A 288358-nucleotide genomic window follows, 5' to 3' on the forward strand; every position below is an offset into this window, starting at 1 on the left:
CAAAATTATACATACTAATTTCACACTTATGTGGCGACACTTGTTTAAAATAGTAATTTGACTATACATTCTATAACACATTAGTATTGGAGACAAGTATGAATGCATTATAGTATATTTCATTATACAGTGTGGAAAGCCTGTCATTGCAAAGAGTTCCGACAAATGTCTACCCGAGCTGAGGCACAGCCGAAGGTGAGGGTTGACAGTAGGAACAAGTTGTAATGATGGTACCGCACGTGTACTAAACAACTATTTTTAACTAGCTTTTACCCGCGACTCTGTCCGCGCGGAATAAAAAATAGGAAACGGGGTAAAAATTATCCTATGTCCGTTTCCTGGTTCTAAGCTACCTGCCCACCAATTTTCAGTCAAATCGATTCAGCCGTTCTTGAGTTATAAATAGTGTAACTAACACGACTTTCTTTTATATATATATATAGACTGTCGCCCGCGACTCCGTCCGCGCGCAGTTAAAAAAAAGAAAAAAAAAATGAAAAATAGATGTTGGCCGATTCTCAGACCTACTGAATATGCTCACAAAATTTCATGAGAATCAGTCAAGCCGTTTCGGAGGAGTACGGTGACGAAAACTGTGACACGAGAATTTTATATATCAGATATAGTTGCGAAAAAATGAAGCAATTTAATAGAATAATAAAAACACAATAAACTCAACTAACTAACATTTTTGGTAAATGGCGCCAACCGTAAAAGAATATAAGCAGAGATTTTTTTTGTTTTTTTCGCCTATTCTGGGCAGGAAAAGGGAACTACGGCCATACAGCCAAGTCTTCAGTAGAATATTTTTATTGATATGAAATGAAAATGAAATTTAATAAGATGAAATAAAATTAAACCTAACCTAATTCATTAAATCAAATCATTAACTCTGATATTGTAACAAATTAGGAGCTTCTTTTTAGAAATGTTTGCATGAATCATAAAAACTTCAATGATTCTTTTTTTTTGTAAAAACTTCGTGGTTGGTTTTTTTTAATAGACATTATTTTGACAGTTGAGAAAGAGAACGCACGAGCTTGGAAAAGCTAAAGAAAAAGCACGAGTAAAAAAGTGTTTTAATACAGTTGCTCAAAAAAAGTAGCGTACGAGGCATGCCTTTTAAGTTTTGTCGTTTGAAGAAAAAAACACAACTAGAATCTTATAATACTTTTTATTGTTTTTAAAGGTATTCACCACGTAGCTTAATACACTTTTCCATTCGCTCAAACCAGTTATTATAACATTTATTCCACTCTAAAGTGGGGGTGTTGAAAATGACTCACTTGAAAGCGTCGACTGCTTCTTCACCAGGCTGGAACCTTTGACCACGAAGACTTTTCTTAATTTTAGGAAATGTAAAGAAATCGTTAGGGCTTAGGTCAGGACTGTATGGAGGATGGTCAAGAATTTCTACTTTTTCCTGCTTCAAATACTCAATCGTTTGACGAGCGCTGTGTAAGCTTGCGTTGTCGTGGTGCAGGATAATGCGTCGCTTTGAGTAAGATTTTCGCGTTTCGGCGATGACTTGTGGTAAACAAACTATGGTATACCACTCTGCATTCACCGTTCTACGATCTTCAAGTGCAATTGTCGCAACATGGCCTTTTTTTCCAAAGAAGGTGGCCCACCATCTTCTTTAAAGTGCTTCGCGGACGAACAACTTTAGTCGGCTTTGGCTTGTCTTGAAAGACCCAGATTGTAGATTGTTGTTTGGAATCAGGATCGTAGGCATAGATCCAAGATTCGTCACTACTGATGATATCGTAGACGTGGTTTGACTCTCCTCGGTCCAACCTTTGCAGAGTTTTCTTACACCATCTGACGCGGGCCGCCTTGTGATCGTCTGAAAGCAGATGCGGTATCCAACGGCAAACTAGCTTTCTCACACCAAGCGCTTGATGCAAGATCTTCTGAATAGTTGTCCCTGAGATGCCTAATAGAACCTCTATCTCTCGATACGTCACATGACGATATTCGAGAATTAGTTGTCTCACAGCAATGATGTTATCTTCGGTGAAGGCGGATTTTGGACGTCCTTCGCGAGATTTTTCACTAAGACTAGTATGTCCACGCTGGAATTCTAAATACCAGCGTTCGACAGTCCGCAGACATGGGGCTTCATCACTGAACACAGATGTTAGCTCTTCAAAACACTGAAGCCGTGTCAGGCGTCTTTTAAAGTTGTAGAAAATTATTGCACGAACAGTTTCCTTAGAAAGATTCATTTTCGTACGTTACCTGGCAGATTCAAATCGACGCTGTGACTAAACAATAGCATTAATCTTAATACTTTCAACTGTTTTAAGATTCAAAATGTAAACACACTCGAATATAAAACAGTTCAAATTTCAAAATTGCCGGGAAATATTAAAACGACAGAACTTAAAAGGCATGCCTTGTATTGCAGTGACGTAGAGCGTTCGGAATGTGGGCTATTACATATTCGTGCTTTTTACTCGTAATGAAATATACTATTTCGAACCTTCTTTTTGTCCTGTTGGTCACGTCTTTCCCGGACGCTCTGATGCATCACACTTGCACCCGAACTTCAGATATATCAATTATCAACTCGTTCGTTCACCATTCGAGTCGCTGACAGTCGCCCAACATAGCTGAACTTACGAGCGTGGCGTGGCGCGTAATTTAAACAAAATGACAGCACGTCTCCAAGTTTTTAATTTAACGATTAACGTACTTTTATTAACGGAAGTTGAGTTTAACGGAAGTTAACAAAAGCGCTAACACTTTTTGAAGTTAACTTAAAAGTTAATCCGTTAAGCAAAATGTTAACTTCGTTAATTAACGATTAACGGATTAACGAGTTAATGCCCAGCTCTGGAAACAAGTATATCTTTTTCAAAGACAGACAAGTTGCTATAGTGTTATGGCTGTCCATAAGCATCAGTAATCTTACCAAGAACAGCTCATTTATCTTCATCAGCACAGAATGTGAATTAATTTTCATTTTTCCTACTCCCATTCCTTCATCACTTTGTCCCAATCTTCGTCTGTGATGAAAGGTTTATCTATACATGCGATCATGTATTCACCACAGAAGATGCATTCACTAGCAACAATATCATCTATCTCGTTGCGGATGACCTCTCTGAGTGGCAGACCGCTGGCAGTCACCGCAGCCAGCTCAGCGCTAGACAACACTGACAGACGTCTCTGCAAGTCGCTCAGCTTGTTGCGACGTGCTGGACCTGTTCAAATTATCATCAGCTCACTATAAATCCTCACTAAGGGACTCACACTACCCTCAGTTAAGGGTGACTAGGCCATAGTCAACCACAGACAAATGCGGGTTGACTTCACACATATTTTTGAATTTTTCGCAGATCTTTGATTTCCTTCATCGTAAGAACGTAGGATAATATTGCACGAAGTTTGAAAACTATTAAATAGTTTTCATATTGAATATTGTAACCCTTTTTACAATGTTAAATTTTTAAATTGATAATCTCCCTTCCATGTACTACATTTCAAAAATAAAGGGAACAGTAAATGTGTGAACAGAGAATTAAGATTACCCTCCCCCTAAAATAATGACAAATTATCCATAAAACATTCACAGCGAGGTTCATAATAACTGTAGAGGGCGCTACAAGCTTGTACTCAATATTTATGTGTGACTTACTGAGTGTTGGCTGTATCTCTGTGAGCAGACAATCTGCGTGGAAGCGATGAGCGCAGGGAAACAGGTAGAAGGGGCGCAGCAGCAGCGCCAGTGCGCACGCGCAGCACGCGTCTGACACAGACACAACCACGCTGCGGTTGCGGAACGACTGGATCTCATCGCGAACCTAACACACAACAAACGTATGATGACCCCTAATAATTTGCCCCTCCTCCTTAAATTTGCCAACTTACTCCCCGTTTCGTGATCACCATAGTGTAGAATTAATGACACTAAAGGTCACTCTTAGTGACTACTTAACGAGTTAATGCAAAGTTAAAATTAAACTTTCAAATTCTAATTAAAACTGTGTAAAGCAGTGTTTCCCAAAGTGGGCGATAACGCCCCCAAGGGGGCGTTATGTAACCTAGGTGGGGGCGATAAGGGGCCCAAAAAATGGGGGGCATTGAAATTAATTAAAGTAATGAAATTGTGGTTTTTAAGTTTTAGGGCTGAATAAAAATTAGGGGCGCTCTGAAATATAATTGATTTTCAAAGGGGGCGGTGAAAGAAATAAGTTTGACAATCACTGGTGTAAAGTCTTATGTGTGTTTTGTTAATTTTTGCTTTGCTAAAAGCAACCCTCAAAATAAAAAAGAAATCTTTAATTGTATTGACTTTCTACTCACACATTCCGCTGATTTAGAAGCCTCTTCCATTTCCGCCTTCAGGTCTTCTATTTGTGTATTGTACTCCTGAAATACAAACAAAAAAAAATGCCATTTCTATGTAGTAATAACAATTCATTGCAGTAATTACAATTACAAATCAAATGTAGAGGAAAGGGAAGTCATACACCAGATCCAAATGGCTGGCAACGCATCTGCATTTCCTCTGGTGTTTGGTCCCTTTCCCCCAGTTTCCCCAACAAACCAAGAAAGGTTTCCTTACTTGAAGTGACTGACAAATGGGTTCTCTAAAATGATCTATGGTGACCACATCGCTGAAGAATGGCAGGATGTCTTCAATTTTGATGAGAGGACACTCTTGCAATAAACTCATCGCTTCCTTTAAGTCCTGGTTTTTCGTAATAACATGTTCAGCTGAAAGTAAAGTAACATCTTATTGTAAAAGAATCAGGTAAAACTTCTTTTTATCTTTAAAACAAAGATATAAATTTTAATAAATTTTTTATTCAGTACATATTTAGAATATAGCGTACTCTTTCTGATATCTCTCTCACTCATGTAACAAAATGTGCCTACACGTGATGCGTTTTTCAAAATAATATTCTAGTAATGAAATGGAATCTATTAAGTTTTACTTAAAAATAGATAATAAAGGTATAAGAACGATTTAGTACTTAGATTATTGCTGATATAGTGCTTTTCAAATATCTTGGCGGTCCAAGATCACCAGCGAGCTGCGTAATGCCCTGCCCCCGCATCTCGATACACTTAGAATTGTCTTAAAAAGTATAAACCAAGATATCTGAAAACTACTATACTAAAATACCCAATTAATATACTTTTATGTTAAACGATGACTACTTACCTATAGTGAGCCACAATCTCCGCTGCATCTCAGTGTCCTCTGGCATAGCGGCAACACTCTTGGCAAGTGGCACATCTACATCCAGCGCGCGCTCCACCGCCGCCTCCCACAGACCCAGCAGTGCTGACAGCTTCACACATGCTTCCGGCACATTCTTCTCACGACAAATCCTGACACATGTTTTAATTTAGACACTAATAACTTTACCATTTTCATTTTCTAATAGAAATACCTTACCTTAAAGCATAATGTACATCGAAGTTAACCATATCCAAGCTCTGTCCCTGTCTGGATAAATATCTCATCAATGCTGGCTTGTTCCTCTCGGCATACAGTGTTAATAAGTAATTATGTATCGCCTTGTCTTTCCCGTTAAAGTTCTGAACTATATACTCTAGATATCTTATAATTTCCAATACATGCTTATCATCGTTCTCGCAACCAAGGAAAGCTGGCAACAGTTTCGAAGGTGTCAAACTATGGCCTTGCGATATGAGAGCATCCACGGTGTGTTTTGGTGCTGCCTCCATTAGCATAGGTGCAAATTGATAGTACAAATCCGGTCTCCGTAACCCTTGCAAGATTTTCAAAGCCTCCAAGTACGATTTCTTGTAAATATTTTGCTCTATAACGTTCTCGTAATCTTCATTGATTATAGTCAATTTGATCAGATTGTGTTTGTCGCCATGAGAAGCCATTAAGTCGTATATAACCGATTTCACATGATGCATACAATTCATCACTTTAGGTTGTAAAAGAAACATTTCAAAGTCGCTTTGTATCTGACAGTATTCATCGGAATCTTCTTTCCCCTTCCGCCGTAAGAATCCAAGTTGAGACAGGTATAACTCTGTCATCCAAATAACGATCATTGAAATTAAAGTCTTATCGTCTTCATTGAGAGCATCTATTCGTTTGGCTAAATAAAATTTTAGAGCATTTGTTTGATTGACTTCTAAAAATTTGAGGCATACAGTTTCAAAACTACATTGCGTCTCGGCAAATATTTCGACGCTTTTCTCATATTCACCTCTAGAGAAGAGTAATTCTGCTTGTTTAACGTTTATTATGTCTATAAAAGCTGGATTATTGTGACAATACTGTTTAGCTAAATCGAATTCCTCCTTATCTGAATAAATTCTCCATACATTTCTTTCCTCGCGAATCACTTTGTACCTAAAGACAGCTTTATCGGTAACCGCCCAAATGGTCCTTCGAATCGGATCTTTGACGATGTTTTTTAATTTTCCATGAGCTTCCGAGTAAGTGTCTTGGTATACAAGTTCTTGGTTTAAAAGAGAAACTGCTTTAACTTTGTCAGAAAACATAAGAATAGCGTGGAATTCAGTTAACACAAAAGCTAACGGTGTCTTTTCGGCTGCGTCAGATTTTTCAGACACTAAGTCTTTTGTGTCTATCTTCTCTGCTGGATAATTTATCAGCTCGCCTTGAGTGAAGAGCGAATTTGAATTTTGTTGGGAAGTTGGATCCAACTGTAAATAATTACGTAAAATTTTATAGTTTTCTACTGTAGCTAGTATAATGTTAAAGGTGTTAGTATTATTCTAAAACTAACCTGTCCATAGAATATTCCAGGCTCCGTCAACCATGCAAAAGTTTTTGGAGTGTTATCTTTATCAAAGTAAAATTGAAGTTTAGAGTATTTCAATGTGGATGGAATCTCCTGGAATCCTGTCTCCGTTGTGGTTAGATATGAATAGAAAATTGTCTGCAGCGAAGGCTTGTTATCGGTGAACACAGCACTACCAATAAACTGGTAAAGTCTTGTTGGTGTTGTTACAAATATGAAATATTTTGTTGTATTGTTGATTCTATGAAATTGGATGCCAGTTATCGGTGTGTCAGTGCCTTTTCCAATATCGAAAATCTAAACAGAAATATTAATTACAATAATTATTAACAGAAAACAGCTTATTATTTAAACTAAATTTAGAATTAAAAAGTAGAAAACATTACCAATCCATCAACTTCCTTGCCTCCATAAAGGGGCAAGTAATTGGGCAGCTTGCATAAAAAAATATACAATAAATTAAGATGCACAAAAATTATTAGAGTAAAATATGTATTAGTCTTGAAAACTGACTACCAATGAAATAATTGAAGGGGATGTTTTAAATATTAGGTCCTTACATATGAAATTGGCGTTTTGTATGGGAGGAACAAAAAGTCGAATATTTTTTAATATAATATAAATAATTAATCAAAGTATGAACCATTATTTTCTATGCACTTTTGCCATCTCATAGGTAGTTCATTGATCCCTTTACTAAAAAAAACAGTCGGACGGGAATCAATAAAATCTTTGAAGGCGATTTGGACTGCCCCATCGGAGTTGAATTTATTCCCTTGCAAGAAGTTATCCAAATTTCGAAAAAAATGGTAATCTGTTGGAGCAAGGTCCGGGGAGTACGGAGGATGTCTTAGACTTTCCAATTGAAGCTCTTCTAATTTAGTAGCCGTCTGTTGCGCAGTGTGTGGTCTAGCGTTGTCGTGAAGCAGCAGTGGCGTGGAGCGATTGACCAGCCTAGATTGTTTAGCCGCTAGCTTTTCCATCATGGTTTGCAATTGCTGACAATAGACATCAGCCGTAATAGTCTGGCCAGATTTGAGAAAACTGTAATGAACAATACCGGCACTAGTCCACCAAACGCTTACAAGTAACTTTTTTGGGGTTAATTTTCGCTTGGGGCAGGATTTGGCTGGCTGGCCAGGATCCAACCATTGCGCTGAGCGCTTCCGATTATCGTAAAGAACCCATTTTTCATCACAGGTAATGATTCGGTTTAAAATACCTTCATTATTGTGCCGGTTTAGTAATGTAACGCAACAGTCGACGCGCGTTTGCCGGTTTGCTTCAGTCAATTCGTGAGGTACCCACCTTTCAAGCTTTTTAATCTTCCCAATTTGCTTCAAGTGAATTAAAACAGTTTTATCACTAACATCGCAGCCTGCCGCTAACTCGGACGTGGTTTGCGATGGATCCGCTTCCACAATAGCCTTCAACTCTTCATTATCAACTTGAGTCTCATGCCGTCCACGGGGCTTGTTCTGCAGATCGAAATTTCCAGAACGAAAACGTTGGAACCAAAAACGAACTGTGTTTTCTTTTGCAACACGACCGCCATACACATCATTCACCCTTCGAGTCGTTTCCGCAGCACTAGTGCCACGGCGGAACTCGTACTCGTAAATAATGCGATATTTTAAGTTTTCCATTTTGTAAAATGAGTGACGCAAACAGAAAAAAACAGAAGAAAAAAAACAAATGAATGACGGTCATCGAACCACAAATACATGAGTCTATAGCTGTACAAATTTGAATTTGGAATTCCTTACCAAAGAGGAGAAATTCGTGATTAAAGTGGCCAGTACGAAAAACGCCAATTTCATATGTAAGGACCTAATATAACTAATTTTTAAACTGTAATATTCAAACTTTATAGCAGCTTTATTAAGTATAACTACAAGTGCATATCTTCATAACTGTATAGCCACTGCATATTAAATTTCAGAACGATGTAAAGTTGGAGTGTTAATGTACATACTTGTCTCCAATACTGCTGACTGCCAGAAAACATTTTATCATTATCAGCTTCTAATTCTGTTTCGAGTAAATGTCCCTGTGATGTTCCCAATAGTATGGGCCCAGTAGTGGTAACTGATTTATTCTCATAATTCCAGCCAACTTCTGTTACTTCATAATTCCGTGACTTGCTAACAGATTTGGGCTTATTTCGGGAACGGTGCAGGTATATAAGTTCTGGATTTCCTTCCTTATTCCTTGCAGCGAATGCCAAAAGCAAGTGCTGTCCAAGAGGGTCCAGAAATATGTTAGACAGCTTTGTGTTAGGTTGTACAAATTTTGCATAGTGGATTTCTGAAATTAATTTATTATTTAGAACATTAGACATCAGACAACACATATGTGACTGAAGGAGAAAAATGTTGGAATTATAGAATTGATACTTAATGTCAACAATCTAAATCTTATTATTTTTATTTTTCTGTCTTTAAAGAAGAATTTTAGTACATTAACATTTGACAAATAACTAAAGCAACATGAATTTAAAAATAGTAAATAAACTATTTTTAAGTTTATGTCGTTTTTTTTTAATTTGGAAGAAAATCAGACCTTCATGCTGATCTGGCATTTTTAAATCCAATCTAAAAAGTTTTCCATTGGCCATAGCAAGTACGAGATAGTCGCTAGCCACAGCAACATGTGTGATGAGATCAGATGGGTTGAAGTTCATCTTTTGCTTTGAGAACATGGGCGTGTTGTCTTCCATTTGCATTGTTATATATCCTGACGATGTCATAGGTTCAGATACGGGTTCGGCTCTTTGTGAAATTTGTGAAGCTTGTTCCAGTTGATCGAAAATTGAAGTCATTTTATCGCTTTCCAATAATATAATATTAAATTAACTATGTAAGCCTTTTCGCACTTTAACTATTATCTAGTTAATGATTTAATTCAATTTCGGGTGCTGTATGCATTAGCACGAACACACTAATGTCGCAAAAGTAAACAGCAAAACATAAATTCGCAATATTAATTTCCCTTTGAAAAAATTAAGATTGATTTGACAATTTGCTGACTGACAACAGAAATATTAAAGCGTAACAAAGGGTCGACTATGATAATGAACGAAGTGAGAAATGTCAAATCAATTAATAAAATAATTCAACTCGAGGAAAACAGTTAAAATTGCGAATAAACACCGCAATTGTAAAATGTTTAAATCTTGGGAAATATACCTTAGTAGTATACTTTTGGATTGAAACCAAAAAACAAGGCTAAAAAAGACTACACATTTTTTTGGCAGCACACTGTTGCCACCAAAGTCATTGTCATCTGGATATGTCGTTGTCAAACACAAGTGACATATTTATATACACTCAAATATATGCAAATTATTTCGGCAATCGTCAAGTATCTATTTGGGTGGAATTCGTAGCTTTAGATAATATATGTAGTTTGATAAAAAATAGTCAGCATTTCTTGAAGTACATTCGTGTTAGATGTAGGGTTACTACATTATTTAAGATTAAACATATTCAAAATTAACATCACTTTGTTGCAAAAGTTTCTCTATTTGAGTTTTAAATATTTATAATATTCTGACCAGTAGCTTAACCTTGAATTTATCAGTATCGGTCACATATAATTTTGCAGTACAAGTCAAGTCATTCGCCTAAATTCACTAAACCAGCGTTATCATGGTATCCGGTGCGCTCTTTAAGTCTGTGAAAAGTTCTTGTAAGTTTTTTTTACCTTCTAAATATTGACAAATATTTACTTTAGAATTTACTTTTTTTTCAACCTATGGGTCACGTTAGGCAAATGGATTTTGGAGCCAATTTAGGCATTGGTATCTCTCTCTGAAGTGGTCACATCACAGTGTAATAGAGCTTGAAAAACACTGTTTTACTTGAATTTTTTTCTTCAGAACCACTTATAAGCTTCAGATACATTTGTGTTTGTAATTATTTAAAATAAATTAATTTTTGTTAATCCTGTTTCTAATATGAAATATTCTTTATGAGTAAAACATTTTATTACCTACCTCCATTAAAAAAACCTCTTACTTTGAACTATCAAAACTCTCTCTCCTTCACTACTCTTCTCAGAAAGCTGTATGGTTAATAATTGATAGATCATTAATATTTATTAACTTGTTCATAGTGTCATTGGTACAATGTGCAAAGACATCTGTATCCAGAGTGAGAACATTCACAAGTGTATTGAACGATCAGCAACGTGAAATTCAGGAATTAGCAAAGCAATTTTCAGATGAACAGCTCAAGCCAAATGCTAGGAAATTAGATTTGGAAGCGAGATTCCCCTTTGACCAGGTAAACTTTATTTAAACTCTATTTGAAATATCCCAATGGGTTGATTTGTTTTAATTATTAAGATTTTATATAATTGTTTTATGTCCTAATACATAAAAATGTAGTAGATAAATAGTTAGTCCAATAAAAAGCTAATATTTATTGTATTAATTAAAAATGGTTAATGTTTGTAATTTATTCCTATTTAGGAATCTAAACACTGGACAGGTTACAGTTGAAATTTATTTTGACGCAATGCAATTGCCAATTGCAAAGAGCAGTATTAGTTTTATCTGTAAACAGAGATACTGATGGATACAATGATATCCAGTATTTTCAATTCTCAACTTTCTGATAACCTTTACATAACATTTCTTGTATTGATCTGAGTTATCTGATGATAAATATAATATCTTAATATTACTGTAATAAACATAAAAATAAATATCTTAATGTGGTTCTCATTGTTTAGTTGACATAATTTTGTAGTACTGTAAAAAAGTATGAGTATTTAAAATTTATTTTTAAGGTTAACTTATCCTATCTAATAATAAACATGATAAATAAAATTACCACCAATGTAAGATATTCAGTTTATGTTAAACATGTTTATAATTTGCTTGGTTAGTTAGTAGTCAGAAGCAAGGGCTATGGTTTCCTCAAATCTACACTTAGCGTAATTTGCTAGGTTAAAAAAATTATTACATATAGTGCATAATATAGATGAATCTATTGACACACCTTATATAAGATTAGATTTAATGTTAAAAGCGTCTAATATGATAATTATGTCTTATGTTTCTTTTATTAATTTCGTCATTCATTTGTACAATTGAAATTCGTATTAGCTTATCAGTGAGCGTGGTATCTTGCGGCCGATTGATAAAAACAGCGGCACTGTTACGTCTCATACATTTCGTTTACATTTTTTACACATATAAAGTTTATGATTATGTAGTCTTGCAAGTTTCACTACAATTGTATAACATAGATACATCATACGCGTAATATTAAATCTTACTTATGTAATGAATGCGATAGTTTAGATCAGGGATTTCCAAAGGGGTCGATAATCGATCCCAATATCGAATTTAAAGCATTGCTAATTCTCACTCTGTCTTCTTCTTTGTCTGTCTGTGACCTAAGTCAGAATGAATAATAATAATTGATCTTAAAAGTAGGTAATTTGGCCATGGGGGTCTGTGGTAACAGTTCATTTTGGATAAGGGGGTCCACTTGTCTGGTTTAGATGGATGGATGTTTGTTAGAAGGAAACTCTCGATCTTGTTAAAAGGCTTACTTATTAAGTTTTTTTAAAAATTCCGCGTGGACGGAGACCCAGGCGACAGCTAGTTGTAATATAAGGAAATAAATATAAAAACAATGAAAATCGATTAGACTTACAAGCTATCATCAATCAATCTAGATAATGAAGGTACTAGCTATTACTGAAATAGCGCTTTATTAAAAAAAGGTATAATATGCCCGCGTTCGTCAGCTTCTCGTCAAGTTCTGGAGATTACCCGAAACAAACGCTGCCCTGCGGACAGACATGCATACATAATAGAAGTACAAAGATTTAAAAAATTAGATTCTCATTATCAGCTACACAAATCTATCCATATTCTATCTTTTTTTGTAAAACTATCTAAAGTGGAAGACATTTGTATTGTTTTCTTTTTATAACGTTCAAACTGTTTGGTCAAAATTACTGTTTGGTTACCGAGACTTAAAAACTTGATAGGATTTGTGAGTGTAGGACGGTGATGAAATAATCTCTAGAAGAAAAAAAACCATTCCTCTCCAAGAAAATGTCTTGGAGTAAATTACGCAATTACTTTATTGTAAAAGTTTCACCATAATTTAAATAGATCAATACTAATTTTAATTTTATCCTAATTAATTCATAGATCAAACGCCTCACTGACATGGGCTTTATGGGCATGACAGTGGAAGAGGCGTACGGAGGTCGAGAGCTCGACTACCTATCGGTGGCCGTAGCAGTCGAGGAGCTGTCCCGGGGCTGCGCCAGCACCGGCATGATTATGAGCCTCCATAACTTCCTCTATGCTAACCTGGTCAATGAAAAAGGCACACCGCAACAGAAGGAAATATTTCTATGTGATTTTACTAGGGGATCCATCGGATGTTTCGCACTAAGTGAACCGGGTAAAGTATTTTAAGTTCATATAAATAGGATTGTTTAGATTTAGACTGTTTTTTTTTTTTGAAGATGTCTTCGTATTGTCTCTTACTCTCGTATCTCTTACGTGATTCGCTTATCGGGACAGACATGTCATTTTGACAGCATTAAGTCGTGGTTTTATAACATTTATTGATATATTACTCATGTTAAACTTAAATGTTAGACGTTATTACATTAACTTGAGAGTCATGTGATGTTATCAAATTTAAGTAACTTTAAGTTTAGCTTGTACAGAAAATATAAAAGGTACAAAATACGAACCGACGACGACGAATTGTACATAAACTTCAAATTAAATCTTAGAGTTGTATTTAAATATTTGCGTGTTATCCATTTTCTTCCCTTTTTACGACTTCAACCTTAACGTAATTTACAGACGCAGGCAGTGACGTAGCCAGTATAAAAACTACAGCGACCTTCGATGGTGACCACGTGATTTTGAATGGCAAGAAGAGCTGGGTATCTTCTGCTATTGAGGGATCTGCGCTCATTGTGTTTGCTACTGTAGACCCTGAGCTACGACACAAAGGACTAGCGTGTAAGTCAAATTGGGATAAGTTTTCTTCTGATTTATGCTCCACTAACGGGTAGGTAATATTTCTCACTTTTTCTATCTTTTTGTAGCTTATACGACTACTGATTTGTATGGATATATTTTAGAATGTTTTTTTTTTTTAGGTTTCCTCGTTCCAATGGACGCAGAAGGAGTATTCAGAGGGAAGAAACAACCCCTGATGAGTGTCAGGTGTGAATGTCATAAATGTTTAGTGTAACTAAAATTCTATGAATCTTTAACTATTTTTCCTCCATTTATTCACTTCGTTAAAAATATGTTTTTATTATTTGCCATTTACAACTGTATAAGATGACTTAAAACATAAAAGTAAATTAGCGAAGTTTCTTTTTTTAATGAAAATAGTTCCTACGATTGACATTCGGACTAATAAATGCCACTTGGGCTTTTCAACATTTCGCCTTCAGCTAGGAAATGTATCAAAATGAGTTTGTAAAGGGAGCTTATAAAGCAGAGATAAAGCGAATTTGACAGGGCCGTGACGGCGTGTGACGTCACATTCGAGGAGGTGCGGATACCTAAGACCTACATGGTTGGTCAGGTAGGCGAAGGATTCAAAATCGCAATGGAACAGTTGGACCAAGCGAGGATAGGCATCGCCGCCCACGCTGTGGGTAAGATACTTTATAATCCAAGAATTCTCCTATTTACAGAAAAATATAAGTATTACCTTGTCTATGAAGAGGCTTAAAATAAAGAGGGCAAAATGTTATTAATTATTAGAAAATTATATATGTTTTAAAATTATGTTTTCAGGTATAGCCCAAGCGGCTCTGGACACTGCTATTGATTATGCCAAGGAAAGGGAAGCTTTTGGTAAAAAGCTGACAAGGCTATCTTCAGTTAAGGTAAGATAAGTTACCAAAACAGTAATCTTCAATAAATCTTTTATCTAGCAATTAATATAACAAGAGATAGCAGTGCAAGGAAATATTTATTAACTCTTAGAAAACAAATAACAAACAACTCACTCCAGATTTCCATAAGAGATTTAGGGCTTTAAAAATGTCAATTTTCATTCTAATTTAGAATGTTTCAATATTTTACTTTATTTTTAACATGTGAAGGATCGTCTGACCGAGATGAGTATAATGACGGAGACTGCTCGACTGCTGACGTACCGAGCAGCGACGCAAGTCAGCACCAAGAACAGTTCAATGGCGAAGTACGTCGCGGGCAAGAACGCTACTGCCGTCGCCGACCATTGTGTACAGATACTCGGTGGTCGCGGACTTGCCACCACGCACAACGCCGAGAGGCATTACAGGTATGTTACGTTACCATTGTCTATCATTAGCTTGTACAATGAATGGTTCGTGTAGTATTTCTCTCATTACAGAACACTTTTCCTCTTTCAGTAAACTGTTGGTCCTTTTTGAAAAAAATAAGCCATTGAATTTACCATTCAAAGATTTTTTTATTCTTGTAGCCGACCTATTTTATTACCAAATCTTAAATATAATGCAGATTTATAATAATACAAAACGTCCTAATTTACCCTGAATTTTGGAGTTTTTCTATGCTTTAATTATTTTTTGTCAATATTTTAGTTAGAAACCTAGTAAATGCTTTTTGAATATTTCAACAGGGATGCAAGAGGTACGCAGATATACGGAGGAGTGACGGACATACAGAAGCGTCTCGTCGGCCATTACCTGCTGAAGGAACACGACGCTCTCTGATGACGTCACGAAACTACTGCAGCTAGTCTAAGTTCTTCGAGGCCAAACTGTATCTACAATAAGTACATATCTTTAAGGTTAAATATAGTTTTAAAAAAAAATATTTAAATAACACATCGAAACTAACGCACTCAAAATTAGTAGGCGTTTGGATAATCTGGGCTGAATATCACAAACTGAACTCACCGAAAGATTTTTTTTAATTACTTCAAATTATTTGTTTATATTAATTACACAGTTAAAGCGATTCGATCGGCAAAATGAGACAATATATTTAAAAATATTTCGAGAAGAAAAAAAAATCATATTTTATTATTATTTTCGTATGCTACATCGAATTATTAAGTATTGTAGGAATAAAGTAATTGATGTAAGTTAGTCTTTGAGACTGAGTAGCATTTATTGTGTTTCAGAACATAATATGTACTTAACAAATTACCATTCCATACATAATACATTTTATAAAACCTATTTATATTATTTTTTTGTATAAATAAAAATGTTTTAAAGATTTTTTTCGTATTAATTTCTGTTTTTATTTTAAATTGTTATCTTTTGTATAAAATATTTGATATTAAAAACTAGGTTTTATCCACTGACATCTAAACTCAGCGCTTTTTCAAATACACAATTTTCTATTAAAACACAAAGAATATCGTAAACATTATAATTTTTTGTTTTTTTTTATAACAAAAAAAAAACTGAAATTGTCCGCTGTAATTATGTTAGAACTTAAATAGTATATAAGCAACTTGCAGAATATCTTTGTAACAAATTGCGAATAACTAAATAATCAAATGAACAAATAATAATCAATGTTATATTTATATTGTTATTTTGTTATATCTTTGTTTAGAAGTCAAATATATTTTTGTAATAATATGAAGTTTTATTTAATCGCATAATTGAAGACATAATTATCTATTTACATTAAAAGTAGCGTAACGGAGTTTTTTTTAAGTCATAATAAATTAAAGCGTTTTGTATGGAAGTAATACATAAATATACATAGAATACAGTATAAAAATGTACCACAAATAGTTGATTTTTGGAATTATATTAGTGTTGTAGTGTTTAATCATTAAAAATCACTTGAAATAGATAAAGTGCGATTAGAAATTAATGTGTAAAATCAATAGAGATAACTTACACATGTCCGTTGGTTGCGCAAACTCCCGTTCATGTACAGTTAACATAAAAAGTAAGTTTCATTTTAACTAAGTCACCACTGTCCTAAGATCTATATCCAACAATATTAACATCTTAATTTTTTCATTTGTTAGGTTATATTATTATGAAAATCTATACAAAAGTTTGAGAACTGAAACATACAAACATTTTAATAGCTTTGTATTAAAATACATAAATGCATAATAAGTCCGATGTACTTTTGTTGCTAACTGTACTACCTTGCTACGTGCACTATCTATTTTTTATTGTCACCCGCATCAATGAAAACACATTTCAAGATGCACTGGTACAAAACAATATTTTTTTTTCTATTCAAAAAACAGGAAAAGCTTTACAATGTTTTTATAGGTTATAAAAATCAAATGGATATCCTGATGGTCTAATTTTAAACATGCTTAATAAAGAAAAAAAGTATTTTAAACCTGTAAAAAAAGGATTATTTATGAATAAAACAAAATGACATTACATTATATTTGGTCAATTGCCTAAACAAGAACTGCCAAATAATAATTTCATCGTTTTATATTCATTTTGCAGCGCCTACGACATATTATACTAATAAAGTATAAGGCGTAGGTACAATGTGTTCGAATAACCGCTTAGTCATAGATACTTAATCTCTGAGTATTCTTCAGTCGGTATTATCTTATATAACGTTAATTTGTTAGACGTTTAACAATTCGATTAATTGTGGTTTTTATTGTTATTAAAATGGCCTTGACTCTAATAAAATAGAGCAATAAATGAGTGCTTGAGGTATAAAAACTTTAGATTTTCCATTTGTTCGATCGAAAATGAAACGCATAGTTGTTTGTACCAAGTGTGATAATTCGATGCGGTATGTAGATAAATAATAGGTTATTGGTTTTCTGTGAATTTACTAAATCTAGATTTAATTATGCTTACCATTTTGTAATGTAATCCGCTACTATCTTTACTCTGCGTCATTTTCAGCGTACACACATCACCAATGCTGCGATAATATGTTGATAAAGAATTTTATCATTTCACCTCGATAAGACGACGAATGTAGATGTATAGGAGTCGCGCTCGCGGTTCAAAATGCGCGCCATAATAATTTTGACGTTTAACTTTTTAATTTTGAATGTCAACGGTCAAGAGGTCGAAGCGGACGGTGTTACGGAGGAAGTGCAAAAATTAATAAAATTGTGTTCGTTTTGTACGTGCAGTGAAATACCAGATATCGACGGTACTCATTTAGTGTTCAATATATTGTGTTCTGAGTTGGATAGGATACAGAATGTCGCAGATTTGGATAAGATTCAATGGCCGGAGAACCCCAATGGATTGAAAATTTCCGCCGCTTTTGAAGGTTTGGGACTCAACACACTTGGCAGGTATGTTATATTAATAAAATTTAATTAAGCAGTAAATTATTAAAAATGTATTATTTAGAAGATGGAGATGATAATGCATTACGTGGGTTTTACACTGTCATAAATACAGATTAACTGATAGACCTTGATGCCTTATCATTATTTACATAAAACCTTACACTTTTAAAGCCCTAATTACAGAGAAAATATTGCTGTGGAAAATACAACGTTGACTCCTTCGACGTAACATTATTAGGCAACAATTAACAGTAAAGTAAATATCTAAAATAGCGTTACTAAGATAAAATCTTTGCTTTTGAAGCAAATATTGACAACAAATATCTTTCCACAAAGTAAGACTCACTGCGGCTTCCTAAACCAAATTTTAATGTTAAATATTAGATGATGACTAATCGTAGGAGATTTAGGTAAACATCGTGGAATATTTATTATTATTTTAACAGTCCTGAAGTAATTTTTCATATATTTATATTTTAAAAATAATGACGCAAATGTTAGGGTTGTCCACAAAACTTTGAATAGTAATAAAAAAATCATACTTTATCGTGTTATAATTTTCAATATCACATCTAATTAATTCCCGATCCCTTTAAATAATAATTTATTCACTGTATTCATATATATTTTGTATTAAATGTAATTATTTACGAAATATTGTCATGAAGTTTACCGGGAAGTATAAATAATATGAATCAATAGTAGCATCATAGTACTGCGTAATGTAATGCACTTCGATACAAAATATGAGCACTTATCAAAGTATTCACGAGAACCTTTATCTCTGAGTATCAACCGACCCTTTGTTTACTTTGTTCAAAGCAAACGCCTTTGCCATTGAAACAATGTACCTAGTTATCGATTTTAAAAAGTTGTCGGCGTATCCGCCAAAGTCAAATGACTGGTTGACTTTTTCAGCCAAGCGAAGCGTCACTGTCGATGGTTGTGAGGGCGGCCATTGAACAGTGTTGTTCGAGACGGCGCCCGCGCACCACGCTTGCGACGAATCGCTTAGCATCTAATTAACAATTAAAATCTAGCGCTTAATTAAGTTGATCTCGCATTGGTTAGACACTACAGTGTTCATTCCACTGTGTATTTTTGGTTACCTAACTTTTATTAAACAACTGCGATTGCAACAAGGACTCGTGATCTGTTCACGCCCACCTGCCGACATACCCGCTTTTATACTCGCACAATATGATTTCTGATGAAGGCCCTCCTGCCCCTTCATCAGAAGTGGGATAGGCCTTTCAGCCCACTATCTGCTTTCCAAATTACTTCATAAGAGGGTGAAAAAGAAAAAACGGCCGTTAATCAAATCTCTTGCGTTTTTAATTAAAATTTGCTCGGGATGCGTAACCGGTTTAGATCGCGTAGCAGGTCGGAAGGTAGTCCACCTCTGCGAAGAAACGAGTCTCGCAAGAGGAGGCGTTGTGCCGATCGTAATAGGGATACGTCTACATCTAGTGATAGTGGTAGTGAACGATCTTCGGTGCATAGTCGAAAACGTTATCCGAGTCAGAGCCATTTATGTTAGATGACTTGTTCTGGATGCCTTGCAGATTGTGGTAAGACGAATATTGTCGTCCGAGTCAGAGCCATTTATGTTGGATGACTTGTTCTGGATGCCTTGCAGATTGTGGTAAGACGAATATTGTCGTCCGAGTCAGAGCCATTTATGTTGGATGACTTGTCCTGGATGCCTTGCAGATTGTGGTAAGACGAATATTGTCGTCCGAGTCAGAGCCATTTATGTTGGATGACTTGTTCTGGATGCCTTGCAGATTGTGGTAAGACGAATATTGTCGTCCGAGTCAGAGCCATTTATGTTGGATGACTTGTTCTGGATGCCTTGCAGATTGTGTTAAAACGAATATTGTCGTCCGGGTCACATCCACCAAAGGATTGACGTGTCCAATAGTACCGATTGTGAACAGTTAACCTACATGCTGTTTAGTGACAAGGCGGTGTCATCTGACTTAATTGTTACGAGACGCTCGCCTTAAGTCTTAAGTATCATATCAGGATTGTAATGAGTAGTCCGTCAGGATGCCGAACGGAATAGGTACAACTGCAGTTCATTGTTTCAGAGAATCGCCCGAGGACGGTCGAATGTCAGTCCGGCCGTGTCGGCGTATCCGCCAAAGTCAAATGACTGGTTGACTTTTTCAGCCAAGCGAAGCGTCACTGTCGATGGTTGTGAGGGCGGCCATTGAACAGTGTTGTTCGAGACGGCGCCCGCGCACCACGCTTGCGACGAATCGCTTAGCATCTAATTAACAATTAAAATCTAGCGCTTAATTAAGTTGATCTCGCATTGGTTAGACACTACAGTGTTCATTCCACTGTGTATTTTTGGTTACCTAACTTTTATTAAACAACTGCGATTGCAACAAGGACTCGTGATCTGTTCACGCCCACCTGCCGACATACCCGCTTTTATACTCGCACAATATGATTTCTGATGAAGGCCCTCCTGCCCCTTCAAAGTAATTAAAACGTAAATAAATAAACGATACAATTTTTTTGAAAATCGCCTATTTTTTTTCCTGCAACGTGTTGCTATCTTTGTTTTTCTAAATTTATAATATATTACAATGAAAGGGATGACAATATGATGTTTAGTCAGTGAAAACTCATTGTTGCCAGCAGAAATTTCACGTTTTTATTCGATAGAGTTTTACCCAAAACCAAGTTTACTGAAGTTCTTTTCATTGTGTTATCCAACATTAAAAAAAAGATTGGCAATAATTAACTCAAGGAATCCTATTTAAGAGATCACAACAGCCGGTTTCCAGTTCATAAAGACCTGTACAAAAATAATTGAAATCTCTGTTTTTCTCAAAGATAATAAAAGGGAAACATAAATATAAATAAGACAGGTGATACTAACGCAATACGCCTATGTTATATACTTACGTCAAAAAAAAAACTATAGACTTATCACACGCACCTTGTTACTAATTGTTGTGAAGGTCGTTGTCCGTGTTATCGTCCACACCAGCCCCCATCAATCATCGCGACGAACTGTGCCGGAGATGTTTGTCTTGCAGATCTTTGTCAAAGGAAGCCATCTTATCGATTGTATTTTGTTTTACATAAATAATTCGATACATCACTATGCTAGAATTTGCACCTAATTCTAGCACATTTTCTCGTCCTAGTTATTATTACATACATGCTTTGTTATGGGTATAAATCAACCGAAGTTACAAATCGTTAAACAAGAAAACTACGAAGTTAAGGAATAAACGAGATTATTAACTACTAGCTGTCGCCCGCGCGGAATTAAAAAAACGTAATAAGTAGCCTATATGTTCTTCCAGACTATGTCAAATCTGTGCCGAATTTCATCAAGATCCGTTGAGCCATTTCGGAGATACCTTCAAACAAACATCCATCCATCCAACTAAACATTCGCATTTACAATATTAATAAGATTTCTCAGGTGTTAGAGCCTGAGTATTCGATACTTACCAAGAGTTATGTAATTGTCAGTAAGGGAGTCCTTAATGTAGATTTAGTACAAGAAATCGCACTTTATCTTGTATCTTACTTTTTCTTTTCAATGATTAACATTATTTCTAAACTTTCAGATTACCTCCAAATGCACAAGTGGAAAGTCTTAGGTTTAGTAATAACGCAATTAAGACGTATTGGCCGGATCCTTTTAATGATGTACCCAATCTGAAAAGGCTATCGTTCTCACAAAACGAGCTAATGGAAATAACACCAGATCTATTCACGAATATAGAACATTTAGAGGAACTGGATTTATCGTACAACAAGTTAACAGATTTCAATGTATTAGATTTTAAGTTTTTACATAATTTAAAGAGATTGAATTTACAAAGTAATCTTATAAAGAAGATGCCCATCGAAGTTTTGAGCCCAATGATTTTGTTGGAGGATTTAGATTTAAGCAAGAACGGAATTTACGATCTTTTGCTACAAAAGAGTGAGAGCGAGCCATTTAAAGTTGTTAAAAGATTGAGTTTAAGCGGGAATAGAATAAGATCCGTGACCAAGGAGTCATTTCCTCTAAATAATAGTATGTAAGTGGTTTGGTTATGCCTATTTTATTTTGCTTTGTGTCGTTGTAAAATAGCTCTTATTACGATTGATTAAAGCTTATATTCTTATATAAGTGTCCAAATATATTTATACGGTTATTACTTTTACAGTGAACTTCTAGACTTATCAAACAATGTGATAGAGATCGTAGAAGAGAACGCATTTATCACTTGCGTCAATTTGAGAGAATTGAACCTTGGGCAGAACAACATAACGTTCACTTTCGCACTGCCGCCATCACTGCAGATTGCCATATTGAAAATCAACACTTTATACCACTGGCCCACATTTCCTGGCGGCATCACTTACATAGATATTTCTTACAATAGATTATCGGATATGTATAACGAAAATCAAGTTGAGTTTGATAATTTAGAGGTAAGTTATGATAAAATATTGGACCTAAGGAATTTTAAAATTTGACATAATATTTTTTGTGCTGGCAACACAAATTCACATAAAGGACTGCGGCGAAAGTACTGATAAATAAACTTACGTAAACAAATAAACGATAAATTTATTTGTGCATTATAAATAAGTTTATCTGTTATTTATCTTATAAAGGTATTTATATAGTTAGATAAAATTACATATTTCTCATGAAATTTAGTACTACAGTAGATATTGCTTAGAGCAGTAGCATTTATTGTGAAATTTATAAGTAAATGTATTTATGCCCTTATTTTTAGAAGTAAGACGGAAGTCATATAAATATTAACTTAGCCTTTAGATTACTTTGTATATTAAAAAAGGTTTTATTAATCATGTTGCTTTAACTTACAGATTCTTAATATAGGAGGTAATCAAATAAAAGATATAAATATAGAAAACAAACTACCAAAGTTATACAGTTTAGACATATCTTACAACTTAATAAAAGAAATACCAAAATGTTTAAACAGTCAGATATTACCGAAATTGGAGGAATTGCGTTTAGATGGCAACCCTATAGAGGACATTTATTTTAAAAACATTCTATCGTTGAAGAATTTATACTTGAACGATATGCACAAGTTGGTGATTGTAAAGGATAAAGCTTTCAGTAATGTTATTGGTAGAGGTGATGAAACTACGAACGAAAGAAATTGTTTTTACTTGTACATGTCCAGCTGCGGTTCTTTGAGTGAAATACAAGAGGGCGCTTTTGATGCGACATCGTTGTGTATGGTAAGTACGCTAAGTAAGCTGCATCTTAAAATGTTAATAGCACAGCTAGAACTAGGAACTAACAACCGCAGAACTAATCAGTTTTTCATAAATGTAGGGTTGACAGAAAAGGTAAAAATTTCAAAATTGTAATTTTTTTCTTTCATACAATTCTTTCGAATTGAGAGACCTTACTGTTCCCTTATATAAACAAACAAATCAAAGCTCAATTACACAGTTAAGAATTCTTCTAAATACTTTATAATGATGTTCAATCTTGAATCACATTTTTCCAGATCGACATAAGCAAAAACAATTTGACCCGACTGTCGAAGGACCTGCTCGATTGGCGGTCGCTAAACGAGGGCGCAGATCTGCAGTATAACCCTTGGGAGTGCTCCTGCCCGCTGCAGTGGGTGCTGGATGATCTCCTGCCGATACTGTATAAAAGCAACTCGAGACTGCTCACTGAACTCAGGTAGGAAACTTCGTTAGTATAGTGAGTATATGGAATTTCAAAACTGTTTTTCGTGCGTATGTACGTTTGTTTATCCATATGTAAATTCCATTGTTAAGGCTTAGAGCCTCATAAACTCGGACCTAGCAGTTGAAATAGCTTGTGGGCCAGATTGCTTGGAGAAACAATAAGTCACTATGGAAGGAATACAAAGTCCCGATTGCTTGCTGTTTGGAGGTCATCTTTAAAAGTGTGACGTCATTGCTTTAAAATTCCCCCGAATTCTATATCGTAGCAAAATCAAGCTAAGACATAATTTTTAACCGTGAAATTCCACTGTCGTAACTTGTATTAACATATATTGATGTTTCTCTTTTAAGTGTAGGAAAGGGATGTCTATATGTTTTTAAACACGTATTGACATACAGTGGAAACACACTTATAACAAGCTAGTATTGCAGATGTGGGTCGCCGCGGGGCTACGAGGGGCTGCGGCTGGTGCACTGGTACAACTGGACGGAGCCCGCCATGTGCAGCGACATGATGATGCGCGCGGGACCACACGGCACTTACATCGTAAGTACAATGCTTTACTTCCAACAATATCTTTAACACCTTAAGGCGAGTGAACTTATGGTAGTTTTCAGATATCTTGGAGGCTCTTAACTTCTTTCAAGTCGCTGCTCAGAACATAATGTTAGGTGTTTATTTTATATGACCTTGGGTTTGGGTCACGACAGTATTCGAAAATAAACACACGCAATCATTATCTAAAATATCTACTAATGTATTATTTTAAAAGTAAATTATTTATTAACTTATATAGAAACGGCTAAAACACTCACGTATATATTTTATATCCGACTGGTATTATTTCGCGGACGCGGCCCGTCGCTCACAAGTGAGCCCACGCCCACTCACCCTGATGAAGGGCCCCCTAAGGGCTCGAAACTAGTCGGTGACGACACCGGATATATATACGTGAGTGTTTTAACCGTTTCTATATAAGTTAATGATAATGTCTCACGAAAGATTGAATAATTTAAATTATTTATCACTTCAAGTTATCTTTTTTAACACGAATTTACATATAATTTACGTGGTTACTTGAAATTCACAGAAGGATTTTTGTTTTGTAAAATACCACTAATATCTGTATTTCTTATTTCAGTTACAACCGTCAACGGACTCGGGTCCCAAGTTCAATTATTTAATAATAATATTAGTTGCGTGCATCACTGTAGCGTTGTTGATAGCGATCGCACTGTTCGTATACTTGATGCGCAACAGACGGCGACACAAACTGCGACAGGCAGCGCTCAAACGTAAGCGACAAACTGCCGCAGATGTTAAAAACAGCAATGGATTGCAAAAAGAAAAGTTCGGATCGTTTAATAAAGCTTAAGTTAAGCTCAAAATTGTATTACAAAGGATTTTTAATGGGCTTTCTATTGCCAACATTTTATATAAAAACATATTGTTTTTCCTCTCACTCTGATATAACTATATGTTTTTCTACATGTGTTTCGGCATAGAAAATCTACGGTAATATAATATTTTTCAAATATCTTGGCTACTTAGGACGTGTCGAGTTGCTGCGCAGAACATATTGTTAGGTGCTCAGCTTAAGTTCAAGATACTTGAAAAATACTAAAACTAGCGGATAAAATGAAGTCGAGTTGTGTGCAATACGAAAATATGTGAAAAATAAGTAAATAAAAAATTTTATTTACAAAAGAGTGAATGGATAACCAAATTACTATATTAATAAAGAATCTTGTGATTTTTCTTTAATCTAGGATAATTATAAGTGATAATTTATTTTAATGTTAAATATTAAAAAAAAAATAAATCATTAAATTTCGTGAAAAAAGTTTTTTTAAGTTCATTCAGTTTTAAAAAATATCGCAGCCTGATATTTTACAGTATTATATTACAGATTTATTAAAAGTAGTGTTAAAAAAGTTCTGTAGGATTATTTTATATTCTGAATTGCTGTATGTACAATAAAGTTGTAAAGAGTGAATTTATGTTTAGCCATAACTTGCCTATATTAAAGTATTAGATCATTTTTACGTTAAAATTTCATGTACAAACATGTAAATAAGAGTAAATTAATAAATTTCATACCAAAATAATATAAACGCATTATCTCGTAAGTTATTGTAGAAAATGTTTTTTTTTTATAATTGAATAAAAACAGATTAATCTGACATTTTTGTTTATTTTCTTAAAGGGTTGATTATTTTGCGCAACGTTAAAGGTCCATTCCACTTTCCTTTTATTAATTTGTTCCAATACAAATATGGTAGGTATGTCTTAGTTAAAAAACCGATAAGTTTGTGTTCATTGCTCTGAAAGAAAATTGCCGTAACAACAAAGAAGTCAAAATAATTCCTTATACTTTGTTCCAGTTGAAAGCTGAAGTTGTGTAAAGACCACAAATTTTACCCTAAAACTCGTAAAATTAAAAATATATCAATGAAAATACTTTGCAACATTAGCTATTCACAGAGACGGTTTTAGTATTTCCATTTTTTTTTTGTGTCAGAGGAAATCTTACAAAGAAAGGGTAAATATACCCCTGCGATAGCCCCTAGTAAGGGGCTATCGCAGGGGCTTTATATCCGACTGTGGCGACCCTGGCGCCCCCTTATAGCCGGCGCTCTCGCCGGTCCCCCAATTAGGCCTACCTTATCACCGCTACTGTCTGTCCATATTAATTATGTAGTGTAATCTGTTTCAAAATTTCTACATACTTGCTAAATTTCTGATAGTGCAATGGCCGTCATCTATGAAATGTGACGTTTGTGTGTTTACAAGATTTAAGACTTCATTTGGAACAGAATTTAAACAATTTTTACTAACTTGATCAAATGGGAACGTCTCGCAAGGTTTCTTGTCATAAACAGATTCGGCGAGTATGCCCCTAACGTATGACGTCATCACGGGACAAGCGCCGTACCCTTCGTATTTAACAACAGGAGGCTTACCCTCCATCGTTTTTAACAAATTACGTGCCACTACGTAACTTTGACGTGCTAAAAAAATTAAGACAAATTGATTATATCAAATAATTATACAGGTGAGTTGCCAAAGGTTTTTTACTTTTTGACCTAAACGTTTTTTTTTAGTTTGTCTGCAAAAGTTGACTCAATACAAACTTACCAACAGCGGCTGCAGTTTTACTATTTGTCGTATTGATACAGTCTCCTACACCGTAAATATTGGGGTACAACTTGTGCTGCAGGGTGTACTTGTCGACGTTTAGATAGCCCTCGTCAGCGATCAGCTGTGGGCTCGCAGTCAGACAGTTGGGTGGAGACATGGGAGGGGTCACGTGTAAGAAATTGTATGGCAACGTTATGCACTGCAAGTTATTTTATTATAAAGTTTTTTTCATATAGAAATATCAATAGCTAGGTTAAGAGTAAGGACAAACGATAACATTACGTGGGTTCGAATACCAATTCTACTCGGACCCACATCTATGGGCGTGAATCACATCCTAGTATGTACAACCAAGTACACAAGCGCTTGATTGGAATTACAAGATAAAGTAGAGGTCAATTTAAATAATCTGCTAATATCTAAACAATAAAAATGTATGAAAAAGTACAATTCACACTAAACTCGAAAATTACTATTTGGAAGGTAGGCAACGCATCTGCAATTGCTGATGTCTATGGGCGGCGGTCGCTTCGCTATTTCGGCGAATTCAGGTGGCCGTTCGCTCGTTTGCCACCTTATGATATAAAAAAAAATGATGGAATTAAAACTAGCTCTTGCTAAGTGCACATTGAAGTGTAACATTGAAAAAATGTTAGCAATTAAATGAACAATACCTGTCCATTATCAGTGATGAAAGTAGCGCCTGTTTTGTTAAGCTCCATTAAATCTAAGCTCCGATTGACAGCTATATTCTTGTCGGCTGTTATTTTGTTGAGCGCCGCAGAGTACTTCTGTACCCCGAACAGTACGTTACTGCCCGTCACAAATGTTATGTTTGTTCTCTCTTCTAGTTTTTGCTGTGAAAACTAAATGAATTACATATCCCAAGAAAATACCGGTACCTTCATGCTCTTTTTGTAAAATATTATTTTAAGACAATATGTTATGAAATCAAGATTTTATGAAGAGATTTACATACGTTACTTAAATGCATATATATACAGACATGAGTATAGATTAAAAAAATCCCTTACCCGTCTCCAATAATCATCAGAGAGGAACATAATCTTGAGCGCGGCCCCTGAGCACTTGCCGACCTGTCTTGGGAAGGTGAAGAGCGCGTGGCCGCCGCCGAAGCTACGCACGCAGCGCCACGTCTTCTCGCAGTACTGTGCACTATACGTCGAATTGACACAACTTTCGGGATCATCCAATGCCTTCACTAGACCTGGAATCTGAAACAAATACAGTAAGACTCCATTTCCACTAAACGATTAGACGCGCGATTTTGGCAGAAGACGACTACTATTATGGCAGTCGCTACTGCAAACAAAAAAAAAACAATATCTACTAAATATTGTTAAGGATTTAGTTTAATTTTATCGTTATGACGTATAAGCTTTTAATATAAAAAAATAGACCTTATCGTAGTCATTTTTTAGTCCGACCGCTAGCACCATAAATTCGTAATGAACCTTCTTGCCCCACCGCGTGTGTACCACGTTAAGGCTAGGATCGAATCCTTCTGCGTGATCTTTGAGCCATATCACATCCTCTGGTAATAACGTCTGCACAGGTCTATGACTATCTGAATACGGCTTTATACCAGCTCCGACAAGCGAAAACATTGGCTGGTAGAAATGAACCTGGGAAATTGAATTCATTATACTCGTACTGGTAACATTAATTTGTACAATAGTTATGTTTCAAAAAACCGTCAAAATGTGTCGCACCATTGTGACGTCATAGATATCAAATTGAAAAACAAATAATTTTTTATTATTATTATTTATTTTTAAAGTTCAAAAAATAATAATCACGATTTTTTTTCAAAATCTGTACTTTTCTTCTTATACGTGGCACTATTTGAAACGCATTAAAAGTAATTAAATATTACTTTACCTCAGATGGCTCTAAAACGATGATATCTTTGCCTCTCAATAGTCGTGCTAGTCTCCACGCTATACTGCAGCCGCCGGCACCGCCTCCAACTATTACAACTTTGCATCTACATATTAAACAAAACCAACACAACAGATGAAACGCGTTAAGAAAAAACATATTTAAATAATTAATTTCTTTGGTAATTTAATAAAATTATTAACAAACATATTTAAATTGATGCATTATTAGTGCTTATTTCAACTAACTTTAGTCGTATCCTGCTGTCATTTTGTATAGCGGGCTGTAGTGCTAGTGGAAATAAGACATGATTCCATATAAAAAATAGAAATACGATCTTACTTGTATTTGTGATTGCTCATTGCTATACCGTAGTACTGTCTACATGAAGACCATAAAATATTTTTTCGTTTTCTTAATAAAATGGCCATCTATTTTGTTTTATTATATTAAATCATATTTTCTTAGAATTGTGGAATTATTTACATTTTGATTTGATAGTTGTTTTTTGAATGAAATTTAACCAACTAGATTACATTTTAATAATACATACTTTGTAAATAGATATAAAACCTATAGACGGTGTGTTTCACACAAGTTTGACGTCGGTTTGCGAAATGTCAATTTGTATTAATTAATACCACATACCGTAGGTTTCTGAGATCAACATCTCTGTATAAAATTGTCATCCCTGTCATTATCTCTACCAAAATATAGATAACAATATGTTTTAAACTGTGATTTTAGTGTCAGAAACCCACGATGAGATTTACCCCGAGAATAGAATGCCTCCGAAGGCTATTTTTCATATCAGTTGTGCTTTTTTTTAATTTTATGACCTGGTAACTTAGACCTTTAGGTTATATCTTGTTTGGAAAGTGTTCATTACTTTGAAGTTCTCACTTGTACTACGTTTAGGTATCCATAGATTTTATATCTATGACTGTTTAACTTTTAAATTCAGATTATAAAAGTGTCAATTCCAAAACCATAGACAAGAATTCTATTTGTTAAAAAAACGTACGAAATAAAACAACAATTTACAATAAAACATGAGTATATTTTATTAATGAGTCCCGATTGTGTAATTTACAAAAATATATCAACATTAATTACATTTTTACAACAATCGAAATAAGAACGCGCTTCGCAGCTTAAAATAAATTATTAAAAGTATGTCAACATAAATTATAAATATATTTATGTGTTCTTATAAATAACTTCATTATATATTTCATTATAACATTATATACAGTACAGTTTATTTAAAATTACATACAACAATTGTACCAAAAGTAAACATAAGAGTTACATGTTAATTTATTAAATAACAACGAAATACTAAAACCTTTTACAGATAATTAACAAAAACTGTCATAATTAATTACGATAAAAAGAACAAATAGAACAGAACCGATTCGATTGAAACTCTAGATTGATATGTATTTTAAAATTGACCATATGCTTATATATTTTGACATAGTTTATTTTTAAGTATTTAAATAATATTTTTAAAGTTATTTGACATGATTTATTTCACAGAAGACAGATAAAAAAAACTGAGTAAGAAATTGAAAAATATATCCTTTTATATGCCAGTATATATCGTTACGTAATTACTTGTACAATAATTTTTGTCTAGATAATTTAAAAAAAAATCTCTAACAATTTTTTTTGTTATTTACTTTGTTATACAGTATATAACAAATTATATACTTTGTTATATACTGTATAACTGTGTGTCAAAAAACATGATAACGAATTTTTCAAAAAAAAAAATACGACATTTTTACGAAAAGTTTGGGGGGAAAAAATGTGTGCGAATCTTTGACTATATGAGTTAGATTTTACACTGTAATTACTTACAATATATATATTATGTTATATATATTTATTTATTTCACTTAGCGAATGGATTGATGATTTTCCTCACAAACTCTGGTCCATTGTAATAACCTTTTAGCATAAAATGCCAATAAAGGAAGGGGAAAAGATCTCTTTTCATATAATATGCTAAAATACTCTCCCGTGCCTGTTGAAAAAAAAACATTGCTCATACATCTCTTTATATCATAGTATATCTTACTAATATTATAAATGCGAAAGTTTAGATGGATGGATGTTTGTTAGAAGTTATCTCCAGAACGGTTCAACGTATCTTGATGTAATTTGGCACAGATATAGAACATAGTTTGGAAGAAGACGTAGGCTACCTATTTCGTTTTTTTGTCTTAATTCCGCGCGAACGAAGTCGCAAGCCACAGCTAGTTAAATCATAAATCTGACTAATGACTGAATTTCGGTCTTGCTGTTACTTGTAGCGCTAGTGGAAAAGGGTTCTTAAGATTGTTTCATACGGTCAGAAGATGAGATTATAAAAGGGTAATACTTTTCACCCTCTTTTTTACTACACAGACGAAGTCGCGGGCTAAATCTAGTGTTATATAGTTGTGTGAACATTTTTTTTATATAATAATTAGGAATTTACGAATTTTAACACAAATTGTATTAGTCAATGGTCAAGTTTCAGTCGTCATATCTAAATTGACTACCTTCTTATCTTACCTTTAATATATTTTTTTCTCTATTTACCTGATTGATGGGTAATGTTTCTCTTGGTACACCGTCGTATAGGAACTCTGCGATGATGCAGGTGTGGTAGGAGGTGACGAGGGGGCAGGCGCCGTACCCGTTGTACTGCTCCGTGGGCTGGTCCCTCTTCATTGTCTGCAGCAGATTGTGTTCTAACACGTAGCTTTGTTTTGCTGAAAATATTAACACGTACACTGTCAAATACAATTTTTATGTATTCAACTAGCTGTCGCCCACGACTCCGTCCGCACGGAATTAAAAAATATGTAATAAGTAACCTATGTGTTCTTCTAGACTATGATTTACATCTATGCAGAATTTTATCAAGATCCGTTGAGCCGTTCTGGAGATACCTTCAAACAAACATCCATCCATCCATCCAAACATTCGCATTTATAATATTAGTAAGATGTGTACTGATTGGGTGAGAAAGTGTTAAAATCTTTTACTCAACGACAAACAGAAAATAAAGATGATTTAATGTGAAGTATTCTTGTATTTTCTATCTGTAATAATATTATAAAGAGAAAAGATTTGATTGTTCGTTTGTTTGTTTGCATTGAATAAGCTACGAAAATAATGAACAGATTTGAAAAATTCTTTCACTTATTAGAAACTGCACTAGATTTTTCCCGCGACTCCTTCCGCTCGGAAATAAAAAAATATATGTCTTCTTCCATGTGTTCTTTCAAACTATGCTCTACATCTATGCCAAATTTCATTATGATTCGTTCAGCTGTTCCAGGGATACTTATAACAAACACTCATACATCCATCCATACATTTGCATTTATAATATTAGTAAAATTTATATTTAATTCTACGCGGATAAAGTCGCGGGCAACTGCTTTATATAATAAAAAGGCTTCAAAAAAGGGGAGGTTTAGGTTTAGTCGTAGTCACCTCAAGTGGGAAGAAGAGAGGGGGGCACTGTGGCGCCCCCAGATACTTTTAAATTGTTGCATACATACCGATAGCTGCGGCAGTCTTGCTGTTAGGCGTGTTAGTGCAATCTCCGATGCCGTACATATTCGGATACTTTTCGTGCTGCAGCGTGTACTTGTCAACAGTGAGGAAGCCCGCCGAGTCCACTATACCAGGACTGTTGCTCAGAAAGTCCGGCGTGCGCATTGGGGGCGCCACGTGCAACATGTCGTATGGCATTGTTAACTCCTACTTAGGAAAAGTACACTAATAAAAAAACAGACAAAACCGAATAATATAACTTAGCCGAATTTCCAATCAATGTTCTGATATACTATAATCAAATGATGGTTCTTTATTTCGTTAAGATCCAACGTAATTAAGTGAAAAGAAGAAAAACAAATTCTAATCATGGCGGCCATTATACATTTTATAGTTTTTTTTGTAAATTATGAGAAAAACTGAAGTGATATTTTGAAATAAGGGTAGCAAATTTTATTTAGTTTCGTGTAAAATTGCATCCCCACTGAGGGGTTCGGAGTCTACCCTAAGTCAGGGGTGACACATATCTTTGAATTTTTTCGCAGGTTGCTTCACGATGTTTTCCTTCAACGTAAGAACGTCGGATAAATGTACATATATAAAGCGTAAATCGAAAAACACATTGGTACATGGCGGGATTCGAACCCAGGACCTTCAAATTGCAAGTCAAATGCTTAACCCCTGAGCCACCGACGCTCTGTATATATTATCACAGTTTTGAATTGGAACAAGATGTACTTAATTTACTTCTCCACCAGTCACATCGTACCTTAGTAGTATCCTCAGTGCAGTAGAAGACCGCCTCTCTCTTGGTGTGGTCGAGCTGCTTCAGTACAGTCTTGTAGTTGACCTGAATGTTCTTCCTCTCCACAACCTTAAGAAGAACATCTGCGTACTTCTTGACACCAAATATCACCGGCAGGCACGTGTTGTATACTATGTTAGCTTTTGAACGGACATTCACCTAGAAAAGATTACGAAGTTTTGCTGTCAATCAGAATCGTTTAATGACCACTAAGGCAGAAACATAGTGTAGATTTATTATACTAAATCCACACTAAGGTGTGTCTTAAAGACCATTAAACGATGATTATTTACGTAGTAAATGTCTCTTGCGTCTTCGTCCCCCTGTGCTCAACAGGAAAAAAGCCAGATAGGGATTTATAAGAAGATAGTTTTTTTTTTAATTTTCTTATTTTGTTTTCATAAGAAGACACACCAATAATTTTTATAAAGGTATTTGTGCATAACCTATTCTCAATTTAGAAATTGTTATCTGAATTGGCTGGAGTAGTATATTAATCCATCCATCCATTCATCCTCGTAACGCCCACTGCTAGGCATAGGCCTCCCCCAAAGATCGTCACAATGATCAGTCCTGTGCAACCCGCACCCAGGATACTCCCGCAACCTTGACCAGATCATCGGTCCATCTTGCGGGAGGCCTGCCCACACTGCGTCGACCTGTGCGTGGCCGCCATTTCAGTATATTAATGTTACGTAATAAATATTTGAGAATAAACTGGTCATGTTTTATAAAGTGATATGTTTTCAAAGATCTTTAAATATAAACCAACTGAAAGTGTGACTTGAAGAAGCATTACGTATTTGTTATAACATTTTATTTAACTAACAGAAGCCAATGTTTATTAAATACGATATGTTTTTAAAATACCCACACAGGACAGATGTTTCATAAAATATTGATTACATGCCTTTTATATTATGTTTTCAATTATAACAAACTAGCTTTCGACCGCGACTCCGTCCACGCGGGATTAAAAAACGCCATTAGTTGGTAATGTGTTCTTCCAGATTATATTCAACATCTATGCTAAATTTCAGCGAAATTCATGCGGCAGTTCAGGAGATACTTTGTAATAAACCATCCATCCATCCAAACATTCGTATTTATAATATTAGTAAGATATAAATATGTATATGTATTAAGTATGAGAGTGGAGGGGTACACAGGTAGAGGTAGGCCTAGGAAGAGATGGATGGATTGCGTGAAAGGTGACATGATCAAGAAGGGGGTGACAATGGAGATGAGGGAAGACAGATTGATTTGGAGGACGGAAACCTGGTGCACCGACCCTACGTAGGTGGGACAAGGTCAAGGAGATGATGATATAAATATGTATATAAATGTATCTTATGTATAAGTTCTGACAATAATATAGGTAGGTTGAACAGAGATGGTAACTTGCGTATGCGTAACTTTCAACATATTGTGTTAACTTGTTATATTAACCTGAACGTGCAAAAACACTACATTTATGCAATTATAGTTGCACTCTAGAAAATTATAATTATAAATAAGAATAAACTACATTGGATTTCTTTTTGTTGTATTTTTTTTCATTTTTTTCTAACACAGGACCTAAATTTAAAAACACGTCAAAACTAGTTTATTATTACGTCATCACTTTTTAGTTCAATTTTTTTTTGTTCAATAACATTAAAGAAAATCCATAAAAAATCAAGAGTTATAAAATAATATTTTACATAAGATTTACCTTATTGAAATATGAATCAGCAAGGTAGGCAATCTTCTGCGGCGCACCGGGGCATTTGATAGGTGAGTTGGGGTAAGTGAAGATGGCGTTACCGCCCTTGAACCTCTGCATATCGCGCCATGTCTTCTCACAGTACGCCGCGTCGAATATAGTCGACACACCACTGTTCTCATCCTGCAGAGCCTCCCTTAGACCAGGCACCTATAACAGTGTGAGCTTTCAAATTAGAAGTTACACATTGCAGCAATCAAGAGTTAAATGGTCTCCCATTATGAAGATTTAGTAATAGAAATCTACCTTAATGACTAACAACACACAGGATAGAAATTTTTAAATATACCGAGGGTAACAGTAAAGTTTAGATGTTTATTTGAAGGTATTTCCGAAACGGCTCACCCGATCTCAATTTGGAACAAATGTAGATCATAGTCTGGAAGAACACATAGGCTACATAATTTTTTTTTAATTCCGCACAGACGGAGTCGCGTACAAAAGCTAGTCTTTAATAAAAGATTGAACCAATTAATTAAAGATTTTATATACATTACATAGTTTTTACCAAATAATAGTTAATAGCATCTTACCTTGCTATAGTCATTGTTCAAGCCGACCGCGATAACAATGTACTCGTAGTTGATGACGTCACCGTTCACTGTGGTGACGTGACAGTTATCAGCATCAATACTCTGCGCGGAATCCCGAATCCATTTGGCGGCGGCCGGTAGCACGCTCTTTTCAGACCTACACGTAGCCGACACTGGCTTCACACCAGCACCCACCAGCGTGAACAATGGTTGATAGTAGTGTTTCTAGAAGAAACGAAACAGTTTAATTTTCTATCAAAATGTTTACAGTTGAAGACGTTTATTTCCTACCCATTGGTTATTTGATGCTCACAATACAATAAAGTTGATAACTTGTCATAGCAAACATAGATATTAAGTTGTATGCCTTACAGTGGTTTTCTGAGACCAAAATCTCTATTTAAAACAATTTTTTAATTCTGATTTGTCAAAAATAACAACAGGGATGACAATATGTTTTATATATACATTTTAGCCTCAGAAAGCCATGGTTATTGTGACAGTTTGCCATGCAATATTAGAATTATAAATGGGGATCAAATTTAATTCTTCAACTGTACTTAGTCTGTCAAAAGTGCATATTTCTACTCAATGTCATTTTAACCAACAAATTTCAACAAACAAGACTTTATTTTATTACATTATTTAATAGATTGAATATTTAACAAATGAAAACATATTCAAAAACAATATTCATTCAAAACAAAATTCCTGATATAAAAATACAACTCACAAAATTGCCTAACTTATTAAACCACTTGTAGATTTCTGATAAGAATAACAAAATGTATACACAATTGAATATGTAATCCAATCTTTGTTAAACCAGTTTCTAGTAGCTAGTTTTTTTAAGCAAAAAAAAACAATAAGTACTAAAAACAGAACTTTGCTAACTCATGTTTTTACATACATACACACACATATATATCAACATATGTAATACCAATCCATTCACAAGTGACCTTCATACAAATGACTGGGCAATCAGTCAACAGTTTTATGAACCTCCATCCATCCTTTTGTTTACTTTGCACTTATATTAGCTACACACAATTGCTATAGTATTAACTGTTTTGAACTTTTTTTTTGTATAATTAGAAAAGAGAAATATAGTGGAGTATTATCTTAAATAATTTATTACAAAAATTATTTTAAATATTTTTCATATGAACCTCCACAATCCACTTTTCGCCATTTCGGAAGAGGGAATGTGACGGGTGACAAGCCGCAACGCCGTATTTTTCGTCTCCCGAAATGGCGAAAAGTGGATTGCAGAGGTTCATTTGGCTACACCAAATAGAGGTTTGTAATCTCTACCAACCCCTCTTGGTTACAGGCATGAGTTGTGTGTATTTTTGATATAACTGTGATACATTCAAATTTAATAAGGTTTTAAATTAACTAACCTGATCTTTAATATGGTTTAATTATGATTATCTAGTAAACAAAATTATATACACACCGTACTAGGCTCCAAAACAATGACAGAATCTTTTTTAAGTCTTTTGGCGAATTTAGCAGCTATAGTACAGCCTCCTGATCCTCCTCCGACCACTAGCAGTTTGCATCTAGAATCAAGAAGCAATATACAATCTTAGTAAAATGAAACTAGGAAAAGTAAGTCATATTAAATATCTAAACTGAAAAAAATATACTCACGAATAATTTTTATTCAGAGAAGCTGATAAAGACAAACTTCTAATAGATGTTGAGATTATTTTAGTGTTTTGTAGTCGCAATATGAAATTATTCATCGTTAAAATTTGTTTTCTCACACATGTAAATTGTACATATAAGAAGTACAATTGCCCGGTATCGAAGGATTTCAGATGCTGAATGATTGCGTTACTTTACTTGCGTAACGAAAATGGTGAGTTACCTATGAAGAGCGATAATTTAATATGATAATAATGAATATAACGATGATAAACCACAGATGTTTTGTTGATATTTTTCTGTCAACTGTCATTAACTGTCAATGTCTCTTTGACATTGAAAATCAATCTTAGAAAACATTGCGGCTGAGGAATTTATAACGGAAGTTAAAACGGTAAAAACAAGTGTTAAATTTTATATATTAAATAATCAGTATGGTTTACAAAAGTTGAAAAAAATATTAGTGGTGGATTAAATTAAGATTAATTAGAATTACAATGCCACAACAGATTACAAAACCATAGTGATTATATACTCTGTGATGTCAAACGAAAAGAAAATATAAACATGAAAAATGGCGGATGAAGACGAAATTGACATTCTTGGAGATTTTTCGTTTAATTCTTGTTTGGCCCAAAATAATCAGGGAATGTAAGTAACTTAAATTTGTTTCATACTTTGTGGCACCTAAAAACACTTATTTATAAGTGCAAACTGTAAGATATAATCATTTTTAATATTAGTGTCAAAGCTTTGTTATCGTTTTAAAAATTGAACGCATTAAAGTGATCTTACATAAAATATGTACATGTCCCTACTACTTTCAATGCCTACAATAAACTGTTTAAAATTTCACGTTTCAACCTTATATATAATGAAAAAATTATGAAAACATTTGTTGTAGCCCTTCCTGTTCAGATAGGGAAGACACAGTACATCCTCAATGGCTGCTTGACTCAACTGCTACAAACTGGTATGATAACCAAAATAAAAACAATAATAGGTAAGTTGTAAGTCGATAGCAGTACTGTAAATCCTGCCTTTTAATGTATTACATAAGTTATTAGTCTTTACCTACACAAAGAATATTCCTCAATCATATTTTTCTTTCTAGGTCCAAAGATGGACCTTTGCGTAAGTTGTCAGGAAATAATACAAGAAAGATACAATTTGTAGAATCTGAAACTTCATGGAGTCAAGAAGAAAGAGACATTCTTAAAAAAGAAATGGTATTTATAATATGTTTAGTACATACAATTTTTTTTATTATTTTAAAGTAAATTTTAAATAATTAATATATTTTTTTTGTTTATTTAGGAAAAATATGGTCAAAACAGTCATAAAATAGCACAATCACTGAAAACAAAGACTACAGCTGAAATACAAGCATTGATTGAAGTTGAACATGGAGTTAACCTGGAGACGCAAGCAATAGGAGTATTGAAACATGAGGAATTTGACAATATACCAGTTGTTGTACAAGAAGAAGTTATTTTGGATGATATAATAACTATCCAAGACTCTATAGATATGGTTTCAACAGCACTTCCAACTATACCTGTTACAAAGAAATCACCCAAAAAGAAACATTATGTGAAATCATCAAAAAGCCTACTAAAACCTGATATTCTAGATTTAAAAGAACCAAGTCTAGTTGCTATAAATCCATCAGAAATATTCTATGATGATGATCTAAATGTTGGTTCAACTGAATCTATTGGTACAGAAATTGATGCAGGTGATGCTGTTTTACAAAATTTAGCAAAGCAACATAAAGAAAAGGTAAAAGGTGGAAAGAAAATAGGTAATCATAGAAGGAAAGTTTCTAGGAATTATGATAAATCTAAAAGTAAGGACTTATTGAAGTCACCACAAGGTAGACAAAGGATTGATTCTGGTGTACCTGAGGATGAGAAGAGTCCTAAGATGCAGATTGTCTTAGGTTCGGGACAAGCTTTGCCTGTATCGGAAGGTGAACAAGTTGTAAGTATATATAATTAAAAAAAATTGATTTCCAGGATCTCCAAAACACATTATTTTTGCTTTTTCAAAGAAAGCGAGTGGATGTTATATTTTTGTACATGTGTCTTTATAAGTTTCATATTTTTCCATTATTTTTTTCAGATTAAAATTGAGAAAAAGAAAGATTCTGATCCTGAGAGTGATATAGAGATAGATATTGACAGTGACAAAGAAGAAATAAAAGAACTAAACAGCATCCAACATACAAATAATTCAGCAGAATGTGAAGATAGATTAAGACTAATTAAAAAAGAAACACCAGCAGCTGTACCAATAAGAAAGTTTGAACCAATGCCAAAAAGGAGGAAGAGATTTAATTTGGTAAGAAATAAAATACCAAAATTTTTAAAACTAGGATTTTTAACCTATTAATAAATATTTCTTTCCTCATTCTTTTATATGTTGTAAAGAATTTTGACTAAATACTGGCTTAATATGTTTATATAGGATGGTGGGGGAGGTTGTACAATAATGCACACAGCGGCGGGTGACATGTACGAGGTTGCTCCGGAGCCGCGCCGCGAGCGCCCGCCTCGCAAACCTCCTATACATCTAATGCGTTGTCGCGTTTACAATGATGACAAACCGGTCAGTATAGTAATTTAAATCCCATTAAATAAGCTATTAGTAGAGGAAATGTTTATGGCTTTATTAAATAATATAGTAAGAAGTGACATTTGAAAGGGCTTAAAAAATAATTTAAATTGTTTATATTTTTATTAATATTGAGAAACTATATCAGGCGCCGTGCACTGTGTCGCTAAATGTGTCAGCACTGATCGCGATGGATGCGCACGCGCACACGTCACGCGGAGAAGTGATGGGGCTGCTGGGGGGCGTGGTATGTGCGGCCCCGCCCCCAGCCCCGCCCCCTGCCCCGCCCTCAGCCCCGCCCCGCCTGCTCATCGCCGCCTACAGCCGCGCCGCCGCCGCCAACGCCCGCACACACTGCGACATGGATCCTGGTAAATATTTTACTCGACTTTTATAAAATGATTGCACAAACTCCACTATTTATATTTTTATATGTTAACATCTAATCTGTTTCTTGTACACGCCGCTAGGACTAATTTATTGGAAAGCTCCTATAGTGTGGGTTATACAACTTCTCAATATCATATCTAGAGATATTATTTAGTTGTAGCGAGCTGAAATTCACAGATTGCATACAGATGTTTAGAAGACGATGTGAATATTGATGTTTAGTTACACGTTGATATATTCTTGTACTGTTTATATAATTTTTTTGTTTATCTATGTCATTTTTTTTAATTACTAGTTTTTACCCGCGACTCCGTCCGTGCGGAATAAAAAAAAATGCACACAAGATAAAAAAGTTCCTATGACGGACATAGATCCTAGTTCTAACCTTCCCGTCAATTTTCAACTAAATCAGTTCGACCGATCTTGAGTTATAAATAGTGTAACTAACACAACTTTCTTTTATATATATAGATTGTTATGTGTTATTTATTATGTTATCACGTAAACTATTATATACAGTGAGTATAGTGTCAAATTGGTTATATACTGTAAAGATGATATGCAGTTGTTTTTAAATTTAAAAAAAAATATATTGTTCTGCTATTAGTGTCTCAGTCTATGGCAGCGGAGGAGCTGCGTGGGCGTGGGCTGGAGGTGTGCGGTTGGCATCACTCACATCCCTCCTTCCCCTCCGCGCCCTCAGCACTAGACCTGCGCTCGCAGCGCGCCCTACAGGCGGCACTGGAGCGAGCCTCGCCCCACCCCCACACCCCCCACACACCCTTCCTCGCCCTCATCACCTCGCAGCACTGGCCGCCAGGACGTGACGCCTCACAGTACACGTTAGTACACCAGATAACTGTAAACTTTGAAAATATTTATATTGGTTTGGTACAAAATTACTATGGAGATAGAATGTTAAAAAACGAATTCCATACTTACTCAATAGTTTACCCGAGGAAATAAAACGTGAGCCTACACTTGTTAAATTTAAATATTTGTTAAAAAAAACACTTGTTAAATATTTTTTAACTATTTAATAACTTGTAGTTATGTTTATATAAAGCAAGTAACCTGCAGTCAAACTGTGTAAGCAGTTTTGCGGGACATAGTTTTAATGAAAGTTTATTTTTTATGAATAAATATATTACATACATACATTGAAGAAGTAGATAAAAAGGAAAGAACTAAATTAGTATTGATTTTTTTATTCAACATCATCATCATCAGCTCACTACACATCTCCACCGAGGGGCTCAGAACCTACACTACGTTTTTTTTATTTCAACAAATTCCTATTAACCCCCCCCACCATACTTCTTTTTTTCTTTACCTACTGATTTATTACATATAAATTTCTTTTTCCTTTAGATGTTTCCGTGTAGAAGAAGATGGTGATAGCAAAGAGGAAGACACTCCGGCAGGATATCAGCTGAGTGTGCGCGTGGAGGCGGACGTGTGCGCCGGCGACGTGCCGCGTGTACTGCGCGAGTTACACGCGTTGAGACATGAGCATACACGCGATGATCTCCTCGCTGTGGATCTGACGAGAGATGTTTGCCCTCACGCCGGTCTCACATACTTAGATAAGGTATTAATATAAAATAATCAACAATTCTTATCACAACAATATTATACTTTGATTTATCAAAAAACTAGCTTTTACCCGCGACTCCATCCGCGCGGAATAAAAATAAAAAACGGGGTAAAAATTATCCTATGTCCTTTTCCTGGTTCTAAGCTACCTGCCCACCAATTTTCAGTCAAATCGATTCAGCCGTTCTTGAGTTATAAATAGTGTAACTAACACAACTTTCTTTTATTTATATAAATAAAAACAAAAAAAGCTATCTCAAACAAAATGCGCTCAAAAGTAACTTAAAAAAAAACAATTTCAAACAAAATGCACTCAAAAGTAACGTAAAAAAACAATTTCAAACAAAATGCACTCAAAAGTAACGTAAAAAAACAATTTCAAACAAAATTCACTCAAAAGTAACATAAAAAAACAATTTCAAACAAAGTGCATTCAAAAGTACCATAAAAAACAATCTCAAACAAAATACACTAAAAAGAAACAAAATAATGTCATGAAAACTTCTTTCTTTCTTTCTTCTCTCTTTCAAAAACCCTCTAAACTCTAAAGAAAGTTCTCTTCTTTCTTGTAACATGTCTATATTGTATAATTATTGTTATTTCGCAGTCGGTGTCGGCCGAAGTAAATAGGTGACATTTTATATTTGAGATGTATTAGACATACTTACGTTTATGTCCCTACTTAGGCCGAAACCGACTCCAAAATAACAATAATTATACAATATAGACATGTTACAAGAAAGAAGAGAACTTTCTTTAGAGTTTAGAGGGTTTTTGAAAGAGAGAAGAAAGAAAGAAAGAAGTTTTCATGACATTATTTTGTTTCTTTTTAGTGTATTTTGTTTGAGATTGTTTTTTATGGTACTTTTGAATGCACTTTGTTTGAAATTGTTTTTTTATGTTACTTTTGAGTGAATTTTGTTTGAAATTGTTTTTTTACGTTACTTTTGAGTGCATTTTGTTTGAAATTGTTTTTTTACGTTACTTTTGAGTGCATTTTGTTTGAAATTGTTTTTTTTTAAGTTACTTTTGAGCGCATTTTGTTTGAGATAGCTTTTTTTGTTTTGAAGTCGGCTATTTTTTTTTCTTAAAATGTTTGTTTTATTTCTCAATTTTTAGTGAATTTGAAGTTTAATTACAAATTTCCTTAATACGTATAAGGACATAAATAAGACAAATAAAGAAAAGGACTTTCCTATTTAATATGTGTGTACTTCAATTCAAAAACTAATTTAGAATACACCAGATAACCACTTATCCTTTAAACAATGAAATAATTATCAAAATCGGTATACAAATTGAAAATTAACAAACTAATACATCGTAGCGTGCCTTTAATTTTGTCCAGCCGCGCGCCGCAGTAGCATTTTTCGAATGCGCGTAGTTTTTAATAATTTAATATCTTCCAAACTATTGATCAGAATTACATAGTTTAAAGACTAATGTAATCTGCATTTAATACTCTAGCCATCAAACATATTTATTTGGATAAGGATTCATATCGAATATAATATAATAGCGCCGTAAGCTTACGACGCTGTTTTCGTGTGCAATTTAATCGAAGTTTGTTCATAATAACATGGTTTTTGTGAGACATCCATAGATGATAGATATATGCCACCTGAGACTTTTATTTAGCAAATTTAAGGATCTATAATTACTCGATACATCATTTTAATGTAGGTCATATAGTTTGACCTACGTAAGCCCAGAAAGCAAATTTGTGCTATTCATTGTAACGCGATGTAGCATTTTACGTTTCCGCGTAATTTTATTCTTACGATATCTCCTAAACTATTAGACAGAATGATATAGTTTCAATTGCAAATATAATCTACATTAAATTCTCTTGATAATGAACATATTTATTTACATAAGGGTTAATACTGAACTTGAATAATAGCGTCGGAAATAGGGCATGAATTTAATTAATGTTTCTAAAGAAAAAAATGGTTATTGTGAGAAAACTATAAAAGATAGATATATGCTATCGCGGACTTTTATTTAGCACATTTAAAGAGCTACAATTCGCCATACATCATTTTTATGTAGGTCCTATAGTTTAGCCTACGTAAGCGCTGAAAGCAAAAATGTCCCTAATTTCCGCAACAAATTTTGAAGCTATATTCAAAATCTACTAGTCTTCTAGTTATTTAAAAAAAAAAACAAAAAAATGGGACCCACCTGCAAGCACTTCCTTTCGATTAAAATAATTTTCATCAAAATCGGACCACCAGGGGCCGAGTTTCGCGGTAACACACATAAAAAAAAAAAAAAAAAAAAAAATACAGTCGAATTGATAACCTCCTTCTTTTTGAAGTCGGCTAAAAATATATTGTTATAAAATCAATTAAAAAGAGGAAGAGGCCTAATTTTTAGTCTTCTTCTCCTTCACAATCTTTTCTTATTAGAAAAGGATGGAAAGTGGATTTGGCGGAAGAGGGGACGCATAGGAAGGGAAAATATCCTCTTTCTGTGCGTCCCATTCTCCGTTGATTAAAAGTCGGGAACGGTCGCCTCGCTATTTCGATGAATTCAGGTGACCGTTTGTTCGTTTGCCTTTTTTTTTATATAAAAAAAAATAAAATTTCCTCTGATGAAAGAAGACTTCCTTCGAAGTACTAACTATTGGTTTCAACTGAAGAAAGACCCTCTAGAAAAATAGTCGTCAAAGTTGAATTTGTGACTTTGGTGAAAGTTTGTAATATTCGTTGTTGCAGTTAATATCGAGTGTGTCACGACATCTTCGCTCTGCGGGCTACAGCGACGATGACGCGGTGACGACGCGGTTGTTGCGCGGCATACGCGAGGTCTTCAGATGACTTGATGACTTGGAGTTGTAAATTATTATCTGTGATCATATTTATAAGTACGTTTTTTTTTGTAAATAGCTAAAAATTTCTTTTTGCAATATTAAAATACTATACTCCTTTCTTTTTGATTCAAGTATAAGATTTATTTATAACAAATTAATGCACAATAAAGTGTGCCTTATGTTTTTTATTTTGTATTTTAACAGTATTTATAAGCTTTAAAATAAATAATTATTACCAAAGACATTTTGTTATTTAATTCAACACTATACCAGTATTTAGTGATGAAATCTATATCTATATATATAAAAGAAAGTCATGTTAGTTACACTATTTATAACTCAAGATCGGTCGAACTGATTTAGCTGAAAATTGATGGGGAGGTAGCTTAGAACTAGGAGACGGACATAGGAACTTTTTTATCTTGTGCATTTTTTTTATTCCGCGCGGACGAAGTCGCGGGTAAAAGCTATTTGATAAATAAAAAAAATCGAATATGGCACAGTTCGTTTATTTTTTTTTCATCAAATGTTACATGTGCTAGATAAAAAAATAATACAGTCCGATTAGTGAAACTCTTTTACAATACGACTGCGAACATATCGAAAGTTGTACGACTTGACAAGATATTTAAAAAAAAAAATTCTTGCTAATTATTTTATTGGAGAGATGTTATTTTGTTGTCAAATTCTATACATATCGTACGACTTTCAATTTGTCAGCTGTCAAATGGTCACATAGCGTCATAAATCACTGAGTTTATTCTAAATATAATTACAAATTGATTTTTTTTTTTATCCAAATTAAATCTAATCTTGTAACTTTAATTTCAAAATAATTTGAACTTTCCGGAACCTTTAACGAGATGATGTACTCGAGACGATACTGAGTACATAAAGTGCCTTAATATATTAAAAACGATATAGTTCATCTATGTACGGAGAAATGTCGACGTGACTGGACAAATGTGCGCGGCGCAGACGCAGCCTGACTTACATTGTAATAGAAATTAATTCAGATTAATTAATACTTCAAATGTTGATTGTAAAAAATATTAAAGATGGAAGAACAGAATAATTCGGTTTGCAATTAAAAATTGAAAACTTGTATCAAGTCGGAGCAAAGACGATTCTGCGCCGCGGCATTACACAATAAATAAAACGAAGAATTAAATAATATGAATATTAAAGATTTCGAATGATGGTAGAAGTTAAAACTATATTTACATTTGAATCGATCTTAAAACTAATTAGAAGCATCAACTATGAAAACTTTTATTAACATTGAAGGCACATGATTACGCACCCTATTCTCAATATTGTGCATTCGTCGGTGCGACTGCCGTGGACCGGACACAAGCTAGTTAACTTACATTACACCAAATAAGTACTATTCATGGACAAGTCGTACTGCGCTTGTTCACAGCGAAACATTTACTCAGGGCTTAGTAGAAATATTCGTGAGAACGTGTATAACTTAATCGACAAAATTTGTATTAAAATTGTACAGCGCCTCTACCGGCCGTAAACTACACTAACAAATCTCATACAAGATATATTTTGTAGATGACGTTACGAATGTTCTTATCGCATATTACTTCTATACCCTTTGAATGTTATTGAACGTATGAATGAACGATTTCGCTGAAATCAAGCGCAGAACGAATTCAGACTAGTCATCGTTCAAGGTTGTTTCGGTCTGATATTACAAACATTTTCAGTTCACGTCTCATTTAATTTTACTACGATTTATGTTAAATTCAACGTTGAATTATAGATGTTAATTCTTCAAATATTTAGTTCGTATTCAACATAACTCGTAGTAAAAAAAAATTAGATGTTCATAGACCGATTTACAATAGAAATTCCAACCTAATTCCTGATACCATAGACCTATTCATCTGCAGAACGGAAATTATATTCACTGTCCACTTAAACACAATTCATTAGACTACATGTAACTTTATTCACAGTTTTATTTGTTGAGATCCCATCATGCATTGGAAGGCTTATTTACATAATTTCGGATCATGAGTCTGCGAGTGATAGATACTAGATTGTAAAAAAAAATATATATCGTATATTCATTTTCAAATATTATTTTACGACATTTTTCGACTTATCGTAAACGATAATTATTAAAAATGTGACAATAAATGAAAGGACACGAGGATTTTTTTTTTAATTTAAAAGAAACCACAAATGAAGTGAGTTCTAGGATTATATAATTGAAAAGATATTATTAATAATTTTGCGAAAATAAATTGTACATAATATAATTCCGATCTCACTTCACAAGCGTATTTCCCACAAAATGTAAAAAATAAAAGAAAACAGTGATTTAAAAATATTAATAAAAAAAGATTACAGCATCTATCACTCTGGGACTTTAATTTCATTTAAAAAAAAAAACATAAACTTCGATATCTAAATTCGCACTCAACGAATACAATAATTTGATTCGAACGAAAACATTTTGTTAACACCTAAATTTAAAAATGAAATATACAAACTAAGCAGTCATTCATATAACACTAGGTATTTAGAAGAAAATTGCGTACGGTTTGAAAAAAAAAATACAATATCGTACAGTACAGTAGTAAGCGTACTCAATTAGCTCCGAAATAAAAAAAAAAAACGTAAAAAAAAAGTGTAAAACTGACGTCGAGGAACAGATTTTATATTACAACATTCCGTCATTTATAACGATTATGATTAATGCTATCGTAATTATTTTTTTTTTCAATAAATAATTTACAAAACGTCTAGTGTTGCCCTGTCTGTTGCTAACATTTGTTAATCAACACTTTTCATCGCTGCCAACACTATTTTAAATCATTAGATTTATAATATCGCTCAATCAGATGAGCAAGTCAATACTGAGTAAATATTTTATCATTTTAAATATTAAAAAAAAATATTTTATAAAATGTATTGTACATCGAACATTCGATTTGTCATTTATCTAATAAATACAACTACGGAATTCCGTAAAATAAATCTACAAATAATAATATAATCAAATGAAGAATTCTTCATTTAAAAAACGCTGCTTTAACAATAAAAAAATTTAGAAACTGGCAAGACTCAAAACACAGAGTAAAAATATAAACAATCCTATTTCCGTACAAATTTTAAATCACTGGAATTAGTAACATGCAAAATTTTAGTAAATTCTTTCTAAACTTTCCTTTCTAGTGAACATCAAACAGGCGCACTCTAGCGGACAGACAGGGCGACGCACTGCATGCGAATACCGCACATAATTCACTGAATTTCTTCTCACACAGAAGTGATTTTTGCTTGCACAAAGAATGACACATTTGACACTCTTTCTATAAATTGTCTTATAAGCGTTATAACGGTAGCTTAAAGGAAATTCGTCCTAATTTATACATTTATATATAGTTATCGGCAACAAGGACGTTTGTACAATGACTGGGGCGTGGCTGTGGGCGTGGCTGTGGGCGTGGCTGTGGGCGTGGTTGTGGGCGGGGCGAGCGGGAGGGGGCGGGGCTCACTCGATGTTCTTGACGCGCGCCATCACCTTGCCCTCGTACATGGGCAGGGTGTCGGCATCGTTGCTCACCTCCTCCTGGATCACAGTGTTATCCAGATCCGCGCACTCCGTTTTGAAGAAATATCTAGGACAAAAATATATGTTAGTTACTTAAAAAACTGCTATTTTATTTCACTGTGTACCTTTAAATTTAAAAGATCGTAGGCATACCTGTAATTTCCTTTCCGGGGCAGATAGTCCTTGAAGGTCTTGAGTGTGAGCGGCACAGAGGGCACCTTGAAGCGGTACGGCACCACCTCGTCCAGGAAGCTCACAACCACCACAGTGTGCTCCGCCGCCCCGGCCGCGCCCCCCGCAACACCCTTGCCACCGCCCCCACCACCGCCACTGCAGAGAGACAACTTGAATTACATCTTATCCTCTACTTACATTGTTCATAAAGATGGCGATGAGATTACGTTCCGGACACATTCCCAGCAACAAGTTCGGATTTCTCATGAAAAAAGTTCAATCACCTAATTGCAGAGACTGTGGGGTAGTGGAAGACATCCACCATGTTGTTTTGGAGTGTGCTCGGAAGGAACAGCTTAGACGTAATTATTTTAAGGTGTTCGGGTATAATGTCGGTCAGATAAACACTATCCTGGCTTACCCGTCTTCTGACGAGGCCAGGATGATGTTTAAGTTGACCGACATGTGTTTAAGAAACAATGTAGATAATTAGATGTAAGGTGTATTTATTGGAAGGCTTATGGGGCGATATGGTCGCATTGCGACAAAGCCTCTTTAATTACTAAATAAAAAATAAAAAAAATCTTATCTTCTACTTAATTAACTATTAGTCTCTGTATCTTTCATTAAATGTTAAATGTATGTTGAACGCAATGTACACATACCGTGGTCGTGCCGGCTGGCGGTCGCGGCGGCGCGGCTCGTCGCGCTCCGCGCTGGAGGCACGCGAGAGGTCTCGCTGGCGGCGCTCGAGGCGCTCCAGTCTCTCCGAGCCCTCCGCAATCCACAGCAGGATGCGGGGCTCCACACCGCTCGCCCCGCCCTCGCTCACCACAGACACCCCGCTGTCCGTCAGCTCCGTCGCCGTCTTCTTTGACAACGATCTTGAAAGATAATATACTTGTTGATAAGTCAATTTTATTCAAATAAAGCAAAAAACTATTCGAACATCACATGGATTTTCTTTTATACATGTAAAAAATTCAATATCTCACACCAAAGTAAATAAATAACACAACCAACTCTGAAACATCGACGATGTAAACCCAAAAATTGAAAAAAATATTCGTACTTTAAAAATATACCTTTTTTTGTGTAGTACATTAGTAGAACTTTCATAAAGACAAACCGAGACACACAACTACAACAACCAACATGCGCCAAGCTTACAACTAAATTAAAAACGAAATAAAAATTAAAACGCATCGCTCTAAGATAACTCCTCAACGTCACTAAGCTCGAAATCAGATTTCAATTGAACAGCAAAGAAACCAACTGCACTGCGGCGGCGTTACGTTCTCTCAAATATAAATCACCTATGTCACGTTGAAGGGACGGCTTAGAGCTGCGTTATACCGCGGCTTATACGCGCTTACAGCGGCACAAGCACGCGCTAATACAGTACGCTGGAAAAGAGTACATTTCTTTACACTTCGCATGCTTTATTATTACAAAAACTAAAATCCTGTTAGTTGAAAAACTAGACAAAAATTATAACATCGTTAATTCAAGAAATACATGTTAGTTGGCGATTAGACCCATCCATACAAATGTATATACAAACTTATAATATTTATTTATGGTTAAAGATTAAAAAAAAACCGTGTTGTTAATATTACATTGCAATAAATAATACCTGCGTGTCAGTGAGTGAGGATGGTGAAGTCCCTCGGGCGCATCATAGTGTCCCGAGTCAGCGGAGAGGGCGGAGGGTGCGCGGCGAGCGGAGTGGCCGGAGTGTGTGGCGTGTGTGGCGTGCGGGGCGTGTGTGGCGTGCGGGGCGTGTGTGGCGTGCGGGGCGTGTGTGGCGTGCGGGGCGTGTGTGGCGTGGCGGCCACGAGCACGCCTCCCGCCTGGCGGAGACGCGCCCGGCGTGCGCTCCGACCACACGCGAGACACGTGCTGGTCTGTAAAGTTATATTACAATACATTAAATTAAACAAATGGATTTTTAGACGCTAGACACAACATCCGTTGCACGAATTGACCACACAGAAGAATGCGTCAAGTGAAAGCAATTCCCAGTTTTATCTGATAAGCGTGTTGCTGGAAACCTAATTTTACTCCCCTTTCGACTCCCCGAAGTGAATTTGACGGAGAAGGGGACGCATAGGAAAGGGATATATCCTCCTTCGATTTAAGTTAGGCAACAAATCTGCAATTGCGTATATTTATAGGCAGCAATCGCTTCAATATTTAGACGTATTCAGTGGCCGCTTACTCGTTTGTCACCTTATGATAAAAAAAAATTAAATCTTATTGAATATGGTAGTTTTGAGACTGACCGAGGATGTCCTGGTCGTTATCATCGTCGACCTGAAGTTTCTCGCGGATAGCTGCGGCCACTAGCTGCGGTGGTAGCGCCTGCGTCGACAGCTCCTCACCCTCACCCTGTAAATGTACAATTATTTCTGTTACTGCCGCACTCAGAGTCGTAAATTAGGCACTAAGAGCGACCTTCATTGGTAAAGACAAAGGATAAAGGTTAAGTAAAACTTTATGTAAAGACATTGCCACATGCAGAATTGTTATTTATTTACGAAGGTTACCCTTTAGAGTAGATTTAACATGAAAAAGCTGATATTTTAAATTAAAATCTCTATTTTTCAAATAGAATATGCACCAAGGGACTTATGTCACCACTGTGAATGTGGTAGTGGGCGTGGCGATGAGTATTGTGGGCGGGGTGAGTGTTGTGGGCGGGGTGAGTGTTGTGGTTGGGGTGTACCTCAGCGAGCCTCCTCTCGAGGCGATCCTTGGCGTCCAGGTCGCGGCGCACGCGCTCCAGCTTCTCAGTGAGCAGCGCTGCGAACTCCTGCGGCGGTAGCGCTCGCAGCTGCTCACACTGTACACGCTGCGTGCGCGGGATCACCTGCACAATACCACGCAAAACTTATACAACATATTCACTAAACTTACACTTAGAATACACAAGGGTTAAAACACAAGTTGTTGCAGTCGAAGACCTTCCTCAAGAATCATTTATCAGACTTTTAAATGATCGTCTGATCGTTGGATTTTGTATGTAACCTTTAAGCTAAATCATAAGGAAATTGGTATATGTTGTGAGTTTGTGTACAATGCTCACCATGGCGGTGTCCTGCTCCTTGTTGATGAGGGCGTGCCTGTCGAGGCCGTGCAGCCGCGGCCGGTGTCGCGACTCTCGCGGCTCTCGACCGCGCACCGCCATACCGTCACTGCAATACAACAATTATATGAAAACTAGTTAAATAATCACCGACATCGAAAACTCTGTACACGTTATCTTACAAATTTGATGTAGTAGATTCGCTAGATGGCGCTGTCACTAATCCTGTACGTAAAAGAAACGCAGTATAACTGTCTTTTTAGAATTGTATGATAGTAATGTTTTGCATTGTGATATTAGTGTTTGCTTCAAAGCTGTGTGCGTGAAAGGGAACTAAATGCAACTTAGTAGGTAAAAAATAAAAGAAAAAAATATAGTTAAGCTCACATCTATTTATTTAACTACTTACCTATTTTGTTGATGAAAATACACACTTACCTTGTTATTTATTAAATACTAGCTGTCGCCCGCAACTCCGTCCGCGCGCAGTTAAAAAAAACTTAATAGCGGTATGAATTTTTTCTCGCCTTTTAAACCTTCCCTAGACCTCCACGAACATTTCAAGACTAAGATAAGATAAATCCGTTCAGCCGTTCTCGAGTTTTAGTGAGACTAACGAACAGCAATTCATTTTTATATATATAGATAGATAGATTGCAACTCTTAAGATCCTAGTGAGCCTACCAATGTCTTCTAGTGTGAGATATTTCCTGACCGCGAGAGGGAGCTATACTCACACGCTGCTGCCGGAGAGGGACACGGCATCGCTGTCTGTGCGGCCGCTGCTCAGACTGGCGCGCTCCGAGTCCTGGCGCGAGGCGGGGCAGTAGCCGGCGTACGACACGTGCGCGCTGTACACCGACCGCTTGCGGTTTCTGCTCTTACCACCGGGACAAGGACGAGGGGCAATGGATGTGGTGCAACACGCGGTAACATCGCAATACACGCGTCGTATACGTATTGAGACGGGAAAGCAATGGACGGTTTATAAAGTAAGTGTTTCGTGTGAAGGAATTTTGTAAGGGATAAAGTCAGGTGGTAAAAACATTGTAGCGTGGATACAATCGAAGTCAGCGAACATGCAGGCAGGGAACAAACATGGGGGCAAAACAATACAATGGACACATCAGTTAAGCTTCTAGGGGATAAAAATTATTAAAAAATTAAACGTAAATCAAAGGCGTTAAACGCTGGGACGTGCATGCATTGCGGGGTCACTCGTTAAACAAAACGCTTATTAATAATAAACTAGCAATGGAACTAAAAAACGATGGATAATGAACACATTGAAAAAAAAAATGTCAACCTACACTTACATATCTACTTTGTCTAACAAACTATGTACAATAAATATTAAAAAGCAAATAATAAAAACATTTAAGAAGTAAAGTATATATTTACTGCACTAGTATTGTCTGTAATTTAGTCTATTTAAATGTACTCCGTGTCGGTGCTTAGATGAACTGTGTAATTATTACACATGAGAGTTCACATGTGTACAGTGTACATGTTAGATGTGTTGTGTAATTACACGTGCGTGTTGGTGTGTATACAGTGTACAGAAGTGTACTCACGGCGCGGCGTCAGAGTGCAGACGGCGGGTCTGTGTGGCGAGCAGGGCGTCGTGCGTGAGTCGTGCGGGCGCGCCCCCCACACCCCCCGTGCCACCCCCCGCACTCAGCTCCTGACCCTCGTGCAGCGTCGCCAGCCCACAACCCAGCGACTGAAAACAACGATGAAAACTAAATATCGCTTGGTCCTATATATAAGGACCAAAGTAACAAATTGATTGATTGAAAAGCTACATCTTAGTCTAGTTAACAACATGCACTAAATACAAATAAACATTTACATGTGTAAACGTGTTTTTTTTAAGTCTATTATTTCTTTTCCTATACGCTTGAAACTTTAAGAGCCTCTCCAGAAAAGTTGTCAATTTTCACATTGGCCCTTATTCGTAGGTGCCATCGATATAGCTATGAAAAGTGTAAATAATTTGGATCCAAACGTACTTAATTTCACGGAGATAATTTTAATTACACGAATACATATCCGATGAATATCATGCCAGAGGCAAAACTGTTGTCTTTCTTTCGTATCTAATAAGGAAAGTACGAGAAGGGAAAGTTGATATAGCGAAAGGTGACATGTATAGAGAAGAGAAACATCCTTCTCTGTTCATTCCCTCCTCTGTCTGGTAAAGGTTAGGAAACGCATCTTTAACATTGACACTTTGAATAGATGTCTACGAACCGCGGTCTGTTCACTATTTTTACCGTTTGCCTCATAATCTACAACCAAGACTAGAATATCGTGACAACATCTGGGTAGTGATGACATGTGTAATGAATAGTGCGTGTGTGTAATGTGTACAATGTGTACAGAGGGACAAAGAGACGATGTGGAGACTCACGGCGAGGTCTCTGTGCGGGGGCTCGGTGTCGGGAGATGAGAGAGGCTGCGTTGCTGCGCTCACATACGACACATACGCCTCCGAGCGCAGGAAAGCTTGGTACGTTGTCTCCGTTATCGCCAGAGTCACCTAAAACCAATAAACGTATTTTTAAATACAGTTGCTTAAAAATGGCGTATAGCGTTCGGGATGTAGGCTACATACTCGTGCTTTTTCTTTACCTTTACCGAATTCATGCGTTCTCTTTCTCAAGTGTCAAAATAATGTCTTTTAAAAAGAAAAAAACAACCAAGAAGTTTTTACAAAAAAAAAAAAATCATAGAAATTTTTAATGATTCATGCAAATATTTCTAAAAAATAGCTACTAATTTGTTTCAATATCAGATTTAATGATTTGATTAAATGAATTAAGGTTAGATTTCATTTCTCATTAAATTTCATTTTATATCAATAAAAAAAATCTATTGAAGACTTGGCTGTACGGACAAAGGTTCCTTTGCCTACTCAGAATGGATGAAGAAAACAAAAAAAATCTCTGCTTATATTTTACGGTTGGCGCCATTTTCCAAAAATTTTAGTTAGTTGAGTTTATTGTGTTTTTATTATTCTAATAAATTGCGTCATTTTTTCGCAACTGTGCGGGGAACCGCCATTACCACTTGTTCCTACTGTCAAAACAGTCTTTCCTTGAAATGAAATATACTATATTTTTTGAAAGTATTAAACAAGCGTAGTAACAATATTTTACCCATATAATGTAATTTGTGAGGCTTACCTCTTGCTCCATGTTGTCAAAGATGGTCTTTTCTATACTGGAGCCATCTTTGAGGCTCTGTTTCACGCGCTGCTTCAGCTCCTCGGGCATCGCTAGCTGTGACTTGCGCAGGAATCTACAACAAACGAACATATTATACTTAGTCCGTAACTTTGTACACGGGACTGTGTTTCCTTCTACACTGTCCACCATTTTATATGATAAATTAAACAAGTCTAAAGATTAAATTGGAAATAATACAGTAGTGAAATAAGTGCTACACATTTCGACAAACAGACAAACATTTTGAGTTCTACAGTTTTGATAAAGATCTAATAGTTTTTTTTATATTTCTGAAAAGACATCGATTAGTTACTAGTTTTGTTACATGTAATAGTGATACTAACTTGTATATAGCGGAGACGACCTGTCGTATCTTGGATGGCTCGGTCTCCTGGCGCAGACCTTGCACCGCGAAGTAGAAGTTGAGCCTGTCCACGTGCAGCCCGCCCGCACCCGACACGAACTTACGGAACAGACGCACTCCCTCCGCGTCCTAACACATACACAATACGATTTTTATAAAGTACATTTCCACTAACGAAACAGTCATACATATAATCCAATCATGTTCTTTGATAATTGAAATAATATTATGTTAGCCAGTTTAAAGCCACAGTTCGCTGTGACACATCCTACAATACACAACTCACGCCTATAACCCAGAGGGGTAGGTAGAGATCACGGACCTCCATTTGGTGTGGTCGAATAAACCTTGGCAGTCCACTTTTTGTCATTTCGGGAGACAGAACGTTACGGGTGGCGATATGTGCAGGTTGCATCATGATGTTTTTCTTCACCGTCCGAACGTCGGATAAATGTACATATGTAAATAGAAAAACATATTGGTACTCGTACACATCGGGATTCGAGCCACCGACGCCCTTATACATATCCTGCAATGTTTCCTTTAATTACAAAGGTATAGTTTCGACATTTTATTTGAAAAGTGGGACAGTAATAAAGTATAATTGTTAAATAAGTGACAGTAGGTAGGGCAAGACGTGATGTAGGGTTACCTCGAGGAGGTCGTGCAGTGTCCGCGCCCAGCGCATGTAGGGCGGCGAGGTGGGCGAGCGCGGCGAGCTGCCCGACGAGCCCTCCGTCTCCTCGCGCCACGCCGCCGCTCCCATCCTGACACACACAGCCACAACATTATTATTAACTATTTTAAATGCATCGTTACCCTAATCAATAGATTTCTATGGCCTGTATGTAAACATGTTAGAAAAAACACAAAAAAAATAGACATAACAATATTTTGTACAAATATTCTAGCACAAGAAATTTAAAATTGAACCTAGAAATATGTAGAATGTTGAATTTATTAACAATTTATATAAATTGGTTACAACATAACATTCTGGATGTTTAAATTAAAAAAAAACGTGTAATAACTAACTTAGAGAGGTGTGGGTGTGTGAAGACATGTTTGGACTGAGATTTGCTCCTCTCCTCCCCAGAAGCCGGCGGCAGCGACGACCTGTCTGCAAGCTTGTGCTCCCAACCTAAATTTTAACATTACAAAAATATTTAAATATTACATTTGCACAAATAAATAAAACATCTAGTAACTAAATTATGGAATAAAAAAATAGTTAATGTTTTGTTAAGGAGGTCAAAAAGGGATAATGTTTTTAAGCTCTATGTCCAAACAACTGTAGTCTGAACAGCTTCGTCTAGTATCCCACAGTATCACAACTAAATGCTTCCACTCCGGAAACACGAGCCACTAAGACATATCAGTTTTTTTCAAGAATAACGAAACCGACAATATCTTTTCCATGGTATGTACAGTAGCATATAAACAATGAGAATAGTCTTGTAGTTTAGATGTTACATAACTTATTATGTGACATACCTTGCGGGTGGCCGCCTATAGGAGTGTGGCTCATGGCGCACAGGCCCTGCTCCCACCCGCGCGCTGCATGGCGAGACACCAACTGACAAACAAACAACAACTCTATATTAATCAAACAATAATATCAAAATAATTACTTAAACATAAGAAATAAAAGCCCTACTTATGTAGTTTTAGTGATATCTCAGTTACTACAACTAGCAAAAAGAAAGATCAACGTTCAGGTCGAAAAAAAACTCCATTCACACTAATAAGACATGACTAAGGGGCATCAGGGATAAAAAAAAATAAGTAAAACTAAATACTCTTTAACAAAAACAAATAAAACCATTTAAACAACACTTAAACTGCCTTCTTTTTCTCCATACCATTCTTATTATATCCATCTTAGTCAGTTTTTCTTTCAAAATTACCGAACAATAATTGCACATTTTACCCGACTTACAGAATGAGCGTACTAAGCATTGTAAAAAAAAATCAATAATCCAAACGCAGAGGGCAAAATACAACAAGCCTTTCATACAAATTGCACAAGTTAGAAAGAGACAGCAAGTAAAAATGAGGCAGCGGTCCAAAGTCAAGAGTCTCCGCCATCGATCGGAGCACAGAGCCAAACATCAGCTTTGCAACGGCTGTTAAAATCTTTTCACAATGCATATCACTATACTAAATTCACTCAAATTAAGGCATATCAAATTACAAAGTAGTTTAAGCACATTATAAAAAGTTGAAAAAATATTCTCCGATCAAAAATTTCAAATCCCTTTCACTTTATATCTTTATAATATTACAAAAAAAAGGGACAACATAATAAGAGCATGTCATAACAAATCAAATCATAACTTCATGGTTCAATAAACCATTTATGAAAAAGGGCAAAAAATTATAAAGGCCTTACCATATTCATTGTATTTAAACAAACAATGAGTAGAAGGAACTTTATGGTAAAAAACAGTCTATGGTATAACAACACTGGATATTAATATTTTTTTTTATAAATAAAGCCGAGAAAGCACGACTGCGCAATGCTCCGTCAGTGATCGAAGTGAAGGATTCAGAGCTGGAGGCCGAATGTGTACTACAATGGGCTCCGATCGAACATTGCTCCGGCCCTCGCACATTGTGTATTGCATGTGTTTATGATAGGGTTTATTATAACTACAAAATCAATACTGAGCAAGCATATCTAATGTACATTGTGAGTTAATATTGTGAAACTAAATAGAAAGATTTTAGATCTAATCATTATGTTATAGTTTGTTTAAGATCAATATGAATAAAATATACTTTTTAAATGTCTTTTTAAATAAACAATGCTATATAGTGCTTTATTACTTTTACTATAGTTTAAAATATTCTTCAGTTTTAAAGAAATTACTTTCTTAGTAAACTTTTCCCACATAACCTATACAGTATTTGATTACTTTTGTTGACCATATAGTGTAAATGAGATACAAGGACTAAAAATATTTGTGGCCTATGAAAATAAAGACGGGAAACAAGTTGTAAACAAAGAACTATAGTTGTAAAAGTTGCCGCCTAAAACGTTTCGGTAAAGAAAAGTAAGGTCTAGCAGTATCATGCGACGCCGCTCTAAATTTCGTAAGCGCTCAGCATCCCGAGTAATATCTCGCGGTTGTAAACACAGATTTCTTACACGGAAATCCGGAAGGATCGTATTTATGGAACATTAATGAGTGAAAGACTACACAGAATTCGATAGACTTACTCACTGCAGCAGAACGGCACTCTCTTTAGTAAATGAGGCGAGGACATAAAAACGAAAAGTTTCTTGGAAATAAATAATAAATTAGCTTGGCTCGATTTGGTTTTGTATACAACAGCGACACGAGTTTGACACTTGTCATTTTTGATGGATGAATACATGACAGCGGAATTACTACGTAAACTAGCGCCATCTAGTCCTGCGACGGGCAACAAGGAAATGGCGGGTAATTTGCATATTGTTAGAATGAATCACTAGATGTCAGTAGATGAAACGAAGTAGGTAAACTCGATTCTTGGCGGGAAATACAATTACGGTATGTAATTTTTTTCTAGTATTTTTAATTAAACATCAAACAAAAAACGTTTAAATTTGAAAGTATATAACTTTTATACAATAATTTTTCTATATCCCGTACCTGTGTGGCAGCTTACTGCCGCTGCATTTTCGTTTGTCGGATCAGTTTGTTTGTTGAAAATGTATCTGAAACAACGTGGAGCATGTTAAAACTTTTTAAATCAAAAGTTTTTGAAAAACTACTACTAGTAAGTTTTACACAATTTTGTCTCAATTTTTTCAACTCTATCTTGAAATGGTGGATGTTGATGATGGGATCACTCTCAAACCAAATATACACTTATAGACTGATTCGGAAAATATTTATTCTTACTCAAACATATTGGATATAATTTAGTTGAAACAGTATCATTATTAAATATGTATAAAAAGGTTAAACAGTTATTTTAGATTACAAGACATCTTACTTCTTTGAGAATATAAACGGAATTAATTTATTATAACATACTTCAAACTTAAGAAAATAATACTGACATTCCTAATTCAAAATAATTTAAACATACTACATAAAAAGCCAAGTAGGTCAGAATTATCAAAAGGAGTATGTATAGGTATATTCTGAGATTACCAAATCAACACACCCCCTTAATCTCAGAATATACATCATAACAACAGACAAGTACAGAAAAACTCAAATATTTAAAGTTATCAACAAAACACCAATAATAAAAAACAATAATACATTCTCTCAATAAAACCACAAACTCTTAAACTTCAAAACCACAAGAAAAACACAATAAAGTATAAAGGATGGAGATATTAAAAATTCTGTAAAAGTTTCTCTTAAAAGTTTCATTTGAATTCCGTTAAAATATATATTAGACTGTAAAATATTTGACCTTGTATTAAAAGTCAAACCATAAGTCCAAAACTGAGCAAAAGAAAAAATGAAAAATTCAGAATATTCCTCCACTAACAAAAATTAATTGATTCACACCCACGCTTCCACTGCCCGAATCTATTAACTCCACCAAATTATCAACAACCCTTACACTAACACTTTCTGCAACAACAACAACATCAACAACTTTCTGCAACAACAACAACATCAACATCAACACAACAACAACAACAACAACAACAACAACAACTCCAACAACAACAACAACTCCAACAACAACAACAACTCCAACAACAACAACAACTCCAATAACAACAACAACTCCAACAACAACAACAACTCCAACAATAACTACAACAACAACAACAACTCCAACAACAACTCAACAACAACAACAACTCCAACAATAACAACAACAACTCCAACAACAACAACAACAACAACTCCAACAACAACAACAACAACAACTCCAACAACAACAACAACAACTCCAACAACAACAACTCCAACAACAACAACTCCAACAACAACAACTCCAACTCAATAACAACTACAACTCCAACAACAACAACTACAACTCCAACAACAACAACAACTACAACTCCAACAACAACAACTACAACTCCAACAACAACAACTACAACTCCAACAACAACAACTACAACTCCAACAACAACAACTACTCCAACAACAACTACTCCAACAACAACAACAACAACAACTCCAACAACAACAACAACTCCAACAACAACAACAACTCCAACAACAACAACTCAACAACTACAACTCAACAACTACAACTCAACAACTACAACTCAACAACTACAACTCAACAACTACAACTCAACAACTACAACTCAACAACTACAACTCAACAACTACAACTCAACAACTACAACTCAACAACACCAACTCAACAACTACAACTCAACAACTACAACTCAACAACACCAACTCATCAACACCAACTCATCAACACCAACTCATCAACACCAACTCATCAACACCAACAGCAACCCTCTCTATTCTATCTTCATTTCTTCAACCATTTTTTCACAAAACACGTCATCCGCCGCTGCACTCATCTTTTTCAACACCGTCGATGGTCACCTCTTCTTCTCTTCTTCAACCGTTTCTTCAAAAATCACTTCATCCGCCTCTGCATTCATCATTTTCAACACCGTCAATAAATGGTAGATGGATCTTTGACAAATTTGTTTGCAACTGTCACTCTTCCTCCATCTTGACATATTTGTTTGCAACTGTAATTCTTGCTATCCAAACAGGAAAAATGCTCCAAAAAATATAAATATCAGCATTTCTGGGCCCATAACCTCTTGAAATGGTGGATGTTGATGATGGGATCACTCTCAAACCAAATATACACTTATAGACTGATTCGGAAAATATTTATTCTTACTCAAACATATTGGATATAATTTAGTTGAAACAGTATCATTATTAAATATGTATAAAAAGGTTAAACAGTTATTTTAGATTACAAGACATCTTACTTCTTTGAGAATATAAACGGAATTAATTTATTATAACATACTTCAAACTTAAGAAAATAATACTGACATTCCTAATTCAAAATAATTTAAACATACTACATAAAAAGCCAAGTAGGTCAGAATTATCAAAAGGAGTATGTATAGGTATATTCTGAGATTACCAAATCAACACTCTAAACAATTGAAAACCAAAATTCAATTTACATTCAGCAAATCACGCGCAATTATGCCAAGTAGTTCAGGCGAGATTTAAACTTTAACAAGATAAGTAAGATATTCAATTGTAACAGTAAATTAAATCGATTAACAAATGAATGGAATGTAATATAATTATCAAAGAGTATCGGCAGTGGGCGGCGATGTTTGTTTCGGCGAAGATCACACGACGGCGTAGGTAAGCAATAACGTTAATTCAATCAAAATAATTATAATAGACATGTCATTTGATTGAATTTGATTCCCTTAGTAAAGATAATAAATATATATATCATTTGACAATAAAATACTTTTTATTAGCTTAGATATTAATTCTATTTGTTAATTTTATGACAAGGATCGTATATAATAGTTGTATTTCGATTGTTTTAATTCTTTTTGCAACATATTAGAAACAACTGTTTAGAAATATATTGTGATACATTTACTTTTCTTTGAAAAAAAAAACATAGATAACATTACGTTTTTATAGGAACTCCACAATCGGCAGCGGAAATCCACAATTAGTTTATCTAACATCTCCATCTCCAAACATAACTCTTTTAATTTCCAATACCACAGAGTATAATAAAGTTCCAAACAAACATTTTACGTTTTATAACGGTTTGAATCATAAAATTAACAATTTGACGTGTGACCGTCGTACGAAGCGGGGACTGTTGCGTTCGTTAACAAAATTATCACGTCATGCTCAGCAGCTGATTAGCATCGCAACACGAATAACACTTAGCTCACCATAAACCATAGACCGTTGTAACCATCTAGTGACGGTCAGCATGAATAAAATACTTCCGAAGGTGTCAATCAAAATATTGTTTTATGAAATCACAAGTAACGGTACGAAACAGGTGATGTTGGCGCAGACGTTGGAACAGGTCTCGTAAGGCCAAGAATCAATTTTATTTGATCTCAGAGAACAAGGGTAAAATAAACCGCCCTTAAATAAATAAATAGCCCAGTGAACTACGTATATTCTATATTTTTTTAATACACCTGTTTTTTTTTCCTACCGATGTGTGCTAAGTTTGAAGCGTTATTAAATATGATTGTCGTGGTCATCGTTGTTAGAGCTCTAACCATATTTTACAGACAATGTATTTAAACTAAAATGTAATTTAAAAAAAAGTGTCAACATTTGAGCAGGAGCAAAGGCGACGTGGGTCGATAGATCGGGCCGCGTCGCCCGCTATCATTAGCCGAGAGCACGCACTAAGCGACTCTTTGATGTGCGCAAACTTTCCCGTTTTCCTTTGATTGCTATAATGGAACTGTGCTGTTATTACACTAATTGAATTTTCGCAAAGCCGGCGCGTCACCGGGTTATTCGGACTGGCGTAATACCTGGCGGGTACCAGGACAACTCGAATGATCATTGTATGACAAATAAAAATTATATTCGTCCCATTTAAAATTATTTTTCACATGTTCACAGTAATTAATTTATAATAAGCGACTTAGTATCAATATTACTAAATTATAAAACTACTAAAGAGGCTTTTTGGGAAGTGAGATTCCCAAAGAAAATTTTAAGTGAAAAACTTTTTAACAGTTGAAGTCGATAAGAAATATGATAGTTGGTAGTTTTTAAAAAGAGGTTTAGGTTTGGGAAAGCGAAATATAATTAATATGCCACCTTTATATGTCATCAAATTTGAGTATAACAATATATTGGATATATTGGCCAAAGGAGGCCCGTAATTTGTGCTTATAATGAAACTACACCAAAGCTTGCCTGCAGTCATTTTTTATTAAATTCTTAAAGGGAAGGTATGTATGTATGTATCGCGTTAAAGGTGACATAATAAAGAAGGGAGTGCCGACTGAAAAGACCAATGTGACATCGATGTGGAAGACGAAATCCTGGCGCCCCAAATAGAGCGAGACAAAGACAGTGAGATGTTAATCAACTCGTTGTAAGAACGGACATAAAATAAATGTAACATTAACACAAACTCGTCAGTTGCGTGGTGTTAGAGTGAGAGGAGAGACGTGTGCACGTTATTGGATCTAACTTCCTTTGTCTGCCTCGTGATTTAATTAACTATTACAAAGCTTTGTGTCTCACCTTTACTTTGTAAGCACCTTGCTACAACAATCAATATAAAATAGGTACCCCTTAACATAACATTTATTAAACATTTACTAAAAAAAAAATATGAAATAAAACGACTAAAATCATGTTCAAACCTAAACTAACCCAAGAAATTTTATTGTTAATTAATATTTTAAGGATCTTGGCATAAAATACTTTATAACACGAACTTATTTTGGTACCTCTAACTGAAAGCTGTCAACTTACAAATATTAAACACTAGAGTGGGTAAGGTGCAAAATCTTGCCTTTGTCATCTCGTTGCTGTGGTAAAATCAGACAGCCGATGCTTTAGCCGGAGATCAAAACGATAAGGGTTGTTCACTTTCAGAGATTCGTCGTCAAAAGGACTCGGCCACTTTGATCGGACCGATTCCTTGAAAATACCTACGCAACGTACTAATCAATCGTATGAGGGTATATCGGAAAAGACATTAAAGGCAATAGTTTCAGCTTGCGGTGAACTGTTTGCGAGAGCCGAGCGGGGTGGGTCCGGGCGAGAGCGGGGAGGCTCGGCGGGGCGCAGGGGAGGGACACGTTCTCGGCGCACATCAAAGGCGAGCCGAGACAAAGCCAGAGGAGCCTTTTAACTTTATTTAGCGGAGTGGTAAGTTTAGCCGGTCGCGAATCGCGCAGGTTAAAGAGTAACACACTCACTTTGAGCTAGGGCTGCGGGGGGCAGGGCTGCCGATGAACAATTTGTAACTCAATAGCTTCTCAATTAACATTGGGACAAAATTATAAATCTATCAAAAAACACAAAAGATAAAGGATATTTGAAAATGATAGTTTTGATGTTTCCACAAAATGATTATAACAGAGGAAAATTTCTCACCAGATATGTCGATTAAATGAAATACCTACTTAAAATTATAACATTTTTCATATCCAATATTTGCATTTTTGTGATATTTTCGCATTTCCACTTAAAATGAGCGAGCTAGTGGCAGAGGCAGCCCTAGAGAAGGGTGGAGGCATCAAAGCGGGCCGCTAATGCCGGCCATGGCGGCGCTTTGTCGGCGTCCTTTGAGGCGCGGACACCGCCTGCGCTTTGGACAATAAACCATCGCGATTGTCGCACCACCTCGCCCGCCCGCCCTCTGGCGCCGGCTAGGGTTGCCTACGGATCATTCTGATGTTAATACCCAGAGTCGTATCTGTATTGAGAGAATTTTCAATTTCCCTTATTTCGCATATAAGAAATGTTTTCCTTTGTTCTTGCAATTTGTAAAACAACGTTTTTTATGTTCTTTTCGTTGCAGCTAATTCAGACTCACTTTAATAAAAATAAGAATTTCTTTACTCACTTCCCACTTAATTAAGTTTAACTAACTTTACTATTTAATACAATTAAGTCTTGGACAGCTTGACCGTAGACTATTAAAGCTGTAGACAATGAAGCAGCATTTATTACGACCTGCAATGTCTGCTGAATCCGCGGCATTGAGGGTGGCGGTTGAAATGCAAATTATTGCAAAAATTCTAGCAATATCCGTTTGTTCATTTCGTAATTGGGTTCACGTTCGCTTTGGCGGGCGCCGCGCGCTTTTAGCCCATCCCTGTATCTGTTGTCAAAACGATTTTTTATGATTCCATATGAAATGGCTTCCTTTTAATATCATACCCTTTGCTGGTTTATGACGGCTGTGTTTCCACATTCACGTGAAAATTTGTAGTTATTTGATTTCGATTCGCTAACAATACAATGTTTCGACATCTTTTCAGAGAAGTCACACTCCAGAGTCGCTTATTGATGACTAAGAGAACCCCTAAGTGTTGACTAATATATGAAATAAACACTAAAGAAAGGTATAAGTATCCATCGAAAGACATTGAGTGTTGTAATTAGACCATTATGTCATCATAGCAACAAATGGACAATCAAATTTGATTGCAAATATTGAAATGATTTTATATTTAAAGATAGAAATGTTATCAGACATTGAATGAACGTGTAGAGATCAAACCCGGTCCGATGAAATCAATAAGTACTTAGCCTGATTACTCTCATTTTGTATCGGCGACGCGACCACGTCGCGGCATGTCGGCGGCATGTCGGCGGCATGTCGGCGGCATGTCGGTAGCGTGCCGGCGTGTCACACGATGTATATACACTTGTCGATATTGAAATTGAAACATCAAGAGACTAGCGATGAACTTTCACTGGAAACCTTTCATTGCGAAACCTTTCAACGTCAAATAGTTGTTAACTTTGTCGATAAACGGTAACATGTTTCAGTTCGAAGCTATCATGCCCGCGACTAAAGGGGATATGTGTGCGAATAAATTGCACAGTAAATATGTAAGCATATCGATAAATACAATCTCGAAAATCTGCAATAGATATGAGATATTTACTATTTTTATAACGCAATACACTCTTGGGAAGACATAAGTATAAAGCATCGTACGAGATTGGAACATTGTATTTTATACAGCACAGCTAACCATTGTGAGATCTCTTCGGAATAGGCAAATGTAAAATAGCTTTTAACAAAAGTATTGCATTCGTTAAAAACTAATTATATAACTCGTTTTAAAGCCGGTAGAGTCGAACATGTGAACGTGAATCGTATGATATGTTGCAAATTACCTTAGACTTATAGTTGTTAAATCTCGTCATTAAATTTAAAGCGTCCCCTCCCCCGCCTCCTTCCCCCCTTACCCCACGCTGATTACCATAAGCTGGCACAAAGGGCCGCGTTGCCTTTGACGAATTAGCCTCACTAACATTACCTATCTCTGACGTGGATAAAACGCAACGCTCCCGTTTCCCGCCACTCGTTCGGGAGAGACTATACTTATTGGCGATCTCCATCCCGCGCTGGGGCACAAAGCGCTCCTCAGCCGTTTGAATCGAGGCAATTAACTTCGTATTTAGTTTAATGTGCATGGTTGCTTTGCGAATAGAGAAAAAAAAAGTATCCGAGTCGACAATCGCTGTACGAAAGCGCGGTCGCCCCGCGGGACGTATTCGCCAGATTAAACATATTTAGCGATAAACAAAAAACTACAATTCTAAAGCCTGTGCTTCGCTGTGAAGGAAATTCTACTTACTTTGCGGCCGCTCAATGACTTCATTTACTCACTCAAAGCGCCTTTGTGGACTTGCGCTATAATTTTTAACTTAAAATTACTTGTGTTTGTAACGAAAGTGAATTGTAAACGAACAAAACACATTTATGCATTTTCATTTTATACTAAAAGGTTAAAAATGAACGCGCGGCTAACCACAGTTAAGTCAACATGACTATAATAAAATCAGAAGGTACTATTTTTGTTAGTTTTAGTGTTATCAGACGTAATAAGTACATAAAAATCCATAACACATGCGCGGATATAAAAATCAAAAGTGCCATGAGTCGCTTTAAAAAAAATGTGTTGGCCGTGTTTGGCTCGGAGGGAACACTGCTACGCCTCCAGATTGAGAATAGAAATAAAGACCGCGTGTTACTTATCAGACCAAACGTAAACTTATAAATTAACTCTATTCACGTAATATGTAATGGATGAGTTGCTAATATAACTTAATCTATAAAATAATTACAAAGCAAACTAAGGGTGACAAATCAAAAGCCGAGGTTCTTTGAGATCAAAAGAATCAAATTTGTGAATTGTCAAAGGCAAAGTGAGGCAATCTATTTGTCTGAGCGGCTCGGACGCCGCGCCCGCTCTTACAAAGCGAGGGCAATGTGGAACTTTCACTATAAAATCATTTCTTTTGTGAATGTTTCAAAAATATTAAAAATTTTGCTTCAATTTTTTTTTAATTATTCAAACATGTATTTCAGTGTCATAACATTAATTTAAATGGATGTCGTTTATTCAACATTCATATACCTCAAGTTCTACACAACATATTTTATATAGAAGGATTATCTGTGTATTTTATGACATATAACATGAAATCTTACAAAAACCAAAAAACAAAATAAGTATATATTAAAATCAAATAAGTGTCAACCCTAATGAATCGAAACATGAATGAAAATCGAAAATTTCGTTGAGGCAAGCAATTAAAACAACGACTCGTAACTAACTGCTTCCTGAGCAGACGAAACAAAACAATCGACATCGCATCGAGTGAGTGAGTAATTGGTGAATGGTGACTCGCGAAACTCATTCATTCATCAAAGTCAAATGTGCAGGAATGCCAAGGAATGCAGATAGCTGTGAAAATGCGTACGTATAATCAGTTACACGCTTGTCATTCTTTGCAGAGAAAGCGACGTCGTGTAAGGGGAATTTTGTATTCAGTACCCAGTACTTCCCGTCACGTTTAATTCATTAATTAAATAATTAATTAAAACGGGTTTCAAGGTAAAATATATCTTCTTTGCTATTAAAAAAAAACATAATTAATAATTTCAACCACTCCAACTAAGGGATTGTTTAGGAAAGAGGTCAGACTGTTTTCCAAAGTTTGATCCGATCTCGTATCTCATTAGTAATTCAAATCTTGTCAATTTTAATTTACCTTTATCATATGTGATATTAATGATATTATTTACCTATATGCTGAAGAATGGTGTGTCGACGTATTTTACGTGGTACATCAGCGGCATACAAAGGTAATTATCTTCGTTAACCAGCACTAACTAACCTCATTACCGCACTGCTCCGTGAATATATAAATGATGAATACAAAACAGGTGGCGCTGTTCGTCAAATTTAATGTGATTGCGATACGTTATATTTAAGTAACTAAATTTCTTAATAACTGATTTAGACTTACGGTCTCCGCTGTGAGTTATGTGCTCATTTTTCTTATGTATTTTTATTATATACTTCAAAGACGCATTATGTTTATGTTTTGTACGATACAAATCATTTAAATATAAGTTCTAAATGTAATTTTGCAACAAAGTTATTTTCCGAAATCCGGTTGCTTCTTCAGTTATCCAATTTAAACATATGTAACTACCATACCTAATATTAAAAAAATTTCGAATTTTTTAACAACAGCAATCTCTTAAAATATTTAACTCCGACTAGTGTAAAACAATTTAATATCAAGTGTGAAAATTTCACGCATCGTTGGCGGGCGCCCGCCCTGATGCCGCGCACAGGGCGGGCGCCGGGTAGGCCGGGAGGTATTCCGTCGCGACGCGGTGCACTCGACCGGCATTTTTGGTCGCACGCATCTTGACCGACGAATGCAAGACATGTCTATTCCTGGGGTATTCTGCATAACTCCCGACTGGGAATTTTTAAAATCTAAATCGCTAAAATCGTACTCTATCTAGCTACAATTGGATGAAAATAAATTTATTGATGCGACATCGAATCAGATCAGACAATTTTAATGCTTTATGATTCTCATATTGAATCTTTTGTGTCAAAATAAAAGTTTTAAGTTGCCAGGGCAAATATTTATTAGTACAAGAACTTCCGTAAAAAATAGTGTGTTGACATAATTTTGAATGGTGGAACCTCTATAACTCTTAGAAACGATTTTCTTTAATTTTCATCGAGAAAAAGCATCAATGTTATAAACATTATATAAATTTATATATAATTGTTCAAGTAGCGACCAAGCGACGTAATTTGCTAGTTTACCTCTGAACAGAGGAAATTGTCCGGCGCACGTGCCACGTGTTCCCTGCACGTGGACACCTGCGTGATTTGCCATTATGCCCTCTAACAAGAGCTCTTAAGGCTTAGAAGCCCATTAGTCGTAGCCATAACGTGTAGGTTCCCCTTCTTTTAATAAACATTTCAGGACAGAGTTACGTTAAATAATTTTAAAATAAAACAAATGAATTTCAGTATACACAAAATCAATTTTCAATGATGATTATAATATTGATTTAAATTTAAACAATGATAATATTAGATACAACGTGAGAACTTTTCAACGCATAAAAGCACCGTAGAAATGTTGGTCCAACTGGAATTTGCGAATATATAGATAAATCTATGGAAGAAAATTGTAAAATCAATGAATTTCATTTCCTTTCGGAAATATTCGAATAATCTGTAACATTTGTATGGAGTTACAAAGGTAAAAAAAATATGTCCTGAATTAAATACCAAAAATGGATGGTCGTCTGATCATTGGAAAGGGCATGTGCGTATTTTCAAAGGTGAAAAGATAATAAACGCACGGTTGAGTTTAACTCGGAAGAGACCAATTGTTAACATTAAATGTTCAATACTCTTTGCACTTTCATGTCCCAGATGATCTGTTAAAGTGCTATGATTGTAGAACTAAATCCACTACCATCATAAAAGTTTTATTTAGAATTCATACAATGTAAATAATCTCGTGTTTAGGCTGAATTAATTTAAAGTACAATGAGCGTAATTAACACACAAACAGCCGGAACACCGCCTGTCAGGACATGATGGAGCTCAGAGGTATATCCTGAGGGCACACGTCACCAGCCATTGTTTTTTTCCATTACAGGCCTGATTAAACGTCTCAACATTGGTACAGGTAGACAGGAACGATTGCAAAGCAAATCAGCCGGAGAATAGGATCTGGCGAGCGGCCCCCGGTGCCCTGAATAATGGATCCCCGCCTTAATCTTGGGGAACAATAAGGCCGTCTGCTCGCGACGTTTTGCATACAATGACCTGCCACGAATGAGTCGGAAAGGGGAAAATACGGATTCGAAAAGACGAGAAAGCTTTTTTAATGTACTTGATAAATAGGTAGCATCCGCAAAAGTACCTACGAGAAAAAACAACATTCATAGGAATAGGTATAGTATCTGAGAACACAAGAAACCGTTTCGTTACATCCAATCGTAAGTTGCAAGTTGGTAAGTTCTCAAAGGACAATCATTTAAAATAAAACTAATCTTTGACTAGTCGTCAACATAACTTGGATTTCTAGTTTATAAAATACCTATTCCAGGCATTTTATAGTCTAGAATATATTTATTTTTGCCATTGCAATCCAGTTGGTAAAAGTGTTGACAAATAAAAATAAAATCTTTTAGAAATCGTTAATTACCATGAAATTTGCAGTCAAAGTCAAATATGATTCGGGATATAAAACCGCACACCCGACATACGAACGACAATCCATTGCGGTAAAAAGTGATTTAGTTGCACAAAAACGTATCGACATATTCGACATTTCGCCACCGCATATGGACAGCTGTCTGTCCGTACTCGAAACCTTTGCACAGACATATAAAAAAAATGATTGCTTTTCTGTCACCAATCTATTTTAGGCGATGTTTTGTATTTACTTTTTACTGTACCAAAAACATAGCAAAGGTTGAAAAGAGAAGTAATAATAGTGCAGATTAATGAACTGTGAAATGCTTTTTAGTAATTACATTATTTTAATTTAACTGCTACAAGGAGTAAATTGTGCATTAATGCATTTTAGTTGTCATCTCATATCATCAAACAAATGGTGGCAAAGCAGGTGGTTAATCAAAAAACACACATTATACTAAATTTATTAAATTACAGAATTCGACGCAAATACCCTTTTTTAAATTCAAATATTGTATTGTGAACTTACATTAGTTTAACTGTATATAATTTTTGTTAAAAACCATTAATTCCTTAGCGGTTAGATATTTCTGGAGAATGTTATCTAACCAATTTATTTAATTAATTTTACTCCTTCCTTCGAAAGACCGTAAGCTTAGATAAGTACGATAAAGGAAGGTTTTAATGTTAAAAAAATAGATATCGAAAGACATCAAGGGTATAAATAACAATTAACTATAAATAACTGTATGACAGAAATACCCTTATTATTCCCTTATCTACTTTTAAGAAGTTGGCTAACGTACCGACTTTTTTGTTCAGATTGGTCAAGGACTGAGTATTTACAACAATAAGATTCGTTTTTGCCTCACACGAATTTGTTTTTTTTTTTAATTTTTTTTCAATTGCTTAATTGCTTTAAATATTTTACTTTTTATTTATTTACTTCATTTGATAATCATTCTATAAAAATTCAGAACTCGTAACGAATTTGTTTACTTAAAATTACGAAACTGTTAAGCGACAAAACTCAAAACATCTTGTTAACATGCTATTAAATGGAAGCAGTCGTTAACTAAGCCAATAACTTGTGGTCTAATTGTAATTTCGACATTCCATCTCTCTTGCACAATTTGAAAAGACGCTTCGAGTAAAAGAGGCGGAATATAAATTTGTAAGTATTGCTGATTTGGTTTCAGTTATTCTCCGGCGCCTTTCAACGACCACCCGTGGGCCCGGATGATTGGATCTATGAATAAAAGATAAAATTCAATTTGTGTAATGTAAGGCGTACGGACAATTATGCAGTATTCAATTATTTTCACAACGTAGCCGATTTGGCTGTTTTAAAAATAAATCAGGTATTAGACAGTCAAATATCAACGCAGTTTTAATGGAATACAACGACAATATTAACATAAAATTAATGATTGAACCAAACCAAGAAACATACTCAGAGTGATTAAATTAACATCAGTAACTTCGAAGCCAAAATACATCTAGAATGTTATTATTTAAATGATCATCGTATACAATCATTTAAGAAAAGTAAGATGAAATTTAAATTGTAATAATATCTAACACAAACCCCACTAATTTGTTTATTGGACCATTGCAACGCCTGTCTGCCGCATGAATCTATGAGAAGGGTTGCGAAAAATATATAGTAAGCTCTATGAAAAAACTAAATGTTGGTATAGGTACCAACATTTAAAATATAACATGCATGAAATTTAAATAAAAGAAATGTATCCTTGTTCTTATACCATTAATATTTATTAAAACTGCGGAATACGAATTCGTAATTATAAATCTTAGTAATACACGAATATTTATATAAAAAAAACTTGAGAGGTGTTAAGGGACACCCGGATGGAACGAAGTTCCTTTCGATTAATTAGTGAAGGGACCAATGTTTATTCTATGAATAAAAAACTTAAGTCTTCACAAGAAGTACATTTTATTTCTATGAATTTTCGTTATATATTGTCACGTCGTTGCCATGGTGAAGTAGCGCTCATTTGTCGTTAACATACTTACTATAGCAAAAAGTGTCGTGACAACTTTTCGTAAGAAATTTTCCGTCTAGCCCCCTTTCACAACGCGCGATAAGGAACTTCGTTCCAAAAGAACTTATCTCTAATTGATTTAAAAATGTAACATTTAAGTAGATGTATTTTAAATATTTCAATTCTTTAAACAATGCATCTGGTAAAACAAAGGGTAACAGACCTGGCGTGGAAGGGAGTCTGACGTAGTCCCGCCGCGACGTAATGGACACGCGCCTGCAGCTGACACGGAAGACATTCATTGCCCAGATATTCACATTTATTATTATAGATAAATGAAGAACCCTACCTGTCAACAACAACCCTTTTCAATAATAAAAATGTTTAATAATTATACTTCAATGCAAAAAGCACGCTAAAGTTTTCAAGCAAGTAGAACTCTGTTGGTAAAGATTTTTGGGTACAATGGATTTTACAATAATTATGTCGACTTAAATATTACTGGCGATTAGTAGAAATATTTAGCCTGTATTACGCCTTTAAAAAAATATTTCACAAGCCTATATGCTTGGTTCCTTTCCCTTACGTCCTGACTACTTTTTAAAAAAAAAAAAGGCAAAGGTTTTTGTTCTTAAGATCCAGTTCAACAATCAATCAGCTCTTATCCCATTTGTAAAATGTATTATTTAACTTAAAGACATGATATAGTTTTATAATTTATTGGAGCGGTTTTGTAAGTTTTTATTTTTATGTTATTTCTGCAACTAATTGCGTTTCATTCGAATTTCCATTCAATTTGTAGAGCCCCGTCTTCGTAATTTAAAAGTATTCCTGTCCAATCGAGTTGAATAAAACATTTCTTTTTCAATTTTTCTCTGTAATGCCAATCTCTTAGTGGCAGCTGCGTTTCCTAATAAAGACAAATCCATCTAAGAAATGACTTCATTCTTTTCGAATTTAGCAAGCTGCTATACGTAATTTTAAATATAAAATTAACCTATAAATTAAATATCTTTCAACAGATATAAAATTATACAAAAATAAATGCTGCAGTGATTACTTAGTGCTGTGTCAGAACACCCGCCATTCATGGGTTTAAGCGGTACTAGTCACCTTTGTAAACAAAAAATTAACAGTACTGCAATTGTTGGTTCTCGTGGAAAATAAATGCATATAATTTTCTCGCGTTGCGGCCTGAAGCATTTAAATAACCTAATCAACATACGCTTTACACGTTGAGGCCACATTGTGATGCCTCGCATTGCCGCCGTTACAATTGCAAATCCCATGCACGAAAACCAATGAGTTAACTGATGACAAACTCTATTAGATCAGCTTATCAGCATGAATAACGCCTACAGAAGATGACTGGACTTTACAATTAAAGGTACCGCCCAATACATTTGCATAGGTTTTTTTAATGCAAGGGCCCGACTTCTAACTTGGTCTAAACTATAACTTTTAGGACAGAAATCAAAATTTACAGATGTCAATTAAATTCACGAATGGCAACCACCGATTTCGTAATGGCATTAGTTCTACGCGTTTACTTTTAAAAGAGGCAACAGTATAACGTTATTCACGTGACGGGAAAAAAACGAGGGAATTTTTATATTAAACCAGCTCTCGTAGGCTGCATTCACCTGAGGAGGCCCTAGACGGCAAATTAAGTGACATTAGAGGCATAATGCCGGTCGAGGGAGACGTGAAAGCCGAGTGCCGTGGAGTACGACCCGCGCCGCGGATATATTAAATCCGTCGGCGTCGCCCGAGGGAATTGTATCCTTTTCATCGCGATGAATAGAGCTCATAATGGCACACATAGCATTAAGTGAGCGGGTGCGATTGTGCGGACGTGTGTACGGCAGGCGCAATGCAACGCGAGGCAAGGCAACGCAACGCTAGTCTCAGTAGAGGCGCAACAGACGGCCAGGAGGCGGCTGCCGATTAAACGCCGCGAAATATTGCAGCCGTCTCGGCTCCTCGTGCAACCAGTCAAAAGCGCTTTGTTTCTGATGAGTGTCGTTTGCGAATACAAATAAAAAGATTTCCTCTTTACTTTTCCTCGGTTTTCTGCTTGTTTTGAATAAGGCGTTATACTCTTCTTCAATTAAATGCTGAATGAAATCTGCAGACTCTTTCACGAGCATCGTGTTAGCAGGTTCTACGAATAAAGCACCTGCTTTATTCGTTATTTAAAAGACTTTCGACACATGTCTGATATTAAAATATAGTTTTAATTATACCGCAGGTATATAATCATGACTGCATAATACATAAATACTTATTAAACTTCACATATATTATAGCTTATTCAAATTAATAAAATTGTTATAACCACTTTCGCTGATAGAGATTCAATAAATCCAGATTCATAATAAAGACAATGTAGGACTTACATATCCTGAATTTAATCCAAAATTTAACACATAAATGTCACTGGAATCCGAAAAAATTCAAATAGAAAAAAAATCAGACTATCATCATATAAGAGTGTTCCCCACATCATATAGGATAGGATAGATCTAATTTGTTACATAGCATTCGACGAGACGTTCCCCGTAATCACATTGCGATACTGAGATATGAGAGTGCATATTTCTTTACTTAACTAGATATCCTCCGTACGCAGTCTGGATAATCCGCGCATTTCTTACAGTACGTACAGTCAAAGAAATAAATTCCCGTTCCACTTAGTATCGAATGTCAGCAAAGTAACTATAAGAGCTATAATTTATCACGTATTGCTATGATAAGATTTCTCGATTGTATTTTGAGCGTCACAAGACATTTCATTAAAAATGGGTTGGATATAAACTTCCTCAACTATACCTCGGTTACGCTTCACGGGTTGCAATTTCTATCCTATTAAACGTTTCTTCATTCTAGTGTCCATTCTATGAAATTTCCTTTGTAGCAAGTTAATAATGTCTATGAAAAGCTATTATCTGATCATAAAAGTCTTATGTCCATTCTGTGTTCGCACAATGCTATAATCTGCCACTCGGTTATTGGATGAAGATCTTAAAAAAATATATTGTAAGCTCTTCTATATACCTGGCTGTTATAATAAAAAATCGCTAAAAATAATATTTCTTAAAAAATATAAAAATACGTATAATTCCTTAGAAATAAATGTAAGTGATGAAAATTAACAACGAATTCATAAGCAAAGCCGTAACTTGGTAGGTACTACCGAAAAGCTTGTGTGAAAAAAAGATTGCGACCTCTTTCCATCATAAAAAAAAACATATCGATGGCTCCTACGAATAAGGGCCAATGTGCAATTGACAACTTTTCAGGAGAGGCTCTCAAAGTTTTAACCATATAGGAAAATATACCGCATAGACCCTATTACTTCACCAACTAACATTTAGACCTGCTAATGCGTATTTTGTGCAATGTTGTGAGTTTAGTGCATATTGTTAAGTAAACTAAGAGATAGCTTTTAACACAAAAAGTAAAATCATCAATTTGTTACATTGGTCCTTATACGTAGGACCCATCGATATTTTTAAATATGTGTTTCGGCAGTGTACAACACTATTAGTATATTTATCACGTTGTAATACACAAAATCACATAACAAATGAGAAAAAAAAATTGTTCAAAGAAATCTTTCATTCTAAGTCACAAGTGAACTTAAATCGAAATTAATTTCCTACCTCTAACTGTGCAGTCAGCACATATAAGAAAAACGGAAGCCGCTATACCGTGATATTCCACCGGCGAAATACTTGTACTAAAGATATTGTCAACTCTCTCACACTCCTTACAAAATTTGAAATAACAATATGTTTTTATACGTGTGTTTCATCAGTGGAAACTCACATTTATAGGACTAACGAACAAAACAATCGCCAACCAACTCAGCACTGTGGAATTCGGTGTTTCGTTACAAAAAAAAAAAATTGCCGACGCGTAGAAATATTTACACGAGCGGAAAGGTAAACGCCCGTCAATCATGCGGCAACTGAAGATGATGGATTACTTTTGTGTTATTCTCAATACGAGCTAGCAGAGAATTTATAAAACATTTTAATTTTATTACCTGCCCTATTAGACAGTTACGTTCGATCAGCAATATCTCTAGAATAAAGTTCCAATAACAAAAAAATAGGATAATGGGGCAAACGAGCAGCGGATCGCCTAATATTAATCGATCCGACGCCCATGGACATCCGCAACACCAGAGGAACCGCAGATGCGTTGCCGGCCTTTTAAAATATATCGAACAGTTTTTAACTTTCGAAATGACTTGTCTATTGCCAATTTCGAGAATTCTATTATTTACTAGCTGTCGCCCGCGACTCCGTCCGCGCGCAGTTAAAAAAAAATGAAAAATAGATGTTGGCCGATTCTCAGACCTACTGAATGTGCTCACAAAATTTCATGAGAATCGGTCAAGCCGTTTCGGAGGAGTACGGTGACGAAAACTGTGACACGAGAATTTTATATATTAGATATTAAACAACGGAAAAAGTTCATTGTTTATTTGCATTGACTAGGCTTCGAAACTACTATACCGATTTGAACATTTTTGTCACAGTTGGGAAGCTACACTATCCCCGGGTGACATAGGCTATATTTATTACTAGATTTTTTATTTAATTAGGTGCAGACGAAGTCGTGAAGTTAGTCGCTGGTAGATATAAAAGTCGAGAAAATCTACTTACTATTACGTGATATATAAAAATGTCATTGACAAGAACATTAGTGTGAGTAAATAATTAAGGCCCATGTAATACGTAACACGAATGCCATAAAAAGTAACTTACCTTTATAGTTAGCTAAATGGTGCCGTGTATGAGGAGAGTGTCATCCTGAAACAAAAGGAAATGATAATTAATAATATTAATTTATTGACAGCTTAGTTTAGACATAATAGATGAAAACCTTACTACTCAACATTAAGCGAAGGTTCCAAATTAAAAAAAAAATGCGTTAGCACATTGGTAAAATCTTACTGCCGACTTTAGCTTTAAATTATGGTTTGCTATTAAGATATTACTAATATTATAAATGCGAATATTTGTATGAATGGATGTTTGTAAGTTATCTATTGAATGGCTCAACGGAACTTGATGAAATTTGGCACAGATGTAGAACGTAGTCTACAAGAACACATAGGCTACTTTTTTTTAATGCCGCGCGGACAGAGTTGCGGGCGACAGGTAGTATTAAAATAAATCCATTCAGTATAGTTTAGATTTACTTCGACTTTTAAGAATATAGTTTTTTGTTTTAAATTGCCATTGAACTATAACCGTGGATAAATACGTCACAATTATTTCATTTAAGCTCCACTGTGGTACAATAAATGTTGAATCTCTAGTCCAGGTCGCAGATTCAAGTTGCAATTGAGATTGTGTAAACAGCTTGCAATAAGCTAATGGCGTCAGATTCACGGCGTATTTGTGGAGCCCTCGCGGCGGCGGCGGCGGCGAGACAACAGGTTTGTTTAGTGACAGGGATAACATCGGCACCGTGTTAGCTATAGAGGATTTGTCCTGCACAAACCGCTGCTGGGATACGCTTTCTTATTTAATTAACATCACCAGTTATAGTATACTCTTTAGCAAATACTAGGTTAATGTGATGTAAATTGAGTTGAAGTTAATTTGTGCTCTCTGAAAATACCACTCGTGTTCTTGACGTTTAGGGCTATGATTTTAAGACTTTAATTAATGTTTAATTAAAACACAAACAAAGTAGGGTCAATAAATTCGTTTAGGGTACAAGTGAACACATCCAAACAAGTAAACCAATCCTTGATAATACTTTTGTATTATCAGCCCATTACTCACGACAGCCTGTCATGAGTTACGAGTCAGGCCTCTTCATAAAATACAAACGGACTGTATTCGCCAACGCCTTGGCATGAAAGGCTACTTTTAAAATATAGAATTACATCAAATATTTGCGAGTTGTCGTTTATCTTGCATCGAGCAGCGGGCTGCAGGCGTCGGCGCGAAGGCGGGAAGCGGTGGCGCCGTCGGGCCGCGGGGCCGGAGGGCCCGCGTGGGCCGCAGCGCCAAACGGCCGCGGCAAAAAGCCGCTCGCACCGCGGCATTCCACCACCGAACCGGTCCTCGCTCAATGGAAGCCGAAGCCTCGCTCCAAAGGAAACATATCCAAACAAAAATCGGACTTGATAGTTCACAGTTACAGTACAAATTCGTCTGGACAAGAAATCAGTGTGGCAGATGCGAGAAAATTATAATCATATTAAGAGAGCAATACGGGACAAAAAGTTGAATGATGGCAACGAAGTGGAATATCAAATGGTAGGAGAGCGACGCATCAAACAGCCGCGATATGATTGATGGTTTGTTAATGAAAGTGAAACGGCAAGGGACCGTATTGTGCGGTTATACTGCTGCCTGTTGACGGACAAGACAGGCTATTTTTAGCGAACAAAATGCTTCATACTGGTACCAAGTAAGGACGTTATTATTTGTCAGAAAACATTTTAGAGCCGCGCGTAAAAAGTAAGTTCAAAATTACGTGAAAAATGTACTTTAAAATAAAATACCATTTATCACCATAATACCAGCGTATAATAGAAATATGTCACTAAATCCGAGCTTTTACTAGGCTTTCTAAGCTCAATAAAGCTTACTTGGACCAAAAATTTAATATGTAGTTAGAGACATTTTCACTTTCTCACGCCCGCTTTAATATACCTATGTAAAATAGATTCAGAGAACCTTTTTAATTATCCGAATGAATAAATCAAAAAAGTGTTCTCATCTACATTATTTTTTCAAGAAAAGCTTACTTTTTAAAACAAATTGAATTGGTCAACAAAAGCTTTGATGTTGGCTCACCAAGCTTAATTAATTCTTTATCAAATAAATATCATTCAACCTTTTATCTTATCCAGATTAATCTTTTATTTTACCTAGCTAGTCTTTGTCATCCACTTCCTACCATAACATTCATAAGTTTTAAAACGACACAAATAAAGCTACATTATACGCAAAATAGGTAGATCTGCGTGGAACGGAATGAATGTCAATCACCTGTAGGACAATATTCACATCTCTTGCAATGTCTTTTAAAAACAGAGATAACAATAATGTTCTAATACATGTGTTAAGGGAATAGAAACTCACGGCAATATCTACGTCAGCGTCGTTGCAACTTAGACTTGATTCTCGTTGCACGCATTTTCTAGTTTCAATTTTTAACGAGACATGTGTATTACTATTTAATGCTGTAAACTAGGCGCGGCGTACTGACAATTTCACACGAGGACACAACAGAGAAGCAGAGCAGTAGACAGTGCAGCACTGCTATAGTTTTTACGAACACTTAATGTCAAAACAGTACATTTCTGTATCGGAGTGTGCATTAAAATAGCAGCATTGCATAGTATACTGCTCTGCTGCATTGGTCTGCCCTGGTGAGAAACCGACCGGCATGGCTAGTGCGCGAAGCTTCAATGTTACATACGAACTTTGCACTCGAGTGTACTACGCGTTCTAACAACGGTTCCCTAGCGTTCGCTCTTTAAAACTTGTTAGAACAATTGAAAGGAACGCAATTGTGCTTGTACACAACTACTGCGTCGACAGAAAACTACCGAGAGCCACTCATTTAAAAGAAACGAGTTAGAAATACGAGTTGCGCTTCATTAACTTTTAAAGTCACATGGAGTTGGTGGGTCGAGAACCAAAATCAAGTATATCCATACGTATACTTCCTAAAAGTTCATCTATTTCCATCGTACACAAATTAAACACTTTTCCAAGTTATTTGGTCCTCTGGCATTTGGTTATGACCATCGTGTTAACACATCTATCTAATGGCGACTGAACTTCTAATCACCTTGTATATTCGAAATACTGATTTTGTACGTACGTACATTATCAAAGATACCCCATAGTAACAAGAGGGAAGAAAAAAATTTAAATTATTTCACGTGTTACATACATTTGCTTAAGATGTGGAATTCTTGCGTTGGTATTGGGCGGCGCGGTGTGACGTCACTAAAGGACACCCGCGTAGGTAGATACCGCCATCCCTTCCAGGAATCAGGGACTCGTAAAGTCCGCGGCACAATACCCGCGCCGCCACACCGCCGAGCCCACAAGCAACCGACACCCGACCACGTTGGATTCCACGGTCTCATTTTTTACGATACCATATTCTGACAGTTCCATTTTGTCAATATTTAAAAACACTTTCTAATATTAGTTTAAAATGTCTAGACATGGCCAGTTTCAAATTAGTATTTACTTATTTATTATCAACGTGTTACTATTTTTACCCTGCAGACAGAAAGGTAGGCTTAATTTTTACTTTATTTTTTGTCAAAATATGCCGCGACTCCGTCCGCGCGCAGTTAAAAAAAATATGAAAAATAGATGTTGGCCGATTCTAAGACATACTGAATATGCTCACAAAATTTCATGAGAATCGGTCAAGCCGTTTCGGAGGAGTACGGTGAAAAAAACTGTGACACGAGAATTTTATATATTAGATTACTTTTGGATGTGAAGCTCATTACATCATAAGTTGGGACCACAATCGATGTATAATATTTAATTAGAATTATCAAGATTAATTAATGGTGAAGATGGAAATAAAACAACTAAGTAATAATTATTTTCTCATACATAAGAACAAATATGTACGTACAAATATATTAAAATGACAGAGTTTTTCTATTTAGGTACCTACAACACGACTACTAAGTGAAATTATTTTTTTTTTTAATAGTTTATTTCTTAGATGGCAAGTAACTATTACCAAGTTAGCAACAAATCTCAACATTCTTCATAATATCGTAAAGAAACAAGCATAAGTATAAAGACTTCTCGAAATTAATTTCGGAATTACGTTTAGTTCTTAAGGCTTCGAGAACTTCAAGCAACCTAGCCCTCTTTGACAAGTTTATTAGAAACTTTGGTTTTAATTTACGAAATTATTAGTTCAGAATTCGAGCGGAGTGGAAAGCCAATAGTCGTTGTTGCGAAAAGTAAAGAAAAATTATTTTAATTAGTTTTAGAACTATAATTGCTAAATGATGTAATTTCAATTCGAGTTTGTTTGACATGGGAAGTCGCAAGTCCGACAACGCACGTAATTAACGAGGCGGAGGAGGAAGTGCGGGATTAAAGTTTGCTTGCCTCGCTTCGCCGCCGCCGTGTGCCACTGCGAGCGCACATCACTCTGGCGAGAGTTAAGATAGGGCATTCCGTATTAATTAACTAAATAACTCCGGCAAAGCGAGGTCGGGAACAGTGGTGGCGACTTGCAAGTCGTCAGTCGAGTGTCAATAAGACAGCGCGGCGCGGTGGTGTGGCGGCGGAGTGGGCCGGGGGCGGCGCCTCCCCGGTGTGTGGTTTCCTTTTGATGTCATCTTCGCGCAAACTTTGCTACGGATCGGCTTTGAGATAGAGAGACGGAGAGTGACTAATTTGGCCCAGCATTTGATCTCTGCGACTGCGATGTCGGCGTCCCGCTCACGCCGCCCCCCGCCCGCCGCCGCCGGGGAGCTCTTTGCAAAATTTCGCTTTGATCGCAAAGTTAAATTATATGGGAATTGAGCATTAAATGGATACACATGCGAACCACGCGAGTGCGAGTGCGAGCTTGGACCGAACGGCGCACATTGTCAGAAATAAATCCCAGGGGAGCTTTTTGACGATTACGACATCTTACATAAATAATGAGCGCAGAGTCAGTTTCAAAGTTGTAGGTTTACGTTAGCCGCGCGGCGCTCGTATTTAAGCTCGCCTAATTTGCCGCGAGTATGCAGCACCTTTGTGAGCTCGTTTTTACTAGTTTACGAAACAGATATTTGCGCCCGCCTTCCCCTTTGATACGGCACTTTGTGGAGCATTTTACACGAGTTTCTTTTGAGTCCATTCAGACGGTGAGTAACGAAAGGCTGTCTTTGATAAACACGTGCGAGGACTCTTCACTACTTATTAGGAGGTGCTTTCTTTGAAAGTGATTCTTGTGAAATCTATTCGCAACGTTCAGCTCGGGGCTTGGGGCGGCGCCGATGAGCACCGTGATAATTAAACTGTCACTAATACAATCATGAGAAAAAATTAAATCAACGTTCCGTTTGCGTCTAAGAGCGTGGGGGCTGAGTGCTTCAATTGCTTCGACACGGAAAATATCGAGTGCCTAGGCCTAAATATTACTATATGATATGGCGTACTCTCGTGTGAGTTTAGAACGAGGAGAGCTATTAGTAGGTTATTAATGTTGGTTACACACTGCCGAGACAAAGTCAAAGACGACTCCGCAAAGTGGCGCCTTTGTAAGCGTCGCCGATGCCGCCGCCGCGGGAAGCGCTCGTGTGTTCCAACTCACTCCCTGCGACAAACTCTTTGTCTTGCGACGCCTTCACAATGCTCCCCACAAATAAAGTACCGCCACAATAGCCTTCCAATCCAAATTAATACTTAAATATACAGCTTTTGTTGCCTTTCATGTATGTAAATATGTAAAGGAATAAAACGAGAATTAGTTGTCATATTTTGATATGGAAAATTCGAAACAATAAGTCGGAAATATAATTTGTAACAAATTGGTTCTGCGATGTCTCGGGACGTAATATCGTTCGCTAGCCGATTGCTTTATATTGATGACTTATTTGAGATCAAAGGACTCGCGGCTTTGATGTTTAAAAGTAAAAAGAGCGGGCCGTGTCTTTGTGGAGCGGGTTCGCTTTGGCGGCGAGTAGCGGAGTCCTCTTAACACGACGAAACTTGGGACAAAGGGGACGCCCAAACAACTGATGAAAAACTAACGAACGAAGCTCTTGCAATTATGTCATCCACTTGCTCATTACAAAACAGGCGTCTTGAATTACAAATCTACATGTTTATTACGTATGTTTTTCTTAATATTTAACCTACGATCGAAAGGGAAATTGATTTAATATATTAAAGAAAATGTAAGTACATCAAATGATTAAAAAAATCAACACAATAGTACATGCCTATGTAGGTATAACTCCGCTTCGTCGGGAGGAAATAAAATCAAAGAGGCACCTAATTTATAATTTGCAATTACACCGGCAGCGGGCGAACTTTAAGTGAAGACAGAGAAAAAAACGAAACGGACAGATTACGAACACTAAATTTAATTACAAAGCGAACTCGAATATAACAAATTGAAGAGGATAAACGCGACAAAGTAAAAGAGAAAACACACCCAAAAGGAAACTCGCAGCATTGATATAAACGAAATTTAAATTAAGTACAAAGGGAAAGAAGATGAAAAAAATCCTTTCATTGAAAGCTCTCATCCCCGGAGTCAGAGGGCCGGGCGGCACATCAAAGACACCTCCCGGCTCTAGCCTTATCTGTGCGAAACCGAGTTTGGAAATTAGCGCAGCGGATCCTTTACTGAGACTCGGCCGACGTTCAAAGACGCCGCGTGCGCACCCTTTCAGCCGCTTTCACCTTTTAGGATTACGTTTTCACGAGAGATTTTTTCGTCCGAGTGTCACTACGGGCGGAGGTGACATGATAATGTAGTAATGAAGATATTTTATTCAGTTTTAAAGCGCCCCGGCCGCTACATCTCGCCGCGCTAATGTGAAGGGATAATGCGACGTGGACGTATCTGGATTTTCGGATGCGTAAATGAAGTGTAGGTGAGTGAGAAGTTAAATGTAGGTTTGGCGAGGGGACCATCACTAATGTTAATTAAATTCCCTTTTTATTAAGTGACCAGCTGTCGCCAGCGTCTGTGTCCTCGCGGAATTGAAATAAAAACTTAATAAGTATAGCCTATGTGTTCTTCCAGAATATGTTCTACATCAGTAAAAAAAATCATCAAGATCCATTGAGCCATTCCGAAGATACCTTCAAACATTCATCCATTTAAACATTCGCATTTATAATATTAGTAAGATTTAACTATCAACTAGGTGTTCTCGGGGCAAAGTAGAAATTAAGTTACTGCCGCATACACGATTTGTGGACAGACATTTATTTTTACGATATTACATACAAACAACCCAATTCTATTAACTGTATTGATTGGATAATTATCATAGAGACTGGATTTATAAACTTGTTTTCATATTGTGAAATAAAAAAATAAGATACTCGTTTTACAAATATTTATACACTAAATTTTTTATGGTTAGGAAATATTCTGATAGTCTGAGGCAAATTTTATAAGTTACTGCTAAGGAGTGGACACTATCCATACCAAAAATAGAATTTTTTCAGGTCACTAACATTTTGTCTCTATAGAAATTGAACTTAGAAGTTATTGCACTAAAGCCATACAATTTTACTCTTGTGCAACTATTATCATTTTTATATAAAATAGTAGTTTGCATAATTATATTTTGCTATGATATAATTTTTTTAACTTTTAAGCGAGATGCAGAAAAACATATAATGTGTGTTTAACGTTCAAATATTATGTATATTTATGACTTAATTTTATACCTTAAGTGTTATTCAAAACGGGAATATGAGCGCGAAGAAATAAAAATAATTATTTTATACGTTTTTTATGATAAATATGATAAGTATTAAATTCTTAGAATTTGTCTCAAAGGAATTAAAATTTACGCGCGCGTTGAAGTCTTTTCTTTTAACATCGGAAATCACTTTTAATAAACAACTCAACTTTTGTACATATTCATGATTTGTAGGTACATTGTTTACTAATAATACAATAAACAAGAAAACACTTATTTAAACAATTAGACTTAATAGCAAAATAATAACAATTCAGCTAAAGCTTTAACGAATACACTTAAAGCACTAGAAATTATTTTATTTACAAGGGGTGCAACTTTGAATCGCCGACATCGAAATCAAACAATGTCAACGGGCAAAATAAAAATAACAAAAGCATCGTAACAAAAAAAAAACATCCCTACGCAGAAAATTAACTAGCGAACTAACACAACAATGGGGTACAAGTGACCGAGCCAAAACAATAGGGGCGTTCTAGTAAACATCAGGCAAGGACTCTAGAGTCCGAAAGACAATGCTGCCTACCGTCGGGGACGTCGCCGCCGTCCACAAAGTAACTTTTATAGTTTTATACAGTTTCGAAGAAAAAGTTTCTCAAAGTTCCAAACTCTACCTGAACAAATCAACGCGATCCTATTACTGCACAATCCATCAAACACAATCGCACTTTAACAGTATTATATTCACACTAAATAAATGTACAATTCTTTACAAATTAATTATTACACGAGAAGTTTACAATATCGTCAGAAAGACGTAAATGTTAGCGAAATCCTGCTAAATCTCCGTCATCAACGAAGGTTCGCTCACGACTGACAGATTTTAGAGTTCCGCGTGCGCGCGACGCACGTGGCCGTGGGACTGGGCGGAGCGATGCGGAACCCGCAGCCGCGATTGGTGCTTGTGACGCTTTGATCAGCCGCCGACAACTAACAACATCGCTCAGCGCCTTAATCTCGGTAGTAACGTCCTTTTAAAACAGGTAATTTTATTACAAAAATGCGGATACTGTTTCTGGTCAGATCAACTCCCTTCAGAGGGGGATGATGTTTTCCATGAGCATTGAATGCAATCAGGATTGCGATCCATCGCGGTCAATGGATAAAAGGCTTGCTTTTTCCGAACTATCAAAACATTTAGTGTAGTAACTGTGTTTAGACCGCGTCAAAACAATTCAACGTGAACTACTGAATGATTTGTTTGAATTTAAGCAAAATAATTGCAATAAAAGAAACGATAGTGATCTAAAACCACACAGGTTAATGATTAGAGTGTAAGAAGATGTTATTAATTTTTAACCAGACAGAAATTACTCGTAACAGCAAGTCGAAAGCTTACGTGAGGCAACTGTTACTCTTTCTACATTTTCACTATAGATACCTACTACAATCAGGCAAAAAACAACAATAAAATGATTCTGTAAAATCGTGGTATTTTATTAGGGGTGTTATGAATGACTTTAATCCTAAAATATTTTTTGGCGCAATGGCAAGTCTCCATTCTCTTATTTCAGTAGTCTAAAGTCAGTGTTAATCTTATAAAAGCTCGTTGATTAACTTCAATGTTTAATGTTCATAAAATAGGTATGTAGGTTTCACTATTATCAGGTTTCACTAAATTTTATTTTGACTATAAAACATACAAATGCACAACTCTTACGACAGCCACTCTCCATTTGAAACTGTACAATTGCAATATGCTGCATTGGGAGCCGCTGCAAGTTTCGTATAAACACGGCGAGCGCGCATTATGGGTATCGAAATGAGCGAGTTGATATTTGCTAGATGTTCATTAGGGCTGCGGGCCGCTGTCTCGCTGCGGCCGACACGACATACACAGCGACGGCAATAAGACGGCGCCGGCTCGTCTCGCGATATTGCGGCCTCGCACACAGCCGCTCGTGCCCGCCGCGCCACGCACACACGCGCCGCCGACATATAATGTCAAAGGGTGAACCCGCCGCCTCACAAAGCGTAAGTGCAACCACTAAAAGCCAATCCTAAGTTTTTATTGATACACATTGTATTGCGACAAAGTCTCGGTCGGAGCGGGCCGCCCACCCCACGGCGCGCACAAAGACAATATCGCGACGTCAAAGGAGCGCCGCCCGCCGCCCCGCGCCCCCGCCTAGAGGAAATGAAAAATTAAATTGTCAACACATTTAATATCAGCGAAAACGTGCACGGCGTCGCCTTTGAACGCGCCTCCTTTGCGGCCTCTCCGCGGCGACGACTTTGCGTATTAAAATTTTCAGTCATAAAATTGAAATTCTGTTTAAGTTTAATTAGACGTCGCCGGCCGAGTTCGAAGTTGCATTAGATCGGCGGCGCTAATGAGGCCCGCGGTGAGCACACGTCACAGGTGTGGGGTGGTGGGGAGCGGCGCGTTTGATCGGCGCCGCTGCTTTGACAATTATTAAAATTCGCCTCGTACCGGGTCTCATCTTTTTCCGTCGCCTCGATTACGCCACGGGTTTGTCTCATTAGGGCTTTTGTATATCGCAGGCTTCCCTTTGATGTCGGGCTGTGGCGGGAGCGGGGTGGGGTGGCCGCGGTCCACCTGCACTTTTATTGTTCCCGCTCGGCCTCGAATTTGCACGCTTCACTTTGACTCGTCTCTTTGAGATTAGTGTCCGCTGGCCGCGCCGCGCTCTTTGCCCTCTGACCATCGAGACGTTAACGCAACCGTTGGGAAATAAAAAGCCGTTTTGTCGTCGGATGGAGGACGATTGTAGGATGTCAAAGTGGCTGAAACTTCGGGTAAAATATAATATTTGCGAGTTGTGTGTCGCAGGCGGCGGGCGGCGCGGTGCGGCGTTGTGTGCACGCAGGGCACGGGGCGGGGGCGGGACGGGCCGCGTCGCGAGCACTCGACACCCCTTTATTACTTTGTGCCCTTTGTGAGCGTCATCATCATCGAGTACGAGGCTCGAATTAAAACTTTATACGGCGACGATTTGCCGCTTCATACGTTTTTATTGCCGCCCAAAGCGACCTCGCGCCCGCCGACCGATCAAATGATCGAATGACGTGCTTTTTGTGTCACTATATACAAAAACGTTTCCACTTTGTTTCAAAACAATTTAAATTGATAAGATTGGCCTTTCTATTTTCGCACAGCATTAATTGGTCAATTATTTCTATTTCGTTTGTTAAATTTATTAGGTTCTTTCTACGAAGTATATTTTTATGTATAATCTATTTCATAGATTTGATGATAAACAGTAGGTAACAATCCAAGGGAGCTGGAAATTTTAAAAAATCAATGGGGATAATAAGCTTTACCATTAAAAGCTATTTTTTATGTTTTTAAAATACAACGAAATAACATAAACGAAATCATAGAAGCCACTAGAAAACACAGTATTTTCAACATTCGAGTATCTACGTGTATGGGTTTTGTCTCATTAATTTTATTAATGCTTCAGAGGATTTATAATTGCTATTTGAAGTGAATCTAAAAATCAATAGACACGCCTGAACTAGAATGCTTAGTGTAGTGGTGAGGCAAAATTAGTGGAATAAATACTTAAAATCTAACGTACGTCACAAAGAAGCATTGAGAATTGTAGACGGGTTATCTACAGTTTCCTGTAATAAGAGAGCACATCTCCTCTGCTTTGATAAAGCTTTGCGCGACGCCGACAAAGGAGACTTCTTGTCGCCATAATTACTTGTACAATTTTTCAACAAGTAAAAGCAAAGTGGAACGGATATCCGATATAAGCCAAAAGCCATAACACAAATTCCTAGCACAGAGTCATTTAATTGGTAATTAAATAGCCACTTACTATAGATTTTTCAAACTAAATCAACACTAAAGAGTATTTTCTAGAGCCGACCGACCTAATGGGAAACACACTAAGGCACGCAACAATGCTTATACTATGTTTAATACGATTCAAGTCTTTGTAATGATTTTTAAATGCCAACAATGTATATTGTTTCAATCGCAAGCAATCTGAACAGTTAATTTGATATGAAAATGTCAGTTCCCGGCGCACTCCACAGGGGGTCGTTATTAAGTCAACGCGCAGCGGGCTGGACAAATTAGCTCCATCTGGTTAATAAATATCATTCACTTATTTTTTATTGTATAAGCACGAACCCACATGATGATAAGTGATGATGTAGTCGAAAGGTACTGTTTATTCACTATCACACTCCAATATTCCTTGCACGATTATTAAATTATATTGCTGTGTTAGGAACGGAAGGACTGTTGGGGTAGTCTCATACAAGGCTTTATAAGGAAGCATGCGCTGCTGCTAGAGGGCAGTCTACATTCGTCTTTCCGTACATTTTTGTTTATTTACGTTCGGTTTAAGTTTGTATTATTTAAAAGTAGGGTTAAATTCGTGATTTTGCTGTTAGTTCTTTTTTTAAATACTTTTGAATCAAATATCTAATAGCTGTTTAAATAATTTTTCCAAAAATGTAACTACGTCACTGTATTGTTTAGTAGGCTTACACTGTATCTTAGTGAATCTCGGTTTCGATATTATAAGTAGAAACAGAAAAAGATATTAAAGAGTAGTTGACACGCATTCTATTCAAATTGAGTAATTTAATATTAATATTAGACATATTTCTAATAAAAGAATGGACAAGAAACACATGGACAAAGGTTTTAGTTATATCATTTTAATCAGAAGTTAACAAAAAAAAACTTCTTCCCAGCATGAAAAGAGTCAGTTTCCTTATTCATTAAACATCTTCCAAGCTTTTCAATTCAATCGTATTAAGACAAAACCTTGGTCATTAAACATCCATAAATCAAAAATCTTACTTCACGTCTTAATTAAAGTCACCTGCACCTGAGGGTAATAAGACAAATTGTGTGCAAATTAAACATTCATTACAATAGAGTCTTTAGATAACTTCAAACATTGTCTGGCCATCGCAGCAGCGGGTTAATGTTTAAAATCTCAACATTTTCTGTGTCTGAATGTAATGAAACATTAAAATGTTCCACAGACGGGAGCTGTGTGACTTGTTGGTCGACAAGTTTGTCGACTAGTTGGCGGACTGTGCCGATAATTCATCCTTTAAAACATTTAGTCTCGCTTTTCTCTCCCCCGGGTTTTGAACCTTGATTCTTCTTTACACATTACGAGTGAACCATTCATATCTCAGAATGTACATTTTTTATGTGGAAGGAAATGAGTGGCAATGAATGGGATAACGTCCGTAGAGTTGTACGTCGGAGTGAGCCGTGGTGGTTTTATTAGGGCCCATTATGAGGCTCCCAAGTTCACAGTTACTATAGGTGGTACTAAAGGTAATCCCCGTCTGTGCAAATCTGCTAAAGAACCTTTGAAATAATTGGGTTTAAAGATAAGAAAGCTGAAATTTTAGAAGTCTGTTGAGATTTGATGGTCATATGGAAGATTTTGATATCCATTTGTGGAAATTGCATGAAATTGTATTTTTTTTTCAATAATTCAAAAATTAAAACGTCTTCGATAAACATTATTCCGACGTGAGGTAGAAAACAAAGCGTTTTGTTCTATAAAAGCTTAGCTTTTCTGCAAGAAAATTTTTGGACGACGCTATTAAATTAGGCACAACTGTAGAGCTATACAACTTAGCTAAAAACTACTTGATAAATAAGTTATTATGAACATATTAAAAAACAAAAAAAAATGTAAGAGGATGGATGTAGAGGTATGCAAAATGTTACAATAAATATCACAACTATAGAAATACACGTTGCACGCATGCATTCGAATTACGCATGCAACGCGTGTTACGAAGGTTCCGATTAAGAAAAACGCGCACATCCGGGTCGGGACGACGGTAACCCTTGACCGTGGCCGGCAGGGCGCGAGGGCGCAAGGGCGCCAGGAGACAGCTTTGTAGTGCCGGCAAGGGCCTTTCATCTCGCCGCCCGCCCTTATCGCCCGGCAGGGGTGAAATCTTGCGAAAAATTCATAAACGAACGCTATTTTTACGTTCCACATGATCCACACTTAGGGCTATGGCTCATTAGTGATGTTTATATAGCATTAAACGAGTGAGCGATTTGACAAAGAGGGTGTGGTAATATTTAATTTTGGATATTATTTAAATTGTAAACTTTTTGCGCCGCGTATTTTTGTGTTATAAAGTAAGATTGTTTTTGAAATCAAATTCCATGTCTATATTTTTATATTTTAGTCTAATAGATATTTTTAATGCTTGTGTGTCAGTTGTATCAAATTAATTAATTGAATAAAAAAATTCTTAAAGCAATTAATATAATTAATGTGTGACAGCCCTACGGCGCTGCATTGGCTTTGATGTTAAGCGTCGTGCAGACACAAGGCACTTTTCTTTTTGCCAAAAACTTCCATACAACTACTCGACTATTCATGTGATTTTACACGGCTCAGCTAACACAAGGTGCTGCGGCCCGAGCCAAATTAACTTAAAAGCAAACCTCTACGACAGACTTACAACCTTTTATTTGGATAAACTTTACCGCATGTTGGCTGGTATAGTAATCACTCAAAAAAAAAAATTAATTTATAACTTACGTTGACAATTGTTCAATAGAATTGGCTAATCTAAGGACAATGGGCAAATTTGTATGGAGTCTGGGCTAAATGCTCAACAGTGATGAAACCCATGCCATTTGAAAGATTATGGGGTGTTATTTCATTCATAGTATGGCAGCCATGTCGAAATCGAGTGCGAACATGGTGTTTTCGAGCATTCAAAAATATAATAATTACTATCTGAGTTAGTAGCATTATCGTGTTGTGTTTTATATTTAAGAGAAAAAAACAACATGTTTGTTTGTTTATTGCTTTATTATCATTTATTATATAGATTTAAACATTTTTTTCGAACTACAATAATATTTTAATAATATACAAACATCTATTATTATTATTATTACTATTTTTGTTTCGGTAAAAAAACAAAAATGTAACAGATTTTATTAAATGTAACAAATATTTTTGTAGTTCGAAAAAAATGTTCAAATCTATGTAATAAATGATAATAAAGCAATAAACAAACAAACATGTTGTTTTTTTTCTCTTAAATATAAAACACAACACGATAATGCTACTAACTCCCATAGTAATTATTATATTTTTGAATGCTCGAAAACACCATGTACGCACTCGATTTCGACATGGCTGCCATAGTATGAACTAAATAACAACACCCCATAATCTTTCAAATGGCATGGCTTTCATTACTGTTGAGATCTTGGCCCAAAATGCCCATTGTCCTTTAATAAAGTAAAAACTTAGCGTTTCGAATACATTTGAGCTTTAACATACGTCAACCCTTTTTGTTTACATTAATAATATCAATCAGCGGTGGTCAAAGGGTTGAAACACCTGCTTAAAACAGTACCTAACTGTATTTTTTGGAGTAATACAGTTACACTGCAATGTATTTTATGTACGTAGTAATAACTAACGCAAAGGTGTCCTTGAAAACTTTAGTAACATACGTAAAAACCACACATCATTGAAACGTGTACGTAAATACCTATATTTAGATACATTAAAAAGAGTAAGAGTTAAGAGAGAGAAATTACGTTTAAATTAGCACGGTGCGATTCAACAAGGTGTATAAATTACATCCGATACGTGTTCCGTTTTTTCAGTCAATAAATTTTACTATTGGCAATATTAAATGCATAAAATGCAAGCAGTGCAGACAAGCACCCTCATATAGGTTTTGCGATAAGTCACACTGTTTTGGGTTTACAATAAATTAAAAAATTTATGGGAAATCATTTTTGTAATCTATATATATAAAAGAAAGTCGTGTTAGTTACACTATTTATAACTCAAGAACGGCTGAATCGATTTGACTGAAAATTGGTGGGCAGGTAGCTTGGAACCGGGAAACGGACATAGGATAATTTTTACCACGTTTTCCATTATTTTTTTTTTATTATTCCGCGCGGACGGAGTCGCGGGTAAAAGCTAGTATCGTTTAAAATTGGCTTATTTCGTATTTTGAAAATGAATGACATGAAAGACTGTTTCTACAGTTACGTCTAGTATAGGGGTCTAAAATATTTAAACCACACAATAGATAGATTCAGACGGAAAAAAGGATAAAGTATGTATAAATTTCCTCAATTTAGAGCAATTAAAATTAGTAAATTTACTCTTAAACTGGTATTAAGAAATTTATTAAGCTTTTTATATTGCAGCATTCGCCGTTAGAAAGTATTTCAATAACTCCACTATATCTTTTTCAATTGCATTGTTTTAAAAAGGAATAAAACGTGACATCTTCAATAATTTTATTGGTAGTCTGGTATTGCCATCTCGCCGTATATAGACAGTAATATATGTCAACCGTACGATTCAATATGCCTTATTGATATCGCTTTATTGTTGCTTTGAAATTCACTTAACAATAAAGAAAAACAATGGACCGCTTTATTGTTAGAGATGAACCTTTATCCATATTACTTTTGTTGTTAAATACATAGATATTGTTTTATTAAAAGACCTCTTTATTGTTTAAAATTTAAGTAGGTACAATTAGTTTTCAAAGGATACGAAGGATAAAGGATTACGGTTTATTTGCAGTGAAGGGACCAGAATTCATGACTTAACCTCTTCGAATTTTATAACACTCCGCCAGAAACTTTAGTAAACAAACGTAACATACAGCAAGTACTAACAATATACATTCTCGTCGTAGTCAGATAGCAATAGTAATTCGCATACGTTGTCGCTAAACAAATTCAGAGGCAGACGTCGAGGCGGAGGCGGGAATGGAGACGAGGAAAATATTTTCCCTCTATTGTATCATGTGTTTATTCCCGGTACACAATAATATTTTTATCCGTATATAGGATTATATTGCCGTTATTTTACTTGCGGCAGCCAACATATTCGAGGCAATCTTTTCAGTATAATAGATTTCATTGTTTGTTTTGTAAAGATTTACATCGATTGAATGAAACAAGAACAAAGATCGTGCCATCGCCTCTCCTCTTATCTTGTAGAAGTGATATTATATTTTGTGACTGAATAAATCATTATCAACATCTGAGGGGGCACAAAGTACCTATGTGTCCTCCGCATTAAACACTCTCAATAACCCTTAGGTATTTTAGGAGTAGCTTTAGGATACTTTAGGACAAGGTTGAATTGAGCGTCAACCCTTACACTGCTCACTCGAGACTTCCAAAGTCCCTTCGAGTTACTAGAGAATCAAGGAGCCCTAGGAATCCCTAAATACATAGTATATTTATCGTTGCAGAGATACATTCGTGTTTTAACAAAGCTTTCATAAAATAATAAAAGCTAAGCAAAGTTTTTTTGTAACTGTACTGTTTTTTTCTAACGGTATTCAACTTGTTTTTATAATATTAACGACTTCTTATTTAATTACATAACAGAAGATTTTATTTTTTGTGTAAGATTTATCTATAATAAAACTTCTCCTCTATTAGACCAAGGACAAGTATTAGCTTTTATATAGAATTTGTTATCATTTCAATGCCTACTTCTACGATTTATATATATTTTTGTTATATTTGTTCTACGAATTGTGTTTTCTTATATTCATAGCAGGCTAGCGCGAAGTTTGCTTCGTAATCTGTAAGATTTTGAATATAAGCTTAGTTAGGTATTTATATAATTCTTACAATCTTACTAGTCTTAGTCTTTTTATACTTTAGGTAGTATATGATTACTACATTAGAATAAAATTTAAACAGCGTCTATTCCCTCAATATATTATTCAGTTCTATTTTAAATGTATTAATCATGTAATTTTCAGTAACTGACTAATAGTTTCTATCACATCTCAATTCAGCTCACTGACCGAGCCAAATTTTAAAATTAGATATAATATCATAACATGATTGTCACTGACCGATTCGTGTGATTCAATTCATTATTCCCTTGGCCGGAATGACATCAGCCAGACATATAAAAAAATATATTAAAAATAAATCGAGCGCCTACACCGATTTACAGGCGAGGACGTTTATTTCCTACCCATAACGATGAAAATGACTACATATTACTACATACATGGTACATGCTACGTCGTTCTTCTACGACAAGTCGCTCCTGTTGAAATATCTGTATTATAACATTGCCATCCCTTTCTCTCTTTTAACAAATAACAATGTCCGTATTCACAGTTATGATGACAGTTTGCAGTGCTATATTAAATTCTACATTGGGAAGCGAATTTAATTCTTTGAGTTTACTTTGGTTGTCGGCTTGAGGCAGATGTCTCCCTCGGATTGAATGCCGAATGCGATAAATTCGGTTTGCGGGCGGCCCACCTACACTCGCGCGCCTACAATCTGCATAATGCATCCGCCGCAGGTTGCCTGCGCCTAGAGAATTGCATTGTCGTGTTACATTTTCGCTATTTTCACTTATTTAAAAAGATTGAAGCGAAATAGGCGAAGGAAATAGTCTTTTAAGGTAATGGAACACATTTTATTTATTGAAAAGTTAGATTTTTTTTATATATATTGAATTTAGAATTATTAACTTAGAAATCTCCCATAGAAATAGCTTATATAACAATAGTCATTTATTGTAAAATATTTTTGACCTCTTCTAATAATACATGTGTACTTTTAGAATTTAAAACTGAACAATTTCATCACATTTCTAAAATTTAGATGTTTTTAAATCAAATAAAGTTATTAATTTGAAAATGTAATGATGATGAAATCCCGGCCGATATCGGCCACGGCGACTGTCTTCAACTCCGGTTTTGACGTTGGTGTGCTCGCATGTGGCTTATGTAGCCAATTTTGTTTGCGAAAATCCTCGCACATTATGGACATGAGAGCACACCGTTCACGTAATTATAGCTGATAGCCGCAGGTGGTCGGGCTTTCAGCTCGTCGCGTCTGGCATCTAGCTCAAGGAGTCGCCGGTTTTCAAATTGTTTGACGCTATGTTTAACTAGCGCTCTCCACTCCGGCCGTCTGGCAGCCTGCTGCTCCCACAGCGAAGGATTGATGTCGCACTGCTTCATGTGTCGCTTAAAAATGTAAAACTACGTAGTTTAAAAATGTCTACTACATTGGAGTTTTTTTCTACTATGAAAGCCATTATTCGTCATTACGGAGGTTAAACCACTTGAGCACAAACATTTCACAGCTTAAAAAATAAATAAAAAACTGTATTCACGCCATTTTTCTGGCGCGATGCCAAATATCGATTTACCTAAAACGAAACCAATGTTGTAGCGTATAATATTGTTATTTTAAGAATAACCAACAAAATATCGTTGGAATGTATTTTCACCAGTCAATATATTTGTCTCTCCCATATGTTCTGGAGGCATGGCGGCAGTTGCTCCGTAAGGCTGAAACATTTTCATTCGATCAAGTAAACGTACCAAATCCAACGGCTAAATGAAAGTGTTAACAGAAGTTAGAATTATTTACATCCATCGCTTCGTACATCCCAATGGGACAAGCAATTCCAGCTTTTTTCCTAGTCCGCTATTCATCGTTTTACTTTATTTATACCTCCGAGCTTTAGCCGGTCGTGATCAGAGCGCGAATGTAAGTGCTTCCCGCGAATTCAAAGGTAACACAATATGCAGGTAATTTGCTGATACCGGGGAGTCATGTACTCGTAGAGAGGAAGCCGACACCGCCTCACGCCGCTCGTCACTTCATAGCCCGACTCAAAAGGCTCACTTAGCCTTAGCGAAACTCAATAACTTTCACTTTAAATAATAAATTTTCCTTTGAAACACGCCGAACACAACTCCCTTAGGGTTGTCATTAATTTGTTTTATTGTGAAATTTCTTTGTACAGAGATAACTTTTATAACTTAGTCCTTGAGTTCTACACGCAATCTACATACGTTTAACACAATCAACTACAAGCTCCCATCGCTATCTTAGTGACGATTTTAACTTTAAAAACACTTTGTTAAAACATATTTTCATCTCAATATCTTAAAAAATGTGATAAAATATAATATTTTCTTTAAAATTACAAGGTGGCAAACGAACAAGCGGCCACCAGAATACGTCTGAGGATTGTGTAATGTCTGATGCAGTGGAAATTTACGGTTAGAAACAAAAACATCTGTAGCAGTATTAGAGTTCCAGAACGTAACCAACTATTTTTTAGCCGACTTCAAAAAGAAGGAGGTTATCAATTCGACTGTTTTTTTTTTATGTGTGTTATTTTATTTTCTTATGTCGTAATCGTCGATTTATTTCATATAGTAAATTATTGAAAATCATAATTTATGTTTTACAAGCTTTTACCCGCGACTCCGTCCGCGCGGAATAAAAAAAAAAAAAAAACGGGGTAAAAATTATCCTATGTCCTATTCCTGGTTCTAAGCTACCTGCCTACCAATTTTCAGTCAAATCGATTCAGCCGTTCTTGAGTTATAAATGGTGTAACTAACACAACTTTCTTTTATATATATAGATAATACGAATTAAACGTTTTTCAAATGTAATTCGGTAATTTTCTCTAAAGCTATCGTAAAAAAGGCTCCAAAATTAGACAGCCCTGGTATAAACGAAAATTGGCACGATCGAAGTAGGCGGCGGAATTTGCGCAATATAAAGAACTGATTGAGAAGAAATGGCGAAAGTACCATTGAGCCTTTATTAATTTTCTCTATTGGATAATATTGAAAGGGCAAAGTTTTGAACTCGAGCTACTTAAATAAATAGACATCTTTATTTTTCACAGGAAATGGAACTCTTATATAAAAGGTTCCGTTGCGTGGACAGAAAAAATTACTTCAGATTATGGATTTTACTACAACATTGACCTAGTTTTTGAGTCATATATACAGTCAAAACCGTTTATGGCGACATCGTTTAGAACAACATACCGGTTAAATTGACCAAAATCAAAGGTCCTGGCTGAATGTTATATACATATCTTTCCTATTAATACCTGTCACCGGTTGTTACAACTATCGGTTTTTACGACTCAATATGAGTAGTCCCTTCGATGTCGTTATAACAGATTTTGACTGTACTTATTATGTTTAATAAACTAGGTCACAGTTATATTATTAAATAGATTTACTACTTTTGTGTACCAATCATATCGACAGTAAAAATAAAAAATTACCCTATGATATAACGTCAACGTATAATGTTGTTAATTCAAACTAGCCGCTATCAAAATGCGCAACACAAGTTTACAAACTCGATCATCCGGGCACTGACAAGTTTCGTAAAGCAAATTAGAAACAGGCATCAGGACTCGAGAACGATGGTTCGGACGTCATCAAACTGGCGAAGTTCCGGCCGTTGTTACCGAGCGCGGTGGACTCTACAACAATTTCCACTGGCCGACGGCAAGCTGTTTTACACAAATAGGAATCACGCGGGGCAGAGTTGACGCTTAGTCGCTTAGTGTAAAAGGGTCTTAATGCCCACTGCTCACCTCGGTTTACTCGTAATTGGTTTAATGCACGCCACTCGGCCGCGACGCTCGCTATCGAATTAACTCAAATTGCATTGTCAAGCCAATGCGGACAGTTCATGAGCCTCTCCGACTGCACTCTCGCTCTACGTAACAGACGATTATATTCCGTTACTAACTTTTATTCATAAATTATTTCTACGTTACAACGTATTTATTTTGTCATTTAAACTTGTCATCTTCATTCTGATAACAAGAAATCTTGAATTGGTTTTCAAACCCGTATATAATCTGTTTATAATGGAGAACAAACTGTTTAAGAGCTTACTATATTGATTTGTATCAAAAACACATACGAAACATTCTAAACAGACACCAAAGTAATCTTAATTTATTCCGTAAGCCGACAAAGTAGACAAAATAAAAATGCCCTGTATTCCTTTTCAAGAAACTATAAGAGAATCGATTCGAGGCCGCAAATGGAAGGCACGCGCCAGTTCAGGGCCGGCGTCTCATTCTGATCTTCTGGCAAACAAAGCTACGGCGTCAAAGGCTCTGTGTAAAAAGGAATCCAGTGATAGAGGCAGTCAACAATGGGCCAGATAAGATGTTTGGTACAAAGTCATAACAAGAGCGATTACATTTTTTTAAATAAAGATTACACTAGTTACGTCAAAAGTATCAAAAATCAATCCAACGTGTCGTAAATAAAAACTATAAAACATTGTGTGTAATCATTTAAAAACGTAATATGTAGCATAGCATATTAATACATTGTTACCAACGACAAGCAGAGTTACAAAGGCATTTCTACTAATTTTTTTAGGAAAGCGAAGACAACAAAATATTAGTAATTTAAAGTTAACCCTTTTTGTACAGAAAAAAAAAACGCTTTCACAATACAACTTTTTCGTAAACTCGCTATTCTTTTATGTCATCGGTCGGGTCGCGGCGGGCGAGGTGAGCTTCCGGACTCGCTTTGTGGCGCATTGATACAGCGCCGCCGATAAATATTGTGGCGAGCTTTGACTGCCGATATTATTGCACTACTATCGACGCCCTACCCTACTCTACCCTACCACCTCTTACACGGTGTTTTGTTTTAACAGCACACTTGACTGCCTCGCGAATGTGTGCGAAAGTTTTTATTAAACCCAGGCGTACATTAAAAAAAAATAACAATTGGTAACAGATAATTGCCATTGTATCCAATTAATGAAATAAAGTTATTTAGAGTATTTTTTTTATAAGGCATATATTTATCACTTGATCTAGAATTAACAGACAGATCCAAGGATTTATGTGATATAAAAATATACTAGCTATCGACCGCGACTCCGTCCGCGCAGAATTAAAAAAAAAGAATAAACAGCCTATGTGTTCTTCCAGACTACGTTCTATATCTGCGACATATTTTACCAAGATCCGTTGAGTCGTCCCGAAGATATCTTCAAACAAACATCCATCCATCCAAACATTCGCATTAGTAGTATTAAGATTTATTGTTATGTTAAGGTTAAAGTTAACAAGGTCAAACTTAAAGTTAACAAGATACATATGTGTATTTTATCATTCAAATGATGACATATTGATCTTATCATTTACCCTAGAAAATGTCAACATCAATACGTATAAGTATTTTCGGTATTCGTTTAAATCTAATATATAAAATTCTCGTATCACAGTTTTCGTCACCGTACTCCTCCGAAACGGCTTGACCGATTCTCATGAAATTTTGTGAGCATATTCAGTGGGTCTGAGAATCGGCCAACATCTATTTTTCAACATTTTTTTTTTAACTGAGCGCGGACGGAGTCGCGGGCGACAGCTAGTATTTTATAATATCATTGAAAGAAAGAAGTCCTTATCAATCACATCATGAGGTATACAGGTGACAGGATGTGGGGCTTAGCGTAAACCGACGCTGGGCAAATAGCTCGACGGGCAGGTACACTGCGATGTGCGAGTCGTGCCGGGTTCAAGTCAAACATCATAAATCGCGGGGCTCAAACAGCCCGCCGCAAGGCCTGCACGCCGACTGCCTTTGTAGTTGTTTGACGCGCAACGAATACATATAATTGTTATTTAAATTTTCTACTATACTACATAAATTAAATATGTATGTTTAGCACAAAAACTAATAATATTTTTATGGTTAGACTAGCTATCGTCTGCGACTCCGTGTGCGCAGAAAAAAACTTAATAAGTAGCCTATGTGTTCTTCTAGAATATATGTTCTACAACTGTGCCAAATTTCATAAAGATCCGTTGGGCCGTTCCAGAGATACCTTAAAACAGATATCCATACATCTAAACATTCGCATTTATAACATTAGTAAGATTATTACAATATAAAGAAACTACGATGGTTATTTATTGTGTTATAATGTTCACACATTAGTGTAAACACGACACGACAGAAAAACATTGCATTAGAAAATGGTACACTTCTATATTTTGTTTCTGTATTTTTTTCTTAGGTAACGAATCATATATGCAATTTTTGAGATTATTTATGAAGCAACGATGGCTAAGATCAGGTGAGCCGCTTTCGTTTCTCGTTCGCCTTTCATTCATAAAAGAAACGTTGAAAAAATCCAAATGAATTAGAGCACAGAAATGAAAGATAAAAGAAAATGTAATTTGAAATATGAATTACAACATCAAAGGAAATGAAAGATTTTTAAGAGATTTGAAAATCAACGGAGCACTTATCGTAAGTATAATAAATAGCTAGATATATAGGCAGTGTGTCGCGTTAGAGCTGTGAGCCGTGACCGCTGAACGTGCAGCCACCGACATCGATTATATGGCGACTCACTTTCTGGCCGCGCGAAATATAACACAGGGCTGTCCAAATACATTTGCTTTCTATTTTATTAATATTGATTTTTTAAATATTAATTCAGTTTAGTATTTTAATCCGTTATTGTGATTCTTCCGCATAACATAACATTGTTTGTCATTTAATCTTACTAATATTATAAATGCGAATGTTTAGATGGATGTTTGTTTAAAGGTATCTCCGGAACAGTTCAACAGATCTTGATAAAATTTGGCACCGATGTAGAACATAGTCTGGAAGAACACAAGAGCTACTTACTATTTTTTTAATGCCACGCGGACATATAGTACAGGAATAAATCTATTATACAAATACTGTTTAAGTATATTAGATAAAACGCACTACTTCTACTTCCATAAATGGTAGCGTAGTTTTTTTTTTTTAAATCATGATAAAAATACATTTATGTAAATCAGACAACGATTTCATTTTACAAGTTTTACTCTATTTCAAGTTTATTGTATATATTTTAATTAGTGAACTGATTGTGTCAGCCCTGTGCGGGCGCCGGCGGGTCTCGTTTGATCTCGAGCGCTCTCACGCCCCGCCGCGCGGCGCGATTGATTTCACGCCGATAGTTCATTACAGCTCTAAACAAACAATCATCTTGTTGCCTTAAACTTATTACATTCCTAACACTTTGATCTCTAATCAAAAGAAATATTAATGACATTACATACCAACAGCTTTATTTATTCTCGTGGTCAATGTATTCACTTTAAAAATAAGTACCGCATTGACGTTTCAGTTAAAAATTCGTGTTAATCTCTTTGAAACATTAACTTTGTAGACTGTAATTCTAATCCACAATTTAATAATTTAAGTTACCATTATTTAAAAAAACACTCTCATTCTTTCCCAATTTTACATCTAATACGGCTGCATGGATCTTGATGAAATTTGACATAGATTTAGAACATAGCTTGGAAGAACACAAAGGCTGCTAATTGTTTTTTTTTTTTTATTTCAATTAGTTTTCGCGGACGGTGTCGCGGGCGACAATTAGTGATTGAATAAATCGGTATTGTGACTTAGTGAAACATCTGCTAGTAGAGTTTTGAGAGGTGATGCGAGTAATAAGCGTGAACAATCGTCGCAACAGATGGCATCAGCTCCTGGCGGCCGCGCAGACAATCTGCGTAACGCATTATCAACTCGCCTGTGGATTTTGTAATAAATCATTATGATACAGCTGTATAACCATGCGCACTGATATGCTTTGAATATACCAACACCTACCCGAGACCAATTAAATTAAATATATGTCATATGGTTTTTAATGCAGTCGTTGCAAAAAAAAGTTTTAAATTAACCGCCGCTTAGATGAAAAAGAGTAACATTTCAAACATATGTACAGCGGGAATAATGATGACATACAAAGTCTTTAGTTCTAGTAACATGACATCAAAGGTTAGGTCAGGTAATTTTAAAAGCCATAAAAGTTATAATTCGTAAAGTGTATCAAAGCTGTAGTATAGTAATTGTTGTGTTATTCAAACGCTTATTAACAGTAAAAGTTCAAACACTGCTAGTGTGGTGATAAAAGCTTATAGCTAAGCTATAAATTTAATTAAAATTTTAATTAACACGTGAGTTGTCCGCGCACCGGCCACGGTCCAGACGAAACTGGGCGGCAGCGCGAGGCGAGAGGTGCGAACGTCACTCCGGCCGTGAAATCGTACAAATAAATAGCGGTAAAGATAACAAATTACAGGGAAATTGCTAATGATGAGCGGAGCGCCCGCGGCCGGTGCATTAAGCCGCCGGCAAACATCAAAGGGCCCTTTGACCGCGCCGACACGCCCACGCGCTCCCCCCGCGCCCCCACGCGACCCGCGAGCTACTAATACACTAATGTTTGCTAATAACGGGGAATAAACGATATTACCTCCTATTGTTACAGCATAGTTAAGTTAAATCATATAAATGACATAATAAACTGCGGCGGCTTTAACTGAGACACACAAGCAAATTATGACATTGTTTAGTTAAGCAAAAAGCTGACAACGTAAAAATAGACAAAAGACTTTTTACTTTCCAGTTTTATAAGATGTATATTTTTATGATGGCCATTACACGTCTCTGCATTCAGCCAGCGCTGGCAATTAATCAGCAGTCACCGATTCGGGCGCCGCGCTTCCGGTCTTATACTTTGTGGTTATTTTTTACACGTCAAATAATTTATATAGAGTTAATAAAAGTGAACTGATTAAACCAAATTATGAGCAAACGTTTCCTTTTATGTATGCATCAGGTTTCTTAACATAATTACGAAGAAGATGTTCGTTTGTTTTATCTGCACATTGAGTTGTTCATGTACACTAAGGGGCTCTTTAAGTGGCTATTATACGACTCTGTATGTGACAAATGTATGCAATGCAAATTGTTTATGGCTTGCATTATAAATATGTCTGTTAATTTTGTATTTGAAAAAAAACATCTCTTTAGGAGAAAACTTGACAAGTCCACCTGATGGAAAGTAAAGATCGTAAAGCTCACTTAGTAGAAACATATTCAGTCTTCTCTTAACTACTACAACGAGATGAAAACAATGACGCAAACAATATTTACACTGTTTATGATACATAAATTGACTAGATCTTTTATTAAGAAACCAAAAATTAAATATTCTTTAGAAACTGCTGGTGTTATACTATAATTTATTTAAAATATAATCTACTAGGGGAAAATGATAGGCGCATTTATTCACGTATTTTCGTAGCTCCGTGGCTTCGCTGGAAGCCGAAATATGCACTAAAATTGGGCGCGAGCATTGCGTCGCGCCGCGGCTCTCAGGACTTTCAATGGCTATTGCATCGTTTATATCTACATATGTAATACACAGCAATATTAAAAAAAGAGTAACATTTTAACTAAAAAAGTTTTGTTAACTGAGTCTACTAAACAGAAAAGTATATTTTGGGAGTAGAATATTATAGAAAGTTTTTCACATAGGTATCTACTCTAAATTAGGTTTATTAAAAAAAAAAAAACTGTGAAACAAATTCAGAACCTCAAACAAACTACTCCGCGCCCTTACCTCCAGGCTATGAAGCCGTAAATGTTTGCTTGCAAAAGTTAAATTTAAACCGATTCAAATTTCAAGATGATACATGATTTATTATAAGTCCGATACGTATAGGCGATGAGGGGGATGCCGGAGCGGTGCGGGGCAGGGTATGAAGGGGTGAGCGGGTCGCGCGGGGCCGGCACTCGAGCGCGTCGTTACGTGGTGTCGGAGAGGCGGCGAGGGCCCGATAACGAGCCACTCCAGCCGCGGCGCCAGCGGTAACTGTCACCCTGTCAGCCATCAGCCAGCTCCGGAGGCTGAACACTGAACGTCTAAATCATATTACACGTGCTGAACCCATTTAAATCATGCAATCAACATTCTCATTTATATATTTCATATTGTTATTCCTATTTAAGATCAAAATAATTAGTTATCCGCCTTGTTCAAGAGGGAAGGGACCCCTTCCCTGTTCCTACAGAGTCTAAGTTAGTCTTAGTCTACCATTTATCTAGGAACATTACCTACATATATTTAAGAATGATAAAATAAGGCAACGTGCCAGACGCATTGTACTTTTATAATGCATAAGCTAGACAAAATTGATAGAAGAATACTAATCGTCATCAAAAATCGCTTTCTCCTATGACTCATACCTGTTACGGTCACATTTGCGCTGAGACAAAACACGTCCGACACCTCAAAGCAGCGAGAGCGCTCTGAAGATTAATTAATATTCATTAAGATGATAAAAAATGTAGAATCACATAAAAAAATCTTTTGATGACAGGTTTTATAATTTGCGATATATTCTCTCAATTCACAAGTATCATTCATGTCATGCTCGTATAAATAAATCTGGCCATAAATAATGTTACGATAAAATAAGTATGCTTGAATTCAGAAGCGTTTGCATATAAATATTTCTTGCGTTATATTTCCCGCCAATTCCTATTAATTATTCTTGTGATACAGTAATGGTGGTTGTAGGGAGAACAAAAAATTTAACCAATCTATTTACTCTTATTAATAAAACCCGATATCATGTAGAGTAATACTTATAATTAAATAGAAATACATAAATTAAAATTTTATTTTATTGATACGTTTCATTATTTACCTTCAAAAAAATTTACTTGCAATACATCAAAGTAAATGAAAATCTGATAAAGTCGACCCAATAAAACATAATAACGAAATTATTATTCCCTACTTCAAAGATTCTTGTCACTTTTTACCAGTATTCTCATTTTGTTTCTAAAGGTCGACAAAATTACCAAGCGACAAAAAATCTTCAAATTAATAGCTCAAATAAGTTGGACGAAACGTTACACAAAAACACTTAATTAAATTTATATCCGGTATTTGAAATGCTACTCACTTTGATTTGGTAGGTAGACAAGAATCAGTGAAAAACATAATAGCGACTTCTAACTATATAAACCCTAAATGTGACAAGAAGAGGTATTATTTTTATCTAGTTAATACACGACTACCGCGTTTTCACTATCGAAAAACCTGTACAAAAACATCTGTCATCTCTCTTAATCTCTTTGAAAAATTGAGATAACTATGTTATGACTTCGGCAGTTTAAGACCACAGTTAAACAAACAAAGGTTCACTTTATAGTGTCGCTACGAGCTAATTACAAAATCGAAACCGCAACTATAAAGTAACCTCTACAACCTTCAAAGCGGAATCTTCTCAGACGACACTCGGCCTTTGTAACTGGCAAGTCTCCTCTTCACCGTGCCGAAATGTGAATTAGGGTGCAGTGCACCGAAAGGGGGTCATAGCAGCCTGAAGAACACTGCATTTGGGCGTCGTGAGGGGTGGCAGAGGAAACAAAACGACCGCCGGTCCGTGTCAAGACGCGCTGCGCTGCCAATGGCGATCGCAATCTACTTTTTGTCGGCGCCCCGCAAACGACCCGATGGCGTCTCCGGCCCTCACATTATGCTCGCTTTGTGACAAAGGGAAGAAAGGTAGCTCTCAGTTTTGCACTAGATACTAAATTTTTAAATCGTACTTGAGATTTTATCGCTAATGTACTTTTGTGAACTTTTAACTTACCATTGTAGGATAAGTAAAAGCATAGATATTATATATCCTGTAAAAGTAGCCTTATTTTTAAGATTTTTTTTAACCACAGCATTGCGATGTAAATCTGATTTAAATCTAAACATTTCAGTTTGGTTTATTTCATAGGAGTCATAAAACTCATCTATACTAGAAACTAATTCGAACAGAACAGAATTAAATGGAATGTTGAGCAATAGACAATAATGGTGGAGGTGAACGCACTGGCAATTTGATTCGGCACACGAGCAAAGACAAGACAAGACGCTGTTCTAGTGTAGAAACACCGGGTTACAGTGTAATGGATGGGACAGAGGTAATTGGAGCGGTCTAAAGACATGGACCAGGGTTGCGTCTTGTCATCTATCGATATCTCAGAACAACTTATCGATTAGAATCGAGACAGGCGATTTCATTTTTATTTTCATAACAAAATTGTAGTCACTTTTGTAAAGTTTAGCGACGTACGAAACAATATTTGAAACAACCCAATTGCATATAAGTAAAACACAATGTACCTAAATACTTATGATTTATATTCCGCTTACTAATATTATACTCAAAAATATAAATTTACTCAAATTTACGCTATAGTACGAAACGCAATCAGACCCAGCTCTAAGCGTACACTCCGGAGCAGAAACAGAACACCACAATAGTAAGACGTTGCCGGCCTGACAGAATAACATTCGTAGTGCCGTAAACGTCAATACATGAGAGGACAAGATCACGATTCGTCAACCGAGGCGGGCAACGGGCACCGGGCATCGGGTCGCGCTCTGCCGGTTCACGGCTCTACGCCTCGAGTGACACTAGACGCATGGCTCAAAGGCGAGTGTTTGCCCCTTTGTCTTGCCGGGCAATTAGTGCGGTCCGTTCATTTAATTCTATCGGTCGATTAGCTGTAGAGCCAGGTGGCCATTAATTGTGACGTCGGTTCTACGAGCCCCGGTGGGCGTCAGCGTTTGTTATCCGAAACAAAACCCTACCGTAAAATCTTTAGATGCAAATTGCGGTGCATCGCAAATTTCTTAGTTTGAACATCCTCCTTGCTACGTGCTACGACAAATGCTAAATCGAGTTATGAGACGAAATTTGAATAATATAGTTTGTAGGGAATTATTTCATAAGTTAAAAGATATTTTAATCGTTTTCTGTTTTGTTTAAATCAATAAGATAAATCGCAAAACATTTCAAGTCAGCTATTCAATTGACAGTTAATAAAAGGTGTAGTCGATTTTGTAGCGAGGGCGGTGAGCGATGTACGTAAACAAGCATTGAATCGACGCAGTAGAGATTCGCATTGAGAGGTGTATTACTTTGAGCTTAGGCGCGCAGCCCGAGGCGAGGCTGAAAGGCGGCTTTTGAAGCGCATTTACATGTGACGCGCCGCGCCGCTGCCAATGAACGAGCCCGTACAACGTTGTTACAACGCGCTACGCTTAGGTCACTGACGCACTGAACAGGTCACCATTCACCACACGCTTTGACACACTTCTCACAAATGTACTCATCATTACATTTCATTTGTACTCATCCAAGATTTCCAGACTGATCCAGGGTATGGTATTTATCTTGTTTAAACTTAGCAATGCGTACGTTCACATAACGAGGATTCATGTTCTCTGAGAACGTTACCATACTTAAAGTTAATTAATTCTCTATTTTAAATTATAATAAAGCCTTTGCTAACACATAAAATCTTTTTAAGAATTTGTCTAATAAATGATAACTATTACAATCTGAATAGTTTTATTTAAGTTGTCATCGACCCGCATCTTGGCTAGAAACCCGCGGTTCTTAAATGCATCAAGCAAGTATTCAAAGTTGAAGAAATTCGCTGTTTACCTTCCAAGACGAGGATCTGGAAAAACTTGGTCGGTCGAACGAGCGCCCGCATGTTAGAGCCGACAACTTTACGTCAAGTTTTATATTAAAGGATTGAATGGGGAGAAACTTATTGGATACAGTTTTGATGCACGTTTGGAAACTTTGCTTAATCTATTAGCTGTTTGATCTTTGAGCCTTTGAGAGATAATCTTTTGAGTGGGATCCACCTTGAATGGAAATGTCGTTATTCAAATAAATTGCGACGGCTACCCTCTCATTTCATGGAACCAATTTTTGCGCCGAAATGAATGATGTGCCTAGGATTAAGTAAGGGCTTTTAGGTAATTTTGAAAAACAGTGTTAAGTTAGCGATATTTATTTTTAACCTTGTTACAGAGTTTTAAAATAAAATAGAACATTTTTCGACAAAATAAAAAAATAAAATTCAAAAACGTAAAATATTCCCAATTAAATATTTGTAATTGCTAAAATTCGTACCGATTTCATTTTTAAATAGCTAAGATTTGCGAAGAGAAAAATTAATTCTCTACAAGGCAGGTATAATCCGGCAAGCTTTTATTGTTGTCTTTTTTTAGCGCGCCTTAGCACCTGCAACTGCAGAATCAAGTGAACTTCACACGTACTTTAGCTGAGACAAAGGAAGCCTTTACAGCAGGCGACGCCGCCCGCCCGCCCCGTGATACCTATCGAGCCTTATATTCTACTTACGTACAAGTGTTATGAACATGAACATTTTATATCTTCACAGTGATTATTATAATCCGATATCATAATTATGTTTGATGAATACGAATGGTGTAAAAAAGTAATGATAGTTACAATAGTTCCACAGCACTGTACAGAGAGGTAATAATTGACAATGTCATTTGAAAGACTCAAATATTAACGTGTAAAAAACATCAGCAAAAAACTAAAAGGGTAAACTTAGGCCCTTCGTACACAAGGCAACGTAAACCGTCGAAACTAATTTTGTACGTTATACGTTGAGTGCGCTCCATTCACAACATTGAATCGTCGACGGGAATCTATCTATTCTGTCAGTACAGACAAAGCGAATACGTGTCAACTATAGAGATCTGCTCTGTCATCTTGAAAATCGCAGCGACTTTTGAGTCTGCCGTGAGTCTTGGACTTACAGGTAGAGGGCGACTGGCTTTAGCTATGACAGATAAAAATGAAGACGACGCGTGCCTGTGTACGAATCTCAATGACATTGTATTCCGTAAGTCACTTTGCAACTAAAATCACCGGGTTTCGAAGATTTAAGTTGCCTTGTGTACGAAAGGCCTTATATAGTCTGACCGATGTTTAAAAATGCTCTTTGGCGTTTATGTCACACGGAGGTCAACAATAGGGCGTCTTGGGCAAGCATCAAGAGAGGCGGCTAGGGGCCAGGGGTAGCGGTGTATGCAGAGCGGACAGTCTAACGGCGAGCCCCACTCGAGCCGACACAAATCGACCTACGCCCTGCATGCAGCGCCGCATTGTTACTTCGCATCTAAAAGAGACTTAATAATAAGTCCCTAGAATTTTTAATGCGCCTTCTTTTCTCTTTTCCTAAAGCCGATGAGTAAAGACATGTAAAGCTTCCTGCAGTAAGTAAAGCTTAACTGTATGAAGATATGTAGATGTAAGCAATACCTTCCTGTCTAGGAAGGTATATAAGTATTGTAAGTCTTGACAAGAGAATACATAGATCATCTAAAAGCTTAAATTCGAAATTCAGCCCAGTGTGTCTTAAATTTTTGAATTTGAATTTTGTACTTTAAAGTCATTGATGGACTTAAAAATTTATATTTAAGACACATTAATTTAAATTTTACCAAAAGTCTTACATATCTCACTAACTTTCTAATAATTATGACCATAGGTTTTCACTGTTCACCTGCACAAAGGCATTTAAGTTTTTTAAAAAAGTATGACGATATGTTTTGACCTATACAATTTTTCGAACAGTAACCCAAGCTTAGGTTCAAATTTCTACTAGTCCTTGTAAACGAGTCCCGTTACAAACCCTTACGAAATCAACTTACGGTATCCATCTCCATTAACGAGTGAAGCTAACAAAGCCTTTGCAATACGTCTGTTCGTCTTTGAGTCGTCTCCTAAGGGACGGGCGGGAACCTTGCATGGGAATTAAAAGTCACCAGTTGGACGTGACGTCATGGTTTACTTACCTTATTACGCTTTAGGCGATGTACACACGATACATTTTATGTAATTTTTTTTTTAGATTTTTTTTATATTTATCCCCGTAAATTGGAAGTAATTTGCGTGATTTTTTTTACCTTTAATTCTTTTGTTTTATATATCTTTATCTATCTATATATATAAAAGAAAGTCGTGTTAGTTACACTATTTATAACTCAAGAACGGCTGAATCGATTTGACTGAAAATTGGTGGGCAGGTAGCTTAGAACCAGGAAACGGACATAGGATAATTTTTACCCCGTTTTCTATTTTTTATTCCGCGCGGACGGAGTCGCGGGTAAAAGCTAGTTTAAAATAAGCGCATAAGACGAAGGATTCTGTTTCGGCGAAATGGAGATGAGGAGTTACCGTTTGCTTTGACTGACTTCGAGGAACTTGTTAATGAAGTGAACTATTTTCATTAATAATTTCAAAACATAATTTTTTTTTAATAAGAAACATATAAGACATTTGCGTACTTACACATAAGAAGGTTTCGCCCTATAATAAAATAAAGCATAAAGAGAAAAATTCGTATTATACGCATGTGTGCGAAACTTTTTATGCTTCTCACTTTTAAAGTTCAATAACCAAGCAAATGTCGCAGACAAATAAAAATTTAACGACTCAAGATCTCTTTGGAGGTTGTACTGAAGAGCATCTGAAGTAGTCTTCTCACCACCACTCCACTACAAAGCGCGATCATTTTCATATCACTAAGATAATGATAAAGAGTCGTGAGGTAGTCGAGGGTGGGGGGAGAGGGTAATTATAAAGCCCTCTCTAAAACGCTTCACACTTGAAAACAAATCCTAAAAGGCGCTTACGACGTTCCGCGCCGCGGCGCGGGCATTAGCGCACTGTCGCATCTTCAGAGGGCGGCGAGATCAAAGGACGGGTACACAGCAACCGCTTCCATTGATGTCGCGCACAAAGGGAATTGATTGTTGCAAACCTCTTTTTCACAAAAAAAAAATATCGAACGAGATAAAACGACGTTTTGATCATACATCTGCTACTTTTATTATATGACTCGCTTTTACCGTATTGTTTCTGTGTACCGCGATGTTTGCGCGCTTTTATGATACGATATTATTGATTCATGTACCCAATGTTCACAAATATATACCAACAAATATAACAAAGCTAAGAAGCAAAGTTTGTTTGAAAGTTCCAAGACAATTTGAAACTTTTTGTAGGGATTTAATCTAATTTACAATATAGATCATACATTATTTAACATACATATTTAATATAATACAGCTAACATACTTACATTATATTTATCTTTTTCTATTTATGTGAAAATGACAACAGTTATTGCTTTCTCCGCAAATGATATAGCACTAATTTATATTTGTACAAAAATACATTATGATTATTATAAATCAATATATCTAGGTATATATTTTTAAACTTTATTATCTTGTAAAAATTATAAATGCTATAAATTAGATGTTTGTTTGAAGTTATCTTTGGAACAACTTAACAGGTCTCCGTGAAATTTGGCATAGATGTAGAACAAAATCTGGACAACCACATAGATAACTAATTAAGTATTATTTAAATCCGCATAGACAAAGTCAAGGTGACAACTAGTATATTTATAAAAATTTCAACCAACAGTACTTGTAAGCATTTTACCATGGGTTACACTACCAAACCTTTCATACCAAAAATATCTCATTCTCAAAGAAGTCTGTTGTCAGAAGTAAATCATTGTTAATTAGAAGTGCATGTTAGAATATAAAAACATTAATACAAAACGAAAACCCAAAATAGCAAGTTAATGATTTTATAAAGTTTAAAAACAATTATTCAAGCTATGTTTGCCTAAGATTTCGAATTTTTTTTTTTATAATAAATTATTTATACTCAGAAAATATTATATTAAGGAAGTATGTAAGACTAAAAAGAAATTGTAATGATAAATAATTGGATTAAGGAGTCTCAATACAAAAAAATAACCATAACCATTTTTCATAATGCAATTAGTAGTCTAACAAAATGGTTGGCAAAGGGTTAGAAAAAAAGAACAAAGAATATATGAACTTTTTTGAAAAAATTACTTGAGAATGTTTTTAATTTGAAAAGCAACAAAAAGGGTCTAATACTAACACTCATTCATATAAGGTCCAAAATACTTTGATAGAAAATACTAGGTCAATAGGTAAACACTATTCCAAAAGTTTGTAAACAAATAAACTTTAGTTCTATATACCGAGATGAGCGCGGAGGACTACAGCGAGTTCTAAGAAACAAAACATCTTAAGCGTCAAAGATGTTTAAAATTCGAGTAGATGAGACATAACCTTTTAAAGAATTATTAATAACCGTTACATGAAATGTATCCGCCAGCGACAAAGTGACTTGAGCTAATTACAAAGTTCAAGAACATTAAAATACCCTTTGAGATGTAAAGCGTTAATTTTAGAAGTCGTAATCTTGAAATAAGCTTTGGTACCTTACCTCGTTGACACCTGAAGACTCAACTGATCCCAGAGTTCGTTATAACTTTGCACACAAAACTTTTTATTTTGAACTATAAACTGATACACTTGATAACGGGTAATCACTTCGAGAAACTTAACAAACAGTCTTTTAACTTATAAACAAACAAGAAACAGGAGTTCGATGTGGAAAACAATAATTTATCCACACACGGTTGACGTCGCTTTCGCCATGGTGTTGATGCACTTGAGCGATATCTAGCGGACTCGAAGTACATTAAACTTGCTATTCCTGTTTACGCAGTAAAACACCAAAATATAAGACAAAAAAAACATTAAAAATGTAAATAATGTACTGTTAAATATTCAATTCATTAATTTAATTATTACACACTTAATAAACTAATAAAGGAGGTTTCTAATAAAATATTTTTCATAATTATAGTTTGGTTAAGGAATTATTTTGACAGTTCACTAGAGATGTGTTGCGTCAAATCGGTCATGAATTTTTCGATTTTTGATGGTTGTTGTCATACAACTTGCAATCGTTTATTTCGTGACTATGGTTTTTGAATTATGATATAAATAAAAATTGTTTTTTAGTCCTATTTCATTAAAAACTAAAGTAATTTCAAAACTATATAAACAGAAACTTTAACCAAAAATTAAAGTATTGGCAAAGTAACAAGAAAGGTATTTAATATTTTTGAAATTATAAATTAAATACAAAAAGTAAAAGTTCAGCGGAAAGCGACAATATTTCTTGCTGTAAAAGTAATTCTATTTTCCTGCCTTTCTCCAAGGATTCGCCAGAGCAAGCGAGCCCGCAGTAAAATATCCTTCCTCCGTCATCTAAACTGCGATGTAACATTCGTTTTGCATTAAATTCAGAAAAAGATTAAAATAAAACGATACTTTTACTTCAAATTTATTACAAGTATTACATACGAACAGAACACTTTGTTATAACAAAAAAAAAATTAACATCAATACACAGTAACTTAACATTACTTCAAAAACATACAAACAAAATGACCATCAATTAAATGATAGTAATAAAAAGAAAATTCAAACTTAAAACACTATGAATCATCAATTTTGTTTAAATAATTTGAATATTGTTATCTAAAAACTTTTTAATTGACGAAGTAGCTAGTGTGGGTAGAAACAAGAGTCACGTCAGTCGAAACTGACGTCTCTTGTTTCTTTCTTTTCATATTGAATATAAGTGATGACAACATGTTTCAATACAAGTGTCAATACAATCAAAACCCATAGATACATTGACTTTGTTGACAATAATAACACTATATTTTAATAGCTCCTTTACTCTTTGAATACAATTTTTATTGCATCATCATTGGTAAAGTCGGGGAAATGTGAAACAATAAAATATTACGTCTCTAAAATATATTTCGTCGTTTTCACTTGAGCAGGTACAAAATAGCAAAAACATAAACCTGATTACATAACGCGTTTCGACGCATCCTAAAACTACTAAAATGACTAAGCAACATGACTGTCTTCCTTAATACGCTACATAATAAATTATGGAAGTAAGAAAAAAATCTAAAACTGAGGTATTTCTTACAAAAGGAACTTAAATAAACTTTAACTTAAATCACTTAATGACAGAATAATGAACTAAAATTCAGACATATAAGAAAAACCAAGTTATACAAATCCATATTATAAATAAGAACTTGTTTTAATTTTGGCATAATTATCTCTATTTTAAATATATAATGTTAACAAGTGAATATTTAAATCTTAGTAAAGTTAACACACTTAAAAATATAATATAGAACAATTTTTAAATAATTTATAGTACTAAAACATTGTGTAAGGCAAAGTCCTAAAGCCATTGTCATTACATCACTACACCTTAAAACTATATGATCAATGCAGCCTCTAATTTAGTATTTTCTGTAAATATAGTTGATAAAATTATTAATAAACTTTGTAAATAAGCAATTGTCATAAATTGGCCATTTTATTTATCATTTATTTTTATAGTGTGATTATTTTGTGATTAAGTGAAGTGAATTTATGTAATTCCAGAACTAAATTGTTATTTTAAAAAACTTAATAATTTATGTATATATTTATGGTCTAAACAAACGTTTTCATATTTAATTAGAAAAAACTATTACTTAACAAAATTTCTTATGAAAACGTGTGTTAGTTTAAAAAGCAAAATTGTATTTTAGGTACATTTATAAAAAAAAACAATACGAAAAATACTAAGCGTCATAATGTTATGACGCTTAGTATTTTTCTTCTAGAGCAAATGTGCCTGGTTCTTATCGAAAAACAATTATACTCCGTACCAAAAGAAGGTCTAAATCTTGTAAATATACCAACGTCAAATCTCGCATGGCCGCCATTACAGTGTGCTTTGGAAATTTTGAATTAATGTGAAATCAATGAGTAAAGTGCGGATAATGAATGACAGAGTAAGGTGGTAAAAGTTATTCTTAGAAAACTACGCGATTTTTTTTAAATATAAAATATTTGATTTGGAACAAGGTATAGTTTAACTCTTAATATTATTCAAGCTCTTGATAAAATTGGTCATATCGTACTCCTCTTCGTACAGCTTGTCGTCCCAGAGGTCGGGCAAGGCGTCGAGTAAGGAGGCGGGTGCTGCGGGCTGAGGCCGCTGCTGCCCCGACAGCTGGAACAGGTCTAACAGCTGCTCAGTGCCCATGGTTTCCATGGCTGCGTTCTCACTGCTGATTACAGTGTTGGCTGTCATCAATTTGAATTTCTGCAGTCTGAAAATTACAATTTGAAATTTAAAATGATAATAATTTTGTGATAAGAACACATTGTAAAAATACACAGCTTTTGAATATAAACAATGGAGTTACAATCAAGGCACTATTTAGTTTGATATTTGTTTGTTTACTTTTTTTATATTACAAGGTGACCAACGAGCAAGCGGCCATATGAATTCGCCGAAATGGCGAAGCGACCGCTGCCCATAGAAATTCGCAATTGCAGGTGCATTGCCAGAATATTTAACCTTCCTATGCACATCCTCCTCCATTAAATCCACCTCGCCTTCCCATCTTTTCCTTATAGGAAGAGAGGTGGGAAGGGAAAGAGGACTAAAATTAGACCTCCGGCATCACACTCATTAGACGAAACGGAACCAAACATCGAGCAAATGTACCTTCTACAGTTAATATATGAATTAGAAACTATGAAATTAAATACTCTCAACAACAATCTTATTAGGTAGTTGGATAATTATATTATGTGAGCACTTTAATATTACTGTACTGACCCCATGATCTTCTCCTCGAGCGTATCCCTTGTGACGAGGCGGTAGACATTGACGACCTTGCGCTGACCGATGCGGTGCGCTCGGTCCATCGCCTGTAGATCCTTCATCGGGTTCCAGTCGTGCTCCACGAAGATCACCGTGTCAGCACCCGTCAGGTTCAAACCGAGACCACCCACCTGCAAAAAAAAATTAAATTTATTTTTAGGTAGAAAATCTAATATATAAAATTCTCGTGTGACAGTTTTCGTTCCCGTACTCCTCCGAAACGGCTTGACCGATTCTCATGAAATTTTGTGAGCATATTCAGTTGGTCTGAGAATCGGACAACATCTATTTTTCATAACCCCCCCCCCCCCCCATTTAGTTTTTTTTTTAACTGCGCGCGGACGGAGTCGCGGGCGACAGCTAGTTAATCGTATAAAAGAATAAAAAAGACCTTTGAAGACAATAGTTGCTAAACTAAGGTTAGTTTCACAATTAGTGAACCAGGCTAATGGTTTCCCTCAATTACCAGTTAACGATTCTGAGTGTAATAAATCAAGTTTAATAACTCACAGCAGTGGTGAGTAGCAGTAGATCAATAGACACATCAGTATTGAATCTTGTAACGATGGCGTGTCGCTGGTGCGGAGGCACGCTGCCGTCGAGACGTAAATGTGTAACAGTGGGCAAGTGCGCGCGCAACAGATCCTGCTCCACAATGTCCAGCATCTTCTTCAGCTGGCAGAACACCAGCGCACGGTGTTGCGATACCACCGCGCCGTTCTCTGCGTCCGAGGCAACCGTACCAATACCGCAGTCCAGTAACAGTTGCCTGGTCAAATGACAAATTAATTAGCAACATAAACAACGACTAATATTGATATATAAAAGCTTAGGAATGTTTTAACCTATAAAAGACAGCAATCCTAAATAGACTTGCGCGAATAAACTTACTGCTTGTACATTTTACGTTAAATATTACTCCTCCCTTTCCTCACTAAATGTAATTTTCTGTACATTTAAATTCTACCTGCCTAACAGTCTACAACAGTAGCAGGCTAACTTTCTAGATATCTGCGGTATTCATATAACTGCTCCATGTGTAATGTAATCTATATATATAAAAGAAAGTTGTGTTAGTTACACCATTTATAACTCAAGAACGGCTGAATTAATTTGACTGAAAATTGGTGGGCAGGTAGCTTAGAACCAGGAAACGGACATAGGATAATTTTTACCCCGTTTTCTATTTTTTATTCCGCGCGGACGGAGTCGCGGGTAAAAGCTAGTAAGTAATAAAGCATAGTTACTTGAGCGCGGGTAGTTTGGCGGAGTGATGTATGTCGTCGAGAGAGGAGCGCTGGGCTGCGAGCTCGGCTGAGATGCGCGCCGCCTCCGGATGTTCCGGAGTCAGCACCAGCTTGGGATGATTGCACACATTCTGCAGATAGTGCAGCGCCTGCAGAACACAGTATACAATTAATTACTAGCTCCTTTATTCCTTGTACATAATAATAACCTACATAATAAAATCGGTCATTTTATGTTCCATTAAAAACACTTTTTTTTTTAGTGACTACCGTTTCTTTATAACGTTTTAAGTAGTAGGATTACCTGGAAGACATGTGTCTGAGAGTGTGCGAGTGCGTGTTGAGGAGCATGATCTCGCGCAAAGTGCTCGTACAGACGGCGCTGTAACGGACTCAGTTCACAGTAGTAATCCTGAGTTATCTTCGGCGGTAACTCTCGCAGTACGTCTTCCTTCACACGGCGCAGCAGGAACGGCAGCACCTAACATATAGGCAAGTAAATTGATTAAGTAAAAAAAAATCACAAATAAATGTCTCCGACAGACTTTTAATATGTCTTAGTTTTTTTTATTTACAAACAGAAAAGACAAACAAATGGACGTCGATGCAAAGAATCTCAGATGTTCTATACATATGAAAAAAGACAATGCATAAATTAATGTAAGATTATTTAGGTAAGTGAATTAAACTAAGTGCTTTTGCCTTCAACCAGATGAGAAATTACGAATCCTATCTATATAATTTACTTAACGGCAAAAAGAGATCAGCGGTGGCGAGTAGTCAATGAGTAATGACTCCAGCATAACACATCCACATCGCCGAGAATCGCACAGAGTGGAAAACCACTTGGCGAGATGGTCAAGAGAGGTCGCGACCCTCAGGAGTGAGGAAACGATGCGCAAAGAATAAAGTCAATAAATAGTGAACAGTAAGTCACCTGTCGGTGTAACGCCTCACAAGCGAGAGCGCCAGCTTGTAGCTGATGTGGTGTTGCCTTGGGGTCGCGTGCAGCAAGAATTGGCCGTGAGTATCTCGCAGTGAACTGCCTCTCCGTACCCAATAGACCAGGCATCAAAAAATCAAATAGCGACCAAAGTTCAAGTACGTTATTCTGTAAAAAAACAAACATATATTCGTTGACGTTATTATATATAACGAAAACAGAAACTTTTTACACATATAATCTAATATATAAAATTCTCGTGTCACAGTTTTCGTCACCGTACTCCTCCGAAACGGCTTGACCGATTCTCATGAAATTTTGTGAGCATATTCAGTAGGTCCGAGAATCGGCCAACATCTATTTCATTTTTTTTTTAACTACGCTCGGACGGAGTCGCGGGCGACAGCTAGTTATATATATATTTTTAGTCTACTTTCCCTTTTCACCCTTTTCTTATAAGGGAAGGATGCATAGGAAGGTAAAATATTCTCTTTTTGTGCGTCTCCTCCTTTGTCGATTGGGGGTAGACAACGCATCTGTAATTGCGGTCTATGGGCAGCGGTCGCTCCGCCATTTCGGTGAATTCATGTGACCGGTTGCTCATTTACCATGTAATATATATTAAAAAAAACGTATATTTAAGGAATCTGTATTTACCTGTATAGGCGTGCCGGAGAGTATGAGCCTATGATTGGCGACTATTTGTTTGATTGCTTTGAACGCTTTGGTTTTACCATTCTTTATAACATGACCTTCGTCGAGAATACAGTAGTTCCATCTGTGAAAAAGTGACTACAATTAGTTTTAACTCACCTAACTAAAGAGGGTAATGTTTTTATAGTCTTATGCATGTTAAGGACAGTAGGTCACCACGTAAAGGGTAAACCACTGAAGCATTTTGTACTAGTAAGGTGTCATTTCATTCATATCTTATATATATAAAAGAAAGTCGTGTTAGTTACACTATTTACAACTCAAGAACGGCTGAATCGATTTGACTGAAAATTGGTGGGCAGGTAGCTTAGAACCAGGAAACGGACATAGGATAATTTTTACCCCGTTTTCTATTTTTTATTCCGCGCGGACGGAGTCGCGGGTAAAAGCTAGTTCTTCATAAAGTGTCATAAGGAGTAAACAGGTTGTTATTGGTTTTGTTTGCTTGATAAATAAATGTGCTCACTTGATAGTGCTAAAGAAGTCGATATCTTTGCGCACAATATCGTAAGAGGCTACTATAAGGTTGTATTTGTCAGCACGGGCGAGGACTCGCAGCCTCTCGCGCTCTGTTGGCGGGCCCACATACTGCAGCGGCCGCAGGTACTTGCTGTCTATGAATTTATTCACCTCGAACACCCAGTGACCTGCATAACAATAAAAAAGTTGTCAACACGAAGGTTTTAGTGTGTGTCAGGTTGGTGTCCGCTATTTGAGTTATGCAATGAATTTAAAATAAACAAATTTTTACCTGCCAGCTCAATTATATCAATAAATTACATTATTTAAGCGTTGAATTTTTTACATTTACTTAATAAAATGATAAATAGTTGATAATAAACTATCACAAATTAAATTTCTACTGCAGTGGCCATCACCGAAACCAAAGAAATACAGTACAGAGCTTTATTATATACAGTGTAAAGTATGTACGAAGTGTACAGAGCGTGTACGAAGTGTACAGAGTGTGTACGAAGTGTGTACGAAGTGTACAGCGTGTGCAACAGTACCGGTGAGCGTGGGCGGGCAGACGACGAGCGAGGGTAGCTGATCGCGGCGCTGGTGGGCGCGCTCCCAGTGCGAGCCGGCCACCACAACTATCGACTGTATAGTTTTGCCGAGTCCCATATCGTCGCACAGCACGCCGTGCAAACCGTACTCGTACAGGAAGCGGAGCCAGTTCACACCAGCCTGGAATTAATAACATAAGCTTAGTAATATTTGATACAAAACATGAAATGAACAACTTTAAATTATTAACAGAAATTATGAATTGAAAAAAATTGAATTATCCAGGATCCTCGCAGTAGGCGCAGCCTGTATCGCGAGGACCCAGCTCAGTGATTTAACAAGAAACATCGTTAGATGGCAACACATAGGCATCAAACAATATTAGAATAGTTAGGAGTTAAGTAAACTACACAAGAAAACAAATTATACTCATTACAACTCAATCCATAAACAATCACTTAATTATTCTTATTTAATGTACTATTTTAATGATTTTCTCAGTTTCCGCATATGATAGTTTCCATAACCACGACTTCAATTTTAATTTAGCATTGTAAATTGAGTCTTGCTTAATGTCGCATTTACTTAAAATATTTTTATACATAAATACAGAATCTATTAAAACATGGTAAAATTTGAACATTTAAATTGTAAATACAAAATTAATACGCACTTGTTGATAACTCCTCAATTCAGCAGACACTGGTACTGGTATCTTGTAATCTTTAATAGATTTTGGATTGAAGAGTTGTTCTAGGAAGTCCTTGTCGCGCTGCCTGCGCGCGCGCATCTCGGCGCTGAGACCGGCGGGCTCGGGCACGGCGCCATCTAGCGGCATCAGCTGGATCAGCGTCGCGAAGCACCGCGTGGACATCGTGCGCACCGCCTCGCAGTGATCACTCATACGCCCTGGAAAACAAATAAAGTAATTAAAAATTCTAGAACTAAAAGCTGTTTAATGGTTACTAAGCATGTGCTTTAGCGCAGACTTAGTATGAGAAATCTACATTAAAGAACTGAAATAAGCATTAAAAGTGGGGTAAAAATATCGTATCTCATTTATAATATAGAAATTAACAATTCAATAAATAATAGAGTATGTTTAGGCTGTAGTTTATACGGGTTTAAAGTCTTGTGATGCAACAGACCTAGTATTGGTACTACGAGCAGCACAATATATGGCACGACGTTCAGCTGCAGCGCGTCCACAAGCCGCGCAAGAGTCTCCGCTGCGCCGCACCGCACGCGGTCATTACGCACGTCATCTAGCGCAGCAATCAACTAAAAAATATACAAAATATTTACTATTCATACTTTTTAAATAACCAAGTAACATAAAAAAAGCCAAAGCTGTTATTTTCATGTACAAGCTTAGAAGGATATGTGATCTGAAGTAAAAGGCAAGTTTACAGCAATAGCTTCTAGAAAAAAATATTGCGGCATAGAATTTATTTCTAGAACTAGTTAAAGCTGTGTATTTTACAGACCTCGTGCACTAGCTCGTGCATAACAGCGTGCGGGTCTCTTGCGGCGAGTGCAGCGAGTGCGCGCGCCGCCATATGCCGCAGTGCGGTATAGTGGGCGCGACAGAGCGCTGCGCAGGCGCGTGCGCCGCCCAGCAGCCGCGGCCACAACGCGTCGCCAACGCGCGCACCCACCGCCTCCACCACCTGCAGCCGGGAGATCAGCTCCTCCGCCGCTTCCGGCTCCTGTGCCACTAATTCTGCAACAGTAACAGTGGAGTCATCAAGTATAGTATACACTCCGTTTAAGTAAACATTAAACGACTCTGAGAGCAATAAACAGGCTTGCACATAATAATATTTTTCGGCCAACTTTAATTTTTAAGTATTTTATCACAAACATAACGAGTACTGATAAATTATACCTGCATCAGTCATAACTTTGGCGAATGGCTCCGTGATGAATTCCCACAGTTTGGGCAACTTATCTGGCAGTTCATCACCAAAATGTCTGGTGAGACTTGTCAGTGCGAGTGTTGCTCCTCTTCTCTGGATACTTAAAAGTTTACGCGCCTGGAATTCAGCAAAGCAATAGTTACATTTATTAGTTTTCTCATAGTACACTTAATTAGGAAAAATGCACATGTGCAAAATGTTAATATTGCATTAATTACATACAAGATAATTTTCTTGTAAACTTGTTTGATTTTTCTCTGTGGCTCTATTGGAAGGTATTGACTTGTAACAATAGCGAGAGAATCCCCGAGAAATTTCATCTGTCACTTTTAATTATAATAAATATAATTTGTTCAAAAATAACATTTTAATAATGGATAAAGAAAATTTTGTTCAAGACTACTACCTCATCTTCTTGCGGGAAGAGGGTGTCAAGTGTGAGGTCTTGCCCGGCGGCCGCAGCAGCTAAGGTGGCGGCGGCAGGCGGGCGGCCGCGGCGAGGCGCGCTCCGCTCTGCATTGCGCTGCTGCTCTCTCAATGTCAAAATCCCATTATATTTGTCCACTGTAAAAACAATGCAAAACTTTATATAATCACATCTAAGAAGGCTTCACATTTAAGAATAGCAAGTATCCAGTGTACATCCCAGCGCCATCTATGATCTAGTAGCTTAAACTAAACCGATAACATCCAAAATTAATATTAGTTCTTGAACCATTTTTGCTTATCCGCGATTATAATTACCATTTCTAATACAATTTTGTTACTTTTCAAATATGTACATAATAAAGTATCTTTTGTATGTTGTAAATAATAACACTATCAATTTATTTCCTACTAATAATACTAACGCGTTGTGAGGGTCGATTGTGGTTCTCTCTTGGTCTCGGAGCCGCTATCACCGCTGCCGGAGTCAGCCTCATCCACCACCTCCAGTGATATACGCGGCGTGAACTCCGGGTCACATCTGTAATAAATAAATAAATAATGACCGATAAAAATGATATATTTAAAAAAACATCAAATAAACCAAAAGTTTTCAAAACGTACCTAAGAAATGCCTTCAGATTAACTAGCACTTTGTTATTAGGGCAGGGGTCTCTGTCGACGAGCTGCGTAAGCAGTTCAGCGAGGGTATCCGCGGAGTGCGCCTGCAGCTCCTCCGAGGCTTCCTTCTTGATGCTCTCCATCAGCGGCCGTACCACAGGGTTCAGCCGCTCCGGCAGCGCGTGCAGATTGGCACAAGCTCCAGCCAGCGCAGCTTGCACTCTGTAAATATGAAATTATCAATTATAAACATAAAATCTGTTTAAAACGCAACATGTTTTACATTCGATGTTTTTGTCCATAACAAAAAAATATAGATTCCAAAACATGATGAAAATGAGTAAAAACCTCAACAAAAAAAAGTTGAATGAGAAAACGTTATTTTCCACAATAAAATAAATATAATTATCGAGTGCAACATACGAGACATTGAAGGTGGCCTGATCGACTGCGCACTGGTTGGCGGCGGTGAGCAGACTGGCGCGGCGCTCCTCCAACGTCTGCAGAACTCGCTTCAGCTTCAGCCCCGCTACCATCGGCTGGGTCACGTTACACATGTGCACCACCTGAATACACAACCCTCTTGGTATTCTTTGGTTTTATACATTATCCAACGCTCAGGTTGTATTAATAGTTGCAATTTTTGTACATAAAACACTCAAAGTAGTTCAAAGACAAAAAAAGGTTTGCATTCTATGCTACAAACTGTGAGTTTCTAAGATCAAAATATTCGTTTAAAAAATATTGTTATCACAATTTTGTCTAAGAGATTTTAGTCTCAAAAACCCACGATCGTAAGGTCAAAAAAAAAGCTTTCTAAAGATAGATTTAAAAAAAAAATCGAATTTTTAGTTTTTGATATCCGAAATCAAGATATAAATCTTTTCCTTATATATAATATTAATTATACATAAGAACTGGCATGTGAACACATTTGCTACTTGATAATTATAATATCATCGACAAAGTGTTACCTGTTCTAATCGCAATATATTGTTGAACTCTTCACCGTCTACAGCCAGCTTGTAGTGTTTCATCATCGCCAACAGGTCGCGAGCCTCTTGCAGTATCCTAAAATTAAATCATCTTAACTCAAAAAAGGTTATTTAAAGGTTTGTTTAAAGTCATATTACAAAATTAAAAATCTAAAAACACCAAGTTACATAACTTTTTTTTTTACAAAGCATTTTATTATTATGCGGCTTTATTGGACTTTGTGTAATATATTAAAAGTGAGGAATTTCTTTATTAAACAAAACCAAAAAAAAAATTCAAACCACAATGTTATGGTCATTATTTTTTTAGTAAGACACTAATTAACTATGTTAGTAATTATATCCAATCCACACAAAATTATCCAATCCAGTTTTCAGGCATGGATATTTAGGATTATGTTGAAACTGGTGACAGAGGATATGAAGTTACACTTACCTATTGCAGTTCAGCGCGACCTCGTCGTAATAGAGAGCTTGATTGAGCGCCGCGTGCAGCGTACTCGTTAGTAACTCCGGCGCTAGTAGTGATATATCTTTCCGTTCTTGACTACTATCTGCGCTCTGAAAAAAAAAATAAGCTAACTATTTTTCATCTGTTCCTATATTTTCTGTTAAATTTTATAATTTACGGATAGATGGATGTTTGAGAGTCTCCAGGACGGCTCGACGGATCTTGATGAAATTTGGCACGGTTGTAGAACATAATCTGGAAGAACATATAGTACTTCTTTTAACACATTAAATTTATTGGACGAATCGAATGAATTTTTCATAATACCTTAACGATACGAAATACTTTAAATCCGAATGAAATTCTTGATATTAATTATTGTAAATCAGTGAAATTAGTGAAACCTTAGTAATGAGTTGGGATTAGGTTTTACTATATGAGATTTAGTAAAATTAAGATATCACTCTTCAAAATACCTGATCACCGTTGACTCCATTATGTGGTACTTGTGGGGGGTACATGTTGTGCTTACGCGTGTACCTCGCCCACGCTGACACCACCAGTCCTGCCACCAGCCGCTGCAGGGCACTACCCGACCGCAGGTACACTATCATCACCTAATAACATACATATAATACTGTAATCAATTTAGAATCTAATCAATATATCTATACAATTGATATTATTAGTGTATGTATTGAATGTAAGATGTATCTGCGTTGCTTATAACGAAAAAAAAAATTTTTTCAAAATTTTGCATGAATTTTTTTTTCACTGAGTAGTCACTATTACAGCTTCACCGGATTTAAGGTGACCGGGTGCAGATGACGCTTATCCTAAACCTGGTGTTGCCTGTCTGCAAATCCTCGTTTAGTCCGGGTAATCTTAGATACGACTGGACCGATTTGAACGGGACATTTACTAGAAGATAAGTACATTACTTATCTTCTAGTAAATGAGGGAATATTTTAAGCTTCTTTTTTTGCTAATTCCGTGCTGACGAAGTCTTAGGAAGTAGCCCTAAATACTATCTATAAAATAATATCTTACAATGTACGTTTCTCGAAAAAGTTAAAATTATTCGCCAAACATTTGTTATGGCAATTTTAATCACTTGTAATGTGTTGTTCAACAGTTGAAAATTCTTACCTTAACGTAGCAATGTATTGGGCTTTCATCCTCTGATTTATATTCTATGCCAGGCGCCGGTTGCACAAGATAGCATGACAAATGTCCTGAAATTAAGTATTATTCATAAGATTGACTAAAACTTAAAAGTTAAAAACCATGCATTTTAAGGACATTAACACTTAATACAAAGACTATTTCTTAAAAATATTACTTCAAATATCTTAACGGCCTAAGATCATTGGCGTGCTGCGCAGTGAACCCCCCCCCCACAATACCCAATATTGTGTTCTACGCAGCGACTTGCACGAAGTTAAAAGCGGCTAAGATATTTGAATACTACAATACGATAAATTCACATGGAATTTAGACATTACTGCTTTTTCATTAAGCTACTGGGAGAATCTACAAGTAGCAGGTAGCATATTAGTCGTGCAATGTAAAAATAAAGCAGAGCGACGGTGGCTCAGGGGTTAAGCATTTGACTTGTAAACTGCAGGTCCTGGGTTCGAATCCACTGTGTATAATATACCAATATACCATACAATGTACCAATGTGTTTTTCGATTTTCGATTTACATATGTACATTTATCCGACGTTCTTACAATGAAGGAAAACATCGTGATGCTGCACATATCTGAGAAGAAATTCAATAATATGTGTCAAGTCAACTAAGCCAGCGTGGGCTCTTCGGTGGGGACGTATAGTGAGCTGATGATGATGATGATGATGAATGTAATAGTGTTGTTACCCAGTATGTCAGCGGCGAGACATCTAGCGCGGGTGACGTTGCGGTCGCGTGCGGCGGCGGGCTGCGACTCGCTGCCGCCGATGAACCACTTCTGTGTGGGACGCACCTCGGGCGGTACTTGCTCTGACTGTAGAGAGGTGGTACGTGTCCGACGCTCCTGGAAAATCAATTAAATTATTAGTAACTAGTTATCACCTGCGACTCCGTTCGCGCGGACATAAAAAAAAACTTAAGTAGCTAGTTTGCTGTTTCAGACTTTCTTCTAAATATGTGCCAAATTTCATCAAGATCTGTTCAGCCGTTCTGGAGATACCTACTAACAAACATTCATCCTTCCATCCATCTAAACTTTCGAATTTTGATATTAGTAAGTTATGCAACTAAAAAAACACTAAATAGGTCAACATTAGATGAATCTTTGACATCATCTCTAAGTTATGAAAGAACCATTGTATTTACTTTTACCTGATTTCGAATTAAATGGTTATTATGTCAAAGTTAAATTTCTATGGAAAATATATTTAGAGTTCCGAGTGTGAAATTACAAATGAAAGAGGTGTCATAAGCATAGATAAAATGTCACCTTATGTGGCGTATAGAGTAGCAACGAGGGGTCAACCGGCAGCCTCGGCGGTTGCATGGCGAGACACATCCACGTCGCCAACATGGGACACGCCGCTACCAGGATCACCTCTAATGCCGCGTGCTTCAACAGATTATCCCATACCTGGAAATTACATATTGTACATATTAAGTATTGACGCATCTGTTAAACTAGTAGCAAACCCCATAATCGATCTTTAATTTTTTACCCAAGGTATTGTAAAATAAGTTATCTAAGGATTGAAATAACAAAAATTTTATTTATCGTTTAGTGCAGTGTTTCCCAAAGAGGGCGATAACGCCCCCTTGGGGGCATTTGAAACCTAGGAGGGGGCGATAAGGGGCGCAAAAAATGGGGGGCATTGAAATTAATTAAAGCAATGAAATTGTGGTTTTTAAGTTTTAGTTTGAATAAAAATAAAGCCCCCTAAGGGCTCTGAAATATAATTGATTTTCAAAGGGGGCGGTGAAATAAAATAAGTTTCACAATCACTGGTTTAGTGGAAGATTGTGAAAAAATAATGTTAGGATAGAACTTAAGTATTATTGAGATTTGTCGTATATATTTAAAATGCAATTAAAAAATACATACTTGCAAAGCGACTTCTTGTATATCATGGACGTGTTCAAATAGTACTCTTTGGTATACATGTCGCATGGCGTCTTGCAATAATTCCGGGGTCCAGGTCAGCAGCCCGCTGTCTACTTTGTCTGTGCCGTTTACTTTGACATCTACCACCGTAGTGTCACCGTTACCGTTAGTCTTAGTATCGTCGGTGGTCACCAGAGGGCGTGTGAGTGTGCGCAGTGTCTGTAGCGTGGCTTTGCGAACTGAACTTGTAGAGTGGTCGAGGTACGGCCACAGGCGAGGTAATACGTCCGCTAAATCGATGGGGCTGTAAAATTTAAGATAATCTTTACACGATTTTAATTAATAAAGCATAACATTAAATTTGTTACACTTTTTAAAAATATTTTTAAGTACTTTAGTAAATCCTGAACTTTCTATAGCTATTTTAAATACACCTGGCGGCTTTAAAACTCACATTTCAAAAAAGTTTTCACAACTTTCCTTCTGTATTCCTTATGAATGACTAAGAATTAACAAGTTGCAAATTAGATAAAATACTGACTGCAAATGTTTGGCGGCTTGTGGCAAGGCGCAGAGCGCAGCCAGTAGCGCCATGTAAGCGTTAGCTGGTGCTGCAAGATCGTCCTGGTCCCTCAGCAGCTGCCAGAGTCTGGCCGCGACCGCGGGCAGGGCGTGAGGTCGTGCGGCAGCCAGTGCAGCAGCAGCGGGGGCGAGCGCTCCCGCCGCCACTCCCGCTACATCCTCCGCCACGTCCTCCAGCGCTGCCACCAGGTGCTCCAGCGCGCCAGCAGCACACGCCACCTCCTGACAATTATAACAAACTTCAATTACAATGTCATTTGTGAAAAATAACCAAATAAGAGCTGAACGGATGAGAGAATCCTCTCTTTCTTAGATTCGTCGCCCACCAACTTCAATTAATGAAAAAAAAAAAATACAGAGATAACAGGTTTTTTTCGGTGTTTCAACATACCTGCCTTGCGGCGAGCAGGTACTTGAAGGCGAGCAGCGCCCCATGCCGCGCCTCCCACTGTGGCTGGCGCGCCAGTGTGGCGAGAGCATCCGCAACGAGACGTACGCGCACCTCACGCAGCTGCGCCAGCGCCACACCCAGCGTCTGCGCACATGTCTCCCGCACCGGCGCCACCACCTTCACAACATATACTTTCCTCTCATATACCGGATGACTGGTAAAGAATGCCTTTAGGCATTAAGTCCTCCTTGTACTTATAAAAGTGCTAAAGAATAAATAAATAAATATACAACTTACACTATACTTAGATCATGTCTTAGTGTAGTTTTCTCTACACTCCGGGGGACTTAATTCAAGGAATGAGAGAGATTAACTACCACACTCAGTCGTTAATTGGTCACCATGTATTCGCCTATTTTGATTCAAGAATCAAGGCGTAACAGTGAATTATCAGAAATGATAAACTGAATCAACTTCACTCACCTGGTCCGATACAAAATCTCCAAATCGATCCAGAGCCAACACACAGAGCAATCTTAATGCCATATCCTCTAGCCATTCTTGATGGGCGTCCTCCATCTTTAAAAAACACACAATACATTATTTCCTTATAATTAAAAGACTATTTAGATCGTGGTTTTTGAAAGAATGATCCAGTACAATTACGTATAAGTGCTTATTCTATTTGCCTACTAATAGACACTTCACTCAAAATGGAATCAACCGATTTCGTAACAAACTTGTACATATATCTAAGTGAGTACTAACTTGTTGTTCAGTAGTTGCTGGGCGCCGGGCGGCGCTGGCGCTGATGCGCGCGCGCAGCAGCTCCCGTAGCGCGCTGGCGGCGCCGTGTCGCGCTTCCCACGCGCCGTGGAACAGCTGCGCCTGCAGCGCCGCGCACCATCCCTCCAGCGGCCAGCGGCTAGACGGGCCCCACACGCCTAGACCATCCGGCACCGCAGCCTCACTGTCCACTGTAAAGTTAACACGGTTAAAATCATCTCCATCAGCTTATATTCGTCCCTAATGAAGAATTTGAGCTTACCCTGAATAGGTGAGAAAGTAATTAAATAATTAAACAATCAACCTGTGCTAAAATAGAAATCAAATGACACCTTACTTTCTAAATTCACTTTTACTGTTAAGATTACGCAATATCAGATATATAAGGACGAAAATTTACGCTTTTTCGCAACAATGGTCACGTGATACGAAGTTTTCCAAGCTCATTTTCAACCTTCTACAAAACAATAAATCAAGTACATACCAATAAAGTCCTCTACAGGTTCCAATTTAATCTTCTTCCTGTCTGGCTCTAAAGAGAGCGAGATTGAGGGCGTAGGCTGAGAAGAGGTGGCGGAGGGACCCTCGTCGCAGTCGCGCGACTTCTGCTTGCCGTAGGCGGCGCGCGCTCTCCGCTTCGCTACGTTCATCTCGCGAGAACTCAGCGGCTTTGATGCTATTGGTACTAGTTCTTGTACTGGCCGCTGGAATAAATAGTTTACATTTCTTAGCACCCAGAGTCCTTTAATGGTTACGTAAGCATTCTCTTAGTGAAGGAAAATTACAAAGGAGTTTGACAAATCTAGCACTAGAAGTCTACCGTGTTGGGAGTCCCTTTTATTTGTGAGATGCAAATTACAATTTTCATTACGGTTTGCAAACTATTTTCCACTCACCCTCGGTGGCTCAGGTTTGACTTGTATCTTGACAGGGCAGAGATCTTCATTAGTATACACCGAGGTGAGGTCAACTCCCAGTTTGGCCGCAACATCGAGACCTAAGCGGGCGTTAAGTTGTTGCCTCTGTTTAGCCAACCGTTCCTTCATATCTGAAATAAAATGTATCTCTTTTGTAATCAACTATAATCTCTAAAAGAAATAGAGGCCAGTCTAAATGATATTTATGCAATTCATTCACCAAAGTCTCGGGGCTTTGTAATGCCTCCGCAAAGGCTAGCACGGCCGAACTAACTTATTTCGTAGCAACTCAGAACACTTTTGACTTCCTTGTAACTTTGCTGCTGATATAATGTATACCTAGCGACTCTCACCTCCAGCCGAGAGAGCCACTTCTTCCAGATCGTACTCACGACCCTCGGAGCCCATGAGGTGCGCACCGTTCTCCAACACACGTTCTATGTCGAACGTCTCGCAGCGGAGCAGACCAACTTCTTCCGTCTCCACGTTCTCCTCTGGAAATAACAAGTTGCCTGTGAGATTCCACTGAAAGTTTTGTAACCTTTATTAAAAAAAAAACGAGCGATACGACCAGTTGTATAAATAATAATATAATTAAGATTTCAATTGAATAGGTACATAAATACGTACGCATTATAATTCCAACTTAATGATGATTACGCTGTGTAGGAGGAAGTTGCATGTCATTTAAATTCTTTCTAATAAAGTCTCGCCTCGAAAACACTACCTATTAAAGCCAAGTTCAGTTCTATTGCATTTAAAAACAAAAGCAACAAAGACTTATCAGTACGAGAAATCCTACTTGTCTCATCCATGTTGTTGGATAAAGTACAGTATCTAACAATAAATCCATTTAATCCATTGATTTAAACTGTAACCGTGAAATACACAGTTGTATTTTTATAAATCGTTGTCCTGTTTTTTCAAAGACAATGAAAGGGATGACGAAATTTTTTATTTAAATGTGGACAGTGGAAGCCCACCGTTATCACATCATGTTATCTAATATATAAAATTCTCGTGTCACAGTTTTCGTCAAAGTACTCCTCCGAAACGGCTTGACCGATTCCCATGAAATTTTGTGAGCATATTCAGTAGGTCTGAGAATCGGCCAACATCTATTTTTCATTTTTTTTTAACTGCGCGCGGACGGAGTCGCGGGAGACAGCTAGTTATTTATATGTATCCGCTGTTTTTCCTCGAAACATTTGTAATCATTTTAGTATATAAAAAAATCACATAAAACAATATTGCCCTAGTGTACAAAGAGTTTTATTGTAAAATCGTGAAGAAGCCATAATTACGCATCAGTTATTATGTAACAAAATATTTTATAACATTGTATTACTTTTATTGCCTACAGACTTCGGCATGAAAGACACCATTACATTTTATTGGCATTCCATTCAAAGAATACATGAAAAATGCATTAGGAGTAAGTCTTTAATAGTTATATTTCAGTTCTATAAATGCCTTACATCTGTGGATTTCGTCTATACGACATGTTGGCATCTGTTTCATTTTCTTAAAAAACAGAAATGCAATATGTTTTTGTGCAGGTATACGTTCAATATACGCAATTTATTAGAGTTACACTCAAAAGTATCAATTACGGCAATGTGCACTTTGAATGGAAAATGGCTCGTAAATAGCGCTAAAGTGAGCTGGCTAATTGTTTACTCATAGAACACCAATAGCCACTCCTCATATTTTTTATTATGAATAACCTAGCCCTAGACCACGCTCTCACGTAATGTTAATTGAAATGGTCGAAAACGCGCTAGTACACTTTACTCTTATAGGTCTGAAGTATATTTGGAAGTTTAACTGATAGCTAAGTAAAAAAAAGCAAGCAGTTATTACTAAACATAAACAAACGTGACGGTGATAAAACTCGTGAGAATTATAAAATGCATTAATATCACAAAACTGTCGTCAACTAAGCTGACTCATTATACTCGTAAATACAATGTAAAAAGGTGATTTCTGCTTATTCAGTTTTGCAAAGAACTTTGTTCAGAATATTTTCGGTGGCTATATTTTTTTATACGGGAAGTATGGGAAGGGAAAGCTAATTTGACGGAGGAGGAGACGCATAGGAAGGGGAAATGTCCCCTTTCTATGCGTACCCTGCTCAGTCGATTAACACGGTCCAGCGGTCGATTTGCTATTTTGGCGAATTCAGGTGACCGCTGACGAAACTTTCAACTGACAAATTTAGTACCTCAAACTTTTCTAACCCAGTGGATTAGTTTTGTCAGAATTGGACAAACTTAGGCATAGAAAATTACGTGATAAAACTGTTCAGTTAGTTTAATTTTTTCTCATCGGGCCTGATAAGTTTATCGTACTGTATGTAAGAAGTTGTTTACCTTTTTTCACGTTGCATTGTGTGGGATGCCATTCTGGAACATTCGAGAGTATCGCTTCGACTGCCTGTATTGAACAGAAAAAAAATGTGTATTAAATTGTACTAGTAACTTTAGATGTTATAACTCACGAATCCCATCATCGAAGGTTGTAATATTTTGCATGCGACTGTTTAAAATAAACCTAGGATTGATACAGAGTTGAAGTTAGGTACCCTTATCGCTTAGACGATTTGCACCTTAAATTATATTGTTTATGTATTCAGCGAAAACCGGTCTTTTAAATTCGAAAACAAACACGCAACGTTATCAAAGGTAAAGTCTCGCTTTCACCTCTTTGGGCATATAATTGGGTGTAAAGCGAATACCGTAATTTATACAATTACACGCATTAAAAATGAAAATTCATTTTTGAAATAAATTAAAAAAAGTTTAGGATAACTTGGTCGCCTATTGATCGGAATTCGTTATTTTATATACAAATGGTTTTTATTAAAACTGTGTCAAATTTCATGTTCAATTGTCACAAAAAGAAGTATAAAGTTTTCGCTTCACGTATTAATGTTTAATTGTGGTGACAACCCAGACCTTTATTCACAATCAATACTAACTTACTTTACCTCGATCATAACAAGGTAGATTCGTTCACTATCGTAACTAGAAATAAATGATGGTATCAAAATGTGTCACCATTTCATTTCACTTTCTACCAATAATGTCACCTCTTGACACTATACACGATGATACACTATACATGATGACGAGATTGTAATGTCATATGGTGTACGCCCAATTCGGGCCCTGAGCCAGTTTCGCAATAATACCTGACCGCATTTTCATTACTCAATTAACATTTAAAAAATTATTCATCTGTAACTACATTATGTATATTTAATCTATGACACTCCCATCAATAAATATATTCCTTGTACCATTTAGCGTTAGAATATGTAATTCATAGATTAATTCAAATATCTTTTAACAGAAATTTTAAGAAAATTTTTTTTGATGATATATCCGATATATTTGACCTACGCATTATTATTTGCTGTAATTATAGTTCCAAAGGGGACCATTCTTAGTTTGAGAATGTACTGTGTGTTGTGCCAATCACCTGTGCAGCGGCTATCCTCGTCTCCCATGCGGGCGAGCGCAGGTACTTCATGAGGCGGCCGAGCAGCCGATGCAGCTCCTCGGGATGCGCTTTCTGCACCTCGCCCAGCTGGCGGGCCGCTGCACGCCGCGTCGCCGCGCCTGAGCCGGCCTCCAGCAGCACGAACAGACGATCTAGTCTGTAGTAAAAAAAAAAATAGATCGACTGACGATTGATCTTATGTGTGTTGCACTCCCCTATCCTTATACTTTCATAATCTCTTCTCTTTGCTAAAAGACTAGAAAAATTTTTGCTAGGTAAGGTGTAAGCATTCTGTATTTAAATCTTATATTCGAGCGCTACTATTAAGATGCCTATTGATCTTTTTACGAGCACTTGAATCTTGGATATATTTATATAAACATTACGATATTAACTTGACTTTATTTGGCCAAGTTCCAATAAGAGTACGATTTGCGTTCAATGAAGGTTGTGGGTGTCGGACATAGATGACGTCATAGAGGTTATAGCATCTGGCTTTTGATATGGCATGTCGTGAACGAGAGTATCTGCGTGACGCGTCAACTCAAGCGCGAACCCATATTACATGTATGAATAATTTAATTCTAATTTTGTAAATCACCGGTGTACGCAATCTGAAAACGCGGGTTAATTTTTCGACAAAGAAACAACATTAATCTATGTCCTACCCTCACACAAAATTCGTTTAAGTCGTTGAGTTACGGAAACCATAATACTACCACCCGACTAAAGATAACAATGTAGCAGATATTGTTCTGGAGTCTTTTTCTGTTTTTCTTCTATACACGACTTTGTTAAAATAATATTACAAGTACCGCAACATCCCTTTAATTATGACTTATCGAGAGATCAAATTTTGTTAACATTTCGCCATTTTATAGATTGAACCTCCCCGTCAAACTCCCGTCAAAATCGGTCCAGCCGTTTCGGAGATTACCCGGAACAAACGTGGCTTTGCGGACAGACAAAAAATTTAAAAAAAAATTGTGTTCACGACAATAGTCGCTTAATTGTTTGGAACTGAATGCATGAATTTCCATCCGTAATTTAGCAAACCGTACATTAAATATAAGGATTGTAGAACATACCTTGACGTCATGCTGTAGATGCAGCGTCTAACTTCTTTTTCTTTGATTTATTTGCACTGAAACAAAAGAAAATGTAAACTGAAATCAAAATGTATTTGATACTTAGCATTTCTAATTATGGAATTATATTGTAATATTATGTCTGCTAAATTAATTCCGGACATGCCGCTGTCTATAAATATCTTAGTAACAGACTGAGCATCTGGGACTAACATAGATCAAGTTTTTGTTAGCGTTTTAAATTATTTTAAAGAAAACAACAGAGTTGAAGAACACTGTTATAAACTTATTACACTAAAATGTGGTGTGCGAAAGTGCACGCACCATGACAGTGGTCTTATCTTATATATAAAATTTCTATGTCACAATGTTAGGTACCATACTCCTCCGAAACGGCTTGACCGATTTCTATGAAATTTTATATGCATATTCAGAAGGTCTGAGAAGGTTTTTTAACTGCGCGCAAACGGAGTCGCGGGCGACAGCTAGGTATTAGCTAATAAAAGGGTAATAATTTCCGCGGTTATGTATATTTACGGGTTTTTCTTATTGCGGCATTCTGTAGCCTAAACAACCTTCTTCCTTCCTCCCCCGAGTGTCACAGTGTTAGTCAGTCGGGTTTTTTGGTTTTTGAATAAAAGAATAGCTTTATCATAGACAAGCTGTCCTCCGCGACTCCGTCAGCGCGGAATTAAAAAAAAAAGTTAATAAGTAACCTCTGTATTTTCCCAGAATATGTTCTGTGCTAAATGTCATCAAGTTTTGTTGAGCCTTTCCGAAAATACTTTGAAACAAACACTCAAACATCCATACATCCATCTAAATATTGCATTTATAATTATTAGTAAGATTTCAAATTATTAACATTTTGATAAATCTGACACAAAATAATAACAACAATAATTTGCATACGGATCTTGTCTGATTATTCTTAGCCATTCCTTTTACTTCACATATCGATTGCCTTGATTCGTATACTTATGGAACGTGAATAGAAAACTTAAAGACCCAACAAATTTAAAGTGCATAAAAACACGAATTTTGTTGCGACATCTTTTCGAAATAAACATTGGAATAATTTATTTAAATGCACATTTTGTTTAGGTATTGTATTTTGTTAAAAAAAGTTGTTCGCTATCTGCGATTACTAACTTCATTCAAAGTCTAAAAAATATCTTTATCGATTAGAATTTTACCTTCTCATCGTTATACCACTGTTAATTTTTCATAGGTCAGCACAAAACATAAGACACGAACCATATCAGATATTAGATATATTAGGAGTAGATCAGCATGTCAACGCAATACGATATTGTCCATTGACAAAGGAATTTTTTCGCATACATTATACCTAGTCATTACGATAAACTATTTGTACGTACATATATTCTTATGTTACCGTACGTTTGCACTACTGAATCAGCTGTACAAGAAAGTTTCATAACCCCACTCACTCTCTTTAAAAAAAAAAAGATCTCATATGTGTTTTGGCAGTGGAAGACCATCATGCGTATATTTTTCTAGGACAACACGGGCATTTACTTTTTTTTAATAAAATAAAACAAAAGAAAAATTTCACAAATGTTGTTTTCAATTAACAAAAAAAAATAATTATGTAAGAAGAATAATAATCAAATAGTTCAAAGGAAACAGGAAAAGGGAAGAGGAAGGGTCAAAGGTCAAATTATCGTCAATCGCCGCCTACAGCTCTACTGGAAAACATAGAAAAATAATGCTTGAATCGGAATTTTCCACTGTCCATGTAGGATAACTAGTACTCAGTTGATCCCTTTATAAGTAAAAAAAAAAAAAGAAAAACCTATATATCAACTATCAATAAGAAAGAGGACAACTTCTTAATAACAAATAATAAATGAACTATTCAAAATACAAAACCAAGAACTTGAATAAATACGATTAATTCTTCACCGCATTATAAACTGGATTTGAAATCATTGTGAAACCAAATATTTTAAACGTATAAATTGCAAACAAGTGGCCTGTATAGGTAACAAAGATTAGCACAGGCTGGTTTAGCCGATAACGATTTACTTCAATGCTTATACTGCAAAAAGTTGAATAAATGAAAGTACTAGCTTAAAAATTACGTGTATTTTTTCATATTTTTTGATTCTTAGCGAATGTTTTTATCTATGTACCTTTTAAGTTCCGTATATTTTTGGCGAAATCACCGTATTAACGAATTCTACACGTCCAGTGAAACTGACAAACCCCTGAAAATTAAGTTTAACAAGAGAAAATCGTAGTGGCACTGAACATGTTTCATTAAATGAAATACGTAATTTCATTAAAAACACATCCATATCCTGGTGTGATAGTCGAAAGGCATTTGTATGCTGATAGCCTATTCCAAATCTGTCAACTTATTTTAAGGGTCAGCGTGTTATCACACTTGCATACAGTACGTAAATATCACAAACGATTCATTTGTTATTTTCAATATATATATTATAACAAAGTCGTTCGCAGATATACAAGCATCACATGAAATCCATAGACATTAATTTTTATTGAACCTACGAAGTTTGTGACATTAAACTAGGGAAATACCAAACTTCTCTACTACTGAACGAAGTACAAAACCGGGTATCAGGAGACGTCATCGTTAGTTTAATTATGACGAAAAGAACTGACAACGAGCAGAGGTCATTTAAATTTAAAACTTTCTCGTAATATGTACCATATACTTACGAGTACCTACCAACATGTTAAAAATATTATCTAGTTCAAATGAATGCAATGTTAAAAATAACTTTTTCTAGTTCAAACAGAACTAACAAAGTTCAGGCCACTAACATCGTTTATTTTTCTAGTTAAGCTTTTGTTACTTACGTTTGTTAGTTAAGTTTTCTAATTGAACTGTTGACGATTTTTGACGTTTTTAACACGTAAATGTCAAATTGCACACGATTGAAATAAGAAAAAAGTGTAAAACTCATAACGAAAAAAAACAGTAATTTTTAATCACTAAAAATTCACTTAATTGCATATTCTTCACATTAAAACAAGAGCCCGACGACTGTGTTAAGCAGATAATTGACCCATCTGCGAGTTTCCATTGTAAAATACTTGTACAAAAACATAATGTCATCATTACGACAATGAACTTTCACGGTACGGATAGCACTACCCCACAGACTAGACAACTAGCCTGTCAGAGAAGCGTCATAATCGTCGACAGTTAATCAGGATCTAGCGCCCTGGTTCCCGTGCTAACAATCAGCACGCCCAATGCAGGACCCCCCTATGCACTGCATTTGATGCAATTTGCGACATCACAGGTTATTGCCCATATGAATATGTCATTCGGTAATAACTAAAAAATGTAATTGAAGTAGAAAGGCTTTCTAGTAAATTTATAATCGGCAACTGTGTTTTATGCTGCTACACTGGTGGAAAACAGTACAAGCAACATAGCAATGTCAGTATCAGCTCACATTGTTTCATCCACTAAAAGGCTTGAGCCTACCCTATGTTACAGTAGGTCGTAGCCAACCATACTGGCTCAGTGCAGATTGAGGGAATTCACAGACAACTTTGAATATTTTCAGATATTCATAGTTCATTGAATTGTAAACAGCTTTACTGGTGTACGCATATATGTGTTGGCACATAATACCTGGATCAAGTAAAGTATTTTCCACTTTTATAACAAAAGATATCAAACATGATTCGTCTTTACATCAGTATCCTCTTACCTCTACCTCCAGTAGGTGAAGAACAACAATTCTTATATACCTCCTTTTTATGCCAAATAATAGACTGTTTGCTTTTAATAAAGTTATTTTTTTTAGATTTTGAAGCATTTTTATTACATTACCGTCATCAAATGTACATCACAACCTGATCATCAAATTAAAACAAATAATGATATTTTGTTTGAAACATTTGCTTTCAAGTAGTCATTTTTTATAGCAGTCTGCAGTCACACTTCATTAGTAAACATACAGCTATTATTACTGCCTAATATTGCTTTAACATGGTAACACAGATATTGCTTTATACAGCCTTAATAGATAACTTAACACATTATTCTAAATCTGAACATCGGTGAACAGGCTTTGCCTAGTGACATACACATAAACACAAGTTTTAACCTTTTCAAGTAAAATTCTACTGTAATGTAAATATAATATTAAGGTTTAATACATTGTTTCAGGCTTAAACTATACTGTATTTTTTTTTATAAGAGAAGGGGGCAAACGAGCAGCGGGAACACCAAGGTGTTCATCAACGCCCATGGACATCTGCAATACCAGAGGAATCGCAGATGCGTTGCCGGCCTTTGAGATGATGATACACTCTGATATTGTATTTAATAATTAAAAAAAACTATCAATTAAGAGTGTATAAATTTTTTAAAATTTCAAAGTGTTACATTTGATTGAAAACACAGATAAAATTTCTATCAATTATAATTATAATCCATATCAATACCTTTTACAACAGTTAAAGACTTTGCTATGAATTACAAATTAAAATTTATGTTGACTGCATTATTTTTTAACCTTTGTGGTTACAAAGGACAAACAAATTACATTTATCTATAAGCATGATATTAGGGTGGTATATATGATTGGACATAGGTATAGGCAATAGGTACTAAATTATTCTATCAATTGGCATAGTGCAATAAGAACGTAATGCATTCTAGTCTAGTAATGATCTTGAAAAAGTATTCAAATTGCAATATCTAGTCTTACTTTTTTAACTAGTGCTAATTTGGGAAACAAAAATATCTTTCATACTTCTTTGCATTAGAATATTCTGGTTAAATACCGTACATTGAAAATTAACCATTAATATTGACAGTATGCCTTTTAATAAGATTGATATAATGAAATCGAATCGAAAATTTTTCTTTCACTTATCAGATTTCCAATGTCAAAAGACAAAACGTATGAGCATTTAATTTTTGCATTTGCATTTCTAAAAGTTGATGTATACGTTTACGGAATCTACGTGAGTTTAGTTAGGCTTAAGAAATAAAATGAATAATAACGGTAATATGTAACACGAACCGTTCACTCGGGCTAACATATGGCCGTGCGACATGATAGTATTGATTTTTTAATTAAATGCATTGCCACTCGCTGCCTCCCTCTAATTGTGACCTTGCTATCGTTAATTAAAGACAACCAAACATTTCCTTTTACACGTAGTAAGATTCCAAATTATTTTTTCGATGTCACGATATAAGGACAGATTTATCTCATTACTATTTTAATTTTTATTATTAGTTTATAAAAGTGAAAATTAATATGCCTTGTCTTACCTTGCGTAACAAGGCAGTTATCACGTCACAGCGCCAAGATCGATCCATTTTATAAGCCACACAAAATCACACACGATAACATTTTCGTTAAATTGCACAAACAAAAAAAACCAACGTGACGAAAGGAAGCGCATCGTCCAAGCTTCAAATTTATACTGACAGCCATGCTGCTGATGAGTCCGTCTTTATTGTGCACTTGCGTGCTGATTGGGCGGGCAATACCTTAAAAAAAATTGTAATTTCAAGAATCCGCCAATCAAATGTGAGTATTTAAAAACTGTTGGACGCCAGCCAGAAATTTGCACGCAGAAATTAAACTTTATCAAAAATTTTCAAAACAGTCTAATTAAATATTTAAGATGTTTCAGTTAAAATGATTTTTTAGATAAAAAGATATTTCAGTGCCAGTTCCAGTGCTAAAACAATGCAATCAGAAAATACTAAAGCTTTAAAACTTTAAGTAATAAAACCCACAGGACAGGACTGTAAAGTTTTAAGTCAAAAATCAGATTACTGAAAGTAATCAGTAAAGGCTATATCGATCTGTTGAGATCTAGAAGAAAATTTTGGAATTAAAGTTTTTATTGCTCGAACTACTTAAACCATAACCTCATATGAAAATGCATGAAAAGTATTATAAGTGTCAGTGTCGCCGTTATCCAAGTGTCACTGTCATTATTCTTAACCTAACCTAATCATCATAACCTATTGTTGAAAATAAGGCTATGTTTGTGTATATATAATTGCTCGTAAATTTTATAATACTCTAAACTTTGCACCATTAAAAAATGGGTAAAAGAAAAACGAAAAATACTGAAAAGAAGAAGATTAAACTAGTTTTTGATGAAAGCAAAAGAAAGTATGTTTAAACTTTTCATAAAGCTGCATTGTTCCTTGATTGTTGGTCAAAGTTGACACCAATCCTCTGGTGGTCAATTACTTGATGTTATTGTTCTTTTCCAGAGAATTTTTATGTGGTTTTCGTAAACGTAAACTCGAAAGGAAAAAGAAGGCGAAAGAGGAAATGGAACGAATGTTGAAAGAAGAAAAGAAACGAATCAGGCAAGAGGTTAGTAAATTTTATATGCATTTACCGAAGCAAGTCATTTCTATATTTGTTAATCAAAAAAGTAAATAATCTCAAACTTCTTTCACTTATTTTGCATATAATGCTTACTGAATATTTGGCATATTCTAGAATAAGGAATCATACAAAAAACTCGTGGTATCGAGCCGCCCTATACCTGATATTGAGCAGCTACTTCAGGAAGAATATGAAGATGAGGATGTCAATGTAAAAATAGTTGAGCTGTCAGCAGATACTCTGCAGAAAAAAGATATTGTCATAGGAGATAACAAACCAAAACAAAGTGTTGACAAAGTTATCAATACAAAGAAAAAGAAAGAATTACCACAAAATGTGCCAGGTATGGGTTCTGATGAAGAAAGTGTTGATGAGGCTTCAGAAGCAGATGCTGATGTTATTGATACAAATGAAACTAAGCTTAAAACGAAAAAGGAGGTAAAACAAATGCTAAAAAGGCAAGCCACCAAGAAGATTCAAAAGAGTAAAGTATTTCAAATGAAGAGTAAATTAGATAGGATACAAAATAAGAAAAAATCTCAACAAAAGAAAGGTCATATGGCAAAAATAAAAAAGACAGATTCAAAAAAGAATAAAACAAGGAAAAAGAGTCATAAAAAGAAGCAAGTGAAATAAAATTTCTGATATGTTAATTTTTTTTATTATTATATAAAAAAAGTAGTGAAACATGATTTAACAAATTTAACATTCCATATTTCCATTTACCTACTCTTACTTTTAATAATCATAGTGTCAATTATCCCACAAACTTAATAACAATTAACAATAATAAAAAAATGTAGTAATTTATGGTTTACGAAATCCGCTAATCCTTATATGATTTCTTCTTTTTTACTCTTAAATTAATCTTAGATTCCTTTACATCAGTTAAAGTTTCATTCTCATTGCTTATTTTATTTCTTGGAGATTGTCTTTTTAATTGTCTTTTTTGTGATGACACAACAGTTTTATCTTTAGGTTCAAGTTCAGATATTGAAACATTTTGTGATTGACATTGGAAACCAACATCTTTTTCTTCAACTTTTAAGCATTCAACTTTTATTTTTTGTGGTAACTTCAATGGTTCTTCTGTGATATTTAATTCAGAATTAGTTTCTAGTGTATTTTTTATTGGTGATTTTTTATTTGGGGATGATCTTTTTAATTTTCCACTTGATGGGCAAATATCTTTGTTCAAACATTTATCACATGAAGGTCCAAGTGGCAAGCAAATAGTTTGACCAAATCCTACCATTAGGTGATTTACTTCACTCCATAATTCAAATGGGAGCCAAGATTCAAGAGCTTTTCGTGTATCCTCTGGTGTGACGGTTGGTTTTTTGACCCAACCAATTCTGTTACTTATTCTGTGAACATGAGTATCAACACCTGAAAAGAAATGTCTTATGAAAAATAACAATACATTCATATTCAAGGCCCAAATCTCCTAGCAAATTCACTATCATAAGGAATAATTTGTTAGTTTCGTAAATTCACTTTGATGTGAAAAATATTACCTGAACCTAATCAGAACATAAAATTTACAATTCAAAGAAAACCTCTTTACTTGACTCTATTTATTAAGCTTTTACTTTTTTTTTAATTTAATAACAACTTATTCAATACTAACCAATACCAGTCACCTTATCCCAGGCTACTTTCATGCAAATGTGTGCCATTTTTGGACCCACACCAGTAAGCTTGCAAAGTTTTTCCACGGAATTTGGTATATCACCATCATATTGATCCTTCAGTGTTTGTGTTGTTTTCTTTATGTATTTCACTTTTGTCTGAAAAATAGTCCGGAAACAATTTAAATATGTACACTTTGTGTTGGCACTAAGTTGACATTGAATGTATTAAATTCAATACAGTCAATCTTAAATAAAACTAGCTTTTTCCCGCGACTCCGTCCGCGCGGAATAAAAAAAAAAGAAAAGAAAACGGGGTAAAAATGATCCTATGTCCTATTCCTGGTTCTAAGCTACCTGCCCACCAATTTTCAGTCAAATCGATTCAGCCGTTCTTGAGTTATAAATGGTGTAACTAACACAACTTTCTTTTATATATATAGATATGAAAATACATACTTTCCAAAAACCAACAGGATAAATTAATTTTCCCAATTCATCGTCTGTCATTGCAAGAACATTGTCAACCGTCAAGCCTCTTTCTTTTAGTCTCTCCATGGCAGCAAATGTTACTTGATCCTTTGTTTGACTTGATAACATTAGGGATATAAGTGTTTGATATCTTATTACCTAGAAAAATAATTTTACATAATATATTAAATGTGACTGTTATAGATGAATGAATGTTTGTTATTAGGTACATACAGTATTGCTGTATGGATCTGGATGAAATTTGGTTTAGATTAAGAACACTACCTGGAAAAACACAGGCTGATAAACAAGTTTTATTAATAATTTCCTCAGCATGTATTGCTCCAACTGGAATGCCCTACAAATAAATAACACCTTTGTAAAAATAAAAGAACACAGAGGGAGTATTTTACTTTAGGTGGTGCATTCTCATCCATGGTCATATGACAACCCATTGAGTCCACTGGAGCATCATTATTGGAGCGCATCATCCTCAAGTTGTCCAGAAAATGTCTCCAATTCGGTGGTTCCCATAGGCTTTTATAGTCCTGCAATTTTATCAATGTATAAATATGTATGCAATGGTATACATGTCTTACAAACATAAATTTTCTAAAATTGTAAAATTCTACATTACTGTTTTCTGTGTTTCCTCATCGTTCTCAAACTCAATTTTTATTGTTGGTTTCTTTTCAAATTTAAATTTATTAAGGTCGATCTTTGAACTATTTTCTTCCTTTTTTATTGCTTTATGTTCTAATGTTTTAACATTTTTTGTTTCGCTTTTAATTTCTTTTTTATCTTTCACATCTTGATCTTCAGATTGTTTTGGCCTCCCTCGCGGCATTTTAATGTTTAAATATCTAATTAGAAGAATTTTAAGCAAACTAGGTTCCCTAGAAAGAATTATTTTAGATGTGAGTAGATTAGGTAAATAAAAATATTACACTTAAAGTTTTGACTGGTCTAACGATTATGGTTTAAACAATATGGATATGGATTTGAAATACCTTATAACTTAAATATACCTAATTAAAGTTTTCGAAATTAACGTATTGGTAAACATGATAAACAAACCACAAGCAAAACATTATTTTTTACAGCAAAAGAAGAAATGTCATTATGTCAATGTCAGCCAATAACGTACATGCACAAAACATTTTTATTTCATCTGTGAAAACATCTGAATCATTGTTGTTTTATCTGTTTATTTTACTCTTTGCTCACACTGTCACAGTTGCCGTGACCATCTCCAGCTGTCACATTTGTGCAAATAGATTTTGGATTGATTCGATTGATGAAAATGACTTGGTGATAGCTTTGAATCGAATAAAAAAACTAAATTAATTGGTCCTTATGGAATTATGATTATAGCTTAAATTCTATATAATCACTTAAAGTTTAATCGTGGTACTTTTCTTACAAAATGACGGAATTACTCCTGGATCCTAATATACGTGTTTGGGTGTTTCTGCCTATAGTAATTATCACGTTCCTCGTTGGAATTGTAAGGCATTATGTTTCGATTATTTTATCGTCTCAGAAGAAAATTGAATTATTGCAAGTTCAAGACAGGTAAGACTAACTTTTTGTTGATTTCACTTTGGTAATAAGCATATTATGTGACCTATAAATTCTTGCAGCCAAGTTATGATCAGAGCTCGTCTGCTCCGAGAAAATGGCAAATATCTGCCACGACAGTCCTTTGCCATGCGTCGACACTGGTTCAACAATGAGGATACTGGCTATTTTAAAGTACAAAAAAGAGCTGCTGCTTCACAGGTACCTTGGCTGTTTGATATTGTATTTTTCATTTATTATACTAAAGCAGTCAGTAAGTGATCAGTTACAATAGATAAGACTAGTAAATATCACATATTAATACATACTAGCAGTCTTGAAGTTTATTGCAATATACACTACTTTCTGAGGATATATTAGTCAATTACAAGACTATTGCTCTTGTTTTGTTCACAGAACCCAATGACTGATCCCGGCATGATGACTGACATGCTAAAAGGGAATGTGACTAATGTACTGCCTATGATTGTCATTGGAGGATGGATCAACTGGATGTTCAGCGGTTTTCTTACAAGTTAATATTATTATGTTTTACATACAAATTAAGAATATATAATGCTATACTAGTAGATTAGTACATCTTACTAATATTTTAAATGCAAATGTTTGTATGGATGGATGTTTGTTTGAAGGTATCTCCAAAACGGCTCAATAGATCTCTACAAAATTTGGTACAGATGTAGGTCATAGTCTGAAAGAACACAGGCTATTTAATATGTTTTTTTCTATCGCTGCGCGTGCAACAGCTAGTCCTATATATACAAAGAACATCTTAAGAAATTGGGTTACCTAGAACTTTTATCTTTTATTAGTAAAGGTTGAAATATGGTACATTTCAATAAGACAACAAGATTTTCTTAATGGGAGTGCTTTCGAAATTGAATTTGTTAATAAACATGTATCTCTTGGTTTGTCATATTGTGAAACATTATGCTTTCTGTTATAGAATTGGACTTTATTTAAAATAATATTTAATTTCCCAGCCAAGGTACCATTCCCTCTGACTCTGAGATTTAAGCCAATGCTCCAGCGTGGGGTGGAGTTGGCATATCTTGATGCATCCTGGGTGTCTTCTGCCTCCTGGTACTTCCTCAATGTGTTTGGTTTACGGACCATATACACACTTGTATTGGGTGAGAATAATGGTAGGTATTGCATTTATATTTCAATTTTTACCTTATTATGTATTATTTGTACATTTTTCACGATTTTTTTTTAATTTTTGATGATTCACTTCTGAACCTTAAGCCTTTCACAGCATGGGTCTATCAGTTTCAAACAACTTTTCACTGTTTTAGCTGCCGACCAGTCTAAAGTGATGCAAGAACAAATGTCCGGAGCTGCAATGGCAATGCCTCCGGACCCAAAAGCTGCCTTCAAAGCTGAATGGGAAGCGCTAGAGATAACTGAACACCGCTGGTCACTTGCTAATGTTGAAAGTGATCTGCTTGCTACTGATAGTAATAACTATCTGTAAATGTATTATTTAACACTTTCAGTGCCACCGATAACTTTAGTATGAGAAAATCGTATGAGCCTGGAATGCATTAACACTGGCACTTTGGTAGTAAGGACAAAATATAAAAATATTTGTTATTAGTTTAAATATGTTAATTTAGTAAAATGGGTAATAAAGTTAATTTATACTACAATGTGTTTTATTTTATTATTCTTAGATAGTAAAATAATCTTACATATATTATTAATATTACAACTGCGAATGTTTAGATGGATGGATGGATATTTGAAGGTATCTCCAGAAAAAAGGCTTAAGAAATATTTATTACATTCTATGTCATTATATTTCTTTTCTCTATACTTATTTAATTTTAACTTTCCTTATATTTATTTTAACTTACTTCTACTTTAATTTGAAAATGATTTTACATCCGGCAGTCAAATTATTTTAGTTTTGTGGGACATAATTGTATTCCCAAGGTTAACACTGTATTATAAATAAATTAATAAATAATGGCTGTATGGATCTCGATGAAATTTGGCATAGATGTAGTACATAATCTGGAAGAACACATAGGCTACTAATTAGGATTTTTTTGTAATTCCAAGACGCGGGCAAAAGCTAGTAAAAAATAATTCTGGAAAATGAAACAATTTTTGCATTAAAAAAAACATTTATTACAATGCAAAAATGTAAACCATATTATATACAAAATGGTGTTTTTCCTGTACAATCGCCAACAAATATTACGTAAACAACACACTATGACTATATTTTTATAACAATTAACAATCAGATAATTTCAATAATCTTAAGGGCCTGATACAAAAGGCAGTTATTTTAGAAACTGCACCCATAGTGAGGAAGTTCCTGTCTCTAGCCCTCACCACTGGTTGCTTGAGTAAGGGATTCCGCAGACGTTACTATTTTTTTTTTTTAATAATTTTTATGTAACATAAATAAAAAACTAAATAGTTCAGAAAAATTATATTAACATTTATGTTATCATGAATTTAAAGGTTAAAAATCACTACATAAATAAGTCAAAGTGTGTTGTGTGCTATAAGTATTTTTTATTGCTAGTCGAATTTATAAACTTTCAACATTCTCAAGCTCTGTATAACCGCGAGTTCCCACTGTCGAAACATTGTTATTTCTCATTCATGTAAAAAAATAAATGATTTTGTACAAATGTATGCGACAGTGGGAATTCACGGTAAAGCGGCAGTGACCACCAAACCACACTCCATTCTCTGCAACTGTGGAAAAAAAACATAAATATCACTAATTATCAATTTTAATTATTTTATATGTTTTGATTTTATCATATTCACAAAAAAAGATCTCGGTTAATGTTTCATAATAAAGAAATTAGTAATACAAAAAAAAATTGTCATACAATTTTATTCATCCGCAGTATATTTTTAATCTATTTTTGTTCTCCATTTCATGCATGTTAAATGAAAACTGGGAACGATCTCAAGTATATCATAACTAGCTTTTACCCGCGACTCCGTCCGCGCGGAATAAAAAATAGAAAACGGGGTAAAAAATATCCTATGTCCGTTTCCTGGTTCTAAGCTGTCCACCAATTTTCAGTCAAATCAATTCAGCCGTTCTTGAGTTATAAATGGTGTAACTAACACGACTTTCTTTTATATAGATAGATATTAGTGCGGTGACTGACAACTGTATGCTGTGTACCTTACCGCTACTTCTTGATGAGCTGCACGACATCCTCATCATGCACGACGTGAGATACACCGACCCGCTGCGGGGAGTACTTTGTGCTGGTGCCCCAAACCAGTGCGTACTTCAGCTGCGCAGCCAACGACCGGTGGATGGAGTGGCACACATGCTCGATGCTAACACCCTAAAGTATACACTTTTATTTATTATTAAAAAACTAACTGACACTTACAGTGGTTACTGAGCGTTCCCTTAGTGTAGATTTTTTTATAATAGACAGGGACAAACGAGCGGCTTGTGGTCGTGGAATTGGTAGTGCTCCTTACTTGATAACCAAATACAGTCGAACCTGGACAAGTGAAAGTCTAAGGGACCGCGATATTCTCGCTTGTAGAGGTTTCTTGATTAACCAGGAAAATCAATTTAAAAAAATCAATCCTATAATGAAAACCTTTAAATACTACTGTATAAGAGGTCTTTACCTTTCTCAGAATGAGTCCCTCGTCAAAGTCTGGTGGCTGACCTGGCTTCTTAGTGTAGACGCGGATGAGGGAAAGGTACTCCCACAGGATCTCCAGCAGGTAATCCAAGTTCAGTTTCATGTTGCAACTGCAAAATTATGTTAGTAAAAGGAAGCTTATATATTTATTTCAAACATTGCGGTTGTTACTTTACTTTACTGTTCCAGTTACAGTCGAACCTGGATAGCGAGAAACCTCTATAAGTGAGAAAAATATCACGGTCCCTTGGACTCTCACTTATCCTGGTTCGACTGTATTTTGTTTCAGAAAATAATGTGATTAAGAAAAGGTATTTTTACCGGAACAATTTTTATGAATTTTAGCAAAACAAGTTTTTATATAATGAAAACATTTTTGTTTTAACAAAATATATTTAAAATGGGACCTATAGAATATAAAAAGGTGTGCCTTTCTTGCAAAAAAAAAAAACAAATGTATCACCTGACAACAACGGAGTGTGGCTCACGTGCTATCCTATCAACCTCTTGTATGGAGATCTGGTCGATCTTGTTGTAGACATAGATGCAGGGCAGGTACACACGGTTGGCCAGAATCACGTCGATCAGGTCATCAGCGGAGCAGTCTTCGCGGAATAGCACCTTCACACAAATACAATGATTTCAGTAGAGCGAGTATTAATATTGCATGAAAAATATTAACCGATTTAAGTGATGTGATAATGTTGGTAAAGGAACCAAAAAGGTACTAAGGAAAACCAGTAACCAAATAGAATGAATATAAAATTATAAAATTGTAAAATTTAGATTCTTAATCTCATTTATAACTTTTTTTTTATATCAAATGATGGTAAACGAGCAAATGGCCACTTGAATTCGCCGAAATAGAGAGACGACCGTTGCCCATAGACATCCGCAAATGCAGATGCATTGCCTACCTATAATCAACAGAGAAGAGGATGCACAGAAAGAGGACATTTCTCTTCCTATGAGTCCCCTCTTCCGCCAAATCCACTTCCCCTTCCCATCCTTTCCTAATAAGAAAAGGGTGAGAAGTCTTCGGCACTACACTCATTAGACTGTATGCAGAATTACTTCCACTTGCTGCCTGTCTTCTGTGTGGTCGTGGTATTTCACCTGTCGATCCAGGATATTTGTGCATCCAACAAATATTGTTGTTGCGTGATCTACCACTGTTAAATCTTACCTCGGCATTAAATATTTTATATTCATGTAGGATCATTTGCACCATTTTCTCATCAACCTTTGTGAGCTGACATGTCGAGTTGAATGACAGCCCACCGCCTTTCTTTACCTATATAAGAAACATATTATATTAATTGATATGCAAATGTTGGTACCAATTACTGACAATCTTACAGCAAAAAGGTTACAAGATATATAACTGGAATATAACCTCTTATAACTAAAGGATGTGTAAATTAAGATTAAAAAAGTAAAAGGATTATTTCACAATAAGGTGGCTAGATTAATTAATTAGTAATTAACTTCTAAAGTCATAATGTAGTGCATATAATGTTACCTTAAAGTAAATATTAGGTTTATTCTTATTGAGCCTGATGCCGACACTCTCCAGTTCCTTCTCAAGCAGCTGGCGGTGCACATATGGCTTCGTGGCGTCCAGCATCATCAGCACCAGGTCGGCTGTGCGCGCTACCGCTATCACCTAAGATATAACAGTCACAATTTATAATATTATTTTTACATAATAAGAGAGAAAACTAACAGTAGGACTCTTACTAAAAATACATTTTAATATTAAGCCATCACAAATTTTTTTTTTCAATGTTTTGTGAACATTGTGTTGTAATTACTAGCTTTGCCCATGACTTCAATATTGAAGAATTGAAAAAAAAAATTGCATTTATAACATCCGTAATATATGAAAAGAAGTTTTTCGTAAGAAATGTTTTGTAATTTAACAGCACAAGCATAAAATGTACAGTTAGTCTATAGTTGTAGATATTTAGACTTTAAATTGAACAAAGTACAACACTATTTAAAATCACGCAGCAAGTGAACCCACATCTTAACAATAGTCAAAATTTTATATTCACCTGTTTACATATTATAGAGTATAAATTAGAATGAGATGTTTATATCTTAATGTTAATATGAAATATATACCTGTCTTCCTCTACCCTTGCCTTGTGCGGCACCTTCTATAATTCCGGGCAAATCGAGCAGCTGTATGTTGGCACCCCTATACTCAATCACGCCAGGAATGCATGTCAATGTTGTAAACTCATAGCTTGCAGCCTCCGAGTGTGTATGTGTCAGTGTAGATAATAAAGTTGACTGTAATTAAATATTAAGAAATTTACTGAGAAGTATATATTACACATATCCGTATAGTATATATTAAAAATAATTTGTTTTGTTTGTTTTAATAATTAATTTAAAGGTTTTTGTTTACATGATAAATAGCGGCCACTTGACATTTAAAATGGCAAAATTAGAGAAGTGACCACTGCTCATAAACATCTGCTAATAGTTAAAGAGTTGCAGATATGACCTTTAATGGATGAAAGAGTATACATGGTTATTTTTTAATTACCAGAAAAAAAAATTGGTTAATGTAGAAAACATGTATAAAGTCATTATTTTTTTTAACTCAATTTCAAATTCAAAAAATCCTGTTAAAACATGCACACGATACATTACACAAAGAAAATACTACAAGTAATTTTACTAACGAAACATGGCTTGGTCGAAGCTGGATGAAGTGAGTGGATGGGGTCTAGGTAAAATTCATTGTAGCTCTTTATGAATAGAAAGTGTAGAAACTATTATTACAAGATTGATATATTTAATGTAATGCACCAATATTTAAGTTTTTGTAGGATCATTTTTCACCTTAGATTAGCACATTTTTTATTTCTTAAATATGATCAGTATTGGCTACAAGTTACATTTTTTTCTGGTAATTACTAAATAACATTGTATTAGTAAGAATAAAAATAATAAAAAAATACGCGCTAAAATCTACCATCAACAAATTCACATGTATTCATGTAATAGGATAATTCACTTTAAAAAAATGTAATGTTTTAACTTACTTTTCCCACAGATGGGAACCCAATAAGAGCCACTCGAGCATCACCTGACTTCAATACATCAAAACCTTCCCCTTTCTCACCACCCTTCTTTGATGGTTCTAAAAGTTGGGAACGATACTTTGCAAGCTTTGCTTTCAAAAGACCCAAGTGGTATTCAGTGGCTGAAAAGAATAAATTTTGATATAACAGCATATTAAGATTGTGAAGACTTATTATTGTTTTCAATTATCCATAATTCAATTATTTATTACAAAAATAAACCAAAGTGATCCACTTGGAAGTTTGTCTTTTAAGTGCTATAACCTAAGTCTTTTTCTAATTTATATTAAGAAACTACGTTTAACGAACGATGTAAATTACCTTTATTCTTTTGTGTTCGTGCAATTTCTTTTTCAATTTCTGAAATCTTTTCCAAAATGCCCATTTTTCAAGTTTTTCTTAAACCTTTTAAAAACTTACAAATTACTATCCTATGACAACAATATACATTAATTATTAAGCACTTTAAATATCATTTCAACTATAAGCTGTAAATTTCAAACTATGATTAGTAAATAAATAGAATAATTTCAATTATCGAAGCTTTTAAAACTGAAAAGTAAGGTTATTTATTAGTGATGTCAACATGTCAGTGAAAATATATCAGATTCAGACAGATGAAGAAGACACGGACAACGTTCCGATCCGCGCTCTACCGTAGCTAAATAAATTAATATGTTTTGTGATTGAAACCACGGCTACCTGGATTACAAAAAAAGAAAATAATATTAAGTTGTAAGAAATTGTAATCTCTTTAAAATAATGATTAACTGTATTATTTTCATAATATTCCATGCTGGTAAATAAAATTTCTTTAATTCTCAAACTACATTTTAACAAAAGTTAAACTAATTAATCAATTAATTGGCGAGCGATAGAAAAAATACAATAGTTATCTATTTTACATAAGAAAACAGTAAAAGCGGGTAGAGTTTTAGTTGCGTTTTACGGTAGTAATCGTATACGCTATTACCGCACCAGGGCAAGGGCCGTACTACAGTTTACAGAGTACCCGTAAGCGCGCTCTAGGAGACATGTGCCGAGGTTTCTTTTTTAGAATTTGTACTTATAACAATTGGATTCTTTCTCAACTTAAATTTTAGCTATGTGCCAACATTCCAAAATCGATCAACGAAAGACCATTGAGGAAATGAGCTTAGAATATGAAGATGAGAAGAATTCAATGATAGCCATTTCCGACACCGGTATTAATGAAAACGAATTACTATTAGCTACTAGTATTATTTGAACATTGATTTAGATGAGATTTAGTATTTATTACTTTGAAATTAACCATTTCAAAGTAATAAATACTAATATATTAAAACAATTTCAAATCTATTTAGATACCAACACGTATGAGGATTTTTACGAAGAGATGGATAATCATTTAAGAATAGAGCACTCAATGAACATGATATTCTTTGGACCTCCGAGTTCGTTTCTAAGACTTGACCCAGAAACTATTTTACATATATTAATTCACACGAAGAAACATTTGATACCAATTACTAGAGCCCTCTTGGCTTGGGATATCATAACAGGTAACTGAACAAAATTACTTCTTAAATGATTACAAAGGCTTAAAAAAGGAAACAATAGCTATAATTGGATTTAGGGCTTTAAAGAAACATAGATCTGAACCTGGAACAAAGGCGGCAAAAGAAAAAAAAAACAACAGAGTAAAAATTTTCATACTACCCACTTCAATACTTGAATATACTCCATGCAAACAAGAAGAGGTAGCATCCCTAGGTTACGTGATAGCAAAGTTCTTATCTTTAAGAAGTTATAAATGGGACAGAAGGTTGCTCAAATATTATTGTAATTTCAGATGGAAAAACAGCAGCATTTTTACAGGGTCGTGAATTCCTTGCTTTCGGGAATCTGTTAAATGTTGTGCCAGAGGAAGATTTGTACTATGTAAATTTCGGAGAGTATTCAGTCTATAAATATTTCACGAATCATTATGTTAACTTAGATGACCGAAAGGTACTCGCACTCATAATACGATATTTTTACTTTCAGAATCTTATTGCCTCACGGATCTAGAAGGTTATGACCTAAACGTGATTCTGTAGTCTAAACCATAGTCTACTGTTTTACAGAAATTGAGGACTGATGTAACTTTAGATTCATCCTTCCGATAATGTTAGATGATAATATAATTTCATTTACTTTGTTTTACTACTATTTTGTTATTTTTAAGTTTGGTGTATTGGTTGCCGCATACAGAAGATATTTTGGCAGCGATTGGTACGTAAACGGGACGAGAATAAATGAATTGGGATTTTTGCTGTGCGGTTTCCCCGAATATGAATTTAGAAAAATAACGCCCACTATTTTTAAAAAGTTAAATATGGACGCCTTGGGTAGACTCAAACGTTGCAATGTTAATCAAAAGAAGGTTATTTTTATTTATAATGTGAAGCTGTTTAATTTTATATTAATGATTTGATTTTGGTATATTTTTAATAATATTTCAGGCTCTATTCGATATTGCTACTCATCCAGACGCTTATGGAGAACCGTATAAGTGGTCTTCTCATGAAATTAATCGTCTTAACCAATTATTCACATGTAAGGTCATCATTCATTTTTGCATTCTAAAAAGCCTAAGACCTTAATGAATGATTTCCTTAGTATTTCCCAACCATTATACTTAGGTAAGGGTTCTTTGACAAGCAGCAAACGAGACCTAATTTAAACTAGAATAATCTGCAGACGTTATTATTTGATTACAATTTGATGAAAAAATCCTGTTCCAAAATATCCCGTGTTACAAATAGTATTATAGTATCTTCCAAGTTCCAATCTCGTCTCTTGTCACTTATTTCATTGCCAAGGAATTCTGCCGGGATACTATAAAAAATCTTTTTTAGAATTAATTTTGAATATTATTATACATTCTTCTTTCTATAGGTATCCCAAAAGAACAAATAAGCGTACTAGAGCTGGAGGCGATACCGGCGATCAGCTCTAAAGTAATGACGCTCTTGGACCAAAAGAAGTTGGAATATTTTACCAAACCTCAAATACTGAGGATGAATCCTAAAACAAGACGTGTTTATATATTACGAATGCAGTTAAGGAATAGTTTGGATATGAGCCAAATTGCGAGGCAAGGGCAAGGGGTTAAGCGTTTGAAGCCATGGTCATTTTGTAACGTGTTTGCGCATCAATTAATACAAATAATTGTTATTAAGAGGTTTATTTAATTATTTTTGCAATAAATTTATCATCCAGGTATATACTCTATTCTATTTATTTTATATTCCGAGTGTTCACACTTTTTTCACAAATATTAGGTCCTTACATATGAAATTGGCGTTTTGTATGGGAGGAACAAAAAGTCGAATATTTTTTTATATAATGTATTTAATTAATCAAAGTATGAACCATTATTTTCTATGCACTTTTGCCATCTCATAGGTAGTTCATTGATCCCTTTACTAAAAAAACCAGTCGGACGGGAATCAACAAAATCTTTGAAGGCGATTTGGACTGCCCCATCGGAGTGGAATTTTTTCCCTTGCAAGAAGTTATCCAAATTTCGAAAAAAATGGTAATCTTTTGGAGCAAGGTCCGGGGAGTGCGGAGGATGTCTTAGACTTTCCAATTGAAGCTCTTCTAATTTAGTAGCCGTCTGTTGCGCAGTGTGTGGTCTAGCGTTGTCGTGAAGCAGCAGTGGCGTGGAGCGAGTGACCAGCCTAGGTTGTTTAGCCGCTAGCTTTTCCATCATGGTTTGCAATTGCTGACAATAGACATCAGCCGTAATAGTCTGGCCAGATTTGAGAAAACTGTAATGAACAATACCGGCACTAGTCCACCAAACGCTTACAAGTAACTTTTTTGGGGTTAATTTTCGCTTGGGACAGGATTTGGCTGGCTGGCCAGGATCCAACCATTGCGCTGAGCGCTTCCGATTATCGTAAAGAACCCATTTTTCATCACAGGTAATGATTCGGTTTAAAATACCTTCATTATTGTGCCGGTTTAGTAATGTAACGCAACAGTCGACGCGCGTTTGCCGGTTTGCTTCAGTCAATTCGTGAGGTACCCACCTTTCAAGTGTGGTGTGCGGTGTTGGAAGGTGAGAGATGCGGTGATGTGAGGGTGTGAGGTAGCGAAATGATGCGACCGTTATTCACAACACAATTTATTCTCACTCGTACACACACCAATAAATAAATAGAAGGAGAGTACAACACAGCGAAGAAAAGTAAAAGTAACAGGAGAAAGAGAAATATCACTGTTCGAGAAACAAAGTACACGTTGAGAAATCGTAAGCGGCGTGGTATATCGCGGCACTGTAAAAACTCCACTGAAGTCCGGTGCGTGTGCAAAACCGGTCAGTGACCCCCGCTCAGCTGTGCGTTGCAATTTTGAAATTACCAATCAGAGGTCAATAAAATTAGTCGTCACGCGCGACGTCGACCACTCGTCAAGCACCTGTATTTATGTGTGTGTGTGTGTGTGTGTGTTATGTAAGAGTGTGTATGTGTAACTGTGGAGTGTTTTTTGGAATATGTAGAAGGTCACCTACATCACCCCCCTCCAGAGACCTGGTTAAGGGCGATAAAAATCGGTAAACTTTACCTTACGTCCCGAACGGGTCGTGTACTCCGCAGTCACAGGTTCGTCATTAGTTGCGGTACTGTTGGTGTTGTCGCATAAAATGTACGCTGGCTTAAGACGATCAATCGATACTGTCACTTCCTTCCCGTTAATCAATATAGTAAAAGATTTGTCACTCCTAGAAACGACCTTATGAGGACCGGTATACGCAGGTTGTAATGACGCCCGCACCGCGTCTTCGCGCAGGAAGACGTGACCGGTATTGGCGAGATCCTTAAAAACGAAAACGCTTTTGTTTCCATGTCGCGAGGCCGGGGTTGGGTTTAACTTTTGCGCAAAAGCGCGCAATCTAGCGATGAAGTCACTGACATCAGTTGTACCGCTACTTGAAGGGTCAAAAAATTCCCCGGGTAACCTAAGAGGCTCCCCGTACAGGAGTTCAGCAGTGGACGCGTTCAAGTCTTCTTTAAATGAAGATCGTATTCCCAACAATACCCACGGCAAAGACTCGGTCCATTTTTCTCGCGCATGGCACATTATGGACGCTTTCAACTGTCTATGGAAGCGTTCAACGAGACCGTTAGCTGCTGGGTGGTAAGCAGTCGTACGCTTGTGCTGAAATCCGGCTATTTTCGCGAGGTGTTGGAATAACGCCGACTCAAACTGCCTGCCGCGGTCTGTTATAATATCCGTCGGGCAGCCAAAACGAGATATCCAGCACGAAAGCAACGCTTTAGCCACTGTCTCCGCTGTAATATCCGCGATGGGTACGGCTTCGGGCCACCGAGTGAAGCGATCAACGCAAGTTAAACAATATCGATACCCATCCGATAACGGCAACGGCCCTACGAGATCGATATGTACATGTTTAAATCTTGCGCGGGGCAAATTAAATGTGCCTAGCGGTGCGCTAACGTGTCGCGTAACCTTACAGCGCTGACAATCTAAACAGGTTTTTGCCCATTCACGACAGTCTTTTCTAACACTCGGCCATACGTAGCGTTCTGTGACTAACTTCGCTGTTGTATTAGCGCCTGGATGGCTCAACGAATGTAAACAATCGAAAACTTGTCTACGGAAAAAATTTGTAACAAACGGCCTAGATGTCGGTGTACTTACGTCGCAGTACAATGGGGTTCGACACCCGGGCAATGTTAATTTTTCTAGACGTAACGACGAACCTTCAGTAATTAATTTTTGAAGTTCGGGGTCCGTAGCCTGACTGTTAGCTAGGGCTTCTAAGTCTAGAGGTTGATCCAACGCTTCGACACGCGATAAAGTGTCGGCAACAACATTATCCTTACCGGAAATATGGCGAATATCCGTAGTAAATTGAGCGATATAATCTAAATGCCTATACTGCCTAGGCGAACAGTTTTTCTTCCTTTCGTGGAATGCGAAACTGATCGGCTTGTGGTCAGTATAAATAATAAAATGTCTAGCTTCTAACATGTGCCTAAAATATTTAATGGCTTCATAAATAGCTAATAATTCTCTGTCGTAAGGTGAATACTTAACTTGAGATGGACTTAATTTGCGCGAAAAGAATGCAAGCGGTTGCCACGCGTTATCAGTAAATTGTTGCAATACAGCGCCGATAGCTGTGTCCGATGCGTCGGTAACAAGTGCGAGTTTCGCTTGGCAATCCGGGTGCGCTAATAACGCAGCGTCTGAAAGGGATTGTTTACAGCGCTCGAACGCATCGAGTGACTCATCTTTCAATGTTATCGGCTGGTTGTTTTTTACTATGCCAACTAATAACTTGTTTAGTGGCGCTTGTAATTCTGCCGCGCGCGGTAAGAAACGTCTGTAAAAATTAATCATTCCTAGAAAACGCCTAAGTTGACGAATGTTAGTAGGAATGGGAAAATTTTTAATCGCTTCTATCTTACTGTCTAGTGGTTTGGTGCCACTCGCGGAGATGTGATATCCTAAAAATGACACTTCTCGGGCCCCGAAAACGCACTTAGACACATTAATAACCATACCGTAGTCCTTTAAACGTTGGAAAATAATACGTAAATGGTCTTTGTGTTCTACTTCGTCCTTTGAAAAAATTAAAAAATCGTCTAAGTAACAATAACAAAAATCAAGTCCCCTTGTCATTTCGTCTACAAACCTCTGGAACGTTTGGCTTGCGTTTGAAAGACCAAAATTCATATACGGGAACTCATACAAACCAAAAGGGGTTGTTATTGCAGTTTTGGGAATGTCCTCTGGACTCACAGGTATTTGGTTGTACGCTTTTACTAAATCCAGTGTACTAAACACTTTACACCCTGCTATACTGTGAGCGAAGTCCTGTATATGCCTAATAGGATACCTATCGGGAATTGTCCTGGCATTTAACATCCGATAGTCACCGCAAGGACGCCAACCGTTGTCCTTTTTGGGTACCAAATGTAACGGCGACGACCAAGGACTTTCAGACGGCCTAGCGATACCGCATTCAATCATGGTCTGGAATTCTTCTTTAGCGATTTTTAATTTGTCAGGAGCGAGGCGACGAGGTGAACATGAAACTGGTGGTCCTGGTGTTGTGCGAATGTGATGTACCGTGTTGTGTGGTATGATACGGTGCGTGCCGGATGGTCGAGTAATATCGGGAAAGTCCGACAAAATTTTGTGGTAACCCGAGTCACCCGATTGGACTTTGACCGATGAAATGTCGTTGCATTTAACTCGCAACGCACAAGCTGTTACAAATGTTGTATTGTCAATAATACGTTTGTTACGACAGTCAACTATTAAATTGTAATGATTTAAAAAATCTACACCTATAATAGGTTTAGTCACATCGGCAACAACAAAACGCCATTTATAAGTTCTACGTAAACAAAAGTCAAGTTGTAAATGAACATAACCATATGTGTTTATACAAGAACCATTAGCGGCACTTAGCTGATACGTAGTCCGGGCACGACGCTCTCGCAGCAGCGATCGCGGGAAGACACAGAGGTCGCTCCCAGTGTCGACCAGGAACTGTGTCTTGGATTTGCGATCGGTGACGAACAGGCGACCAGTTGAAGAAGGGCAATCGTCGGTCGTCATTACCGATTGCCTCTGGAGTTTTCCGACTTGAAGTCACATGGGGGGCAGCACTTTGTCGCCTTGTCAGCGAATTTAAAGTGGTACCAACAGACTGGGTGTCGCCGGTAGCTGGACTGGGATCTCGACGAAGAGCGCTGACGGTCGCGTAGTCGGGACGTGGTTCTTGATCTGCCGCTTCGTTGCCTGAGGGCCAGCTGTTGGACCTCCTTTCGTAAAGCAGCGATCTCCCTGGCCAAGTCGACATTCTCACTCTGTCGGCTGGTTGATGCCACCTGAGGTGTCGAGGGGACCAGGTCATTGATCCTATCTGCTATGTCCGCCATCTCTTCAATTGTGGTAGAAGTCTGTCCGGCCAAAACCGTCTGAATGCCGGTAGGTAACCGGCTGACCCAAACTGTCTTCAAAAAGTCGGTTGAGATTTGCGATCCGCCTAAGCTCTCAAGATGCCGAAGAAACTGTGACGGCTTCCTGTCACCCATCTCCTCATGCATCAACAGCTGTGTCAACTTCTTTTCTTTTGATGCACTTAGTCTTTTAATCAGCTCCGATTTCAATTTTTCAAATTTGTTGGTGGAGGGTGGATTGACAATTAAATCCTTGACCTCTTTGGAGTATAGGTTTCCCAGCTGACCAATGGCATAATTAAATTTGGTCGAGTCGCTTGTGATGCCGGCAATGCTAAACTGACCTTCCACTTGGGCAAACCATATCTCGGGTTCCTCCGGCCAAAACGGTGGTATGCGAATTCCAACCTTACATACATGGTCAGAAGGTTCATTTTGCAAACTTCGTGCCTCCTGAAATGCATCCTCGGTGTTGCTCATCTTGATGCTCCTCGGGGTCACCAATGTGGTGTGCGGTGTTGGAAGGTGAGAGATGCGGTGATGTGAGGGTGTGAGGTAGCGAAATGATGCGACCGTTATTCACAACACAATTTATTCTCACTCGTACACACACCAATAAATAAATAGAAGGAGAGTACAACACAGCGAAGAAAAGTAAAAGTAACAGGAGAAAGAGAAATATCACTGTTCGAGAAACAAAGTACACGTTGAGAAATCGTAAGCGGCGTGGTATATCGCGGCACTGTAAAAACTCCACTGAAGTCCGGTGCGTGTGCAAAACCGGTCAGTGACCCCCGCTCAGCTGTGCGTTGCAATTTTGAAATTACCAATCAGAGGTCAATAAAATTAGTCGTCACGCGCGACGTCGACCACTCGTCAAGCACCTGTATTTATGTGTGTGTGTGTGTGTGTGTGTTATGTAAGAGTGTGTATGTGTAACTGTGGAGTGTTTTTTGGAATATGTAGAAGGTCACCTACACAAGCTTTTTAATCTTCCCAATTTGCTTCAAGTGAATTAAAACAGTTTTATCACTAACATCGCAGCCTGCAGCTAACTCGGACGTGGTTTGCGATGGATCTGCTTCCACAATAGCCTTCAACTCTTCATTATCAACTTGAGTCTCAGGCCGTCCACGGGGCTTGTTCTGCAGATCGAAATTTCCAGAACGAAAACGTTGGAACCAAAAACGAACTGTGTTTTCTTTTGCAACACGACCGCCATACACATCATTCACCCTTCGAGTCATTTCCGCAGCACTAGTGCCACGGCGGAACTCGTACTCGTAAATAATGCGATATTTTAAGTTTTCCATTTTGTAAAATGAGTGACGCAAACAGAAAAAAACAGAAGAAAAAAAACAAATGAATGACGGTCATCGAACCACAAATACATGAGTCTATAGCTGTACAAATTTGAATTTGGAATTCCTTACCAAAGAGGAGAAATTCGTGATTAAAGTGGCCAGTACGAAAAACGCCAATTTCATATGTAAGGACTAGGGCATCGAAACTCGGTTCAATTTTGAAAACCCGGGTTTTCGGGTCTAAGAGTATCAAAACCCGAGTAGACCGGTTTTTTCGAGCATTTCGATCTTTCCATTGAATTTTTTTAAAATACACTAATCTGCGTTTATATATCGATTTCCTACAATGAATACAAAATGTAAAGGAAAATAAAATGTCAATTTCTCGCAGGTCTTGGTCTGGCGGTGGCAAATTTTCAAGAGGTATATATATATTTTTTGGTTGTGCGTTTAATCAGATTAACAATTTCATTTATCATTTCATCACCTGTAGGCCGATAAAAACAGTTTTATCTTCATTTTCAAAGTTCTCAAAATATTTACCCGGATTAGTCAAGTACTGTAGTGTTGCTGCTTGAGTTAGTCTTCTTTTTGCGTATCGTTTGCCAATGCAGTTGCCATTTTGTGACTTTTTTTTTTCTCTTTATTTTTATAGGGACTTTGGTTCATATGAACATGTCAGTCCCATAGGAAACAACTTACAATATCATTACACATACATTTACAAGAAAATAACAACAACAAATAAAAGCAAATAATGATAACAAGAAAAAGTATTTACAATTTTATAAGGCCTTCAACACCATGCTGCGGACTCCGTCTGCTAGGTCCGACAATGGTTGGGCCAAGGCACACAGAAGTTCGCCAACATTGAGTCTCGACAAATTGTGCTTTCTAAATAATTTTTTTCTCTCATTTTGTGACTTAGTGGTGTCTTCATTTGATCCATTTTCTTCAAAGCAAATTTTAGGGAAACATCAGCTGTAAGTAAAGTTGCATCGCGTCGATATAGCGCCTCGATGACAGTTTTAATAACATCCAATATTTTATGGATATTTCTCCAGTCATCATCAGTAAATGCAATGTCTGTTTTTAAAGCAATTAAAGCTTTTGTAATAGATATTTTCAATTTCAGAAACCGACCTAACATGGCAGAAATGCTACTCCAGCGCGTTTTCCCATCTAACAGCAGGGAGTACTCCTGTCCAAATCAGCTCTGACATGTTTTTGAAGGACGTCATCGTTTTTTGTCGATTTTTTGAAGATTTTTACCACTTTTCGTACTTTTGATACCAGATCGTTGTATCTAAAATATGGTGAACTGAAAGACCCCATAAACGAGGATTCATTATTAAGTTCAACACCATCCTCGTCATTGTCTGTAGAATTTGTGTCGTCGTTAAATTCTACAGTTCGCAGTGTTTGAGCCAATACTGATGAAGGTAAATCTTCATCCTCGTCAAGTTCGGCAAGCTGAGCGACGTTTTCCTCGAAGCCGGCATTGTGTTTGTACATTACATCCACAATTGCCAGCTTAACAGCATGAGCGATGCATAGCTGATGGTATGACTTAAGGGACTTCCCTAATGCAACCACCCCCATATTCGTCCAACTTGGCCTAAATCAATTGTACGCATGAGGCTGCAATCAAGGACCTGTGAATGCGTATGAGACCTAGATTTCGAAAACTGCTATCCCTTGCAAAATTTGGTGAATGTAAAGTGAGCCCTATATAAGTTCTATTTTTATTAGATGTCCATTCATCGAATGATATCGCACAATTGATAGGAACGTAGCAACGAAGCTACGTTTTACATAATAGTTAATAATTTATCAAAGCGTATTTTTATTACATTTACTTATTATTGCATTCGAAGTGGCTTAAACTTAATAAATTACAAAAACAAAAGTTTTAAAAAAACCCGATAAACCCGAGTTTTAATAATCAGACCCGGGTTTTTTTGTAATCCTCAGAACCGGGAAAAACCGGGTTTTTTCGGTCCGGGTATACCCGGTCTCGATGCCCTAGTAAGGACCTAATATAAAAAAATGCCAACGTCTTTTTGTTGCACACTTGAAATAATTGAATTCATTCAGTAAAGAAGCTAAGTAGCAGTAATTCAGTAATAAGTTGTGAAGAGAGGCGATAGCGGTACATTAAGTATGAAACTTAAGTAGAACTTTTGTCTTCATCGATGAATGTTCTCTAACCGTGCCAATTTCAAATTTCATCCATTAATAATATTAGTAAGAAGTATGATATAAGTAAAAGGGAATAAAACGTTACCTCTAATGGAATAAATTTTCACTACTTGACGCTAGATGGAAGTAAGATCAATTTACAAAAAAAAGTAATACAAAAAGTGTACTGATTTGAATGAGATGATTTCTAAATTGAATTCAGTTCGTGAATTAAAAAGGTTTTCATTGTTTTTAAGACATATTTGAAATAATTTCAATCAAATGTAATCTTATATAATAAACACAACAAGGTTTGAAATCCTCTAAAAATTCTTTAGAATTATAACAACAAATCAATATCCGAAAGATATGTTTATTTTAGTTGCAGTATGAGCATAGTCGCTTATTTTTGTTGTCTAATCTCCTTTTTAAGTAGATTAGAGACTTTACTAAGGAAAATATCAATTATAATGATGAATTATTTCTATTATAATGATCATGTAGTTTTTAAATTTAAAACCGGAAGCTGAATTAAAAGAGAATGAATACTATAAATTTTTCTAAATTTAAATTCTTTATTGCATTAAATATCCGCTTAATTGTCTTCCTTTCAATTTTAAAATTAAAGTTATTGATTATAAATTACATATGTTTTGTATCTTACTGTTTTTTCTACAAGTTGTATTCTTCATATGTGAAATTAATAAATAATTTAAATAATTTATAATTATGGGTACATAATTTGATTTTTGTCAAGGCCAAACATCGGGCCGCCATTTTGTTTATTGGATCATAATTTATTTGTTGACTAGAATTTCATTTCTTTTTTTGACGCTGTCCAGAGGTGTCATACGTCTTCTACATCATATTTAAATATTATAATTATATAAGTGAAGAATCGTATATTAGATAGAAATGTCTCCTATTAGGCAGCATTATTCATCAAGTACCGTTAATCAGTATGAATTATCATCAAGATTACTGTCGCTAACCGAAAATGACGCTTCCTACACTTTGACGCAGATCAATGGACAAAGAATTTTTAAAAAAGCTCCTCATGCTTGGCAGGGACCTGAACCATCTAGAAAATGTGAGGTAAGTATTGATAATTATGTGTGCTTTGTACATGAACTATCCATGCAGATTAAAATTGAAATGCCCGCCATTGTCGAAGTTACGAAAACAGAATGTAAATAAATCGTTGAATTCTAATTAGTATTTGTTACATTGGTCTACCGAAAACCAATTTGATTAAATGAAGTAAGTAGTATGAGGTCGTTTTTGGGTGTTTAAAGTATTTTAGATTCCACAAATATCTTTGTGTACTACGCCATTTTGAATCTTTATAAAATTGATACATTTATTTTGTATTTTATTGAATCAATTTACATGGTTAGTTTATAAATGTTGACAACCGGATATGCAAGTCTTATTATTATCACACATTACCTATCATCGTGATTTTAAATTCATAACTATAGCGTTCCTGGCCTTCAGGAAATATTTGATTGCGTGTATAGTATAGTTCTTTTTTCAAATATCTTGGCGGCCCAAGGTCATCGGCGCGATGCGCATTTACCTTCTCGCATCCCTTAACGCCCCGCTATACCTGTGTTCCGTATAACGACTTTCGCGAAGTTAAACGGCCGCCAAGATATCTCAAAACTATACCTATCATTTTCTTTCCTAGCCAGTCTGGGCCTATATAAGTCTAGCTGAAACAGGACTGTTAGTTGGTTATAAAAAAAAAAACTTAATTAATAGCCAGTGTGTTTTTCCAGACTATGTTCTACATCTATGCCAAATTTCAGCAAGACCTTCGTTCTCGAGATAATAAGATGATTTTCGATCGTGATTTCGTTCGTCAGGAAGATCATTAATAGCATACGGTTTCTATACTATTTTTGATTTATGTATCTCATAGCTCTCAATCGTTCGTATCATTTGACAATTTTAGGACTGCTACGGAATCTGATTCTGATGTCCGGGAATTTATTTAAAAATAGAATTATCGCCATTTGTTATCTATATATATAAAAGAAAGTTGTGTTAGTTACGCCATTTATAACTCAAGAACGGCTGAATCGATTTGACTGAAAATTGATGGGCAGGTAGCTTAGGACCAGGAAAGGGACATAGCATAATTTTTACCCCGTTTTCTATTTTTTAATCCGCGCGGACGGAGTCGCGGGTAAAACCTAGTTTCAAATAAGTGGTGCTTTACACGATTTCAAATGAGCGGATCGTACGTCCAGCTGCCACAATTCAAGAGCTGTTTATGGTTCATTCTTGTCAAAGATATACAAAGTTTATTAAAGATAAAATTTGTACGAAGGGCTTTGGCCTCCCATTGATCGTCTTAAATATTTTTCCCCACTGCCCATTCCCACGTTACTTTGATCAGATTGATAATAATTATGATAGACTTCATGTGGGAGGCCTATTTTTTCTGCGACCTGCGACCGTTACTTCGCCACTGTTTTAGGACTTCGGTCGCATCTAGTCGTCCGTTTTGCGAGAAATAAGTCGTATTTTTTTAAGAGACTTTATTTTTGTGTCGGGTAAAGATGAAATGTAACTCTAGTATTTTATGTGGCACAGGTTTTTATAGGAAGAATTCCTCATGATTGCTTTGAGGATACATTGGTTCCTCTGTTTCGCCGGGCCGGTGATTTATTTGAGTTTCGCCTGATGATCAACTTTTCCGGATGGAATAGAGGGTAATTTTTTTTATTAAACATTAATATAATTGAAAGTTTTTTTGTATATTTAGTTATTTATAATATAAGTTTTATTAGTAAATTTGTCGATCTGATAATGCGTTATCTGTTCAGCTTGGATATTTAATTCTCTAAGAATATTAGTTTGATATTGAAGAATTTACGCAAAACTGTTGTATAGGTACGCGTTTGCAATGTACGCAACGGAAGCTGAAGCGAGCAACGCCATCCGTATGTTCAACAACTACATGATCAGACCAGCTTGGCTCCTGGGTAAGTATATAAAAAATATTGCTGTAATTATAAACAGTGTTGCCTGTTTCAAATAAGGTACACTTTAATATTTAGTCTATTGGTGCTTCATTTTTACTAAGTGCTTTTTATCAATACATCTCTTACAGTTGTTTATTTTCACAGTTTAAGAAGTGACATAACATTTAATTAACGTATCATTGGTAGGTGTATGCCCTTCAATTAACAATTGCCGCATATACATCTCTCGCATTCCGTCGACGACGCCGTCGGCCGACATCGTGCGGCTGCTGTACGCGCTGACGGACGAGGTGCAGGAGGTGCGCATCCGGCGATCCATGGCGTCGTGTGCCGCAATCGTGGAGTATCGCTCTCACCGCGGCGCCGCCATCGCGCGCAAGGCGCTGGTGGCCGCGGCCTCGGCCGCCTGGGGCGCTGGTGCGCGTCCCGTTGTCGACTGGTCCCTCCCGCACTCGCCGCAGCTTCTGCGCCAGTATCGTGAGGTAGCGCATCTTTTTTGTTAGAGGCGATATTTGACCAACAATAAGCTTAATATTTTAAATAAACATTAGGTCGGACGCTGGAGCCCCGAGCGTGGCGTGGAGCTGGTGCGTACGGCGGAGGAGACGGGCTCGCCGCCACCGCTAGCCGCCACCGCCTCGTACTCGTTAGAGCCTTGGGTGCAGGTGCGCCGCATGCGCATGATACACGAGGCGGCGCAGCGCAACACGGCCGCGCACACTGAGTTAGTTGCACATGATGACTGATTTGCGATAGACCCAATCGCCCAATACCTGTTTGATTTAATTATGTTGAATAGACAGAAATAATAACCATTACTGTTTAGTGTTTTAAAATTCCTATAAATTAATATGCACAATTTAACATTTTGAATATATCTATATCAGTTGGGGCAATAGCAGCATGTCCAATGACATGGGCCTGTTTACGACGTCGATGGCATCACTCAATCTCGGCGGCGGTCTGGCCTTGGAGGAGGAGCGCGCCGTGTGGTCGCCCGTCGAGCCCGCCGCGGTCGCCGAGGACTATGTGCCTGCCTTGCAACGCAACGGTGGCGAACCATTTATATTCCGTAATGGGGCCGTAACTCCCGCACCCCGCAATGGCAGCGTCCCTACCTCACCGTTCAATATTGATTCGGGAGACGGTGCATGCAACGGTAATGTAGCTGGTGCAGCTCGCAACGGCACTGTGCCGCTGACCTCGGCTGCTGCCAGCGGCGGTCTGGGCGGGTTGGGTGAGCTGGATGTCGGCGGCGCACCGCCCGAACCTGACTCGTTCCCATCTCCGCTGCCGGGCGACTTCAATCCGTGGACCGCCTATCATCCGATGCAGGACTTCATCGGCCGCAAGGCCAGGGAGTGAGTTGGTAGCCCTTGGATTAATCACTGTGCAGGTGCTCTGGTTGTTTTACCTTTATAGGTCTTGATTTTATTGAATGGTGATTTTTTAAATTAAATATTTTATGTATCCCATTATGATTATGCATGATTATGGTAATGGCAATAACATATATAAAATGAAATTATTTTATCAAAAGTATATATATGATGCATACTAAATATTTTCAACATATATATTATGTATGTCATTTTGATATCTAGCCCTGCACAGTTTATCCAGCATTTATTTTTCTTAATGTTGTTTCTTTGTTAATGTTGATTAATTTCTTAAATGAATTAGGAAATATCGTCTCTTTTGTTAAAATTTGCATGCTGAAGGGACCACAGGGTTGTGTAGTATGGGCTTGGGGCAGGTTTATCAATCATTTTTAACAACTGGTTGTTTTTTTGCTACCTTAGATAATCTAACTAGATAATGCTAATTGATAGAACTGTCCCATTCCTGTGACTAATCTTCGTTGAAACGGCGACATTGAGAAGCTTGTTGCTTATTGCTTTGAAGACCATCTATGATTCGCTCGTCTTGATAACGTTTCTCGTGAAATTCCTTTTGCATTCACTGTAAAACAAGAGAGGTAAAAGAAAATATTTTAGAAATTTTTAATTTAAACTTATATTTTAATTAAGAATCTAATTGGAAAGTACAATTGAATGTATTAAATTTTATGCCTTTTGTAAGACGAAATGATATATTTAAGCGTGTGGTTTTTCATTGTTTAATCATTTAGAATATGAATTAAGTACAACCGCGGCGGAGCGAGGTCTCCTCTCTCGCTATAAGATAACCGCACGGGAATATATCTAAGTTTTTGAAGTTTTTTTCAAAGGAAATATTCATCTTATTGTAGTTTACTATTTCTGTCTATCAATTAAGTATATTTAAAATCAGGTTTTAAGAACTTAAATCAATTTGGAACTGTTTTCTCTGCATTAATAGAGTATACATGCATTATGAAATTGGCAAAATCTAAACCTTTTGTAATTCGAAAATATGAATTTATCTCTCGATGTTTTATTAGTTTTTAACATGATAATTATTGCATGCCAGTGAATTAATTAAATAAATTTAAGTATAATGTTTTAATGTGTGGCTTTGGTGTTTTATTTCTTGTCCGTGTGTCCTCGGTGATGGATGTTGGGCTTTTGGTGTTGGGCTTTTGGTTGATAGCAGTTTGTTGTTGGTGGAGGTCGTATCAGACGTGAGTGTGCGCTGGTGCGGTGCGGCCGTGCGTTGTGGGAACTGAGCTCGCCGCAGGCATGTCAGTGTTGTGACGGCTGGTCCTCTTGTTGTGTAACGACGGCCGCGCTAACTGCCGCGATGCCGGTCTGTGACAAGTGGGTCGCGCTTAAGATAGTGGAGTTCGTGAGTATATTTACAATGCTTAGGAGAAGATAGCTTTAGGGAAAATTGAAGTTCAGTCCCATTAGTATAGTAAGGGATATTAAATTGCCTTATTTTTTTGTTTTTATTGGATCGCTGACATTTTGAATAGGTATGAGATCTCAACTTTTATTTATGAACTAATTACCAATGACAAAAAAACCTTAAAAAAACTAAAAGATCCGACTGACACTCATGAAATAGTTCTCATCTATTGCTTAAATTTTAAAACAGATTTGAACATTTTTAATTTAAAAGAAAAAGATTTGGCAATGTTAAAAAAGTAAAAGTGAGATTTGTTTTTTGAAATTCTTGAAAACTGAAATAACTGGTGAGTCATTTCTGAGATTGGCGCGCGAAAACAATAAACAAAGAAGTTCTTAAGTCTTGATTTAGCCCCTTCAGTGATAAAGATAACGAATTAAAATCCTTTACCAATGTATTGTACCTGTTAATTTTTATTATTTAATTAATAATAAGGTTAAGACTCAGAAATTAATATAATAGTTTGTAAATTAAATTGACGTGTACCCTTCAGACAGTATCGCGATTTGCTTGTATCCACCGTAATTATCACTGTAGTATTCACACGGCTTAGACAAATTATTTGCTAAGTAACAACATAATAACAGTCAATTAGTTTCCTCTTATATGAATGAGATTGTATGACTGTGACTCATTAGCTTACTTAAAAATATTTATAATTTGTTTTGAATATACTCCTAATGGAAAAGTCAATTATCGGATATGGGTAGAGACTATTGACTTCTAAGACATTGTGAACCAAACAGAACGCGATTTGATGAAGACATGATTTTGGTTTGTTTTATCACTTACCAAACTCAAAAGTGTCTATGTAACACACGTATACTGTTGAAGAAAAGTGTGAAAAATTTTAGCATAGTTGGCAACGTATAGAAAGATTTAGGGGCACTAAAGGTTTAAATTAGGTAAATTTACTTGGGTAGGTTTGTGTGGACGAGTTATCTATCGTTTTTGGCCGACTTAGAAGTAGGCAGTAAGTTTTATCAGTAACATTACCAACACTTAAAATATTTGCGTAAAAGTTACAACATTGTGTCTTATCTTGACAAAACGGAAGAAACTTTTTTATGTTTAAAAAAGTTAGGACATTTACATGAATAAATTGTTAGTCGCTAATTGCAAATGAAATTTGGTTGAAAATTATATCATGTATTCCAATTACGAAGTTTTTAGATGCAGCGGAGTAAGTAATATTTGGCGTTACTTCGCAAAAAAAATTATGTGTGACAAATAATTGTAGGTAACCTACCTATGTGAACTTACCTTGTTTAGGTTTAAAGATCTTTATTTCTCATAAAAAACACAATGTTTCACTTACAATGAGAAAAATAAAAAAAAAGAAGTATATATAACATACAGGCTTGCGGGTTAATACGTAATATCGATACAGAATACAGGATTAATATAAAATAAAATAAACCTTAACACAACTATAGAAAAGAATCTAAATTGACAGGAATTACAAAGTTATATATGTAGATAATATTGAGAGATTATTATAGTTCAGCGATGATATATGATTTAAGTTTATTTTTGAAAACATTAATACTGTTACAATTCTTTATCTCGTCCGGCAGTTTGTTAAACATTTGAACGCCTTCGAACAAAATAGTTTTATTTCCATAGTTAGTTCGCGGAGTAATTGATTTTAATTTGTGTTTGTTACGTAAGTTATGTTTGTTATCTCTTTTTTCGAGTTTAATGTTAGACTTAATGTTTTTATTTATTATGTTCATTATGAGAGTACAAGTTTTAAATTTAAACATTTTAGTGACATTAAGTAATTTTGTTTTATTATAAAGTTCATTAGTTGGAGTTCGGTAATCAAAATGATATAATACCTTTATAATTTTATTCTGTGTTCTTTGTAATGAAAGTAAATTAGTCGATGCTGCTGATCCCCATATTTCCATTAAGTACTCAATATGCGATTTTACTAGAGAATTATATATAACTGTCTTAACTCTTTTAGGGATACAGTGAGCTGCTTTGTAAAGAGCTCCTAGGACTGCTTTTAATTTTGACTTAATCGTTTCTATATGCGGCTTCCATGTTAGTTTGTCATCTATTACTAACCCTAAATACTTTTCTTCATATGATCTTTGAAGAGTGTCATTATTTATTTTGGGGGGAACAAAATCTGGTATGGGCTTATTTTTTGCTGTTAATATTATAAAAGACGTTTTCTTTATATTGATTGTTAACAAATTATTTAGGAACCATTCATTAAGTCTGTCTAAATCGTTTTGAGCATCCGTTAATAGAGTATCAAAAGAATTACCATAGTAGAATAGGCATGTGTCATCCGCATATAGCGTAAGATGGCCTGTGAGACCTATTGTATTAATATTGTTCATGTAAATCAAAAACAACAGTGGACCTAATATTGATCCTTGTGGAATACCAAAATCATTCAGTTCCCGAATTGAGCTTTTAGAATTACCGATTTTAACGATCTGCTTCCTATTCTTTAGATAACTTGTTAACATTTTGAGGGCTGTTCCAGTAACACCGAGTTTACTTAATTTGATTAATAGCTTTTGGTGACTAACAGTGTCAAATGCTTTTTTTAAGTCAATAATAATGTTTTGCGCAGTAAATCGGCATTTAATGAAAATACGATTAAACCTACAGCAAAATAATGTGAGCCGTCATGGGACGCCTGGCAGATGTGAAACATCGTGTGTGTACAAGTAAATTGCATAAAAGATAATATTATATATATAATATATATATATATATATATATATATATATAGACGTTTCACATCAAAAATGATACAACCTTATTACAGGACACGTACTTATAATTCTTAACAATGAACAATGCGATGGTACAACGACCTAATCGTATGGACTCAAGTCCTCCAAGTTAAGCGTGAAGTCTTTTGCCTTTGACGGCACTGTCCATCGTGGGAACGACTTTGAACAAATGTTTTATAGCGTAGATACGGTCTTTTCCCTATACGATGCATTCATTATAACGTACGTGCTTTACCTTATCTAATCTAATATCTAATATAATAATAAATGCGAATTTTTATATGGATGGATGGATATGGATGGATGTTTGAATGTATCACCGGAACGACTCAACAGATCTTGATGAAATTTGGCACAGATGGAGAACATAGTCTGAAAGAATATATAGGCTACTTATTTTCTTTTTTAACTCCGCGCGGACGGAGTCGCGGGCGACAGCTAGTAACAAAAATAAAAATGTTACAATGAAACGATGTACTGTTAAGTACAGTTAAATGATCGTAGTCAATTGATAACTAAAATTACGAATACAAGTTGCTGTTCTGTTCCCACTCCAGAACAAAAACACCTGTACAAAAACATTAACATCTCGGTTTTTTTTAAGAAAGTGAATCTTTTCCAAATTGACAATTTGTTTTGAAACAAGTGGCAATGGAAATTGGAGACATGGTTAGTATTTAGCGAAGTACATACTGTTTATTTTATTATCACTTTATTGAAAGCAAACTTAACATTTGAAAGTCTCTTATAATTTATTGTTTAACCTAATGCCATAGAACATGGTCAATTATTTACATAAGTTTGACACCATGTGTTCCGTAACGAATGCGCACGCGCCTACGCAACGTAAACTTACGACGTGAGGTAATAGGTGACCAAGACACGGTTACAATCATTTCAACATGGAATCTCTTATAAACAAGAAGCATTCGTATCGATGGCCATAGAAATTTATAAGATTAGCAATTGGGATAGGGAAATTATATAATCTTATAATTTGAAAATTAAAACTGGTTCTACGTACTGACTATGGACTTTTTCGGTCGTCGATCAAACGTCTTCGATCGAAAAATTATACTAAAAAGATTTCTCGAATTCCACCTTAAAGAATAATCTTTGTTTTAGGATTTTTTTTGCGAATATCCTTTTGTTCTCATCGTTTTTAAACTGGCAGTTTTACCCTAACACAGAACAATGGATTATATTTAGCATTTATTTTATAATCAGACTTATTTCACATTGATGACGCATCCTACTACTAAAGCATTGTGTTACAAATTTATTAAAATTTGCGTCTAGTTTTTAATTCTAAATCCAGGGTCTATTATCACTTATACTAGTTCGATCTTAACTTACTACTAAGCTAATGAACGGGGGTTAATTACACGGAGAAATGCTTCGCCCTCATCTAGACCAGGATAGATTTTCTTACTTTACGACATTAAAAAAAGATAGAAGTTGGGTAAAAATGTTTTACGCCTATATTCTTGTTATTTGTAAACAGAAACTGTTTAATGTACCTACGAATACGTAGTTAATTCTATACCATGTGTCGGCAGGTGTTCTGCGTGTCGTGCCTAGTAACGAAGCGCGTGTCGTCAGACGATGAGGCTCGCTTGGCGCTGCTGCTGCAGAAGCTGTCGCGCGAGTGGTCGCTACTCACCTCCGTCACCTGGAACTCGGTCGGCGGTGCCTTCGCTGACGCCGTTTATGGAGGCTAGTAATGTACTTTGCTAGTACCTTTACTTAACCTTACTTCCTTAATCTTAAAGTTACTTTTAATACGCGCAAGATTAAATCTATATAAAGTAGGTATAAATTAATCACGTCATCTGTTTAAAAGCACTTGAACGTTCATCAGTTTGCATACTAAACTCATCACAACGAACTAGTTATAATGCATTGCATTTTCAATGTACTTGTTACATTGATTCTATTTCCTCATATAAGTACCTATTAGCAAACAAACAGTAGATCATACGCAAAATGTCTTATATGTAATATCTACACGTCATTTTTTACAACGTCTTGTGGGGAAAAGCTTCCGCTGTATTTGCCCATGTATCACCAACCCACGCTATGACTTTGACATATCGCAATTTAACGCAAATTGGCACTGAAATAAGTAAGGAGTCGCCATAAAACCTGTAGCCAGTATTATTTCTATATCACTTATTTGGCGTTTGCTGTTTTGTCTCGTTTACGAGCTATTTTGTAAAACAAATTTAATAACGTAGTATTTTTTTTACAGGTTACGTGATTATAACCTTCGGCTTGATAATAGCGCGAGTGTTCCAAGAGATCCCGCGAGGACGACGGATATTGGAGGGAATTTTCCTCGGCTTCGGGTTGCTGTTCTTCCTAATTCTAGGTAAGTCTATCCCAAACATTCTGTTATATAGTTGACCAATTTCAAATTCAAGTTTAAATATACGTTTTATTTCTAGGAGGTCTAGAATTGGCATCTTTGGACTCTATACCGAGGAACTTAGTGGTTAACGCGTCTGTTCTCGGATCTTTCTCTCTGGTAGTCGCGGCTCTTTTCCTGCTCGATCTTATGGGCCCCAGAACTTATTACGCCAACCACCATGCTCAAACTCTTCCAGTTTCCTCACCACAATTGAGAGAGAAAAAAGTTTCCATTGTCACTGCGCCGACAACCAACGGCAGCTTAGCTAACGGAAAAGCAAACGGTCATGCTCCCGCCGAAAGACCGAAGGATCTAGATTTAGAAAAGAATAAAACCGAAGAAGCCACTAAGAAGTTTGACACCGATCTCTTCGACGAGCATAAAAATGGTTTTATAAAATTTAATGACGTTATTGAAAAAGAATTGGAGAAATCTAAATTCGGTTCAGTTCGTAATGGCGGCGTAGAGAACGAAAATTATATAAAATTAACAGACCCTCTGACTGAGTCGGATCGTATTCACTACGAAAGGGAACTTGCTAAATTCAACGAGAGGTACTTCAGGGACTTTTTAGAGAGGGTCGAAGGAAAATTGTCGGTTAGAGAGGATTACTTGCCGGAGCTGCAGACGCCCGTCTTCTCGAAAGTGAAGACTGGGCGGCTGAAGAGTTTGTACGACGATGTCTCGCCAACATATGAACAGAAGCGACAGTCGAAGTCTCCCTCTAGAGCGAAGACAGTTAGCCCTCCGACGTTACAGCAGTTGGAAGATTACCTCCGAGGTTCGACGAGATCGCGGAGGTCGGAGACGCCGGCGCTGTTTCCCATGGAGCCGATCGAGGAGCGGGATCGTGAGGCGGGGGAGACGGAGGGACGCGCGTCAGGCACGCCCACGGACCCCGGCTACGTTCAGTACACAGCCGGAAGGTGGCCCGACACACGCCAGATACGGACACCAAGGCACAGCCCCACTTAGACCTAAGGTTTTAGCTTTATGATTTATGTGACATATTTTTACAAATGAACGATTACATATTTTAAACCTTTGCAAAGCAGTTTCATCATTTTAATATTTAAAAAATGTCCTGAATTAATTTGAATTTTTTTCATCGAACAATTCACTCGAAACGGATGTTAAAGCGTAATATTTCAACAGAATTTAATTAAAAATGATCTCAACATGAATTTTCGCAAAACATTTGGACAAAAAAATGAATGATTAAAATATTTTTATTACAAGTTAATTACTTTAATGTGTATAAACAGTGCACGGATTTGAGCATGAGTTTTCCCACTTGGCCAAATACAAAGAATTTTCACACGATTTTACAAGTGAACAAAAACATCAGTAGTTACCCATGACCGCGGCGGAAAGGATAAGGAGCAATTCAATTATAATTCCGGGAAACATTCTATTCTACTCATATTTTAGTATTTCAACTAGTGTCAGACCTCTGCTATCAACGAACTCGCATGAATGTAACCTTGGATAAGCTTTGCTACGAAGACAAACATACGTAGACAATTTTGATTGTCGAACATTTTACGGCTTTTACTGCAATGATTTTAACTTTTTTTAAATATACAATTTACTTTTTTTCGGGTATTAACTCTATATTTTTTATGGTTTAATAAGATCCCTGAAACGCAGATAACGTCCTCTATCACCAGAATGAGTAAAAAAACACGATAGTAATTTTTTCCCACTTACAAAGCTAACCTTATAACGTGCGTAAGGTAAAAATGTTGCAAACTTTGCACTACCGTGTTAAAACATATCGTTCATACTCCATTGCTAATGAAGTGAGCCGGTCATAGCTCAATGGGTGCCATAGTGTATTGCACAGAGGAGCACAGAGGTTGCAACACTACAGTATAAGCGTACTCTTGACCTCACACAAGCCTTGTGAGACGACCTTCAAAAACGATTACCCTTCTGACTTTGGTTCCTTTTCTAATGTTGTATAAAAGATTAATATATTGAATTGATGTTCACACTATCGAAGAGTAGTTGTAGAAAGAACCCTACATTTAGCAAGATATAAGGTTATTTTATTTTTTAACTACATAAGTATTTTTAACTTAATAAAACTTCGACCAATAACATAATGTCTTAGTTTAAAACTCTGCGGGATAGTACCAAGTCAGTACCCTACATAAATTTTGCAATCCATTTTTGTAGCTTGCGTATAAGATTTTAAAGATTTTGTTGCTACTCTTATCAAGACAATCGCAGTATACTTCCGCAAATGGTTTTAAATAAAGCATTATTATGTAGTGTGTTTTTGAGTAATTGCTTTATTAATATGAGTTGTCAAGTAAAAAAAAAAAACGTGGGAGAAAAAAAACTTAAAAGCAATTGACATTGTGCGTGATCGGGTAAGGAACTGTCCCATTACACACCTCGCATGGACTGTGGTCTGTAGACATAATTACAGTACGATCTAGTCACCTGCCATTACTGCCGCTTGACAATTACAAATTGTTTTAAACTTGACGAATGTTGAACTAGATGTATTGTGTTAATTTTTTTTTTGTCAGTGATTTCATAAAGTACTACGTTGTCATAGCAATATAAGTATCAACGGCGGTGATTACTAAATAAAAAAAATGTTTATCTGTATATGACAGTCTAAATTTTATCCGAAGATTGAAGCTTAGTAATTATAACGAATTTCTGCATTATCTTCTCACAATTTTGAAGTAGTAAAATTAAATTTATCTAAATCATATCAATGTGTTATCTTAATTTTTTTATTAAAGTAGTAATTTAAATAATTGTGTTTTGAAAATATTAACAAAACAATAAATGAAGCGTACCGGCCGCGGCGGTCGGTGACGATTCTCAGCATTTCCCACGCACCACAAACTACCGACCTTAAGTTCAAAACAAATGCTTGAACAACATAAGTAAACTATATTATTATCAAACAATTTTATTATAAACTAGCTTTTTCCTGCTACTCCGCCCTCGCGTAATTAAAAAACTAAATAGCCTATGTGTTCTTCCAGACTATGTTCTACGTCTATGGCAAATTTCATCAAGATCTGTTCAGCCGTTCCGGAGATACCTTCAAACAAACATCCATCCATCCTTCCATTCGTCTAAATATTGGACATCCAGCCATCCGTCTAAATATTAGACATCCATCCATCCGTCTAAATATTCGCGTTTATAATATTAGCGGTTGCCAGCGACTTCGTCAGCGGAATAAAAAAAATGTTTAATATATCATAATAATTAGCAGGAATTTATTATAAAGCCAACAACGTTATTTATAGGTAGTTAATACCTAATTTATAGTTTCTGTTTTTGAGTGGTGATGAGTTTTTTATATTGTCCTTTGTCTAAAGATTCTAGCTCCTTATTCTCTCTGTTTCTTCTATAAGGATATTCATTAAATAAATACTTTAACATAATTTTCTGTAAATATCTTGTATTTTTTTTATTGTTGAGTACAAAAAAACTAAATTACAATATTAACTTATGAGTAAGCGACCAAGGTCGGCTTTGTTTCTACATCAAATAAATTATTAGTTCTGTCATTAAATGGTTGATAAATTAACCTACAATATACAAATATATTTGTTACTCATCTAAAATAAATATAAATGTATACGTGACTATAACAAATTTGTATCTGTCCGTGCGTTGCGACCTCACTTCACGCTGAGGTTAGAATCGCCGGATATACGCCGTTGCCAATACCACATTGTCTATTATACATTTATAACATCAGCTCACTATACGTCTCCACTGAGGGACTCAGAGTGTACCCTAAGTTAGGGGTGATTAGGACAAAGTCAAGCACACTGACTTAGTGCGGGTTGATTGACTTCATAATTAATTTCTTCGCAAATATGTGGAGGTTTGCATCACAATGTTTTCCTTCACGGTAAGAACGTTGGGTACATGACGGGATTCGGACCCAGGATCTGTAGATTTCAAGTCAAGTGCTTAACCTTTGAGCCTCCGACGCTCTTATGCACTTTATATTGTAAAATTATGTAAATATATTATTAGTATTTCTGTCCACAATAGAACAAGTAATTGGCAGTATGTGTACATATATTATTGATGAGCATATCGCATTTTATTTGTGAAGTCCTTTCCTTATAGAGGTGTATTGTATTACTACAATATAATTTTTTAAAGAGTGCGAGACAATATTTCTGTTTGTGTTTCGGCAGTGAAAACTTACAGTAAGAAAGGCTTAATCACAAGAATGTTTACTTTGAAAATGTTCAGTCACACTGAACACTAACGAGTGAGCACGGGGTCAGAGAATAATGCATAGCCTTGTAGTTGGAGACGCAGCCGTCGCCGCGTAACAAAGGACACTTTTTACCGCGTGAGAAACAACCACAACTGATAACCTTCGGCCATAGACAGGTGACCTATCCTTTATGGTAAATCACATAGACAGGGCTGGGCCTTTTAAAACGTATACAAAATTATAACCATCGACAAAAAATGGATCATGAAAATTCTTTCAAATACTCCTTTAGTATCTATATTTAATCTAATCTAATCTAATCTATATATAATCTATTATTTCATATATCTATTTTTAGCTTCTTTTTATTCAATATTTTTTTTAAATGTTAAATAAAAAATAACGGCTTATGCGGTTTTTTTTACTTTAATACTAGCGGTCGCCCTCGACTTCTATAGCGCAAAATTACCCTGTAATATACTCACGCGCATCAGCTTCGCATTAAAATCGGCCCATCTGTTTCCAAGATTACTAGGAGCAGACGCGGCCTTGCGGACAAACATATAGACAGGTCCAAAAACATTAAAAATTGTATATTCGTCATGAGTAAGGTTAAGGTTTTTGTGTAAAATTTTGTCTTTATTCTGTTTCTTAAGTCTGATATTTAATCAAAAATTAAGAGGGATAACGACATGTTTTTTTACGAGTGTTTCAACAGTGGAAACCCACAAGTGAAGTCAGAAATATTTTAAATGTGAAGAAAACAAGAGAATAAAAAATATAACCTTTATTGATATCTACAATATTTACTTATTACACATCGATTAATTTAAATATATTAAATCATGATAACGAATAACTTCCTATAACATACAATAAACATGACTCCGAACGTCGCCGTCTTTGGACGCGCTTACACAGATAAAATACCTCAGATTAAGAAAATACTAATATAATAAAAAAAAGAATATTAGACCAGAGACTTTAATATATTATAAGACTATATAAATTTTTAAGCTCTATTGCTTAATTATATATGTTTTACAATTAACAAATAATATGCATTATTCAAGATTTTTTTTGAGCTAATCAAATTGTCTCTGGTCGTTTTATATTATTTTAAAATATAAATTAGCACCTTGATAAAATTCGAGTAAGACTATCAGTAAATAATGTATTGGAATGTGGAATATATTACTTCGTTAGTCGTTATTTTACTGTTGGAAATATCGATACTATAAAATATAATACGAATTCCATAGACAACAAAATATTCGATAAAAAAATGGAACGTAACAAAAACTTTAATTAAACTTTTAAAATGTTAATTGTTTTTTTAACTCATTAGTGTTTTATTGCTGTGACATATATCAACAGATATTGTCGTCTTTATTTATTTCAAAGAGAATGTGAGATAACAAATAGTCGTCAATCCAAACTGTCAGTGCTACTGACTTCTACATGGACAGGCTATAAACCTATTTATTTTGTGCCTATTTGATTGACGCCATTTTTGGCGCTGACTGTGGTGGCGGTGGTGAAGATTCGAACTAATAATAGAGATAAAATAAACTGTTAGTAAATAACAGGCGTGTATAATTCCGAACAGGGCAAAAGCTGTCATTTTCAAGAAACGCGCCATCTTATTTAAAGACCAGTGGTCATTGTTAACACAATTTCTTTTCGCTATATATTCCTTATTTGTATTGTTACTTAAAAATACTAATATATTTTTGTGACAACTATCTTCGTAGGGATTATTTTTTTTTAATATCTTGAGAATTTAAATTCATTCTGTTTAAGAAATTAGCATTTTGTGTCTATTTTTCTTGTTTATTATATTAACATTTGGTCGATTTAGAAATAATTATGGAATAAAATATTATTAATACGAACTAAATTATTTAAATATACGGTATTTGATATAATATCATATAATTATAAAATAAAAATGACTAAAATGAAAATAGAAGAGCCTTATATCTAATAATATACGAGTACAATATACTTTTATAAATCCTATTCTCATTTTAATCGTAAGAGTGAAGCTAGGTTACTTTTTAGCAGTTTGATATAAGCTCTCATATATTTTAATCCAATTCGGAAGTTTAGTATGTCTACTATAAAGATGGAAAGGCTTAAGAAAAAAAAAATTAGGACTTGTAAAAGAATCAGCTCAGATTAAATCTCTTAGACTTTGACATAGACTAAAAAACTTTTGAAGTTAAATTTTGTTCCTAACTTCACTCTATGTATTAGTAATTACATAATAAAATACATTTATCAGATCATAATTTGGACGGATATGTAAATATGTATTCAATTCTTCAAGTTATGTCAAAACTATTGTGTTTTGAATATTCATTTTTCACAATATTCACGTGACGGTCACACCACTCAGGCGCTGAAACCTGGAAAAGAAAATTATTTGTTAGAAACCTTTTTTTTTAATAGTTTTATAAATTGGTTTTGGCATATTTTATATATTTATAATATAGAAATGATATAAATCTTATACACTAATATTATAAATGCGAATGTTTGGATGGATGGATGTTTGTTTGAAGATATGTTCAGAACAACTCAACGGATCTCGCTTAAATTTGGCACAGATTGTAGATCACAGTCTGGAAGAATACATAGGCTACTTGTTTTTTTTTAATTCCGCGCGGACGTAATAGCGGGCGACAACTAGTACAACTAGTAATAAATGCGAAAGTTTGATGAATGGATGGATGAACGGATTATGGGATCTTGGTGAAATTTAGCAGAGATTTAAAATGTAATCTAGAAGTCATAATTGTTTTTTTTTAATATCTGCGTAACCGGAGTCACAGGCGATAGCTAGTCATGTATATATTGTTGACCTTAAGTGCCTGCACCACTGAGAAAAGAAGACGGAGACCACAGTACGGCACTACGGGGCGTGAGAATAAGTATTACAAGATTCAAAATTCACGGCAGCTCATCTTTACCTGTGAGGGCAAGTCTATACCAGGTGAATACCAAGTCTACTGCACCAGGTATATGAAAGCACACACAGCAATGTTCCTGTCCAACATTTTAAATCTTACCAGTACCGAAAATCGTGTTTCTCGAGCCGCTATAAGGTTTGCATTGTACTATACCTGGTGAGTGCGCGGTGTCTCTCTGCAGGGCGACGTACTGTCGCACGAGACGCGCCACCTCGTGCGCCTGCTCACTATACCTGGTGAGTGCGCGGTGTCTCTCTGCAGGGCGACGTACTGTCGCACGAGACGCGCCACCTCGTGCGCCTGCTCCGCCTGCAGCCGGGTCACTATACCTGGTGAGTGCGCGGTGTCCCTCTGCAGGGCGACGTACTGTCGCACGAGACGCGCCACCTCGTGCGCCTGCTCACTATACCTGGTGAGTGCGCGGTGTCCCTCTGCAGGGCGACGTACTGTCGCACGAGACGCGCCACCTCGTGCGCCTGCTCACTATACCTGGTGAGTGCGCGGTGTCTCTCTGCAGGGCGACGTACTGTCGCACGAGACGCGCCACCTCGTGCGCCTGCTCACTATACCTGGTGAGTGCGCGGTGTCTCTCTGCAGGGCGACGTACTGTCGCACGAGACGCGCCACCTCGTGCGCCTGCTCCGCCTGCAGCCGGGTCACTATACCTGGTGAGTGCGCGGTGTCCCTCTGCAGGGCGACGTACTGTCGCACGAGACGCGCCACCTCGTGCGCCTGCTCACTATACCTGGTGAGTGCGCGGTGTCTCTCTGCAGGGCGACGTACTGTCGCACGAGACGCGCCACCTCGTGCGCCTGCTCCGCCTGCAGCCGGGTCACTATACCTGGTGAGTGCGCGGTGTCCCTCTGCAGGGCGACGTACTGTCGCACGAGACGCGCCACCTCGTGCGCCTGCTCACTATACCTGGTGAGTGCGCGGTGTCTCTCTGCAGGGCGACGTACTGTCGCACGAGACGCGCCACCTCGTGCGCCTGCTCACTATACCTGGTGAGTGCGCGGTGTCTCTCTGCAGGGCGACGTACTGTCGCACGAGACGCGCCACCTCGTGCGCCTGCTCCGCCTGCAGCCGGGTCACTATACCTGGTGAGTGCGCGGTGTCTCTCTGCAGGGCGACGTACTGTCGCACGAGACGCGCCACCTCGTGCGCCTGCTCACTATACCTGGTGAGTGCGCGGTGTCTCTCTGCAGGGCGACGTACTGTCGCACGAGACGCGCCACCTCGTGCGCCTGCTCACTATACCTGGTGAGTGCGCGGTGTCTCTCTGCAGGGCGACGTACTGTCGCACGAGACGCGCCACCTCGTGCGCCTGCTCCGCCTGCAGCCGGGTCACTATACCTGGTGAGTGCGCGGTGTCCCTCTGCAGGGCGACGTACTGTCGCACGAGACGCGCCACCTCGTGCGCCTGCTCCGCCTGCAGCCGGGTCACTATACCTGGTGAGTGCGCGGTGTCCCTCTGCAGGGCGACGTACTGTCGCACGAGACGCGCCACCTCGTGCGCCTGCTCCGCCTGCAGCCGGGTCACTATACCTGGTGAGTGCGCGGTGTCTCTCTGCAGGGCGACGTACTGTCGCACGAGACGCGCCACCTCGTGCGCCTGCTCCGCCTGCAGCCGGGTCACTATACCTGGTGAGTGCGCGGTGTCTCTCTGCAGGGCGACGTACTGTCGCACGAGACGCGCCACCTCGTGCGCCTGCTCACTATACCTGGTGAGTGCGCGGTGTCTCTCTGCAGGGCGACGTACTGTCGCACGAGACGCGCCACCTCGTGCGCCTGCTCCGCCTGCAGCCGGGTCACTATACCTGGTGAGTGCGCGGTGTCTCTCTGCAGGGCGACGTACTGTCGCACGAGACGCGCCACCTCGTGCGCCTGCTCCGCCTGCAGCCGGGTCACTATACCTGGTGAGTGCGCGGTGTCCCTCTGCAGGGCGACGTACTGTCGCACGAGACGCGCCACCTCGTGCGCCTGCTCACTATACCTGGTGAGTGCGCGGTGTCTCTCTGCAGGGCGACGTACTGTCGCACGAGACGCGCCACCTCGTGCGCCTGCTCACTATACCTGGTGAGTGCGCGGTGTCTCTCTGCAGGGCGACGTACTGTCGCACGAGACGCGCCACCTCGTGCGCCTGCTCCGCCTGCAGCCGGGTCACTATACCTGGTGAGTGCGCGGTGTCTCTCTGCAGGGCGACGTACTGTCGCACGAGACGCGCCACCTCGTGCGCCTGCTCACTATACCTGGTGAGTGCGCGGTGTCTCTCTGCAGGGCGACGTACTGTCGCACGAGACGCGCCACCTCGTGCGCCTGCTCACTATACCTGGTGAGTGCGCGGTGTCTCTCTGCAGGGCGACGTACTGTCGCACGAGACGCGCCACCTCGTGCGCCTGCTCACTATACCTGGTGAGTGCGCGGTGTCTCTCTGCAGGGCGACGTACTGTCGCACGAGACGCGCCACCTCGTACGCCTGCTCCGCCTGCAGCCGGGTCACTATACCTGGTGAGTGCGCGGTGTCTCTCTGCAGGGCGACGTACTGTCGCACGAGACGCGCCACCTCGTGCGCCTGCTCCGCCTGCAGCCGGGTCACTATACCTGGTGAGTGCGCGGTGTCTCTCTGCAGGGCGACGTACTGTCGCACGAGACGCGCCACCTCGTGCGCCTGCTCACTATACCTGGTGAGTGCGCGGTGTCTCTCTGCAGGGCGACGTACTGTCGCACGAGACGCGCCACCTCGTGCGCCTGCTCACTATACCTGGTGAGTGCGCGGTGTCTCTCTGCAGGGCGACGTACTGTCGCACGAGACGCGCCACCTCGTGCGCCTGCTCCGCCTGCAGCCGGGTCACTATACCTGGTGAGTGCGCGGTGTCCCTCTGCAGGGCGACGTACTGTCGCACGAGACGCGCCACCTCGTGCGCCTGCTCACTATACCTGGTGAGTGCGCGGTGTCTCTCTGCAGGGCGACGTACTGTCGCACGAGACGCGCCACCTCGTGCGCCTGCTCACTATACCTGGTGAGTGCGCGGTGTCTCTCTGCAGGGCGACGTACTGTCGCACGAGACGCGCCACCTCGTACGCCTGCTCCGCCTGCAGCCGGGTCACTATACCTGGTGAGTGCGCGGTGTCTCTCTGCAGGGCGACGTACTGTCGCACGAGACGCGCCACCTCGTGCGCCTGCTCACTATACCTGGTGAGTGCGCGGTGTCTCTCTGCAGGGCGACGTACTGTCGCACGAGACGCGCCACCTCGTGCGCCTGCTCACTATACCTGGTGAGTGCGCGGTGTCTCTCTGCAGGGCGACGTACTGTCGCACGAGACGCGCCACCTCGTGCGCCTGCTCCGCCTGCAGCCGGGTCACTATACCTGGTGAGTGCGCGGTGTCCCTCTGCAGGGCGACGTACTGTCGCACGAGACGCGCCACCTCGTGCGCCTGCTCCGCCTGCAGCCGGGTCACTATACCTGGTGAGTGCGCGGTGTCTCTCTGCAGGGCGACGTACTGTCGCACGAGACGCGCCACCTCGTGCGCCTGCTCCGCCTGCAGCCGGGTCACTATACCTGGTGAGTGCGCGGTGTCTCTCTGCAGGGCGACGTACTGTCGCACGAGACGCGCCACCTCGTGCGCCTGCTCACTATACCTGGTGAGTGCGCGGTGTCTCTCTGCAGGGCGACGTACTGTCGCACGAGACGCGCCACCTCGTGCGCCTGCTCCGCCTGCAGCCGGGTCACTATACCTGGTGAGTGCGCGGTGTCTCTCTGCAGGGCGACGTACTGTCGCACGAGACGCGCCACCTCGTGCGCCTGCTCCGCCTGCAGCCGGGTCACTATACCTGGTGAGTGCGCGGTGTCCCTCTGCAGGGCGACGTACTGTCGCACGAGACGCGCCACCTCGTGCGCCTGCTCACTATACCTGGTGAGTGCGCGGTGTCTCTCTGCAGGGCGACGTACTGTCGCACGAGACGCGCCACCTCGTGCGCCTGCTCACTATACCTGGTGAGTGCGCGGTGTCTCTCTGCAGGGCGACGTACTGTCGCACGAGACGCGCCACCTCGTGCGCCTGCTCCGCCTGCAGCCGGGTCACTATACCTGGTGAGTGCGCGGTGTCCCTCTGCAGGGCGACGTACTGTCGCACGAGACGCGCCACCTCGTGCGCCTGCTCACTATACCTGGTGAGTGCGCGGTGTCTCTCTGCAGGGCGACGTACTGTCGCACGAGACGCGCCACCTCGTGCGCCTGCTCCGCCTGCAGGCGGGTCACTATACCTGGTGAGTGCGCGGTGTCTCTCTGCAGGGCGACGTACTGTCGCACGAGACGCGCCACCTCGTGCGCCTGCTCACTATACCTGGTGAGTGCGCGGTGTCCCTCTGCAGGGCGACGTACTGTCGCACGAGACGCGCCACCTCGTGCGCCTGCTCACTATACCTGGTGAGTGCGCGGTGTCTCTCTGCAGGGCGACGTACTGTCGCACGAGACGCGCCACCTCGTGCGCCTGCTCACTATACCTGGTGAGTGCGCGGTGTCTCTCTGCAGGGCGACGTACTGTCGCACGAGACGCGCCACCTCGTGCGCCTGCTCCGCCTGCAGCCGGGTCACTATACCTGGTGAGTGCGCGGTGTCTCTCTGCAGGGCGACGTACTGTCGCACGAGACGCGCCACCTCGTGCGCCTGCTCACTATACCTGGTGAGTGCGCGGTGTCTCTCTGCAGGGCGACGTACTGTCGCACGAGACGCGCCACCTCGTGCGCCTGCTCCGCCTGCAGCCGGGTCACTATACCTGGTGAGTGCGCGGTGTCTCTCTGCAGGGCGACGTACTGTCGCACGAGACGCGCCACCTCGTGCGCCTGCTCCGCCTGCAGCCGGGTCACTATACCTGGTGAGTGCGCGGTGTCCCTCTGCAGGGCGACGTACTGTCGCACGAGACGCGCCACCTCGTGCGCCTGCTCACTATACCTGGTGAGTGCGCGGTGTCTCTCTGCAGGGCGACGTACTGTCGCACGAGACGCGCCACCTCGTGCGCCTGCTCACTATACCTGGTGAGTGCGCGGTGTCTCTCTGCAGGGCGACGTACTGTCGCACGAGACGCGCCACCTCGTGCGCCTGCTCCGCCTGCAGCCGGGTCACTATACCTGGTGAGTGCGCGGTGTCTCTCTGCAGGGCGACGTACTGTCGCACGAGACGCGCCACCTCGTGCGCCTGCTCACTATACCTGGTGAGTGCGCGGTGTCTCTCTGCAGGGCGACGTACTGTCGCACGAGACGCGCCACCTCGTGCGCCTGCTCACTATACCTGGTGAGTGCGCGGTGTCTCTCTGCAGGGCGACGTACTGTCGCACGAGACGCGCCACCTCGTGCGCCTGCTCACTATACCTGGTGAGTGCGCGGTGTCTCTCTGCAGGGCGACGTACTGTCGCACGAGACGCGCCACCTCGTACGCCTGCTCCGCCTGCAGCCGGGTCACTATACCTGGTGAGTGCGCGGTGTCTCTCTGCAGGGCGACGTACTGTCGCACGAGACGCGCCACCTCGTGCGCCTGCTCCGCCTGCCGCCGGGTCACTATACCTGGTGAGTGCGCGGTGTCTCTCTGCAGGGCGACGTACTGTCGCACGAGACGCGCCACCTCGTGCGCCTGCTCACTATACCTGGTGAGTGCGCGGTGTCTCTCTGCAGGGCGACGTACTGTCGCACGAGACGCGCCACCTCGTGCGCCTGCTCACTATACCTGGTGAGTGCGCGGTGTCTCTCTGCAGGGCGACGTACTGTCGCACGAGACGCGCCACCTCGTGCGCCTGCTCCGCCTGCAGCCGGGTCACTATACCTGGTGAGTGCGCGGTGTCCCTCTGCAGGGCGACGTACTGTCGCACGAGACGCGCCACCTCGTGCGCCTGCTCACTATACCTGGTGAGTGCGCGGTGTCTCTCTGCAGGGCGACGTACTGTCGCACGAGACGCGCCACCTCGTGCGCCTGCTCACTATACCTGGTGAGTGCGCGGTGTCTCTCTGCAGGGCGACGTACTGTCGCACGAGACGCGCCACCTCGTGCGCCTGCTCCGCCTGCAGCCGGGTCACTATACCTGGTGAGTGCGCGGTGTCTCTCTGCAGGGCGACGTACTGTCGCACGAGACGCGCCACCTCGTGCGCCTGCTCACTATACCTGGTGAGTGCGCGGTGTCTCTCTGCAGGGCGACGTACTGTCGCACGAGACGCGCCACCTCGTGCGCCTGCTCACTATACCTGGTGAGTGCGCGGTGTCTCTCTGCAGGGCGACGTACTGTCGCACGAGACGCGCCACCTCGTGCGCCTGCTCCGCCTGCAGCCGGGTCACTATACCTGGTGAGTGCGCGGTGTCCCTCTGCAGGGCGACGTACTGTCGCACGAGACGCGCCACCTCGTGCGCCTGCTCCGCCTGCAGCCGGGTCACTATACCTGGTGAGTGCGCGGTGTCTCTCTGCAGGGCGACGTACTGTCGCACGAGACGCGCCACCTCGTGCGCCTGCTCCGCCTGCAGCCGGGTCACTATACCTGGTGAGTGCGCGGTGTCTCTCTGCAGGGCGACGTACTGTCGCACGAGACGCGCCACCTCGTGCGCCTGCTCACTATACCTGGTGAGTGCGCGGTGTCTCTCTGCAGGGCGACGTACTGTCGCACGAGACGCGCCACCTCGTGCGCCTGCTCCGCCTGCAGCCGGGTCACTATACCTGGTGAGTGCGCGGTGTCTCTCTGCAGGGCGACGTACTGTCGCACGAGACGCGCCACCTCGTGCGCCTGCTCCGCCTGCAGCCGGGTCACTATACCTGGTGAGTGCGCGGTGTCCCTCTGCAGGGCGACGTACTGTCGCACGAGACGCGCCACCTCGTGCGCCTGCTCACTATACCTGGTGAGTGCGCGGTGTCTCTCTGCAGGGCGACGTACTGTCGCACGAGACGCGCCACCTCGTGCGCCTGCTCACTATACCTGGTGAGTGCGCGGTGTCTCTCTGCAGGGCGACGTACTGTCGCACGAGACGCGCCACCTCGTGCGCCTGCTCCGCCTGCAGCCGGGTCACTATACCTGGTGAGTGCGCGGTGTCCCTCTGCAGGGCGACGTACTGTCGCACGAGACGCGCCACCTCGTGCGCCTGCTCACTATACCTGGTGAGTGCGCGGTGTCTCTCTGCAGGGCGACGTACTGTCGCACGAGACGCGCCACCTCGTGCGCCTGCTCCGCCTGCAGCCGGGTCACTATACCTGGTGAGTGCGCGGTGTCTCTCTGCAGGGCGACGTACTGTCGCACGAGACGCGCCACCTCGTGCGCCTGCTCACTATACCTGGTGAGTGCGCGGTGTCTCTCTGCAGGGCGACGTACTGTCGCACGAGACGCGCCACCTCGTGCGCCTGCTCACTATACCTGGTGAGTGCGCGGTGTCTCTCTGCAGGGCGACGTACTGTCGCACGAGACGCGCCACCTCGTGCGCCTGCTCCGCCTGCAGCCGGGTCACTATACCTGGTGAGTGCGCGGTGTCCCTCTGCAGGGCGACGTACTGTCGCACGAGACGCGCCACCTCGTGCGCCTGCTCCGCCTGCAGCCGGGTCACTATACCTGGTGAGTGCGCGGTGTCTCTCTGCAGGGCGACGTACTGTCGCACGAGACGCGCCACCTCGTGCGCCTGCTCACTATACCTGGTGAGTGCGCGGTGTCTCTCTGCAGGGCGACGTACTGTCTCACGAGACGCGCCACCTCGTGCGCCTGCTCACTATACCTGGTGAGTGCGCGGTGTCTCTCTGCAGGGCGACGTACTGTCGCACGAGACGCGCCACCTCGTGCGCCTGCTCCGCCTGCAGCCGGGTCACTATACCTGGTGAGTGCGCGGTGTCTCTCTGCAGGGCGACGTACTGTCGCACGAGACGCGCCACCTCGTGCGCCTGCTCACTATACCTGGTGAGTGCGCGGTGTCTCTCTGCAGGGCGACGTACTGTCGCACGAGACGCGCCACCTCGTGCGCCTGCTCACTATACCTGGTGAGTGCGCGGTGTCTCTCTGCAGGGCGACGTACTGTCGCACGAGACGCGCCACCTCGTGCGCCTGCTCACTATACCTGGTGAGTGCGCGGTGTCTCTCTGCAGGGCGACGTACTGTCGCACGAGACGCGCCACCTCGTGCGCCTGCTCCGCCTGCAGCCGGGTCACTATACCTGGTGAGTGCGCGGTGTCTCTCTGCAGGGCGACGTACTGTCGCACGAGACGCGCCACCTCGTGCGCCTGCTCCGCCTGCAGCCGGGTCACTATACCTGGTGAGTGCGCGGTGTCTCTCTGCAGGGCGACGTACTGTCGCACGAGACGCGCCACCTCGTGCGCCTGCTCCGCCTGCAGCCGGGTCACTATACCTGGTGAGTGCGCGGTGTCTCTCTGCAGGGCGACGTACTGTCGCACGAGACGCGCCACCTCGTGCGCCTGCTCCGCCTGCAGCCGGGTCACTATACCTGGTGAGTGCGCGGTGTCCCTCTGCAGGGCGACGTACTGTCGCACGAGACGCGCCACCTCGTGCGCCTGCTCACTATACCTGGTGAGTGCGCGGTGTCTCTCTGCAGGGCGACGTACTGTCGCACGAGACGCGCCACCTCGTGCGCCTGCTCACTATACCTGGTGAGTGCGCGGTGTCTCTCTGCAGGGCGACGTACTGTCGCACGAGACGCGCCACCTCGTGCGCCTGCTCACTATACCTGGTGAGTGCGCGGTGTCTCTCTGCAGGGCGACGTACTGTCGCACGAGACGCGCCACCTCGTGCGCCTGCTCCGCCTGCAGCCGGGTCACTATACCTGGTGAGTGCGCGGTGTCCCTCTGCAGGGCGACGTACTGTCGCACGAGACGCGCCACCTCGTGCGCCTGCTCCGCCTGCAGCCGGGTCACTATACCTGGTGAGTGCGCGGTGTCTCTCTGCAGGGCGACGTACTGTCGCACGAGACGCGCCACCTCGTGCGCCTGCTCACTATACCTGGTGAGTGCGCGGTGTCTCTCTGCAGGGCGACGTACTGTCTCACGAGACGCGCCACCTCGTGCGCCTGCTCACTATACCTGGTGAGTGCGCGGTGTCTCTCTGCAGGGCGACGTACTGTCGCACGAGACGCGCCACCTCGTGCGCCTGCTCCGCCTGCAGCCGGGTCACTATACCTGGTGAGTGCGCGGTGTCTCTCTGCAGGGCGACGTACTGTCGCACGAGACGCGCCACCTCGTGCGCCTGCTCACTATACCTGGTGAGTGCGCGGTGTCTCTCTGCAGGGCGACGTACTGTCGCACGAGACGCGCCACCTCGTGCGCCTGCTCACTATACCTGGTGAGTGCGCGGTGTCTCTCTGCAGGGCGACGTACTGTCGCACGAGACGCGCCACCTCGTGCGCCTGCTCACTATACCTGGTGAGTGCGCGGTGTCTCTCTGCAGGGCGACGTACTGTCGCACGAGACGCGCCACCTCGTGCGCCTGCTCCGCCTGCAGCCGGGTCACTATACCTGGTGAGTGCGCGGTGTCTCTCTGCAGGGCGACGTACTGTCGCACGAGACGCGCCACCTCGTGCGCCTGCTCCGCCTGCAGCCGGGTCACTATACCTGGTGAGTGCGCGGTGTCTCTCTGCAGGGCGACGTACTGTCGCACGAGACGCGCCACCTCGTGCGCCTGCTCCGCCTGCAGCCGGGTCACTATACCTGGTGAGTGCGCGGTGTCTCTCTGCAGGGCGACGTACTGTCGCACGAGACGCGCCACCTCGTGCGCCTGCTCCGCCTGCAGCCGGGTCACTATACCTGGTGAGTGCGCGGTGTCCCTCTGCAGGGCGACGTACTGTCGCACGAGACGCGCCACCTCGTGCGCCTGCTCCGCCTGCAGCCGGGTCACTATACCTGGTGAGTGCGCGGTGTCTCTCTGCAGGGCGACGTACTGTCGCACGAGACGCGCCACCTCGTGCGCCTGCTCCGCCTGCAGCCGGGTCACTATACCTGGTGAGTGCGCGGTGTCCCTCTGCAGGGCGACGTACTGTCGCACGAGACGCGCCACCTCGTGCGCCTGCTCACTATACCTGGTGAGTGCGCGGTGTCCCTCTGCAGGGCGACGTACTGTCGCACGAGACGCGCCACCTCGTGCGCCTGCTCCGCCTGCAGCCGGGTCACTATACCTGGTGAGTGCGCGGTGTCCCTCTGCAGGGCGACGTACTGTCGCACGAGACGCGCCACCTCGTGCGCCTGCTCACTATACCTGGTGAGTGCGCGGTGTCCCTCTGCAGGGCGACGTACTGTCGCACGAGACGCGCCACCTCGTGCGCCTGCTCCGCCTGCAGCCGGGTCACTATACCTGGTGAGTGCGCGGTGTCTCTCTGCAGGGCGACGTACTGTCGCACGAGACGCGCCACCTCGTGCGCCTGCTCCGCCTGCAGCCGGGTCACTATACCTGGTGAGTGCGCGGTGTCCCTCTGCAGGGCGACGTACTGTCGCACGAGACGCGCCACCTCGTGCGCCTGCTCACTATACCTGGTGAGTGCGCGGTGTCCCTCTGCAGGGCGACGTACTGTCGCACGAGACGCGCCACCTCGTGCGCCTGCTCCGCCTGCAGCCGGGTGACGCGCTGCTGCAGCAGAGACCCGCACTTCACGTCCAGGAACAGCGTGCCGTCCTCTGACCGCACCTGTATCAACACATGGTTTACATCGTGTCAAATGTTATCTTACACTCACAATAAAATTACATAGATGATACCGTTTTCTGTGCGATATTCGCTTTAGTAGGAAGCGAATTCAATTATTTGGCTGTACTTTCAATAACTTTTAGATTAACACTAAAGTAACATGCCTCTTTAGTGATGAAGGCAAAATAATAAAGTTCACAGATGCTAACTGTGAAACCAAGGTATATCATCAGCTCACTATACGTCCCCACTGAGGGGTTCGGAGCCTACCCCAAGTTAAGGCCATAGTCAACGCCGGCCTAGTGCGGGTTGACTTCACACACATCATTGAATTTCTTCTCAGATATGTGCAGCATCACGATGTATTCCTTCACCGTAAGAACTTCAGATAAATGTACATATGTAAATCGAAAATCACATTGGTACATGGCGGTATTCGAACCCAGGTCCTGCAAATTGCAAATCAAGTGCTTAACCCCTGATCCACCGACGTCTTTAAACCAAGATGATGTGGATGGAATTTGGAACTGAAAAAAATTATAATGACAGGAATTAGAGGTCTTGTATTAACCTTCCTGGTGGAGATGAGCTCAGCGTATGGCCAGTGTGTGTCTGTCTCGTGTGTGGCGGGATGCAGCAGGTGTACTCCGCGCCTGTTGAGCGCCAGCACGTGCTCGCGCCACTCCCCGCCCGCGCCCGCACCGCCTGCGCCCGCAGCACCCGCAGCGCCCCCGCCCGACACACGCCGCACCGCGAAGAACGACGACCCGAACAGTGGCCAGCGAGACAACACCTGGGTACAAACACAAATGTAGATAACAATATTTTCTAGTCTTACAATCATTTTAGTATCTATAAAAATCTATGAAATTGAAGTTGAAAATAGGAATATATAATTATTGAAATTTAACAAAAATTACAACCTACTGTTAGCGTCGACTCTTCCCGTGCATGGACTGACCAGCAAAATGGCAGAAGAAAAAATGAAGAGTTGCTACTATTTAATTATTTGGTTGTAGCAAATAAGCTTGATAATCGATGGAAAGAGACGCGTTGGACGTAGGAAGATGTCTTGGCTGAGGAACATCAGGGAGTGGAACCAACATTGCCAGCGTTGAAGACCTGTTTCGCTTGGCGGAAGATAGGAAGAAATTCCCTAAGCTGACGGCCAACCTCCAATAGTGGAGAAGCACAAGAAGAAGAAGAATCGATTATAAGTTGTTAAACAGAAGACTTAGCGTGCGTTCTGATCTCTCACCTGTAGTACTTTAGACTTGGCGGCAGGCGGGGAGAGTGTCCTGACGGGAGGCCATTCTGCTGCGACCCAGGAGGCCCACTTGGCGGGGCGAGGGTCTCGTAGTGCCAGCAGGGGCTTGGGCAGCAGGAAGCGCAGGTCACGCGGCGTCGGTGCTTCAGGCAGGCCGGCTGCACGGTGCAGCAGCGCCGCCACCAGTGCTGCGTCGCGCAGAACTGGTGAGGGAGGTGCACCACCGTTCGGCAACACCAGGAGGAGACCTTCTAGGTAGTCTGGTGCCACCTGAAAGAAAAATAATAAATTATAAGTGCACACTTTTCTTACAAGATAAGGGAAAAAATGGATTTAATGAAGGAACGGAGTGCAGATGACGAAAAAAAAATGTGTGACATACCTGGTTGAAGAGGACCTCAGTGTAGAGCGGCGGCGCGTCGTGTCGCAGAGGATGGTGCCACACGGAGCGGCAGAAGATGAGGTAGAAGGGATGATGAGCTCGCTGCAGCTCCGTGGTGACGTCCAGTACGTACTCGTCGCCCGCCAGCGGCATCGTGAGCGCGTCGCCCGCAACTATGCAGTACAGAGAGAACTCCGCGCGCTCCGGCTCGCTGCTCACACCGATCTGTACACAAAACATTCATCAATGTTTCAAATTACTATTTTACATATTCCCGTTATTTTCCCGACTGGTTACCTGCCAGGTAATGTTTTTAGTATGTATGTAAGATTTTTCAATTCATATTTCACCCCGGAATATCATGAGTAATCAGTACTCGGGTTTTTTTTCATTTTTTTTTTAAATATACAATTATTATATACTAGCTATTACCCGCAATGCTGTCAACGCAGAATTTAAAAAAAAACTTAATATATAGTCTATGTGTTGTTCGAGACTGTGTTCTATATCTATACCAAATTTTATCAAGATTCATACAGCCGTTCTGGAGATACCTTGTAACAAACAAATATCCATCCTTCCTTCGAAACAATCGCATTTAAAATATTAGTAAGACTATTGTTAATTCGCACGCATTTAAGACAGCAAAGTTAATATATCAGTTATTGATAGTGTGTTTGTATAGAAGGTACCAGTTCGCAGAGTTCATTGACGATGTCCTGCACGACGGTGGCGCAGCGCGTGTTGACGACGCGCTCGGCGCCGCCCGGCAGCCGGTACAGCTGCCGGCGTGCTGACCTCCCTGCTGACACAGCTGTCACCTGCACATGCACATAGATAATAGCATAATAGAAAGGGCAAAGGTTGTACAGAAAAAGCATCCTTTCCCTTCCATATGCAACGCCGATTCTTATTAGAAAAAGGTGGGAATGGGGAGAGGACTAAATTTAACTTATGTCACTAAGTATCAGACACGAAGGACCAACTAACCTCTTCAACACTGGGTACGTTCTTCCTGCCCCCGCACCGTAGCGTCTTCCTCAAATTGGCGAGGCAGACGGATGCGGTGCCCTGGCACGGTCTCCGCCGGTCTGCTGCTGCTGCTGACAGGTACTCCACCAGGAACGGTCTAAACATTAAATTTATATAGAATCAAATACCAATGTTATAGCTTTAACGATATTGACACACAATCTTGCCCTAATTTAAGTCACTATTAAATGCTTCTGATTGTAATAGCAAGTGACACTAGGGAGAAATAATCCTGTGTGGTGCACTTACCGGAGAGTATCAGAGCATGTGAAGTAGGCGGCGAGTATGGACATGAGGCGCCAGGCGCGCTGGCAGGAGTCGGGCGCAGACGAGCGGTTCGATGTCGTCTGCTTCATCAGCTGGCAGTACACCTCGTCGCGTAGCTCCGGCACCGAGTGGCAATGCTGCACAGTTTAATTACAAACTTATGCTACTGAAGTAATTATGACATGAAGAATTGTAAGAAGAATGTAATAATTAACATATTTGTAGTTTTCTGAGCTTAAAAGAATAAGGGGACAGTTTTGTTAGACCAAAATTCAAAAATCAGAGTTTAAGCTTGTTTGAGTTCACGTCAAAATATCCTCGAGTGTTGTGGCTCACCGTCTTAAACTTTACTGTTCGTACTCTCAGATCTGGGCTAATTACTGCTGTATGGTAATTCTTACCATGAGAACAGTGTAGACGCACTTGACCTCAGTGAGGTCGTGGTGCTGTGCGCGCTCGGCGGGCTGCAGGTCGCCGCAGTAGGCGCGCACGCAGGTAAAGCACTCGAGCGCGGGAGGCGCTAGTGCGGCCGGCAAGCGCAACAATGGCGCTCGCAGCGGCCCCGCCTGCCACTTCACAACGTCTGTCTGTGCCTTCCATGTCCATTCGTTGCGTTTCGCTTTGCTCTTCAGTGAGGAATCAGCTTTCAATATTTCTAATCTGTGGATTAAAATTTTTATTTTCATCAATTTTCCCAATTCATGATAATACTTTCAAGCTTGTTAATTATAATAACCAAATGAGTGTAGTATATTTTCATAAAAATGCGTAAGGAACACGCCAGGCCAGTTAGTGACACAACGTGTTAAGAGTATGCTTCAAAATCTACTTTTGTGAGTTGAATTGTGTTATCATCGGCTTAAGGAAAATCGTCGTTCGCGTAACATTTTTTTCTGAACCTTCAATCACGATCATCGGTCACGTTTCTTCAAACCTAAAACAAAATCTACTAAAAAAAATCGGACGTGATTAGATACTCGGTTATTTAGATGCCAAACGAAGCATTGCACCTTTAAAGAAATGTAGGAATTAAAGAAAGTTTTACCAAGGAACGTGACATAATGACGCTTTGACTGTTAAATCGTACTATAGTTAGACTAACAAAGCGCTCACGGATCACGTAAGCGCGTAATTTAAACCGTATAAATGCGTAATTACCGCGCAGGTGTGATCCTATACGTACTTGCATATAAAAGAAGTTGGGTTAGGAAATACTTGACGGCAAATTAATATTTTTCTCTTTATAACAGTATCGTATATATGAATAGATGTAAATAGAATAAAATTTATTCATCCAAAAAAAGATTGTGATAAAACTAGTTATTTTGTCTATGGCACTGCATAAAAAAAAACTAAAAGTAGATTAGATAGAAAAAAAAGAAAAACAATGGATTAATTTTTCACATGAATATATTTACGGTTAATTAGTTTTTAATAGATATGACGTAATCATATAGTGCAGTAGAAAGCAGTTACGACACTATACGATGCGTAGAAAATTATAGATAATCAAAAAGCCGCGAAATAAACGCGCCTTCCATAACTTTTACAAGAATATTCAACGATAGACTACAATTATCTGACAAACTTTCCAATAAAACAACTTTGACTTATCATGTCAGAAAAACTGCAATGTGAACTTTAACTCAGGAATTTGTTAACTTGAGAGATTAGTGGTTTGAGAACTTGGAAAAATCAAATAGAGTAACGTTTTAACATCGTACGGCGTTTTATTTAATATATTGATATGTTTTTTTTAATGAATACATGTGTGAAAGACATTAAATAAACAGAAAATTTTGTATTTATTTTTTAAGCAATGGAAACCAATGGTTAAATTATACACGAACATTTAAGCGATAGACTACAATTATCTGGCAAATTATTCATTGTTAAAATGGAATGTAGTAAATTGACATTTAGTGAACCAGTTAGCCTTAAAACAAGTCTCTACTCCTTTATCTTATAGAAACATTAGTTGGTATATTGAGTAACTTTCACTGAGTGGTTCAGGGACTAACATAATTTATTGGTTACAATCGGCTTACAGCAGGTCTAAAATTTAATTTCAATATAGAGAAAAAGATATACATTTTACAAATAGATGATTTAAAAAAATGCTGACAAAATACAGCTAATAACCATAGATTTTTTTATAAGAGAAGGGGCAAACGAGCGGCTGGAACACCGAGGTGATCATCAACGCCCATGAACATCGGCAACACTAGAGGAACTGCAGATAACACCGAACCAATCAAAATTACTATATAACAGGTTTAATAATTATTTTTTGAATCTAGTACTGTTGTGGTTAAGATAAAAAATTACTTTTGTTATTTAGCAAGAGATAAATATTTCGCTTTTTAAACTTTAAAACATTATAGACAGCTAATCCAGAAATTGTAAACATATCTAGATACAATTTTAATTTCTACTTTTAGAAATCTTTAAGGTTGATTATAAAAGTTGCTTTAAGATTATTTTATATTCGATATGTGTTATACTCAAAACAGAAACTTTTTCATATCTAAGAAAGTTGTACACTACGTTGGTGTACTGTAAATGTTCTTTAAAATTTAACTTATTTTCTAGCCATGGACCGCAACTCCGTCCGCGCGGAATTAAAAAAAAACTTAATAATTAGCCTATGTGTTCTTTCAGACTATGTTCTACATCTATGCCAAATTTCATCAATAACCGTTCAGCCGTTCCGGAAATTCAAACAAACATCCATCCATCCAAACATTCGCATTTATAATATTAGTAAGATGTCTTAGTTTTTTTACTTTGGGTTGAATAATGCATTTTTGGCGTTTAAATTAGTGCATCGTAATACACATAATCGTAAATAAATGTTAACGTGACTATTGATGATAGATTACTCGAAAGTGGACTGTATTGAATAAAACTGTTTTGCAAGAGAATGAATTTACTTGAACTTTAAAATTAAACTAAGTACACGGAATTTACAGAATTAATCACACTTTGAGTCCCGCACTGAATCACTAAGTCGCTGAGATGTTGCTTCTAGCTAGCTGGAGAGAGAGCTGCCCCGCATGCCCGCCACATCGCCGTATATATCAGATTTCTTGAGGGGCTTAGCTCGAAGGGGGCCTAAGCGCGCTTTGACGTTGTGGGCGGGGCTTACATGTGGCGCCACTTCCCCCACCACGCTTACTGCCCCCTCCCCTCTCACCGCTTCGTTCCCCGCAACGGGCATGGGGGCTTAATGACATGGGGGCTAATGCCGTAGCTGTCCGTAACATTCTCCCCCCGGCGTAGATATCGAAGCCTCTTCTGGAGTCGGGAGGACAGCTACCTTTCTGACTGGTCTCCTGAGCAGCCCACCACATGTCTTTATCTCGACGTTCCTTGGCGGCCTGGAGTTGACGATGTGCTCTGCCTCCGCCAATAAGGTCGTCAGGGTGTCTTCCTTCGGATGTTTTGCTTTCAGCGTCGATTGAACGGAACGCACTAAGCGCTCCCATGCTCCTCCTTGGTTAGGCGCTCCCAGTGCGATAAATTTCCGGATAAAGCGACGGGTAAGTGCGTATTCCCGGAGTGCCGGTTCCCACTCCGCTGTTGCCTGGTTGATCCCTTTGCCCGCCCCTCGGAAGTTCGTCCCGTTGTCGGAGTAGACGACGCGCGGCCACTCGCGCCGCGCCGCCATTCGCCTTAACGCCTTTATCGCTGAGTCTATCGTAAGACTATGGACTAACTCTAAATGTATCGCGCGAGTTGTTAAACACGTAAACATCGCTACCCATCTTTTCTTACGACGTCGGCCGATCGCTACTGTTAACGGTCCGAAATAATCTATTCCCGTATATGTAAAGGGTCTTGCGTACGCACCTAATCTTTCCGACGGTAAATCGCCTGTTTCTGCCGGCCGCGGCGTTGCTTTTCGCACTTTACATAACATACAACTTCGTTCAACTTCGCGTACCGTCGGTCTCAGTCGGGTATTATGAAATACTAGGCATAAACCTGACCGATTCGCTACATACGGACTATATCGTGACGTATTATTCCTAATCTCGACAAGTAGGGTTAGCGAATCTTTCCACAGTCGTACTTTCTGAGCTTTAATTCGATGCTCGGTCTGAATCGCGCCGGCTAATCGAGCCCGTTTTAAACTAGCTTGTCGTTTTAAGCGCGGTATACCTTGTGCCTTAATCGGAGGTACCTTTTCTTTCGCGCCTATTAACGAAACTCTAACCGATCCGTCCTCGTATTGCGTTCGCCAGTAGGCCACCGTCGCGTATGCTTTTTCGCTCGCGTCATTAAATGCGTGCAGTTGGCGTTCGACAACTCCCCCCGTAGACGCGTAACCGCGCGGCAGACGAAGTGTTGCGGTTTCTCTTATAGCGTGTAGCCAGCTCTGGAACTCTTCCCGCGCAGATGGTGGTTGTTCGTCGTCCCAGCTTACCAATTTCAACGTCCAAAGATCTTGTAATTGTATCTTCGCAGTCGTCGCACGCTTATCGATAGTTATACTGCTTAGCGCCTCGAATTTGATTGAGTTCCAACTCGCTAAAACAAAGCCGGCGTTCGCATGCACCTCGATGACTTCCTTCGTGGTATTCTTCACGTCATCTTTCCAAGGCTGTCCGACGTTGTATCGATCGTCGATCTTGCGAACCGTATCGTTGAATCTATTTAAGGCACGTTCTTCCAAATGACGCGGTTTTGTGATAAGCGATATACCTAATGAATCGATCTCGTACTGCCTTTTTAACAATGCGTTAATCTCGTCATCTATGTTCGCGCAGCTTCTGTCTTCGGGTCTCGGTGAGTAGGAACGAATGTGAAGTACTGTTTCGTGGTCTTCTTCGCATACTGTTCGCGGCGTTGTCCCCTGTATCACCCAACCGAGCAATGTGTTCGCCGCGATAGGCTCGTCGCGACGTCCGATTCGTATCTTGCGCGATATAATTAAGTGCCAGTTGTCCGCTCCTATTAATAACTTAGGCTTCGCGTTCGTAAAGCAGACTTCTTTAGGCAAACCGCGTAAGTGACTTAACTGCAAACATTCGGTACTCACGGTTTGCATCCCGGCGGATAGACTCTTCACTGTTCTAGCCTTAATTTCGTGTGACTTTTCTTGTCTTTTTCCTCTAATAGTAAGGTTGACGATACGACTATTCGGGTGATCGTTCGTCGCCGATACACAGCGGATGCGAAGTTTACGCGTCGGTCCATTTGCGCCTATTTCTCTTGCCAGTTGCTCGTCTATCAGAGATATAGTTGAACCCTCGTCAAGAAGCGCGTAGGTGGATATCTCCCTGCCTTCTGCTCCGCGTATCACTACCGGGCACACCTTTAGCAAAACTGATTCGCACATCGCCGACGTTGACGCGACGAGCGCAGTTTCTTCGGCCGCGCTGCCCTCTTGTTCTGTCGGCGACGCCCTCTCGGCATGTAAAAGTTCGTGATGCCGACCCCTGCATTCGTTGATACCGCATCGCTTTTCCTTACATGCGAAGCGTCGATGCCGGCCCCGTAAGCAGTTGAAGCAGACTTTTTGTTCTTGCGCCCACGCCCATCTTTCTTTAACACTCATGTTTGACAGCTTCGTGCATTCTTTTACGCCGTGTTGTCCGCCGCAACAGAGACAATGTTTTGTCTCACTCTTGACCGGTGTAGTGGTTAGTATAGTTGCTTCTCGTGGCTTCTCACGGCGCGACGTTGTCTCTGTCTTCACAAACGGTGTTGCGGTGTAGGCGTGGCTTAACGCGCGGTCAGCTTCTCTCATCAGGAATTTAGACATGGTCACGATTTCCGGTTCTTCGATGGTGCCAAAGTCTTCGGCGTAATCACACCATCTCGATCGAAGATGCGGACTTAATCTTTCGCTCACATATCTCACTAACATAGGTGTTGACGATAGAACTTAAAAGCCGTCATAATGTTTTTATTTGTGATTTAACCTTACTGATATTGTAACATATAATTTTGTTTAATTTCTTTGTTGTATTCTACTACATTAATTCCATAAATACTATTTGTTATCTGTAACCTACCAAGGTAGATGTAAAAATATTTAGTAGTTTTTAAATATAAAAAATAAAATGATTTTGGAGGGTGGACGGCACTTTTGCAGTCGAATTTCGTCCGTCGAACGTACTGTGCGCACCCATGTTTGAAAACCTGTGTTTCATTTCTGCTGCATCGCCGCCATCCTTTACAATTTTGGTCACTTCGAGCCGCATCTTGAACTGGTTGATTCCCGTGGAGCTTATTGTAAATTTATTTCGCGTGGATAAAACGGTTAATGATGCCAACTACGCGGCGGCAGCAGCAAGCGTCTGCTTCGGACCCTGCCCCGGAGGCAGCACATCAGCCTTCTCGTGGAGCCGATGTTATAATTTCGCGAGGAACCCAGGCTGCCAAGGAGGAGACACCGAAGAGGCCACCCAGCGCAAACACGTTCAGGTCGGCAACAGCAAGGAGATCGTGTTCATCTTCGTCTAGCGCTAGACGGAAGCAATTGGAACTAAAAGCTGAACAGGCGAAGGCCGAGATAAGATTGCAGCTCATAGAAAAGCAGCTGGAGGCAGATCTAGCACAGTTGGAAGAGGAGGAGGTGGCTGATGACGTCACCGAAAGTCGGTTTGTTGCAGACGAACGTACGAGAGAAAGTGTAAGGGAATGGTTGGACCGTAGCCAAGGGGAACCTTGTGCAGCCCTCGAGCCACGTGCTCGGACCTATCCGACGTTCCTGAGCACCAATCAGCCTTCACGGGAGGCTACATCTGACGTCCAACAACTGGCACACGTACTGAAAGAGATGATGACCCAAACGAGTTCACAGCGAGAGGACAGGCTCCTAAGCCGCCTCGCCACCCCACGAGATCTTCCCGAATTTCACGGTGAATATGTTGAGTGGCTTCACTTCAAAAATGCTTACGAGGAGTCCACGAAAATATGTAAATTTAGTGACAGTGAAAACTTGTGGCGGCTAAGAAGATCGCTTCGCGGCGCAGCCAAGGAGGCGGTGGCAGACCTGCTCATCGGCAACACGGTGCCCTCGCAGGTGATGGACACGCTGGAACTGAGGTTTGGACGCTCTGATTTTATTGTAAACACAATCACAACACAGCTAAAGAAGCTACCACCATTACCCTTATTTTATCAAAGCAACTTAATAGAATTTTCCACTAAAATAATTAATTCAGTTGCCACATTAGGAGCATTAAATAAAGAAGAATATCTTAGAAGTCCAGAGTTAATAAATGCAGTTATATTTAAATTGCCCAGCACTTTGCTTAGTAAATGGACAGACTATGCTTACAGTAAACGCTTAGATAATTTACCTAAGCTTACATTATTAGCCGAATTTTTAAAACAAGAATCACAGATATTACTAAGCGTGGGAACTATTCCATTGGATAATTATAATAGTCAACAGACAGAAAACAAAACACGAAAAAGATACAATGTATTTAATTTGAGTACTACAGACTATAACACCAATGAGATATGCAAATTTTGTAATAAATCTGTACATAAATTAACGGATTGTCGAATATTTCGGCGTGCATTACGGCGGGACAGATGGAAATTTGTAAAATCACAAGGTCTTTGCTTTGTTTGTTTACATCGACGACACACCGCCGCCATGCAATGCAATGCACCGCCATGCGACGTCGATAACTGCGGACTTCAACATCATCGCTTATTACATTTTAATAAAGCAGCTGTATACGCGCCGGCCGACGCGCGAGCCGCTGATCGCTCGCGTTCGCCCGCGCCGCCTAGTGGGCGCGAACCGCCCGCGCCGCCGGCGCCGGAGTCCCTGTCAGCGCAGTCGCCGCCGCCCGCCGCGGTGGGCACGGTGGCCCATCTAGCCGCTGGTTCAAGTGCTCCGCGCGACGAAGTGTTGTTAAAAGTGGTGAGAGTGAAATTACGCGGTCCGTCCGGAGTTGAACTTATATCGCATGCCTTACTGGACGATGGTGCCTCGGTGTCAGTGATAGACGCGAACTTAGCCGACCAGTTAGGCCTAGTGGCTAGCGAATCTAGTGCGGTAAGATTCGTCGACGCGTTCGGTATAGAAGTGTATCAGGCGGACACGCCTAAGGTTACGGTGGACATTAGCAGTACCGATAGTAATAATATTTATAATTGTAAAATTCAATTTCGCAAAATTTCAAAGCTCAATTTACCTATGCAAAATTTGTCTGTTATAAATAACATTAATTGTAAACATTTAACATGTATAAAGGGTAATGTCTGTAAAGAGAATGTAATTCCGAAGTTGTTAATAGGCGAAGATAATTATCATATTATTGCACCTTTACAAATAATTTGTGGGAGCAAAAATGAACCTTATGCTACTCGATGCAGGTTAGGTTGGTCTATTCACGGCTACAGCGGTCGCACTCACACTCCCTCCGCGCGTAGTATCTTCTATCTCGCTCACTCTGACGGCGAGAAGCTTAATGAGTTAATAACAAATTCTTTCGCTATAGATTCGATTGGAATATCGCCGTTACGTCGTGAGAATAAAGCTCACATTCGTGCGGTTGACATTTTAGATAAATCTTTTCGTAAAGTAGATGAACATTATGAAGTTTGTTTACCATTTAAGAGTGACGAATTTACTATGCCTGATTCCTACGATAATGCTTTGTCTCGAATGATTTCATTAAACAAAAAATTTAACAACAATAGGGATTATGCTGACAGGTACAGCAGAGAAATTAAAAAATTGTTCGACGAAGGTTATGCGAGGGAAATTAAGAGCAGCGAGCAGTCATTGAGTCATGTATGGTATTTACCACACTTTGGCGTACAGAACCCTAACAAGCCTGGGAAGTTGCGACTAGTGTTCGACGCAGCAGCTAAGGTCAGTGGTTTATGTCTTAATGATTTTTTATTAACAGGTCCTGACTTATATAATTCTTTGTTTGGAATAATGTTACGGTTCCGCACTCATCCAGTGGTTATCATGGGTGACATAAAGGATATGTTTTTACGTATAAAGATAAGCCCTGATAATCAACATGTCTTTCGTTTTTTATGGAAGGACCCCGCTGCTGGCGACGACGCTCCGATCAAGGTATGTGTTATGCAGTGTTTAATATTTGGCGCGACGTGCTCACCTTTTATAGCTCAATATGTTAAAAATAAAAATGCATCCATGTACGAAGATTTACATCCAGAGGCCGTTAGAGTTATTTTAAATAATCATTACATGGACGATTGTTTACATTCGACGACTTCTGTAGAGGAAGCAATTAAATTAATAAAAACTATTACTGAAATTCACGGGCACGCCGGCTTTAACATGCGAAGTTGGACGAGCAACAGTAAACAGGTAATTGATTGTTTACCCAATGAGTCATTAGCTAGCAGCGCTATACAACTTAAAGACGGAGCCACAAATGTAGTCGAGCGCACATTAGGTTTGATGTGGCATCCCTCAGATGACACATTTTTATTTAACATTTCATTTAACCGCTTATCGGATAATGTACTTAATGGAAGTGAACCACCAACCAAAGCTAAGATGTTAAGTTTAATTATGTCTATATATGACATGCAAGGTTTTATAACGCCTATAACTATAAAGGGTAAAATAATTTTACAAAATGTACATAGGAGTGGAGTGAGCTGGAATTGCCCTATCCATATAAAAGATTATGAATGTTTTTTAAAATGGCTTAACGATTTAAAATTATTAGCACAACTTCGTATCCCGCGTTGGTACAACAACACAGGTATGTGGACTGATTGTTATCCCCAAACAAACTCAGATGATCCTGAACGAATAATCAACACCGAGATGCATATATTTTGCGATGCCTCCTTGAAGGCATATGCAGCAGTTGTTTATTGGCGATTTATTCGCACGGATGGTAAGGTGTTCATTTGTTTTGTCACTAGCAAAAGTCGGGTGAGCCCGTTACGACCCGTGTCCGTACCCCGGTTGGAACTTCAAGCAGCACTGTTAGCTGCACGTTTGGCGAGCACGGTCCAGACGGAGCACACCGACATCACACCGACTAGACGGTATTTTTGGACAGATTCTAAAACTGTCTTGCAATGGATTCGAAGCGATCCACGTACGTTCAAACCGTACGTCGCCCACAGGTTGGGCGAGATAGACGAGTTGACTCGCGTCACGGAATGGAGGTACGTACCAACGGGCTTGAACGTAGCAGATGTTGCCACGCGTGAGGACGCCCCAGAGATCTTATACTCTGATAATGGAACCAACTTTAGAGGTGCAGATGCCGAGCTTAAGCGCAGTCTCCAGGAGCTGAATTTTGAACGCCTTCAGGACGACGGTTTGGTAAGAGGCATAGAATGGCGTTTTATTCCTCCAGGTGCTCCAGAAATGGGTGGCGCCTGGGAGCGATTGGTGCGCTCTGTCAAAACGGCATTAAAGGTCGTACTTAAGGAACGAGCACCACATTTCGATACTTTGTCTACTCTGATGTGCGAAGTGGAAGCTTTAATCAATAGCCGACCCATCACTCATGTTTCTACTGATCCTAATTACCCAGAAGCTTTACCACCTAACCATTTTCTAATAGGTACCTCCTCGAGTGGAACTCCTTACGGTAAGTACGATAACGGTGACCTTTGTAATTTAGGCAAGCGTTGGCGAGTAGCACAGAGGCTTACGGATTTGTTTTGGAGTCGTTGGTTAAAAGAATATCTCCCAACATTGTTACCTAGGCAAAAATGGAATGACGAGGCAAAAGCATTATCAGTAGGTGATTACGTATTGATTGTCGACCCACAGTTAGAACGCGGTTCGTGGAAGCATGGCGTAGTGAGTGCGGCCCATGCCGGAGAGGACGGCAGAGTGCGTTGCGTTGATGTGCAAACGCGCACGGGCGTGTTAAAGCGTCCAGTAACTAGAGTAGCATTGCTTGAGGTATAGGTTTGTAGTGCTGAGGAGTCAGCACTAGGGGGCGGTGTTGACGATAGAACTTAAAAGCCGTCATAATGTTTTTATTTGTGATTTAACCTTACTGATATTGTAACATATAATTTTGTTTAATTTCTTTGTTGTATTCTACTACATTAATTCCATAAATACTATTTGTTATCTGTAACCTACCAAGGTAGATGTAAAAATATTTAGTAGTTTTTAAATATAAAAAATAAAATGATTTTGGAGGGTGGACGGCACTTTTGCAGTCGAATTTCGTCCGTCGAACGTACTGTGCGCACCCATGTTTGAAAACCTGTGTTTCATTTCTGCTGCATCGCCGCCATCCTTTACAATAGGGTTACGGAGATACCCTCTGCCGTCTACATTGCGTATTATACACACTATGTTCTGAAGCTTAACAGCGAAACTATTCAACTCTTGTGCGGTTTGGCCGAGCCTCGGTAGGCGTCTGAGATCTTCTATTGCTCTATCGATAATCGTCTCCGTTCGACCGAAGCACTGCTCCAACGTCCGCATTATTTGTCGCGGATCGCTTTCCGTAAATAACAAAGCTGATACTGCGTCTCTAGCAGCGCCACGTAAACAGACACGTAGTCTTCCCATATTCTCGGCGTGTGTAAAACCGTATAACTCCGTTGACTCTTTCATCGCGGTTTTAAACGCGAGCCACTCCACTGCCGATCCACTGAATACGGGTAACTCCTGAGCTTGTTTTGAAGACGCAGGTCGGAGCCTTGTCATCTTTTCTAGCGCTTCTGCTAAGCGTTCTATCCCTTTTTCTTTGTTCCCGGGAGTCCTCGAACGCGATCTATGACGATACGGCGACGGTAGTCTACTTTGTTCCCTACGCGTCGGCGACCGATCATTTTGATACGACGTTAAGTGGCGACTCTCTCCCGGCGCAACGTCGCGATTTGTATAGTGCTCACTATAGCGGCGTTCGTTCTCCTCTATCCCGACCCGTGCGTTTATTCTACCTAATAGCGCAGGTTCAAAATCTAGCCCTATTCGTGAGCTCTGCGCTATATCAACGCGGTTCGCGGGTTGCGGAAGCGGCGAGGAGGGGGGCTCCCCCCGTATGGTATTAACATTTTCTACCCATAACGAAACACGGCTATCTTCTAAATCGTTCGCGGCAACTACACTATTCGCTTCAATCTGCGCGACGTCCCTAGCTAGCTTTTTCTTGACTAATTCCTCTTCGAGGTCAAGACGTTTTCTCCTTATCTCAGCGAGTTCCTTTGCGGCCCTATATTCCATGTCTCGTAACGCGGCGTTCGAACTCGCAGTAGATCTAACCGACCGAGCTACATGTGCATAAGCCGCGGGCCCTTTTTCGACATTACGTCTCACCGGCGTTGTTTCCCCTAACAATAACTCACTCGACGGATTATCAGTCATGGCGAGCGCGTCGGTTCGCGGCGCGGTTGAACTCGCCTCCATCGGCTGCGGGACGAAGTCGGTATTGTACGTAAATACGGGCGCGGGCACGGCACCGGTGCCGGCACGAGACAAGGCGTTGGCGGAAGGCGACGCGGGCGTGTGATCGAACACGTGTACTTCGACGGGCGCGTTATCTTGTTTCTTCATGCTTCTTGTTAGTGGCATTTTATCCCTCGTTGCGGCTTCCTATCGTCTCTAAAGAGACGCACGCAATGGTTGCCGATCCGCCAAAAGGCGTTACCAGACAGTTACCGTTTGTCACCGTTAGGTGGTAACGATCTGGCCGCGTAAACGCGGTTTTTGAAACTAGATAAGACGTTCGTCTGTTCTAACTATTCGATAATTCTTCTTGCTTGATCCGGCGTCGAATGACCAAAGAACTGTTGATGATAGACTGCTTCGAAATGGACTGTATTGAATGAAACTGTTTTGCAAGATAAGAATTTACTATTAAACTTTGATTTACAACAAAGAGTACACGGAATTTACCGAATTAATCACACTTTGAGTCCCGCACTGAATCACTAAGTCGCTGAGATGTTGCTTCTAGCTAGCTGGAGAGAGAGCTGCCCCGCATGCCCGCCACATCGCCGTATATATCAGATTTCTTGAGGGGCTTAGCTCGAAGGGGGCCTAAGCGCGCTTTGACGTTGTGGGCGGGGCTTACATGTGGCGCCACTTCCCCCACCACGCTTACTGCCCCCTCCCCTCTCACCGCTTCGTTCCCCGCAACGGGCATGGGGGCTTAATGACATGGGGGCTAATGCCGTAGCTGTCCGTAACAGTGACGTACAATGGTTTCTGCTTTCGGAGTTTCGTGGCCGTATCGTGACTACGCCGTGTTTATGTACAATTATAACGTAGGAAGCGATTCTTGTGTTGCTATCCGTATGCAACAGGCTTCGGGACACGAACATTTTAACCTGTCTAAAAGTTAAATTATAGCTTATCTATGCATCTAAATGTATTAATGAAATTGTTGAAATATTTCATACACATGTTGTATTTACTTTTCGGAAGGCCGTTTGTTCGACCGTTTTTTTCTAATCACTGGAACGGCTGGACCGATTTGACGGAACGGAAGGTTTAATGCACGCGGGCATTAGGCTGCTATTTTTTTTTTAAATTTTGCGCTGAAAAATAAAGCGCTTACTAGTAAAGTATATTATAATTCAAAGTAAGTTAACGAATAATATTAAATGTTGAACTTTATAAAGTAGCACCTACGTTCAGCAAATTGAATGTATTGAGTTTGCGTCTCGCTTTTTTTTTTATTATACCGACCATGACACGGGTTTATTCGACCACGACCACGGCCATTCATACGTAAATTGTAGTTTTTTTCATAATTATTTAAAAAAAATAATAACTGCCGCACTTAGCGTTGTCTGATGGGCATATAACCAAATCCTTAATGTAATTTTCTCTTGATAGATACAACTCTGAAGTTCTGAATGCTATTAACGAATAATGATTCAAGTAAGGTTGAAAAAGCTGACTGTGGGTAATAATTTGAAAATACAAAATCATGATATTCTATCTTACTAATATTATAAATGCGAATGTTTAGATGGATGGATGTTTCTTATTAGGTATCACCAGAACGGCTAAATGGATCTCGATGATATTTGGTATAGATGTTGAACACAGTCTGGAAGAAATTATACACTACAATTTTTTTTTAAGTCCGCGCGGTCAAAGTCGCGGTCGACAGGAAATATAACATGTGTTTTATAAAAGAAATCTTTTATATTTTTGCATTATTTGGTTATACAAGTTATTTAATAAGACAAAGTTTAAGTTAATTAGTATAAAGAAAGTAGCATTTATGTAAAAACAGATCATTAAGCGATATCCTTCTAAGTGGTTCCACTGGTTTTGTATTATACTAAAACTATAAATGCATAGTTTTTAACGATTTTTTTCCTTCATGATTTACTATTCCCTTATCCCGTTATTATTCCTATATCCCGCTTGAAAGAATGTTATTACGAAAAGTCAGTCCAATTTTTTATAATCACAAAATAAAACAATTTAATCAAAATAAGTTTTGTATCAGAAAACGTAAACGGTAGGAAACCTCAACTACTGCACATTAGAAAAAAATCTCACAAGATATTATCTGCTGAATCATCGTCGGTAGCTTCCCCGTCAGCGTCTACCGACAAACTGTCAGAGGACATGTCGGCACAATCGCCTCCTGACAATTCGACCGACATCTCGATCGACTGAACGAACACTAAACCCCTGACCACTCGACCGACAACTCTGTCGACTAAACGAACACTGAACGCGAGCTAGCGGCGAAAGTGTTCGACCATTGCTGTCGGTTACCAAATTCGAATTACTTTGCATCTCATCGGTTTTCGTATGTATGTTTATTTACACATTATTTGAGACACGTGCTTCAATTCTATATTCAATTCTATATAAAATAGACTTAATAAGTAATTATATATTCTTAAGATTAGCTTTTGCCCGCGACATTGTCCGCACGTAATTTAAAAAAAAAACTTAATATGTAGCCTATTTCTTCTTGAAGACTATGTTCTACATATGTGCCAAATTTCATCAAGATCTGTTCAGCCGTTCCAGAGATAACTTCAAATAAACATCCATCTATCCATCTTAACATTCGCATTTATAATATTAATAAGAAGAAAGATAAATACGACAGATAAAATAGACAATTGACTACGTATTGTCGTATTGTCTTGGCATTAGCCATAGGTAAAAAAGATTGGTAATAAAATCTGACTAACACACTCATTACCGCACTCAGAATAGTTAAGTGGAGACACTTACTGTAGATTTACTATGACAAACCTACATTAAGGAATTGTTAGAAGTAACCATTAACAAGTATTAATTTTTTCCTTATAATTATTTCAACTCTTACCTTAACCCAGTTGGCAAAATTATGTAAGTATGCTATACTCATAGTCGTTAATGGTTACTTAAACAATGCCTTTGTACACTGAATTTCCACTATCTGACTCCGTTCATGGCGATTTATTATTTTCATGTTTTAAATTTTTTTTTTATTAAATTTGATTATTTTTCTCAACATAGTTTTTAAAGAAGTCTGAGACATCTAGAATTAAAAATGTGGATGCGTTTGTTGCAATATTTAGGAAACGACGCTCGAGATGTGTCCACTCAGATTACTCAACTGAAATCTCCGGCGGTTATTGCGGATTATTATTGCGTAAAAATTGCTCTTGCGTCTAAAACTTTTAGCATCATTTCTTTTCTATTATTTTATTCGCGACTGCTGAGTTTGCTTATTATTTGAAAAATAAACACTTTCCACTACAATTTTGTATTCTTTCCGATTATGCGATCTTTCAAATTAATTTTCACTGTTTATTTAGTTTTGCGGACATCAATCGCTTAAGTAATTATTAATTTCTGCACATATTAAGAACGTATAGTTATTAAATTAATTATAACCGAAAAAATTATTTTCACGGAAGGAAGAATATTTGGCCTTTAAAAAAACAATCTGTCAAAAACACAAAAACACGTTCGGATACTTGCATTCGTCGTTTGAGATGCGCGAACGCGAGGCACGGCATGGCCGCCGACTGGCGCGCCCCTGTCCCACGGCCACGGCAAACCAATGTTTTCCCAACGAAACTGCACACTCGACTAACTAGGGCTGATTGTAATTTTTTTCCGCGTAACATTTTTAATACTCCATTGTTTTTGATGTACGCATCAGCTGACAAAGGTGTTGCTTAACGCGAAAATCGTTACGTTACTCTTTTGAATATAATCCAGAGCAAATCCTCTCTCGAAAGTTGCGATTGTTTGATAACTTGTAAAAATTTTACATCACTTCCTAATTAATATACTGCCTTTTATATATTTACAAGATATTTATCCCAAATATACCTAATGTTGATAGAATGACTTCTAGAAATCATCTAATTTTTATTTTTTATTTTAAGAAAAGAAATTAAGACAGAGGTGTTCAAATAAATCATTATCGATTAAAATTTATTTTCCTTTCCTGAATGACTATATTTTACCACATTAAATAATTAAATGACACGTTCAAATTAATAGTTCAACCCTGAATCAGTAATTAAAAAAGTATGCAAACATCGATTCTGAGAACGCGCGGTGCTCTTATTGAATGTAAAACCACGAGCCCATGAGCGACCTCTTTTTGCGGCTGAATAGAACAATGCGAGGAGATAACAGCACTACAAGGCAATTAACATCGTGTAGCGCTTTGTTAACTTCGTTCATGTTAACATTAACATAAACAACTAAATCCATGTTTATCACTAGCAAACCAAATAAATGATCCGAAAATTAATTCGTGAAACATCGACGAGATCCATAATTTACCTTAATTCAATAAAAAAACATTACGCCTGGTTTACATTATGCCAGTACAGACGGACAGTAGCGCTGTCTTGCTATGGACTGTTTTGGCTCATTGGCGCCCGAGATTCGAAATTACTACTATGTTCGATAGATTTAGTTAAAATATTGGGCTTTTAAATATGACTTCATTAGCTCCGAGGGTCTCAGAGTCTACCTTAAGTTAGGTGGCTATAGTCAACCATATTGTCCTAGTGCGTTTTGTGGACTCTTGTATGTGTATCCAAGTGAATTCGCTTCCATTGCTCTGCTACTTTGGCAGTACAATACAATTATATGTTGCTATAACAATGGATTACGCAAATCGGGTACAATGAACGTAGCTTCTTTCCTTATCTTGAGCAACACTAAGTTATTGTTATAGTTAAATCAGTGGCAGACATTTGGGTGCCTGTGTTTTTCTCATTAAAAACGTTGAGAAAACAAAAAACAAAAAAGCATTGAATAAAAAAAAATGGCGGGCGAATGTTCAAGTTTATATTGGCAGTCTGTACTGTAACCGCTATTGTTGCTATTGGCGATTAAAATATTTTTTAAATATGTTATCAAATGAAGTCTTTACTCATTGATTTGATTATTGAATAAGCAACATTGATAAATTAAAAAAAATTGGTTCAATAATTTTAAAATAGAATCATAGGTGCTAAGAGACGGCTAGAAAATTGAGAAATACGTATGTAAGTACTACTAAATATTAAAGATTCTTACAATCCCTTAGAAAAAAAAGGTAACTCAAAAAATACTTGTCAGTTTTTAATTAAAATATTGGACATATTGATAAGCGTTCCCTTTGAAATGAAAAAATAACTTTTACTCCCTCCCCATCATAGATTAGTCTATAATAATGAAATCACTGAAGTAATCTTACTGTATTTTATGAATATAATAGTGAATAAATAACATAGACTACAATAACATTTTAATATATGAAGATAATTATAAAAAATATTTATTTAATAACACATATGAATGTTGCCTTTCAGTAACTATGGTGAAATCAAAAATCAATGTGAAATTGAATGCAGTTTGTGTGATCATTACAACTTGCACTTTCATTGTGATGTTTAAATTTTAACCTCAATAATAATTTAAGCCAACGTATTACAGAATTTGGTTATCTTTCTAATTCTATTAATTGAAGAGGATTTTATTTTTTGCATTTCATCTTCATTTTTGGAAAGAGTGAATATGAAAAATATTTACGTGATGTTAAACATTATGTGGTGAGACTTTGGTGGTAACTATAAATGTAAAAGAGCAAACACAACAATCCAAATGAAATAATAGATTGACGAAATAGCGATGGGTGCTACGTATAAGGGCCAAAGTAACAAATTGATGATTTTTACTTATTCCGTTAAAAACTACCCCTTAGATTAGTTGACAATATTCACTAAACAAAATACACATTTACAGGTGTAAATGTTATTTTTTGCTGCAGTTAAAGGCCTATTTTCCTATACGGTTAAAACTTTGAGAGCGTCTCCTGTAAAGTTGTCAATTTGCACATTTGCCTTTATTCGTAGGAGCCATCGATATATAGAGAACTGTTATATCAAACTTAGAGGCGTGTTCATGCTTTGTGACTGATGATGCATGGCACTAGATGGCGCTAATATCAACTGCATGTAAAACGTGATTTTTAAGTCAATTTCTGCCAAAATTAGGTAAAAGCTAATTTAGTTTCACATAATTACAAAATATTAGGTCCTTACATATGAAATTGGCGTTTTTCGTACTGGCCACTTTAATCACGAATTTCTCCTCTTTGGTAAGGAATTCCAAATTCAAATTTGTACAGCTATAGACTCATGTATTTGTGGTTCGATGACTGTCATTCATTTGTTTTTTTCTTCTGTTTTTTTCTGTTTGCGTCACTCATTTTACAAAATGGAAAACTTAAAATATCGCATTATTTACGAGTACGAGTTCCGCCGTGGCACTAGTGCTGCGGAAACGACTCGAAGGGTGAATGATGTGTATGGCGGTCGTGTTGCAAAAGAAAACACAGTTCGTTTTTGGTTCCAACGTTTTCGTTCTGGAAATTTCGATCTGCAGAACAAGCCCCGTGGACGGCCTGAGACTCAAGTTGATAATGAAGAGTTGAAGGCTATTGTGGAAGCGGATCCATCGCAAACCACGTCCGAGTTAGCTGCAGGCTGCGATGTTAGTGATAAAACTGTTTTAATTCACTTGAAGCAAATTGGGAAGATTAAAAAGCTTGAAAGGTGGGTACCTCACGAATTGACTGAAGCAAACCGGCAAACGCGCGTCGACTGTTGCGTTACATTACTAAACCGGCACAATAATGAAGGTATTTTAAACCGAATCATTACCTGTGATGAAAAATGGGTTCTTTACGATAATCGGAAGCGCTCAGCGCAATGGTTGGATCCTGGCCAGCCAGCCAAATCCTGCCCCAAGCGAAAATTAACCCCAAAAAAGTTACTTGTAAGCGTTTGGTGGACTAGTGCCGGTATTGTTCATTACAGTTTTCTCAAATCTGGCCAGACTATTACGGCTGATGTCTATTGTCAGCAATTGCAAACCATGATGGAAAAGCTAGCGGCTAAACAACCTAGGCTAGTCAATCGCTCCACGCCACTGCTGCTTCACGACAACGCTAGACCACACACTGCGCAACAGACGGCTACTAAATTAGAAGAGCTTCAATTGGAAAGTCTAAGACATCCTTCGTACTCCCCGGACCTTGCTCCAACAGATTACCATGTTTTTCGAAATTTGGATAACTTCTTGCAAGGGAAAAAATTCAACTCCGATGGGGCAGTCCAAATCGCCTTCAAAGATTTTATTGATTCCCGTCCGACTGGTTTTTTTAGTAAAGGGATCAATGAACTACCCATGAGATGGCAAAAGTGCATAGAAAATAATGGTTCATACTTTGATTAATTAAATATATTATATTAAAAAATATTTGACTTTTTGTTCCTCCCATACAAAACGCCAATTTCATATGTAAGGACCTAATATTAGTACTCACTCTGGACTCTGTCTGAAATGGTCAACTGCGAACTGGAGTAGAGGATGTCTGCCGTCGTGTTGTGGTGTAGTTTGATCTCTTCTTTCCTCCCTTATATCTCGTTCCCTTTCCCTATCCCGTTCTCTTTCTCTCTCCCTATCTCTGTCTCTATCTCTTTCTCTCTCCCGGGGTACAGGCGAGTTAGTCTGTGCTCTCCTTTCAATATGTTCCGTTTCGTCCCTCGATTCTCGGATCTCTCGTATGTCCCTTGAATCTCTCGTTTCCCTTGACTCTCTGGATTCTCTCAAGTCCCTTGATTCTCTGCTATCACGTTCTATATTACGCTCCTTGGTTGTGATGCCATTTGTCATTGGCTTTGGTTGTATCTGTAACAAGAAATATTGTCAATTAAACAAATGCGTATTAATTCTTATTAATTAAATTTTATAATACGAAATGAGGAAGATAAATAGATATATGACCATAGAATAGTATTTGTACATCTTGATATCCTTGCAATTAAACAGTGACTACACGTTTACTCAGATCTGAGGTATGTATGAACGTTAATTTAAACAAAGATGTTATCAATTTAGACGAACTTTCTACACAGATTGCCAACGTTATGAAATAAATATACAATTATGTTGTATCTGAACTTTCATTGCAGGACAATAAGTTAATATCATTTTCCTATATCTTAAAAACAATTATATACCTTGATTTATATATATAGTACAATGCATACTATTGCTTAAGTAGCTAAAGAAAATCGTTAGAAATTGTGACAGAAAAATAACGTTCATCTTCCAATAACTTTTAAACTTTTTTAAAACTATTTTCTTGATAAAGGAAAATCTTCGTAATAGTATCTTTACATAGTTTAGTGATATTTATACTGCATAATTTACTGTAAGAAATTTTGTGATGTGATTTAACAGCTAGAATGATTGCTATTAGAATTTAGTAGGCATAGTTTATTTACCGTTGGTTTCTGAGACCATAATCTCTCCATAAAACATATCGACTTCCCTGTCTTTATCTTTAATAAAACAAACATAACAGTATGATTGGTCTTAGAAACCCAAGATAAATAAATTAATTTAATAAAAAAAGGTTTGTTCAAACCAAACAATAATGAGTCGGTACATCAATAAAACAAACAATTACAAAATTATTGAAGAATCAGAGCTGTGGAGATGTGTTTAGGAAAGCGTGAAGGCGAAATGCAACATGGCCGCCGAGGGAGTACTAACATTAAGATGTATTCTCAATGGCATTTATTGAACGGAAATAATAACATTATATTAATCGTAGGAAACAGCTAAAAACTGAATAAGGCTTTATATAATTTTTTATGGTGCTTTACTTTGTTAATTTTTAATTAATTTTCGTACTAATACTACGATTTAATTTTTAATTTTTTAAAAAGTGAAGACCGTACATGTTTTTGTTTACACTATGTGATTCAACTTAGGTGGAATTTTATTTTATCATTTAAATAATTTTCCTTCTTATATCATGTTATTAAATGCAGCTATTTTTGCTGTGCTATTTAATAAATAGGAGCACATACAATCTTTAGTAAATTGTTATCTTTTAATCTTATCGGAAGGTAAATGACTTTAGACTGTTAATTTCTTTGAAATTTCTCTACATAATAAGTTTACATAAGATATTACAATGTTAAAGTCCTAAATTACTACGTATATTGAAGAAAATCGTATGTAAAGTAGTTTTTAATTCCGTTATCAAAATACTTGCTGTCGCCCGCGACTCCGTCCGCGCGGAATAAAAAAAACCTTTATTAGTAGCCTATGTGTTCTTCCAGACTATGCTCTACATCTATGCCAAATTTCATCAAGATCTGTTGAGCCGTTCAGACCTTCAAACAAATATCCATCCAAACATTCGCATCTTTACTCGTCTATATATATAAAAGAAAGTCGTGTTAGTTACACTATTTATAACTCAAGAACGGCTTAATCGATTTGACTGAAAATTGATGGGGAGGTAGCTTAGAACCAGGAAAAGGACATAGGATAATTTTTACCCCGTTTTCTATTTTTTATTCCGCGCGGACGGAGTCGCGGGTAAAAGCTAGTTTATAATATTAGTAGGATAGTTAAAAAGTTATTAATTCAATTCTTAATTAAGTTGAACATCAGAAATAAAAAATATATATTCTGTATTGCAATTTTAATTATATCGATTGTTTTACATTTATGTAAGTAAGATTTGAATACAAACAACAATGTTGTCTATGGTAACATTACGTCCGGTTTGTCCTCCAGTTGCGATGTCTATACCTAGCTTTGTTACCTGTTTCCACTGTCGCAATACTAGTGTATAAACATATTGTCGTCACACTCATTCTCTTTGAATACAAAGAGATAACAATATGTTGTAATATAAGTGCTTCGGTGGTGGAATTTCATGGTTATAATCTAAAGATGCATCAAATGTGAACATTTTTAATGTAAAAAAAATTGCGATCATTTTCTTTTATGCAAAGTAATCCTAATCCGCCAAAAATATACTATACTAGCTTTTCCCGCGACTCCGTCCGCGCGGAATAAAAAATAGAAAACGGGGTAAAAATTATCCTATGTCCGTTTCCTGGTTCTAATCTACTTGCCCACCAATTTTCAGTCAAATCGATTCAGCCGTTCTTGAGTTATAAATAGTGTAACTAACACAACTTTCTTTTATATATATAGATTTTTTAATCTATTCAGATTATGCATATTAATAATATCTCATTTGTAACATTAACAAAGCAATATTCACAAATAACATATAAAACATATAAAAAAAGTCCTGAAAATTTCAGCACAACTGGAAAAATCACAGAAACGAATGTAGTGGTAGGTTTAATTAGCAAATTAAAAACACCTAATAAAGTCAAAGTACCTTTGGTTTCCGTTTCAATGTCTTCCTGCTTAACGTTCTAATGATACCATAAAAGTTTTCCATATCTCAATTCCAAATATCATAGAGTAGATGAATGGATCCCTTTTCAGAGGTGACAACACAACACTTTCTCTATATAAAAACTGTTCGCCTGTCCCGACGTGTGGCTACTGAGCTGCATTTGCACTAACAGTGCAGTGGACGCAGTTACCGTCCACACTTCACCGCTCTTGTATGAATTGTATGAATATTCAATACAAACGAGCTTGTTACAATCATAGTAGTCATGAAATTATTGGCCTATTTTTACTGTAACGAACAATCGTGGATACATATCCACGATTTCCATTCCAGATCAATTTGCACGAGTTCCACATGGAACGTGCAAAGGACACCTGAAGATAAGATACAATTGCAAAAGATAAAGAAATTTTAAGTAGGTACCCTTTATGCAGGAGAAGAATGGAAGTAGATAATGAAAGGAATTTGATGTTAGCAATTTTAAATTTAGAATTTTGTTTTCAATTCCCGCTTTTTCTTTTTCGCAAAAATTTCTCCTTTTAAATGTGTTTGAACGGGCCTTCTATATTGTTACGACTGCAGCTGGAAATCGTTCATTTGATTGATGTTTTTGTCCATTAAAATGCATTTCATAAAGCGGAACGATTATTTTTTGTTATTCATAACGTGGTTTCAAATCAACAGGAAAAGAGGTTACGCATATTATGTAGGCCATTATCGGGAACTAAATGTGGAGCTTTCAGCGATAGTTTTAGTTTAAAAACGTTTTAAAAGCCTATTGGTGTGATTAAATAAATTATAAAAATATATATTGCATAGGAATCTATGTTTAATCTACTTTTCTAAAAATTCTATTTCATACAAAAAAAAATATTCTTTCGAATTTTATTGCATTTTTAACGCCATCTGTTACATAACTATAAAACCATTAAGAGATCATTACAATATTCCATAAAAAAATAATTCATTAAAAGATATTCTATTGAATAAAAGCATTTCCTTAAATTATGATAAGGTGGAAAATTTCGCAAGCATTCATAAAGCACCGCTTTTTTCTAATATTAACTTATAGTAACTAAAAAAGACAAAAGCAACATTTCTAAATAGTATCGTAAGTTGCAGAGAGATGGCGTTGTCATGAACTTAAATATAAATTGATTTGAATCAAATTGCAATTTTTCAAATTTCAAAAAACGTCCTACGCAACATACAATAAAAAAAGAGAAAATCTAAAAATTAGATGTTTGTTACAATTTCGCCTTTACTAGCTTATTTCTAATCGACAACGTGTCTAGAGATAAACTGTTATGTATGCGCATCAACTATGCGCAAATAGGAACGGTCGGCTGCGCCCGACCATTACGTCGACGTGATGTCATTAAAGCAGTCTGCACTAAGCAAGCGTTGTTTCAGTTACTCTTCCACATACTTATCATTGGCGACGAGGATGGGTAAGGTATCCCTGAAGTATCTGCGAATAGATTACAAAGATACGCAATGTTTTTAAGCGCGTATAATTATAACATAGAATACGTTCGCAGCGCTGATAACAGCGCGGATTATCTGTCGCGCGCAAGCTTGGTAGGGGTGAGCGAGAGCGGCGAGGGGGCCGCAGAGGCGGGGCGCGCGTTGTGCGCAGACGCCGCCGCGGCGCTGTGCGACAGAGCTGCGGGCTGCGTATGTTTGTTTTGTTGTCGACGGCTCGTTACCGATTACGGTCAGAGAATTAGCAAACGAGACATCGCGCGATACTATTTTACATCGCGTATTAAAATACGTTCTTAACGGTTGGCCTAAGAAAGAAACAAATCCAAATTTTAAACCATATTTTTTATGTCGGAATCAACTATCTTTAGAAAATGGTTGTTTAATGAGGGGACATAAAGTCGTAGTTCCAAGTTCATTACGTCAGAAAATTTTGGATGAATTACATACATCACATTTGGGCATTGTAAAAACCAAAGCTGAAGCTAGGTCCAGGTTTTGGTTCCCGGGCGTCGATGACGCAATCGAACGGCTGATAGGGTCGTGTGAGATATGCAACCGACTGAGGCCATCGCCACCGCGGACTAAAATTTCACCATGGAAGTTTCCACCTCAACCCTTCTTCAGGGTACATATTGACTTTTTAGGTCCGCTTAATGGTCACACCTACCTAGTCGTCGTCGACGCGTACACTAAATGGGTAGAAGTGTACGATATGAACGCGAATTCGAATTCGAACGCGGTGATCGAACGTTTACACGACTTTATTGCGCGATTTGGTCTTCCAAAAACAATAGTCAGTGACAATGGAACCTCCTTTTGTTCACAACAATTTCTGAACTTTTGCGCGGGGAATGGGATCACACATTTAACAACGCCGGCTTACTATCCCGCGAGTAACGGTCAGGCGGAGAGTTCGGTGAAGATAGTTAAAAAGGGTATTAAAAGCAGCATTTTGGCTAGCCGTACTGCAAAGGAGTCAAAGTTACGACTTTTGAAGTTTTTGTATGACTATAGGAATTCCGTTCACTCCACCACAGGCTTTTCTCCCGCCGAATTGGTTTACGGGCGGAAACTTAGGACGCGTTTAGATTTGATCAACCCTATATCACCGTCGTCTTCGTGCGTTCCCCTTGCTCACTTTGTAAATAAAAAACAGTCTTCGCAAGTTCAAGCTCACGGCGGCAGTAATAAACAAATTTTTTCACCGGGTGACCAGGTTTTATATAAAAAGTTTACTGGAAATAATAGATCCACCTGGCATCAAGCAACAGTTCTAAAAAGACTCGGTAAAGTGTTATATGTTGTACAAGACAACAATTCATTAAATGAAATGAAAAAACATAAAAACCAATTGTGGCTATACAAAGGTGAGGCCAAGTTAAACTCATGGGACTATGACGAGATAGACCTGGGTAGTCCCACATCGTCGGTGGCATCGGAGCAGCCTGGAGTGCCACATGCGGTGCAAGACTCCGCGTGCGCAGATTCGCCGCGGGGGGAGGACGAGGAGGCACGCTCGCCTCCGACGCCGCCTACCAATCACCCCAACGTGACGGTCACTAGAGGTGTTAGACGTCCGGTACTGTCCGACGAAGAAGTTTAGGGTTACTTTATATTGCAGTAATGTTTCTGTCGTCTTAATGTATTTGTTTTGATGGGGATGTATATGTATTCTAAAAGGGGAGGGATGTTATGTATGCGCATCAACTATGCGCAAATAGGAACGGTCGGCTGCGCCCGACCATTACGTCGACGTGATGTCATTAAAGCAGTCTGCACTAAGCAAGCGTTGTTTCAGTTACTCTTCCACATACTTATCATAAACCATGTCAGGAAATAAAAAACATGGTACCTATGTTGTAGTAAAGATGTTACACCGCGCGGATGTGTCATCGTAAACCTGTACCAGGTGCTCTAGTTCCGAGAAATGTGGCCTCGTCTCCCAGAAGGTTAGACTTGTCTTAGCAATCAGATAAAGGGTGATTTGAGATTTTATTGACTTACAAAGATATTTATTGTATTTTGATAAATTACCTTGAATAACTCTGAAACCTTAATAATGTATTTTTTATTACGCTAATATTGTAACGAAAGTTTAAATGATGTAAGGAAATCTGTAACTACATTACTCCAGAATAGTTAAATGGATCTGAACTGAATGAAAGTTGGAACAAAGATATTTTACAGTCTGAAATAGCACATAACCCTATTTTTTTATTGTGATAACAAATTTCACACAGACGAAGTCACGGGTGACAGCTTGTTTTATAATTCTCTTATAACTTGTATTCAAAGTTACATAACTAATATAAAATCACTTTAATCCTGTTAAGATTTAAATAGTTTCCGTTCCGTACATTAACTCTATACTTTCGTACTTCAGCCGTTGTACTTTCACGTTATAAGACCATAAATCTCTGACGTCACTCCATGTAGATACGAAGAATATTACGTTGATGAATTTTTAAACATATTTACAATATTATTATTCGTTTATTTACGATTCTGTCGAATTATTATTGTCTGATTCCATAGAATCATATCTCTACATTTTTATTAATATTTGATCGATATTTAAAATTGTGTACACATTAAATTGTTTAAACTTTCGTGAGAAATAATAATAAATTAATTAAGAACGATTTAACTCACATATGATCATAGTCGTTTGTCTTCACGACCCGAAGAATGAAGATGGACCCCTGACGGGTCCGAAACTAGTCGGTGCCGTCACCGCATCATAGGTGAGTTAAGCCATTCTTAATTAATTTATTGTGTACACATGTAACGTTTAATATACTAACTATTTATGTTTTAATATAGTACATAGTATACGTAAATATATCTTCGTAACAAATATGGTTCAGATAACGTAGATTAATATGTTCCTCGCTGACACGGTACACGGAACCGTCACTTTTGCTAGAACGTGTTTTTACTCTGTATTATGACGAGCTTCAAGAAACTAATGAGATTTCCTCGTTCAAGACATTTACACTCGTGATATTAGATGACTGGAAATTGTAAGTTATATTTCATAGATTCACAGATTAACATGTAGATACACATAGAAATATTGTGTTTAGTACATGGGAATTTGGAATTTTAGAGTAGGTTTCAAAGGCAGCAAAAATACTCACATAAAACAACAATGTCATCTCTTTTCTTTGTCATTATTTTTCGTTGATAAAACAGAGATAACAATACGTTTAACAGGTGTTACGGCAGTGAAAATCTAATGTTAAAGCTTCGTTTCGCAAATCAATTTCTTGTTTAAATGCTTTCGATTAATATTTTGGACTATGCAAACAAGTTTGCCTAAAACAATGTTAAACTAATTTATTATTTAAATTAAATTATTTTATTATTCCAACACAAACATTGGACAATGTGACAATGAAGCAGTGTCACGGCACTTCGTGACTTTATTGTTTTTATGCGCACAGCATGAAAGGAAGTCGCGCATTAACGAATACAGGTATGTTCGGCTTTAATGGAACACCTCAACACAACGTTTTGATTTTTTTGATGGTATGTAAGTTTTAATACGTAAAACATGACATTTTCGGCCTTCTTTTCGAGAATTGTAATGCAAGTTAAATAGTCATTAATTTGTTTTTCGGAGTTATCAAAACCAAAAAACACTTTTTTTATTTTTACTATAAAACAAATATTTTTACAAAACGAAACTGAATTATTTCAAACAATATTTGAAACTAAAAGTTTAAATATTGTTTTAATTATAATAACATACTTTTCATGTGAAAAAACCTTTATATTAGAGTTGTGAATGAACAATAGAAATAAACTATTATTGATTAAGGTTATCCTTGACAATGGTCACTGTGAACTTTCTATTGTTAAGAATTTATTGATTTATTCATCTCCCGGACCTTATACTACTAACGTGGGGTCGGCACACAAGGTTATATAAACTTTAAAGTTTTGGCTTAATTTTTTACGGCCGGCTGCCTGTCGACAACCTTACTTGGGAGGGCTATTTTAAAATTAAATATAATATAATAGCTAAATAATTGTTCAAAATTACTTCTAAAAATACACCAACAATAAATATTAGTAATAATTATCTTATTAAATTAACTTCATGTTCTTGTCTTGATAATCATCCTGTATTGGTCTATCAAAAAAAATTTCACTTCAGTAGATGAGGTCCATCTGGTTATTCATAGTGGCAGAATATTTGCATTATCAAGTGTTTATTTATTTTTCCATTCCATTTAATTTCGTGTTTTATTGGTTTATAAAGGAATGTAAATTAAAAAATAAATAAATTTCTGTTTATATTTTTATATAATTTTGTAAGCATCCACAATAACAAAAGACACATTGACAAAATTAGAATATTCACTTAGTATTGTGTTAGTTATCATTTTACCCGAAACTCCTCTATTACGTTTGCTTTGATAATTCAAAACACCTTCTATTCTAACACCGTTTGCCTTGCACATTAATGACCATACAGTTTGCTTTTATTAATGGAAAGGTAGTCTCCTTTCGTTCTCTACAGTTTGTTCTTGAATACCTTGATAAATGCCTCTTTTATCATCAATACGTTTTCCCGTTTGATTCTGTGTAATAATACTTTTTACATGACATATTTGTTAATCTCGAATTTGTGTTACATTTTGTAGTAATGTATGGGAAAATATGCAATGATAAGTATCTTTTGATGTTAATGATAGAAAAAAGCTGTATCTTAAAAGATAGCAACATTGATTTTCATTACTTTAACAATTTTAATTCTTTATGATGTCCTATTATGTCCAAACATCGAGACATAAGAGAGTAAGCTGATCGCGTGTTTTTTTTAATAACACAAATATAAAACCTAGAATATGGCTGGCTGAACAAAGTACCTTGGAAGAGATTTAAAAAAAATAGTCATTTAAGTTTAAATTAAATATGATTACAAAACACATATTAATGTGAATATTAAAATAATCTAAAGTTAAAAATACAGTAACATGGGAAGCATTTTCTCACGTTATTATTTTACGTTTACGGAAGGCAGAGACAATTACAGAGTTTCTTTATAATTGCTAGAACGCGGTAGTCTATGCTCGCCACAGATTATATCTAAGTAGGTGGTTGAACATCGAAATAGCGTAATACGATTAAGAAATATATTGTATTATAAATTACTATGTAATAAGTGTCCGTTAATTGTTAAATTTGAGTCCGAAATGAGTCCTGTGTAACAAGGAATAATAATCGTACTTATAACTTGGATTTTAAACTATGACCAATTGCGACACTCATGGTCGTCAGTTGATCCTTCGTTTTAGTATGAGAGATTTAATTTAATATCTCCAGAATCATCCCTTATTGACAAATTAAGAAAACTGTGTGCTGCAGTTCAAATATTTTTACCTAACTTGATATTACGAAATGGTTGAAAATAATAAACATTTCATACAAATTAGTTATATTGTGCCCTAAAAAACATCAATTGAGGTATCAAAGTAAAAACGAGCTAATTAAGTACACTGGTGTTTCGGATGTCAGTGGAAAGTGAGAGAGCATAGCGGACACGCTCTCATTACAGTCACTATTAGATTTTAGCTATGACCACACCTAATTTACAATTAAAAGTAAAGCACCCATCATCATTGTAAATAGTTTTATTTGCAATGGCATCAATAAAAACAATTGATTCAATTCCATGTACAAAGTATTCAAAAATGATTTTCTGTACTTTTTAAATTTTTAACTCACTCCTTACTTCTTCATGCCATAGTTAGTTAATTTATTGGTGATGCTTTCACCATAAAGATTTCCGTATTTAAAAAAAAAGATATTCTCGACTCTTAATAAATTGAGTATGAGTTTATATTTTTCTTTTCCTTTGGAAATTTTACGATAAATGTTGATCGAAATCTGCAGATTTAAGTGTTTGTACACTTTCACGATTCGAATGTATCCATGGTAATCGAGATTTTTATCTTGTGATGTAATTGTATGAAATCCACAGTTTTTACAATTCCGTCGAAATTTACATTTACATGTTGCATTACGTATTTGAATACGATTAAGTACCTTGTTTTTTAATCTTTATAGGCATTGATTATAGAGAAACGTACTAAGTAAACAATGTGGTTAATCAAATTGTTGGTGGGGTAAAAATGAGCATGTCATTTTGGTACGTAAAATTGAAACATCTTTAAGAACTACTATTGAATCAAGAGCGTACACAGGACGAGCACACAAGCAAGAAAGTTTAGAATATACTGTTTTTTTATTTTTATTTGACAGAGTTGATTACGCGCTTGACAAGTCCTGTCTCGTACAAGGTCAAGTTTACAAATATTGTTAGACGTAGACATTATCCACATGTCTCGGTGCGTTCCATTAGAGATGCCGGGTACCCCCGCATTCACACGTAAGGATGGCTACAAAGTAGAAATCTCACATAACCCTGTCTTTCCACCTCGATAAAAAAAAACCTCCTGCATATATCGTCAAAAATACAATATGCCGCATTCGAAATGTATACATTCATGTTTATAAAAACATAGTTTGTATAAAACCGTATACAGCTCGGTGACAATAACATTGTGGAATAGGATTTACGCACCACTAAACGTGACGAGTTCACATTTTAACTGAAATGTTACACAAAAGATTTTTTTACGAATAAATGTATACGTACGTTAAAGTACGCTGCATCAATTTGTTGTTAATTTATTTCGATGATCCCGAATAAAACACAATATCTTCATTACTATGCAATAATTAATAAATAATGAAAATCTTGATTGAATCGACTTATTTAAGCATCTTTGATGTAAATTTTACAGCTTATATAAAAACTGATAATATGAGATAGAAAATTAACCTATAATGATAGACAACAATTAGTTTTTTTTATGAGTTATATATTAAAAAATAGACAATTTAATTAAAACGTTTTGAGTTGATAGTTAGCTACGGAAAAGTGACTATGCTTTACTAACCCACATTTTAAGATTTAACAATTATAAAACAAGATTAAAAATTACTATAGAGCAAGCGCGAAGTGATTTTTTTATAAAGAAGTATTCAAAGATTTTGTTCCTATTTACTATGTTTATGTGAGCTTTGCAATCATCTATTGATCCTATGTATACGGATGAAATTGTTTACATATGGTGTCAAACTAAATTAAATTAGCGCCAATCAATTATTAAATAACATTATAACATCTTAATCTTTGGCTGAATATTGGTGTTGGTGTTTTGCATTTATGCTTGTTTAATTTATTTCTCGCTGTAAGATAAATATAAAAATAGACGTACTTTTAGAAATAGACAATGATTAATATAAAATTGACAAGAATTAAAAAATCCATTGCATTCCTACCCGTTACTTCGATTAGGAGTAAAATGTACAAGATTGATCTCTAGCGATTCGCGTCGTGTGCGTTACAGATTATGTGTCAGCTTGCTAACGGCGTAAACGGTATACGCAATGTTATTTGAAGTGCGTAAACAAGTGAAGAAAAGCTTTAGGTAATTGGACCCATGTGCGCAAATCAAGAAAGTATAAAGTGTTTATAAATCTATAATACATCCATCCATCCAAATTCTTTGAAAATACAAAGATAACAATATGTGTTCTATTTCGTAGATTTATAAAACTACGCTAAGGTTCTGTCTTAGATATCATAAGATAACTCTGTGTGTGGAATTAAATATATTAAACAAATAGTATATCGATAGAAGTATATGACAATTTTTCACAGTAGCATACAGGTTAGAAGCGGTCGATTACATAGCACATTCCGTGAGATGTAGACTAGTGCGGCTACTCCGCCTCACCGTTACAGACCTAGTTGCGACCATTTAACATGTTGTTAACAAATACTAGAAAACACTAAATATGGACTGACCACATATAATTTTAGTCAAAATATTCTTTATTAGGATTGGCAAGTTGTCGGCGTCAGTTTTTCCGTCCAAGTACAACGTGGGTGCCTTCAAGAGTAAAGTGATCTTTCGGCTTAATCACCACTTCACATCAGGTGGAATTATGGTAAAAAGCATCAAGGAAGGTAACCAGATAGGTAGATATTATAATACGACGTAACTGATGTCACAGTCAGTTCATAGTCAAAGCGTGCAAATAGTCAGGGGCTCGCGTGTTTAGGAAACGGAAGCGCGCTTCGCTGCCGCTGCCGGTGCGACGGCAGCCATTGTCCAGCCCTGGGACGACTAGCGACGAATTTATATTATTTTCACATGATATACGATTCACTCATCAATGCGCATGTCATACAAATTGTCCTTTTGAAAAACCTAGAAATGATTATTTTAGCCAATTTAATTTTATTAATTATACAACCTTGGCGATAATATGTTTTGATTCGATTTCAATAGTTATTTACATGAGTTTTTCATTATAATTTATGTTGCAAAGCATATTAATAATAATTTTTGATGAGCTTGTGATTGCGAATAATATGTGTTGACTAAATCTATAATGGATGGACGAATATGATTGTAATTGTACAATAATTATTTTGACATTTTTCTGCTCAAATATCATAGCATCAAGGTTAAAAGTATTTGAAATTGTGATTTCAGAATACATTATTTAGGTTGAACATTTTTGATATTCAAAACCACCTTTAAACGTTTTAAGGGGGGGTGGGATATGTCAATCATTTAAATCGAAATTTCATGAACGCAACGATAACAAGTAAGTACTACTTTGAAGTAAAAACTAAATTAATTATAGGTATTTTTTCTGAAACTTATATCTGCAACGATAGCCGTGACGAAATTAAATTACTTCTAGTTATTGAAGTCGTAGCTTTTTTTATTGAAGATGAATATTTTTTTTTAAATTGGAGCTACAAAAACTTGTTGTCGACGAAAAAACTGTTTAAGAAATGACTTCGGATATCGTCACGTATTACATCATTTATAAACTAAAAAAAATGTAACACGGTTCTAAAACGATTTGAATATTTTTACAGTGAAACGTATATCACTTGTCAAAGAGACAATTTTCTACTTTTCGCTGCCGCCAACTAAAACTATAGCCTTATAGACCAGTGAGATTAAAACAAAACAAAGGTTATTATGAAATGAGACATAGCGCACATATGTCGTACACATCAAAATAATTCGAAAAGCCCAGTAATTCTGTAAATAACGTTGTAATGACCAGCAATTCCGAGTGATCATTACGCCGCATACATTGTTGGGTGGCCAGTTGTACGTTATTAGTATGCATATTTAAGTATCATCAACTTTCCCTGTAATTCGCTTGCATGAGCACACGTCGCCATAGTTATTTATGCTTATATTATTTTCTAGAATAAAATATTTAAAAAAAAAATTACATGAAGTACAGACTTAAAAAAATACAAGAACTTCATATGATGGATGAATGTTTATTACGTATCTCCAGAACGACTGAATTTAGATCTAGAACATAGTCTAAAAGAACACAGAGGCTACTAATAAAGGTATTTTCTTAATTCTTAATACTATAAATGTCAATGTTTCCATGAATGGATGTATGCATGAATATTTGTTAGAAGGTATCTCCAGAACGGCTGAACAGATCTCGATGAAATTTGTCATAGATATAGAACACAGAATGAAAGAAAATAACATACTACATAACATTTTTAATTCAGTGCGGGTGAAGTCGGGGCACAAGTTCGTGTTACATAAATCGGTAAGGTAGATGATAACAAGTGAATTAACAAAATGAAATAAACGTGTGGATGATCATATAAAAAATTCTTTAATTTTTCTGTACATTTGATTAATATTTTAAATACAGTTTTCTACTTGTGTGTGGTGCTAAGTACGCAAAAAAGATATTTCCTATCGATACATTAAGATAGAATGTATGGTGTTAGATAATTGTTAAGTTAAAGTTATTCGTCAAGCTCGTAACTTGCTAAGTAATTGTAAGTGTGCAGTCCTCCTTGACCGGTAGAGGTCGCGCCCGACGGCGGATACTTGTCGCGTGTGATCACTTATGTAATTGATTTAATAATGTACTAGCTGTCGCCCGCGAAATCGTTCGCGCAGATAAAAAAAAATTAATGAGTAGCCTATGTGTTCTTCCAGACTATGCTCTATATCTAAACCAAATTTCATCGAGATCCATTGAGTCATTCTGCAGATACCTTCAAACACACAACCATCTAAATATTCGCATTTATAATATTAGTAAGATTACTACAATACTTAATACATACTTAAGTTAATATTTTGATTTGTATTTTACATAAAATAAACAATTGTAGGGACAAGTATTTAGCACTATACTAGTACAAAAAAAAAATGTTGTGGATTTTTTTCTGTGGTATATTTGTGATGAAATTTAAAATTGCTTCGTCATGAATGATTAAGAGCGAGGACTAAAATGGTGTATGATATCGTAGAAGACAACCTGTTTCGAGTAATAAGAACAGTCGTATGAAAAAAGATCTTGACGAAGAAGACCGAAAAATGAGTTAGGTGAAGTTTCCAAAAGATTGGAAAAAGACACAGAGAAATAATAATGATGATAGTTTTTTTTAAAAAATATGTAATGGCTTTTGGAACACTTTTATTTTTATCTACTTGGATGTATAAACTACACGGCGATAATCGAGAGATTGGAAAGTGGTGGATACATGAGTATACTAAGATATCATTTTGAAGTTTAGTAATGAACACATACAGTTCACATTCATGATGCTGTGGTTAGTGTAGTGAGGGGTTTAAATTTGATGTTCAAAGTTTGAACCTGGATGTAGCAACTACATTTCGTCTATTGAATTGTTAATATATGCTTAGACAGTTACTTTATACATTGCCGAATACCTATTATTACCACCTTTACAAAGATTATCAATTTTTTTGAGTGCTGCTGAGCTTAAGATTTATATAATCGTGGAAGACACTTATTATGCAAATAAGACAAATCTGTTAAGAATGAGCCGGCAGACTCTCACGCTTGACATCGCCGCGTTAGAAGAAAGTAAATGCATTGATCGGAGATAAGAAATGATTGTTCAGAAACGCCACGAGAGACCCCGACCTCTCTTCATATTTACTTACTACACGTAACGTTAACAACAAATACAAACTAAATCACGTATTGACATTCTAACATGTGCTACATAATTTGTACCAGTTATTGTTTGTTCGCACATCAAAAACATAGACAACCTACCTGTACGAAATCCGTTTTCTCGGTCAAATTCTCGAACCTGGCTAGAATTTCTTTCACTGACACTTTAGGTTCGGTGGTTTCTTCGTGTATCGTCTCCATATGTCCACTAGACGACGACGAATAACTTTGGGGGCATTTTTTGGTTTTGCGAGCGCGGGTGGGTTCGGGATCGTGAGTATCTGCGCCAGAGTCGGAGTCCTCGGGGTTGGACGCATCGGCGCTAGAGAGGGCGCCCTCGGAGGAATTGATGAGGGAGTCGAGGGAGGGCGCGCGCTGCGGGGGCGGGGAGTCCTGCTCGAGGGCGTACATGTGGTGCAGGTGGCGCCAATTATCGCGCATCGCGTGCGAAAGCCGCGGCCGCTGCATGCTGCGGCTCAGCGCTGACTGCGCTCACCACGCGCCTCACACGCCGGACGCGTCTTGCACGCCGCACGCGCGCTTCTTCACCGAGCCCATCTTTGGGACTTACGCATCCAATGTTTTTGACATTAAGTAACGTTTTTATAATAGTTTATTGAAATTAATGTTTATATTTAAATTTTGCTGAGGTCAAATTATATGGTATTCAGAAATTCAATCGAATTTCAGCCGTTCTGGAAATAACTAATAACAAACATCGATCCATACATTCGCTTTTATAACATTAGTAAGATCGTAAGATTAAAAAACTATTATTCTATTGGAATTTCCATTTTCAGCGTTTTTATTTTCATTTTTGTCTTTGCAAATCAATTTGCAATATAATGAAGCATAGTAAGTGTATATTCTTCTCTTACAAATCTAAAGTTATTAAAAAGATGGTGTGATTTTATCGATTTGGCTAGATTTTCCACGCGACATACGGTGAGCGCTAACCGCAATTTCCTTCAATGTACGCACTACCTTTATTACTTTGTAGCTATATACATTATCTACAAGATGCATCAAGGAAACTTACAGATCTGTGATAGTGTTTTTAATATTTAAAAAAATACGAAATAAAGTACTAGATAAAATGTTGATCTTTCATTTAAAAAAATGTAATGAAGGTTATGTTTCGTTTTAGGGCAATTTTGCCAATTGCAAGACATTTATAGAGAGCTTTCTCATTAAATATTCGTATTTCTAGTTGTAAGGATGGAACATTCTAGAATCTAGATGTTGAATGAGGAAGTGTGGCCGGCACGGGGCGGCCGTGTGTGTCGGCGCGGTCAGTGTAACGGGCTTCACATCTCAACGCTAACGGGAGCAATATTGCTTACCAGGGTTGACTGATCTTACATATGGGTACATAGTGATAATAGATCACTATACTACTACTATGTCTAAGGTCTACCTTTTCAAAATAGGTTTGCGTGCTTTTTAATAGTAGGTTTAGGAATGTCGTATATAAATTATTATTTTGTGTAAATTGATTGGAAATCATAACGCAAAAAATGTTCGTAACTCAAAATATTTTATTTAAATCCTACTTGTCGAATACATGAAATGAAAAAAGAATTAAAACAATAATTTTACCGAAAGTTTATTATCGAAATGTCGCAGCAAAAGTTGTACTTTTGTTGGTTTAATGGAAAGTGCCATAAAATTTATTGAGTTACTTAAATGAGAAATAAAATCACTAAACTTCAAGAAACAGCGCCTGAGACGATGATCCGTGAAAGTAACTAATAAAAATGTATTTTAAGAGATATCGAGTAAGTAAAATTATAATGAAATTTTTTATTTAAAAGTACCGAGTGAAAAAAATATCGTCATATCGTAATATCGTCAAAGAATAAATCTTAAATCACAAAATACAACCGAATTAAAGTATCTCTTATATCTTACGTAATATGGTACACAAAAAAATGATCTCGCGACTAAATACGAAATGTCATAAAAAAGACAATGCTCATAAATTAAATATGCAAAATATTGGGCTCAAATAAAATCGTGATCGGTTACATAATAAAAATCAATTTGAAGAGCGAATTGTATAACTTCGGAAGCAGGAACCATTTTTTTTGTTTATTTAAACATGTCAAAATTTTACTTTTTAATAACATCGAGACAAATGCTGAATCATGATGTCACTGGCACATAAATTAAAAAAAACTAACTTCAAGTAAGCGATAATAGTCATTAAGATATAAGCAATACCGATATTTTTGTTTGCAGTATTTAAAATGAACTGCCGAAGATTAGAATTTGTAAGAGAACTCGATATTCGTCATGTACAAATGTTAATCTTTTAAGAAAAAATACTTGACGTTTGTACGTTCACAAACACGTAACAAACATTTAGGTAAAGAGGACGTGAACTTTCATACTGTCAATTTTATGATGACTTACGTATTGTTGAAAATCAACATTGAAAATAATAAATCTTAAAATACTTAGAACTTGTTCTAAACTTTAGAAATAAGTTTAACAAGAATACTGGATAATGAAAGTCAAAAAATGTTATAAAATAATTTCACACACTCGATAGTGCTTTCATCTGAATAATTGCAAGATGTCAGGATATTTTTACATTCTAGTTTCTTCAAAAAAACTTTACCAACATAATTTGAAGATTTCCAGGCTAATAAACGTGATCATCATGTTAAAACTAGAACATATTGCTTATTGTGAACATACCTGTGTATACTGCAATGCAAACTCTACGATAAGGGCGTGTGCATGATGTGCGAGCGGCGCGTGCAGCGTGAGCGGCGAGTCTCGCGCGGGCGTCAGCTGCAGAGTGCCGGGTGCGGGGGCAGACGCGCGCAGCCCGCCCAGCGACAGTGTGCGTCGCACCGTCAACCCGGCCGGACCTAACGCAACACAAGACTCAATTTTGGTAACAAATAAGAAAGCCACTAATCTGTTTCGATAATAAACTCGATATGAATTCAATAACAGGGAAAAATCCAATCATGCGCCTCAGCCAACTTACCTTTAACACCGATTACAACAGCGGCGTGTGTGACAGCCAGCACGGCGCTCTCTCCGGGCGGCAGACGTGCGGAGAACAGCCTTGCGAAGTAGAAGGGCCAGCCGCGCGCCATCTCGACACAGGCGCGCTTGGTGTGCGCCCGCGCCGGCGCCCCGCCCCCGCCCCCGCCCCCGGCCACGCCCTGCGCGCGCAGCCACGCCTGCCCCGCGCGCCGCTCCGACGCGCTGATACGCAGCGACGCCATGTTTGAAGATATGTCGCTGACAATCTGGTATAGAAATAATTCATTTAAAATCAGCAGCAGCAGTGTCTAATAAAAAAATCTTTGTAAGAGTATTGTGAATGTCTTTAATTAACTATGTATAAAGTTACTTACTTGTGCGTAAAGTAAATCCAAAATGTTTGGCTCGCTGTAAGTCTCTAAAGGCGTGAATACTTCTTTACGCACGCGCAGTTTCCACGGTACTCGCGTGTAAGTCAAGTAGGCGCGATCTGACGGAAGTAAGGCAGCTGGGGCGGGAACGTCGCCTAAAGAAATAAATCATAGTTAGATTATATAAAAAATAAATGTAGACAATAATGATCTTAAAATTTATAGAATAACTTACGTTCAATGTGTTCCGTTCTATCGGTGGCATGAGTCGAAACGGATTGCCTTCTTTCGGCTTCAATCTTTCTTTCTCTCTCTTTCTGCGCCATGTGAGTTTTAAACGTCGCCCTCTCCGGCCTCCTCGACGTTTCAGTATTCTCCGGTGGAAACACGACGTCCGATCGTGGACTGTCCCTCATGCGTCCGACTAGCATGTCCCTGGAATTCTTCCGTCCATCGAAACGATCGAACTCGTCAAAGTATGAAGATGAACGTTTACGTTCGAAAGTGGCCGCCAGTTCGTTCTCTTCTTTTCTCCTTTCCGCTCTTGTTGGGTGAATTTCGTATATTTCAGACGCTTCGCGACCTGAATAATTGTCCCGCAAGTCACGCCTGTCCGTGGTGTCTAGACCGGATTCTGAGTCCCACTCGTCCCTGCCGTGCTGCTGCCTCTCCTCGCTGTAGCCTCTGACGTCGGACTCGTCGCCCCACTCGTTGACGCGGCGCTCCCGCCGGTCGGCGGTCAAAAACCGGGATGCTAAGTCATCACCCTGGTTTGAATCGGTCTCGTCTTTTCTACGTGAACTCCAGTTGGCTAAGAAAGCGTTGCGATCGTCGGCTTCCCTGTTCTGGTGAACACCGAATGTGTCTCGGTCGCGGCGCAACTGGGCGAATGATGCATCCGGGGCCGGGGGAGGTGGCGCGGGTCTGTCCGGCGGAGTGGGAGGTGACTTCGGGGGAGGAGGTGCGGGGCCCGGCGGGGCGGGAGGCAGAGGAGGCGGAGGGGCGTCCCACCTACCTCCGCCCAACTGTCGTTCCAACATGAGCTTCCTGGTATCCTCCAGTTTGTTAATAGTTCGAGGTGTCTCGGCTGCGGAGGAGGTGCTCCGCACGGAATGGTTGGCGGTGACGCGCTCGAGTCTTTGCCTCATTTCAGAGCTGAGTTTCAATTTGCCCACACTGCCGGGTGAGGGCCGCTGCGCTCCTATTTCAAAGCTCCGTCTGGCCGTTCTCTGAGACGGTGGTTCTCTGCTCGGAGAGATATTTCGTCCGTCCACTTCGAATTCTTCCCATTCTATACTAGGCGAGGCCTCGGACCGCGACCTGCCGCGAGGGGGTTCATGCTCGACCAATCCATTAGTTTGCGCTTGCGGGGTATGACGTCTCTGGATTTGTCGCATCTTAAATTTAGTAAAATCTTGGGGTGTCTCCGGGTTGACCGCATCTTTCGGTGGCGGCCATCTCCATTTCCCAATCCTAACGGTCTTCGCTCGGCCGTACGGATCTAAGAAAGGTCTCACTTCCGAGGGGTCGATGTCGTGCAGCGGCGGGGGCATGGGCGGAGGTGGTGGGGGAGGTGCCCCGGTGGAGGAGCTCTCGTTGGACTCTCGCCTCGATTTAACCGCATTTCTAGGAGGCGAATGTACCTGCGCGTGGACAACAGTCGATGAACGCACGGGAGAAGTCGGGACGGAGTCTGTGGGCTCCGCGACTTGTCCGGCGAGAAGTGTCTGCAGCGCTTGATTTTGTGCCAGCAGCTGCTGTTGTATTTGAAGATTTTGTGCCATGGCGTTTTGCAGAAACGCGCGTTGTAAATTTTGATGGTACGCGTTAATGTCGACCGTACCCGGTGGCGGTAAGTGTAAGCCTAAAGCTGCCGCTAAAGCTTCGGGAGTAGCCGGCATGGCGGGCATCGATGGGGGCAATGACATTGCTCCATAGTTGATAGCGGAAGTGGTCGCAGACGCTCCTCTGGGCGTCGCTCCGCCTCCCTTTATGGCACCCGAGAGTCCTTCACCATCGGTAAGTCGCTTCAGACTATCGTTCATGAATATAGGATCAAATAGATTTGTGATGTAGTCGTCGACGGAATCGACACTAGATTCCTTTCTGCTCGACTTCCGCTTGTCGTCTTTTCCGCCGCCTTTTATCAAGCGATCGATTTGTTTATCATTAAGAAGACCATCTATCCCCTCGTAATCGCAGGTGAGTATGTCGTCGATGAACTCGTTGTACTTGCGGCCGCCTTTGATGCTGGCGGCGAGGGAGCGCGCGTCCGACATCTCGTCGATGTTGGGGTCCAGCACGGGGGAGAACAGGTCGTCCAGGAACTGGTCCACGTCGGACGCCTGGCTCGGCACACGCACTCGCCGCACGTGGGATGCTAAACTTGGCGCTTCAGATGTATCCGACATTGCTGATGACCTAATGAAAAAAAATATATGTTACATTTAATCATGATAGCGAGTGAACAATATTGTGGTGGTAGGAATATAATTTACTAATTACCTAACACCTCCGAATTCTGAGCTCTTCTCAATATAAGCACGACTAGACTGTGAGCCGGCGGGGGCGCGCTTGCCGGCGTACTGTGACTTGATGTAGCGCGAGGGCACCGCCCGCGAGCCCGTGCCGTACTCCATCTCCATGGCGCCCTTACTGCTGGCCACGCTGGGTGCGCCGCCCAGCCGCTCCACAGAGTGGTAGCGGTCGTTCAGCCGCGACTGCGACAGGCCCAGGTCGGCCAGCTTCGTCGGCGGCGGCACGGGGTTGCCCTCGCCCAGCAAGTTGTCCAGCGATCTGCTGCGAACCTTGTCCGATTGCTGCTCGAAATATCGCTCGTTCAAGGCCGAATCTCTAGATAGAATGTCGTGCGATATCTTCCTTGAATATTCGTTGTTATGCTTGTTAATGGTGTGGGACTCCTCCTGTTCCATCTTCCAATTGTATTCAGATTCGTCAATGGAATCTTCTAGCATTCGTTGTATACTCGGAGAGCGGGATTTGGGTGGTTCCGGTGGCGGCACCTGTTGAAAAGTTACAATTATGAATGTTTACTAAAATTACTAAATGTAGCTGTCACGGTTATGACGTTTGTTAGTACATACCTGTGGTCGCACAGCTCGCTCTGTGTCGACGGAGGAGGCGCGCGGTGGCGGTGCGGGCGCAGTGCGTGATGTGGACGCACGCAGCGGCTCCGTGCGGCCGCCCGGCCACGCCTCCACCTCGCCCACCGCGTCCAGTGCGTACTCGCACCCCGCCCACTCTATACAACCATATAATTATGTTATCCATGTAGGTATAAAACATGATAAATGAATGAGATATTGGTTATAGAACATTACCTGTGAGCTGTCCGTTGTGCTCCATGGTGAGCGACCAGCCGGTGAGGCCGCGCTGGTGTCCGGCGGCGGCCAGCGCGGCGGCCGCGGCGCGCTCACACGTCGTCCACGCGTCTACGCTAACATGTCTCAAGGTATCTACGAAAAGAATATTAAATTAATCATTACTCTACATGTATTTCAGTTATATAAGTGTGTTTTATTGTATAGAGCTGTTTGGTATCTAAATAAATAAATAAATACCATCGTACAACCGCAGAGGCAGGGCGGGCATGGCGTTATCTCCGGCGCGCCACTCTAGCGCAGTGGGCGGGGCCCGGCGCGCCACGCCCGCGGCCCGAGCTTGTGTCGCCTCCGCACCGCCCACCAGTCGCAGCAGCCGGCTACGCTGACGCCCATTAGTCGACTCTGATATCAGCCTTAATAGGTATCTGTACAAAAAAAATACAAATTAATAGAACTAATCTAAAAATCCAATACAAGATGCATTTTGTATAATTTTGTTTTGTTAAATCAAAACATAACATATCTATATATATAAAAGAAAGTTGTGTTAGTTACACCATTTATAACTCAAGAACGGCTGAATCGATTTGACTGAAAATTGGTGGGCAGGTAGCTTAGAACCAGGAATAGGACATAGGATAATTTTTACCCCGTTTTCTTTTTTTTTTTTATTCTGCGCGGACGGAGTCGCGGGAAAAAGCTAGTTATTGATAAATTTCGTATTTTAGACAAGTATTAACTGCAAATATTTGTATACTTTCACGCAAAACATAACATATCTATATTTCTTTTATCGTTTTTGTAAGCTTATAAACTGACTTGTGTATGGCGGGGCCGGGCTGGAAGGAGGCGAGGCAGTGGGCGACGAGTTTCCAGACCCTCTCGCTGGTGGCACCCCCTATACCCGCCTGGTTGGCCAACTGCACCAGGATCTCGTCCCGCAGACCGCGTGACGCTATCCCGCGGGACGCTATGTAATCCGCCAACACCTAAACACAAGTAATATATAACTTTTTTTCATCTGAAATCACTGAAAGATATTTTAGTAGTGATTGTTTGGGTCCCTCAGATCATTGGAGTTGTTTTTTTTAATTTCTTCTGAGTTACCTTTTGCCGTGTGTCGTCCCCTGCAGCAGACTCGTCACACCAACGCAGTATTAATTTGAATATAGCGATCGCGTCGTTGAAATCTTGATCTCTGAAAAATAAATACATACAAAACTTTATAACTAATCGTAAATTAAGTATCGAACTGGTACAGATTTTCAAATATCTTGATTTGGAACATCTTAGGTCTCTTTACCCGGAACTAAACCTTAGATGTGTTGGGGCGCAGTGGGATGCGGGGGGAGCTCACTGCGCAGTGCGCAGATGACCTTGAAACACCAAGATATTTAAAAATACGTACATATTAGTTAAAAACCATGCGAAAACTTTTTTTTGTCATATTTAAAAAAAAAATTGTGTTTTGTGTGATTAACAAAATAAGTATGTTTAATATAGTGCGCTTTATAAAGTAAAAGACTTCGTTTAAAATTGTGGGTAGTCCAAATTTCCAGTAATGATCAATACAGACCTAACTGCAGCTTTAGAGAGGAAAGGTTTGGTGATGGGTTGCTTCTTGGGGCTGAGCTGGCCGCCGTCCGCAAAGTATACCGAGCTGAATTTGGAGAACGCGAACTGCTGCAGGTCTTTGGGAAGCTGGATGCGCTCTTCCTCCGCGAACACGTCGCCTGACACCTGGGGAAGATTCAAATATGTATTTTAAACTGAGATAAAACTCATCTTTCAATTCTTACTTTCCAAAACAAATTCACACTCAGAAATATATGTTTTTTATATTGTTTTCGAACCTCATTCATTGTCATATATTTTTTAAAGGGAATATGAAGGATAACAATATGTGTCAAATGTCGCGAACCCCACAGTGCGTTTGCTATCTATATAGTGCCTTTTAATATTGTACCTTGGTAATATTCTTCTCAGTGTGTGGGGGTGGCATCTCGTCGACCTTGGTCAGTATGAAGGCGAGCTCCGCCGGTACTTCCAGCACCTGCAGGCTCTCCGCCTTCGCCTTCTGTTCCGCTGCACGACGTCTGACAATGGAAACATTTATCATTAGTAATCTATAGCTAAGTCAGAAAAGCTTTAGTTCACTCACGATATAGGTAATACACTAAATGCCGCACTCAGAGTTATTAAATTAAGAGCGTCACTTAGTGTAGATTTAATATGATTTATCAAATGGGAACAATTCTGAGTAGTTAGTACTCCTTACTTGGCGGCCGCCTGCTGCGCCTCCTGGCGGCGTCTCTGCGCATCTCTCTGCTCCTTCAGCGCGGCGACGCGACGCCTCGCCCGGCGCGCGCGCACCAACGCCTGCGCACGCACCACGCCGCGCCGCGCGCGCACGAACCGCCGCCGGTCACGTGACCCGCGCCACCACGACTGGATGCGGACGGTGGACGCGCGCAACTGGTTGTAACGTTTCCTAACCACGAACATTACAATTTAATACTTTATACATATTACAATATTATCGTTTTATAGCAGACTTCAATAAGAAGGAGGTTATCAATTCGACTGATTTTTTTTTTTATGTGTGTTACTGCGAATCTCCGCCCCTGGTGGTCTGATTTTGATAAGAATTATTTTAATCGAAAGGAAGTGCTTGCAGATGGGTCCCATTTTTTTTTTTTTGTAATATTCAAGTGTTTTGATAGTGGAAACGTATAGTAAAAGTATAATTTTAATCAGTAAATAATTTTTCTTTTTAATATTCACAGTGACTCTCCCTGTTTCAATAACTAACCTAGCAAGGTATCCTCTGATGTGAGCTTGTAGCGTAGTAGCGGCGGCTCGCAACTTGTCAGCTCGTGCTCGCTCCAACGCGCGGTGCAGCGCCTCGCGCACAAACACACGCGCTGCGCCCAGCTGATAGTCCGCGCCGGCTAGAAAATAACACAATTAGTATGACTTAAGGTTCAAATTGATATGTTCTACTGATAAAATTTATAAAGTAAACTGCAAGGTCCATTCAAATATACTTAAAGTTTATGATTAAGTCGAAGAACTAAGCTTTGAAATTGACAAAGTTTAGAACGGTATTTTGAAAAAAAGAACTGAGTATGAATGAACATTTTGTAGTGTATGGAACGTTAATCATTCGACAAACTTACAACCACAGCTAGTCGAGAGTTATAAAGATGAAGAACTGTTAATACGTCGAATTCTAAGATGTACATTTTTACGGCATGTAACAACAGATTCTCGGTAAGTAATTTAACACGTAACATCAACAAGTGTAACACTTTCCCCGCCAAGTCACGGATGCGTAAGCCACGTTATTTTTACAACACACATTTCTGAAGATTGCATTTTATAACAGTTTGACAAGAGATTGTAAAGACGTCACACAAACCTCGTCTATTTCATATTGCACTAGTTGCTGCCCGTGACTCCGTCCGCACGGAATAAAAACATTAATTAGTAGTCTATATGTGTTCTTCCAGACTACACTCTACTTTTAATGTCATCGAGATCCGTTGAGCCGTTTTGGAGATACCTCCTAACACACATCCATAAAACTATACACTTCATTCCGTTATCTATTCCATTCTTTTCTAAGGATGATAACTTACCGTAGATTTCTGAGACCAAAATCCCCGTTTTAAAATATAGTTATCTCTGTTTTGTCAAAGATAATAACAGGGATAGCGATACGTTTTATACAAAGATTTGGTCTCAGAAACCAACTGTTATTCTCTTCTAGCATACGGTGAGTTTACTCATTCACCGTCTTACACAAAAGTAGATTGTGAGAATATCTTTTAAACTTACTTTTTGAAGGTACTTTTATAAAGAAATAAACAAAATCTAAAGTGATTACACTCGCACTTTTAAAGCACACACACTCACTTTTACGTCTTGAAACAGTAGTAAGTTATTTTAGAATGTTATTCACATGTACACAAGTCTTAACGTGAATTCCGACTGATTCCTTTCTCCCACAATCAGCCTATCGCACACACAATGCACGTAAGTCCCTCTGGAGAGGGATCGTTCAAATAAAACGCATGCAAATCCATCGCCTTATACATCTGACTGTATTATGCATACAGTAAGTCGTATCTTAGGTGGTAACAATGAAGATGTAGGCGTGATCGATTCCTATGTTGAAACGCTTTCTTAAAGCTTGAGTAATTTATAACCCACGAGTAAAATATTAATAAACATAAATCTTTTATTTACTACATTAAATGTGCATTTCAATTTACTGGGACCAAGTGCCTCCGTTTAAAACATAATGTATATATATTTATCTGTTTTGTCTAAGATAATGACAGTATGACGATATCACACAGAGGTTTTGGGCTCAGAAACCATCGGTTCATCTTCTTAGTAATAGAATAAATGCGAAAGTATGGATGGATGTTTGTTACAAGATATCTCCAGAACGGCTCAACGAATCTCGTTGAAATATAGCATTGATGTAGAATATAACCTAGAAGAAAACAAAGGCCACTTAACAAGTTTTTTCATTTCGCGCGTACGTAGTCGCGGGCAACAGCTAGTTGAGAATAAATACGTAATTCTCATTATTTTCTTACCAGCTCCTGTAGGTGGCATCTCCGCAAGAATGGAGTTGCATATTTCTCGGTAAGGCGTAGCGCGAGGTGGGTTCGTTTTCAATAAGTACCTGCAAATACAATATTTAGATTTTTTATTAAAAAAAGTTCTTGATACGACGTTTTTTATGACTGTTTATTACATAAGACTTACTTCACTAGCACTTTAAAAGCAAAAGATTGGATGGAAGTTTTGTTACCACGAAACGGCTGAACAGTTCTGCATAAAACTAGGAACGGAAACGATCAGAAAGAGCGTACAACGTACAGTCTACTTAATGTGTTTTCAGGTCTATGCGGAGAAAATTGCTGAACAGCGACTATGGATATAAAGATACTCACCGATATCTGTCTACGAAGTTCTGGAAAGGTATCCGTATAGGGTACCCGGTTTGGCGTATCTTGATGGTGTCCAGCATGCCAGTGTACCGCAGCTGAGCCAGTACACACGGCAGCTCGAACTTCATCGGTGACTTGTCCGTGTTCGGTTTGATGCAGCGCACGAACCACGGGTTGCAGCGCGTCATCGACTCCAGCAGCTGGTGCAGGCTGTCTGAGAACCTAGTCAAAGTAACATGTAACGTAAGAAATCACGAGGATTCGAATATATCTAACCATCATCAGCCCACTATACGTCCCCAGTCAAGGGCTAGGAGCCTGCCCAAAGTCAGGGGTGACTAGGCCATAGTCCACCACACTGGCTCAATGCGGGTTGACTTCACACATTTCTTTGAATTTCTTCTCTAATATGTGCAGGTTGCTTCACGATGTCTTCCTTCACCGTAAGAACGTCGGATAAATGTACAAAATATGATCTAATCTAAGAATGTTTGGAGGTACTTTACCTAGCTGCTACAGTGGGTGTTCTCGGTTTCATAGTAACAAAACGTCCATTAGCGCCGCGGGGCAATGTCTTGTTGTTGTCGTGCTGCGCCCGCAGTTGGCCAGACATCTCAGCGACTAGCGGTACATCGCTGCTGCATAACAGCTCCAGCACATCCCCGCGCAGCGCGTCGCGGTTCTTGTCGAGGAAGCCCTCAACGTTGTACCAGACCTGACCCGCGTAATGCTTAATCTGGAACAAGACCGTTAATAAGGAAAATTCGAATAATTTTGCTTTGATTCCTTAAAACGTGAAATTTAACTTACACCGAACTCGTTAGCTCCTAATCTAGGTCTTGAGTACAACTCATTTAAAGCGTGGTTATAGTGACACTTCTCCAGGAAAGAGGCGTCAGAGGCGCGCGGGAAGTTGCTTTCATCGTCCAGTAGGTGCAGGATGCCCACAGGTTTCTTGCTCAGAAGCTGGATCACTGAAAACGGCAATAAAATTAGCAATAACAGAATGAAAAGCAAATAAATACATGAGAGTGCAACATACCTGGAGAGTTATCGTTCCAAGTAAGATTCGACCATTCCAATCGCTCCTTCTGATACTCCTGTTGCTCCAATTTGAATATATGCTTATTGAAATAATGCTGGAGCGTTTCGTTCGCATAATTGATACAAAGTTGTTCGAAAGAATTCTCTTCCAAGTCTTCGAAGCCGAAGATATCGAGGAGAGATATCCGATGAGCGTCGTGTAGACCTGAGCGGTGGACTATCGAGTTAATTCTTAAGACGAGCCAGTTGAAAAGGGAAGAATAGAGCGCCTTTGCGAAAGCATCTCTGGCGTCCAAAGCCTGGTCTATCGGTAGAGGTGACCTCATGCGCTCTGCGCGAGCGGCCGTCACCCTCGTTGTCAAGGCGCGAGCTAGTGCCTCTGCGGGAACCTTCAATAAATGCGCCGCCCAGCGTACCTCGGCCCCGCCTCCTAACTGAACTCCTTCTTGCCCATGATGCAACTGTCTTCTGTGGAAGTACACATTTCCTAAGTGAAGAACGGCTGCCAATACTCTTATAATGTCTTCTCTTTCTGCGTCACCGATGCCTAGCACTTGCATAGCGCCGCACAGAGCGGACCAATCGGCTCCCGCGCCGGCGCCTCCGGAGTCACCTCCCTGATTTAAATAAAAGTAATGCTCCGCTGTCAGTAAACCTCTCGTACGTCTCTGTTCCTCATCCAATCCCGCCAACAGTTCGTAAAATACGTGATAATTTCTTTCGCCCGGCGATTGGGTGACAATTCTTGATTTTTCAAGTAGATAATGTGCTACTCTTGCGCCAGCTAAGGCGCCATCTTTGAAGTATAGTTCTAAGAGTTTTCCAAAACGACTAGAGTTATGGTTTTTTGGTGTCCTCGCGTTTCCGAATGCTTCCAGTAATGGCGCTGCCTCTAATATCTGTTCGGAGACGGGAGCCCTGCCCAGCGGCGCGGGGGCTACTGCGGCTAGAAACTGCACTGCTAATTTGGTGGATTCTGTCTTCCCGGCGCCCGACTCTCCCGATATTAATATAGCTTGAGGGTGTGGCAGAGATGACCGAGCGGCGGCGGCGATCGCGAACAAGTGAGGAGGCAGGTCGCCTAGTGCTTCCGCCGCGTGGTATCTATGGTAATAGAAAAAAAGTTGAAGCATACAATGTTTTATTACTACTACTACTAATTTGGATAATCATACTACGAGGTAATGATTTTTATTTAATTTCAACAAAAAAAAAACATCCTCACAATAGTGTGAGATACATAAATCCTTGCTTGTGCCCACATCGAAAATTTAGATAACAAAACTGACGTACAGGTTGCATTAAGAGTGTCAAGGTTGTGTGCCATGCTCAATGTCTAATGACACTTTAATTGTGCAGCCGCAAGACATACAATGCCAAAGACCTTCCATTCATAAATTGTGTGTATGCTGCGTACTTTTAAAGAGTTTAAAAGTGGTGTTTTCTTTGACGTCAATATCAGATGATTGAATTACTAGCATTAAACCATTGCAAACCATCTTTACATCACATTGCCAATAGAAAAAGGTGGAAAACTATGTTTATAAGAACTTTTGCATTTTAGAATCATGTTTAATTTAAACTAAACGACGAAGTTTTGTTACCTTCTAGCAGTCTGCAGACCATACAACGAATCAACAGGTCTGTAAGGATTGACAGCTACAAGTATGGAACCCGCGTATGTATAAATGAGACCCTGTTCATATCTCAGTTTCAAGTTCCAGAGTAACGCAGCTTCGTGGAGGTCATGGAGGCGCGTCATGTCTTCCACTCCGGTGGGGCCCAGCTCCTCGCGCGGCCACACTGGGTCGCCCTCCTCTTCGCCATTGCCCATCTGGAGAGCGAATGTCTGGGGCTGTTGGGGATAAAAATGTGTTAACTTTTAAGATGAAAAGTCTAGAAATTAAAATAAAAGTTACATTAAAGCAGTGGATTGCAAGGTACCAGAATATTTATTTTTCATGAGGATTCGCATAATCAATTATGGGTCCGACTTATTTAGGACTTTTTGACGATAGTCGCCGTAGAAGTGCAAGGAAAAAGTTCATGACTTATTTGTTCAGTATAGAACAGGGAAACACTTGCAGAACCTTTTACAAAACCTTAAATTACTTTAAAATCATACAGATAAATACAATAATCTTTAAATATGTTGAATATGAACTAGTTTTATATTCCTAAGTCAGTTCATAAGTCAAGGTTAATCTAAGCATTTAAAATAAGGAATGCAATTATCCACTGGCTTACATTTATAAACGCGGTAACGTAATCGAGGAACAACACGAAACCGCAGCCAGACGGAAAACTATCGTCTCCCGCCGCCACTGTGACATGACGTAACTGACATAATACAATCTGTTCATCTGAGCGCATGAGAAATTTCCCTCTCAACACCACTATGAAATATTCTTTAAATGCTTGTTAAACGGACCGAGAAATATGATCTTAATAATATATAATCCTATATATAAAATGTTCGTATCACAATACCAGTTACCATACTGCTCCGAAACGGATTGACCGATTTCTATGAAATTTTATAAGCCTATTCAGTAGGTCTGAAAATCGGCTACTATCTATTTTTCATACTCCTAAGTAATAACAGTTGTCCACCACTAACACTTTTATCTTTTTTGTCAAGGGAGTATAAACCTTACGATTTAAAGTTTTAAAGTAATGGACATTATGATGTAGGCCTTTCTTTAGACATAAAACAACAGGACGTATCCTTGACACTAATGTTGCGAAAAAATAACGATAATTTATGCTTATAATATTTATTTAAAAGGATATCACAGTATAAATTACATATTAAGTCTCGATAACAAATGATATTCAGGTGACTTTGGATATTTTTATTAATTTCTATAACAAAACAAGTTGTCTAAACAAACAAATTGTTTTAAATATATTTATAGGTACGTGATTTTTTTTTGGTTTGAACTTTGTTTAATTTTTTTGGTCCAAGACTAAGAAATACGTGTTTTCTTTAAATTAAAAAAAAAACTCCGAGGGAGGAAAAAATTCCGATCAAATATCTACTTAAATAATCCTTACATAGTTTAACATGACTTCCAAACACAACTCTTTTAACTTCCGAACGGACATTGATCTCCATTTTCTATGTCTTACGTCAGCCATTTTATTTTTTGAAGTCTTCAAAATTGGTGACTTCGGCAGCATTCGCGCCTTTTGTCTTATCTTCCGTTTGTGAAATAGATTATGTCGTGTCCATGTTGAATTTTGTGAATCTGTGGAGCTACAGGAGAGGTTGCAAGCTTCGCAGATATCCGGCGAACTGCTCGGCGTTGGCGCGAAATGAACGCGCATCGACTGACAGATATTATTATGTGTTCCGTTCGATGTCCGAAGTCCTTTATGAGAGAGTACATCGCTTCATTCCTTCCGGTGCGCCCCAACTCACGTCACGTGACAGCTCCGCCAGCGCCACTACCGACACTAGCGCCTCTAGCGGACCTAACCTGCAACTCCAAAACCCGGGAGCACGCCACCAAGCCACCACCTTGTCATTGTTGCGTCGTTTTTCAAACCGAACGGTCGTCCCTAGGTTTTCAAACAAATAGTTCTTTAAAAAGTTCTTTATTACAAAGTTATAAGTTAAAACATTTTGAAGAAGTGCGTCACGTGATATTAGAAGAGTCTACAAGAAAACTTCGACGGTCGTGAGTATAACAGCGTTAACAGCCGGCTGTTGAACCCTCTAGCTGGCCCAGCCACTTAGGGTATTCAACTTGGCGACTTTCATCACCCTACGGGGAAAGTCGTTGTTGCCGAATGCTGCAGAACAAATGGACGAAACGAGTAAGTTCTGATGGAGCCTCGAGACGTTTGTGCGGTTCGAAGATCCAAATGCAGCTCGAGCATTAACGATAGCGATGCTCGATCCTTGCGTGAGCTGCGGCTTCAGCTTCACTATCCATACTAAAGATCATGGAGGAAATGGAAAATTTATATCGTTATCGATGTCGTTTTACATACTTATGTTGACGTTACACATTACGGAACGCTAGTTCTTTGACCTATTTGAAATACTTCGAAGTATTAACTTCCATTATTTTTATGTTGCGTACGTGTCAATTTGTACATTATAAGATTACTGAAGCGTATTGTAACAATCAGGAAATCGTTGAGACGTGTCAAACTCCGTACGAATTGCCGAATTCGAAGCTAACTACCTCGCAAATAGTTCGATATTATAGAATAGTTAGTTAAATAAATGTCATTACAAGTAAAAAAGTTCACTGTTCTCTTGGTTTTTACAGTATAATCTTAATCGAAAAGGCTATTTCATAGTGTTTCTTTTGTTCAAACCGAAAAAGTATACACCGTCTTAGCAAAAAATAAATAAAAAGAAAATTACAAGGTACATGTGTAATAATCGTCTATAACGAAATTTGCAATGAACCAAGATCGTTAACATGTCATTTGTTTTTTAAATATATTCTACGTGCTATATGTTTCCAAGATGTTAATTTATTGAAATACATTTATTTCAAATGGATAATCCTTACCGTACTGGACGAATTTTAGTACGTCAATTACACTCAACCTTAAGTGCTACGATATACGAAGCTATAAAATAGTGTGTCAAGATACCTTTTTGGCAGTGCTCACCATGACGCGCCCTCTTAGGTTCGCTACACATTCTTGTCATTGTAGCTGTTTAAACTCGTACCGCGTACGTGCTGTTCGTATTGTTAAATAGATTTCTGTCTAATGATTCATACGCCTGATACAGAGGCATAGTAATAACTATAGCAAAGTGCGGTCAAATTATTAACCTTCGTAAATAAGTTATTTGTACATCTATGCCATGCAATGAGTCGCCACCCGGTTTAGAGTTGCTAAGAATAGCTGCATGAAAATTACTTTAATAGCTGTCATTGGACCCCCCTTTCAGAAGTTATTGTTCTAAATCGTACCAAGTGTGAAACTCGAAAACAGTCGCAAATATTGACATTATCGAAAAAGAAAGAGGGGGAGGGGCAATAAATAGGATTAGGATAAAACAAGGTGACTATAGGTTATTTGTGGTGGCTGTCTGGCGCAATCTCACCATGTAAAATCCAGAGTTTTAATAACAACCATAGTTAATTACCTTTTATTTATTAATCACCTTTAATAAATTTTTTACTAGCATTTACCCGCGACTCCGTCCGCGCGGAATAAAAAATAGAAAACTGGGTAAAAGTTATCCTATGTACGATTCCTGGTTCTAAGCCCACCAATTTTCAGTCAAATCGATTCAGCCTTTCTTGAGTTATAAATAGTGTAACTAACATGACTATCCTCTATATGTATATAGATTTTTCTTTGTACTAGAAGTGATACAATCATATCAACTAGTTTTAGAACACATTTGTGTAAGAATTTAATATAAAAAAAAAAAAAAAAAAATGGAACGATAGTCATGCCATTGTAGCTCCAATTTTAGAAGTACCCGCTATTACCTGTACACTCAGTAGCAGAGAACAACAGACAAAGCGAACATTATCTTAAAGTATTAACATAGTAATGTTGTCAATTAATCGAGTTGCAACCTTTAGTTTTATTTTGATACGAAATAGTTTGTGGTACTAAGTATTCGGGTTCCTTACAGATATGCTCGATATCTACAAATTTATTGTCGCTTATCGATGGCTCAATATTTTCATGGCGTTTAGGTCGCGCAGACTGCACACTTCGGCTTTTAAGGTGAATATTTTAAGATCACGTTGTAATTAACTTGTACTGTGCATTGCGGTTGTCATTGAAGCTTGACCTTCGTTTCTGCTAATCCATTACGTCACATATGTTAGCGGATGACGTGTCTGCAGTTGCACCGATGCTGTGTACATCTGTCAATTTCGCCGGTCGTCCGTTTTCGCAACCACGGTTTACGTCAACTAAAATACCTGAACGACTTCTTGATTGTGAATAAACGCAGAGTTTTACGTAATGTGCGCGTATCGCTGCTTAAGCGCAAGCTCAAGCGCTTTTACACGATAGTAGCTTTAATATCTCTGTAGCCTAAGCTCGTCGCCTTTGACAGTTATAGAAGAACATTAGCCAATCTCATTTAAAACGATTACGGTGTTTCGGTAGACACGTAAAACAAGTCAAGACTTCCAAAATGTTTGCCCGGGACAAGATGACATGGGATCGCTTAGCATTTGGCAATTGACTTCTTGAGCTGGCCCTGCCTCTTAGGATGTTCAATTCTGCGACTTTCATCACCCCACGGGGAAAGTTGCATTGCCAATAACTGTAGCGCGACAAACGCTTGTTTTTCCTTAAAGAAAGCATGGAAACTCATACTGCTTCCTCAAACTGGGACAGTACCCAATCCCAGACAGTAGTATTCGCGACGTTTCGGCGATTGAAAAGCTTACTTCAGGCACTAGTCAAGCATCTCGAAGCTCCTACTGCTCCCTTAAGCTAGGACAGTATGACTGTAAGGTGTCTTAGATTAACAAGCGTAATTCTGGCTCCCCCAAACTGGGACAGTATTACGTTATGTATACCTTCAGAGATTGACAAGTGTAATTGCACTGGTGAACGACCTTATAGCACCTATTGCTCCCTCAAACAGGACAGTACAATTGTAGAGCATTCAGGATTGACAAAGTATTTTCCGGTTCTAGCAAAAAGTTTTAGACATCGTACTTGTCCCTCAAAGTTGGACAGTACTTCACGGCTCCTCACCGCTCACCAGACCAATAAGGCTCCGCAGGGCATATTAAGCTTAACAACAGCAAAACTGATGCGGTAATAACGGTTCGCTACTTAACAAATTTTAATACAGCCGACTTATTACACTCGAATAGATGTTGTCGCGACTCTTTCAATAGATTTTGGAATACGACTTCGTCAGGAAAAGTTTTGCTTTCCCTGCTGCCATTTATACCATACGTTAACACACACTTGACAGTAACGGAAAAATGTATATGTTGTGGCACTCTTCTGGATGGAAACCTTTCAAGCATCCGAAGAAGAAAAGATTTTCGATGGTTTGCCCTCTGGGTCAGTTTCACCGACACACTGTCATGAGCCAACCTAGCCCCTAGAAGGGCTGTAACGCTTGATAGATTAGCTTTATTTTGTGATATGATCTCAGTACATATAAGAAAACATACATTTATAGGTGTTCTTATATTGATAAGATGTTTTGATTGCTTTTTAGCCGTTTCATTACCTAAAATAAGCTAACTGAAAGTGGAATGTCCTAAATCGCTTAACTTGAAATAATTTTTTGTTCATAATACAAATTATGCTAAGTACCGACAATCTTGTAATTCCCCGTCTAACAGTTTGAATATAGTTATTCTACTCTTTGAACAGATAATCAAAACGGGGATGTAAGTCAAATCAGTTGACTTTTAAACATTGCAAAATCTTATTTTGTTCTTTCTTTTCTTTTTGTCATGTTAAGTCTTACGTAACTAAAATTTCACGAATTAGCTTTACGAATGGCTACGTGTTGCTTAGAAAATAACGATTTTACTTCTATCACTGTTTGAGTAAGTTATTGTTTTCTCAGATAATATATTATTATAAAGACTGATTCAGGACCACTTATCTTGCTAAATATGTCGAAAGAGCTTCACATATTCACATGTTTATCTGGGTGTAAGTTAAATTTCGTCTGATAGTACTTTGACGTTTCCGTTTATTTATGTAATGAAAATAGTGCTGGCAACTGCATAACGGATATTCGATGCCACGAAAATCTGCATAGAAATTTCAAAGATAGCGTGAAGTCAACCAAGCCGAACTGGGCCGGGCGGTTGACTGTGGCCTAGTCGTCCCTAGTTTACGGTGGGCTCCGAGCCCGAGAATGACGATGATGCCACGAAAAGGCTAAGCATATGTGTACTACATAGCCGAGCAAAACTGGAGCAATCGCTTTTTCAATTACTTGTATCAAGATATTCTTTTTTCCGGGTTAGTAATACAAATCATCCGAATCGATTAAATTGCGAATAGTGATCAAAATACCTCTAACGATCTTTTTAACGAAAAATTAAGTGTTTTTATCACATTGTTGCGTTCTTATTTCACAAGCCACCAGAAGATAACAAACAGATCTCTCATAAAGGACTTCGGACATCGAACGGAACACATAATAATGAAATTTTACCTGTTAATAAAATTTGTATTATGTTTCCTGAGATGTCCGAAGTCCAGACAAGTTCTTTCTGGCGGTTATTCCACCAAAATAATTCGGTTATGAGTCGAACAATGACAAGGTGGTGGCTTGGTGGCGTGCTCCCGGGTTTTGGAGTTGCAGGTTAGGTCCGCTAGAGGCGCTAGTGTCGGTAGTGGCGCTGGCGGAGCTGTCACGTGACGTGAGTTGGGGCGCACCGGAAGGAATGAAGCGATGTACTCTCTCATAAAGGACTTCGGACATCTCAGGAAACATAATACAAATTTTATTAACAGGTAAAATTTCATTATTATAGACGAACTTCGATTATTTCAAAATATTTAACATGCCGTAATTACTGGTATTTTATATTATTTATTTTTAATAGAAACATTTTTCACAACTTGCAACATTATATCAATTCACACTTCACAAATTATTGTAATATATCCAATTATAACACGTATGAAAACATTCACTTTCATGAATAATTCACATTTAATTTCGACCACTTTCTGTCTGTTATTTTAAAATACGAACAATTACATCACTATTTGCACGAGTTATTTAAAATTAGCGTTGTGGCGTATTATACGCGCGAACTGTAACTGAATTGACCAGATGCCAGCAAAACTAGTAAAGTGGCGTAAGCTAACTGTGTGGTACCGAACAGGATAACGGAGCGGTAAGAGTATGTCGTTTAGTTGCTGCCAGTATCTTTATCTTAAGTTAGCCAGATTTATGCGAGATTAAAATCTGGCATACGTATGTGTTTAACAATTTTGAGGTTTTAATCGATTATTAAAATAAGCTTGTAAGTTGTAAGAAGATTAATAATAAAACCTAAAACATGTCATGTATAAATTTTGATTAATGTTAACGAGATGAATACTTTAATTTTTTTTTATTTCGTTAATAAACATAGATAGATATCAGTATAATCAACAGTTTATTTACGATAGTCATCAGCGTAGATAATTAAAAACATGAATTAGAAAACTGTCAGGCGTCGCAGCGAGAAAAGGCATGCGCCGATCGCCGGGCCTCAGGAATGTGGGTAGAGAGTTCGCGGCATTCTAAGACCCCTTTCCTCTAAGCGAATAGCCGCGCATAACCAGCCGTACTGACCACTAACTTCTATTGGCAGTGTGTTTACATTAGTTCTATTACCACTAGTGCAGCAACAACTGCTCATAGAAATAATATTTCGTGCAGTATTAGTCGGTTTGTGGAAAAGGAGGCTAATATCAGGCATGTTATCATCAAAGGTATTGAATGCTTCTCACATTCCGAAATGGATACGGTGACATGCAAACGATTTGTATGAATCATTTTCGTTCATTTTAATAACTAGTTAAATTTATATTGATTACGTTTTATCTGTATTTTGTGATATTATGTGTTGTATAAATTATTTTATAATTTTAATAGACAGCTACTTCTGGATATTATCGTTTTTAAAATTATAAAAAATTGGACCTAATGATTTTTTTAAATTATTTCCTAGTTGACATAATACAATATTGATTTGATTCCAATTACTCTAATTTAGGGGCATTCAACTATCATTAATACGCGAGTATGTCGGTTTGTAACGTCGTACGTGTTCCATCGCCTTTCCACAATCATACGACTGACATATTGACACAGGTACGTGATAATTTTGCTCTAGTTTCAATAGCTGTTGCTATTGAATGCATTGTTTGTGATAATTCATCGATGAACAATAACTAATTAATGTTGTTTCGAAGTTAGTTCTTACAAATTAGTTTTAAGCATGAGCTATAATTAACGAAATCGTGAGATTTTTTATCATAAGGCATTTTTTATAAATATAGTGTAGTTTTAATTATAAAACGTTGGTCTAGTCCACCCTATAATTTTATACACATAATAAAGGAGTAATAATCAATCGAATTATCAAAGTTCAAACATAGCTGACCTGTCCATTGACGAGTGCGCTGACGAGGAGCACGCGGGCGGCGCGATGTACCTCGAGTAGGTCCCCGGGCAGCGGGGCGGGCGCGCCCGGCGGCTGGAACCACACCGCCGCGCCCTCCGCCCACTCCAGCTGCCCAGACCCCCCCGACCCCGCCATCCTATCAACAAACAAAACAAATGTTAAAAATATACAAGATTTTATTTGAAATTGGCGTCAATTAAAGGTCAGTAGCCTGAGTTGGCTTAAGTAAACTGATAGCTGAGAATAAACTAATTGGTTAAAATCCGTTGAGGAGCAAAATGTGGTATCAAGAGGAGCCGAAGCTTTCACCAAAACGCAATCTCCATGGCGGTTTAATTTAAATAAAAAATGGTGGTCATTCATTTTACAAAAAGACCAACTAAATCTTTACACACTTTTAATATCAACGGACAGATTCCTTTCAGTGTGATCGAATGTATCTTGAAAAAATTACTTATGTGCAATCCGTTTATTAGGTCGCTAGTTTCCTCAGACCCGAGGAATTTTGATTGCTCTGTCAATTATGTTTAATTTCATCAATTAAGTACCTATCAGAGATATATACATAAATATTTAAATTTTTCTTCCATGTTGTTATCGCCTCAATAATTTGGTTGAAACTGAACAGAAATTCTCGAAACACAAATAGTATATGTACTGCTTCTGATAATTCTGAATGAAAAGTGTCAATATTGAACATTGTATCCAGTGTCTATCGTACTTTGTAAGCGATACAAACTCGAACTTGTATAGTTCATTGTATAACAAGACAAAGGTAACACGAGTTGTTATTAGCTTACATATACTCATGTTATGTCTGCTATTTGTCGAAACAAGCAGTCGTTAATCTGTACTTTGTATCGCTATATGTACAACTAATATGGAACCTTATTTCCCGGCGACTAGTAATGCTTCAAATTCTTTAATAGAAAACGAAGGAAGTTATGAGGGAAGGTTGTTATAAACTCGCTTGCTTAAGATAAATCATAAGTTAAACAAACACATTTAGGAACAATTTATATTTTAATGTTAATACATTACTTATGAACTATTTAACAATGGCAACAATGACTTATAAGTATATTGGTGAAGGGAGAGCAGCGGCTAGACAGTCGCAGCCGGGGGGCGACGACAGGCAACATATCGGCGGAGGAGGAGGAGGCTGGAAGCAGACGGGTGAGGGCGCCGGTGGCTGAATGCAGAAAGGCTCCGGCGCCGGCGGCTGAATATACATCGACGGAGGTGGAGGTGGTTGAACGCATATAGGCGGCAGCGGCGGTGGTTGGATGGTCATGGGACACGGCGGCGGAGGTTGCACGTACAGCGGCTCCGGGCACGGTGGCTGCACGGTCACCGGACAAGGCGCCGGGGGCTGGATGCACATCGGCGGCGGCGGCGGCGGTTGCACCATCATGGGCGGCGGGCAGGGCGGCTGAACTGACATCGGGGGCAACGGCGGCGGTTGAACCATCACTCGCGGTAGCGGCGGCGGCTGAACCACTATCGGCGGAGGAGCCGGCAGTTCGATCACTATAGGTGGCGGAAGTGGCAGTTCCAGGATTAAAGGCGGCGGCATCGGCGGACTTACGCTCATGGGTGGGAGAGGAGGAGGTGTAACACACATCGGAGGTAAAGGTGGAGGCGACACTGTCATGGGTGGTGGCGGCGGCAGTGCGATAGTCATCGGTGGAAGTGGCGGAGGTGTGATGCACATCGGAGGTGCTGGGGGCGGTGATACAGTTATAGGCGGAGGTAGAGGGACTTCAATGTACATCGGAGGTAAAGGAGGTGGTGTGACACAGAGGGGAGGAGGTGTGGGGAGAGTGACGTAGATAGGTGTGGGCGCTTGGCAGCCGCACGGCAAGGAGGGGCAGCCGCAGGGCGCAGGGGACGGCGCGGCGTACATGGGCGCTGGGGGTGCCACCATCAGGGATGAAGGACATGATGATAGTGCATAATACTGGCTATTTACCGGGTACTGTAAATACAAATTAAAAATTCCGAATCCGATACGACATAGTATGAATTAAAGTTATTATATTAAAAGCACTTACGTAAACTACCCCGAATAATAACAAAATCGCCGCTCCAATGTTCACCGCCATCGGTGATGTGTTCGTAACTTGTCAAATGGACAATGTTGCCCTTGTTATATACCAAACATATTGCCCTATAAACTGAACGTAATATCATATCGAAATAGTTTACCAACGTGTTATCAATAATAAATTTCTCCATATTAATTGCAAGTTAACATATCTGATCCATATTTATATTTGAAAAAATAATGAAGTGATAAATCACGTCAAGTTCGCTGCGATCGTTAGGAATGTAGAAATTGATTGATAATATGTATAACATTAAATGCACTCGTATAATAACATCATTTTAAGGAAAACATTTTTCTAGCGTAAAAAAAATTGTCAAAATATTTATCAAGCAATTAACGTGAGAAAAAGCGAACAAAGTGAGATTATCTTTCAACTGACGTACTCAACTCCTGCTGCGACAATGAGACAAGATTTCAACCACTACAACACTACGATGCATTATAGTATTATTACGTAAAAATGTTGACCTTTTAATGTTTAAAGTAAAACCAAAAAGATTCCGAACTAACTAGAAAAATATGTAACAATTATTTTTGTCTTTATATCTACTTCAAAACAGCAATTACAACGGTTTATTGATAATTGCTAATTCATGAACATATTCTGTTAATAATAAACGAAAAACGAATGAATCCACACAAACGAAAGTGTTGTTATATAATCAACTAACCGTCAGTTGTTTCGTCGCGTCCATACATTCTTAATTGAAGAAAGTGAAAAGCGTTACTTGATGAGAAATATTCTCCTAACTATTATTACTTTTGACACTTTGACGCATCTCTTGGTATCACGCAATGCGTAATTCAATTTCATTTTACATTAACGAGAACCGCAATAAAATTCTTTGCAATACTTTGTAATTAACAATGTCCTTCATATCTGTAATATATGCTAAAACTATCTGATAGTATTTTTCATGTTATTCAGATTTGATAATTTGACGTGTGATTAATTAAAAAACGGGCAAAAACAAGTCTCGATGCGATCAAGTCGTGCCCTTGAATAAATATCATAGCATCATTTCGAAACAGATTGATTGGCATTTAAAAAACACACGCTCGTTGCCGGCATAAATTATTATAGTCGCGCCTTCGGACGACCCAAAAAAAGTTCATTGAATCCGGTAAACAATTGCAATGGACGCTTCCGTCCGGTAAAGATGTTGGAGGACGCGTTGAATATCAATCGATTCTAACCAGGACAATACGCCTTGCTTAGTTCCGACCGCACTAATTTATATAGAGTTGCCACATAAATTAAATATATATCATTCTATAACCAATTTCTTATACAATCACTGCTGTTAAAAGGTAATAATAATAATTTGAATTCTGACATCTATATATATAAAAGAAAGTCGTGTTAGTTACACTATTTATAACTCAAGAACGGCTGAATCGATTTGACTGAAAATTGGTGTGCAGGTAGCTTAGAACCAGGAAAAGGACATAGGATAATTTTTACCCCGTTTTCTATTTTTTTTTCCGCGCGGACGGAGTCGCGGGTAAAAGCTAGTTTCTGATAATTATCGTTTTACGTAAATAAATCGTCTCTTAATAAGAAATTGTCTTTACAATGCTTGTATTTTAAAAAAAAATGAATACAATACAATATGATGTACCACTTATTGAAAGGGAATTTAGTAGATAACCTTTTGATTTGGGCTGTCAATACATTGTGTATGCAGACTACGTATTGCCAACAGACTGCTTTCTAATAAGGCGTAGACAACTATTGTAATGGAACACAAATCTACGTGTGTAGAGAAATTATAAGAAAGTATTACAAAGCAACCATAATTTTAAATTTCAGGTTTCATCTCCCTGATTTATATTATTTGAAATCTTTATCATCTCCTTGTCCTTATACCACTCGGCAACGGTTTCAACCACAGGCCTTTGGCAAAGATATTAAAAGAACAGAAAGTTTTCTTTTTTATTAAGTGCCATTATACAAATTTAATATCGGAATGGAAGGGAAATAATTAAATTTTAATACGTCGGAAATACAATAAAAACTTAAAACAACAATTCGATTAAAATAATTATAACAAACAATTTGCAACGTCGGTAAAACGATCGCGTTAGAAAGCCCAATAATTCTATGGCGCTATAAAATCAATTGAGAAACTAAAATGGCGGACTATCATGAATCCCTTACACGTTGCGTTATGAATGACTTACCATAAAACCAGTCATCAGACGATTATAAATAAAATCATTTATCATCAATAGATCGTTTTAAATCTGTTCGCAGAAGATGAGATCAACGGCAGGATATATTTAATTTATTTCTAATGCAAAAGTTTGTAGTCTCATTGCCACTGAGTTAAGTGGTCACTAAGAACAACTCTTAGTGTAGATTTACAATGAAATATCTACACTTATAGACTGCTTAAATTGCATACAGCTCTGTGAGTTACACTCTCTATGGTCTTAATAAAAAATGAATCTCGAATGTTAATGTGTTAACATCATGAGTAAACTGCATCGTAATATTGGATATCTGACTATAACATGTCTTCTTTAGTATCTTTACTTATGATCTAACCCAAAAGAATTGATGTTTGTTTCCTAGGTTTAGGAAGATTCCTACAGCAATTAATGTTAACTATGCCTCAAAGTATATGTACGTTTTCAAATTATCACTTTTCCCTTGTAATGCATATTTTATCTTAATTCAGACTTTTTTTAATGTTACGTTTCTATACCATTAATCTTGCTCGCATATTTTTCTTAACCACACCCGACTTTCACTTCAATATATTAGCTTCGCTAACGCGGTATTTATTGATACACACGCCTTCACTCACGCATTCTGCTACGAAATATTGATTAACTATCTCATTCAGAATATTGGAGAATCGATAAGCAGTCCCTTAAATGTACATTCAAGCCTACATTAAACGATTTTACTAAGAACCTTAGTAGGGCTACCTCATCGCCAAATTACGACTCTTATGCCCGTTTTCACCAATCAGCTTCTTAAGTATTCTCTTTTGTTAAACATGACTCTAAATCGAAATTCTAGGGGCCACATAAATGCTGCTAAAGGGATTCCTTAGTTGAAGGGATGGTTGACGATAATTGTCATTAGTGTGTGGCGTGGACATATAAAAGTGTTTTTGTAAATTATTTCAAGTACTTTTTATTAACATTTATTAAATGTGTATGAGTAAACTTTAAATAGATAAAATACTCGGTTAGATATCCAAGTATTCTGATTAGTGTTTAACGACCGAAAGACGGCTTTAAAGATCGAAAACAGACTATGCCGGAGGCAGTTTTATGTCGGCCTCGATTTCTAGGTAGCTAATTTAAGTATATTATTAATAAACAATTTTCATAATTAGGCGTTCGACTTGCTTTAATAGAGATCTATAATGATATCCATATTACTTTTTAATTTAATTATTTTTAACCAAACTTTTAATAAGTCTGACTATTTAAATACTTCTGTTACAAAATGTCTTACTGCAGCACTTAGAGTTAATGCTAAGGGAGTCACTAAATGTACATTTAGCGAATGTAATCTACACTAACGCAGTGTGACAAAAAAGTTGTAAAATTAACCATCACTAGATCAATCAAAATAACAAAATAATGTCTTGTAATCCAAGACAACATTGTGCAAAGAAATCCTATTTAGAATTTGCAGTAAAATGTGAAACAAACGTAAAGTTGTTATAAAGATAATAACTTGAATTATTTCCGGTCGAAATGATTACGAATATAATTTTAAGGTTACTTTATGCTTTTGAAATGGTAAATTAAGGTTAGTAACCTAATAATTTTAAATAACTATTACATCTTTGGCTTCCGAAATATTATTAAATGTTTACGTAAACCTCGTGAGAAATTTGCCGAAACAATATGGCGAATCGGATTTAGTAAATGTCAATTTTCTTCGTGTGCAAACAATGTCTCAACATGTGCACTGTTATTGTTTAATCTAAGCGTTGCATCGCTCTGTTGTAAGATGATTTATCGTTGGTTTCTGAGACCAAAATCCCAGTATAAAATACATTGTTATCTCTGTTTTGTCAAAAGGTAATGTGAGAGATGATGATTTTATGCATGGATTTTGGTATCCGAAACCAACGATTAATCAGATCTAAAAGGAGTAAAATCGATTTGTTTCATTTCGATGTAATTGACATCAGTACAGACTACTCTGTCTAGTCTGGAGTCTGTATTTTAAAGTAGACTTTCCATGAGTTTCCACTACCGAAACATCAGTTCAAAAACGTATCGTTGTCTCTCTTTTTTAAAGAGAACGCAAGGGATGATATGACATTATTTTGTTAAGTCGCATCTCGACACAAACATATATTAGACACGGATAATTAGAGGTTATGTAAGAGTTAAAGTAAATTTATTTAAAGTATTAGAATGTTATAAATGCACTGACATGGACGGGGTAATTAACCGTGTACAGATTGGTATGCACGGAGGTTGCATAAGAAGTGTTTGCTGTGGGATCGGTGCCAGCGCATGCGCTTGCGCATCTGTGTCACTGGGCCGCGGGGAAGTAGGCAAATCTGCGGTATTTATTGTTAACTCATACACCTTTTGCAAGGGATCAGGAATGGAAACAATTTCTGACACTTTTAATTTCAAAGACACAAAATTTTAACCATTTACATAGTGGAACTCCATTTAAAGCTGATTAATTTTTACTTTAAGTAACTTGCTTTTTACAATACATTTCATCACTGTTGTGATTGTCAAATTGAGTTTAATTCACGTTGGTTAACAACAATGGGCAAGGTTAAATAGCGTGAAAATGCCCTAATGGGCAAATGTCACCGACAATGCAACGACAGAGGAAGCGGTTCCGACCCGCCTGGTAATGTTCCGCCCTTGAAAATAAATACTAATCTTTGTTATTAACATTTTAACTACATTAATAAAATAAACTTGAATTTAATATCAATTAATTTTGTATAATAGCCATGCATTTCAAATATTTTTCCGGCATAAGTTGATTTTTGAAGTTATAGCAATCGATGCTCGCTTATAAATGCGATGGTCACTTAAATGCGTAAGAAGAAGAGAATTCGGATATGATGTCTGATATAAATGTATGAAAGAGTAAGTAGTAAGTACATACTGTAGGGGAAACGGCAAATTGATGGCAATCAATGTTTGGAATGTTGGCAATTGTCTTAAAAACCGAATAACAACATTGAACCGTTAATTAAGTACGAAAATTAACTTGATAGCAATTTTATAAAGTAACTAACAAATAAACCAGTCTAACAAAATGTAACAAACTTTAATATGGCAACCGTCTTGGTATTACAAGGCCTGCTTAATATATTAATGACGTCGTTCAACAAATATTAAAATATGAAGTCGTTTTAAATAAATTTGCGAATTCCATTCGGTCGCCATTTTGCTATATTTCTATTTTACGAGGATGACGTTAAGTTTCTTACATATTTACTGTTCATTCCAGTTTTGTTTTTGTAAACAGTGAATAGAAACGTTTCCATTGTGACAGCAGAGTGCAACTTCAAAAATAAGAGTAATACCGATTTCCTTTAGACGGTTATGGACAGCACGAATATATTGTAATATCCTATCTTTTTTATAACCTGAAAAAATATGCGTCAATACGAGTGGTTATTACAGCAATGAAGTTTGATGGATGGAATAAAGAATTACCAGGTAATTTAGGATCCAATATTGTCTACGGTTCCTTACAAGTTCCAAGCCTTCCAGTAATGTCAATGCGAGCAAACAAGTTATATACAAGGCATTACGCTTGCGACACATTGCGACACCGGCCTGCAATCATTATAACTATGTAATTGATTAACAGCTAAATTTCCACACAACCGTATTAAATTTATATCGATTATAAAATGCAGTTCCATACTACGTGTACTGTCATACGCATTCAAGGTTGTTCTACAATGCTTATATATTACTAGCTGTCGCAAGTGACTCTGTCCGCGGGATCAAAAAAAAGTCTTAATTAGAAAGCCTATGTGTTCTTTCAGACTATATTCTACGTCTATTTCAGATTTCATTAATATCATTTCAGTGGTTCCGGAGATATCTTATAAACATACATCCATCCATCTAAACATTCGTATTTACTCGTATAAATTAAGTAAGATTAGTAAGGATTGGTACGTAAGTATGTAACTAGTACGCCATCTATTGTCGCATCCCACCACTAAAGCAATTAATGATTAGGGCATTATTATATCATTGTTAGGTAATTTAACCTAGGACTAAAAGTATCGATTAACATCAAAAATAAGTACCCAGTTTCCTAAAAATTAGATCTTCAAAGTAAATGCTTAATTAACATTACATACTTTAATGAACTATTCGTTAAAGTTTTATATTATCATCTCTAATTTAAGATAGACTCGAGCTCCTTGTCGTCTATGTGATGACGACATTTTTATGACAAGCGATAGTCTATCATAGTTTCTTAACACAAACTTTTCAACACGTATACGTTAACTTATTGACGTTTATGTAAGTTGACCTATATTGTATACATCTAATAGTGCAGACTCGCAAAATCGTTTAGTGTGTTTGAAAAGTTAAAATCGCACGTTATACGTTACAGGGTCGGACTAAGGCGTGAGAGATAAGTTAAAATTAACGTCAGATGAAGTTCACTCGCTTAAAGAGTTAAAACCGCCTTTGGTTGTATACTACGAATTTATCTGTACAAAAATGAAAGTTCCATTGCCCATGAGAAATATTGTGAGTCTTTATAGCCGTAGGTTTTCACTGCCAACATCTGTTCAAATAATGCCTTTACTGTTTTGTACAAGCGTTACTTTAACGTATTGTAAATCTCTATTTTAATTTTTTTATTAATAAGAATGGATGACATTTTTAAAATTGTAAATGTCCTTGAGTTGTTCCAGATTTATCTTGATTAATTAACATTCACTTTCTAAATAAAATATCATTTTTAAAATGTTAATAATTACTTAAAGCCTTAACTTGGTAAAATGAATAAAATGGAAACACAATCTGTATACTTCGAGGTCGAAATCCGTCATCTACAAGTGAACTATTGGTTGTTTTTTTTTTAATCATTTTCATCACAGATTAAATAACAAATTATCATTTTTCCAATTCTACTTCTGGCAACCCCGATTTACTTTTAAAGGAAGTATTGCGTATTATTAATACAACTAGTTTTTCTAAATCTTTTTGGTTAGAGAAGTCATACAGACGTTAGACTCTATGACACTTAAAATCAAATTTAAATTAACAAAAGACATATTGATAAATGAATTATATTTGTCAATATGCGTATATAAAAGTCAACGACCTATTTAAAGGACCATTGGAATTACTTCTGCGTAGGCGAATCGGTTTGTAACCAGAGCTGGGCATTAACTCGTTAATCCGTTAATCGTTAATTAACGAAGTTAACATTTTGCTTAACGGATTAACTTTTAAGTTAACTTCAAAAAGTGTTAACGCTTTTGTTAACTTCCGTTAAAATCAACTTCCGTTAATAAAAGTCCGTTAATCGTTAAATTAGAAACTTGGAGACGTGCTGTCATTTTGTTTAAATTAAGCGCCACGTCACGCTCGTAAGTTCAACTATGTTGGGCGATTGTCGGCGACTCGAATGGTGAACGAACGAGTTGATAATTGATATATGTGAAGTTCGCATGCAAGTGTGACGCATTAGAGCGTCCGGGTAAGACGTGACCAACAAGACAAAATCAAAAGAAGGTTTGAAATAGTATATTTCATTACGAGCATATAAAAGCAAGAGTATGTAATAGCCCACATTCCGAACGCTCTTCGTCCTTGCAATACGCCACTTTTTGAGCAACTGTATTAAGAACACTTTTTTACTCGTGCTTTTTCTTTAGCTTTTCCAAACTCGTGCGTTCTCTTTCCCAACTGTCAAAATAATGTCTTTTAAAAAGAAAAAACCAACCACGAAGTTTTTATAATTCATGCAAGTATTTCTAAAAAGAAGCCCCTAATTTATTGCAATATCAGATTTAAGGATTTTATTCAATGACTTAGGTTGGTTTCATTTTATTTCATTTCATTAAATTACATTTTCATTTCATATCAATAAAAATAATCTACCGAAGACTTCGCTGTTTGGGCATAGTTCCCCTTGCCTACCCAGAATGGGTGAAGAAAACAAAAAAAATCTCAGTTTGTATTCTTTTACCTTTGGCGCCATTTTCCAAACATTTTAGTTAGTTGAGTTTATTGTGTTTTTATTATTATATTTAATTGCTTCATTTTTTCACAACTGTGTTAAAAATAGTTGTTTAGTACATGGGCGGAACTGTCATTACATTCATTCATACATTCATACATGCATTCATACTTGTCTCCAATACTAATTAATGTTGTATAGAATTAAGATTAATTTTTCTTAATTTTTATATTAATAAAAATTAATTTACAAAATAATAAAAATTAATTTATATTAATCAAAATTAATTTTCATAATTAAAATAATCAAATTAATATTTTTAACAAGTGTCGCCACCATAAGTGTTAAAGTAGTATGTATAATTTTGGTATGGTTAACTGTTAACGATTAACTTTAACTTGCGTTAAATTTTCGAGAATATAACGCTTTAACGATTAACGAAGTTAAATTTTTAATTAACGAATTAACGATTAACGAAGTTAACTTTTCGATTAACTGTGCCCACCTGTGTTTGTAACAAACTTGATTGATATTACGATAACACGCAAACTTTTTGCCGGTTACAGTGTAGGCGTAATCAACAAACGAATTGACACAATGAAGACAATGCGAGGAAGAATAGAAAACATTGTTGCAGGAAGTGTATGATAAATAATGTGGAGTCGAGGAAGTTTATTTCCTATACATCGGCGAAATGTGGTTCACAATGCAATAAGGTTGTAAAGTTTATACGTGACCGCCCAGGACGCTGGATAGAAAGGGGTTCCATCTGCGAATCACACAGTCTCACGTAACCCTGTCCCCAAGACGTGGTAGAAAAAGGGGGCGTACTAGGAATCTCGGCAAGTGGTAGCACTAAAACCGGTATTGGTCATACCAACATAGAAACATGACGAATCATAGCTCTCATGACAGTTCGCTGTATAATATTCGATCGTAAGTGGGAATGGAATTTAATTCTTTGACTTTAAGCAAGTTTTTTTTTAAGATTCCTAACAGTCTCGTGAAACTTAACAAAAGTTCAGTGTTTCTAGTAGTAATTCAATAAAATTAAAAAAAAAAAACAAATACTAGAATTTATAACGTATAAGTTGTAGCGAGCCGAAATTCACAGAGGCTGCAACAGATATGAGGAAGACGATGTGAATATTGATGTTTAGTTACGTGTTGATATATTCTTGTACTGTTTATTTATGTCATTTTTTTATTAGTCATTGTTACGTGTTATTTACTATGTTATCATATAAACTATTATGTAAAGTGAGTATAGTGTCAAATTGATTGTATACTGCAAGGATGATATGCAGATGTTTTGAAATAAAAAAAAAAAACTTGAGAGGTGTCAAGGAACACCCGGATGGAACGAAGTTCTTTTCGATTAATTAGTGAAGGAACCAATGTTTATGCTATGAATTAAAAACTTAAGTTTTCACAAGAAGTACATTTTATTTCTATGAATTTTCGTTATATATTGTCACGTCGTTGCCATGGTGAAGTAGCGCTCATTCGTCGTTAAAATACTTACTATAGCAAAAAGTGTCGTGACAACTTTTCGTAAGAATTTTTCCGTCTAGCCCCCTTTCACAACGCGCGATAAGGAACTTCGTTCCAATAAAAAAAATTATGAATAATTTTAGTGACAACAGCAGAATAGTTTACTACTTTATTTTAAAAGTCTTATCCAGTTGATAAATAAAAATTATAATTATCAAGTTTGAAATAAACTCATAGAAAGTGTTGACACACACATATATGTTTTGTTTACCCGACGCTACATTCCATTTGGTCGCACCTACTCCACAGAAAAACCAACGACGCAATTTGAACAAGTGGTCAACTTTGTATTGTATTTATGCAGATTTTTATGAATGGTAACCGTAGAGAATGTATTCGTAACGCTTACTGAGGGTTTCCACTGACAAAACACTTGTATAAAAACATACTTTCATCCGTCTTAATCTTATTGAAAAAACAATGACATAATATATTTCGATATATGGCAGTTAAATTTCACTGTAAGATGTCTCCGTATGTACCAATATACTTAACTTACACGATCATAAACTATAAAGAGAATTTCCATCGTTTCCGTGAATCGCAGCTGAGTGGTTGTGGTTGTGTTAACGCGAAGAAAGTTGCCGCGCCCTCCCTTGCTTGCCGGCTTGCCTCAGCTGTGTCGCAACATCTCTCGCTGTTTACATGACACATTTATAACATTGTCGCTAGATTTATGACTGCTTACTTAACATATTCGATGTTTGAAGCGATAGACTAGAAAATTTCTTGTCGACAGTTTTTTTTTATAAACCAAACTTCAAATATACTTTTTCTTATAGCAAACATATCTATTTGGAATCATACTAATATTATAAATGTTTAGATGGATGGATGGATGTTTGAAGGTATCTTCGGAACGGCTCAACGGATCTTGAAGAAATTTGGCACAGATGTAGAACATAGTCTGGAAGATCACATAGGCTACTTATTACGTTTTTTTTAATTCCACGCGGACGGAGTCGTGGGCGAAAGCTATCATACATATTATTATAAATACATAGAAATCGAGACGAAGCGGCAACCACAATTTATTGTGCACATTTAACGTTTTTTTCAAAACAATCTACAATATTGAGAGAAAACAGAGAGAAAGTAAAGGCAATCAGGCTGGCATGGCCCGAGAACAAACGCAGAGCCCAAGATAGAGCGAGCTGGCGGCGCACTGTGGACACCATTTGCCCTACTACGGGAGCCTAGGACATTAAGTCAAGTCAAATCATTTAATCGTTTGGGTAAAACCAAAAACCAAATCGACTTTGAAGACAACCAGAATTGACAAATTTTCCACGAAGCTGATGTTTTTTAGAGTACTTTTACATTTATGGAGGATAGTAGCTTTATTTCTTATCTATTTACAAGACAACATGTTTAGTTTGCAAGACAAGTAGTATCGCATTACAAAACCTGTCATGACACAAACAAAACATCGCCTTGACCGCTCGCGGTCCGCCGCAGGGCTACCTTTGGTATTGTAATAATAACACGTTATGGAAACTTCCATTACCACTTCAAAGTTCTCGACAAAGACCTATGTAACCTAGAACTAAAAAAGGATCAGTCAGTTGTTTCAGTTGAAGTAAAGATTGAACCATACGATTACGAGAAGGATGACGCCAAATAAAAATACACAACCATATTTATCTTGTAACTTGCTGAATTTAAATCTTAATTACTAGTCTACGGGTTCTTAGAGATTATGTTCTACATCCATGCCAAATTTCATCGAGATCCGTTGAGCCGTTCTAGAGATACCTTCTCATTCATCTAAGCTTTCACATTTATAATATTAGTAAGATTGGAAATTACGTTTAAATAGAAAAAGGGTCGTACATCGAACGAAAAATAAACCGCAACTTCTATCTCGTAGAAAGATTTAACGACATAATATTATATTCAAAGACAGTTTTATGTCATTATTAATAATTGTAATGTCATAATTGAAACTGACTTTAATTTAATTAAAGTTACAAATTTAATACTCTTTCACTTCAGCAGTCTTATAGTGGATTTCTGAGACCAAAAACTCCGTCTAAAACATATTGTTACCTCTTTTTTCTCAGATTACGATATCTTTTATACAGAGATTTTGGTCTTAGACACCTACGGTTATAGTCTTTCTATAGAGAAACAAAATAATGTGTGAGAATAGCAGATGTATATTCTTAAGTATCTTTCCCTAGGAAGTAATCCAATGACCCTGCCACACGGCTGACCGTCGCGGACGAGCGCGCCGTGTAGCAAGTGTAACGTGTGAAGAGACCACTATAGAGGCCTAACTGGTCAATGAAACAGTTATAGATATAGAAACATTCATATAACGTTTATTACGATTTTACTACCACCTATAAAAACAGATACATGAAGCTACAGGCAACAAATAAATTAAAGGAAACTTTGTTAACAGTTTAAGAAGATACAAAATTATTTTAAAAGAAATGAAATTATTTCATGCTTTTATTTCCTTTCCTTCTAAAGAACGCAATAATCAAATTATATAAACTTCAATAAAAAGTTGTTATCCGTGCGCTTCTGTCACACTTAATACTGTTATTGGAAGAAATCGGAAATGCGAGCCGACTTTTTTTCTCGGTAAACGTGACGCAAGTGAAAATTTCTCGTAAGGGCCTAAAAACTTGCTGAGCGGGTCAGTTACAAGTGGCACACGCATTGTGAATGGAAACTGCGTACCTGAAAGCACTCACTGGTGCTTTCGTTTGACATTTCGCCGGCAATGAACGACGCGGGTGACATTTCGCGCCACTTTTTACCGCCGAAACCAAAGAGATGTGAAGTGCCGAATTATTTATGGTTTTACGGTTTTTATTCTGTCTTCATATCGGAAATTATAAAAGGCTTTTAGCGTATCTGAAGATTCTTCATTAACTTTAAATTATATGAGTTTGAAAGTGTTTTTGCACAAATTTATTTGTATTCCGAATTACACTAAAAGCGATAAGATAAAGTTAAGATAAATTTTAACACATTTAAGGCAATAAATAAGCTAAAATTCTTAGCATTGAATACCTAAGACTGAGGAGAAGACGAAAAGTTTTCATTGGATATGTAAAATAATAAAGTTTTTACTTTCCACAATATTCTATTTATATAGGCAGCCATGCAGCATGCTAATGCTGGGTGACAAGTCGCGTGCCTTCACGTGGGCCATGTAAATTTTGTTTTACTTTCGAGACCTTCGATGCCATTCGAACGTCCGCTCCACTCACACCTTCATTTTAGATTTCTACTTAGTGTAGGTTATGTTAATATAAAAAAATAAGCAAAGCTATTTTTTTATAAAAGAATAGTAATAATAATAGTAATATCGTAGAACTATTAGTAATTATAATTCAGAAAACTATATAAGCGAGAGTCATTGTCCACTCCGTAAGCAAGAAACTTGGAGAAACCATTATGAGCGAGAAAAATATCACAATTTTATGGACACTCCTTTATCCAGGTTCGACTGTCATCTTATCCTATTTTATGTACTCCTAGTCCTAGTTCTACATAAATAGTATATTATGTCCGTATAGTACCTATATTAAGGAACGTAATAGCACGTTGTTGAGAGAAACGTCGTTTAAATAGGAATATTAAAACTTGAGTAGATTTTAATTTATAAATATTTACTATCTGATACATTATCAAGGCCGGGCTTTTTTGCAGTAAACAACTCTTCAATTTAAGCAGTTTGACCTTTGTTTGTAAGACATTAGTGATGGATACCTGTTATATAATAATATGAATTTAAACGGTTCTTATTTAAGCAAATAACTTTCAATATCCATTAGGTTTTTGGTTTTTTATTTTTATTTTAGCCAATAAAAAAATAACAAGAAAAGACCTGTTTATACTTTCCAAGGTCAGAGCAATTCCATTCGAAAGTAATAATACTAGATAGTTATATAAAAAAATAATAATCTGCTCGCCTTTCGTGTTGACAGTAGGTACTATTTAATACATTTTATATATAAAACACTTTATCCTGTTTTATTTTTTATTTCAATTAACATTTCCAAAGAGCAAAATATTTAATTTTGTATTTAAAAACCATAACCGTAATATAAACGTTATTTTCGTGTTCGTAATATAAACTATAAAAAAAACAGAATTTTTTTGCATATGCTTCGAACAGTTTTTGTAATCTGTGATGCTTCGTGTATTATAAATTCAATTTTAATGCAAATACAACGTTAAAAGTACATATATTTATTCATTGTATGGGCAACAAAAAGTTTTGCGTCAGGTTGGAGACTGCTCAAGATGTTATACATACGTTTTCTTCTGTTGGCTAACGAGAATTTATTTAGTTATTTAATTTTCTAAGTAAACCATTCCCGTGTAGGTTTTGAAAAATACTTACATTAGTATTGTAACATTAGCTTTCTTAAAAAAATTTAATCTGTGACAAATTTAATAGACATCTGTTTACCATTAACACTTGACATGCGAGCAACGTATTTTTACGTTTTTGAAGTCTGACACTAGAGCGCGGGTAACGTAAAAGTACGTATTTAGTAGATTTGTGGTGGATACCCGATAGAAACGACCGCTGCACTTGTAATTCAACGGCAAAGTATGCTCGCATACCAAGTAGTGATGCAACGGATGTCTGTTTCCGTTTCCGCAAGTGCGGAAGTTCCGCGTGCTTTTCAACATCCGTTTCTGCTTCTGTTTCCGCAACTTTTATAACGGAGATAAAACGGAACTTTACGACGGCTGAGAGATCCAAATGCGCGGCGCGAGACGCGCAGTCCGTGCGCGGCCTTTCGGCACTTGTCACATTTGTTTGTTTACGTACTTTTTTTGTGAATTTAAGCGCGTAATATTTTCTGCTGCTGTTTAAAACAATCAGTTTCTCTTGCTGGAGTTAACTGTCTAGTTGTTGTCCATATAAAATTTGACAACTTTCAAAATGTGACTATTTCATACTTACGAGTTATTAAATGTACTTTTGAATAAGTGATCACCATGTAATATTTTATATCATCATCATCATTATCATCAGCTCACTATACATCCCCACTGAGGGGCTCAGAGCCTACCCCAAATTAGGGGTGACTAGGCCATAGTCAACCACACAGGCCCAGAGCGGGTTGACTTCACACATATCATTGAATTTTTTCTCAGATATGTGCAGGCAGCATCACTATGGTTTCCTTCACCGTAAGAAAGTCGGATAAATGTACATATGTAAATCGAAAAACACATTGGTACATGGCGGGATACGAACCCAGCCCCTGCAGATTGCAAGTCAAGTGCCACGAGCCACCGACGCCTAATAATTATATCTTTTTCTAATCTAGATTTGGTGTATTTTATACTTAACACATTCACTGTTTACAAAATAAAAAAGGTAACAGCTGGGAGCCAAAACTTTTTACGGTGAATTTTTATTATTTAATAATATTTTTATTTTTAAGTTTTAATATTTAAAAGCCTCCGTTTGTCAACACGTATTTTAACTTATTGCAGCACAGTAAAAATACATATATTGAAGGCTAAAGGACACCGATATCCAATGCCTTAATAAATTAAAAACGAATACAAACTGTTTTTACCAAAAAAATAAATGTTTGTAAATATGTTTTTTTTTCATATTATTTACACTTCTGTTTCCGCATCCGCTTCCGTTTCTGCTAAAATTTATTTTTGACATCTGTTTCCGTTTCTGGTTCCGCTAAGACACTTCCGTTGCATCACTAATACCAAGTTTAATAGACATTCATCCATCCAAACTTTCGCATTTATGATACCTTGTTGTATTAGTAAGAAGTAAGATTATTGTTGTAAAACGTGTCTTACGACCATCAAACTCATGGTTAGGTTATCAAATGCTTTTAATAAATTTGTAGTAATGTACCAAATTAGATAACCAAGTTCAAAGATTAATCGAGATCAAATTGGTTTTGACATTTAAAATATCGTATACTCGGTTGCTAGGTGACCGAATGAGTCAACGTACAACTCTTTAAAAATGCCGTGTCTCTCTGTGACAAGCACCGGAGACATTGGTGCATTACTGAGCTATGATTTCACAATTGCACCTAGGGTTGCTGACTCAATAAATTGAGCCAAACAATGACGGCGATAAAAGCCATTGAATTCTTTGCGTATGAAAAAAAGATGCGTCTACCGTGAATTCATATATATATGTGTATATTGTAATACCCGTAGCCAAAGTTATGCACCGAGTTAACTCGAAGAGATGACTCCATGAATCCAAGTGCATTCTCAGATTTTAGAGGGATTTATATCTAAAGTGCAACTCACTTCTTTAAGAAAACACATTAAAACTAATATTTTACGTATAACTTTACACTAACATTGATTTCACACTTCAAAGGTAACAAAGACCATAAAAATTCTTAATTTATCGATTTCGTATTGTTAATTATAAACAGAACACAGATAATAAACAGAACGAAATACAATACTATCGTATTCTAACATTTTACAAAATTACGTATAATTGTGCAAAATAAAATCAACATTGTTATCCAATTAGCAACAAAATACAAAATGTTACTAGTTTAAGATAATAGTTACGCAATGATCATCGAAAGAATGTCTCTTTTATGTCCGTACGTGTTGATTCAAGGTTGAAAATATTATCTGGTCTTAACCTAGTTAGTTAACCTTAAAAATTTGTTCTTATGACGTTGCATCTTAAATTGTAGGATAAATGAGACAATAATGGAATACTATTTTAAGTTACGTTAGGAGTTAGACTTTATTATAAATATTTCCACCTTTTATAAACACGAATAACTATCGCCAATCAAATAAACTTTAAATTATCTATATTAATTTTTATAGCAACAAATTATTGATTTGCATTGTTCCTATCAGTCAGTTATATATGTTTAAATAAGCACTAAGTCAAATGTTGTTAAATACCTTTATTATGCACATAAGCGACAAATGGTATTTGTGATTATTGCGTGTTACTTCGCAACCGATAGTTAAGGTTGTATGAAACGTGACGCAATCAATAACCGACTAATAAACTGAGAATTGCCTAAGTTGCCAATATTAAGTGTCACTGACTTAATTATACTAAAAACTGATTTAACGCATGATAAAGTCTACATAGTGATGTGAATGACAACATTTAACAACGGCGAAATAAAATCGGAACCGAAGCGAAATTAATTTTAGTATGAATCTGGTATGGAGTTTGTTTATTTCACCAAATTATTTAGCATCTAACTAACTTACTGCAGAGTTGAGCAACGTTTAATTTTAGGGTGATTTTCGTCTGACCACGCTTGGTTTTAGTTCCTTTTCGCGATCGTGTGTTACAGGTTTTGACCAGCTGCAAGAGACAAGGCCACGGAATAACTTTGGCTTCGTTATTGCCACTTTGATTTTATATTCTGACCGCTAAAACAACGCGTGTAGAAAGTCAAAACAATGAACGATCAATCAAAGGCCACTGAGTAGAAAATATACGATAGTTATGGTTCATATTTCTCTACATATTAGACACGTGTGAATTTTAATAGTACATAAGTTGTTATAAGATTTAAAAACATTTAGAGCAAACAAGTATACGAAACGTGACAGATTGATTTTTGAAAAAATATCTAATCTAATTGCAAACTTAATTTAAAAGCTAGTACAAAATTCTGCCTAAACTGAACTAAACAGAGAAAAGCACATTAGGCATGCCGAAAACTGTGTCAAATAATCATTAATTTAAATTAACAACACAAAAAATTTATGAGGCATATAAAAATGTAATCTATAAAAATAATATTGACATGATGGAATGATGAATAAATTTTATTGTATCCATGTAAGGTTCGTTTTTTGTTATCAATTCAGTTACACCGATAGTATAGTACCAAAATCGTCCCACGAAGTGTTGCAAATAACAAACTGTGTGTACCACGAGCTAAAAACTTCTATGGAAAAAGAACAACACAGTACCTGACACCAACACTGATAAACGAAATACCACAAAATATAAGAGACTCTTTAAACGACAAAAATATAAAATCGAAATTAAAGACTTTTTTTATTGATAAATTAACTAACTTAAATTTATAACATTAAATTAAAGTATGTATGTATGTATAGAAAAAATATATAAATATATTTATATTTCATTGTCTTGGCTCAAGTCCACAGTTACTAGAATCACAATGTGTAAGACGTATTCGTACTATGTAAACAAAAATATTGTAAACTACCCAACTATAGAGAATGTGCAGGGTTCTTACAAACCTACCAGTTTAAGAACCCAAAGTAAAATAAGATTATATTGTACATATTATAAGTGGAGTTTAATAAATAAATAATAAATAAATAATAATATTGTTTTTACAATAATTGTTTGTTTCTCTTACGTAACAAAGTTTTCATTTTATTTTCCCAATTACAATAATTAAAATACGACACGTATGATATGATTCCTATCATTAATTTTCTAAATAATTAAGTTGAAAATTGGAGCTATTTTTTAACGAGCATTAGAGATAAACGCTTTATAATGACATAATAGGTTCCATTTAATTAATACATTTTGTTATTAATCGATTAATGACGTCATAAACTAGCACAAAATTAACGAATTACAAAAACTCAGAGTATGACGCTATGGTATTCCGGTAGTTTTTGCTGCCTTTTGCCAGCGCATTCGGTATATCAGCACCTTGTATATGAGTAGTTGTTACTTTTTAGCCGACTTCAAAAAGAAGGAGGTTATCAATTCGACTGTATTTTTTTTTTTTTTTTTTTTTTTTATGTGTGTTACCGCGAAACTCGGCCCCTGGTGGTCCGATTTTGATAAAAATTATTTTAATCGAAAGGAAGTGCTTGCAGGTGGGTCCCATTTTTTTGTTTTTTTTTTCAAATAACTAGAAGACTAGTAGATTTTGAATATAGCTTCAAAATTTGTTGCGGAAATTAGGGACATTTTTGCTTTCAGCGCTTACGTAGGCTAAACTATAGGACCTACATAAAAATGATGTATGGCGAATTGTAGCTCTTTAAATGTGCTAAATAAAAGTCCGCGATAGCATATATCTATCTTTTATAGTTTTCTCACAATAACCATTTTTTTCTTTAGAAACATTAATTAAATTCATGCCCTATTTCCGACGCTATTATTCAAGTTCAGTATTAACCCTTATGTAAATAAATATGTTCATTATCAAGAGAATTAAATGTAGATTATATTTGCAATTGAAACTATATCATTCTGTCTAATAGTTTAGGAGATATCGTAAGAATAAAATTACGCGGAAACGAAAAATGCTACATCGCGTTACAATGAATAGCACAAATTTGCTTTCTGGGCTTACGTAGGTCAAACTATATGACCTACATTAAAATGATGTATCGAGTAATTATAGATCCTTAAATTTGCTAAATAAAAGTCTCAGGTGGCATATATCTATCATCTATGGATGTCTCACAAAAACCATGTTATTATGAACAAACTTCGATTAAATTGCACACGAAAAACAGCGTCGTAAGCTTACGGCGCTATTATATTATATTCGATATGAATCCTTATCCAAATAAATATGTTTGATGGCTAGAGTATTAAATGCAGATTACATTAGCCTTTAAACTATGTAATTCTGATCAATAGTTTGGAAGATATTAAATTATTAAAAACTACGCGCATTCGAAAAATGCTACTGCGGCGCGCGGCTGGACAAAATTAAAGGCACGCTACGATGTATTAGTTCGTTAATTTTCAATTTGTATACCGATTTTGATAATTATTTCATTGTTTAAAGGATAAGTGGTTATCTGGTGTATTCTAAATTAGTTTTTGAATTGAAGTACACACATATTAAATAGGAAAGTCCTTTTCTTTATTTGTCTTATTTATGTCCTTATACGTATTAAGGAAATTTGTAATTAAACTTCAAATTCACTAAAAATTGAGAAATAAAACAAACATTTTAAGAAAAAAAAATAGCCGACTTCAAAACAAAAAAAACTATCTCAAACAAAATGCGCTCAAAAGTAACTTAAAAAAAACAATTTCAAACAAAATGCACTCAAAAGTAACGTAAAAAAACAATTTCAAACAAAATTCACTCAAAAGTAACATAAAAAAACAATTTCAAACAAAATGCATTCAAAAGTACCATAAAAAACAATCTCAAACAAAATACACTAAAAAGAAACAAAATAATGTCATGAAAACTTCTTTCTTTTTTTCTTCTCTCTTTCAAAAACCCTCTAAACTCTAAAGAAAGTTCTCTTCTTTCTTGTAACATGTCTATATTGTATAATTATTGTTATTTTGGAGTCGGTTTCGGCCTAAGTAGGGACATAAACGTAAGTATGTCTAATACATCTCAAATATAAAATGTCACCTATTTACTTCGGCCGACACCGACTGCGAAATAACAATAATTATACAATATAGACATGTTACAAGAAAGAAGAGAACTTTCTTTAGAGTTTAGAGGGTTTTTGAAAGAGAGAAGAAAAAAAGAAAGAAGTTTTCATGACATTATTTTGTTTCTTTTTAGTGTATTTTGTTTGAGATTGTTTTTTATGGTACTTTTGAATGCATTTTGTTTGAAATTGTTTTTTTATGTTACTTTTGAGTGAATTTTGTTTGAAATTGTTTTTTTACGTTACTTTTGAGTGCATTTTGTTTGAAATTGTTTTTTTTAAGTTACTTTTGAGCGCATTTTGTTTGAGATAGTTTTTTTTTTTCCTTAGATTACTGTTAAATTAACAGAATTACAGGTTAACAAACTAAGATTGTCATAATTACGTCTTCACCGAGAGTGTCGAGGATTCTCACATTTAAGGGTGACTACGCCTTCGTCGACGCTGGCCTTCAGCGGTTTTGCGCATTGGTTTTACACAAATTTTTTGGACGAAGTTTTTCTGCATTCGACAACAACTTTACTATTAACACATTCATCGGATTTACGTATATTTTATAATACAACCAGGGTATGTATTGTTAGAGACAAAAATCAACACTGTGCCGGTGTATCGGCGCAGCACTAGACATGTCAAATATCAACGCTTACGTCGCCTCACTACAGCTAGTATCTGTCACTTGGTTTTGGGAACTTTAGCGCGCAATTCGCTCGAGATGATCTTGACTAATAATTCTCTAAAAGTTCAGAAGTGTGATATTACCCAAACTCACAAAGTGATTTTGTTGCATAAAAGAATCGTATTGTTTACCGGAGAGTAAGATTTTTAAATTTGTAAGGATATTGAGAACTTCGAGTAAATGGTAAACTTAAAACGCACACCAGCGTGAAAATCTTCATATTTGGTGAGATTGTTCCATGTTTCTAATTATCTGTACAAAATTATTTACTGATTTCTTAATTTGGTGATTTCTAAAAGACTTGAAAACATTTTCCTAAAGTCCGTAATCGTACAATCATAAAGTCATATTACGAAAATTGTTTTATTAACAGACCATGAAAAGACCATTGGCTTGAAAACACAAAATCAAGATTTGTTGTGTTTATTTCTATTTTAATGTTTGATTTAAAGGTTTGGTTTTATGGTTTGTCAAAACACAAAAGTTTGTGTAAAATATTAAAAGTGCCTTTCATTTTAAAACAAGGTATGATTTATGTTGAGACACAAAAGTGGTGTGTAAAATAATATGAATCATACATTTAATATTAAGATTATAATTTGGTTAATAGATAAAAGTTTTGTGTAGAATATTTAAATATACTGTTGGCTTTAAGACAGTACTTTTAAAGACCACAGGTTATGTTATAATTTAACAGGATAATTAAAAATACTTTTCTGTATTTTAAGACACACAAAGAGGAATAAAGAGAAAAGACAGTCAAATTGAGGTATTAAAGGAGTTGGTACAAAAACTAAAATACAAAGTGGTGTATTATGTGGAATATAATTTTGAAGTTGTGACAAATATGCATGAAAAGATGTTACAATGCAATTGCATGGCAAAGATAACTTTGCCAAAATATGAATGGAGGACCCCATGTATTCATTATGTCAGTTGATGACAAATTTAATTCAAGTGTTTCCATTTGTTAAGAACAGTAGTAGTAGTTCAGACTAGGGAACATGCCAATTGAGTTAAACCAAAGGGTGAGGATTCAGTAAAATTTTATTATGACAAACTTGGGATTGGCATGTCACATGTCATGTAATATGACAGATATCATGATTGTTCAAGCCATTATTGGTATAAGCTGCCGGATGTCCTGGCATGGATACTTATTCAATTTGTACTGCGGTAAGATCAAACCAACATTTATTATATTTTTAGTGTTGATGTTTAATAAGACAAGATCAGGTTTTTCAATTAATTTAAAGAATTTTCCTAACAACTGAAATTGAGAATATAGATCAGTTTATTAGTGAGGGTCTGGTAAAGGAGAGTTGTGATAAAATTAAAGCCATTACCTGAGTCAGATGGATATCATTATGTCTTAAGTCATTGATGTCCTTTCTAAGTTCAGTTTATTTTAATTTGTGTGTCACCAGGATACTTCTGAATTAAAACTTGATTTTATTGTTTGGTATGTCATGACATGCTTGCCCTACATGGTCAAGTGATGAATGTTATAGATCCACAAAGATACTTGGTGTTTGAGATGACAAGAGAAATCGTGTAGATCGAGTTACCGCCTAAGGGTCCGAACCTGCGCATATCGCGAGAAGCGCGCGATTGAAGCGCGTGTCGCGAGCAGCGCGCGATCGAAGCGCGTGTCGCGAGCAGCGCGCGATTGAAGCGCGTGTCGCGAGCAGCGCGCCATTGAAGCGCGTGTCGAGAGCAGCGCGCCATTGAAGCGCGTGTCGCGAGCAGCGCGCCATTGAAGCGCGTGTCGAGAGCAGCGCGCCATTGAAGCGCGTGTCGAGAGCAGCGCGCCATTGAAGCGCGTGTCGCGAGCAGCGCGCGATTGAAGCGCGTGTCGCGAGCAGCGCGCCATTGAAGCGCGTGTCGAGAGCAGCGCGCCTGAGCGGTGCCTGTCTACGATCAGCGCGCCTGAGCGGTGCCTGTCTACGATCAGCGCGCCTGAGCGGTGCCTGTCTACAATCAGCGCGCCTGAGCGGTGCCTGTCTACGATCAGCGCGCCTGAGCGGTGCCTGTCTACGATCAGCGCGCCTGAGCGGTGCCTGTCTACGATCAGCGCGCCTGAGCGGTGCCTGTCTACAATCAGCGCGCCTGAGCGGCGCCTGTCTACAATCAGCGCGCCTGAGCGGTGCCTGTCTACGATCAGCGCGCCTGAGCGGTGCCTGTCTACAATCAGCGCGCCTGAGCGGTGCCTGTCTACAATCAGCGCGCCTGAGCGGTGCCTATCTACAATCAGCGCACCAGTGAAACGCGTGTGGTGAGCAGTGGCGCTTGTGAAGTGCCTGTCGCGAGCAGGCCGAGGCGGCGAGTCTGTGGAGAGTCTTGATGGGTATAGATGTCATGGAGTACATGGTAAGCGGAATGCCAGGTATTTGACATGGTAGTAAAAATAATAATAATGATAACTTTTATTTCAGACTCATGATCGATAAAAAAAAAAAAAAAAAATCAAAGATAGCCTATGGGGCATATGTTCAGCCTACGGGGCATATGATTAATAAAACTTTTATTTCAGACACATAATTGATAAAAGAAAATCAAAGATTGCCTATGGGGCGTATGTTTAGCCTCAGGGCGTATATGTTGCCTCCGGGCGTATGTTTTGCCTATGGGGCGTATGATTAATAAAACTTTTATTTCAGACACATAATTGATAAAAGAAAATCAAAGATTGCCTATGGGGCGTATGTTTAGCCTCAGGGCGTATATGTTGCCTCCGGGCGTATGTTTTGCCTATGGGGCGTATGATTAATAAAACTTTTATTTCAGACACATGATTGATAAAAGAAAATCAAAGATTGCCTATGGGGCGTATGTTTAGCCTCAGGGCGTATATGTTGCCTCCGGGCGTATGTTTTGCCTATGGGGCGTATGATTAATAAAACTTTTATTTCAGACACATGATTGATAAAAGAAAATCAAAGATTGCCTATGGGGCGTATGTTTAGCCTCAGGGCGTATATGTTGCCTCCGGGCGTATGTTTTGCCTATGGGGCGTATGATTAATAAAACTTTTATTTCAGACACATGATTGATAAAAGAAAATCAAAGATTGCCTATGGGGCGTATGTTTAGCCTCAGGGCGTATATGTTGCCTCCGGGCGTATGTTTTGCCTACGGGGCTAAGTTGTGCCTACGGGGCTATATGTTTGCCTACGGGGCTATATGTTTGCCTCCGGGCTGTGTTTTGCCTACGGGGCTATATGTTTTGCCTACGGGGCTAAGTTGTGCCTACGGGGCTATATGTTTTGCCTACGGGGCTATATGTTTTGCCTACGGGGCTATATGTTTTGCCTACGGGGCTAAGTTGTGCCTACGGGGCTATATGTTTGCCTACGGGGCTGTATGTTTGCCTACGGGGCTATATGTTTGCCTACGGGGCTATATTTTCTGCCTACGGGGCTGATTTGCTTTTAGGTCCTTTTTCTTGGAGGTGTTCTGGCTCTTCATGGCGCTTGGGACAGCGTGTAAAACGATGCAGCAAGGATCAATACTCCTTCGAGGACGAAGGAAATGCAGGATGGCCGAACTGTTAGAGACAAAAATCAACACTGTGCCGGTGTATCGGCGCAGCACTAGACATGTCAAATATCAACGCTTACGTCGCCTCACTACAGCTAGTATCTGTCACTTGGTTTTGGGAACTTTAGCGCGCAATTCGCTCGAGATGATCTTGACTAATAATTCTCTAAAAGTATGTATGACTAAGTATTAGGAATGCATGTCGTGCGTACGGCCAATTCAGGAGCTGCGGCCACTGACGACCGGTCAGCGCCACGCCGGTGAAATCCGTTAGCCTCAACGAACGCTGCTTTCTACCAAATTATCCGGCGTAACCGATCACGCTTGACTTCTACTCATGTAGAACATAAGTTATTTGGTATTTAACTGGTTAGAATAGTGGACTGCATCAATTTGATACAGGTTTCTATTGCAGTAGAAAAAATAAATACTTTTCATTTTTTTGTTGTTTATTTTGCAAGGAATGCATGCAGAGTAAATACTGTCGTATGGAAGACATGAAGTTGTACAACTTTATCTTAATAAAATAGACTATCTTCTGAAACGAGCTTAATTTTAGTATGAATTAAATGTTAATTGGAATTAATTGCTATTTAGGTACAGAATTTCGTGAGTCGTATAAGTCTAGGTTCCTAAAATTACTCAGACGTGCGTCAAAATTGTAAAAAATTAAATGCCTATTATATAAATAATCATGCATTGCCAATTAAAAGCTTGCGCAATCAAATATCGTAACTGCTTACTAGATACAACTATAAAATATTTATTCAAAACGCACTCACGAACAATGTGAGCACATATTAAAACGTATGACTCCCACAATATACATCATCCTTTTAACCTTCTTACTAATATTATAAATGTGAATGTTTAGATGGATGGATGTCTGATTGAAGGTATCTATTTCCGAAACACCTCAACGGATATTGATGTAATTTGGCACAGATGTAGAGCATAGTCTGGAAGAACTCATAGGCTTCTTATTCAGGTTTTTTTTAAATGTCGCGCGGATAGTCGCGGGCGACAACTAGTATTATTATAATGACTTCGCTTGTGCAATTACATTCCTTACCTATAATAATTGCAATTATTATCAATTTAATAGTTTCACATTCCTATGTATCCTAATGATATTTGGTAATCATAAGTTCTTCAGTTTGTGACTAATTAAAAACAATCTAACGTTTGTTCAATTCGTAAAAGATTAAGAGTTCTGGTTATGATAAGTTTATTTGTCAAATAGCTATCGCTCACGACTCCGTCTACGTGGAATTAAGAAAAAAATTTAAAAAGTAGCTTATGTTTTCTTCCAGATTATGATCTCTATCCATGCCAAATTTCATCCAGATACGTTCTGGCGATATGTTCTAACAGACATTTTTTTCCGTCTATCTAAACATTTGCGTTTTTAGTAAGATGTACCTATTTAATTTTTTTCTTATATGAACACTAACATTTTCTTTGCGTAAATACAAACTTTATATAGTCAACAAAACAGTATCAATTTACGTATATAATATTATGTATATTCATTGAAGTTTCAAAATTCTCAGTTCACGGCTTAGTAACCGAGGTTGTATCGTGAACATTACATCCTATTCAATATGATGACGCACGCTGTCTACAAAATATTGAGTTACAATCTTACTAATATTATTAATGCGAATGTTTAGATGGATGGATGGATGTTTGTTTGAAAGTATCTCCGAAACGGCTGTACGGATCTTATTGAAATTTGGTACAGATGTAGAACATAGTCTAGAAGAACACGTAGGCTACTTATTACGTTTTTTTTAATTCATCGTGGACGACAGCAAGTCTTCCAATATTCAGGATTTAATTGCAAGTAGGGTTGCCTGGTCGCCAAACCTACTAGCCGGACAGACCAGCCAGTTTGGTCGGACATTTGGGTAGAAAGGTCCTGAATTATTTAGAATTTTGTCTCAGTATTAATAGGTACACTCTCATTTGGGAAATGTAAAAAGCCCAACAAAAGCCGGACAACCGTTTATTTTGGCCGGACACGAAATCAAAAAGCCTACATATGTCCGGCTTTATCCGGAGGCCTAGCAACGCTAAAACAATAACATTTGGTTCCACATTAAACAGTTAAATTCGTATAAGACATTTAATAGTTAATTTAATTTAAAACACAATATTAATCATTCGTATTATTGATCATGACACAATATTATGATTCCGCGTGATTTTTTATCTGTCTACAGATTTGTCTTAAATTTGTTGGAAGGCATTTAAATAATACTTCGAATGACCTCATTCTTCTCAGGGTTATTGCATCGTGAGAGCTTTTGTTTGACTTAGTTCAGTCTATATTTCACAGTATCTCTGTTATTAAGTAAATTTAGTTTGTAATCTGATTTCTTCTATGATACTTAAGTACAAGGATAACCCTAGAATTGCAATGGAGTGACATTGGTGAGTATTAATGCATAAAAACATCCCTTTCATTTTCTTAGAAAAAAACACTAATAGTACACATGTTTAAGTAATCTACGCTGTTTAACCTAATTCATTTTTTTTTATTGAAAAGCTGTTCATTTTCTAGCTTCGTCCATTGATCAACTATCCAATAAAGTTCAAATAATTGCTCGGCACTTTTTATAGCTCGACTTAATGGGACGTGACTTGGAGTCACGTTATATCACTAGTCAACTAACGTGTATTCACAGATTAAATTAAATGTTTTTATGATGCTAACAACATATGTTCACTAAATATAGTTATATTAAATAAAAGTATGATCTATAGAAAACAACACCATGATTGTGAGTGTAAATAATGGTCAACGAAGTTTTCGCAGATAGGTCCGTCTAGCATTGCCAGGCGTCCGGATAAAGCCGGACATAGATAGGCTTTTTGATTGCGTGTCCGGTCAAAATAAATGGTTGTCCGGCTTTTGTTAGGCTTTTTATATTTCCCAAACGAGAGTGCACCTGTTAATACTGAGACAAAATTCTAAATAATAAAGGGTGTCCGACCTTTCTACCCATGTCCGGTCAAACTGGCTGGTCTATCCGGCTAGTTTTGGCGACCTGGCAACCCTAGGTCCGTCCGATAGTCCGTAGTATGATTTTTAAAGTTACTTGACTGCTCTCATCTCAGACGAAGATATTTTATCAAGAAGCTTGTATTAAAAATTTAAGAATCTAAACGTGTTTATTTATAGACAAGTTACATAACAAGGCGGTAACTTTCAAAATGAATTATTTATTAAAAATAACGTCACGAAATACAACTCTACGAAGCCTACATTTTTTTATAATCTATAAAGTTTTTACACATTTTTTGTACTAGCTGTTGCACGCGACTTTGTCCACGCGGCCTTTGAAATAAAAAAATAAGTAAGCCTGTGTGTTCTTCCAGACTATGTTCTACATCTGTGCCAAATTTCATCAATATCCGTTGAGTCGTTGCGGGGATACCTTCAAACAAACATCCATCCATCCATAAATTATCTAAACATTCGCATTTATAATATTAGGTCCTTACATATGAAATTGGCGTTTTGTATGGGAGGAACAAAAAGTCGAATATTTTTTAATATAATATATTTAATTAATCAAAGTATGAACCATTATTTTCTATGCACTTTTGCCATCTCATAGGTAGTTCATTGATCCCTTTACTAAAAAAACCAGTCGGACGGGAATCAATAAAATCTTTGAAGGCGATTTGGACTGCCCCATCGGAGTTGAATTTTTTCCCTTGCAAGAAGTTATCCAAATTTCGAAAAAAATGGTAATCTGTTGGAGCAAGGTCCGGGGAGTACGGAGGATGTCTTAGACTTTCCAATCGAAGCTCTTCTAATTTAGTAGCCGTCTGTTGCGCAGTGTGTGGTCTAGCGTTGTCGTGAAGCAGCAGTGGCGTGGAGCGATTGACCAGCCTAGGTTGTTTAGCCGCTAGCTTTTCCATCATGGTTTGCAATTGCTGACAATAGACATCAGCCGTAATAGTCTGGCCAGATTTGAGAAAACTGTAAAGAACAATACCGGCACTAGTCCACCAAACGCTTACAAGTAACTTTTTTGGGGTTAATTTTCGCTTGGGGCAGGATTTGGCTGGCTGGCCAGGATCCAACCATTGCGCTGAGCGCTTCCGATTATCGTAAAGAACCCATTTTTCATCACAGGTAATGATTCGGTTTAAAATACCTTCATTATTGTGCCGGTTTAGTAATGTAACGCAACAGTCGACGCGCGTTTGCCGGTTTGCTTCAGTCAATTCGTGAGGTACCCACCTTTCAAGCTTTTTAATCTTCCCAATTTGCTTCAAGTGAATTAAAACAGTTTTATCACTAACATCGCAGCCTGCAGCTAATTCGGACGTGGTTTGCGATGGATCCGCTTCCACAATAGCCTTCAACTCTTCATTATCAACTTGAGTCTCAGGCCGTCCACGGGGCTTGTTCTGCAGATCGAAATTTCCAGAACGAAAACGTTTGAACCAAAAACGAACTGTGTTTTCTTTTGCAACACGACCGCCATACACATCATTCACCCTTCGAGTCGTTTCCGCAGCACTAGTGCCACGGCGGAACTCGTACTCGTAAATAATGCGATATTTTAAGTTTTCCATTTTGTAAAATGAGTGACGAAAACAGAAAAAAACAGAAGAAAAAAAACAAATGAATGACGGTCATCGAACCACAAATACATGAGTCTATAGCTGTACAAATTTTAATTTGGAATTCCTTACCAAAGAGGAGAAATTCGTGATTAAAGTGGCCAGTACGAAAAACGCCAATTTCATATGTAAGGACCTAATATTAGTAAGATTCAGATGGAATACATTAGTTAATAGTTACGGAGTAGCAGTCAGTCATAGAATGGTAAGTTTTTATACAACGCGTTTAATTTGGAGGCGCTTTGCAACGGTAGATCTGAAAATGGCAATCGAATAAATTGTTTCCAGTTCCTTTTTGCTTACTTCACTAGTTGTGAAGCCATCTTATTACTTCTATTAGTATACAGAATTTGTTATGCTATTAATAAACAGACGTAATACAGTAATTAATTCTAAAAACTTATATTTTTATACTTAATCTTCACTAAGGGCCTCCCATAGTGAGCACTTAATGATTCTGATATAGGTAATATCTTTAATAATGACTCAATAAGAGAGGAAAAATAATCAAGTCTGATATTATTCTTCAATGACTTAACGTAACCATTTATCACGGTATTATTATTTACTAATCATTCATCTCGTCATTTTAAACATTCTATTATATTATGCTATAAGTCACACAAAAGGCTGTCTCATTCGCAAAGAAAAGGATCGGCAGGAGTAAAAACTTCGACGTCACACGACACGTACGCTTTAACTTACAGGTAAATAAGCGATACACCCGAAGTTCCTTTGTAGCTGCGTCAACTTAACTTCATAACACAAATTTCCTTCACTTTTGTACACAATACAGCACTTATTTACAATCAACACACAGAAATCGTCGTCAAACACACATTTTTTTATCAAAGTTTATAAAGTTCCGCGGCTACCACAGCCTAGTTGCGAAGATATAAAATGACTGGCTGCTTGTATAGGTGCGCGAACGCAACACCGCATTCCAAAGTAAACGAGTCGCGGAAGCTATTCCCATCTCGCTCTCACTCGCTTTTTAGACCATTGGTGGGAGCGTGAAGGGAATTTATCGTACTCTCGCACACTGCATAGGTAGGCCCGTTATTCACACACTCTACAGGTAAAATGTGACGAGTTGTAAAAAAAAGAAAAATAAATTCATGCGCTAAAAAGTTGACGCGTAAGCTTCAAAATAAAGTTGTGAATGTAATGCTTACTTACTAAACAACTATTATCTAACGAATCTAATGAAAAGCTCAAAACAAAACGTAGATAAGATTAGATATACATAATAGCATAATTGAAAAAAAAAAAAAAAACACAAAAGTTTCTTAGGTTAATCCTAATTCTAGAAACACTACGAATGGAAAACAGTGTGCGCCTTTTCGCAAAATTTACTCATTTTACACCAACTAATTAAGGTGTGTACTTACTTTATGTAGGTAGCTATTTTAGCATTTTAAGGTGCAGCGAATTGCCTAACCGTAAATGTAGGAACAGCGGGTGCAAGATTAAAAATATTGATAGTGTCTGATGATCTTGAGCTCCTAAGCCCTAATCCGGACGCGCCATAGCGGTGGGCCATTCGATCGGAATCTTTTCCCTCGTATTTGCTTACTGCCGTATACCATGTTCGTAATGTTTGTCTTCGCATACATAAGTCTAGTGTGGACGCTATTATACTACTCTACAAGTTACACTGAACATTGTTTACTCATCTTAAAATGATGACACCTCAAGATATTCAGTTAATTTCAAGTTTACAAGTATTACCGCCACATCTTAATTTGACTGGCGCTGGAGTATATAATCAGTAGATGCGTTACGTTGCCTATTTATTTTGAATAGCAAAAGTATCTGCGAGTATTTCATAATTTTGAAATTAGTGAATTTCTTTTCAGAAGATCAGTCTGAGTGGGCTCAAAACCGTACGTCATATATATATTTATCAAAGAAGAACCAGTAATAATGGACAGTAATTGGATACCACGGTCCCGCGTTTTAACACTTTGATTTTTTTCTCTCAGACTAAAACCAACCAGCATCATTCAATTCAAAGTTCAAAGAACACTCAGTTACATGGCATAACCCTGTGGTGCAAGAAGACCGGCCAGGGCGTCCTGGGCGACCTCCAATCGATGTGGGTACCCCAGAAGTTCCTGATAATGGTTACTATATTCTTTGGTAGTGCTAATTTTTGCAGTCGACCGCTTGAAACAGTTAAGAATGCTCAATTATAATGGATCAAATCAAATAATAGGTACAAGTCTACAAGAGCAATTTTTAGGTTTTCACAAAATAATTAACGTTGTTCGTAGGAACTTTGGTCAAAAAATTACAAAAGAACAACTCAATGTAAGTCGCCTCATTGCCAAAAACAGATGTCTTTATTATTTTTATATAAAAACACATAAAAGATATTGCTCGACTATTTACTTATAAATTAATTAGAAAATATTTCATTTTTTAAAACAAAATTTTTTTGGTTTCTCCATTTAGATATATCTGCGCTGCGTTTTGTGAAACTGTCAAAATAAGCATCTGTCAACAAAGTCAGTCAGTATCGAAAGAATATTGCTTGTTTTGATTTTATGTTTAATCTCTAAAATCTTTTAAAAAGTATTAAGACAAGGTAATTGAGTAAAGTTCTTAAGTGATAAATTAAATTGAGTGCTCTTATAACGTATTCTTGCGATTAATTTAATGATTTGCTTGAAAACATAGTTATGCATTTTCAGGTTTATTTCTGTAAATAAACATGCCGAAAGTTCGCCGCAGTCGTAAATCACCACCTGAGGGATGGGAATTGATTGAACCTACACTTGAAGAACTTGAACAAAAAATGCGAGAAGGTACGTAAAGGTAACCTATAAGTGGAGAACATCCTAAATATATGTATCATATCATCATTAAACTATTGCAATTCAGGCTGTTGGTAGTCAACATTTATCTAATCAGAGAAATGATGGCCTAACCCTAACCTATAACTTTTTCAATTATATTTACACACCACAGTATTCATAGAAATTAAACGCTAAAGTATTTGTTGTTATTACAGCGGAAACAGAACCTCACGAGGGTAAGAGAAAGCAGGAATCACTGTGGCCAATATTCAAAATACACCATCAGAAGTCTAGATACATTTATGACTTATTTTATAGACGTAAAGCTATCAGTAGAGAGCTCTATCAGTACTGTCTGGATGAGAAAATAGCTGATGCTAACCTAATTGCTAAATGGAAGAAAACCGGCTATGAGAATCTTTGCTGCTTAAGATGTATACAAACAAGGGACACTAATTTTGCTACTAACTGTATATGCAGAGTGCCAAAAAGCAAGCTGGAAGAAGGAAGAATTGTAGAATGTGTTCATTGTGGTTGTCGAGGATGCTCCGGGTAATCATAGGACATAGTACTGTACATTTTAAGTGTTTTCATAAGCTACGTATATTAAAATATATATTTTTAAACATTGGTATTTTTAAAGTTAGATTTCTACAACCTGATTTTCTTTTGGGTGTTGAGAATAATGCATGGAAATAAAAATAATTAATTTATCTTAAATATTCTTTAATCAAAATAATAAATCTGATGAAAAACAAAATAAAATGTGATAACTGCTACAGAATTTAACAAAAATAAAAACTGACTTCTCTTTTAGAATTTACTTAACATTGTTACATAAAATAATAAACCAAAAACAACTTAAAATCAATATTTAATGGTAATCAAGACAATATAGAAGTATACTGTTAGTTACCTAATCAACTCAAAATTTCAAGTTATTTTTAAAACCAAACACAAAATCAAACTAAAAATAAATTTTTAAACAACTGAAAAATTGTTTTAACTAAACAAAGAAACACCTTTTTATATTAATACTCATGTTCTAAATCACAAATGTACCGTGTTTTGAATATTCTTTTAATTACAATTACCTCAATATTTGTATGACATGAGATTCTTAGTAATTAACACTTATTTATTCCTAATACTTTATGTACTCTTAACTCAGTCAGTGCTTATTAAGTTTACATAATGTTTTATAATTTAAATTGTACTTTGAGACCAGCTACATAACTTTGTCCTAACAATATTTTAATCATTTAAGGTTAATAAAAAAAAGTTATAAAATATAAAGATTTAAACACATTCAGTCCACTGTAAGTCCTTTGCCAATTCCTTAACTAAATCTATACATACAATTTGATTGATATTTTTGCTCAGCAAGTAAAGTACAAACCAGTCACCAAAACTGTAATGTTTAACAATTTTTGATACCGGAGACCTCTTGATACGTCTCAACCGGGCTGTAAGGATGTACGTACGTAAAGCTGGTATACAAAATATTAGTACACGAAACAATACCGCTAGAGCCGAGAGAGAAGCTAAAATAACCAGCCAAAACCAAAGTATAATAAAAATCTTTTCATTTATTACATTCAATGGTAGCACACATAGTCGGTCTTTGAACTGTATGGTTCCTGAAGGTCCATATGATCTGAACCAGCATTTCGTTACCTTCGGGAAAAATTTATCCATTGGGTTAACTGAGACAAAGTCAGTCATGTCTGTGGAGAGTCGCGGATGATGGGTGAATGAAGCCACAGCAGCACCATAATCGCGGAATGAGCCATCCAAAAATATGTCCAAGAGAAATATTTGACCAATCTGTAAAAACAATGTATTAAATTAGGAATATTATTGATAAAATAACTAAAGATTTTATCGCTTCTTCCCCAAAAACAAAACTAAAGATTTCAAGATCCAAATACAGAAAAACAGTTCAGCTACTTTTGG

The 288358-nt window shown here is 37.7% G+C and overlaps 19 protein-coding genes across 21 annotated transcripts in view; 9 read left to right on the top strand and 10 right to left on the bottom strand.

The window, feature by feature from the left end:
* Positions 1-2875: 2875 nt before the first annotated feature.
* LOC106708040 (vacuolar protein sorting-associated protein 18 homolog) lies at positions 2876-9799 on the bottom strand. Its single transcript, XM_014499510.2, has 9 exons — positions 9330-9799; positions 8743-9074; positions 6753-7064; positions 5414-6669; positions 5177-5346; positions 4574-4725; positions 4312-4377; positions 3644-3809; positions 2876-3209 (listed from the first exon to the last, which is right to left on the bottom strand). Exons 1-9 carry the CDS (start codon positions 9586-9588, stop codon positions 2974-2976), a joined length of 2949 nt encoding a protein of 982 aa, XP_014354996.2. The 5' UTR covers positions 9589-9799; the 3' UTR covers positions 2876-2973.
* A 312-nt stretch (positions 9800-10111) lies between these two features.
* Positions 10112-15528, top strand: LOC106707984 (short-chain specific acyl-CoA dehydrogenase, mitochondrial-like). Of its 2 annotated transcripts, none has more exons than XM_045679719.1 (9): positions 10112-10457; positions 10884-11053; positions 12943-13201; positions 13615-13776; positions 13917-13983; positions 14275-14426; positions 14569-14660; positions 14880-15079; positions 15401-15528. In XM_045679719.1, exons 1-9 carry the CDS (start codon positions 10418-10420, stop codon positions 15492-15494), a joined length of 1236 nt encoding a protein of 411 aa, XP_045535675.1. In that variant the 5' UTR covers positions 10112-10417; the 3' UTR covers positions 15495-15528. The 2 variants fall into 2 exon arrangements, with proteins under 2 accessions (XP_045535675.1, XP_045535676.1); XM_045679720.1 differs by having other exon boundaries at positions 14287-14426.
* Positions 15529-17325: 1797 nt separating this feature from the next.
* Positions 17326-25281, top strand: LOC106708021 (toll-like receptor 3). Its single transcript, XM_014499475.2, has 8 exons — positions 17326-17523; positions 17640-18043; positions 21640-22098; positions 22228-22495; positions 22901-23284; positions 23560-23741; positions 24182-24296; positions 24892-25281. Exons 2-8 carry the CDS (start codon positions 17748-17750, stop codon positions 25123-25125), a joined length of 1938 nt encoding a protein of 645 aa, XP_014354961.2. The 5' UTR covers positions 17326-17523; positions 17640-17747; the 3' UTR covers positions 25126-25281.
* A 653-nt stretch (positions 25282-25934) lies between these two features.
* LOC106713348 (sulfide:quinone oxidoreductase, mitochondrial) lies at positions 25935-37410 on the bottom strand. The gene is made up of 14 exons (XM_045679652.1): positions 37114-37410; positions 36917-37022; positions 35455-35679; positions 34871-35071; positions 33121-33315; positions 32357-32558; positions 31397-31558; positions 28794-28903; positions 28313-28537; positions 27926-28126; positions 27566-27748; positions 26889-27090; positions 26589-26761; positions 25935-26074 (listed from the first exon to the last, which is right to left on the bottom strand). Exons 1-14 carry the CDS (start codon positions 37206-37208, stop codon positions 25943-25945), a joined length of 2412 nt encoding a protein of 803 aa, XP_045535608.1. The 5' UTR covers positions 37209-37410; the 3' UTR covers positions 25935-25942.
* A 274-nt stretch (positions 37411-37684) lies between these two features.
* LOC106713347 (histone H2A deubiquitinase MYSM1) lies at positions 37685-44586 on the top strand. The gene is made up of 10 exons (XM_014506147.2): positions 37685-37761; positions 38015-38113; positions 38225-38339; positions 38428-39093; positions 39235-39453; positions 39580-39720; positions 39875-40097; positions 40724-40958; positions 41488-41707; positions 44433-44586. Exons 1-10 carry the CDS (start codon positions 37685-37687, stop codon positions 44532-44534), a joined length of 2097 nt encoding a protein of 698 aa, XP_014361633.2. The 3' UTR covers positions 44535-44586.
* Positions 44587-47577: 2991 nt separating this feature from the next.
* On the bottom strand, positions 47578-112642 carry LOC106713369 (axin). The gene is made up of 18 exons (XM_045679542.1): positions 112432-112642; positions 76938-76982; positions 58596-58660; positions 56452-56533; positions 55993-56098; positions 55610-55724; positions 54938-55086; positions 54552-54666; positions 53777-53905; positions 52938-53086; positions 52101-52238; positions 51364-51472; positions 51004-51147; positions 50561-50666; positions 49912-50182; positions 48941-49159; positions 48255-48431; positions 47578-48168 (listed from the first exon to the last, which is right to left on the bottom strand). Exons 4-18 carry the CDS (start codon positions 56483-56485, stop codon positions 48042-48044), a joined length of 2088 nt encoding a protein of 695 aa, XP_045535498.1. The 5' UTR covers positions 56486-56533; positions 58596-58660; positions 76938-76982; positions 112432-112642; the 3' UTR covers positions 47578-48041.
* Positions 112643-114680: 2038 nt separating this feature from the next.
* LOC106713342 (TATA-binding protein-associated factor 172) lies at positions 114681-139861 on the bottom strand. The gene is made up of 35 exons (XM_045679633.1): positions 139716-139861; positions 134420-134475; positions 133311-133488; positions 132200-132263; positions 130181-130321; positions 129807-129958; positions 129395-129614; positions 128893-129101; positions 128608-128703; positions 128125-128301; positions 127693-127955; positions 127152-127455; positions 126540-126683; positions 125957-126113; positions 125226-125311; positions 124553-124693; positions 124062-124186; positions 123605-123701; positions 123054-123196; positions 122634-122852; positions 122435-122550; positions 121990-122147; positions 121553-121700; positions 121152-121387; positions 120813-120945; positions 120338-120573; positions 119664-119844; positions 119120-119300; positions 118597-118717; positions 117934-118107; positions 117301-117477; positions 116997-117145; positions 116260-116518; positions 115705-115880; positions 114681-115189 (listed from the first exon to the last, which is right to left on the bottom strand). Exons 2-35 carry the CDS (start codon positions 134428-134430, stop codon positions 114949-114951), a joined length of 5613 nt encoding a protein of 1870 aa, XP_045535589.1. The 5' UTR covers positions 134431-134475; positions 139716-139861; the 3' UTR covers positions 114681-114948.
* A 546-nt stretch (positions 139862-140407) lies between these two features.
* On the top strand, positions 140408-141435 carry LOC106713341 (nucleolar protein 12). The gene is made up of 3 exons (XM_014506140.2): positions 140408-140574; positions 140679-140784; positions 140914-141435. The coding sequence occupies exons 1-3, from the start codon at positions 140504-140506 to the stop codon at positions 141433-141435; spliced, it is 699 nt and encodes a 232-aa protein (XP_014361626.2). The 5' UTR covers positions 140408-140503.
* A 190-nt stretch (positions 141436-141625) lies between these two features.
* On the bottom strand, positions 141626-143640 carry LOC106713340 (endonuclease III-like protein 1; the record flags this gene model as incomplete). Its single annotated transcript, XM_045679768.1, has 5 exons — positions 141626-142188; positions 142430-142589; positions 142890-143060; positions 143315-143449; positions 143539-143640. Coding segments are annotated over 5 exons (1131 nt in total), but the record flags the coding sequence as incomplete, so codon positions are not given.
* A 517-nt stretch (positions 143641-144157) lies between these two features.
* Positions 144158-146105, top strand: LOC106713352 (ER membrane protein complex subunit 3). Its single transcript, XM_014506154.2, has 5 exons — positions 144158-144476; positions 144545-144683; positions 144879-144996; positions 145466-145627; positions 145781-146105. The coding sequence occupies exons 1-5, from the start codon at positions 144328-144330 to the stop codon at positions 145957-145959; spliced, it is 747 nt and encodes a 248-aa protein (XP_014361640.1). The 5' UTR covers positions 144158-144327; the 3' UTR covers positions 145960-146105.
* An 805-nt stretch (positions 146106-146910) lies between these two features.
* LOC106713346 (developmentally-regulated GTP-binding protein 2) lies at positions 146911-151728 on the bottom strand. Of its 2 annotated transcripts, none has more exons than XM_014506145.2 (9): positions 151549-151728; positions 151189-151349; positions 150257-150427; positions 149652-149795; positions 149316-149423; positions 148593-148750; positions 148113-148239; positions 147651-147814; positions 146911-147200 (listed from the first exon to the last, which is right to left on the bottom strand). In XM_014506145.2, the coding sequence occupies exons 1-8, from the start codon at positions 151610-151612 to the stop codon at positions 147653-147655; spliced, it is 1095 nt and encodes a 364-aa protein (XP_014361631.1). In that variant the 5' UTR covers positions 151613-151728; the 3' UTR covers positions 146911-147200; positions 147651-147652. The 2 variants fall into 2 exon arrangements, with proteins under 2 accessions (XP_014361631.1, XP_014361632.1); XM_014506146.2 differs by having other exon boundaries at positions 147646-147814.
* Positions 151729-152332: 604 nt separating this feature from the next.
* On the top strand, positions 152333-156403 carry LOC106713339. Its single transcript, XM_045679770.1, has 7 exons — positions 152333-152432; positions 152574-152771; positions 153062-153219; positions 153437-153634; positions 153714-153807; positions 154150-154402; positions 156241-156403. The coding sequence occupies exons 1-7, from the start codon at positions 152333-152335 to the stop codon at positions 156401-156403; spliced, it is 1164 nt and encodes a 387-aa protein (XP_045535726.1).
* A 2486-nt stretch (positions 156404-158889) lies between these two features.
* On the bottom strand, positions 158890-159680 carry LOC123721315. Its single transcript, XM_045679771.1, has 2 exons — positions 158996-159680; positions 158890-158915 (listed from the first exon to the last, which is right to left on the bottom strand). Exons 1-2 carry the CDS (start codon positions 159678-159680, stop codon positions 158890-158892), a joined length of 711 nt encoding a protein of 236 aa, XP_045535727.1.
* Positions 159681-163531: 3851 nt separating this feature from the next.
* LOC106713358 lies at positions 163532-167047 on the top strand. Its single transcript, XM_014506161.2, has 6 exons — positions 163532-163780; positions 165287-165405; positions 165587-165678; positions 165865-166160; positions 166230-166402; positions 166566-167047. Exons 1-6 carry the CDS (start codon positions 163601-163603, stop codon positions 167041-167043), a joined length of 1338 nt encoding a protein of 445 aa, XP_014361647.2. The 5' UTR covers positions 163532-163600; the 3' UTR covers positions 167044-167047.
* A 1142-nt stretch (positions 167048-168189) lies between these two features.
* On the top strand, positions 168190-174724 carry LOC106713349. The gene is made up of 4 exons (XM_014506150.2): positions 168190-168444; positions 172829-172985; positions 173521-173640; positions 173717-174724. The coding sequence occupies exons 1-4, from the start codon at positions 168400-168402 to the stop codon at positions 174652-174654; spliced, it is 1260 nt and encodes a 419-aa protein (XP_014361636.2). The 5' UTR covers positions 168190-168399; the 3' UTR covers positions 174655-174724.
* Positions 174725-190345: 15621 nt separating this feature from the next.
* LOC106713338 (unconventional myosin-XV) lies at positions 190346-284510 on the bottom strand. The gene is made up of 35 exons (XM_045679772.1): positions 284307-284510; positions 252510-252666; positions 244026-244276; positions 242420-243525; positions 242188-242351; positions 241884-242113; positions 241381-241599; positions 241021-241109; positions 239223-239361; positions 238689-238901; positions 238377-238506; positions 237987-238150; positions 237518-237608; positions 237230-237399; positions 236648-236835; positions 236408-236542; positions 236171-236328; positions 235572-236089; positions 233302-235487; positions 233070-233221; positions 232694-232961; positions 232396-232571; positions 214213-214577; positions 194863-195121; positions 194444-194598; positions 194153-194291; positions 193855-193983; positions 193163-193387; positions 192772-193050; positions 192085-192306; positions 191357-191513; positions 191134-191279; positions 190958-191044; positions 190398-190868; positions 190346-190351 (listed from the first exon to the last, which is right to left on the bottom strand). Exons 2-35 carry the CDS (start codon positions 252663-252665, stop codon positions 190346-190348), a joined length of 9543 nt encoding a protein of 3180 aa, XP_045535728.1. The 5' UTR covers position 252666; positions 284307-284510.
* LOC106713337 (leucine-rich repeat extensin-like protein 3) lies at positions 253603-254524 on the bottom strand. The gene has a single exon (XM_014506135.2). The coding sequence runs from the start codon at positions 254455-254457 to the stop codon at positions 253603-253605; it is 855 nt and encodes a 284-aa protein (XP_014361621.2). The 5' UTR covers positions 254458-254524.
* Positions 284511-286104: 1594 nt separating the features above from the next.
* LOC106713357 (protein BUD31 homolog) lies at positions 286105-287021 on the top strand. The gene is made up of 3 exons (XM_014506158.2): positions 286105-286191; positions 286298-286411; positions 286618-287021. Exons 2-3 carry the CDS (start codon positions 286318-286320, stop codon positions 286956-286958), a joined length of 435 nt encoding a protein of 144 aa, XP_014361644.1. The 5' UTR covers positions 286105-286191; positions 286298-286317; the 3' UTR covers positions 286959-287021.
* Positions 287022-287682: 661 nt separating this feature from the next.
* Positions 287683-288358, bottom strand: part of LOC106713356 (innexin inx2) — a 2606-nt gene continuing 1930 nt past the window's right edge. Inside the window, exon 4 of the mRNA XM_014506157.2 lies at positions 287683-288229. Within this exon, the coding sequence (XP_014361643.1) occupies positions 287702-288229 (528 nt within the window). The 3' untranslated portion in view covers positions 287683-287701. The remainder of the gene's footprint in view (positions 288230-288358) is intronic.

Source organism: Papilio machaon, chromosome 10 (genome assembly GCF_912999745.1).
Source record: "Papilio machaon chromosome 10, ilPapMach1.1, whole genome shotgun sequence".
Classification (NCBI taxonomy): Eukaryota; Metazoa; Arthropoda; class Insecta; order Lepidoptera; family Papilionidae; genus Papilio; species Papilio machaon.

Coding starts and splice junctions, on each gene's coding strand:
- LOC106713338 (XM_045679772.1), bottom strand. CDS start 252,665: ATGGCGGGGTCGGGGGGGTCTGGGCAGCTGGAGTGGGCGGAGGGCGCG. Junction 242,352..242,419: donor TTGGAACGATAACTCTCCAG/GTATGTTGCACT, acceptor TGCCGTTTTCAG/TGATCCAGCTTCTGAGCAAG. Junction 191,280..191,356: donor CACCGCGCACTCACCAGGTA/TAGTGAGCAGGC, acceptor CGCACTCACCAG/GTATAGTGACCCGGCTGCAG.
- LOC106713346 (XM_014506145.2), bottom strand. CDS start 151,612: ATGGGCATTTTGGAAAAGATTTCAGAAATTGAAAAAGAAATTGCACGA. Junction 148,751..149,315: donor ATAAAATATTTAATGCCGAG/GTAAGATTTAAC, acceptor ATTTGTGTGAAG/GTGCTATTCCGCGAAGACTG. Junction 148,240..148,592: donor CCACACTCCGTTGTTGTCAG/GTGATACATTTG, acceptor ATAATTTTGCAG/TTGCAACATGAAACTGAACT.
- LOC106713357 (XM_014506158.2), top strand. CDS start 286,318: ATGCCGAAAGTTCGCCGCAGTCGTAAATCACCACCTGAGGGATGGGAA. Junction 286,412..286,617: donor TGAACAAAAAATGCGAGAAG/GTACGTAAAGGT, acceptor TTGTTATTACAG/CGGAAACAGAACCTCACGAG.
- LOC106713352 (XM_014506154.2), top strand. CDS start 144,328: ATGACGGAATTACTCCTGGATCCTAATATACGTGTTTGGGTGTTTCTG. Junction 144,477..144,544: donor TTATTGCAAGTTCAAGACAG/GTAAGACTAACT, acceptor AAATTCTTGCAG/CCAAGTTATGATCAGAGCTC. Junction 145,628..145,780: donor TGTATTGGGTGAGAATAATG/GTAGGTATTGCA, acceptor TCACTGTTTTAG/CTGCCGACCAGTCTAAAGTG.
- LOC106713339 (XM_045679770.1), top strand. CDS start 152,333: ATGTGCCAACATTCCAAAATCGATCAACGAAAGACCATTGAGGAAATG. Junction 153,635..153,713: donor GCAATGTTAATCAAAAGAAG/GTTATTTTTATT, acceptor ATAATATTTCAG/GCTCTATTCGATATTGCTAC. Junction 153,808..154,149: donor TCTTAACCAATTATTCACAT/GTAAGGTCATCA, acceptor TTCTTTCTATAG/GTATCCCAAAAGAACAAATA.
- LOC106707984 (XM_045679719.1), top strand. CDS start 10,418: ATGGTATCCGGTGCGCTCTTTAAGTCTGTGAAAAGTTCTT. Junction 10,458..10,883: donor TAAGTCTGTGAAAAGTTCTT/GTAAGTTTTTTT, acceptor ACTTGTTCATAG/TGTCATTGGTACAATGTGCA. Junction 13,777..13,916: donor ACGACACAAAGGACTAGCGT/GTAAGTCAAATT, acceptor TTTTTTTTTTAG/GTTTCCTCGTTCCAATGGAC.
- LOC106713347 (XM_014506147.2), top strand. CDS start 37,685: ATGGCGGATGAAGACGAAATTGACATTCTTGGAGATTTTTCGTTTAAT. Junction 40,098..40,723: donor ACACTGCGACATGGATCCTG/GTAAATATTTTA, acceptor TTCTGCTATTAG/TGTCTCAGTCTATGGCAGCG. Junction 40,959..41,487: donor CGTGACGCCTCACAGTACAC/GTTAGTACACCA, acceptor TTTTTCCTTTAG/ATGTTTCCGTGTAGAAGAAG.
- LOC106713369 (XM_045679542.1), bottom strand. CDS start 56,485: ATGAGCCACACTCCTATAGGCGGCCACCCGCAAG. Junction 55,725..55,992: donor ACACACCCACACCTCTCTAA/GTTAGTTATTAC, acceptor TGTGTGTGTCAG/GATGGGAGCGGCGGCGTGGC. Junction 53,087..53,776: donor CCCCGCACAGAGACCTCGCC/GTGAGTCTCCAC, acceptor CGTTGTTTTCAG/TCGCTGGGTTGTGGGCTGGC.
- LOC123721315 (XM_045679771.1), bottom strand. CDS start 159,680: ATGAGCAACACCGAGGATGCATTTCAGGAGGCACGAAGTTTGCAAAAT. Junction 158,916..158,995: donor CACGTCCCGACTACGCGACC/GTCAGCGCTCTT, acceptor TTCGCTGACAAG/GCGACAAAGTGCTGCCCCCC.
- LOC106708040 (XM_014499510.2), bottom strand. CDS start 9,588: ATGACTTCAATTTTCGATCAACTGGAACAAGCTTCACAAATTTCACAA. Junction 6,670..6,752: donor CTGGAATATTCTATGGACAG/GTTAGTTTTAGA, acceptor AATTATTTACAG/TTGGATCCAACTTCCCAACA. Junction 3,210..3,643: donor AGAGATACAGCCAACACTCA/GTAAGTCACACA, acceptor TAATTTGAACAG/GTCCAGCACGTCGCAACAAG.
- LOC106713349 (XM_014506150.2), top strand. CDS start 168,400: ATGCCGGTCTGTGACAAGTGGGTCGCGCTTAAGATAGTGGAGTTC. Junction 172,986..173,520: donor CGCTGACGCCGTTTATGGAG/GCTAGTAATGTA, acceptor TTTTTTTTACAG/GTTACGTGATTATAACCTTC. Junction 173,641..173,716: donor GCTGTTCTTCCTAATTCTAG/GTAAGTCTATCC, acceptor TTTTATTTCTAG/GAGGTCTAGAATTGGCATCT.
- LOC106713342 (XM_045679633.1), bottom strand. Junction 129,615..129,806: donor TCAAACCTGAGCCACCGAGG/GTGAGTGGAAAA, acceptor TATTTATTCCAG/CGGCCAGTACAAGAACTAGT. Junction 119,845..120,337: donor AATTGAGGAGTTATCAACAA/GTGCGTATTAAT, acceptor TATTAATTCCAG/GCTGGTGTGAACTGGCTCCG.
- LOC106713337 (XM_014506135.2), bottom strand. CDS start 254,457: ATGGTGGCACCCCCAGCGCCCATGTACGCCGCGCCGTCCCCTGCGCCC.
- LOC106713341 (XM_014506140.2), top strand. CDS start 140,504: ATGGGTAAAAGAAAAACGAAAAATACTGAAAAGAAGAAGATTAAACTA. Junction 140,575..140,678: donor TTTGATGAAAGCAAAAGAAA/GTATGTTTAAAC, acceptor GTTCTTTTCCAG/AGAATTTTTATGTGGTTTTC. Junction 140,785..140,913: donor AGAAACGAATCAGGCAAGAG/GTTAGTAAATTT, acceptor GGCATATTCTAG/AATAAGGAATCATACAAAAA.
- LOC106713358 (XM_014506161.2), top strand. CDS start 163,601: ATGTCTCCTATTAGGCAGCATTATTCATCAAGTACCGTTAATCAGTAT. Junction 165,406..165,586: donor TTTTCCGGATGGAATAGAGG/GTAATTTTTTTT, acceptor ACTGTTGTATAG/GTACGCGTTTGCAATGTACG. Junction 166,161..166,229: donor TTCTGCGCCAGTATCGTGAG/GTAGCGCATCTT, acceptor AATAAACATTAG/GTCGGACGCTGGAGCCCCGA.
- LOC106708021 (XM_014499475.2), top strand. CDS start 17,748: ATGCGCGCCATAATAATTTTGACGTTTAACTTTTTAATTTTGAATGTC. Junction 18,044..21,639: donor GGACTCAACACACTTGGCAG/GTATGTTATATT, acceptor CTAAACTTTCAG/ATTACCTCCAAATGCACAAG. Junction 23,742..24,181: donor AGACTGCTCACTGAACTCAG/GTAGGAAACTTC, acceptor CTAGTATTGCAG/ATGTGGGTCGCCGCGGGGCT.
- LOC106713348 (XM_045679652.1), bottom strand. CDS start 37,208: ATGAATAATTTCATATTGCGACTACAAAACACTAAAATAATCTCAACA. Junction 28,904..31,396: donor TGTACCAAGAGAAACATTAC/CCATCAATCAGG, acceptor TTTGTTTAATAT/GTAGATGCAAAGTTGTAATA. Junction 28,127..28,312: donor TAAAAAATGACTACGATAAG/GTCTATTTTTTT, acceptor TATTTGTTTCAG/ATTCCAGGTCTAGTGAAGGC.